The 288,358-nt window shown below is 42.3% G+C and overlaps 2 protein-coding genes, 1 long non-coding RNA gene and 1 pseudogene across 6 annotated transcripts; 3 read left to right on the top strand and 1 right to left on the bottom strand.

The window, feature by feature from the left end:
• The first annotated feature begins 34,181 nt into the window (after nucleotides 1-34,181).
• Nucleotides 34,182-92,730, top strand: FZR1 (fizzy and cell division cycle 20 related 1). Its single transcript, XM_089687457.1, has 14 exons — nucleotides 34,182-34,308; nucleotides 45,052-45,218; nucleotides 55,460-55,581; nucleotides 61,832-61,895; nucleotides 67,371-67,498; nucleotides 73,126-73,208; nucleotides 74,619-74,802; nucleotides 78,101-78,166; nucleotides 78,292-78,394; nucleotides 78,525-78,709; nucleotides 78,791-79,024; nucleotides 86,032-86,136; nucleotides 89,890-89,982; nucleotides 91,259-92,730. Exons 2-14 carry the CDS (start codon nucleotides 45,146-45,148, stop codon nucleotides 91,298-91,300), a joined length of 1,482 nt encoding a protein of 493 aa, XP_089543583.1. The 5' UTR covers nucleotides 34,182-34,308; nucleotides 45,052-45,145; the 3' UTR covers nucleotides 91,301-92,730.
• Nucleotides 92,731-125,470: 32,740 nt separating this feature from the next.
• LOC149454533 (uncharacterized) lies at nucleotides 125,471-132,420 on the bottom strand. Its single transcript, XR_016314203.1, has 2 exons — nucleotides 132,028-132,420; nucleotides 125,471-125,657 (listed from the first exon to the last, which is right to left on the bottom strand). It is a non-coding gene; the product is annotated as an uncharacterized LOC149454533 (long non-coding RNA).
• On the top strand, nucleotides 132,081-272,144 carry REXO1 (RNA exonuclease 1 homolog). Of its 4 annotated transcripts, XM_089687455.1 has the most exons (16): nucleotides 132,081-132,481; nucleotides 145,562-147,045; nucleotides 170,051-170,146; nucleotides 180,095-180,338; nucleotides 184,113-184,243; nucleotides 196,907-197,044; nucleotides 200,032-200,155; nucleotides 202,674-202,784; nucleotides 244,227-244,364; nucleotides 247,129-247,242; nucleotides 247,579-247,652; nucleotides 249,437-249,544; nucleotides 259,156-259,271; nucleotides 261,794-261,932; nucleotides 264,047-264,167; nucleotides 271,404-272,144. In XM_089687455.1, the coding sequence occupies exons 1-16, from the start codon at nucleotides 132,346-132,348 to the stop codon at nucleotides 271,490-271,492; spliced, it is 3,363 nt and encodes a 1,120-aa protein (XP_089543581.1). In that variant the 5' UTR covers nucleotides 132,081-132,345; the 3' UTR covers nucleotides 271,493-272,144. The 4 variants fall into 4 exon arrangements, 2 of the variants coding, with proteins under 2 accessions (XP_089543581.1, XP_089543582.1); XR_016314201.1 differs by lacking the exons at nucleotides 259,156-259,271; nucleotides 261,794-261,932; nucleotides 264,047-264,167; nucleotides 271,404-272,144 and having other exon boundaries at nucleotides 247,129-247,287; nucleotides 249,437-249,499; XR_016314202.1 differs by lacking the exons at nucleotides 259,156-259,271; nucleotides 261,794-261,932; nucleotides 264,047-264,167; nucleotides 271,404-272,144 and having other exon boundaries at nucleotides 247,129-247,331; nucleotides 249,437-249,478.
• Nucleotides 147,199-152,249, top strand: LOC149454532 (uncharacterized; annotated as a pseudogene).
• Nucleotides 272,145-288,358: the final 16,214 nt, after the last annotated feature.

Below are 288,358 nucleotides of genomic sequence, written 5' to 3'. Positions count from 1 at the left end.
AATTGTCCAACTTACAGTGAAGTTGCACGAGTTCACAATCCAATTGGATGTGAACAGAGCCTACAGTGGCCAATAGGGTGCGACTTGGTCTACGATTTGCAAGTCGCCTGTCATGCCAATTGCATGGCAATCGCAAACAATGTTACTGGGGGCTACCCGGTCACATTAAAGCAGATTTCTAAGTGGTGTTATTGACACCACAGTCACATCATGTGACTTGCATAGAAGTTGCATGATTTCAAAGTCGGGGTACATGGTGATTTCAAGTGCAATTTGCAAGACATTCGACATCGATCTCTCAGCAAATTGCATGAAAAGTAGTGTATTCATTACTCTATTATTACTTGCGGCTCCTACCAAGTTTGAACCACAACAATATGAACGCTCCAATAGCGTGCTCATTGAGTGGGACTTGGCATGTGATTTGCACAACATGCAAGCTGTAAATCGTCTGCAAAGTCGCACCCTATTGTCTGCTATTAGAGCGACCACATGGGTGCGTTTCAAACACTGATTTCTATAGTAGTACATGTACTACTTTAGTGGCAATTTGCATAGAGATCTGTGTCAGATGTCTTGAAAATTGCATTGAAATGGTCAACTTTACTGTAAGTTGCATGATTTGTAAATCAGCTTTGCCCAGAGTGTAATGTTTGGTGATGTTTGATTTCTGGAGTGTTTTACCAATTGATGGGAAATTCACCATACTAGTCAAATCGATTTGTCATTTTCAGTATTGCATACAAGATGTGGTCATGTGACTGTCTTAACTCATGCGAGAATCTGGAGGGAATTGTGACCATAGTAGCAATAAAGGTTCCAATTGGGGTTCCCTTTCACATCCCTGCTCAATGTTCTGTGGTATGCTGCACACGTACATTTCACTGTATATATCTTTCTGATTTGTGGGGCCTGTATACCAAGGGTTAATGCAGGTAGGAAGCGGATTCATCAGGTGAAAACACTTTCACTGACCAAACTAAGGTCAGTGGTGGGTGTGGCTTCATTGGGTGTGGGGCCTTGTTTGGCACGCTCCAAATACAACCTAGCTTATATAAAGATGTGCAGTAGGGAGTGATTTGGCCTGTTACTAGGCCGGGTGGTTTGTGACTAAGTCCTTGCATGGTGTGGTTTGGGGGAAGAAGAGATTTTGTGCTGAATTGCCCCAGACACCACTCAGGCTGTGTTTGGAAGTGGGCTGGAAATGTTTGCATATTTTTGGCCTTGTAAAGTGTGTTTGTGTGTTATTGCACAATGATTGTGTTTTTTCTCTTTGCATTGAAAGCCTCACACATGTCAATCGTTTTGTTTAAAATCTGCTCTTGTTTTAATTTTGCTTGCTTATTTAGACTCCAATGCATTTTTCTTACAAACCTGCTGACAAATGTATGTGTAGGGGATTTGTAGAGGTGGGAGGGGATTTGTAGAGGTGGGAGGGGTTTTTCACATATGTCTTGTTTTCTTTATATTTTGATGTGTAGACTTTTTTTGTGAATGGATCTTTATACTAAATGATTGTGTAAGTAAACCTTATGTGCACGAAAATGTTACTTGATTCATCTTCCCCTTTGTTTCCTGCTATAACCTGAGCACACACAGTTCATTAGAAGTATCTTTAGATTGTAAGCTCTTATGAGCAGGAGTGTTTTATTTTTGCCACATCAATCCTATTTTTGTGACTCACCAAGATATTGACTGTACCTACTTGTTCCTGCTGACCAAATAAATGAAGATATATTTGATCAATAAATGTTTCACCGATGTTTTTGTGTTTATTTTATGTTCAATATATGAACAACCTTAATAGTTACTTTGTATACTTATATAATCTGCTCAAATGTAGCTTGTAAGAGCGTGAATATGCAAGTGGGTGCAAACTGGCTTTTTCAAAACCAAACAAAAAAATAAAAAACCTGCTTGCACCACAATATTGTTATGTACTAATGAATATGTCACATTCACTGTGCAGCCAGCTACAGGTTTTCTACAATTTGATTTACAGTAATAAAATAGTCCCCACTGTATGTTGATTTTTGGCCTTTGGCAACAAATATATATTAGCCAAGGTTTAAAAAGAAAAAAATCACTAAAACACACATTCGCGAAAGCTATCATAGCCGTGCATAGAAATGAGCGATCGTGCATAGATATGCGCGATCGTGCACAAATAAACGCCAAACAGGTGTCCCCCATGGCGCACGAGCAGCTATCCTCCTGGAAGTCCGTCATCTGGTGCGCGCGCACCCGGAAGTGGTTGTGGGGAGTGTAAGTGGATGAGAAGTGGTTGGAGGTTTTGTGTTGGTTGAAAATTTTGATAACTTTATTGGCATTTGGACATGGTGAGAGCACAGTTCTCAACTGAGGAGATGATCCTTATATGTAAAGTAACTGTGGCCATTGCAAATATGTTTATAACATGTGAGGGACAAGTAATTGTAATTTTGTGGGTGGGGCCTAGCAGAATCTCACTTGGTGCACATGCTACTTATCTGTACATTAGCTCCTGGGTATTGATGGGTCAATGATATTAACCATTTGCCTACTGGGTACTCATACCCCCTTCCTGTCCTGGCCAATTTTCATCTTTCTGCACTGTTACCCTTTGAATGACAATTGTGCGGTCATGCCACATTGTACCCATCTTAAATTTGTATCAGTTTTTTCAGACAAATAGAGCTTTCTTTGGGTGGTATTGACTTGCTGCTGTGAGTTTTACTTTTTGCTCGATAAACCACAAAATAGCTCATAATGAATAAAAGTCTGTTTATATTATAACATTTGGTAAACTGGTAATTTAGCAACACTGATGTGCGTTGATGAGGCGGCACTGCTGGCCACAGGTGGGCGGAACTGTTGGGTGGCACTGGTGGGCACTGATCATCGGGGCCGACCCCTGCTTTGATAACTGCTGGTTATCGGCAGTACTTTCCACACATTCTGACAGCGTGATGAAAGTGCAGCCAAGACCCGGCAAATGCATTTCCCGGTGATCAGCGTGTCATTGGACATGGCTGATCACATGGTAAAAAGCCGCTGTGATTGGTCTTTACCACATCACGTGATCAGCTGTGTCCTTAGGACACAGCAATCACGGAGAGCGCGTTCTGCCAGGATGTCATATGACACCCTCCCAGAGCTGCCTGGATGCAGTGTATCGTTATTCGGCTATCTGCGGTCGCCAAATAGGTAACCAGCTAGGCCTTCATGGCTAATCTTTGAATATCTGGACATGTATACTGCGTATAATGCATTACATTCTACAATGTGTTGGTGTACATGGTATTACAGTGTGCAATGCGTTGCTGGATTCTGCATGACAGTGGACAGCGTATCACAGTGTGCAATGTGTAGCTCCAGCCTGCATGACAGTGTACAGTGCATTACAGTCTACAATGTGTGGGTGTACACGGTATCACAGTGTGCAATGCGTTGCTCCATCCTGCATGACAGAGTACAGTGCATTACAGTCTACAATGTGTGGGTGTACACGGTATTACTTTGTACAGAGTATTACAGTGTGCAATGCGTTGTACACTGCAGTGTGCACTAAAGCATTTTACACTCATGCACTGTACACACTAACGCATTTGACATTTCTAGTGTGCAATGCGTTAGTGTGCAATGCCTTGGACAGTACAATGCATTTGCAGTATTGGTGTATGTTTATTAAGCACAGATAATTCATCTGATTTTAGTTATCAAGGAGAAGTCTTCTCTGTCCCCCTGTTTATGAGGTGGAGGACAATTGTTTTCCGAAGAGGAGAGGAGACTTTTTTTCAAGGAGATCTGTATAGATTTCCAGAGATATGTGTAGATGGTTGAGGGGCTGCATGTGATCTCCGGAGATAATTGTGATTAATGATCACCTGAGTTAAACCAGTGAATGAAAAGTGTAAAAAAACATGGATTGAAAATAATCTGCACTGACCACTGTGCTTTGTCAAGCCACATATTGGCACATTCTGGTGTCACACAGATGCGATGTGAAATTTGCAGTGTTTTCTGTGCAAGCGCTGCACCGCATCACAACCGCAACCCCTTCATGCCACCTGCTGCGGCTTTCTAGGTGAAGTTACCAACACACCAATATTGGTACACAAAGCGTATTGCGATTTGCCAAATTGGATGGCATGCCTATTCACACCCATGTGCATACCCTGAAAAAGGGTCCTGCACATTTTTGGCCCGGATGCGGTGCAATTTGAGGTGTGCAAAATGTTTGTCTCTAATTGCAACGCACACAAATTGCATGTGATTTGCCCAGGAGTGCGGTGTTATACCACAATGCATGTATGTGAAGCCAGAATAAAAGGATGTGGATTTTGTCTATTTTTACTTGCGCATGTTAACATTATGTAAGTGCATTTTTCTTCTGTTTAACATGCTATAGAAATGCAACATGCATTTGGATGTAGTGTTTTTGTATGTGCATTTTGGAAGTATTCTAAACACACATTGACCCTAGGGCCACACCATATCTTATGCAGGCCATAGATGGGTCGAAAATCGGCCGATTTTTCGGCCGAAAATAAAATCGGCCGATTTTCGGATCGTTAGTGGGCTATTTGTTTTCGGTAAAGTTGGAAAAAAACGGCCGAATTTGCCGATCGGCCGATTTTCGCAGCAATGATGGGCAAATCGGCCGATTTTTTTACTGATAAAAAATCTGCACATGAGCAGTGACCTGCAAGAGGAAGACAAAAAGAAGAAAAAGAAGAAGAGGATGATGATGATGAAGATGATGAAGAAGAGGATGATGATGATGAAGAAGAAGATGATGAAGAGGAAGAAGAGGATGATGATGAAGAAGAAGAGGAAGAAGAAGGATGAAAAATGAGAGGAATTCCAGTATGGCAAAAAGTGTCCCTGCAGAGAGTTCCGCTATTTCTTTGACAGTTCCTTGACATTTACAGCGGTTGCAACATTGTATCTATTTGTTTCCGAATAAAAACATCTGTATCCGAAATGGATACAAATACATTGTTGCAACCGCTATAAATGTCAAAGAACTGTCAAAGAAATAGCGGAGCACTCTGCAGGGACACTTTTTGCCGGATGTAGACGGGATGAAAATCGGCTGATTTTTTTTTTACCATTGCTGGTAACGTCAGCCGCTTGAACAACCGATTTTTCATTTTTTAAAAGAAAAATCGGCTGTTTTTCTCCCCGTCTATGGCCTGCATAAGCATTAGTGTGCCTGGGGGAGGGGGGGACCTTTGGCCTTTCCAAACACAGTAGATGCTCCAAGAATGTTTCCTTGAACTCTTGAAATGGTTAAAAAGGAAAGACACTCTAGATAGCCTGCACTGAGAATTGACTGTCATGATGACGTGTCAATGATTATTTGCTCTCATTTTTCAGGAGTGGTACTGCTTGCGGTTGAAGCTGGTAGAAATCCACCTTCACGTCCTCCACTCACCTTCACTTGTGGCCAGTGGATATTTTGTGGCCCCAGGCAAGAACTGGCATCGAGGACCTGCATAATGACCCTGGCATGCCAGAGGTGGTTTGGAAGCAGCACAGCAATTTGACCATCCCTTTCCTCTATGTTGGTTTTAGGGGTGCAGAATTGCTTCTCGTTCGTGAACGGACTGTCGCCGGATATCAGAGTCCCCATATTTTCAAGATATGTTTTAGCCATGTTGGCTTATTTTTATGTTATTTTCCAAGTGTGTCGCACCTAACCGTACAGTAGTGTGGTGCCATGCATATTTGTGGCTGTGAATGGGGCTGTTTTTAATAGACGTGTGTAGGTGCAACAACGTTTTCATCATGGTACCTGCGCACATCTACATAAGGCATTGCATTTCTTTGCTGTGCTGGAAAATGTGTGTTCTTGCATGCGTTTCTGCACCACCAATGGTGTGAACAAGTCCTAAGGGCTGGTTCACACTATAGAAACAGTCTAGATGTGTTCCTGATGGGTTTTTTTCATGCCCTTTTGGCATGCATGTTTAGTGTGTTCCAGTACATTTTGGATGCGTTTTGGACATGTTTACATTGCATTTTTGTATCCCTTCCACTTATTTTTTTCTATTTTCTTTGTATTCAATGTAGTTAGGGACATGTGCGTTTTAGTACATTCAAGGACGTTTCAATGTGTTCCAGTACAGTTCTGTGCAGAAACAATGCAGCGTGGTCAACTTTGTTTACAGCACCTGCAATGCATTGAAAATGCAAGCGCTGATGTGAACTATGACATTGACAACCATATAACCTTCTTTCTGTGCGTTTGTGATGCTGAAAAAGCAACTGAAACACATGTAGTGTGAACTGGCCCTAAAGGTTATTAGAGGTCAGGGAACAGGACTGACCAGGAATTGTGAATTCAATCAGACTAGTGGTGAGATACAATCAGCAATTGTATAATAATGTGAGATCTGAGCTGTAGCTGATAGAAAATGAGACACATTCACTTGATCAGTAAATAGATAGTTAAAGAGTGGGGCGGTGATCCATAGATTTGCATATGGGACAGTTGATGATGGGGTGGGGGAGGGGGTCAAGTTGTATAAGGAGACAGATTTAAAAGAGAAAAAAGTTACAATGAAATATACACGGCATGAAACTTGCACATGACCTAATTGGCAGAAGAACAGTACGCAAGTAACATTCATCCACTTTCTAGTCATTAGGCAAAATCATAATTGATTGATCAATATTCCTGCCACAACCCAGAAAATTGATCTCCATTTTTTTGGGATGTTGCCAAGACTGGGATTAGAACTCATGACCCAAGTGCTGTAAGTTCTGAGCTCTAACCACTAAACCACTGTGGGAAACACAGTTTGAGTTATAATGTAGAATAGTTACATTGTTTAAAAATGATAAAGCGAGCGCTGGTCAAATGATATAGACTAGTAAAATGGTATTACACAAGATAAATATAACCACGAACAGTAGTGCATGAACTCGTGAAAGGTCATCCACCCCTGTGACAGTGTACTACACTATTGAGCACCTTTCTGGCTCCTGTGGCTGAGCTAATTCTTCCCCAGGACCATTTGGGCACCCACCCTGATGGATGGATGGATGGATGGATGGAGCTGGATGACTAACCCATAGCTGCCAGCATACCGCTGCACCCCCAGATGTGCGATGTGTATAACCCATGCACATTAATACTTTTGTTCTGGTGAGTGTAGACCAGTCCCAAGGGTGGTTTACCTTTCATGAGTTCATGCACTACTGTCCGTCACGGAGAGACCACACGTGCCATTCATAGGCACTCTCTGAGTTGGTACTCTCACACCAAGGACATTCCATTATTCAGGAATGATTCTATGAACTTATTTTAGCACGATTTACCAGTTTACATCATTATTGCAATTCTTTCACTTTTTGGTTTTTACATGCGTTCATTATTGATCACATGCATTTATAGCGCTGCACTTGTCTTTAACATAGAATAGTTATGTGATTAAAGAGAATGAAGATATATAACTATATTGGGAAATTAGAAGTATATAAATTATTTGAGATATAAGTGTGAAAAATTTGAAAATAAAATGTATGACATTCATTAGTAAATGCAATACTTTCCTGATCATTTTGGAGAAACAGCCAAAAAAAAAAAATAGCAAAAGAGAATTTTCAGAATGTAATAGTACAGCTGTATTAGAATTTTCTATCAGAAAAACGCCAATGTTAATAAAGCCCGCGCTTGTGCGCCATCTAGCGAATATATCCGGTATTGCACCTAAAAATGTGCCAGACGGGATACCACATTCACTAATGGCAAAGTAGTCAGTAGACGCTCGTTAATGAGCTTGCTAGACGCTGGTCAGACGACTGATTGATTGACCGGAGTCTGCCTGAATGGTCAGTCTCTGCTAATACACTCACATCTTAGTGAATCAAGGCCAGTGAGTCTAGCAGTGGAGGCTCCTTGAACACTTCTGGTCTGCCCAGACCTTGTGTCTGGAATCCGATAATGTATCTTGCTTTTGATCGCGAGGATTGAAGGCTTGGCTATTGAAGCCCAGGTCTGAAAGAATCAGGGGGTCTTGGGTCCAATTATCTTCGCACAGTTGAGTGCCAGGAAGCCAGCTTAAAGGAGCTTCCATTACAGAAACTAGAAATCTAGTGTTAAGCTAGGTAATGGCAGAGATGAGTTGGCCTTAAGTACAGTTAGGAGTCAGACTTTGGAGCTATCCATTTGTTCCCAGAGCCTGTTGTTGGTACAAGGCTGCCCTCAGAAATGCCATGTTCACTGTCCAGGAAGTACAGGAGGCTGAAGAAAGACAGAACAAAAGAGTTTGTGGTTCCAGGAGTGCAGTTGTCTGCAGGGGATGGCTAGGACTAGTGTCTCGCAGGAATATATTCAGCAGAATGTGCAGATGTCTCAGTTCAGGCCACAGGCAGAGACATGGTCAGCAAGCAGGCAAAGGATTGTTTCAGGCAGCAGGCAGAAATGAGGTCAATAAACAAGCCAGAATTGGTACAGGCAACACTGTACTGGTGGAGGTGATCAGGGACAATATGAGTGGTTTGATAGAAATCAGGAATAATATGACTGGTGTGGAAGTGATCTTGAACATTGTGAGTGGTGTGGTGGTGATTAGTGACATTGTAAGTGGGTGGTAGTGATTAGGGACAATAACCAGTGTGGCACGTGATTAGGGACACTGATGACAGTGAATTAAAAAGAAGAAAAAAATATTTGTTTTACTATTTTTTTTTGTTGTTACATACATTCTAGCAGTACAGTATCACCATAGTGTGTGTGTGTGGAGGGGGGGGGGGGGGGGTTATATACTGAATACCTTTACAACCATAATGGCTGCAAAGGCAATTATTTCTCACTCCCTCGGGCTTGCAGCCATTGAGAAATACTGTGATAGCTCTGATTGGCCACAACTATCACATGGTACAGGGATGCTGTGAATAGCCCTGTACCATGGTAGGACATTGAATGATTAAGCCAGCAATTTTGATCATTAAATTGATCCACGTATGACAGTGCCACCAATGTAAAAATAAAGGAATAATGCTGACCAGTTCATTATTCCCTGACATTCACTGCTCTATGCAGATATTCTTTTAAGCACAATAAAATTGTGAAAGTAGGGATTACGAAACTAGAAAATAAATGAAGATTTATTTTACAATTAAGCCACAAACAACACACCTAACAGTAAGATTAACCAGTTGCCAACCAGTCAAAGTACATATACTGCAGCAGGGCGGCACCGCTACGCAAAATCCCGTATACATATGTGATTTTGCATATCAGGTAGGGGGCGCGCATGAGGCATGCGACCGCCCTACCCGTGCTGCCGATCACAGCTGCGGGTGTCAATCACCGGGTCCCGGCGATTGCCGGCAAACAGTGACACAGAGCACAGCTGCATTGTTTTTCAATGCAGCTCTGCTCCCTGTCATTTCCCAGCTCACTGTTCTGGAGAGCAGAGCTTAGCTTTCTAGAACAGCTTGCAACAGTGAAGTACACACACACACACACCCCCACCCACTAGTAAAACACTCCCCTCACACAGTTAACCCTTTGATTGCCTAAAAAAAGTTAACCCTTTCCTCCCCAGTGCCATTAGTAAAGTGTCAGTGTTTTTTTTTTTTGCACTGATCACTGTATTGATGTCACATAGGGGACATTGTGAGTACCGAGGAATATTTTGGGTACTGAAGGACACTGAGAATTAAAGGAATACTGAGGGCACTTCAAGTACTGAGGAGTATTGTGGGTACTGAGGGGCACTGTGAGCACTAAGTATCATTAAATAACATTGGGGGCACTGTGTGTACTGAGTATTGTGGATACTAAAGAGTACTGTGAGTGCTGAGGAGTACTGGGAATGCTGTATGTACTGAGAAGTATTGGGGGCACTGTGAGTACTGAGGAGTGTTTTGGGTACTAAGTGCACTGAAGTACTGAGGAGTACTGTGAGTAGTAGGAGCACAGAGTACTGAGGTCACTGTGAGTACTGAGGAGTATTGTAGGTATAGGGGACATTGTGAGTACCGAGGACTATTTTGGGTACTGAAGGACACTGAGTATTAAAGGAATACTGAGGGCACTTCAAATACTGAGGAGTATTGTGGGTAATAGGACATTGTAAGTACTGAAGCATATTGTGGGTACTGGGGGACACTGTGAGTATTGAAGGAATACTGAGGGCACTTCAAGTACTGAAGAGTATTGTGGGTACTGAGGGGCACTGTGAGCACTGAGTATTATTGAAGTAATACTGGGGGCACTGTGTGTACTGAGTATTGTGGATACTAAAGTGTACTGTGAGTGCTGGGGAGTACTGTGAGTACTGAGAAGTATTGGGGGCACTGTGAGTACTGAGGAGTGTTGTGGGTACTGAGTGCACTGAAGTACTGAGGAGTACTGTGAGTTGTAGGAGCACAGCGTACTGAGGGCACTGTGGGTACTCAGGAGTTATGTGAATATTAAAATACACTGAGTACCAAGGGAGCACTATGACTACACAGAGTGGTGCTGTGTGTGGCTGAAGGGCATTGTGCACACAGTGGGGTTACATTTATATTCTCAGTTTAGATCAGGGGTAAGCAACCTTGGCACTCCAGCTATTGGAACTACAAGTCCCATGATGGATTGCAACACTCTGGCAGCCATACATGACTCCAAGAGCCAAGGCAATGATGGGATTTGTTTCACCATAGCTGGAGTGCAAAGACCGCCTACCCCTGGTTGAGGGCAAACAAATAGTGCACAGAATAGAAAAAATAAATTGAAAAAAATTATTAAAATTAAAAAAGCTAAAAAAAAATTGATAATCCAGATTACGTTAGTAGGTAACATGTCCTACAGGAGTGGTGATTAATATGGTACACAATTTGCTCCAAGTATAAGTTCCTTGAACAGCCGTTTGAGGGTGAATACTGCTGTGCAAGATGCGAGCAAGTTGTTTGTTTGTAAGTCCAGATCCTGGATCTAGAGAATTAACTGGCAACACTGAAGCATCAGCAACCTATACAAGAGTGTGGACCCTACCCGTCAGGTTCTGGCTGTGACCAATATAGAGGAGGGTGGTAATACGAAGGTGCAGGCACCAGAGGTTGGTAGTCTGCCAAATAGATTAATCAGTGCTTAACATTAAAAAAGACCAAGGAAAAGGTGTTAAAGGGCCACTTCCGCTTTAGGAAATAGGTGTTTCCCAACCTTTTTCTTGGCATTATAAGGCTGAGATCAACTCAAGCTATGTCCCTCTGGTCATTATTTGGTAAAAAGACACAGCAATAGGTAAAAAGGCACAAAAAAAGTTTTAAGGGGTGTGCCCCTTAAAATTTTAAAAATTCTGGTTTTGCCGATGTCACTTCCGGTTTGAGGAAATGGACATTTGCCAGCCTTTTTCTTGGCTTTTTAAGGCTGAAATGCACTCACCTTCCACCTCTCTGGTCATTGTTTGGTAGAGGCGAAAAAACATTTTTTGTGATTGTGCCCTTTAAACACTTGCCTACCATAGGATGTCCATGGACATCCTTAGGTTACAGTAGTTATATGATGCCTTTAGCTGCAAGCATAAGCCTGCAGTTACAGGAATCATCCCGGTATTAAAATTTGCAGGCAGTGATTCCCTGTAATGCTGAAATGATTTAAGTGGCTGAACAGCCACTTGATCACTTCTGCCGGTGGCGGAAGGGGGTCCCCCAGTGGTGACTAATGCGACTAGTGGCATGGGAGTTATGATCTGATGTTGTTCTTGTGACCATGGAAACCAGAAGTGACTAGGATTTTGCCACTTCCGGTTTCAGCACTCTCTTTGCCTGGCCGTTAGTGGCCAGGAAAGTAGCTGATCAGACCGATCTATGTCTAATCAGCTGCATTGAAGGCCAGAGAAGAGATTTGGGGTCTAATAGACCCCAGATCTCTTCATAAAGAGAACCTGTCACAACCCATGCTGTCACAAGGAATGTTGTTCATCCCTTGTGATAGCAATAAAGCCAGTACAGAAAAAATGTAAAGAGACAGCGTAAAACGAGTTTTCGATAAAATAAATAATAGCAATTTTTTAAAATTTAAAGCGCCCCCATCCCCCCTGTGCATATTCAATTTTGAAGCGTGACATGTTAGGTATTAATTTACTTGGTGTAACATCATCTTTTATATTTTACCAAAAATGGGTATTGTATTGTGTTTGTGCAGTGTATTTTTTCCCCCCAAAATTTAGATTTTTACATGTATGTGAGAAGTGTCAGAACTGGCCTGGTAGCAAGTTGTTACATTTTCCAAATTTTGAAAAAAGGCTCAGATAGGCAGAAAATGTGTCACAATGGGCTAAAAAGCCCTCCAAACAGATGCAACAGTTCCACTTTGGGTGATCTCACTTATGGTTTGAGAAAATGGGTGTTTCCCAACCTTTTTCTTTGCTTGGCTTTTTAATACTGAAATGCACACATCTGTTATCTCTCATTTTACTCTTTGCCAAAAAGATGCTACAATGGGTGAAAAGGGGCAAATACATTTTTGGGGGACATGCCCCTATGAATTTCAAAAATTTTGAAAAAAGGTTCAGAGAGGCATAAAGTGTGTCACAATGGACTGAATAGTCCCTCAAATGGATGCAACAATGCTTAAAAGGCAAAAAGGTGTTAAATTGCCACTTCCTGTTTTGGTGATGTTACTTCCTGTTTGAGGAAATGGAAATTTCCCAGCCTTTTTAAGGCTGAAATCAACTCATCTTTCAACTCTCTGGTCTTTGTTTGGTAAAAAGATGCCGCAGGTAAGTAGGCACAAACAAATTTATGGGGGTGTCACAGAAAATGTGTCACAATGGGCTGTAAAGTCCCCAAAATGGATGCAAGAATGTTAAAAGGCCATAAGGTCAATGAAAAAAAGTGTTAAATGGCCACTTCTTGTTTTAATGACATCACTTCTTCTTTTGGTAACGTCAGTTATGTTTTGAGAAAATTGCATTTCCCAGCCTTTTTCTTGCCTATTTAAGGCTTAAATCCACTCATCTTTCATCTCTCTTGTCATTCTTTGGTAAAAAGACTTTGGGGGGCGTGCTCCTTTAAATTTCCAAAGTTATTAAAAAGGCTCAGATAGGCAGAACTCAGGAGAAGTAGCAGAATGTGGTTTTGGTTGTAATTCCACATATATCTATGGCATGTGTGAGAAATATTTAATTTTTTTGTCATTTTCCAAAAACGTTTGGCAAAAAATAAAATCTTCCTTGGACTCAACATGCCTCTCAGCAAATGTCTTGGAGTGTCTCAGGGGTAGGCAACCTGCGCCTCTCCAGCTGTTGAAGGACTACAAGTTCCATCATGCCTCTGCAAGTCATAGCTGTTACTGTCAGTTTTGTAATGTTGCAATGTCTCATGGGAAATGTAGTTCCACAACAGCTAGAGAGCCGCAGGTTGCCTACCCCTGTCTCTACTTCCAAAAAGGGGTGGGGATGGGGCTGTTTGCATTATCCTGGCATTTCAGTGCCTCCGAAATTGCAACTCGTCAGGAAGAGAGATGAGGAAAGTACACCCTTTGAAAGCCTGAAGGTGGTCGTTGATTTTGGGCCCCTGTACAGAGGGCTCCCAGAAAGTCTCATATGTGGTATCCCTATACTTGGGAGAAGCAAACTGTGTTTTGGGGTGTAATTTCACATATGCCCATGGCATGTGTGAGAAATATCTAATTAAAGTGTAAAAATAAACCAAAACGTTTTTGTAATTTGCAAAAAATAAAATCTTCCATGGGTTCAACATACCTTGTGGTATCTACTTTCCAAAAGGGGGTCATTTGGGAGGGAGGGGGTCTTTGTACTGCCCTGGTATGTTAGCACCTCAAGAAAGTAAAAGCTGCATAAATTCCACTAGATGATATAACTTTCACACAAAGCAATTAATATACATTTATTGGGATTTTTTTATGAAAGACGTAGTAAAATACAATGTGGCCTAAATTTATGAATACATTTGATTTTAACGGATATGTATTATAACGGAAAGTAAGAAATATTGTTTGTTTGTTTTTTTACATTTCTGGTATTTTCGATATTTTATAATTTATATAGCAAAAACTTAAATACCCAGTTGTGATTACATACGACCAAAAGAAAGCTCTATTTGTGTAAAACAAATTATATAAATTTAATTTGGCTACAGTGTTGCATGACTGAGCAATTACCAGGTAAAGTAGCACAGTGCTGAATTGGTGTTTTGGTCAAGAAGGAGTAAAATTTTCTGATGGTCAAGTAGTTAAGGGGTCAACAGCGGCAACAGCAGGAACAGTAGCTTGGATCCGTGGCGTCACCACAACAGCTGCCCTTCGTTTGCTCTGGAGCAGCGCATATCATTGAAGTGCTGTTTAGTTAGCACACACAAGCACCACTCCCTCCCAATCAGCATGCAGAACTTCCATTAGCTGCAAATAACATACTTGAATAAGCCCTACATTATGTCTGGGAAGCTAACAGAGAGACGCAGACGTTCCTGCACTGCCATGAGGGGCTGAACATGACTTGGTAAAAGGCCCTACCTTCACCAATGCAGATGGGGTATTGTTATGTGTGGCGTGAGCACACCAATGCCCGGCACCAGGCAGAGCCTGTAGTCGTGAAAAAAAAACAACATTAAGGCAGTTCCCTGATTCAGAGATGAGCTTACACTGTGTGCAGAAAATAACAGAGTTCGTCTGAAACTGTGTTGTCTCATGCCATGTCGTCCCTAGCCTCATCTGCCCTCCATTTTTGATTCTGGGAACTGGAGCAAACTGATTTAGCTGGGCATATGCTTGGCTACTTTACCAGGGCCCTCTGAAGTTTCCTGCCAGCTTCTTCTGTTGGCTTTTATGCTTTGGTGGACTTGGGCAATTGTGTCATTAGTGTTCCACTCCTCCAAAGCTAAAGTAAATCACTTGATTCATTGATCTCTCTGCAGGAACGACCATTAGGTTCAAAGTCTGCTTGGGCACTAGGACATTCTCAACAGGTGAAGTGATGATTTATGGCCGCCAGTAGTGTCATCATCTCCATCATTTCTGACATCTGTGACTTCAAGGTGGCTATCTCTGAATTGACCTTGGGCCAGTGAGGCTGATGCTGCTTTCTTGGCTTCAAACATGGCTTCCTCCTTTCTCACTATTCTAATGAGCTCAGGATATTTTAGCAAAGTGCCATTTTCTGAAGTCTTTAACTGAATCTGCTTCACTATGGCTTGATCTATACATGTAGGCTCCATTCTGTTCTTTAGCACGATATGGTACACCATCTTATTTAGTTGTTTGATATAGTGGGATAGGCAATCACCCTGGTGTTGTTAGGCATGCTCTAATCAGATCCAAAGCCTTCTCTGTTCACCCGAATTCCTCTTGTAACATGGCAAGGTAGTCATAAGCTGTGCAAGTCTTTTGGCTGAACTTGACATTTCTGAGAGACTTCAGTCTCTGCAGCTGCTCCTCTCAAGCTCTCTGTGATGTGCTTTTTCTTTTGTGCTCCTGGGACATTTTGTTCTTCCAGGGCCTGCATGGCCTTCTCCATCCAGGTTCCATATTCTTCTCCCCCAGTAGATACCAGTTGTATCCCCAAGAAGAGTCTCAACTTTCTGTAGGCTTCCCATAAATGTATGGCACTAGTCTGTTTGCACTTGGTCATAAAGTTCCCCAGTGTAGTGAAGAAATACGAACCTATATTAACTGAGTTTATTTGTGTAGAGGCTCCTTCACTGGGTGTGGCATGATTTGAGCTCTCAGGACTTGTATATGGCACTCTGAGCCAGGCAGACTTCAATGTCATTAGTCAGTTGCACAAACCCCTTAGATGCAGGAAGGGAATCCCATTCTCCACTCCAACAGTACAAGGATGTGAGAGGCATTTGTTATGTTTTCAGGTTTAATACGAGCACTCTCTGACCAGGAACTAAATCTGTCACTGGTTGGCGGACTTGCCCTTCCGACCATGTATTTCTGCGAATTTCGACCACCATAATTAACTCCCAGTGCCCATTTTGCTTCTCACACCACTGAGCAGCAGGGTCCATATTGGCTGTTTTTGGCTTGTTGTCTTGATAACTTGTTTTCAGAACAGAGACATCTCAATTGAGCCCCCTCTTGTAGTGCTTACCGCGCAGGAGCCGCTGGATATGATGGGTTCTTTGTTCTACCACAACTGTTTAAGCTGCTCGGTCCCCATAGACTTGTGTAACTTAAAAGTTAGTTTGCTACTACTCTGTAATAATGCACAGAAATTTGGCCATGAGCAACTGGGTGGCAGATTAATTAGATGTATAATAGCAATGTAATTAAACAATATGTAAATCATTATATACAGTAGGCAAATGAAGGAGTTTAAAGATGCTGTGTTCTGTCTCTCCAATCTAAGCACTTAAAGTGTAATCTCTGTAATTTACAGTTGTGATGAGATAGCGATAACTCCAATCTTCGTTGAATAACACAGGCAGTGACTCAATCCAGACGACACCTTGTAGATTTTGTGAAGTTTATTCCATAAACTGAGAGAATCTTACAACAATGAACATCGGATAGGTCAAAAGATCATAATGTGATCTACTCCATAAAACATGAGGCTTGAAGCTGAGGTGCATTACTGAAAAATTAACAAAGAGGTGGAGCTATCTATACAGCATGAACTAAACCAAAGGAAAGGGAGGAGCAGAAACAAAATACAAAGAATACTTAAAGGCATATGACAGTCATGTGAAACATGACATGCTGTACTAGATAAAGTGAACACTAACCCGTAAAATGAACTGTAGTAATGTAAAATGTTAACTCAAATTATACCTGGTGTATAATATTATTATTATTATACAGTATTTATATAGCGCTAAAAGGTTTGCTCAGTGCTGTACATTATAGTAGGGGACAGAACATGAGACAATACAGTAACAAAACAAAACACGAGGGGGTCAAGGGCCCTGCTCTTTCGAGCTTACAATCTAGGAAATTAGGCTGCTCCTGACGTGGGCTGCTGGGAGGTATAAGTGAATGCTAACCCATAAAATGAACTGTAGTAATGTAAAATGTTAAATCAAATTATAACTGGTGCAGGGTAAAGTATTGGCATCAACTAACCCAAAAGGTAAAGGTCCTTGTGTGCACAGGACGCATATAGCCCCAATAACGGGTGGGTGTATGCATTCTTGACAAAGCGGTACTCCTGGAGGTGACTTCAAAGTACCTGGCACCTTATTGTCAGTGTTGCCCAGTTTGTTTTGGGGCTCTTCTGTAAAGTGGTGTTCATATAGCTCTCCTTTTAAGAGTGTGCCTCGGATAACTAGTGTCAGGACTTGTGTCATGACCTGGGTCTCCTGCTGGTGGCATTGTGGTTCCCAGAGTCAAAGGGCACAGTTCCAGTGGTCACCAGTGAGTGTCTTCCAGCAACTGGGCTGTCCGAGTAATTAGGCTGCACCTGACATGGAACAATAACTGAGGTTCATTGCTTCAGTATTCCTCCTGCAAGCCATGCTCCCACCTGAGCCTGATCTTTGTTCTTGTACCTGCACCTGACACTGGGACTTTTTCCTGTGACCTGCTGCCTGTACCCTGCATCTAACTCTGTGGAGCTTGGTATTAGAAGGAGTATGGAGTATGCAGGCTTGCTTTACCCAGATTACATCAAGGAGATTGATCCATAAGGCTGTGATGACATCTTAAAGATCCTCTCTTAGGAGTGCGCTCTTTGGAATTGTATCATACCTTGGTGGTTTTTAAGGTGTGATTATTAATTTAATTTGGTATGGGTATTTACTACTTACACAATAGAAGTGTGCACAGATATTGACACTTGTTGTTTGATGTTTGTTTTTGCACTGAGTGATTCACTGTCACAATTGAAACACTAACTCACTTTTTCACTGTCAGTGGTCACGTGTGTTTTTTACACAGTGTATTAATTTTTTACACAGTGTATTCCTGATATACAGTATTGGTTTATCAAGGATAACGCACTATGTAAATTTTCTTTTTTTGAGGTTTACTTTGTTCGTGGGAGTCACTTGGAAGGCTCAAACACCAGGATTTTTTTGGAATTACCACTTTATGACTTTATAATTTTTGAAGGATACAAGTATATGATTTTATATATTGCTTTGAATTTGGCAATTATTGTTTATTATCAACACTTTTTGATATTTTTTTTTGATGATTTGGGAAATTGTATATGTTATAGGTAGCATACGCTAAGTAAGTCACATATTGCTACACTTTTAGGGGTGAAGGTGTAATTTTATGCTATAGGTTTTTCAATTCTATTTAGGTTGATACCGTAATTTCTATACACAGGTCTCAGAATTTGTTGATTGCTGCAAGATGCACTCAGGGTGGGTCTTGTGTTATACACTGCTTGTGACAGGAGACAGAGAATATTGTTGCCAAATATTATAGAAGCAGGCTAAGGAGTTGTTGGAATGCATCCGTCTGGTTCATTCTCTTGTCGATCAAGGCAGAGTTTTGTTTAGTGAAGTTCAGCTCCTAATCCAGGTTTAAGCAGAGCTGGCTTTGTCTTATATCTCCAAAGGTGGTAATGATTATTGTCCTCCTTTTAGTGTGTTTCAGGTAGAATCTCTGGTGTGGCTACTTGAAGATGACAAGCCCTACTTTTTTTGAACATTACTCGGTATGTTCATGAGAGGCTCTCCTGGAGTGTATAGATGCAGTACACTCTTTGGTCAGACAAGGGAATTGTAAATTGAGTTTTGTTCAGCCTATACTCCAAGCCTGATCAGATATAACCTACCCAGCTTCAGCTAACATGCACCAATCCACTTCTGCTTCTAGACACTAGTTTGCTCAGAGATTGCCCTCTCTGTTACCCGTAGCAACCACTGCTGCAGTTCAGTATACTTTGCTTCCAACTGTGTGTCAGTATTCCGTTTCCACTTACTGCACATTTCCTGCATTTAATCCAGTAAAAACACCCTCTATTACTCCATTGCCCCTGGCAATCCTCATAAATCCTCCTCTGCTACTGCTCCTCTTTTTCTACTATCTCCCAGTATTGCTGCTACTCCTCCATGTGCTGCACAGTACTGCTGCTACTCCACAATCTGCTGTTTATAGCCTTGCAACCACTTGCAAGACTCCTGTGTCTAAACCTAAAAAGAAAAGGAAGTTTTTTCCAACTCCTACAATTCTAGCTCTGTCCTCTCGTGCTTTCACGCCAGCTGTTCTGTTCCCACCTGCCACGACGCCTGCTGCTCTATTCCCTCATGCCACAACGCCTGCTGCTCTGTTCCCTCCTTCCACGATGCTTGCTGCTTTGTTCCCTCCTTCCACAATGCTTGCTGCTCTATTCCCTCCTTCCACGATGCCTGCTGCTCTGTTCCCTCCTTCCACGATGCTTGCTGCTTTGTTCCCTCCTTCCACAATGCTTGCTGCTCTATTCCCTCCTTCCACGATGCCTGCTGCTCTATTCCCTCCTGCCACGACGCCTGCTGCTTTGTTCCCTCCTGCCACGACGCCTGCTGCTTTGTTCCCTCCTGCCAAGACGCCTGCTTCTCTGTTCCCTCCTTCCACGATGCCTGCTGCTCTGTTCCCTCCTGCCAAGACGCCTGCTGCTTTGTTCCCTCCTGCCACGACACCTGCTGCTCTGTTCCATCCTACCACGACACCTGCTGCTTTGTTCCTGCCTGCCGCAGTTCCACTTGCTCCAGTTCAGCCTACCGCGATTCCACTTGCTCGGATCCAACCTGCCACAACACCACCTGCTCCAGTCAAGCCTGCCACCATGTCAGTTGTTCCAGTCAAGCCTGCCACCATACCTGTCACTCTGGTCCAGCCCATGATAATTGAGCCTTATGCTTCAGACTTGCCTATCATTACCTCAACCATGGGCCAGTCCACTCCTTACTTGCCCTCAATCTTGCCTTCTGCTTCATATCTGGGATTCTTAGCAACCAGGCCTCACTCTACGGTTATTTCATCTGCTCAAGCCTGTCTTAGGTGTACCATCTATCCTTTGGACAGATTGCCTCATTCAACCAAGTGAGGCCCTTGTCCTTTTCTCCAAGCCACCCTTCACCCAGCCTGTGTTCAAATGACACAGCTTAACCTCAACTATATGTCACCTGCTATGCAGCCTACTGGTTCCCCGTCCACCGTCCAATTTGGCTCCATAAACTCTTTGATGGCTAATCAAACTGTCCTCACTGATCCCCTGACCATCGCCCAGCCTGATGGCATGCTGCCTACCAATGGGATCCAGTCCCCCTCTATACTGCCTGTTGATGTGGTTCAACCTGCCTCAATGCTTGCTGACGGAATTCGGTCTGCCACTGGTGCCCTGCTGTCTGCTGCCAAATCTGCCTCTGGTGATCCGCTTTCCTATGCCAAGCTTGCCTCTCATGCTTCTTTGCCTGTTGCCCAGCTTGGTGGTCCTGTGTCTGCTGTTCAGCCAGAAGATCCTGTTCCTGATGCCCAGTCGGAGGGTCCTGATGCCCAGCCTGAGGGTCTTGATCTTGTACCTGATGCCCAGCCTGGTGTTCTATTCTTGATGCCCAACTTGAGGGTCCTGTCTCTGATGTACAACCAGGGGGGCCTGTGCCCGATGACCCATCTGCCTCTGACAGTCTTGTTTCCAACAACTTGCTTTCCTCTGAGGGTCTCATGCCTGATGATCCATCTGCCCCTGGTGGTCCTGTGCCCAACAGCCTGCCTGCCTCTGATGGTCCTGAACCTGATGACCTTGCTGATCTTGTGCCTGCTGCCCAGCCTGATTGTGCCGTGCCTGCTGCCCAGTCTGATTGTCCTCTGCCTACTAACCCAGCCCGATGCTCCTCTGCCTGCTGCCCAGCCTGCCTCTGATGCTCCTCTCCCTGCTGCCCAGCCTGCCTCTGATGGTTTTGTGCCCACTGCCCAGCAAGTCTTCAGTACCAGGGTCTCATTTGCTGTTGGGTCTAATTTTGCTGCACCTCAAAGTTTGTTGCATGCCTGGCATGGGTTACCCATTCAGTCTAAGATCCCAATTGCTGCCTCTCCTAAGTCCCTCTTGTGGCCATTTGTTTCTGTTGCGCCAAGGCCTTATAGTCCAGATACCCACTTTCAAAGTAAGCTGCATTCTCCTGTTCAGCCCCAGTAATAGAGGTCTTCTTGGAAAGGGCAGAGTTCCAACTGACCTTGTCCTGACCTAGGTTGTACCTTTACAATTCCAGGTGTATTAGGGGACCCATGCAGGGTGACCAATGCCTTGGGAAGAGTTGCGTGGCTGTTTAAGTGTAGAGCAGTTTCTGGCAACCAAGATGTTGAAGGTCCATTCACAATGGGGCACCTTGGCATCAGGGTAATTGTATGGACCAAGGATACTGGTGTTAGGCTTTCAGCTGGCCTTTGGGGTCCCAGCGTTGGGACATAAGCTGCATTTGGGATGTGCAAGTTTCAGATGTAGTTCCTCTTTAGGGATCTGACCTGTGGGGAATCCAGACAGCTTTCAGACCCCGGCAGCCGAGTAACCAGTCAGCTTGCAGACCCTGGCGGTGGGTGCATGACCAGCTACTAGACTCGGGTGGTACTCCATGCAGCAGGTTGAAAGACTAGGGCCCGAAGAGTTTGAGAGAGTCTTCAGACACTGAAGGGGAAACCTTCTAGGACTTATCCTGCACCAACATGGACTTTCAGGTTAAAGGCAGAATGCATCCGGAGGCCACTCCTCAAAGGAGGAGGTGGAACCGTCAAGACTTGTGTCATCACTTGGGTCACATGCTGGTGGCACTGTGGTTCTCAGAGTAGGTGGTCACCAGTGAGTATCTCCCAGCAGCTGGGCTGTCCAGGTAATTATTATTATTATTATACAGTATTTATATAGCGCTAAAAGGTTTGCTCAGCGCTGTACATTATAGTGGGGGACAGAACATGAGACAATACAGTAACAAAACAAAACAAAACATGAGGGGGTCAAGGGCCCTGCTCTTTTGAGCTTACAATCTAGGAAATTAGGCTGCTCCTGACGTGGGCTGCTGGGAGGTATAAGTGAATACTAACCCATAAAATGAACTGTAGTAATGCAAAATGTTAAATCAAATTATAACTGGTGCAGGGTAAAGTATTGGCATCAACTAACCCAAAAGGTAAAGGTCCTTGTGTGCACAGGACGCATATAGCCCCAATAACGGGTGGGTGTATGCATTCCTGACAAAGCGGTACTCCTGGAGGTGACTGAAAAGTACCTGGCGCCTTACTGTCAGTGTTACCCAGCTTTTCTGGGGTGCTCTTCTGTAAGGTGGTGCTCTTATAGCTGTTCTTTTAAAAGTGTGCCTCAGATAACTAGTGTCAGGACTTGTCATCACCTGGGTCACCTGCTGGTGGTACTGTGGTTCCAAGCGCAGTTTAAAGGGCGCAGTTCTGGTTGTCTCCAGCAGGTGTCTCTCAGCAGCTGGGCCATCTGTGTAATTAGGCTGCATCTAAGTAGACTGCTGGGAGGTATGTCCCACCCATAACTGAGGTTCAGTGCTTCAGTATTCCTTCAAGCTGTGTTCCTGCCTGAGCTTTGTACCTTCTCCCAGCACCTTGCTCCTCTTGTTTCCTGTTTTAGTCCTGACCTTGCCCTGCTTGTGTGTGCTCTCTCCATTTGTGCATGGTTAGGTTATTGTTTGGTTTGCTGCACTTTTACATTTATTTTGTCACTTTACATTGTTATGGTTTATTGGTGTTTGCTGTAAGAGTGATATTCATGTTAACAAACTTAATTTAACCTTACTCAGCCTGCTTCATGATTTCCTAAGGTACAGACCGCTGATCTGGTCATCTTTGGTGGATGCCTCTGGTATCAATGACAACTAGCGGGCTGCTAAACAAAGAGCACTCTCTATTTCATGAACTGTGTCAGTATTGAGATAAGCATAGACTGAGCTCACCCCTCTTGGCACACAGGAATTAGTTCCAGTTCACTTGGAGGTGTGCTGTCCTCAGGTACCTGGAACGCGATGACTCTGTCCTCATGAACAGGTCCTCACAAGGTTCAGTCTCTTAGCTCTGGTTCTCCCTGGCTGTAGACCTTCATGTCAATGGGACCTTCCAGATCTGGCCCCAGCTCAGCGAGTGATCTCTCAGTAGTTCAGTCTCCTTGGTGCTATGCTCAGTCACCAGCAACAGGTCTTTGCCATTTCTGATGTAGGCAACCCAGAATTGGTTCTGTACTCTCTCATCCCTGCATTGCAGAAACTGTAGCACAAGTCCGCACAGCTTGGCTTCCTCCCGGAAAAAGTCCTGTCTCTCCTCTTCTGTTGTAGAAAGCCTTACACCCCTTAGCCATAGCCCATTCATCTCCATTCATTTACGTTGTACTATGCTCCTTTAAGGACTACGTTCCCAGAATCCATGGCAGCTGCCAAGTAAATCCTTCTGTTGCTTTGCTCAGATCTGTGCTTACCAGAAGGGGGAGAGCAAGAATGTGCAGGGGATCACACAGCCCACTCTGACACAGTGCAGGCAAACTGCCTGATCTGTGACATGCCCACCAGCTGGAACTTGACTTTTGATATGTTGCATATACAGCAGAGGGCCATCAATGAGTACCAGTGTGAGTATGGCATGACAACAGGCTAAGGGTTGCTGGGCTTCTTTTTCCCACACCAGTGCCTGCTGATACAGGATGCATGAACAGTAATATTACCAATGGAGGAGGCGACAAGAACATTTTACTCAGGATCTTTTTGTCAACAAGATCCTGAGTATAAACAACAGAAAGTTATTACGTCTGTGTGCAAGCAGCCTCAGCCTACATTTTCAAAGGGTGTAACAATTTTACCAATCTTATTTTGCATGTTCTTTTCTATCAGAAAAGTTCCTGCGTAATGATCAGCAAATACATGCATAAAATTCGACTGCTTTTTTTCCCCAATGCCTGGATCTGGCATACGTCTATACTTATGTCCTCAGATGCAGATTTTTGGACTTTGTGTAACAGATCTGAACACAGTGCATTTTTGCATACCTGTGTGATTGTCTCCATTGAATACAATGCAGCTGTGTTTAGATCTGTAAATAAAAAATGCTTCTGTACAACCCTGTGATTGAAGCCTAATAGGAGTAGGTGTAGCACCCTCCTAGAGAGGTGCTAGGTTAGGTACATTTCGTTTTTGGCTCCCTGTAATCAGTTAGGTCTGTTCTGTGTTTCACTGGCTGCAGGGTTGACTGTTTCCCCTGTCTGGCTGGAAATGTTCTGGAAGATAGTTGGCTGGAAAAGTCAAATTGGCAGCTAAATATTTATACAGCCCAAGCCAATCCCTAGGGAGAGCTGCCCAGATGGTGACTGGGAGTATAAATACTATGGATCCTGGAGCAGAGGTGTCTTGTAGCTGAAGAGCAGATCACTGCCTAGGGGGGCCGTTTGCCCCCTGGGTAAGCTTGCTATTTGCTTGTGATACATCAAGGCCTCAGCTGGGCTGGCTGAGGGGCCTACTTTGCTGAAAGTTGCTGGAGATGACTGAGGGGCTTTTCGTCCGGGGATTTAGTCTGGTATCACTAGCAAAAAGTGGCTGGAAGATATTTGCCAAAGGTAACCAATTATCCATGGACATTACTGAGCACAGACTGGTGTTAGAGATCCTAGAGACTCTGATGGTATCGAGTCAGCTGTGTTTAAAGGGAACATTTGTGTCTTGTTTCCTGAAGAGCTTAGCCTATTACATTTCTAGTTAAAAGACTCTGCTCAGATCTCTAAGAGGAAGATTTATATCCTCAAGTTGCTTCTACAAAGCTAAGTCCATCATTAAGGCCCCTTTCATATGGGCAGACTATGGCTGCAATCCGCTTGCTCAGCTGGTGATCTCTCCACTGATCCATGCAGAGCAGGTGGATGACAGGTCCGTGTCTGCTACCATTATGCAGAACAGACAAGGACACAGACCGCTCTCCTCTATGGGTGGTCGAATGTAAATGAACCGCATGTCTGTTTGCACCCAACTGCCATCCAATCTGATCCGCTGAACAGAAGTGGAACAGATCCCCATCCATCTTTTTGGTGGATCGGATTGGATGTAGGCAGGTGTAAACGGACACATGCCTGTTTACACCCGCTGCTCCATACAGGAGAAAAGAGGTTCCAACTGGATCCACCTGAAAAACAAACAGGCGGACCCAATTGGAATGTCTGTGTGAAAGAGGCCTTACTTGTTCAATGATGTCTAGTGTCCTCAAATTGCTTCTAAAGGTTACCAGAGTATCCTCCAGTTGCCTTACGTGACCCTTTTTTTTAATTTATTTATTTATTGGATCACTTTTACATTCCTTGTAATATGAATAAACCTCCCTTGTAATAGGAGTAAGGCTTGACAGGTCCTCATTATGGAAAGCATGATATTATTATTATTTAGGGCCCTGCTCTTTCGAGCTTACAATCTAGGAGGGAGGGGATAGTGGTACAGGAGGAAGTGGCTGTGGGGGATGGAGTGGTAGGAGGAGTGGAGGAGATCGGTTGTTAGGTGAGGGTGGGGTAGGCTTCCCTGAAGAGATGGGTTTTCAGGGTGCGCCTGAAGGTGAGGAGGGTAGGTGACAGTCTGATGGATTGGGGTAGGGAGTTCCAGAGGATGGGGGAAGTCCTGGAGAAGTCCTGTAGTCGGGCGTGGGAGGAGGAGACCAGGGAGCTAGAGAGTAGGAGGTCTTGTGAGGAGCGAAGGGCACGGGTAGGGTGGTAATTGGGTATCAGGTCAGTGAGGTAGTTTGGGGCAGCGTTGTGAATGGCTTTGTATGTCAGAGTTAGTAATTTGAATTTAATGCGTTGGGCAATCGGGAGCCAGTGAAGGGATTGGCAGAGGGGGGTAGCAGATGTGGAGCTGTTGGTGAGGTGGATGAGTCTAGCCGATGAGTTCAGGATAGACTGGAGTGGGGATAGCATTTGTTTGGGTAGGCCAGTGAGAAGGGAGTTGCAGTAGTCCAGGCGTGAGATAATGAGGGAGTGTACGAGTTGTTTAGTAGTGTCTGGGGTGAGGAATGTGCGTATCTTGGAGATGTTGCGGAGGTAGAGCCTGCATGACTTTGATGGTGATTGGACATGAGGTTGGAAGGAAAGGTTTGAGTCCAGGGTGACACCCAGGACTTTGGCGTGTGGGGTGGGATTGATGGTGGCGTTGCTAGTCATGGTGGAGAGGATGGGGGGGGGGGGGCGTGGGCTGGGGGGAAAACCAGGAGCTCGGTTTTGGACAGGTTTAGCTTGAGGAAATGGAGCGACATCCAGTCTGATATGTCGTTCAGGAGGTGGGCGATGCGGGCGGAGAGTGAGGGGGTGAGTTGAGGGGTGGAGAGGTAAATTTGTGTGTCGTCGGCATAGAGGTGATAGTTGAAGCCGTGGGAGTGTATCAGTTTGCCAAGGGAGGAGGTGTAGATGGAGAAGAGGAGGGGTCCGAGGACAGAGCCTTGGGGGACTCCAACAGAGAGGGGGAGGTGGCAGTGTTATAGGTAACGCTGAAGGAGCGTTGGGATAGGTAGGAGGAGAGCCAGGAGAGAGCAGCATCCCTGATGCCAAAGGAGTGCAGTTTAGTAAGGAGGAGAGGGTGGACGACGGTGTCGAAGGCCAAGGAGAGGTCGAGGAGCAGGAGGACTGAATAGTGGCCATTAGCTTTAGCGGTTAGCAGGTCGTTAGTGATTTTAAGTAGGGCAGTTTCGGTGGAGTGTAGGGGACGGAAACCAGACTGTAGTGGATCAAGGAGGTTGTTATCAGTGAGGTGGGCGCTTAGGCGATTGTAGGCTAAGCGCTCAAGGAAAATTGAAAAAAAAAAATGATCTCAGGCTTTCCAGCTGAATAAAAAATGGCAGTGCTTACATCTGCCCGAGCTGGAAGTGACGCCATGACTTCGCTTCCGGCTTGCCTGTATCATAGAGACAGTCGGGTACCATCTGGTCCACGGCCAGATCTGTGGCAAACCACTGCTTCCGGATCGGATCTGCTGCTCCCTGATCGCACACGTGAACATGGAGAGGTGCCATTGGGTGGCAGGAGGGGTATCTCCTCCTGCTGCCTGTAAAAGCAATCCAGCTGCTAAGATGGCCTTTACATTGGAGGAAATCACAGACGGAAAAAGCTACTGGCATCATCCAGATATCTTTATTTTTTTCAATGTTTCACCAGTTTTTAGGGCCAGTTCACATCACAGAAATGCAGTCAGGATGCATTCTGGATGTGTGTTTGCGTGCGTTGGGTGGCAGGAGGGGTAACCCCTCCTGCTGCCTGTAAAAGCAATCCAGCCGCTAAGATGGCTTTTACACTGGAGGAAATCACAGATGGAAAAAGCTACTGGCATCATCCAGATATCTTTTTTTTTTTTTTCAGTGTTCCACCAGTTTTTAGGGCCAGTTCACACCACAGAAATGCAGTCAGGATGCATTCTGGATGTGTGTCTTCATGCGTTTTTGTGATGCATTCCAGATCGGTTTTGATTCCAGTACAGTTCAGTACTGAAAAAACGTTCTACTTTTTTTTCCCCTGGAACTGGAATGCACTAAAACTGACTGCACTGGTGTGAACTATAACCTACTATCAATGTGTTTTTGAGGCAGGAAAAAAAATGTATTGGGCATGTTCCCACTTCTGCAGCTCTCAGCCCTGATTGTCCAACCCCCCCCCCCCCCCCGCCCGTGACAGCAAGTCAGAGATCTTCTCCCTGCACCCACAGTCACACTTTAAAAAAAAAAAAAAACACTGTGCGGGACTCTGCCCACCAGGCCATGTCATTCATTCACAGAGTTCTGTGAATGATAGAACTACAACTACAGTCAGCCTTTAAGCACTCAAGGTAGTTCATTGATTCTTCCTGTCATTGCGTAACTGTCTGCCCCTAAGAGGTATGAGCAGACAAATATACTGTCTTTAGGAGCCCTGTATTGCACCCATGATCTGCTATTTGCGAGTGCAATTATCTGCAGGTTCATGATAACAAAACAAAAAAAATTCCTTTGGGTACTCTTGTTTCCTTCCACCCTCCAAAGACATGCTAGTAGGGTTATTGGATTCTGTCTAAATTGGCCCTAGTATGTGTATGTATGAATGTAAGCTAGGGACCTTAGATTGTATGCGTCTTGTGGGCTGGTTCACGCCATGCCTACATCTGAATCGTACAGTAACGTGCTGTGCTATCCTGTGTAATTCAAACCGCTTGCAAAAAACACTACATTTGCAAACTGCACTGGGTGTCAATAAAAAGTTTGACACCGCAAACACTGTGCATTTGCCCGCACCGGATCTCATGGTACTTTTCTACTATGTGATCTGGTTGTAGTGTGTTTTTAAAAAGTAGTGCATGCACTACTTTTGGCGCTGTGCGATTTCAACCCATCACACTGCACAGCATGTGTGTTCTGTGGGACTCAGATGGGGCATGGTGTGAACCGTCCCTGAGGGCAGGGAGTGACATGAATGTGCAAAATAAATTACACACGCACTATATTGCCAAAAGTATTGGTACGCCTGCCTTTACAAGCACATGAACTTTAATGGCATCCCAGTGTTAGTCTGTAGGGTTCAATATAGAGTTGGCCCACCCTTTGCAGCTATAACAGCTTCAACTCTTCTGGGAAGGCTGTCCACAAGGTTTACGAGTGTGTCTATGGGAATGTTTGACCATTCTTCCAGAAATGCATTTGTGAGATCAGGCACTGATGTCGGACGAGAAGGCCTGGTTTGCAGTCTCTGCTCTAATTCATCCCAAAAGTGTTCTATTGGGTTGAGGTCAGGACTCTGCAGGCCATTCAAGTTCCTCCACCCCAAACGCACTCATCCTTGTCTTTATGGACCTTGCTTTGTGCACTGGTGCGCAGTCATGTTGGAACAGGAAGGGACCATCCCCAAACTGTTCCCACAAAGTTGGAATAATTAAATTGTCCAAAATGTCTTGGTATGCTGACGCCTTAAGAGTTCCCTTCACTGAAACTAAGGGGCCAAGCCCAACCCCTGAAAAACAACCCCACACCATAACCCCCCTCAATCAATTTTTACACTTGACACAATGCAGTCAGGCAAGTACCATTCTCCTGGCAACAGCCAAACCCAGACATGTCCATTGGATCGCCAGACAGAGAAGCGTGATTCATCACTCCAGAGAACACGTGTCCACTGCTCTAGAGTCCAATGGTGGCGTGCTTTACACCACTGCATCTGGCGCTTTGCATTGCACTTGGTCATAAACATGTGCAAAAAGAAAAAATTAATTTTGATTCCTAATTTGACTCATTTTGTTTTGTTCCATTAGTTAACTTTGTTTCATTTGTTTTTCGGAATACGTTTCATTTCTTTGAATTCGACCGAATGTAAAATTTTGAACAGATTTGAAAATAATTATAATGGATTTGAAAACAATTCTAACATTACAATCCATAATCCACAATCCATATGTGTTTTTGATGGTATATGGGCTATATGAGGAGTTGTGTGACCATACTGGAAATTTCTATATCACCAAAATTTTCACAGTGCCTTTGTTGATCACTACTCACGTCACCATAGCGCAGCTTTCAATTTTTTGTAAAGTATTTGTCTTTTCTAATCTATTCTATTCTTTTATATTCTATTCTAATGTTTTCTGCTTGAATTAAAATTCATTCTATTCAAAATTTGAATTTCGGAGGGCAGTTTTATTCATTCTATTTAATTCTATTCTACTGTTTTTCTATATTATACTATTCTATTCTTTGATTTTCTATTCTAATATTTTCTATTCTTTGATTTTGTATTTTAATCTTTTCTATTCTATTCCTTTTATTTTCTGTTCTATTTTGCTCTGTTTTACTCTGTTATTTTCTATTCTATTCTTTGATATATCTATTCTAATTTATTGTGTTATTTTCTATTCTCGTTTGATTTTCTATTCTAATATTTTCTATTTTATTCTAATGGATTATATTCTTTTCTATTCCTTTATTTTCTGTTCTATTTTGTTCTGTTTTACTCTATTATTTTCTACTGTATTCTGTTATATTTTATTTGCTATTTTGTCCTTTTTTCTTCTATTCTTTTCTATTCTATTCTCTGTTCTATTTTATTCTCTTTTTTCAAATTGCTTTTTGAATTTGTTTTCGAATTTCAGATGAATTTCGTTTTGTTATTTCAGATTCATTTAAATTTGTTACTATTGTAATTCGGAATTTGGATACTCCGAATAGCGGAAACTTTGTCCAAATTGTGATTTGGAATGAAATGAACGGCACATGTCTACTTGGTGATACAAGGTTTGGATGCAGCTTCTCGGCCATAGGAACCCATTCCATGAAATTCTCTTTGCACTGTTGTGCTAATCTGAAGGTCACACAAAGTTTGTAGGTCTTTAGCTATTGACTCTGCAGACAGTTGGCGACTTCTGTACACTGTGCACTTCAGCATGCGCTGACCCCGCTCTGTCATTTTACGTGGCCTACCAATCCGTGGCTGAGTTGCTGTTGTTCTCAGTTGCTTTGTTATAATACCAATAGCAGTAGACCGTGGAATATTTAGTAGCAAGGAAATTTCACAGATGGACTTAATGCACAGGTGGCAACCTATCACGGTTCCACGCTTGAATTCACTGAGCTCCTGAGAGCGACCCATTCTTTCACAAATGTTTGTAGAAGCAGTCTGAACACCTAGGTGCTTGATTTTATACACCTGTGTCCATGGAGGTGATTGGAACACCTGAGTCCAGTGATTTGGAGGGGTGTCCCAATACTTTTGGCAATATAGTGTGTAAATAAATGTTTATTTATACACACACACTAAATTGCCAAAAGTATTGGGATGTCTGCCTTAACGCACACACACGATTTGGAGGGGTGTCCCAATTCTTGTGGCAATATAGTGTGTGTATGTGTGTATATATATATATTGTCAGGAATGGACTTGCCAATAGTGGTGGGACTCGCCTGCCTTGTGGGCTGCAGTACCAGGGCTGGCCAGCGGGTGCTCTCAACAACCAGAGGTTCACTTCGGCAATTAGCCATCACCTGGGGCTGATTGCAGGTGTATTTAAGGGATGGCCAGACCTGCAGTCTGGGCCTTGGTGTGTGTTTTTCCATGGGCCCCTGTACCTTGTAACCTGCATTCCTGTTCCTGCCTGACTTGTTGCCTACCCTGCCTGATCCTGACCTCTGCTGACTTCTCCTGTTTTATCCCTGGCTTGTGACCCTGACCATTCTCTCTGCCTGCTCCTCCTGTACCTACCTGCCCGATAGTTTTTGACCCGGCCTGCCTGACTACGTTGTGCTCTATATGTGTATGTACCTGTGTATCTATACCAGTTTAGGTTTGGGTTTGTTTCACCTTGTTGTATGTATTTGTGTTAGCTTGGGGTTTGGTGCACTGCGTTTATGTTTGTATTGTTAGTCTTAATAAATTGTCTTGTTTATACCATATCTGGAGCCTGTGTTTCCCTGTGTCAGTACACACATCTCTGGTCACACCCGCATCCCTGACATATATATATATTTATTATTATTATACAGTATTTATAAAGCGCCAATGGTTCGCTCAGTGCTGTACATTACAAAGGGGGACAGAACATGTGACAGAACAATACCAATACAATGCAAAACATGAGGGGATCAAGGGCCCTGCTCTTTCGAGCTTACAATCTAGGAGGGAGGGGATAGTGGTACAGGAGGAGATGGCTGTGGGGGATGGAGTGGTAGGAAGAGTGGAGGAGGTCGGCAGGTTAGCAGGGGGTGGGGTAGGCTTCCCTGAAGAGATGGGTTTTCAGGGTGTGCCTAAAGGAGAGGAGAGTAGGTGATAATCTGATGGTTTGGGGCAGGGAGTTCCAGAGGATGGTTGACACCCTGGAGAAGTCCTGGAGGCGGGCATGGGAGGAGGAGACCAGGGAACTAGAGAGAAGGAGGTCTTGTGAGGAGCGGAGTGTGCGTGCTGGGCGGTACTTGGATATTAGGTCAGTGATGTAGTACGGGCAGTACGGTGGACAGCTTTGTACGTCAGTGTTAGGATTTTGAATTTGATCTATTGTGCAATCGGAAGCCAGTGGAGGGATTGGCAGAGGGGGGTGGCGGAGATGGAGCTGTTGGAAAGGTGAATGAGTCTGGCAGCCGTATTCAGGATCGACTGAAGCGGGGATAGCCAGCGGCGAGGCAGGCCAGTGAGGAGGGAGTTGCAGTAGTCGAGTCGTGATATGATGAGGGAGTGGATTAGCTGTTTAGTGGTTTCTGGGGTTAGGAACGTGCGTATTTTGGCGATGTTGCTGAGGTGGAGTCTGCACGAGTTTGTTAAAGATTGGATTTGGGGCTGGAAGGATAGTTTGGAGTCCAGAATGACACCAAGTACTCTGGCCTGCGGGGCGGGTTTGATGGTGGCATTGTTGGATGTGACGGAGAAGTCAATGGGGGTGGTGTCCGGGCTGGGGGGAAGACAAGAAACTCGGTTTTGGAGAGGTTCAGTTTAAGGAAGTGGAGCGACATAAAGTCTGATATGTCGCTCAGTAGGTGTGTGATTCGGGCGGAGACCGAGGGGGTGAGGTGGGGGGTTGAGAGATATATTTGTGTGTCGTCGGCATAGAGGTGGTAGTTGATGCCATGAGAGTGTATGAGTTGGCCAAGGGAGGAGGTGTAGATGGAGAAGAGAAGGGGCCCGAGGACAGAGCCTTGAGGGACCCCAACAGAGAGGGGGAGTGAGGGGGAGGTGGTAGCATTATAGGTAACACTGAAAGAGCGTTGTGACAGGTAGGTAGGATGAGAGCCGAATCTCTGAGGCCGAGGGAGTGTAGTTTTTTGAGGAGGAGGGGGTGGTCGACTGTGTCGAAGGCCGCGGAGAGGTCAAGGAGTAGGAGCACTGAATAGTGGCCATTAGCTTTGGCGGTTAGCAGGTCGTTGGAGAGTTTGAGTAAGGCAGTTTCGGTGGAGTGTAGGGGACAGAAGCCGGACTGTAGGGGATCGAGGAGGTTGTTGTCGTTGAGGTGAGAGCTTAGGCGGGTGTAGACTAGGCGCTCGAGGAGTTTAGATGCAAATGGGAGCAGGGAGATGGGTCTGAGGTTGTTCGGGTCATTGGGGTCCAGGGAGGGCTTTTTAAGTATGGGGGTGATGTGTGCATGTTTCAGAGGGGAGGGGAAAGTGCCGGAGGAGAGGGAGAGATTAAAGATGTGGGTGAGGGAGCATAGGATGGAGGGGGAGGGAGGTCGTAGGAGTTGTGAGGGGATAGGGTCGAGGGGGCAGGTGGTGAGGCGGGCATCAGAGAGGATCTTGGAGACTTCCTCGATGGTAGTAAGGTCAAAGGTGCGGAGTGTTGGGGGGGCTTCGGTATGAGGAATGTAGGGTGCGGTGGAAGTGGAGGTCAGAGCAGTGGTGGGGCCGTGGGAGAGGGGTGATGAGGGGGTAGCTGAGTGAGGGGGAACAGAGTTGGAGGGAGTTTGAGCAGCGACGAAGTCCCTGCGGGATATGTCGAATGAGAGGGGGGATGAGGGGGTAGCTGTGTGAGAGGGGACAGGTTGAGAGGGCATGTGAGTTGCGGCGATGTCCTTGCGAATTGTGTCAATCTTGTTTTTGAAGTGATTGGCAATCTCAAGGGCAGTGAGTGAGGTGCTGGGTGGAGGTGGGGGTGGCGAGAGTAGAGTTGAAGGTAGAGAAGAGTCGGTGAGGATTGGAGGAGAGGGTCTTGATGAGGGTCAGGAAGTAGGCTTGTTTGGCAGCATGGAGGGAGGAGGTGTAGGTGTGGAAGGCAGATTTGTAGCGAGTGAAGGCTTGTTGGGATTTGGTTTTGCACCATAGTTGCTCCAGGGCACGACTGTTTCGTTTGAGCATTTATATAGTGCCAACAGTTTGCGCAGCACTTTACAAGATGAAGGTAGACATTACAGTTACAATACATTTTGGTATAGGAGGAAACAGAGGGCCCTGCTCATTAGAGCTTACAATCTTCTAGGAGGAAGGGTAATATACATATATATTTATATATGTGTGTGTAAATTGAGTGCGCTATATAAGTGCCTGTAATAAATACACTTTTATTTTACCTTCAAAAAAAAAGATGTGCATTTATGAATTTATTGTTTAGAAGTTGGTACTTGTCTGTTAATTCACTGGATTTATATATATATATATAGTTTATATGTGTTATATATATATAAATAAATAAATCCGGTGAATTAACAGACAAGTACCTAGAAGTGAACTTCTCCTTTACTCTCAGAGTGCATGGACCCGATCAGGCTCATCATTCCATTTGCCATATACACAGGCTGAGTGAAGTGGATCCACCAATCTCCATAGAGATCGCTCTAAAAACAGGGCAGTCCTGGTTGCTACAGAGACGCGTTATCCGCCTGCCTTTCCTGTGTTGGTTCGAAAGAAGTGACGTAGCGATCTGCTCCCGTCATGCAGTGCGGGACGCGAGTCTGTAAGGGGGAAGGGCTGGAGGTACTGTAGTGCCGCCATATTGTTACCGAGGAAAGAGCGAATATTGGGGAAAAGGGATTTCGGTAAGTAAGGAACGGTAACGGATAAGGCCGTTTAGTAGAGTAAAGGCATGGTTGAGTGTTACGAGCACGTTACATGGGTCACAGGCGGAGTAGTGCACGTCGTATCGGATCCATCAGCTAAGAATGTCCAGAGCCTCGCCGCCTGCCAGTACTGTAACCGCTGGTGGGGTGACCGGTTTTTGGGCTGTGTGTCGGTATGTGACAATAGAACAGGTTTCTAGCAGAGCCGGCATTTAGCAGCTAGTGCCCTGCCGGAGGAGCTTCCATTGTAAGCGGGTGCTGCAATATGGCCTGTCCGTGGTCTGTCTAGATCTCGGGGTGTGCTGAGACTGCTGGACGATGTCATGGATGTTTGGAGTATTTGTGCTTATAGGGGGGGTGCTGGGCATATTAAAAGGTGTACGAGAGAAGGTTCACATTTGTGCGATTTGTTCAGTTTGCACACCTTTTTACTTTTTTTGTTTTGTTATTTTATTGAATTGTGTCCCCCTTCCCAGTCTTAGAATGAGACAATGTCACCAGCACAGCATGGATCTCCAAAGTGGGTCCAAAGCTTTATTCAGCGATCACATGATTACAGTAGGAGCGACATTTCATCATGGAGGGGTCCTGCGAGGCTCCGAAACATCGCTACTACTGTAATCGTGATCGCTGAATAAAGCTTTGGACCCACTTTGGAGATCTATGGTGTGCTGGTGACATTGTCTCCTGAATCTCTTCTGTTCCAGCTGGTGGTCCTTCAGCATCCAGTTCCCGATACAGTCATTTTAGTTGGGAATAGTGTGGTGGAATCTTCCCAGTCTTAACCACTTATCCTCTAGAGCAGGGGTGGGCAACTGTGGCCCATGAGGCATTGAAAACTGACAGTTACAAACATGACTCCCAAAGGCAGAGGCATGATGGGACTTCACCAACAGCTGGAGGGCCACAGTTGCCCACCCCTGCTCTAGAGGATTTACCTCCCTTCCTGGCCAGTCTATTTTTTGTTATACGGCCCTGTGTTACTTTGACAATTGCACGGTCATGCAATGTTGTACATAAATTAAATTTATGCCCTTTTTTCCTCTACAAATGGAGCTTTCTTTCGGTGGTAGTTGATCACCTGTGCGGTTTAAATTTTTTGCACTATAAACAAAAAAAGGACTGACACTTTTGAAAAAAACAAACAATATTTTGTACTTTTTGCTATAAAACATATCCAATAGAAAAATGTAAATCCAATTTCATCATAAATTTAGGCCAAAATGTACTCTGCTACATGTCTGCTGAAAAAAAAAAATCCGTATACGTGTAAATTGGATTACGTGAAAGTTATAGCGTCTACAAATGGCAGTATATATACTGGAATTTTTTATTTTTTTTTACTAGTAATGGCAATCAGCGACTTTTTGCGGGGCTGCAGTGGGCATTCTGACACTGGGAGGGGAGGAAGGGAGGGGGACTAACTGCCACTGACATCCCCAGTGACACTAATACAGTAAAATAAATAAAAAGCAATGACTGTACTAATGACACTGGGCAGCAAGGGGTGTCACATGGGGAGATCAAAGGGTTAACTGTGTGCTGTTTTACTTAGGAGATATGCTGCTTTGTATTGCTCTGTTGTGCAGAGCAATACAAAGCAGCCTGTTCATGCTGACGGGAGAGATCTGTATTGTTTACATACAGACCTCTCCCCTATCGCCTCCACCGATGATCACCAAGTCCCAGCCAAGACCCGGTGATTGCTGAGGAGCCAATAGCGGCAAGGGTAGTGAGCGCTCGGCCCCTACTCGGAAATACAAAATCATGTTTATATACGTGATTTTGCACATCCCTGCTGCCTTGTTGCAGTATTTCTGCTATAGGGCAGTCGGGAAGCATTAAAGTGATTCTAAAGTCTTTGTTATTTTTGTGAAGCAAAATAAAAATCACGTCATACCTGCTCTGTGTAGTGATTTTGCACAGAGCAGCCTGGATCCTCCTCTTCTCAGGTTCCCCGCCACAACTTCTGGTCCCTACCTCCTGTTGGGTGCCCTCATAGCAAACAGCTTGCTCTGGGGGTTCTAGAGCAGGTGTGCTCCCAAGCCACGGCTCTGCATGTCCATTCACTCACAGAGCCATGGCTTGGCCCCACCCTCTTCCTCTCTTGATTGTCAAGAGCCAATCAGGAGTGACATCGTTGGATCAAGGGGTGCTCAGGAAAGTGTTGGGTGGGCTGCTACCAGGGGCGGACTGACAACTCATGGGGCCCCCGGGCAATAGGGGATCATGGGGACCCTGTGTCCTTGCCCAAACTCAAAAAAGCCTATGAAAAAGGTACCAGAAGCATCTCATGGGGCCCCCTACTGACCCCGGGCCCTCGGGCAGCGCCCAAGATTCCAAATGGTCAGTCCGCCCCTGGCTGCTACACACAGTTTTTTACCTTCATTCATAGAATGCATGAAGGTAAAAAAACTTTGAGGCTTTAGAACCACTATAAGCCTTGTACACACAATGAGAATATTGGACAAATTATCATCTGTGGTTATTTTGTTTTTTATAGCATGCTAATATATCGAAACATAACGAGGTTACTAAAGTTTATGCAAATCACGGCAGAATACAACTTTGGAAGTGATGTATAATATATTGCTCAAAAAAATTAAAGGAATATTTTGAAAGCGCATCAGATCTCAGTGGGGAAAAATATCATGCTGGATATCTATACTAATATGAACTGGGTAATGTGTTAGGAACAGAATGATGCCCAATCGTGTGATGGAAATTAAAATTATCAACCTACAGAGGACTAAAATGTGAAAAATAATGCAGCAGGCTAGTCCATTTTGCTGAAATTTTATTGCAGCAACTCAAAATGGTACTCCATATTTTGATTGGCTCCCACGTGCTTGTATGCATTTCTGACAATATTAGGACATGCTCCTAATGAGACGACAGAGGATGGACAGTCTGATGGACCGAAACATGATATCCCAGACGTGTTCTATTGGATTTAGGTTAGGCGAGCATGGAGACTGTTCAATGGTATCAATTCCTGCATCCTCCAGGAACTGCCTGCATACTCTCACCACATGAGGCCAGGCATTGTTGTGCACCAGGAGGAACCCAGGACCCACTGCATCAGTGTAGGGTCTGACAACGGGTCCAAGGATTTCATCCTGATACCTAATGGCAGTCAGAGTACCATTATCTAGCCTGTAGAGATCTGTGCGCCCCTCCATGGATATGACCCAGACCATCACTGCCCCACCACCAAAATGGCCATGCTGAACGATGTTACAGGCAGCATAACATTCTCCGCAGCTTCTCCAGACCCTTTCTCGTCTGTCATGTGCTGAAGGTGAACCTGCTCTCATTTGTGAAAAGCACAGGAAGCCAGTGGCATGCCTGCCAATTCTGGTGTTCAATGGCAAATGCCAATCGAGCTCTGTGGTGCTGGGCAGTGAGCACAGGGCCCACTAGAGGATGCCAGGCCACCCTCATGAAGTCTCTTTCTGATTGTTCTGTCAGATCATTCACACCAGTGGCTTGTTGGAGGTAATTTTGTAGGGCTCTGGCAGTGCTAATCCTGTTCCTCCTTGCACAGGAGCAGATACCGGTCCCGCTGATGGATTACGTATCTTCTACGGCCCTGTCCTGCTCTCCTAGATTAACTGCCTGTCTCCTGGAATCTCCTCCATGCTCTTGAGACTGTGCTGGGAGATATAGCAAACCTTCTGGCATATATTGATGGAGCAGTTAGACTGCCTGTGCAACCTCTGTAGGGTCCAGGTATCGCCTCCTGCTACCAGTAGTGACACTGACCCTAGACAAATGCAAAACTAGTGAAAAACAGAAGATAAGTAGGAAAAAAAATGTCAGTGGCCTCCACCTGTAAAACCATTCCTGTTTTTGGCGGTCATCTCATTGTTGCCCATCTAGTGCACCTGTTAATTTTTATTAACACCAACGCAGCTGAAACTGATCAACAACCCCCTCTGCTACTTAACTGACCAGATCAATATCTCAGGAGTTTAATTGACTGATGCTATACTCTGATTAAAAAGTGTTCCTTTAATTTTTTTTGAGCAGTGTATTATTCTGTTCCCGATCATGTGCGATCTTGGTTGCCTTTTTTTTTTTGGGGGGGGCAAATACTGTACTGATTACACGAAATTTGTTCATTCTGGTATTGTACAAAGGTTTTCGTGATCGGCTTTTGAAAGCTGTGTACTAACGATCAGATTATCATAGATCACTTAGAAAGCGATGTTTTTCGTCTGATTTTTCTCGTCGTGTGCACTGGGCTTTAAGGTTCATTCACAACAGCACCATTACTCTGTAATTGCTCATGTGTGCTGTGCAGGTGCAATGCATTGTTAAAACACATTGTATTTTTTTTTTCTTTTTTTTTTTGTTATCCCTTTTGTAACTTTAGAAATGTCACAATTTTTCATTCTTCTTTGTGCACTGCTGGGCAATGCGGTGTAGTGAGACAAAATGCTGCTCTGTTTAGGGACTTATTTACACCAGATGTAGGCCAGCGTGTTTTTCTTTCTTAACATTAAATGAATGTATTTCAAGAAGCCTAGTTTGTGCTGCTTTCATGCTTGTTTAAAAAAGTTGAGCATGCTACATTTTATTGCGCCAGAACGCACCATGAACACATGTAAATGCTGCTCAGATGCTAATAAATTAAGCGCAAATGCATGTAAACACATTCAGAACCACTGGCTGAATGCAGATTGTGGTGTAAACAAACCCTCAAAGTGATTGTAAACCCTCAGCAAAACATTTTGTGTATAGATATAAATAAAAGGGAAAAAGGGTATTTATCAATTTATTTTTTTATAAGTGATCTCACATTTTCTCTGTTCTCAGTTGCATAAAAACTAGGGGAGGAGAAAAAGCAGCATATTGGTCTTCTAAGTGAATGGCCGTTCAAGGGGGGGATAAGGGGTGGAGAATGCTGTTGCAGGAGTCTTGATTGTTGGAGAAGAGCAGGCTGAGTTCTCAGCACAGCTGTAGAACTGACTACGCGGTGCTCTCATGCCTAGTGTAGTCAGTTTTTAATAAGAAAGCAGAGGGACTGGCAGGAACACCAGTGATTTCATACAAAGAAGCAAAACAAAGAGAACAGGATACTTTTACATGCAAGCACATGGTACAGCAGGCTCATATCAGGAATATTAAATGTTGGGTTTATATATTCGTTAATGTTATAATATGCTATTATGCACTGCAGTGACATCATTGGCTGCTACAAATGGGAATGTTTCCTAAATAATGCATGTTTAGGAGATATTACTTATACCTACAGGTAAGCTTCATTATAAGCTTACCTGTAAGTACTAGCGATCAAGCTTTGTTTTACTACTGCTTTAACCGCCTCCCGCCTGCCATATAAGGAAATGATGGGCGCAAGACGGTCCTCTCGTTCTGGGAGAACGTCCTATGATGGCCTACCACTCTAACCGCGTGCGTACGTGCGCGCGCGCAGCGCGGCAATCGGTGGTGCGCTGTGTCCCTCGGACACAGTTGGGTTTATTTACTAAAGCTGGAGAGTCCAAAATCAGACTCCCTTCTGCATAGAAACCAATCAGCTTCTAACCTCAGCTTGTTCAATGAAGCTTTGGCAATGAAACCTGAAAGCTGATTGGTTTCTATGCAGAAGGGAGTCTGATTTTGGACTCTCCAGCTTTAGTAAATAAACCCCAGTGGATCACCGATCAACGGAGAGAGCCGAAGACGTCGGCTCAGTCATGTGATTAGCTGTGTCCAATCACAGCTGATCGCATGTAAATAGGGAAATGACGGTTTTCGGCATTTCTCTCCTCACGAGCTGTCACGCTGACAGCTCGAGAGGAGAGCCGGTAATCGTCAATCCTCAGAGGGGACATGTACACTGATGATCAGTGTAGCTCCATCAATGCCACCTGCCAGTGCCCATCAGTGCCATATGAGTGCTGCCTACCAGTGCCACCTATCAGTGCCCATCACTGCAGCCTCATTAGTGCACATCAGTGAAGGAGAAAAATCACTTATTTACAAAATTTTAGAACAAAAACTAAGAAAAAAAATTATTTTTTTTTCCAAAATTTTCAGTTTTTGGTTTGTTTTAGCAAAAAAATAAAAATCCCAGAGGTAATTAAATACCACCAAAAGAAAGCTCTGTCTGTCTCAAAAAAAGACCCAAATTTCATACAATGTTGCATGACCACGCAATTGTCATTTAAAGTGTGACAGCGCTGAAAGCTGAAATTTGGCCTGGGAAGGAAGGGGGTATGCATGCCCTGTAGGCAAGTGGTTAAATACCGATCTTAATGGAAGTGCAAACTGGCAATTTAAACCAATTGCTAGTAGGGATCCATACGTTTCAGTACTACTTGGAACGTGTTGGCTGCCTAGAAGCTTGCTTAAAGTGATAGGCAGCACTCCTATAAAGATGTTTTTATCATTCCCATAATGGAACTGAAGTTTGTAATAAAGCGAGATTAAGACCACCCTGGGCATCAGCATAAGAATAAAAAAATTGCTCTGTGAGCATTATGTCATAATGTACTTGTATGCACAGCATATTGGAACCTTATCGCAGATCTACTGTGTCTTGAAAAAGTATTCATACCCCTTGAAATTTTCCACATTTTGTCATATTACAACCAAAAACGTAAATTTTATTTTATTGGGATTTTATGTGATAGACCAACACAAAGTGGCACATAATTGTGAAGTGGAGAGAAAATGATAAATGGTTTTCAAAATGTTTTACAAATAAATATCTGATAAGTGTGGCGTGCATTTGTATTCAGCCCCCTTTATTCTGATACTCCCAACTAAAATCTAGTGGAACCAATTGCCTTCAGAATTCAACTGTGTTTAATTTAATCTCAGTATAAATACAGCTGTTCTGTGAATCCCTAAGAGGCCTGTTAGAGAACATTAGTGAACAAACCACATCATGAAGGCCAAGGAACACACCAGACAGGTCAGGGATAAAGTTGTGGAGAAGTTTAAAACAGGCTTAGGTTATTAAAAAATATCTCAAACTTTGAACATCTCACGGAGCACTGTTTAATCCATCATCCGAAAATGGAATGTGTATGGCACAACTCCAAACCTACCAAGACATGGCCAGCCACCTAAACTGACAGGCTGGGCAAAGAGAATGTAATTCAGAGAAACAGCCAAGAGGCCAATGGTAACTCTGGAGGATCTGCAGAGATCCACAGCTTAGGTGGGGGAATCTTTCCACAGGACAACTATTAGTTGTGCATTCCACAAATCTGGAGAGTGATAAGAAGAAAGCCATAAGACGTCCCATTTGCAGGGGACATGGCAAACATGCAGAAGAAGGTGCTCTGGTCAGATGAGATCAAAATTGAACTTTTTGGCCTAAAAGCAAAGCGCTACGTGTGGTGGAAAATTAACACTGCATATTACCCTAAACCTATCATGTTGTAGGGATGCTTTTCTTTTGCAAAAAATAAAAAATGCACAGGCGATCAAATACCACCGAAAGAAATCACAATGTGTGGGGGAAAAAAGGACATAAATTTAACTTCGGTGCAGCGTTGTATGACTGTGCAATTGTCAGTAAACCACTTGCCGCCCGGCCTATGCTCAAATGACGGCTGGGCGAACACATCGTCCCTCCGGGAGGGCATCGTATGACGTCCTTGCCAGATCATGCATTGCTCGTGTCCACAGGGCCACGCTGTGGCGAGATCTGTCACCGGCCATGTACCTCGGACACGGCCAATGACAGATCTGTGTACCGGCCCCGTTGGCAGTACCATGTGGCCTGCTGTATGTAACCAATCACAGCAGGTCACATGACCGTTGTATATAATGTATGGCTTTCTTTCATACCTTTCATTTGTGTCTAGCTGTGAATGGTCACAGCAATCACATGCACAGGCTGGGCCAATAACAGCCTATCTGTGTCATGTGATTAGCCGTGGCCAATCACAAAAAAAAAACCCTGAATTAATCTATTTCATTCCGTTAAATGCTTGCTTATAGCAAATAAATAATTTGATATAAGCAATCAAATTGTGTAAAAAAAAATAAAAATACTGATCGCTTCCCCAAAGTAGTACAATGTTACTATGGTAACATTATACTACTTTGGTCATAGAGCAATATGAAAAAAAAAATCTTGAGAAAAAAAATTTAATTATCTTTTTTTTTTTTTTTTCATACTGTCACCAGTCAGTGTCCCTGATCACCACCACACCAGTTATATGCTGATGTTGTACTGCACTGGTGACAGTATGTACAAAAAAAATTGTAAAAATATTTTTTTTAATTTTCCGAAAAATTATGACAAAAAAATTACAACTTCAAAAAACTCGCCATGCCTCTTATGAAATACGTCGGTCTGTCTAATTTTTCATTGTGCAGCATTACAACTTTCTTCAAAAATCAATGATGTCATCAGTTAAGGACATTGGGCTCCTGCACAATATCCTTGCTTTCCCCACACCTGCACTCCATCAGCACTGGGGTCACATTAGTTGAGTGAGAGAGAGAAACTGAAGGAGAGGAGAAACAATGGAATACTAGTTAGTACCAGTGTGCAAAGGTGTATTTGCTTTGGAAGAAAAATCACCTCTAACGTTGGGTGTCCCACGTGTAGATATTGCTGAGTTCTGTAAAACTAATAGTTTAATTTTTACATTGAGTGATGGGTGCCTCAAGATTGTACAGAACTTTAAAGGGTGCCTTGAGTGAAAAAAAGGTTGAGAAACACTGAACTACATTATTACTAGAGTGCAGGTATAGCTCATGTCAACTTGCAGTGGAATTTTAGAGAATAAATATGACGTAATAGGAATATTTCTCCCTGAAGGCCCCCAAAACTGATCTTATTTGCATATGTTGCACTTTTTTCTGCTAATATCTATTATGTTAATTATTTTTTCACAATGAGTGTAGAAAATTTTCTGGTTGTCCTACAGTTCAGCAAAGGCATGTCATGCTTAAAGTGGTTGTAAAGAATAAAGGCTTGAATACATGTAATTGGGCAAGAAGTTATGTTACTGCTGTATTTGTTAAAGCGCTCATTCTGTGTTTTAAAGTGAAGCTCCACCCAAAAGGGGAAGTTCCACTTTAAGGCCTCATCCCCTGCTCCCCCTTAAGGACAGGCAACCCCCCACCCCCCGTCTTCTGGGATGCGTGACAGCTCCCAGAACACTGAAGGACCATTTGCATGCACGGTGGGCACCCACCTGTGAAGCCACAAGCTGACACAGCCTGGTGCCCACACTTATGCTGGCGCTGGGGACATAGGATGGCCTGGCTGAGGGGAGAACACTGGATCGCAGGACTGGTGAGTGGCTGTTTTGTTTAACCACTTCCCGACCGGCCGTTGTATATAAACGGCCGGACGGTGGCACTGCAGGGTCGGGTGGCCGTCTATAAACGGCCTCCCCGCACCCTGCTTGTGCGCGCTCCCTTGGAGCGCGCAGCACCGCGATCCGGTGCCCGCTGTGTCCTCTGGACACAGTGAAACATCGATCGTCGGACGGGACCTCTGTACGAGGTCCCGATCATGTGATCACTGATTGGCCAATCAGTGATCACATGCAAAGTAGTAAGCAAGATGTCACTTGTGACATCATTGCTTACTATGTGTGAAATCTGTGAATGATCACAGAGGTCACATGGTACAAGGCTATTCACAAAAGCCTTGTACCACGTGACAAGCTGTGACCAATCACAGCTCACTCTGTATTTCTCAATGAGTGCAGGAATGCACACAGAGAGAAAGAGAAATGATTGCTTTTACATCCTATATGGGTGTAAAAGCAATCAGTGTAAAAAAAAAAAAAAAAAAAAAATCTTTATCACCCCTCACAAGTAGTACACTGGTGACACTGTACTGCTAGGGTGACAGTATGTTTAAAAAAAAAAAAAAAAAAAAAAATATAAAAAAATGTAAAAAAAATGTTTAAAAATTATAATTTTTGCTTATAAACTAATTTGGATTTTTTTTTTTTTACTAAAAAGATAACGGAATAAATTTTGGCTAAGATTTATGATGAAATATTATTTATTTGCAAAATTCTATAAAAAAAACACTTTTTTAAAAATTTTTTGGACATTTCATTTACATAGCAAAAAAAATACAAATCCCAGTGGTGAATAAATACCACCAAAATAAAGCTTTATCTATCTAAAAAAAATGATAAAAAATTCATTTGGGTACAGTGTTGCATGACCGCGCAATTGTCATTCAAAGTGTGATAGCGCTAAAAGCTGAAAATTGCCCTGGTCAGGAAGGGGGTAAAAGTGTCCGGTCTGGAAGTGGTTAAGTCAGCGGCTACAGTTTTTGTAGATGCTGACATTTTTTCACCGGAGCTCTGCTTTAAGTATGATTTATTCATACTGTTGTATTTGAATTATGACACTGATTAAAGCCTAACTACGTTTTGTGGCCTTGTCCCCTTCCTTTTGTTTTGTTTTAAATAGAAAATTCTTTACAGAGTATATGAAATCCTGTAATTCTCACTGTTCAAGTGACATGAGAGATCCTTCTTTTCTCCTCTAGAGGCATCTGACCTCTACTCCTGAACTGCTGACTTTTTTTGGTTGAACTAGGTGGACTTTTGTCTTTTTGTTACTATGTAACAATGTCGCTCATGTAATGTCTTAGTGCTGATCTGCGCATGCCCAGCTTGGTGTGATGATGCACCCTTGTTTTTTGTTTTGATGGTTGATTTGGGCATTAACATCTTTGGGGGCTTTAACTATCGATTTACTATGTATATCTTTTCTTAGCTTGGCGTTTTGGGCACCTGCTGGACCCCACCCTGAAGAACTGAACATTGTGGTACAGTGCCCTTTACTCTTGTCTCGTACCTCCAGAGTCCACATGGACCAAGACTATGAGAGGCGCCTCCTGCGACAGATCAATCTTCAGAATGAAAACACCATGCCTTGTGTAGGTTGCAGAAGTGTTTTTTTTATTCTTTTTGCTTCATATATGATTAGTTGACTGTATACCTGTCTGTATGATATCATCTTACTAACCATGTTTCTGTAATCTTGGCCGATTTAAAAAGACACCCTCATGAGCGATAAATGGCGGCTGCTATTACTGGACTCTCCTTTAAAAAATGCTAGTTACCTTGCTTTCATTAGGGTACTTTGACATTCTAGTGTGGTCTGCGTCTCCAACCTGGAAAAATATATAGGTCAGCATTTAAAAAATTTTTCTGACACTATTTTTTTTTTGTTTGTTTAATACTGTGATCATAGCCGCCCTCTCTTGCTCATTCTTTACATGGACTAGGGACTATGGATATGTGGTGTGTATAGAGCAATGCATTTAACTGCAATCAATGTTCACTGATCGTTCCGACCAAACAGAAGTGAGGGGGTAAAGGAGAGATTTGGTAGCTTATTGAGGTTACAGCAAGGCTGAAAATAATTTTTTTAAAATGGTTTACATGGCCAAAAAAACAGAATTAAACTCTGCTGCTATAGGTTTTTTTTGGGGGGGGATGTCAGTGACACCAAGTTGTTCCCAAGCCAAGAATTGTCTTTTCTTTCCAGATCACAGCTTATGCTCATTTCTTTTTCAATTACAGTTCTGGCACGATTCTCCCATCATTGATTAGAAATTTGTTTGTTTTTCAAAACATTTCCACTATGCCTGTCACTCAAATTCGATGGTCGCTTGAAAATCGGCCATGCTGTGGCCCACTAATGATGTGAAATTCAAACGAAAATTCTTAGAAAAGATTTTAGAAAGGAAGATTCTTTCGGAATTCTGGCTGGCTTAAGTCTCTGAACACACTGCTATATTACGGATCGTTACACCGCTGTGTGCATTGTCCCATAGAGAACAATGCACCTGTGTTCAGATCCATCAAAAAAAATATATACTGCTACAAATGAGTTGTTTTTTTTCACCCATGTGCAAGAGGTGTAACTTAGTATGTTATGGTTATGTCACAAGGCATATTTATTTCTGCAAAACGTACCCATCACTGTTATTCAGGAGCATATTTCAGTGCCCAAAAAACGTATATGGAGGGGCACACAGATGCTTTACAGATGTTTGTGTAGCATTTATAAAGTTATCTGCCCCACAATGCACTAAATGTATGATTTGAAAGCAAAATAGTGGTCATATTTCAGCATGGCATTACATGTGCTCATTGTGGTTGATATACAGTGCATCCAGAAAGTATTCACAGCGCTGAACTTTTGCCACATTTTATGTTACAGCCTTATTCCAAAATGGATTAATTTCATTTTTTTTCCCTTTATATTCTACAAACAATACTCCATAATGTCAATGTGAAAGAAGTTTGTTTTTAAATATTTGCAATTTATTAAAAATAAAAAATGAAAAAAACCACGAGGCAAATTGAGAAGCCCATTCAGTTGAAGGGGCTGCAGTCACGCAACACACCTCAGTATAAAACTGAACAGACCCTAACGCTGCCCATTTTGACAGGCATTATGTTTTCAGTGTCTGTGTAAACAACACCTAAGTAGCATGATCAAATTTTAATATTGTCTTTTAACCACTTGCCCTCTAGAGGATTTATCCTCCTTAATGACCAGGCCTCTTTTTGCTACTCGGCACTGCACTAATTTAACTGATAATTGTGCGATCAATGCTGTACCCAAATAAAATTTATGCCCTTTTTTTTCACACCAATAGAGCTTTCTTTTGGTGGTATTTGATCACCTGTGCGCTTTTTATTTTTCGTGCTATAAACAAAAAAAGACTGAAAATTTTTAATAAACATATTTTTTACTTTCGGCTATAAAAAATATATAGTAAACTCAGTTAGTTATAAATTTAGGCCAAAATGTATTCTGCTACATGTTTTTGGTAAAAAAAAATCCCAATAAGTGTATATTGATTGCTTTATGTGAAAGTTATAGCGTCTACAAACTATGGTATAGATACTGCAATTTACGCCAGTTTTTTGCTATACAGTACTGCACTCGTTTAACTGACAATTGCGCGGTCATGCAATATGGTACATAAATGAAATTTATGTCCTTTTTTTTCACACCAATAGAGCTTTCTTTTGGTGGTATTTTATCACCTGTGCACTTTTTATTTTTGGCGCTATAAACAAAAAATTATATTTTCTCATTTCTGACATAAATATACAAAAAAACGAAAATTTCATCATAAACTTACTTTCGGCTATAAAAAATATATAGTAAACTCAGTTAGTTATAAATTTAGGCCAAAATGTATTCTGCTCCATGTTTTTGGTAAAAAAAATCCCAATAAGTATATATTTATTGCTTTGCGTGAAAGTTATAGCATCTGCAAACTATGGTATAGATAATGGGATTTACGCAGCTTTTACTTTCTGACTGCCCATCACATTCCTTGAGGTGCTAAAATACCAGGATAGTACAAGCACCCCCAAATGACCCCTTTTTGGAAAGTAGACACCCCAAGCTATCTGCTGAGAGGCATATTGAGTCCATGGAAGATTTATTTTTTTTCCACAAGTTTCTGGAAAATTACAAACTTTTTTTTTTTTACACAAAGTTGTCATTTAAGTGATATATTTCTCACACAAGCCATGGGTATATCTGGAAATACACCCCAAAATACATTCTGCTACTTCTACCGAGTATTGGGGCACCACGTGTTTGAGACTTTTTTTGGGAGCCTAGCCACATACAGGAGCCTGAAATCCAATGACCACTTTGAAAGCCTGAAGGTGCGTAACTTCCTCATTTCACTTCCTCACTACCTATCACAGTTTTGAAGGCCCTGAAATGCCAGGATAGCACCCCCCCCCCAAATTACCCCTTTTTGGAAAGTAGACACCCCATAGAATTTAAAAAGAGGCATGGTGAGTATTTTGCAAATCTCATTTTTCTCACAAGGTTTTGAAATATAAAAAAAGCAAAGAAAAAATGTTTGGTTTTTTTTCTTAAATTTTTAAAAACTTGTGGCAACAAACAAGATCTGCAAAATACTCACCATGCTTCTGATTAAATTCTGTGGGGTGTCTAATTTCCAAAAAGGGGTCATTTGGGGGGGTTTGGTGCTTTCCTGGCATTTCGGGGCCTCCGAAACTGTGATAGGTAGTCAGGAAGTGTAATGGGGAAATAAAGCCCTTTGGCTTATTGGATTTTGGGGTCCTGTACTTGGCTAGACTGCCAAAACGTCACATGTGATACCCCCATACTCAGGAGAAGTAGCAGAATGTATTTTGGGGAGTAATTCCACATATACCCATGGCATGTGTGAGCAATACATCATTAAAGTGAATTTTTTGTAAAATAAAAAAAAAAATTGTCATTTTCCAAAAACTTGTGGTAAAAAATACATTTTTCTATTGATTCAACATGCCTCTCAGCAAATAGTTTGGGGTATCTACTTTACAAAAAGGGGTCGTTTTGGGGGGTGGGGGCATTTTATTTTAAAGCAAACACCCTAGTGAATAAAATGGTGGGTGCTGCAGTTTTTTGTCACATAGTACTCGCGCAGCGATTTTTTTCAAACACAAAAAAAAAAATACACTTTTTACTGTTCATGCACAAAAACACAAAATATTGGCCAATTATTTGGTAAAATATAAAAGATGATGGTATGCCGATTAAATAGATACAAAACATGAAATGCTTTAAAAGTGCAGACAATCTGCATAAGTTTTTTTAATATCCATAGGCAATGTTTTAAAAGCCTTTTACAAGCTACCATTTTAAATTACAGAGGAGGTCTAGTGTTAGAATCACTGCCATTGATCTGACGTTTGTGGTGGTGATACCTCACATGCATGGTGCAACCGCTGTTTCCATACTGGCACAGGGTTAACGCTCACATACGCAGTTGCGCGGAGGGGCGAGGGTACTTGTTTTTATTTTTTTAATTATTTTTACACTGTCCCCTTCATCTTCTTTTTTTTTTTTGCTCACTTTTAATGCGATCACAGGGAATGCAAATATCCCCTATAACTTCAATGGGCATTGTCATATATTCTTTTTTGAGAAATCTGGGTTCTATCAGACTCTAGATCTCTCCTCTGCCCTTACGTTAGCTAATCAAACCAAGATCGGTATGATCAGATGCTTTCCCAATTTACAAATGGCGCTGTTTATATCCCGTGAAACTGAAGTGATGAAATGCTTGTAGCTTCCGATTTCTTGGGCTATAGAGATGATTGGCACCATTCTGGCAGAAACACCGGCTGCATTCTCAGGTTGCCCCGATGGCACGGGACTGCCCGAGAAGGCCGTGGAAGGCAGTGGGGGGGGGCGGGCATCGTCTCCCGCTTCTTGTAAAAGCAATCCTGCAGCTAATTAGGCACTAGGATTCCTTTTACATGAAAGCCGATCGCCGGCTGAAAAAAACGATACCAGGATGATGCCTGCAGCTGTAGGCATCATCCTGGTATAACTGTTCAAAGTCCAGTGAAGTACCAGTACCTTGGTTTACGAATTTAATTCGTTCTGCAGGACATTTCGTATAGCGAAAAATTTGTAAACCTAAACACTTTTTCCCATAGGAAAGCATTGAAAACCAATTAATCAGTTCTGAAGGTCAAAAAAACAGTAAACGCTACTAAAATACCGCACAAATTATTTTATTAACTCATGCGGTATTTCAGAAATTCATCTGTCACTTTCCCCCTCCAGCTAAAGAGCATGTTTCTTTTAGTTTATTTCCCCAAGTTATAACAAGTTTTTACAATGTTTCCTTTCAGTTTCTTAAAAGATACAAAGTATCCTTTAGTTCTAGGGAAACTGGCAGCTAATGTTGTGAGCTATAGTGAAGAAACAAAAAGACGGCAATTACATTTAAAAATCATCACTGACATACACTTAGTATTGTGAAAAAAAAATTGTAAATCCATTTTCAATGGATTTTTATTTGTAAGTATTACTGTATATGCTATGTTTTTTTTGTTTTTTTTTTTATATGCAGCCTGTGGACTGAATGGGGAAAAAAAGAGAAAAAATCTCTGCCAGAAAGTGTGTGGTTTGCCCACCATTAAAATATATACTGCCCTGCATCCACCCACTTCTAATGGTGTCCTACTGACACTTCACTTTCTGGGGGAGAAGGGAGGGGGTAAGCGTAGGGGCTAAATGCAGGTGCTGGCAGGTGCCGGGGCTGATCCCACTAACACTGCATTTTTGGGGACACTATATTAATGTGAACCCTGGTATAGTGCTGATCTGATCAAAGATATTGTTCCGTTCAGACACTATACTAGCAATGAAGGTTTATTGTGTACGAGCGTGTATTGTGTTATTGTGCATGAGCGTGTTCCTGGCAATCAGGGGATTAAATGTGATGACTGGTGTACTGACAGGCAATCTGACGCCATCTGGGAGGAGCGTAAAAACCATGGGAGCGCGGATCTATATATAGCCAGTATTTCTGTTACTTTAAATGACAATTGCGCAGTCATGCAACGCTGCACCCAAATGAAATTTACATCCTTTTTTCCCCACGAATTTGATCGTCTGTGCATTTTTTATTTTTTATGCTATTAAAAAAAGACCGACAATTTTGAGGAAAAAAATAATATTTTGGACATTTTGCTATAAAACATGTCCAGGAAAAATCAAATTTTGCCATAAATTTCGGCCAAAATGTATTATGCAACATGTCTTTACTAAAAAAAAAATCCCAATACGTGTAAATTAATTTTATTGAACAAACCTCCTAATGATAACAGTATTTTTTTTAAACATAAAAACTTACAATGCACTGTTCCAAATTATTACGCACAGTAAGTTTCAAAACACCTTATAGGTTGTAAACAACTGAAAATTGTCATTTGTTGTGTTTGCAGCATATTTACTGAAATCAAAAGCTATTTCAATCAAACTTTTAACAACATTTTAACTTTTTAAACATTTTAACAGGTCACATTACATTTTAGCATAGGACCCCTTATTTGATAGCAGCTTCACAAGTCTTGCATCCATTGAACTTGTGAGTTTTTGGACAGTTTCTGCTTGCATTTGTTTGCAAGATGTCAGAATAGCCTCCCAGAGCTGCTGTTTGGATGTAAACTGCCTCCCACCCTCATAGATCTTTTGCTTGAGGATGCTCCAAAGGTTCTCAATAGGACTGAGGTCATGGGAGGATGGAGGCCACACCATGACTTTCTCTCCTTTTATCCCCATAGCAGCCATTGATGCAGAGGTATTCTTTGCAGCATGAGAAGGTGCATTGTCATGCATGAAGATGATTTTATTACGGAAAGCATAGTTCTTCCTTCTGTACCAGGGAAGAAAGTGGTCAGTCATAAACTCCACATACTTTGCAGAGGTCATCTTTACACCTTCGGGGACCCTAAAGGGGCCGACCAGCTCTGTTCACATGATTCCGGCCCAAAACATGACTCCACCACCGCCTTGCTGATGTCGCAGCCTTGTTGGAACAGGGTGGCCGTCCACCAACCATCCACTACTCTATCCATCTGGACCATCCAGGGTTGCACAGCACTCATCAGTGAACAGGACTGTTTGAAAATTAGTCTTCATGTATTTTTCTGCCCAATGCAGCCGTTTCTGCTTGTGAGCATTGGTTAGTGGTGGCCGAAAAGAAGGTTTATGCACAGTTGCAAGACTCTGGAGGACTCTACACCTTGATGTCCGTGGGACTCCAGAGGCACCAGCAGCTTCAAATATCTGTTTGCTGCTATGTAATGGTATTTTAGCAGCTGCTGTCTTGATCCGATGCATGGATCTGGCAGAAATCTTATTCAATGTGCCTTTATCTGCACAAACCCGTCTGTGCTCTGAATCAGCCACAAATCTCTTAATAGTGCGATGATCACGCTTAAGTTTTGGTGAAATATCTAATGTTTTCATACCTCGTCCAAGGCATTGAACTATTTCACTCTTTTCGGCAGCAGAGAGATCCTTTTTCTTCCCCATATTGCTTGAAAATGGTGCTCTGCTTAATAATGTGGAACACCCACCTTTAGTAGTTTTTCCTTAAATTGGGCTCACCGGCCAATCTAATTATCACAGGTGTCCGAGATTGTTTTCAGTGATCAAAAGAGCCCTGACACACAATGCCATCCATGAGTTAAACTGAAAAACAAAATATTTCATCTTTGTGACACTTAAATAGAATTTGCATAATAATTTGGAACAGGGTGTAATGATGTGCATAGTACCACTGGATTGGCGTAAGGCCAATGTGGTGCCTATATTTAAAAAGGGGTCAAAATCTTTACCAAGTAATTATAGACCTGTTAGTTTAACCACTTGCCCTCCGGAGGATTTACCCCCGTTCCTGACCAGGCCATTTTTTTACGTTACGGCACAGCGTTACTTTAACTGACAGTTGCGCGGTCATGCAACTCTGCACTCAAATGAAATGTACATCCTTTTTTTTTTCCCCCCCATGAATTAAGCTATCTTTCGGAGATATTTGATCGCCTGTGCGGTTTTTATTTTTTACGCTATAAAAAAAATACTGACAATTTTGAGAAAAAACCCCCAATATATTTGACTTTTTGCTATTAAACATGTCCAGTAAACAAAATTAAAAAAAATCAAATTTAGACGAAAATGTATTTTGCTACATGCTTTTGCTAAAAAAAAATCCCAATACCTGTAAATTAATTGGTTTATGTGAAAGTTATAACATTTACAAATGGGGGTATATATACTAGGATTTTTTTTTTCTATTTTTACTAGTAATGGTGGCGATCAGTGATTTATTGTGGGACAATAGTGGGCATTCTAACACTGGGGGGAACTGACTTGCTAATAAAAAGCACTGACACTGTACTAATTGCACTGGGCAGGAAGGGGTTAACATGAGGGGCAATCAAAGGGTTAGTTAACTGGGTGCTGTTTTACATAGTGCTGTGTCCCTGTGCTTCACTGTAAGCACACTGCTTTCCATGGCTGTGCTGTGCACAGCCATCCATAGCAGTGTGCACGAGCTGACAGGGAAGAGAACTGTTTTGTTTACAAACAGTTCTCCGCGTCAGAGATGCTCAGCAATCACCGGGCGCCAGTGAGGAATCGCCGTCCGGGACCCGGTGATTGGCGGCGCAGGGAGGCCGCACGCCCCCTACCCGGAAAGGCAAAATCACATGTGTATATATACGTGATTTTGCGCACCCGTGCTGCCCTATAGCAGTATATCTGCTATAGGGTGGTCGGGAAGCAGTTAACATCTATCGTTGGGAAGATACTTGAGAGTTTAATAAAAGGCCACATAGATGAGTTCTTGCTGGAAACAAATATTTTAAGCAACAGACAGCATGGATTCATGAAAGACAGAAGTTGTCAAACAAATCTGATTTATTTTTAGGAGGGGGTGAGCAAAACCTTGGACAGAGGGGTGGCGGTGGACATGGTATACTTGGATTTTGCAAAAGCATTTGACACAGTTCCCCACACAGGCTTGGAAAAATCTGTATGTAAATGGATAGAAAACTGGCTGAAAGATCGTATTCAAAGAGTAGTGGTTAATGATTCATACTCTGAATGGTCTAGGGTTGTCAGTGGTGTACCCCAGGGTTCAGTGTTGGGACCCTTACTTTTTAATATATTTATAAATGATATAGGGTCTGGGAGTAAAAATAGTTTGTCTTTGCAGATGACACCGATCTGTGCAGTGGAATAACTTCCTCACAGGATGTCTTCAATTTACAAGCCAACCTCAGTGCACTGTTTAATTGGGCAATGTGGCAAATGAGGTTTAATGTTGATAAATGTAAGATTATGCACTTGGGGGCTAAGAATATGCATGCATCATACATACTAGGGGGGAGTTCAACTGGGGGAATCAATGGTGGAGAAGGATCTGGGAGTTCTGGTAGATCACAAGCTTAAGAATGAGTAAGACCTCACCTGGAATATGCAGTTCAGTTTTAGGCACCAATTCACAAAAGAACATTGGGGAACTGGAGAAAGTGCAGAGAAGGGCAACCAAACAAGAGGCATGGAGGAATTCAGCTATAAGAAAAGATTAGAGGAACTGAATTTATTCTCTTGTGAAGTGGATCTTAAGGGGGGATATGATCAACATGTATAAATGCATTAGTGGTTCATATAGTGAACTCGGTGCAGAGCTATTCACCCTGAGGTCATCACAGAGGACAAGGGGGCACTCTTTACGTCTGGAGGAAAAGAAATTTAATCTCCAAATACGGAAAGGTTTCTTCACAGTGAGAGCTGTGAAAATGTGGAATAGACTCCCTCAAGAGTTGGGTCTGGCCAGCTCAGTCGATTTGCTTTAATAAAGCCTGGATTCTTTCTTAGATACAGGGAATATCCGATTGCCTCTCGGGGGATCAGGAATTAATTTTTTCACCTGCAGGAGCAAATCGCATCATGCTTTGCTGGGTTTTTTTTTCTTGCCTTCCTCTTGCTCAACTGTGGGTATAGGAACTGTACCCACTGTCGCCACTGCCCACCAACCGCTTGGTAGTTCTCAGCCTTATCTGAGAAACCATTGATCCCGGCCCTGGGCATAGAGTTGAGTGAAGGAAAGATAGCCGCCACTCATCTCTATGCTCTTGGAGGATCGGAGCGATGTCACTTCCCGTTCCAACCATTTTTTTTTTTTTATTTTTTTTTTTTTTAAAGCACTAGATCAATGCTTTATTTTGATCCAGTGCTGTACATTATCTCTCCATAAAGAGGACCTGTCACTAAGTATTGGGGGACAGTGCAAACCCCCCCCCCCCCGCCAAAAAAAAAACAAATTAATTTTAAAACAAAAGTTTAAAGTGCCCCTGTCCTCCCGTGCTTGTACTTAGTGGTGAACGCATACGTAGGCCATGCCCACATATGTGAGGTATCGCCACGAACGTCAGAGCAAGCGCAATAATTCTGGCACTAGACCTCCTCTGTAACTTTACACTGCTAACCTGTAGAAATTTTTAAAGCATCACCCATGGAGAATTTTTAGTACCGCGGTTTCACTCCATTCCACGAACGTGCGCAATTTTAAAGCATGACATGTTTGGTATCTATTTACTCGTAACATCCTCTTTCATATTTTACAAAAAAATGGGGGTATATATTGTTTTTTTTTAAATCAGTGTATTTTTTGCCCAAAAAATATATATTCATTTTTATAAACTGCGCATTTTGGTTTTCAGCCAAGTGCATTTTAAATTTTCGGTTTCGGCACGAGAATTTTCATTTCGGTGCACCACTACTGTAAATAATGCTAATCACTTTTTATAAAATATTTTTCAGGTAGCAGAGATGAGGCGGACATTGACTCCCTCAAATTCTCCTATGTCCTCTCCAAGCAAGCACGGAGATCGATTTATTCCATCCAGAGCTGGTGCAAATTGGAGTATTAACTTCCACAGGATAAATGTGAGTGATTAACCTTCAAGTGTATGTACACCCAGTCACTGAAATCTTATGTTGCTTTAACATACAAAAGGAATTTTTAACGTGTGTCTGCTGTTACTTATTTTTCTTACATTGAGTCCTCCCACCTGTCTTGGCCCCCATTTACACTTGGCTATTCCATTCTAATTGTCCCTTTTCACGCTTGTATGCTCATTTGCCCTACACTCAAGTTTTTTCTTTTATTTAGTTCCATAGACTTCAATGGGAACACCTGATATTCGCATGTTTTTGCACCTTTTAAGAATTCCTCTCCTCCTACAGTACTGCTCTTCTCCCCTTGCCCAGCCAAGGAAACAAACAGAAGCATAATTTGTGTGCAAAAATGACTAAAAGAAAACACTTCACAGCTGAGCAGAGCATATGCTCTAATGATTTTGAATGCAGGCTTCTGCTCTACTGTCTCCGATCCAGCAAGATGCCGCATATAAACTTGTCAAATCTTTGAGCCAGTCCCACACATGCTCTGGCACTCTCATCCATCCATTCGGAGCGTTCATATTCCACCGGAGTGCAAACTCTCTATAGAAACTAATGCAAGTGCACGGCACATGGGTGTGAGTGACTTTGAAGATTTTAGCAATTGTGTCTGCAGCATCAATGCAATATTTTGCAGGATTGGAAGTGACTGGGTGCACATCAGGTTATAAATAATGTACAGAAGAATAAGAAAAAAATACCTTTCTCTTTCATTCATTGACGGACACAGCATCTTCCATTCTCGACCATAGGGTTACATCACCAACTACACGAGTTGGATACTAGGCAGAAAAAAAGAAACTCTGCACCGCTTTTGGGCAGTCCTGGCTGCTATAAACCCCCTCTCTGCATAGGCAGTCCAGTTTTTTGCTGCCTCCAGTGTTCAGGAGTAGTGACCTTGCTCCCTGTCGGTACCTGCTGTTCCATAGGAATTTGTCTTTTTTTTTTTTTTTTTTTTCTTTCTCAGTTTTTCCTGTTTTTTTCCTGCGGAGATCAACAGACGGGCTGGATAATATAGATTCAGTGGTCATCCCAGCCTGGCCAGCGAGCACGTGCAGACCTTAACCAAGCTCTGGGTTGGAGCGGCCGACGAGTTAAATGCCTTGCAGGAGTACATATGACTGGGATCTGGACGTCCACGCTACCTTGGCCGACAGCCCCCCACTTCGGTGGAGAGGTGGTTTTGTCTTTGGAGCATACCTGCAGCCTCTCTGGAGTGGTAACATTTCCCCCCCCCCCTTCTGGGTATGGTGCACAGGTGCTCCCTGGGATGGTCGGCCCTGTGGGGTCCCCTCCTCCCTGCCAGACTCTTTGTATTGTCAGATTTGCTTCTGGGCCCCCCTCCACTGCCCTATCTTGGTCTGAGCCACCTTGTGTGCTAGCAGTTACCGTGCGGTAGTGTACCAGGCTGTCCTCTAGCTCTAACAAGTTGTAATTCTTGCCTGGCTTGCTGTGGGAGTGGTGGGTGCCATGTGATGCTGCTGCATGGCCCTGTGGCTGGTTCGTCGGGCTTATTGTCCTTTTCCTTGCAGCCACCTTCCCAAAGACCTTGCTGCCACTAGCCCTGCAGCAGCCTGTTCTAATCTATTGGGCCTTGCTAGTGCCAGGGCTCCGGGGGGCAGGGCTATGCTGGTCATTTTCTTGGGGTCTGGCTTTCTTCCTCCAACAGCTTAGTCATACAGTCTGGTGGCCATGTGTTTGGTGTCTGCATTGCCCAATAGGTGCTTGGGCTTTGGTGGGCGTGGTTTCGGCAGCCATTTTCTTGTAGTCCCGCAGCAGATTCTTTGCTACCTCAACCCATGTGGATCTCATGGGCAGCTGTTGCCGGGCGTCCTGCTATTCTCGATGTGTGGTGTTCCACGTGGCTGCTCGACCTGCTTACTTTGTGAGGGGACTGCAGCTCTGCACGTGCCTTGGTGGTTAGTCCTGGTGGGGTATCCTCTCTGCTGGCCTTGTATTACTTGGTTTGGGGTTCCTTGCGGCTAGTGGGTCTCCCTAGCAGTGCATTTTCTGTGGGTCCCCTTCCAGAGATGGAGCCTCAGGACCATGTTTCCTCACCTTATCCCCCTCTTGAGGCTGTGGGACCCTCTGCTGCTGCTTTTGCACACGGGAAGGCGCTGGTGGACGCACTTATTATCTTTGTGTGAGAAACCTTAAAGATGGAGGATGCTTCTGGGGCGTTCTCTGAGATGTCTGCCCCCTTTTGGCACGCACAACCCACAGCATGCGGGGAAAGGTGTTCTCCTATCCTCCTTATTTTGACAAATTTGTTTACAAGGATTGGATCCCAAGAGGCCTGTGGACTGTGCCGCCTGTCGTGGACCCTCCAAACTACTTTGCCATGGCCTGGGGGGGGGGGGGGCAAGTTCCTCCAGCTTATGTGGAATTTGCGGACTAGCTGGTCCAGGGCCTCAGGTTTGTGTGTGACGCATCCCTGGATATGGCCCTTTTTGCTTTCCAAGGTTTCCGTTTTCAGCTGTGGTGCTTCGGCGTGTACTGTAGCTCAGTTGTTGGTCTGCAAACAAGACATCAAAGAAGGCACTCACGGATTTTCCCTTCCAGTGTGTTCTCCTCTTTAGGGCCACCCTGGATGACGTCATAAAAAAATCTTACTGTGGGGAAGAGTACTTTTCTTCCTCAGTCCCGACGGGGGAAAGAACAGTGTCACAAGCACGGTCCTTGTTTTTCTGCACACCGAAGGTTTTTTTGTGGAGGGAGCTGAAAGTTTGAGTTGCCAAATGTCAGCCACCAAACCTTAATGACTTGGAGAGGATCTGCCAAGAGAAGTGGGCCAAAATCCCTCCTGAGATGTGTGCAAGCCTGGTGGCCAACTACAGGAAACGTCTGATCTCTGTGATTGCCAACAAGGGATTTGCCACCAAATACTAAGCCATGTTTTGTGAAGGGGATCAAATACTTATTTTCCTCATGAGCATGCAAAAGATGGAGTCTTCTCAAATGCTGTACATGAATGGTTTCTGTCCCCCTTACCCCCCCCCCGTAGTTTTTATTTGTTTGCCCACAGGTTTCTGTTCTCTGTATTTAAAACCTATTTGGTGATGTGGCCAGTAACATACTTTGTTGTAGGGTGGCTCCACTATGTGGAGGAAAAGCAGAGCGTTCGATGCACTCACAAATTCAGATGGACTTGTAAATACACTTGTTGGTTATCGACAGTACTTTCCTCACGCTGTCACAGCCGATAAGTCACTACCAATAACTGTCAACTGTCAAAGGAGACCTCTACACTGATAATCAGGGCAGCCTCAAAGGTGACCTGCAGTGCTGCCCATCTGTGCCAGTCAGTGTCCTTCAGTGCAGCCTCATTAGTGCTTCCTCAATGCCCACCAGTGCTGCCTATCAGTGCCTATCGGTACTGCCTATCAGTGCAGCCTCATCAATGCACATCAGTAAAGGAGAAAAATTACCTGTTTGCAAAATTTTATAATAGAAACAAAGAAAAACGTTTTTGTTTTGTAAATTTTCGGTCTGATTTTAGTTTATAGTGCAAAAACTAAAAAAAAACATTTGATTAAATACCACCAAAAGAAACCTCTATTTTGTGTAAAAAATAAATACATTTTTATATGGGTACAGTGTTGCATGAACAAGCAGTTGTCATTCAAAGTGCGACAGCGCTGAAAGCTGAAAATTTGGCCTAGGCAGCAATGGGATAAAAGTGCCCTGTAGGTAAGTAATTAAAGTCGAAAAATGAGACTTAAAGTAGTTGTAAACCTCAGACAAGAAAAATGAACAAAGCATATCCCCTTATAGTATGTAATTGTCTCGATTAAGAACACTGAGTGTCATTTCTGTCTGCTGCTTAATTCCTCTATCAGTATGAGTTACTTTGATAAGTTTTCCTGACACTAAGAGAAAAAAGGTGACCGGAGGGATCTCCAGCACACAGCCTGTGATTGACAGCCTCAGATCTGTTCCTGTGACCTTTGTGATGAGGGGTTTGTCCCTTCTCTCCAATCACTCTCAGAGCTCACCTCACTGAGCTGTGCAGAGTGTAACCTCCCTCCCTGCTTTCTGGAAGTTTAGACAAGCTTTATAAATTCTGCACTTTGAAAGGTTGTAGAGAGGAGAAGACTGCAGATAAACAGGTGTAACTTATGTAGGAGGATTTGTTTCATCTCTGTGTATCACCTAAAGCCAGTCACTTCACTGGGTATTGTAGCAATCATGCACACAGAGATGGACGCGATCATCCATTTTGCTCCAAACCCCTCCATTTTGTATCTCTCTCTCCCAAATCAGATTCCTCCGATATCCCCCCTCCCTCTCTGTTGAGTGACATGTGGTCTGTTTGATGCAGAGTTCAAAAGGCAACAGGCCCCAGTGGGAGAGCTCCATGGCTATAAAACCCTCAGTCGAGCTGTGTTAGATTCCTGTTAGCTTCGCAATCTGGGATATCATAAAAACATAAACCAAGTCCTTCACTGAGTTCACAGACATTCCAGGTAGTTGTGAAAACAGACTTACATTTAAAAACTCACTTTTCCATATAATTTTATATCTTCAAATAGGAAATAATTACACAAACATGGAGCACATATTCGGATGGCTCACTCTAATACAAATCGCCTGATACATTACACCACCCATCTGACCTATACAGGAGAGCAGAAAATTATATCTCCTGAACCATTCAAGCAGATATGTCATATTTCATATCTAACCGTTCAGCAGATGCGTCTGCATATTAATCTAATAGTGGCAAGGCTGCTAAATGCACTGAGAATAAGTTATGAAACATGACATCAACTGCAAGAGTTTTTGGTTCTATCTTGGGTCTCCGCCCCAACAACCCTCCCCTAATGAGGCGATTGGTTCTCTGCTTCAGGGAGACACCCTGCTGAGTTCCTAGAAAAAGCTAAGCTGGGCTGAGTTGAGCTAAGTTGAAGAATCTCCCTTTTTAACATTGGAACTAACTTTGGGAGATAAAGCATTCTTTTGGCTCATAAAACCTGATCTGTTTAAACCAGGACATTTGACAAGTACTTTACCTCTCTAAATTCCTTTCTGTTATCTCTGCTGTGCTATTGTTCTCTGTATATTTATATATATTGGCTACATCTTTTTCTGTAAATATTTTTATTGTACCCTTTTGACCTTTTTAGTAATAAATCTTACTTTCTGAAAGTGTTGAACTGTTTCTAAAGCTCTTTAATGCAAACTAAAGAGCCTCTGAAAAGTGCTACTGTGTGTGTGTGTGTTTTAAACTTCAGTATATCTCTGCCTGCGGTGACAGTGGTATACCGACGATTATTCAAACATCATAGTGTTATTGCTGATATTGCCGAGTTTCCTCTTTCTCTGTACAAAAAGGAGGTGATGGCAGTCTGAAGGGTTAATTGCGTAATTAACCTGACCCAGTAACAATTGCTCCCAGGCTGCAGGTACACAGGTTGTGGTCCATTAGCTGGAAAATCTGTGTGCAGGGTGCAGCTGGGCGTGGCATTCTTACACACGTGACAGCACGGTTTTAGATTTGCTAGTCCTTCAGTCACAAGTTTGGTGAGAAGGGCTGGGGTCTGACACCGTGATCGTCACAGGTATATGTAAGGGTTTACAACCACTTTAAAGGGGAAAAGAAAATGAATGAAGCCACCACGTTTAAGAATTGGTAAGCTGCCATAACAAATTTTTCTTCTTGGGTTTAGATATGCTTTAAGGGGTTACAACCATCCCCTCTGGATCCAGTGACACTTACTGTACATTTCTGCTGAAGTAGAGGTTTGAGCCTTTTGTTTACCTCTCATTTTCCTTCCTGGTTCTAGGTAACTGGTTGTTATCAGCAAATAGTTACTTAACTAAGGCCCCTTTCACACGGCTTTTCAGATGAGGTCCTCCTGGAAGTTTTTCAGGCAGACCTGATTGGAAGATCCATTCTTCCCTATGGACAGGAGGAAGTAAAAAGATTTGTGTCCATTTACACCCACCGACCTCTGGGTCCAATCTGGTCTACCAAAAAAAAGCAGAGTCCATTTACGCCCACCCATACAGCACAGCGGACTCTGGTCGTGTCCACTCTGCAGAAACTGAGCAGACCCTGGTGTAGCCCACCCGCTCTGCTCCGATCAGCAGAGGATCTGTGAGCTGATCTGCAATCAGTCCTGTGTGAAAGGAACCTTATGGTAACTATTTTTGATATAACACATTGGCTGCAATCAGTTTTGTAGTATTTCGGTTTGTGATAAATAACATTTTTTTTTTCTTTTTCGTTCAGGAAAACGAGAAATCCCCAAGTCAAAACCGGAAAGCCAAAGATGCTACATCAGATAGTGGAAAAGGTGTGTTTTTGTTTTGGTTTTTTTTATACATATCAGTGAATGTAATAAGATAGCATCACTTGTTTTAATTTATACTGTATCAATGTATAAAGAAAAATTTAATTTTTCTTAAATGTAATCTGTTAGATATACAGTAGGTTAACTCACTGTAATGATTCTTCTTCCTTAAGGGTCAATTTACTACTTTGGTTATGCAGTAGGTAACATGCATTCTGCAAGGCATGTGCCATTGTGCATAATTGTAAATGGGGGTGAAATCTCTAACTATATGATTCCACCATAGCAATTTTAATTAAGCTAGCTATGGTGGATTTGGAAGCACTGCAACCCTACTGCGTTCCCGCAAAAAGAACAAATAGAGAAACTGATTCTACTAAGACCTACCACTACATACCTACTAAGATAGGCGAAAAGGCTGCTAACATTTAACAAAGTTAATCTTTCTTCCTCCTTGTTTGTGGGAGCAGAACAGAAGGTCTGCAAAATTATATCTTGGGACCTATGAAAGGAGGCGGAAACTTTGGGAAGAAACCCAGGATCCGTTTTGAGAACAATTCCATCCTCAAAAACTGACAAAAAGGAAATGAAAAGCGCCTACAATTCACTAACCTTACCGGCTGATGTGAGTTAAAAACTTTATTGAAGACTTCTCCAGAGGTTCAGAGGGACAAAGAACTAAAGCTTTTAAGACTAAAGACCGATCCAAAACTGGACAGGACCTGACCACCGCTGGCCTGGACTTGGAAAGGGCCCTGAAAAAAATCAGTAATATTTGTAGTGACAAAAGGTTCCTGCTAGCAAAAGACCTGAAAGAAAACACGAAGGGCCAAGGCCTGCACCTTTAAAGTACTAACCGAAAGGCCCTGGTCTGCCCCATCCTGGACAAAATCTAAGACCACTGGGATATCCAGAGTGCTCCGACCATGATCCCACATCCAGGAGTTGAATCTTTTCCAAACCTTAGTATAAATAGCTCTGGTTACTGACTTGCGGCAGTTCAAGTCCTCACTACTCTGTCTGAAAACCCCTGAGCTTTCAGGAGCTGTTCTTCAGTAGCCACACTGCCAACTTCAGAGTCTTCAGCTGAGGGTGCAGCGCCGGACTTTGTGAGACCAGATCCTCCCTCTATGGAAGAGGGAATGGAACCGAGGAAAAGCTCCACAGCAGAGAGAACCATGGTCTCTCTGGCCAAAATGGGGCCACCAGAATGAGGCTTATCTTTTCTGACAAAAACTTTCTCAGGACTGCTAGGATCAGCCTTACTGGAGGAAACGCATAACAGAGACTGAATTTCCACAGATTTGCGAGGGCATCTATCCCCAAGGCCCGAGCCCGCGGATCTAGGGAGAAGAACCAGCTGACCTTCCTGTTCTCATGTATCTTAGAGACCGATTGAGAGGGCGCAGGTTTAAGATGAGGCAAAACTTGCCTGAGGGCTTTTTCACCACGAAAACATGGGAATAAAATCCCATACTCTGCTTGTTCCGAGGAACCCTGAGTAAGGACTTGTTGATCCACAAGGTCTCCAATCAGGCCACATAGAGCCTGTGCTCCAACCTGTACTCCTTTCCTACCAAGTCCAGAATGTACGGGTTCGGAGAGATTGAATCCCACTGAGGGAGAAAGGTTCCTAGTCTTCCTCCCACTGGGACACTCGAGTCATTGAGACTTGGCAGGGCCTTAAGGAGGATTGAATAAGATCCCCCCTTAACCCTTGTTCTTGTGCCCTGTCCAATGTTTCTTAGGCTGGACATCCTTACTGTGCTGGCCCTGCATTTTTCTGGCGAAAAAAACCTCCTGGAGTAAGATCTCTTTTTACTCTCTGGAAACGCCCTTTTTTTTTCTTTTTAGGCGGCCGTACACTCCAAGGCTTCCTGGAGACCTGGACCGAAAAGGTTATCACCTGAAAAGGGTAAGGCACAAAGGCGCAGCTTGGACACTGAATGCCCTGCCCAGGTCTTCAACCATAATGCCCTTCTAGCCGAGTTCACCAGGGCAGACGTCCTTGCAGCTACTTTAACTGATTCGGCCGAGGCATCAGCGAGGAAACCTACCACTCTAAACAGCAAAGGAAAGGATTTCAATATTTGTTGCCTAGAAGTCCCTGCCAAGAGATGTATCTAACTGGCTAAGCAAGCATTCAAGATTTCTGGTGTCACAGGTGGCCGATAAAGCCAGCTTAAAGCTGATGGAGATAGAATCCCAGGCTTTCTGGAGCAAAATTTATCCTCTCTTATCCATAGGATCCTTTAGAGCCCCCAGATGCTAGGTCCGTCTTCTTAGAGACTTTGGAAAACAGGGCGTCCAACTTTGGAACTTTGTTCCATGGCTGGGATCAGTCTTACTCAAAAGGAAATCTCCTTTTAAGACTACCAGACAAAAAGGGCTTCCTTTCAGGGTTCTCCCACTCCAGTTTGATGGTATCAACCAGGGAACTATGGACTGGAAAGAAACGAACCGTCTATGGCCTGCATTAGAGAGGACAAAGTATTTGCAGTTCACTCCTTGCTCACAGGTTATACTAATTAATCCTAATTGTTTCTATTAGTTACCTGGGTGTGGCTGCCTCACAGGTGTTTTGGCTTGCCTTCCTACACGCAGGACAATTTCCAGACTGTTAACACAACTCAACTGGCAGAAATTTCACATCCACCTGTCTCTGAGCCTTCTGTTTCTTTACAGAGTTGGAGAGGCTGAATTATAAATCTTCCTAGCTTTTCACAATGGCCTTGTTTGCTGGTGACCCCCGATCGTCACTCACTCTGGATCAGGATGTATAGACCTCATATAATATGGTTTGTGGGGCCACATTCACTGATCCTTGCCATACATGTTTACTGGGGTAGAGATGTGTGTCTTTGAGTAGGTCTACAGCCTTGGCATAGTTTTTGTTGGGACTAAGGTCTTATGGTGTATTCTACATCTAGTATCTAATGTTCAGTAAACAATTTGTGCTACTTGTTTTGCCCATGGGATAGCCTGGGTTTTGGACTGTCTGTGCAGTTGGAGTACAGTCCAAAATGCATTCAACTGCAGCCAGCTGTGTTAGGTGTGAAGGAGCCCTGAGTTGTGCAAATCCAGGGTTTATTTATACATCTTGCGGCTGTATTTGACCTCTGCCACCTGTAACTCTAGAGGTACTCCAAAGTGGGGGGTAACCTTTAACACTAAATCTTTTCACATATGCTTTACTCATGAGCACTGGTGTTATCTATCTTGTGCCACAGTGATTCCGTCTTCATAGCTTCCCTTGAGCATGGGTAGAACTTCAGTTTCTCCAAAGTTTTATAGTATTTTTGGAATGTCTTGTGTTTTGCATTGATTCACTTAGTGTAGTGTTGCTGCAAATGTACATTTACAACCCCAACTCCATTTTTTTTTTTTGGGGGGGGGGGGGGTCTATCCTGTGCAACAATGTTATACCTCTTCCATGGCTTCCTGTGTAGATGGTATAATAGTTGATATTGCTGCATTTATGTAGTGTCTTGCCCAGTTATATGATCATCCTTGGGCATGCCTTGGATATGTTGCAATTCTGTATTCGTGCCATTTCAGACTTCATTTCAGGTTTTTGCCTAACTGCTAGTTATATATGCTTCTACTATTTGTTTATGGTTGTCAGTTACCTTGATGACATTATGCACCGCTATACTCTCCCCTCAGAGAAAGAGTGCATTTAGAGGCTTGTTCCAAGTGGCAGGAGGTGCCCAAAGCACCTCCATATAATAAGTTTATTGTGTACAGTATAGCTTGCTGTTCTTACTCAGGGGAGAATAACATGGGTCACTGAATGAAAATGTATATCTCAAGGCACTGGGCTTTCTCACATTCGTATACAAGGACGTAGGTGGTGGAAAGTCACTAAACGTAATGTTTTTGTAGTGGATCCTTCTGTGCCTATATTCTATATAGGGTGGCGTTTCTATATCTCCACCATAGTTACTACTTAGTCATCCCATGTAGGGTCTGTTCGGGCTAGTCTCTTCTCCACTTTGCTGTCAAGTTCTTCAGTTACCCTGTTTTCTTTTGCCCACACAGACTTTAGGGGCATTCATTAGTCCTTAGTTGACAAGGGCCTCACTAAAGCTGGCTCTTTTAGTACGGATATTGGTTTTTTGGAATTGGTCCACTGTAACTTTAAGCTTTCCTGACTTAGTTTTCCCTGCAGCTAGGTCCCCTACCTTGGTCTTTCACTCTGTTGAAAATTTATTACAACCGGGTTCACCAAATCTATGATATTTTATGGTCATCTTGAAGGTAGTAAAGGTCTTTGAACTTTTAATGACCCTCTCTAATCTAGTAAGTTCTTGCTAATCATCTCATGGGCTGTCCTGGAAGACTATTTGGGAAAACCGGAGTTAGACCGGTAACTCTGTTTCCAGGAGTCTTCCAGGACACCAGATTCCCACCCTTGTGTTATTTTCATTTTAGATTTTATTCATGTTTTCGTCCTTCGGTTCTTGTTTAAAGCTGACCACTTCAGCAGAGCGACTTCCTTTTAAAGTGTACTTGTGTTTCCTGTTCCTGTTGGAGGAGGTGCCTATATCTCATGGGCTGTCCTGGAAGACTCCTGGAAACAGTTACCAGTAAGTCTAACTCCGGTTTTCCAAGCCTGCAGACTCTACCTTACACATTAGTCGTGTGTGGGGAACTAAGGCAAATGCTTTTGCAAAATCCAAGTATACTACGTCCACAGCGACTTTGTCTAGGGTTTTGCTTACTACCTCATAAAAAGAAATACGATTTGTTTGACGTCTGTCTTTCATGAATCCATGCTGTCTGTTACTTGAACTTTTTTTTTTCCCAACAAGAACTCATCCATGTGGTCTTGAATTAAACTCTCCAGTATCTTCCCAATTTTAGAACTTAAACTAAGGGGTCTATAGTTGGTAAAGACTTTGATCCACCAACCTTTTTCATAGGTACTGAATGAGGCTTGATTTATATTTTATAATAAGGGTTTTTCATTCCAAAATTGGTATATGATTTTCTTAGTTGCCAATGGTTTCTCCTCTCCATCTGGACCCATGGTGGTGTATCTGACTTTATAGGCCAAAAATCTGATCATTTAAATTTGCAAGCCCGGATGAAAATCTCAGTCAGTGTTTCCGCTGTTTCATGGTTCAGCATAGTGATCTGCTTGGAGAAATATTGTTAGATTTCCCAATCAATGTGTATTTCACATGGTTCAACTTATGACTTTCTTTGAAAAATATTGTTGGCAACACTTGGGGGAATATTTTTAAAGAACAGAATGTGGCACTCACCAAACTTTCACTGCAAGGTGAAAGCTTCTTATAGCTGTTTTTAAATTATAGTGATTTATTTGCCTGCAGAGAGTGATTGGTGAATATCGCAGTTGCCTTTATAAAGATGCCGCTTAATGGTCTGTGCTACTCTACTCTTGCAAACTTTCCTAGTATTGTCTTCCAGCTTGTATGGTGCTGAAAGCTCATATCTGCTTTACTGTTGCAGATGGCCTTGCATACTCTGCCCTACTTAAAAATGAACTTTTAGGAGCTGGAATTGAGAAGGTTCAGGATCCCCAAACTGAAGATCGTCGTTTGCAGCCTTCTACACCAGAGAAGAAGAGCCTTTTCACAGTAAACCTTTTATTTATTATATTATACTTTACCACTTGCCCTCCTGAGGATTTACCCCCCCCCCCCCCCCCCTCCCCCCTTCCTGACCAGGCCTCTTTTTGCTGTTCAGCGCTGCACTATTTCAACTGGTAATGGTACGGTCATGCAATGTTGTACTCAAACGAAATTTCATTTTTTTTTCACAAAAATATAGCTTTCTTTTGGTATTTGATCAACTGTGCGCTTTTTATTTTTCGCACTATAAACAAAGATTGAAAATTTTGCAAAACAAAACCCAATATTTTCTTATTTCTGTCATAAAAAATATAAAAAAAATTTCATCATAAATTTAGGCCAAAATGTATTCTGCTACATGTTTTTGGTAAAAAAAATCCCAGTAAGTGTATATTGATTGCTTTGTGTGAAAGTTATAGCATCTACAAACTATGGTATAGATACTGCAATTTACACAGCTTTTACTTTCTGACTGCTTATCACATTTCTTGAGGTGCTAAAATACCAGGACAGTACAGACGCCCCCAAATGACCCCTTTTCGGAAAATAGACACCCTAAGCTATCTGTTGAGAGGTGTATTGAGTCCATGGAAGATTTTTTTTTTTTTTCCACAAGTTTTTGGAAAATGCCAAAAAATTTTTTTTTCACACAAAGTTGTCACTTAAATTATATATTTCTCACACAAGCCATGGGTATATGTGGAATTACACCCCAAAATACATTCTGCTACTTCTACCGAGTATGGGGATACCACATGTGTGAGTTTTTGGGAGCCTAGCCACATACAGGAGCCTGAAATCCAGTGACTACTTTGAAAGCCTGAAGGTGCATAACTTCCTCATTTCACTTCCTCGCCACCTATCAGTTTCAGGGGCCCTGAAATGCCAGGATAGCACCAAACCCTCCCAAATGACCCCTTTTTTGGAAAGTAGACACCCCAAGGAATTTAAAAAGAGGCATGGTGAGTATTTTGCAGATCTCATTTTTTTTCTCACAAGGTTTTGAAATATAAAAAAAGAAAAGAAAAAAATGTTTTTCTTTCTTCATTTTCCAAAAACTTGTGGCAACAAAAGAGATCTGCAAAATACTCACCATGCTTCTTATCAAATTCCTTGGGGTGTTTACTTTCCAAAAAGGGGTCAGTGGGGGGGGGGGGGGTTGTTGCTATCCTGGCAATTCAGGGCCTCCGAAACTGTGATAGTTTAGTCAGGAAGTGTGATGAGGAAATAAAGCCCTTTAAAAGACTGAAGGTGCTTATTAGATTTTGGAGTCCTATACTTGGCTAGACTGCCAAAAAGTCTCTCGCATTTGTTATCCCCATACCCGGGAGAAGTAGCAGAATGTATTTTGGGGAGTAATTCCACATATACCCATGGCATGTGTGAGCAATAAATCATTTAAATGACAATTTTGTGTAGACAATTTCTTTTTGTCATATTTAAAAACTTGTGGTAAAAAAATTAGTTCTTCTATTCACTCAACATGTCTCTCAGCAAATAGTTTGGGGTGTCTACTTTCCAAAAAGGGGTCGTTTTATGTCCAGCATTAGAAGTTTATGCCACACATCATTCACTCCTCTAACCATGTGAAGACCAAGCCTTTTCTGACACTTTTGTTCCCATGAAAAAAAATCTGTATTTTTTGCTTGGAAATTACTTTGAACCCCCAAACATATATTTTTTTAAAGCAGACACCCTAGTAAATGGTGGGTGCTGCAATTTTTTTATGTCATAGTACTTGCGCAGCGATTTTTCAAATGCAAATTTAAAAAAACAAACAAACATTTTTTCTACACTTAATGCACAAAAACACAATATATTGGCCAATTTGGTCAAATATAAAAGATGTCGGTATGCTGAGTAAGTAGATGCCAAACATGACATGCTTTAAAACTGCGCATGCTCCGTGCAATGGTGAAAAACTGCATAAGTTTTTAATATGCATAGGCAATGCTTTAAAAGGCTTTACAAGCTACCATTTTAGATTTACAGAAGTCTACTGCTAGAATTAGTCCTTGATCTGATGTTCACGGCAATACCTCACATGTATGGTGCAACCTCTGTTTACATACTGGCACAGGGCCAACGCTCACGCACGCATGTGCGCGCGGGGGGTCAAGGGTGCTTTTTTCTGTTTTTTGTTTTTTTTTTTTTTAAGTTATTTTGATTTTTTTTAATTATTTTTACAATATTCCTTTCATATTTTTTTTATTTTATCACTTTTAACGCTATCACAGGGACTGCTAATATCTCCTATAACTTCAATGGACATTGTCATATATTCTTTTTCGATAAATCTGGGGTCGGTCAGACTCTAAATATCTCCCCTGCCCTTACATTGTCTAATTTCACCAAGATCGGTGTGATCAGATGCTTTTTCAATTTACAAATGGCGCTTTGGCGTTTATATCCTGCGAAACTGAAGTGATGAAATGCTTGTAGCTTCTGATTTCTTAGACTATAGAGATGATTGGCACCATTCCAGTCTCCAATCAGCTGTATGGTCAGCTAGCAGAAACACCGGCTGCATTCTCAGGTTCCCCCGATGGCACGGGACTGCCAGAGAAGGTAGCGGGGGCATCTTCTCCCACTGCTTTTAAAAGCAATCCTGTAGCTAGTTAGCCACTAGGATTGCTTTTACATGAAAGCCGATCGCCAGCTGAAAAAAAAACTATACCAGGATGATGCAGGCCGGCACTGGTCCTTGTTTGGTGTATATGCTATGGTGTTTTTTTTTTTTTTTTTTTTTTTTTTTTTAATGAAGCCTGTGGGCTGAATAAAAAAAGAGACGAGATCTCTGCCAGAGAAAGTGTGTGGTATGCCCGCCATTAGTATATACTGCCCTGCATCCACTCACTTCTGATGGTGGGTACACATGAAATGTGCCAAAAAATACTATAAAATATATATATCGAAGCATAGGGGCCATCCACCCACTGGCCATCCCAGGCCCCCATGCTTTGACATATATGCTCTTTTTTTTTAACTCCAGATTAAAAATCTCACCCAACAGCACTGCACACACCTACTTATGTATATTCTGACAGCAAGACCCTGTTGCTGTCAGAATAAACAAGTCAATGCTGCAGCTGAATGACATCCTCATGTCTCAAGCAAGCTTTTTTCCTCTTTCTAAGACGGTATTTACAAGCCATTGGGGGAAGCCGCGGCGATTAAGTCGCATGGTGCCACATGCGCCAATTCCAAGATTGTACAAATGTCTAAATAGTGGCACGCTTGAATAAAAATTGTCCACGTATAAGTGGTACACCATATGGAAAAATGATGACACCAAGTCCCTATCTTGCCTCTGCTCCCCATGTAGTCTGGGCATCCGGGGGGTTCCATGTGACTTTTGCTTCTTTTCCCTTGTAAATCCGAAATTTATATGTATAGCATGTTGCCCTCTCACAGGTCTTATACATCTTGACCCCAAATCTGGCATGCTTGCTAGGGAGATTTTGTTTGAATGCAAAGCGTCCAGAAAATTTAATAAGGGACTCATCAACACAGATTTTTTGCTAGGGAGTATATACATCTGAAAATTTTTGGTTAAGGTGACTTATGAGGGGCCGAATTTTGCAGAGCCGGTCAAATTCAGGATCACACTGAGGATGACCAAGTGTATTGATGTTGAAATGCATAAAACACATTATACTCTCATATCTATGCCTGGCCATGGCAGCAGAGAACTCCTCCTTCTCCCCCCTCCCCCCCGGGTGCTGGGCTGATCTTTGTGATAGCCAATCAGAGGCTATCGCAGCGATAATGTGACCCGGAATCAGGAGTCCCGGGTCCCGATTGTTAGAACACAACTCTGGGTTCTCAGTGACACCCCGGTCTTTGTGCTGGGAACACGCTGTACGGCGCGCTCCCAGCACAAAGACAAGTACACAGACATGCGGCCCCACAGAAAAAATCCCAGTTCTGTAAGGCCGCATACTTGTGTGACGTCGGCGCAAAGGGGTTAAAGCAGGGTTGGGTTATAAAAAAAAAAAATATCCCAAGCTTTGAACAACTCACGGAGCACTCTCAGATGATGGCTCAATCCATCACCCAACACTGGAGAATGTTTGGTACAACTGCAAACCTGCCAAGACATGGCCTCCACCTAAACTAACAGGCCGGGCAAAGAGAACATTAATCAGAGAAGCAGCAAGGACAACCGATGAGACCAAAATTGAACTTTGAACTAGCTAAAAGCAAAATGCTATGTGTAGCGGAAAACTAACACTGCACATCACCCTGAACACACCATCCTCACTGTGAAACGTGGTGGCAGCATCATGTTGTGGGGATGCTTTTCATCAGCAGGGACAGGGAAGCTGGTCAGTTGATAGGAAGATAGATGGAGCCAAATACAGGGCAATCTTAGAGGAAAACCTGTTAGTCTGCAAAAGACTTGAGACTGGGGCGGAGGTTGACCTTCCAGAAGGACAACGACCCTAAACATATAGCCAGAGCTACAGTAGAATGGTTTAGATCAGGGTTTCTCAACCAGGGTTCCTCCCAGATGTTGCCAAGGGTTCCTTGAACAATTTTTGCCTCTCAGGTAAGTTCCCACTGACACCATTGATCCTTTTTAGCTATCTATAGGGGGTCATTCTTCCTAATGACCACAAGTGTAAGGAGCGTTCTTACCTCTATCACACTAATGTATCATTAATTGTAGATAGTAATTTTTAGCAGAGGTTCCCTGAGACCGGAAAGTTATGTCCCCAAGGGTTCCTCTGCATTAAAAAGGTTGAGAGAGGCTGGTTTAGATCAAAGCATATTCAAGAGTTGGTTCTGGCCAGCTCAGTGGATTGCTTCAAAAAAGGCCTGGATTGTTTCTTAGATACACAGAATATAACTGGATACTAACATTTTATAGGTAAAGTTGATCCAGGGAATATTCGATTGCTTCTCGGGGGATCAGAAAGGAATTTTTTTCCCAGCAGGAGCAAATTGGATCATGCTTTGCTGGGTTTTTTTTTTTGCCTTCCTATGGATCAACTGTGGGTGTAGGATTATAACTTTTTTTTTTTTTTTTTTTTTTTTTTAATGGCTGAACTGGATGGACTTTTGTCTTTTTTTTCAGCCAGACTATGTAACTGTATTCATGTGTTAGAATGGCCCAGTCATAGTCCACACCTAAATTCAATTGAGTATCTGTAGGAAGACTTGAAAACTGTAGCAGACTCTCTCCATCCAATCTGACAGAGCTTCAGCTACTTTGCAAAGAAGAATGGGCAAAAATTTCACTCTCTAGATGTGCAAAGCTGGTAGAGACATCCCCAAAAAGACTTGCAGCTGTAAGTGCACTGAAAGGTGGTGTTCTACAAAGTATTTACTCGGCGGGGGGGGGGGGGGGGGGGCTGAATACAAATACACGGCACACTTTTTAAATATTTATTTGTAAAAAATTTTGAAAGACATTTCATTTTCCTTCCACTTCACAATTATGTGCCACTTTTTGTGTTTGGTCTCTCACATAAAATCCCAATAAAATACATTTACATTTTTGGCTGTAACATGACAAAATGTAGAAAATTTCAAGGGGTATGAGTACTTTTCCAAGGCACTGGACATAGTAATATAAACTAAACTAAAGTTTACATCTACATTTAAGCCTAATTTGTTTATTATTTCAGTATTCCTTAAGTTCCAAGAGATCAAGTCCTGATGATGGAAATGATGTGTCTCCTTATTCTTTGTCGCCTGTGAGCAACAAAAGGTAAGTGGTAATTTTTAGAGATTTACTAGTTTTCTTTTGTGAACCTATCCATTTTACTGTATCTACAGTATATGAACAGTCTGTTAATAAAGTTCTTACACAAATTGTCTTTAAAAAACATCTAATCAGATTGTCCCCCACTTGGGGAGCCAGAAACAAAAGCAGATTTAGGACAAAGTTTACATTCCTTGCCATGCAATAAAGTACATTCAACCTGCAAACCTTAACATGGAATTCTCAGTCTATGAGTAAGGATGGCCATACATGATTTTTTTTTTTTTTTTTAATCATTTAACCAACTGGTTGAACAAAAGTAAATGAGCTTATCCCTCCATCCACACGTTCGAGGTGGATGGGGGAATTCATTCCTGCTGTGGAATTGTATTCTGATGGTAGGAAGCCTTCCCCACCGTCAGAATACAATAATCAGTGTTCTCGACTAATCGTTTAGGAAAAATACGACATGCTGCTTGTACACAAGTTGATCAATAGATCAACTTGTGTACAACCAGCTATCCCACACACGGATTCAGCCAAGATAAGCCGGCCATACATGGATCGAAATATGGCTGGTTCAGCAGGGACCAGCCAAATTTGGATCCACATATGGCTGGCTTAAGTCAGCTGGATTCCCACCTAGGTGTTTTCGCTTGATTAATTTTCCTTTATCGTCAATGGAAATGCATCAACAAATGGCCTTGTGAATCATGGCACAAGTCGACACATCACAACGCACTTTTAAGTTGCATTAGGGCTTGCGTTGATATTCAATACAGGGTCTTGAGTGTTCTCTGATAATATTGTATTATGTAATACTACTTCAAATGCTACTGAACCCACAACCATAAAATCAGCATGTATATATGCAGTAAAGCGTGCTTGTCTTACTTGCTGTGGAATCTAAGGGGTTAATCCTCTGCATTGTGTAAAAAGGCTTTTTGTTCCTGTCTTTTCTGATTCTCCTCATCTTTCACAGTCCAAAATCCTTCTGATAGTAAAGAACCCTAGGAGGCACTATTCACATGCTCAGTTTTTTTTTTTTTTTTTTTTTATTTTGGGGGGGGGGGGTGCATATGATCCACACAGGGCCAATCAGCACTGTCCAGACAGTTAAGTGTCATGCAACCTCATAGGACAGTCAGAGGAGAATGAAAACTACACGCTTTAACCAGTGCTCAGACGGACACTGATAGACGTCACGAGGTTACTATATACTGCCAATGAGAAAAGTAGTTTATATTTACTAAAATAATTGCATTTCCATGTTCTGTGTACTGCTGAAGGCCAGATATAGTGAATGCAGGGTCCTGGGTTTAGTAACACTTAACTTTTACTTAAAGTGATTATTAAAACAGTTTTCAGTATTGCTTCAGTTTTTTGTTGCTTAAGAATTTCATTTTTGTCTTGCAGTCAAAAGCTTTTGCGTTCTCCACGAAAGCCTACCCGCAAGATTTCCAAAATTCCATTCAAGGTGCTTGATGCCCCCGAACTGCAGGATGATTTCTACCTCAATCTAGTTGACTGGTCATCTCTTAATGTCCTAAGTGTAGGACTGGGAACCTGTGTGTACCTTTGGAGCGCATGCACTAGCCAAGTAAGTAGTAACAAATGGATGTGCATTTGTTTATATCTAATACTGCTTAACCATTTCAATACCGGGCAGTTTTACATTTTCCTGCCCAGGCCATTTTTCAGGTTTCAGCGCTCTCACACTTTGAATGACAATTGCGCGGTCATCCAACATTGTACCCAAACTAAAATTTTATCATTTTCTTCACACAACTAGAGCTTTCTTTTGGTGGTATTTAATCACTGCTGGGGTTTTTATTTTTTGCTAAATTAACAAAAAAAGACCAAAAATTTTGAAAAAAAAACCCATTTTTCTTTGTTTCTGTTATAAAAGTTTACAAATAAATAATTGTTCTTCATAAATTTAGGCCAAGATGTATTCTGCTACATGTCTTTGGTGAAAATAACCCAAATTAGGATGTATTATTTAGTTTGTAGGAAAGTTATAGAGTTCACAAACTATGGTATAGATCTGAATATTGATCAATCCTGAAGTACTGACGGCCAATCTAATTTCTTGAGGTCCAAGAATGTCAGAACAGTACAGATATCCCCCAAATGACCCCTTTTTGCAGAGTAGACAGTCCGACGTACTTCATAAGAGGAATGGCGAGTTTTTTGAAGTTTTTTTATTTTTTTTGTAATTTTTTGGAAAATCAAAAAATTAAAAAAAGTTTCACTATTTTTTTTTTTTTACATTCTGTCACCAGTGCAATACAGCATCATCATATAACTGGCATGGCGGTGAACAGGGACACTGACTGGGGACAGTATGAAAAAAAAAAATATATATATTTTTTATTTTATAATTTTTAATTTTTTATTACATTTTTTTTATTTTTTTTAAGATTTTCTTTTCATATTTTACTATGACCAAAGTAGTACAATGTTACCATAGTAACATTGTACTACTTTGGGGAAGTGATCAGTATTTTTTTTTTTTTTTTACACAATTTGCTTATAGCAAGAATTACTTTGCTATAAGCAAGCATTTACCTGAATGAAATCGATTCATTCAGGTTTTTTTCTTTTTTTTTGTGCTTAGCTGTGATTTGGCCACAGCTAATCACATGACATGTGCATGTGACCTGCTGTGACCATTCACAGCTAGGCACTAGTATACAATGGATGGCATGAATGAAGCCATCCATTGTATACAACTGTCATGTGACCTGCTGTGATTGGTCACAGCAGGTCACATGGTACCGGCAACAGGAGCCGGTACTCAGATCTGTCATCAGCCATGTTCGAGGTACACGGCCGGTGACAGATCGCGCCGCTCTGCAACCGCGCGAACTGCGCATGTGCGGGAGCATACCAAATGGCGTGCACCCGGAAAGCTAAAGCGCTTTTGATGCCGCCAAACGGCTATAGGCTGGGCGGCTAATGGTTAAAACATGTATTTCTTTCTCATCCATTGAGGGACACAGGAATTCATAACCAATCTGCGTATACATCTGCCTATAGGAGGGAGGTTTTTGACTTTGGTAAACAAAGTTTTTAAGCTATCTCTCATATAACCCCTCTTCTACCCAACATGTTTCAGTTGTTTCGCTAGCATCCTAGGTGGTCAGATGCTATTTTTTTTTTTTTAAATGAATATAGTATATTCTTGGCTTTCTCACTTCGTTTTTTTTTTTCCCTCAGTAAATTTAATCATAATTTTTTGCCACTCAGCTGCTTTAGCAGTATAATGTCAGCTGGCCTGATTTATTCTTTAGCATGCAGAATGACATAACAGTGTGTAAAGAGCTTCAGATGGTAATTGCACAACGGATCTCTGGCCTTACATTTGAGTATGATGTATAGACATTTATTCTATGGTGAACAAACAACAATCTGTATTAGAAAGTAGCCTCCTACTAGTCTTTTTGGTATGAAAACTATATTCGGCAAGAACACTTCTTCCATCAGCTAATTGAAAACATCTCTTTTCTACTCATAACTATTGAAACTATAACCTAACATATAGGCTGAATATAAGAAACCTGACCTTTTTAGAGAATCTCAAAAATAGTGAGGCCTTGTCTTTAAAAGATCCAAAATTCATTATACAAGCTTTGCCTTTCAAATATACTATCCATAAGGACTAAATGGAATTTACACTAAAATACAATGTCACATATATAATGGCATATGTTACGTATTCAAAATGAAATTATTATTATAATATTGCGGTCTCCCCCATTCCCGCAAGGACTTTCATGTGTGTTCTAGACTTTCAAACTGCTCCTGCTAGGATACTGGGCAATGAATCTAAGCTCTCTCCTGTTTTCTCCTCTGACCCAGATTTTAAGTCCCAAAAGTCTGTCTCTGAGGAGACTATTTTTGAGTCACTTCAGTCTCTTGCATTTGGCTCAGATTTAGAGGGGGCTGTTTCAAAGCTTATCGATAGACCACGTATAACTCTGGAGCTAGAGGTTCAGTCTGCTGTTCCAGGCCTGCAAAGAGTGTCATGTTACGCTCATGATCATTATGGAATGGATACATTTGTGGCCAAGCCTTTAACTGGCTTACCAGCAAGCAGGTTGAAGCTGTGTTTATCTTTTTAGGATTTTACTGACCAGACACTTAAATTGTGAAAATAGTGTTAGAATCTGCGCTGGTCAATATAACATCAAACATACAAGCTGCCAGCACTATATTTTGATATTGTGAATATAAAAACATATGTACAGAGGTGCAGCACTAAAATAACCAAAAATAAATAGATAAATGTGAATGTTGAACAAATAAACACTAAAAAGTGATTAAATCAGTCCCAGTACCAAACAGACACTAATATAGATAATATCCAACATAATCCTGTTTTTTCAATGATAAAGAATATCAAGTGTATCCAAATACAGCACGCGACACCCCACTCAGTACTCACAGGAGGCTTACCCGATAGTATTGACCATCATGTTCTAGAATGGTCATTTAAGGCACAGATGTAAGCAAACAGCAGCTACTCCAAAACTCCTTAGCCTCCAACCATGTATTAAACAGCATTCCTGCACTGATAACGGAAAACAACCTAATCCAGTCAGGCGGGAAAATTGTTCAGCACTATAAGCGACTTTTCAAGATGCTAGATATATCTTCACCCCATGTGGTTTATATTCAGGCATGGATTCCTCACGTATTTCTGGGTTACAGACAGTTCCTAAATTTTCTTGGGCCTGCCAGTGGCTTTATTATAATTTTTCCTTTTTGTCAGTGTCCCAGCCTCCTGTAGGCAGCAGCATAACTCCAACTGTTTTTGAATTATCATGCCCCTCAATGCACTCAATAGAAGACTTTATGTAAGTACAAAAATCTAACATTGTCATTTATTGCAGGTTACAAGACTGTGTGATTTATCTGTAGAAGGGGACTCTGTGACATCAGTGGGTTGGTCTGAAAGGGTGAGTATAATTACCCAAAACTTTACAGGGTTTGTGAGAGTTTGAATTAACCAAGGAATTCATTGAATTTACTCTTCTGAAGCACAGTAGAAAAATGTTATGCTAATAAAATGCTTTCTTCCCAGGGGAATCTGGTGGCTGTGGGTACGCACAAAGGTTTTGTGCAGATTTGGGATGCATCAGCAGGAAAGAAACTGTCCACTTTAGAAGGACACACAGCTAGAGTTGGTAAGGTGGCCTATGTTAAGGGCATTTCTACGCCTAGTTAACACATTGCGTCATGGATGTGTACAACAAAATGCACTTCTAGCAGTTCACTTAGTCACATATTTGAACCCTTTTCATCATTCTATTGTAGGGGCCTTAGCTTGGAATGCAGATCAGCTTTCCTCTGGGAGTAGAGACCGTATGATCCTGCAAAGAGATATTCGCACACCACCTGTGCAATCTGAAAGAAGGTTACAGGGTCACAGGCAAGAAGTATGTGGCCTCAAGTGGTCTACTGATCATCAGTTGCTAGCATCCGGAGGAAATGACAACAAGGTATAATCTGTGCCATGGCTTTGATAATCAATCAATAGACCAAATTTCCTGTTTTGTTAAAGATCCTTGTGTTTCTCTCAGCTCCTGGTATGGAATCACTCCAGCTTGACACCTGTCCAACAGTACACAGAGCACCTTGCTGCAGTGAAGGCAATTGCTTGGTCTCCTCACCAGCATGGCCTTCTTGCATCAGGAGGAGGTACCGCTGACCGTTGTATCAGATTCTGGAATACACTTACTGGTCAGCCTCTCCAGTGCATTGACACAGGCTCTCAAGTCTGCAACCTGGCCTGGTCAAAGCATGCTAATGAACTTGTAAGTATGAAGTTATCTATTTTAAAGGCAGCTTGTACTTTAGAGAAGGCAGTGTCATTAGCAGTTAAAGCAGAACTATTACCTTCCTTTTTATTACAGCAATGGAAGCTTCCATTTTGGCCTCTCTTTAATTTTCAATTGATATGGTGCTGCATATGATGACTTGAAATGTTGAGAACACAAGCAGCTGTGGCAGTTCTCATTTACTGCATGCCTTCAGTGCAGCTTGTTTGAGAAACCGTTAAATCTATAGCTTTAGTTACGTTTTACATTCCACTCCCTGCTGCCCTGTTTTAACTTGCTCTAATTGTACCCAAGTTATGCAGCCTAATGTCCACATGACAAGACTTTGTGCTTGGGTTGCCAGTTGCCCTGTATTGTGACCAAGTGTTGCATGTTCCTCTGTACCCGCAATTACTGGGCTGTGGCAGTGAGTTAGGACAGCAGGGGAGCATGTTGAACAAAAATAAAAGCTGCTGACTCTGCTTCTTGTAAAACCTTAGAGTGAAACTTTAGTTTATTAAAACATATGGCTAGCAGAAAGGCTTTTATTTCAGAAGAGACTATTTTGCAATTAATGCCTCTTGCCTGCCTGCTAGTAAGTTTCTTTTAGATTGAATCCTGCCAGTCTCAGCATATAAATACTTTGTGCTTTACTCATACCGCTTTTCTCTGTTTTCTGTAGAGGGACAGAACTTTATGTTAATTAAACTAGGGTTATACTGCTGCCTACAGGAGAAATGGACACGAAGCACATGAAAACTGAAGGCTTGTCCTTTTCAAGACTATAATCCCTGCACAGTTTTACTTTGTGTCCTTATGAGAGTGGACGTGTTAACTTCAGCATTAGCTCTGCTGTTATATGTCCATTCTCAATGTTACTACGTTGGATGCTATTTTTCTGGACCATGTGTCTTTTTAGGGTTATAGGACTTGGGGAGAAGTATGGGTTTTCTTTTTTTAGTTTTTTATGTATAAGCTGTGAGCTGCTAATACATAAAAATATTTCCAGCCCTCTCAGAAGTGCACCCTTTCTGTTGAATTCAAGGTAAATACATGTGAGAGGGAATTCAGTCTTCTCATGCCTACAATCTGGATCCACCTCCTTTCCTTCTCCTGTATTTGATGTCGGCTCTGGGCTGTCTGCTCTCTCCCTCCTTCCCCCTCCTCCTCTCACACTACACACAGCTAACAGCAATTTTTATCTAGGAACTTTACAGAACTGCAGAAAGCAGGCAGCTACCCAGTGTGCAGATAGAGGGTGTCTGTAAGAGAATTGATCTGAGCTGTGCGTTGTGTGAGAGGAGGAGGGAGGGACAAAGCAGACAGCCCAGAGCCAAGAGCAATCAAACACAGGAGAAGGAAAGGAGGTGGATCCAGACAAGATTGCCGGCATAAGAATCCAGAGAGGACTGTAGCCCCTCCCACAGTTATTTTTTTTTTTTTTTTTCCTTCAGATCATCTTTATTAAACTTTTCTTTTTCTTTTCCATTTTCACAAAACATACACACAGTTCACATTAACCAAACTTTTGTCTCCAGTTTTCTTAATTTTTAAATATTTCATAACCTACAATATATGCATGTATGTTTATCAACAGACATAGGCTCCTTTCGCCCTCTTGAAATCCAGTCCCTTCAAACATCTTAAATTATACCACTTCTCATCATTCAGGGGGCCGATATCCATTTGCCAATATGATCTGCACCTCAGAGAATTTGAGTTTGACCTTTTTTGTAGCAATGCATTATAGAGTCTTGTTAGTTCCCTTTTAGATGTCACAGCCAGGCTTTAAGAACTGTGAATGACGCATAAACCCAGGGCATCTGTCTAGATTGAGTTTGGATGGCAAGCCTAAGCTGCAAATATTGGAAAAACCTTTTAGTATGTAGACCAAACTCCTCCCGCAAGTCTGAAAATCTTTCAAATATTGACTCTGATATAATTGCGGGATATACACAAGGCTCTCTGTTGTGATAAACACTTTAATTTGAAAGGTCTGTGCGTTAGCAGCATTGTTCTATAAGGAGCACTTTTTGATTTTACTCAGACAAGATTGTTTTGAGACAGAGGACTTCATTTTTTTGCTCAAAGTAGTCTCTGCTTTTCACCTTTAATAATTATATTGGTTTACCTGTTTTGTTCAATAATGGTTCACCCCAAGATCTCTCCAATTCTGAATGTGGTTCCTGACATGTTGGTCTCTCTGTCACTGCTTCTTGTATGCAGACAGCTTTCCTGTTCGCAAAGGTTCTAAAAGAGGATCTCTGGCTTCCAAATCCACCATTTCTAAAATAGATTCAACAGGTTGTTGTGCAGGGCAATGAGTTTGCTAGATAAAGTGCCTAATTTTCCTGTAAAGTCCCGAATCACTATAGCAGTGAGTACTGTCATGATAAAGCCCACCCACGACGACTAGCTAACTGGGACGTGGTCCTTGACTGAGGGAATGAGGGAGGCTTACAAGACTGGTCGTGATACCCTTTCACAGCCCACACTACCTCTAGCCACCACTAGAAGGGGACTCCACTCCAATCTAGCTGGCTGACCACACATAGGCAGGTACAAATCTTATATACAATCTGGTGCACTCTAAGGATTGGGAAGCAGGTTAGAAATTAGCACCCCCTTCTAGGATTCCTCCAGCTATCCTACAAGCTAGAACCCCGGTGTTAATCACTCTTCCATTGTCCACACACCCCCACACCAGACACACAACAAATGGTAGCTTGCCACCACCTAACAGTTTGTCCGCAGATTGGTCTGCTAGACCACCACACACACACAAACACAGATCTCCATCTGGCAGATCTGCTAGTTTACAGTCTGCATGCAATCTGCCAACAAGCAGTGCAATTGCATACAGACTGGCAATGAACTTAGACCGAGCACATAGACACTACAATACAATACAATTTCTCCAGTTTAGTACACAGAAGTCACTTATTAATTTTATGATTTAATATCCCAAAAGTGGCCAGTGCATAAAATATTTACTTAGAAAAAAGGAATTGCGACAAAGACATCCACAGTTGGCTATTCACTGTAAAATAAAAGGGAATAAAAACCAAAACTTTTACCAAGATTTATCCTGTGAATGGAGCAAGTCAAGAGTCTGCGATTCACTAGTCAGATGGAATCGGCTCTGTATGTATCACGCCATCCATATCTCAGGGTCCTCAATTTATTGAAATATGGATGTGGGCTGGACTTTAGCCCTTGGCCAATCAACCCTCGGGGATGTTCCTGTCCCAGCCACAGGACATTCTGTATTCTGAAGTGCCCAGAGCTGACTGGGCCAGGAACGGTTCAGATCACTGGGTCAGGGATAAGATTCCCGAAACCAGCGTGTCAGTCCGATCGCAACAGTACCAATCACTGTTCAGCTGTCGCAGTCAGGCACCATATAACCATTTTGTGTGTTTCTCTGGGATTCTACATAGGCTACAAATACCATTTTTATTGTAGCCTAAAATGTTTCCAATCAGAAGGAATTGTTTTAATCTCTGCAATTAATATTTTAGCTTTTATGAGAGTTGAAATAGATTCCTCTGATCTGTTGGTATAAATCCAATAAAGCTGACAGACATTTCTGAGCCTTCTCCCTGTCTGCTGCTGATTCATTTAGCCGAAATGGCTAGGATTCTTCTTTTAGGTTCAAGAAGGTGGCAATCTCTGGCTACACACAGTGGATTAAAGTTTTATTGACCTCTAAGTGTCAATTCTAGCCTAGAAGCTTGCTCTGTCCTTTCAAATGCTAATTAAAACATATTTCTCTGATTAGGAATACTGTAATAACACAGAATTTAACTACAGTGAGGAACAGAAGTACTTGAACACCCTGCGATTTTGCAAGTTCTCCCACTTAGAAATCATGGAGGGGTCTGAAATTCACATTGTAGGTGCATTCCCACTCTGAGAGACATAATTTAAAAAAAAATTCAGGAAATCCCATTGTATGATTTTTAAAGAATTTATTTGTCTTGCACTGCTGAACATAAGTATTTGAACACCTAAGAAACGGCAAGAATTCTGGCTCTCAGAGACCTGTTACTGTGCCTTTTAAAAAGTCCACTTCTACTCCACTCATTAATCTGAGTAGCACCTGTCTGAGCTCTTTAAAGACACCTGTCCACCCCACAGTCAGATGCCAACTACTACCATGGGCAAGACCAGAAAGCTGTCAAAAGACACCAGAGACAAAATTGTGGACCTCCACTAGGCTGGAAAGGACTACGGGGCAATTGCCAAGCAGCTTGGTGAAAATAGATCAACTGTTGGAGCAATTGTTAGAAAATGGAAGAGGCTAAAGACGACTGTCAGTCTCCCTCGGACTGGGGCTCCATGCAAGATCTCACCTCGTGGGGTATCACTGATAAGAAAGGTGAGGAATCAGCCCAGAACTACAAGGGAGGAGCTGGTCAATGACATGAAGAGAGCTGGGACCACAGTTTCAAGGGTCACTGTCGGTAGAACACTACGCCGTCATGGTTTCAATCCCATGCATTGTACGGAAGGTTCCCCTGCTCAAGTCATCACATGTCCAGGCCCATCTGAAGTTTGCCAATGACCATCTGGATGATTCAGAGGAGGCATGGGAGAAAGTCATGTGGTCAGATGAGACCAAAGTAGAACTTTTTGGTCTAAACTTCACTCGTTTTGGAGGACAAATGATGAGTTGCATCCCAAGAACACCATCCCCGCTGTGAAGCATGGGGGTGGTAACATCATGCTTGGGGGGTGCTTTTCTGCAAAGGGGACAGGACAACTGCACTGTATTAAGGAGAGGATGAATGGGGCCATTTATTGTGAGATTTTGAGCAACAACCTCCTTCCCTCAGAGCATTGAAGATGGGTCGTGGCTGGGTTTTCCAACATGACAATGACCCGAAGCACACAGCCAGGATAACCAAGGAGTGGCTTTGTAAGAAGCATATCAAGGTTCTGGGGTGGCCTAGCCAGTCTCCAGACCTCTGAAACTCCATGTTCCTCAGCGACAGCCCCGAAACCTGACAGATCTAAAGGAGATCTGTGTGGAGGAGTGGGCCAAAATCCCTGTTGCAGTGTGTGCAAACTTGGTCAAGAACTACAGGAAACGTTTGACCTCTGTAATTGCAAACAAAGGTTCTGTACCAAATATTAACACTGATTTTCTCAGGTGTTCAAATACTTACATATGTTCAGCAGTGCAAGACAAATAAATTCTTTAAAAAAATCATACAATGTGATTTCCTGAATTTTTTTTTTTTTCTGTCTCTCAGAGTGGGAATGCACCTAAAATGTGAATTTCAGACCCCTCCATGATTTCTAAGTGGGAGAACTTGCAAAATCGCAGGGTGTTCAAATACTTCTGTTCCTCACTGTATATCTATTATTGAACTACTTCTACAGATCACGTCATATCTCAACTACTGATAAAATTATTCTACTCTTACATTTGTTACAAGTACTACTTGGACTCTTTGGTCAGCAGGCCTCTGTACCCAACTGCTGTCTAGTCTGCTGTACATACTTTCTCTAAGCTACAGTGGATATAAAAAGTCTACATACCCCTGTTAAATGTAAAAAAAATGAGACAAAGATAAATAATTTCAGAATTTTTCCACATCACAGAAACCTGATATTTTAACAGGAGTGTGTAGACTTTTTATATCCACTGTATATATGGGTAAAAAGTTATGCTCGTGGCTGCCGTCCCTGGTTTCCTTTTTGCTACAGTTTGCTCTTGTCGGGCTGCTTCTACCTTTGTTGCTGGCGTGCCCACCCTTAAGGCTCCATGCACACTGGGCATTTTAATAATGCTGGTAATGTTAGCTGTGTAAAGGCACGTTAAAAATGCAAGTTTTCTAGCATTTTTGCAGTAGAGTTTTGTTGCGTTTTTTCACGTTTGCAGTTTTTTTACCAAAAAAAAAATTTTTTTTTTTTTTTGCTCAAAAGTTTTTCAGCGTTAGAGCATTTTTACAGCTAAAAAAATGTCTCTAGAAACCCACTAGTTCTGGGTTTTTTTTTTTTTCCAGCCAAAAAACACCCATGCCAAAAAACGCTATTTACAGTCTGTGTGCATGGACACACAGGATAATATGCTGGGGAGTTTACTGGCTGTAGAAAAAAAAACACCAAAAGCAGCAGCTGTAAAAACGTCCAGTGTGCATGAGGACTAAAGGGGCCGGCCCGTTAGTATTTGTGTTTTTGGTGTCCATTTCTTTTGCAGGTGTCTGTGTAACCCTGGGTGGGGGAAGGGGTTAAAGGATATCGTCACCTTTCCTATCATTTTATTTATGTTGTAAAGGATAATTCAATGAACTACCTAGAGTGCTCACTAGCACCATGGTAGTTCATTGAGAACTACAAGCTATCAGCCGCAAAGGCTGTCAGTACTTGTAGTTCATTTATTCACAGAACTGTGTGAATGAATGATGCAGTTGCGTATGCAGAGCCCCGCATGCCTGTGTTTTTTAAATTGTGACAGTAGGTGCGGGGAGAAGATCTCCAGCCCGCTGTCACAATTAGAAGTGGGATCAGGGAGAGGCTGCAGGAGTAGAAACATGTTGCATGTTCCACTCTAAAAATGGGTGGAACATGTAACATGTTCCCAAAGGTGAACTTGGCCTTTATTTATCAAGCTGTGTCCCTCAGTGGACTCTGAGAAAAGAATTTTATGTGGAGTGCAAACTTCCTATTTTGCAGTGTTTTTATTGAATTTTTGCACTGATATAAACTTTAGTTAAGTTGGTTCCATGTGTTTCTGCCTTTGGGAAGTTGCCCAACGTACATTAAATAGCAGATGTTAAAGACGTTTTAAAAAAGTGTATTCTGAAGGACTTCTTGTAGGTTTTTAGTAATTAAATCAGGTTGCAGTATGGTCTTAGAAAGTACTTGAAACTAAGGCATTAGTAGCACAGTGCCAACCAATGTAACACAATAGCTTGAGAACAAGAGAGCAAGTTTTAGCTCTACTTTTTTCTTAATTGTTAATATTGTAGACTCGTATCTTTTTTTCTTAACAGGTGAGCACTCATGGCTACTCTCAGAACCAGATACTTGTATGGAAATACCCATCTCTAACACAAGTGGCAAAACTTACTGGACATTCCTACAGAGTTCTTTATCTTGTAAGTGCATTTTCTTCATGCTCATATCTTAATGTTCTCCATGTTTTAACATTGTGAGCATTTTCCTGCTTGATTATCCAGTTGGTGACCGCCTACCACAAATATACTGCTGCAGAGCGGCCCCACTTCTCCGGATCACATGCATGTATGTGATCCAGCCCTTCCGCGTAGGGGGGAGTGTGCATGCTGCCCTGGCTGCGCTGACATTTGCTACAGTACATGCCAGTTAGTGGGTCCCGGGCAATGATTTATGGCCAGGACCTGCTGAGCGAATGACAGAAGAAAGCCCTGTGTCGGTAAACAACACACAACTCTCTACAGACAGTGGTGATGTGCCAGTTTTTTTTTTCATTTCTTTCTCCCTGCGAAGCAGGGAGTAAACACCAGCACAATCCTTAGTGAAAAAAAAAAACAGAGTAAACATTGTTAGGCACACAGTTAACCCTTTGATTGCCCCTAAATATTAACCCCTTTCCCAGCAAGTGTCATTAGTACAATGACAGTGTATATTAGAACTGATCACTGTATTAGTTTCACTGGAGGTGTCATTTAGTCAGTCACACTTTTACAGTCCCAATATACAAGTTGCTGATTTCCACCATTACTGGCAAAAAAAAAATTTTTTAATCTTTTTTTTACGAAGACGTAGCAGAATATATTTTGGCCTAAATTTTATGACGAAATTTGATTTCTTACAAATGTTTTTATTGGATATGTTGTATAGCAAAAAGTAAAAAATATTGTTTTGTTTTGTGTTCTTTGTCCTTTTTTTCGTTTATATAATGAATTTAAAACCCAGTGGTGATCCAATATCACCAAGAGAAAGCTTTATTTGTGTGAAATAAATTATATAAATTTAATTTGGGTACAATGTTGCATGATGCGCAGTTGACAGTAGAGCAGTGCCAAATAGCAAAAAATGGGCCTGGTCACAAAGGGGGTAACGTCTTCCGGAGCTGAAGTGGTTATGCAAAAAACTTACTAATCTATTGTACAGATATAGATATACTAATTTTTTATATTTTTTTCAAATTTTTAGTTAGATATTTTCAATTATAATTTCCTATTTTTTATGCAATGCTTTCCTTTTTGATGTAAAGGTAACCTACAGTTTAACTGCATTTTAGGAGTGTTGTCTATTCTCCCATGAAGTTCTGATGCAGACTATCTTGTGCATGTGGTTTTCATAAACTTTTTAGTAGATATCCCCAAATTTGTTTTCAAAGCCCACCTCTAATAAAAACTGTATTAAACGTGAGAAAAAATGTTTGTACAGCCCAGGTCAAAAGTTTTGAGAATTCCACAATTAATAATTTTTCAACGTCTGTTGCCTCAGTTTTTATAATGGCGATTTGCATATATTCCAGAATGTTATGAAAAGTGATCAATTGAATTTCAATTCATTTTCTTTCCATGAAAAAGAGCTTAATCACAAAAAAACCTATTTCCACTGCATTTCAGCCCTGCCACAAAAGGACCAGCTGACCTCATGTCAGTGAATCTCTCATTTTCACAGGTGTCAGTGTTGACCAGGACAAGGCTGAAGGTCATTCTCATGCTGATTGAGCTAGAATAAGAGACTGGAAGCTTTAAAAGGATGGTGGTGCTTGGAAAAAGATTGTTCATCCTCTGTTAACCATGGTCACCTGCAAGGAAACCCTTGCAGTCGTCATTGCTTTGCACAAAAAGGGATTCACAGGCAAGGATATTGCTGCTATTAGGATTGCACTTAAATCAACCATTTTATCAGATCATCCAGAACTTCAAGGATAGAGGCTCAGTTGTTGTGAAGAAGGCTTCAAGGCACCCAAGAAAGTCCAGCAAGTGCCAGGACCGTCCTCTAAAGTTTATTCAGCTGTGGGATCGGGACACCACCAGTGCAGAGCTTGCTCAGCAATGTCAGCAGGTGGGTGTGAGTGCAGCTGCATGCACAGTGACGCAAAGACTTTTGGAGGATGGCCTGGAGTCAAGAAGGGCAGCAAAGAAGCCACTTCTCTCCAGGAAAAACATTAGAGACAGACTGATATTCTGCAAAAGGTACAGGGATTGGACTGCTGAGGACTGGGGCAGAGTCATTTTCTCTGGTGAATCCCCTTTCCAATTGTTTGGGGCATCCAGAAAAAAAAGGTCTAAAGAAGAAAAGGTGAGCGCTACCATCAATCCTGTGTCATGCCACAACAGTAAAGCATCCTGAGACCCTTCGTGTGGGGTTGCTTCTCAGCAGAGTGGGCTCACTCACAATTTTGCCTAAGAACACAGCCATGAATACAGAAAGGTACAAAAACATCCTCCGAGAGCAACTTTTCTCAACCATCCAAGTCACAGTTTGGTGACGAAAAATGCCTGTTTAAGTATGATGTAGCACCTTGCCATAAGGCAAAAGTGATAACTAAGTGGCTTGGGGAACAAAACATCCAAATTTTGGGTCCATGGCCAGGAAACTCCCCAGATCTTAATCACATTGAGAACTTGTGGTCAATCCTCAAGAGGCGGGTGAACAACAAAAACCCCATAAATTCTGTCAAACTCCAAGCATTGATTATGTAAGAATGGGCTGCCATCAGTTAGGATGTGGCCCAGAGTTTGATTGACAGCATGCCAGGGCAAATTGCAGAGGTGTTGAAAAAGAAGGGTCAACATTGCAAATATTGACTCTGCATAAATTTCATGTCAATAAAAGCTTTTCGCACTTACAAAATGTTTGTAATTATACTACAGTATACCATAGTAACATCTGACAAAAAGATCTAAAAACACTGAAGCGCCAGTTTTTGTGAAAACTAATTTGTGTCATTCTCAAAACTTTTGCTTATGGCTGTACAGGAAAAAAAATCTCACTGATGATGTAACACTTCCCTACTGTGTTCAAGCTTTTAAAACACAAATTTTATGAATTTGAAAAGCTAATGCCAGACGTCTGACAAGATCAGCAGGTATTTTTCCTGTACTTGCAGAATATTTACTTACCCTGAGAAAAAGAAAACTAAACAGTCATCACATCTAAGGACTGATAAGCAAGATATTTCATTTTTGATATTGGGATACTTTTACCGCTTTCCGGCCTCCCTATAGTAGATGTACTGATACAAGGTGGCACAGGTGCGCAAAATCACGTGTATATATACAGGATTTTGCAACACCGGGCAGGGGGCGTGCCACCACTTGCGGCCGCAGCTATCAATCGCTGGGTCCTGTCAGCTTGTGCACATTGCTTTGCATGGCTGTGCATAGCACAGCCATGCAAAACAGTGTGATTACAGTGAAGCACTAACACACAGTCCCATAGTAAAACACACCCAGCACACAGTTAACACTTTGATCGCCCCTCATGGTAACCCCTTCCTGACCAGTGCCATTAGTACAGTGTCAGTGCTTCTTTTTCTTTTTAGCACTGATCACTGTATTGGTGTCACTAGGGATGTCAGTTTCCCTCAGTGTCAGAATGTCTGCCGCACTCTGCAATAAGTCGCTGCTCACTTCTATTACTAGTAAAAAGTTTAAAAATAATTCCAATATCTATATAAAATGGCTTGGTCAGGAATGGGGGTAAATACTCAGGAGGGCAAGTAGTTAATGTGTAAGTTTTGGTTATTTACCTTTGGTCATATAGAGAGGCACTAGATTCCCTATGTATTCACAAAACATTTTACTTTAATTCTGTGTATTTGGCACACAGATCACTTAAATGCGAATGAATGATGTACTTTATTTTATTTGCAGAACTATTCATTTTCAATTTTTTCCACAACACAGGCCATGTCCCCAGATGGTGAAGCCATTGTTACAGGTGCAGGAGATGAAACATTAAGGTTTTGGAATGTTTTTAGCAAAACAAGATCGACAAAGGTAAGGTTAAGATCAAATAAGGTAAGGTCAGTTGTCAGAAAGTAAACGGCAGAAACATGCTAAATCAAGTTGCACGGTTGGATAGCCATAAAGCTTAGGCAGCCCATAGATTTTCTTTTTTTCTTTTCTTCTAATCGACCAGCTGGTTGAATGAAGAAAAAAAAATTGATTCCCCCATCCACTCATTTGAGGTGGATGGGAGAATGGCCCCACTGTGTCTTTGTATTTTGAAATTGGGGAGACTTACCTATGTCAGAATACACTGATCCTTGCTGCTGGCAGTGCTGATTGAGTAGGGAAAATCCAACAGGGTGGTTGTATAGCAGTCGGTAGATCAAAATTTTTTTCTATGTATGGCCAGCTTAAGTTTACATGTGTGGTCAGCAGGTGTTTGAACCACAGTTTTATTCTCAGGGTCATCCTTATCAATGTATGTGTTGGTTCCTTTTAGAAACACTATGGTAATAGGGGTCCAGGATCTGAAACTTGCACTGCTCCACAGCGTGAAGCTGCAATCTCCCATACTGCCAAAATGCCTATAATATCCACATCAGATTTTTTTTATTTCTTTCTGCTTAAGAATATAGTGCTCTGGTGCCTACCAAAATTTAATTTAATTCTGACCCTACTTGGCCTCCACTTCAAAGTTTTTCTCAGGCTCCTATTGTCATCTCTGATTCAAAGTCTCCACAGCCTTCTCCTGATGAGTGTGTATTTTATTAAGTTCCCAAGTGGCTAAGCTTTACAAGAAATCCTTGATAATCTTGGGTTCTACTGTGCAGTTGGAGGATCAGCCTGCTGTTCTGAGGATACAGTCTTTTAGTGCTGTTGTTCTAAATTCCTTCACAATACCCTTGGTATGTAAATACTTCCTGTATGAGGACTGGAAACAACCTGTGGAATCATGGCCTCCTATTGACAATGTGAAGTAGCTTTTCCCTTTGAAACGCTACTGATAAGTAGTCTCTGTTAAGGTAGATGACATCTACAGTTGGCAAACAACATATCGCCCAACAGGCTAATGATAGTCTTACCTTTTTAGGGTTGCCCTTCTTTTTTTTTTTTTTTTTTTTGAATATTCGTTGAATTCCAAGCTTAGGTTTCTTGAGTTATCTAGTATAACTGTCTGTCTCTTACTGTCAGGTAGATAGGTTAGATTTGTGTATCCATGTCATTTGCATAAATATACGTAATAGTGTTGGAGTAATCTGTGACCAGTATGACCAAGATGCACGAACATTAAATAACATTGCAATTTTTTTTTGTTCTGTTTTAGGAATCTGTCTCCGTTCTCAATTTGTTCACAAGGATACGATAAACTATTCTTACATCAGTGTTCTCAGCCACTGGTTTCCAAATCCAGTGCTGTGTTCCAAGCAAGAAAAAGAGACTGATTACTGTGCAGAGCTCAAATTTAACACAAGAGTAATAAAGTTGAGGATAAATACACCGTATTATATCTATACGTTATTCAAAGGGTAGTGAAAAACACTTTCCTATATACTGGAGGAGAATATAAAAACAACCCTACTGATTTCTGTAGAGATTTATTCAATATGCATATAGAAATCCTCACTTGTGTCTTCTTTTGGATTTACATCTTGGAAAAAAAAAGTTGCCATATTTTTTAGCTGACCGTTAAAGCAGAGAAACCATCATGCTGAAATGTTTTGGGACCATGCTCTGTTGTGTATAGATGGAAAATACCCATACTGATTTGTCTTGTTTGCATGCTATGGAATTCACACACTATAAGTACTTCACTAGTACAGCATATTCTCACCCTAGATTTTTATTTTGTGAATATTTCTGTAGTGCTCATACTGAAGAATGGTGGGTGGGTGGGGATAGTATAGGGGTTTGTGTGATTGTTTAAATGAATGTTTGGTTTTTCTCATTGTTACAAAATGTTTAATTCTATGCATTTCTATTTCTTTTTATGGTTGATGCTCTGTATTTTAATGTTAATTTAACGTACTGTTTGGGATCATTCAGAAAAGTTGCCTGCCGTTCTCCCCCCTTTTTTTTTTTTTTTTTTTTTTTGTTGCAATGTTTTGCACAACAGAGGCATTGTTGGAAAGGAGAAAGTGGAGTTGCTGAAACAAAGCACTTAATTTCATTGCTATGCCCTCCTCACAGACTTTCTATTATGTCCTTAAATTGCATATGGAGGGTGCAGGTTAATTTGCGTGTCCAGCCTTTAATACTTAGTTCCCAGACAGGGGTTCTAATACTACTTTATTATTTCCATCTAGCACTTTCTTTGACCATGTATGCCCCCCCCCCCCCCCCCCCCGCCCCCCTCATGGACTTGCTGCTCCAGTGACCAGCATTTTACCAGACAGAAGTGAAAATCTGCAATGGACGCTGACAAAAAAAAAAAAAAAGCTGATGGAGGTTCTAGCCTTCCTCTACTCTGTAAATAAAACCTTATGTCTGTCCGTGTTACTGTTGAAGATCAACCCTTACATCCTATCTCGTAAAACTGTTGTCACCAGGACAGAAAGTAAGGGGAAAGGTCTCTAATGGAGCCCAGGAAAGCAGTAGAAATCTGATAGGGGTTTTAACTCATCCCCACTTTATTTATGGCAGAATGTTTTGGCTGGACATACATTTTAAGTGAATGTGTTGAGAATGTTGAGTCTGTATTGAGATTGGAATCCTCTGTTCTCACCAAAAGGTGAAAAATGTTACGTTTTTTTTTTTTTTTTTTTGGTTAAGAAAAAAAAAAATTCCCACTTGTTTAAATGTGACTGCTGTGTTCATTTGTGTGCTTTTTTAAATTATCACTATGTGGTGACCTAAATTAACAACCTTTAACTGAATGTTCCGTGTTGGTCATGTATAAATTTATACAAGGTGATGATACTGCCCCCTAACTACATCTACTCAAAGGTGAATAAATTCAGTTCAGTGAATTTTTAATTTCCATACAGCTGAGGTCATGCAAAGCCCTTGTCAACTGCTCTACTCTTCTTTGCACTCTTCTTCATGCCACAACATCCTTTTTGTGACCTGGTCCCCAATACCATATTTAAGATGGTCTTACAAATGCTTTGAATAGAAGCAATGTCACTGTTTTTTTGTGTCTATGTTGCTTAAAGTGAAACACACTGATTTAACGGTTTCCCAAAACAGATTCAAGGCATGCCTCTTGTGACAACTCTCACAGTTGCCAATGATGGTAGTGCTCAACTAAATTTTCAAGACCTGAAATGACTTGTGTCATAGCTGATCACGTGTGCAGCACCAGCAACTGCAGAACAGATGCTAATATGGCACCTTTCTTTAGCTGTAAAGGGTAGGAGGCTTTAAAACAAACTTTAAAAGCTGTAATAGCATTGTTAAGGTAGAACTGAAGCCAAGACCTCTTTTTCATTTTGGGTGAAGTAGGGAGAATTACAAACCCTGAAAGGAAATCCAGCCAAAGTGAGGAAAATGTCTTGTTGTCACCAGAATACCCATTGGAAGATTTCCTTTCTATTCCTCTTCTGGTGACCACTCAGTTTGTGATGTTTACCTTTGGTGATAACTGACCAGCATAAATATAGAGAGGGTGAATCTCCGTACCATGGATACAGATGGCAGGAAAAACCTGATGGTTATATCTAAAACAAATATATATTTTTTTTGTCTTCAGTTGAAGTTTACGCCTTTGATTTTCTAGGGAGTCCTATCCTATAAATGTTAGAATAAATGTTATCTTCCTCTCTAGATTGTATTACAAGTGCATGTTTATGACCCACAAGTTCATAATTTTATATTTATCTACATTGAACTCCATTTGTCATGTAGCTAGCCCATCAAAAGTGCAAATACTGCATTTTGCTTCATAGCAAAATATTGTTATTGTCCATTGAGGGACTCTGAAATAAAGAAAATACTGTAGCTGTGTGGGTTATATGCAGCTGCCTTCAGAAGTTGGATAATGGCTAACTGGAAAGCCATAGAAGGTCCTCCTACTGTAATCCCACCCCTAATGACCTCTCTCCCCAGATCTGCTGATTGAAAACTGAATATACTTTTTTACTTTTTTTTTTTTCCCTCTCTTCTGTAAACATTCTTTGTACTTCACGGATGTTTTATGTCTTCATTCAAGACTACCCAAGCTACTTGAGCTGGCTTTTACACAGCAGAGATACAGTTGATCATCTAATCCTTGGCACTGCCTTGCTGGCCCAACTTGGACCCCACTGGATTGAAGAGTCCAGGGACTACTTGTAATGTGACCCTCATGTACTGCGCTTTGCATGTAGTGCTCACCAGATACCTAGTGTTCTGGTTTTTATCCACAGAGCACTCTCCAGTGCCTGGTATGAACCATTCTCTGAAGACATGCGCTGTGAGTTAGCCGATGGAGGGAGCTAAGATATATGAGTGAGTGGTATTTGTGCTATAAGATCTGTAGGCCTGCGGCTATTTCCAGACCTGTGCATACTGTCAGTCACCTGGAAAGCGGTTTCCATTTTTAAAGCAGTGGTACAACCTCTGGTGTACCTAGGCCCTAGTGTCTCCCTATGTCACAGATATCTTGGCAAATGCTATGTCCACTATTATCTTTGCATTGGGTTCTTTCCAGACTTGTGGGTACTGGCCAGTTGATTGCAGAGCACTACTCAAAATTTGGAGCAATGGTGCAACCTTGTAGAAGCTTGTGTAGCCTAACATATCGTCCTGTGAAAACTTATCTCAGGTAATGATGAAGACATCCTAGCATGTTACCTACAGGCACTGACAGACCCGTGTGTTCTATTACCCAAAAGAGCATTTTTATTATTTGAAACAGAAGTGCTACCTATGGTATACCCAGTCTCAGGTAATAACTTGCATAGTCTGATGTAATTTAATATGTCTCCTTTAGACATTTCACTTTGGGTACAATGACTAGGAGTTGCCATGGCAGAGTCATGGCACAGTTCTTATATGTCCAGATTTTTGAACATTGCCTCTGACTAGATACAGTTTTGTTCAAAAGTTTGCATATCCTGGCAGAAGTTGTGAAATTTTGACATTTATATTGAAAATATGACTGCTCATGCAAAAAAAAAAAAAAAAAATATTTTATTTAAGGATGTGATCATATGAAGCCATATAAACGGCTTCATATGATCACATCCTTAAATAAAAGGGTTTTTTTTTGCATGAGCAGTCATATTTTCAATATAAATGTCAAAATCACAGAGTTTGGCTCCTTTTTAAATCATAACAATAACAGAAATCACCTTAACATCCCAGATCAAAAGTTTACATTCCCTGCAATATTTGGCCTTGGTACAGACACACAAAGTGACACACACGGGTTAAAATGGCAATTAAAGTGGTTGTAAAGGGTCAAGGGTTTTTTTGTTTTTTTTTTACCTTCATGCATTCTATGCATGAAGGTAAAAAGCCTCTGTGCAGCAGGCCCCCCCCCCCCAATACTCACCTAAGCGTGATGTGCACTGCAGTCTTGGCTATCCTGGGACTTCTCATTGGCTGAGACAGAAGTGGGAGCTATTGGCTCCCACTGCTGTCAATCACAGCCCGTGACCCAATGAGAAGAGGGGGTGGGGCCAAGCTGTGGCTCTGTGTGAATGAACACAGCAAGCTGCTGTAGGGGCACTCAACAGGAGGGAGGGGCCAGGAGCGCCTGCGAGGGACCTGAAAAGAGGATCTGGGCTGCTCTGTGCAAAACTACTGCGCACAGCACGTAAGTGTAGACATGTTTATTTAAAAAAGAATAAAGCCTTTAGAACCGCTTTAAATGTTTATTTCCAATGTCTGAGGGTTTTTAAATTGCAATTAGTGTGTTCGCTTTTACATGGATGCACTGAGCATGCTAGATACTGAACCATGGGATGCAGAAAAGAACTGTCAGAAGACCTATGTAACAAGGTAATGGAACTTTATAAAGATGGGAAAGGATATACAAAGATGTCCAAAGCATTGAATATACCAGTCAGTACAATCACTTATTAGGAAGTGGACAATTTGGGGATCTCTTGATTGGTATCTCGACTTGGTAGTCGAGGTCAGGTAGACCAAGAAAGATTGCAGCCACAACTACCAGAAGAAATGTTCAGGATACAAAGAAAAACCCACAGGTAACCTTAGGAGCAATACAGGTTCGTCTGGAACAAGACAGTATGGTTGTTTTGAAGGAGCATAATACGATGATACTTGAACCACAATGAGCTGCATGGTCACGTTTGACAGAAGCCTTTACTGTGCCAATGCTACAACAAAGACCAGTTACAATATGCCTGACAACACCTTGATACAACTCACAGAGCTTTTTTTTGTGGCATTGGCACAGTTACTGTGTATCCTCACCTATCCTTAAAGTGTATTTCCACTTTTGCAGCTAAATTGGGATAATACAGTACTTTATATTTGTTACATGTCCCCATTCACATAGCATAACTTAGAAGGCAGGGTTACAGCCAGTGTTAGAAGAGGCTGCCGTATATTCTCACCCTCCAGACTCCTATACAACTGTAGTTGCAGCTTCACCCAATATGCTTGCTAATCTGGTTATGCTCACTTCTTCTGTGTGCAAAAGCCTTGGCATTGTCATACTTGTTTCTCCTCTGCCCTCTCATTCTCCTTGAGTCCTGCATAATCTAAAAGGATGTTTCCCTGTTCATGTACAAATAGAGTTGGCAGTCTATGATGAGTGGGTCAGTCCAGAAAAGATTGTCACTCTTCCGCAAATCGTTGCCAAACTCTAGTGCCAAAAGCATTCAGTGAGTGGTTTGTTCTGGTAGTTAAAGAATATACAGTCAGGTCCATAAATATTGGGACATCGACACAATTCTAACATTTTTGGCTCTTTACACCACCACAATGGATTTGAAATGAAACGAACAAGATGTGCTTTAACTGCAGACTGGCAGCTTTAATTTGAGGGTATTTACATCCAAATCAGGTGAACGGTGTAGGAATTACAACAATTTGCATATGTGCATCCCACTTGTTAAGGGACCAAAAGTAATGGGACAATTGGCTTCTCAGCTGTTCCATGGCCAGGTGTGTGTTATTCCCTCATTATCCCAATTACAACGAGCAGATAAAAGGTCCAGAGTTCATTTCAAGTGTGCTATTTGCATTTGGAATCTGTTGCTGTCAACTCTCAAGATGAGATCCAAAGAGCTGTCACTATCAGTGAAGCAAGCCATCATTAGGCTGAAAAAACAAAACAAACCCATCAGAGAGATAGCAAAAACATTAGGCGTGGCCAAAAGAACTGTTTGGAACATTCTTAAAAAGAAGGAACGCACCGGTGAGCTCAGCAACACCAAAAGACCCGGAAGACCACGGAAAACAACTGTGGTGGATGACCAAAGAATTCTTTCCCTGGTGAAGAAAACACCCTTCACAACAGTTGGCCAGATCAAGAACACTCTCCAGGAGGTAGGTGTATGTGTGTCAAAGTCAACAATCAAGAGAACACTTCACCAGAGTGAATACAGAGGGTTCACCACAAGATGTAAACCATTGGTGAGCCTCAAAAACAGGAAGGCCAGATTAGAGTTTGCCAAACGACATCTAAAAAAGCCTTCACAGTTCTGGAACAACATCCTATGGACAGATGAGACCAAGATCAACTTGTACCAGAGTGATGGGAAGAGAAGAGTATGGAGAAGGAAAGGAACTGCTCATGATCCTAAGCATACCACCTCATCAGTGAAGCATGGTGGTGGTAGAGTCATGGCGTGGGCATGTATGGCTGCCAATGGAACTGGTTCTCTTGTATTTATTGATGATGTGACTGCTGACAAAAGCAGCAGGATGAATTCTGAAGTGTTTCGGCAATATTATCTGCTCATATTCAGCCAAATGCTTCAGAACTCATTGCACGCCGCTTCACAGTGCAGATGGCCAATGACCCAAAACATACTGCAAAAGCAACCAAAGAGTTTTTTAAGGGAAAGAAGTGGAATGTTCTGCAATGGCCAAGTCAATCACCTGACCTGAATCCGATTGAGCATGCATTTCACTTGCTGAAGACAAAACTGAAGGGAAAATGCCCCAAGAACAAGCAGGAACTGAAGACAGTTGCAGTAGAGGCCTGGCAGAGCATCACCAGGGATGAAACCCAGCGTCTGGTGATGTCTATGCGTTCCAGACTTCAGGCTTTAATTGACTGCAAAGGATTTGCAACCAAGTATTAAAAAGTGAAAGTTTGATTTATGATTATTATTCTGTCCCATTACTTTTGGTTCCTTAACAAGTGGGAGGCACATATGCAAACTGTTTTAATTCCCGCACCGTTCACCTGATTTAGATGTAAATACCCTCAAATTAAAGCTGACAGTCTGTAGTTAAAGCACATCTTGTTTGTTTCATTTCAAATCCATTGTGGTGGTGTATAGAGTCAAAAATGTTAGAATTGTGTTGATGTCCCAATATTTATGGACCTGACTGTATAAACCTGTTATTAAAGGGAGCCTGGTGGTTTATGTAAGGATATATATTATTTATAAAGGGCGTGTCCCTTTCCCTTAGATGAAATATTACAGTGCCTCCAGCCGTTAAAATACGGCAAATATTTAATAAACCAATAATTTGGACACTTTGATAATTTGATCACCACTTATTATTATACCTTGAATTCTTTTAGCCAATATGATTTCGTACCATACACACAAAATTTGCCTTATAATAGATAAATATAAAAATTTATTTATGTACAAAAATTATATATATATTAACACAAAACGCAAAAGACTGGTGATAAATGAATATTGGTACACACAATCAAAAATATATCCTACCAATGTAAGACACACTAATAAGGTCTCTAACTAATTACATCAATCACAAATTTTAAATGATATGATATTTATTAAATTTATTAATAATTAATAATTCCGAATATCTCAAAGGTTATATTCTTACAAGCCGTGGCCATAGGATTGCAAGAAGGAATCCCTTGAAATATGATACTCTGGTTATTAATATTCAATAAATTATGAAATATGAAAAATTTATAATATGGCAATAAACAATTTTTAACAGTAACACAGTATCTTTCTACATATATCTAACTACCCAAGATTGTTATGATACACTGAGGTAATTTTATGATTCCACACAACAGAGAAAATAATTAATACAAAAATCAAATAAATATCTCACCACACCCGGAATTCAGACTAGGCAACTCTCCCGTGGATTTAGCTGGCAGTGGAACGCCTTTAGACTGATATATAGGGCAAGTGAAAGATTCTCAGTAGGGGAGAGTGTAGGAAGTTATAAGATTAGAGGTTAAAAGTTTTAGGAAGTTTTAAAAAGATGGAAGAGTAGTTATTCAGCAGATCTTCTTCAGATGTCAGGTCTTTCCATGAGGTTTTTATCAGGGATCCTTTTCTTAAAGCACATGGGCTTTTATATCCACTAGTCCATTGTTCTAAGATACCTTCCCACCAGGCTTCCTGATTGGCTAGTTGAGAAATGTGTGTACATAAGCTATTTCTCACCTGCCCGCCAGGTGGCGGTCATGTATCACAGAACAATGTGAGTATTTGAGATGACTCATACCTTGGGTGGAATCTTCAGGTAATTTCAGGAATAAAATATACGGCTCTATCCAGATATAGCAGTGATACCTATATTATTCTAAATAGGGACCATGGAATATAGGTGTATATTCAGTTATTCCTCCTTGAAGTATCATCCTGTTTGTTTCCTGATAAGACATGTAACTAATGCTAGTCTATAATACATCTTACTTCCCATCATCTCAATACTCAAATTAGTGATATATAGTTCCCATTGCTGAGTATTTAGTGGTGTTTAAAATCTATAACATCTTATTTATGATATGTTTTTGTAGTATATTTTTGTCATGATATACAGTGAACTTTTAAACTTAAATGTCCTGAATTTCACCCCTTTGTTTCAGAATCAACATTTTCTCTGTGTAGGGAAAAAAAACTCTCTATTTGCATGGCCCTTGTATTGGGCTCATGGTAAACAATTGTTAATGCTTTCACCCTTGGTGAACAATAGTATATGGTGATAGTTTCAGAGGTCTGTTAGTTCATCACACTCTACAGGTTTTGGTTAAGCTTTCAACCAGTTGAGTTCCCGTCTCATTATTGTTGAAATGTTTAAAAGTCAAAGTCCTATCTGGCTATGTGTTTGACTTCTCTGTATGTGCATTCTTCTCAACCTCTATATACAAATAATCCTTGTTGACAGTTCAAACAGGCTTATTGTCTTGGAAAAGACTCACTTCCCCCATTCTCTATATTTCTTTAACTAGAATTCTTGATGGTTCAACCAAGACAAAGTTAACTCTTAGCATTCGGCTATGCTGAGCTGTTTGCCATATAATATTATGTCTTGATAAAAGTCATATTTTTGAGACATGATTCAAAAGCCCACAACAAATCCCCCTTTGTTTTTGGGGTATAGGCACGCGTAGAGGGGTGTCTGTATCGAAAAACATGAGTGGGACTTTTGGTTAGAGTGATCGTTCGTCTTCTCCGGTGAAGTGAATGAAATAATAAAAAAAATTTTTTTTTTTTTTTTTTTATAATAAAATGGCAGCGGTGATGCTGGTTGGTCCTCAACTTGACTCGGCGTCTTTAGATGGACACTTCCGATGACGATCCTGGTCTTGTGATGAGGCCGGCCTGGCCTGGCACATCCACCTTGGGGTCCATGGGTCCTCCGCACGACAGGTCTCTTAGACGGTCTCCTAGGCGGGTCTTTTCCTCTGGACTGGCCCTTGGTGGCCTGGGACATCAGGTTATCGTCTCCGGATCGATCTCTGGCATCTGGTCTTTCCCACAGGACATTATAGCTTCCTTCTAGGGTCCGGTCATTGACACCTCCGATCGCCGGTCTGGTCATAGTCTGGGCCTTCCTTTCTAAATTATCAAAATGAACAGTTTGAGTAATGGATATACATAAAATTATATTACTGGATCCTGTAAGGCAAAAGATGAGTAATATGTTCAAAGGAAATTTAATAATGATCTCAATATCTCCAGATAGGAATTGGTGGGTTCAGTCTTCCAACAACTGCAATTGAGACTTCGGATGGCAAGCACGTAATTGATTGATGTGTGTTGACTAGGGGCGTGTGTGTAATGTTCAGTCCCTCCCCCTGCATTTTATGGGAGAGGCATACCAATGCATCTGACCCCTTCAGTCTATGTCCCTTTTTAACTTGGATGGGGAGTATGAAGTTATTGATGCCCTTAGGAATTGTAATCTTTTGGGCTACCTGGACTTCAACAGCATAAGGCATCTGTTGCTGGGATTTTAAAGCTAAGTCCAGATTTTGGTATTTTTCGGGGTCCCCCTTTAGTCGACTCCATAAACAGTCATTAATTAGGTCGACTTGCATTGCAAAGCGATGTAATATATCGTTGCCAAAATAAATTTTAGTTTGGGGATTATCCAAGACTAGGAACACATGGGTGGCTGTTTTGTTTCCTACAGTGACGTTTAAGAGACACCTAGCCATTGAATTGTGATCATCAGAGTCATCAAGGGAGTCTGAAATCCAATGACGCTGAGGTGTGGAGAAACGGATCATTTCCATTTCGGTCAGGTGTTTTATCAGCCCATGGCTTACAAAGCTGTGTTCCTGTCTCAAATCTAGTTTGGCATATTTTGACCTATTAAGACCATTTATCCGGATGGGGATAAACAAGTCGCTGTTAACCCTTTCAATACCTGTCAAGAATTGGGTATGATCTCCCCCTTTTCTTGGTTTATCCTCCTGATGAAAAGATATCGTAAGGATGTCATCTTGGAGGGAGATATCTTTTATTTTATCTTGGGGAATTCTAAAAATGTGTTCCTCATCTCTTCTGATAGGGTTATGGTCATCAGGTTTGATAACCGTTATATCAGGAAGTTGGCTGTTCCTGAAATGGATTTCTAATGATCCAGGCCTTTCTTCCACCAGGTGGCAGTGTTGTCGGGAATGGGGAGTTTTAAGTTTCCCATATTTAATTGGGGTATTTACCTGTGACCACAGGACTTGGTTCACACAGTCAACTATCGTGTTCAGCCTTTTTAGGAAGTCCATCCCAATTATCATGTGGTGCTGGGAGATGCTAGCAATGATGATGGGGTGTCTCAGTTCCTTGTTACCCAGTTTCAATTTAAGCCAGGCGGTACCCATGACTTGTAACGGGTCTCCACCTACACCAATCAATGAGCTGTCAAAGCTTTTAAGTCTCGGCTTGGTGGGCATGACATTCGCCACTTTGTCAAAATGTTCCTGTGACATGATGGTTGCTTGGGATCCAGTGTCTATTAAACCGACAATCGAAAGATCACTGGCATCCTGCACCTGTACTGTGGCATAATATCTCCCATCAGATTCAGTCAGCTCACACATGAAATTAGTGTGGTTGAAGATCTGTGGGCCCTTCAATAACCTATGACTGGCTCTTATCTCACCGCATGTGGTGGACACATTACCCTTATCCTCCCTGGTGGGATTCTTGGACTGTCTCAAGACAGAAGCACAACTAGAAGTTGGTGCTCCGTCTGGCTTGTCAATCCCGACGACTTCCGATGCCGCGACTATATTAGGGGCAATAGATGGACACTGAAAAACAGGAGAATCGTTAATAACCAACAAATGGTCCCCCTTTGCCTGAGAACTAGCTTCTCCATTAGTAGGCGTGTCAGGGACGGGGCACACATCTCCTGTCATTTGACTCAGTGTCCTCCCCTGTTGGTTTAAGGCTTGGGTGCCTGTTAATTCTGTGACCCTTGGTTGGTCACAGGAGCTGCTCCTAAAAAAGGATTGGATGGAAATTGAGTGACAAGCCTGTCCATTTGTTCAGCCATTTTGCTGACCTGTGCCTCTATTTGTCCAATACGCTCAGAGGAGTCATTCTGTTGATTCTCCCTTTTCCTATACTTGCGCTTGTATTTTGGACGAGACTGGTAATGAGACTCAGAGTCAGAACTACTGCTCTGGTCCCGACGCCATTGTTCTCTCTGAGGTTTTGGGGTCTCCCTGTTGTTAAAGGGAGCCTGGGGTACTGTATCCCCCCTTTGAGCTTGAGGGTGTTCTTGGCGTGGAGGAAATCTTTGGAAGTCGGAGTTTTTATTAAAATTGGGATTCTTATTGTAATTATGGGGCCTGTTGAAATTGGGGTTCCCATAAAAATTCCCATGTTGGTTTTGGCGAGGATAATAGAACCTCTGAGGATACCATTGCCTCCTTTGATTCTCATCACTGTACTGATCCTTACCATACTTTTTATTCTTCTCACTTCCACTACCGTAGTTTCCTGGCTTTTGTCTATCCTTTCTCACCCACTGGTTTTGGGGTGCAAAGTTATGGACCTCCTTCACTTGCTGGGTTTGAGGTACAAATCTAGGGGAACCATTGGTTTTACCCCCACGGACTACTTCCGCATATGATTTCTTCTCTGCCTGCAAATTTGGATTTGGAGGGGAGACGGTAGTGGCTGCTACTATCTTGGGGCTATTTTTAGGTTCTCTTTTTATCCCGCCCTCACTGGACTGTTGGATCGAGAATAAATAGTCACTCTCTCTCACCAACCAATCAAGAGAGCATCCCTTTCTGTAATCCTTTGCAAGTCCCAATTTTATGTAAGCAGGTAATGCTTCATAGAATAGGGTCTTGAATTCTGGCTGGTTAGGATTGGGATCCTTTTCAGCCAGGAAATAGGCATTTCTGAGGACAGCCAGAAATTCTGCAGGGCTTTGGTGAGGACCACACTTTAAATTGTAGGCCGCAGCCTTGGCAGAGGTTACAGTTTTATAAGGCCCAAATTCCATGTGGCACTTATGTTTAACCTCTCTCCAGGACTGACTGGAATAGGCCCTCAAGGTCTCAAAGAATTGCCGGTATTTCTCTTCGAACACCCATGGCAGCAATTCTATTTTGGTGTGGTCATCTCTAATGCCCAGAATCTCTAACGTCTGTTCATATGTTTTCATGTGTTCGGTGATCTCAAGGGACCCTTTCTTAGAAAACATAGGAACAGTGTCCTTCAGGAACTTAATGACCTTTGGGGTGTCATATCTCCTGAATGACCCCTGGGATTTCCCTTCCTGCCTATATGAAACCTCATATTTTTCTTCAGAGCGCTCTGGAGTGTATCTTGAAAGCTTAGGAGGTGACCTATATTCTGACCCTGACTCACTATCAGATACTTCGCTGTGATGCGGGTATCTCCGCTCATCAGCCTCTGGCTTGACTGGGTTGGTCCGTCTTTGGACCCCAGAATTTATTTGGGCCGTCAACCTTATAATCTGCTCCTCCAGAGTTTTCTGCTCAGATTTTATCAAGGTAAGTTCTGACTGGTCATGCTTATCCCCTGGGTGAACTTTAATTTTAACAGGAGATAACCTCTCTGATCTGAAGTACTTCACCTCATCTTTTAAGTCCTGATACTTCTCTTGAAGTTGTTTTAATTCCTGAAAGTTTCTTTCATACAGGTCCTGAGCACTTCGAAAGTCTCCGACCAATCTATCATAATGTTTCTCGGATTCGTCTAAACGAATACCGGCATGACCAAGCTTCCCTTTCAAAGACTCAATGTCCTGATTTTTGCTTTCTAACAAGAGGCGGGCCTCTGACAACTCTTCCCTTAGAGTCATGGTCCGCTGGGCAGCTCCAGCGGTCATGAACCATAACATGGGCCAAGCTTCTAGGAGAAGTCTGTCACGGCTTCTATCACTTTCTGCTCCAGCAAATGCTATTAAAAACCCAACAACCTGGCCCTTTTGGTTGAACAGGTCCTCAAAGGTACTCATGGCCTGCTCTTTCTCTTCATCCACAAATTCATTATTGCTATCCCCCAAATTTAATCTCTTGCGGAGATAATCTATTACTCCACATTCAACATACTTCTGCCAAGCACCGACAGCTTTCCGGGCTGGCTTCAGAGTTTCTTCCTCAATACCTTGAGCCGCCATATTTTCCTCGTTATGCTTGGAAGAGGTGGATCCGTGATTACTGGATGCCATTTTGATACAAAATATATGTTTGATAAAGTGTACAAATATACAATCACCAGTGCGTTTTGTGTTATGGTACGATTTCTATGGATCTCAGCAGTGCCTCCAAATTTATGTTATTAAAGGGAGCCTGGTGGTTTATGTAAGGATATATATTATTTATAAAGGGCGTGTCCCTTTCCCTTAGATGAAATATTACAGTGCCTCCAGCCGTTAAAATACGGCAAATATTTAATAAACCAATAATTTGGACACTTTGATAATTTGATCACCACTTATTATTATACCTTGAATTCTTTTAGCCAATATGATTTCGTACCATACACACAAAATTTGCCTTATAATAGATAAATATAAAAATTTATTTATGTACAAAAATTATATATATATTAACACAAAACGCAAAAGACTGGTGATAAATGAATATTGGTACACACAATCAAAAATATATCCTACCAATGTAAGACACACTAATAAGGTCTCTAACTAATTACATCAATCACAAATTTTAAATGATATGATATTTATTAAATTTATTAATAATTAATAATTCCGAATATCTCAAAGGTTATATTCTTACAAGCCGTGGCCATAGGATTGCAAGAAGGAATCCCTTGAAATATGATACTCTGGTTATTAATATTCAATAAATTATGAAATATGAAAAATTTATAATATGGCAATAAACAATTTTTAACAGTAACACAGTATCTTTCTACATATATCTAACTACCCAAGATTGTTATGATACACTGAGGTAATTTTATGATTCCACACAACAGAGAAAATAATTAATACAAAAATCAAATAAATATCTCACCACACCCGGAATTCAGACTAGGCAACTCTCCCGTGGATTTAGCTGGCAGTGGAACGCCTTTAGACTGATATATAGGGCAAGTGAAAGATTCTCAGTAGGGGAGAGTGTAGGAAGTTATAAGATTAGAGGTTAAAAGTTTTAGGAAGTTTTAAAAAGATGGAAGAGTAGTTATTCAGCAGATCTTCTTCAGATGTCAGGTCTTTCCATGAGGTTTTTATCAGGGATCCTTTTCTTAAAGCACATGGGCTTTTATATCCACTAGTCCATTGTTCTAAGATACCTTCCCACCAGGCTTCCTGATTGGCTAGTTGAGAAATGTGTGTACATAAGCTATTTCTCACCTGCCCGCCAGGTGGCGGTCATGTATCACAGAACAATGTGAGCATTTGAGATGACTCATACCTTGGGTGGAATCTTCAGGTAATTTCAGGAATAAAATATACGGCTCTATCCAGATATAGCAGTGATACCTATATTATTCTAAATAGGGACCATGGAATATAGGTGTATATTCAGTTATTCCTCCTTGAAGTATCATCCTGTTTGTTTCCTGATAAGACATGTAACTAATGCTAGTCTATAATACATCTTACTTCCCATCATCTCAATACTCAAATTAGTGATATATAGTTCCCATTGCTGAGTATTTAGTGGTGTTTAAAATCTATAACATCTTATTTATGATATGTTTTTGTAGTATATTTTTGTCATGATATACAGTGAACTTTTAAACTTAAATGTCCTGAATTTCACCCCTTTGTTTCAGAATCAACATTTTCTCTGTGTAGGGAAAAAAAACTCTCTATTTGCATGGCCCTTGTATTGGGCTCATGGTAAACAATTGTTAATGCTTTCACCCTTGGTGAACAATAGTATATGGTGATAGTTTCAGAGGTCTGTTAGTTCATCACACTCTACAGGTTTTGGTTAAGCTTTCAACCAGTTGAGTTCCCGTCTCATTATTGTTGAAATGTTTAAAAGTCAAAGTCCTATCTGGCTATGTGTTTGACTTCTCTGTATGTGCATTCTTCTCAACCTCTATATACAAATAATCCTTGTTGACAGTTCAAACAGGCTTATTGTCTTGGAAAAGACTCACTTCCCCCATTCTCTATATTTCTTTAACTAGAATTCTTGATGGTTCAACCAAGACAAAGTTAACTCTTAGCATTCGGCTATGCTGAGCTGTTTGCCATATAATATTATGTCTTGATAAAAGTCATATTTTTGAGACATGATTCAAAAGCCCACAACAAACCCAACACTTCGTATTTCTGATGTGTGCCTGCTGTGCCATATACTTGTAAAACAAATTGTCCTGTTCTGTGTGAAATCCCTACTGTGCTTGTCAGTCACTCTGCTTTCCTAATAAAAACTGACCACACTATGAATGAGCGCACAGCATGGTAAGTTTTCTAGCTGTGCTGGGAGTGTATCCAATGATCAGGCTTATGCTGACAAGCCCCCTCTGCACAGCCATTCACTGGGAAGATTAGTGTACTGCTGTTTTTCCTCCCCTTGATCCTTATGCAGCTGAGAACAGGGTATGTGATTACATATTTAAAAAAATAAAAAATTTTAAACTAAATTGATTGTTTTATAAGGTGAGGGCTTATATATACTTTAAAGTGGTAGTAAACTGTAAAAAAAAAAAAAAAAATTCCATTTCCTGCAAGGCAATGGTGTAATGTGCTAGTATGCATTGCATACTAGCAAATTATGTAAAACGAAGCCCTCCAGTGGCGCGCTGTCATTGCTGTAAAGGCTTCCATCTTCTGTTTGGGTTTGCAAGCTCCGGCCATCTGACTGGATGAGCCGTAATGATGTCACTCCTGCACATGCGCACAGGAATCATGGGCCAAGGCACAGTGCACTGAAGGAATGGCGCGGGCATACTGTTCCTTTAGAGCAGCGGTTCTCAACCTGGGGGTCGCGACCCCTTTGGGGGTCGAACGACCATTTCCCAGGGGTCGCCTAAGACCATCGGAAAACACATATTTCCGATGGTCTTAGGAACCGAGACACCGCTGCAGTCTCCGGCGATGTGTGGGCGGGATAATATGCTGCCCCTGTCACCGCCTCCTTGCCGCTGATTGGCCACCGGAACTGTAGCTCAGGAGAGGCACACAGGCGGCCAATCACCGGCGAGAAGGTGGAGCTTGGAGAGGAGGAGCCGAGCGGCAGCGCACGGAGATCGAAGAAGATCGAGGGAGCTGCAGGAACGAGTGAAGAGAGAGGCCAGAGAAGGAAGACAGCTGACAGGTAAGTGCAAATTTTGCTGCTGCAGCCAGGTATGCAGGCTGTAGATGGGAGAGGGAGAGAGCGAGCCCAGGCTGGAGCAGGAGTCAGCAAGGTAAGTATCATTGGTGTCAGTGGAAGGGATAGTGCCCCATCATTTGTGTCACTAATACCAACGATGGGGCACTATTCCTCCCCCCACTGACACCAACGATGGGGCACTATTCCTCCCCCCACTGACACCAACGATGGGGCACTATTCCTCCCCCCACTGATACCAACGATGGGGCACTATTCCTCCCCCCACTGATACCAACGATGGGGCACTATTCCTCCCCCCACTGATACCAACGATGGGGCACTATTCCTCCCCCCACTGATACCAACGATGGGGCACTATTCCTCCCACTGATACCAACGATGGGGCACTATTCCTCCCACTCATACCAACGATGGGGCACTATTCCTCCCACTCATACCAACGATGGGGCACTATTCCTCCCACTCATACCAACGATGGGGCACTATTCCTTCCACTGACACCAACGATGGGGCACTATTCCTCCCACTCATACCAACGATGGGGCACTATTCCTTCCACTGACACCAACGATGGGGCACTATTCCTTCCACTGACACCAACGATGGGGCACTATTCCTCCCACTGACACCAACGATGGGGCACTATTCCTCCCACTGACACCAACGATGGGGCACTATTCCTCCCACTGACACCAACGATGGGGCACTATTCCTCCCACTGACACCAACGATGGGGCACTATTCCTTCCACTGACACCAACGATGGGGCACTATTCCTCCCACTGACACCAACGATGGGGCACTATTCCTCCCACTGACACCAACGATGGGGCACTATTCCTCCCACTGACACCAACGATGGGGTACTATTCGTCCTACTCATACCAATGATGGGGCACTATTCCTCCCACTGATACCAATGATGGGGCACTATTCGTCCCACTCATACCAATGATGGGGCACTATTCCCCCCACTGATGCCAATGATGGGGCACTATTCCCCCCACTGACGCCAATGATGGGACACTATTCCTCCCACTGACGCCAATGATGGGACACTATTCCTCCCACTGACGCCAATGATGGGACACTATTCCTCCCACTGACGCCAATGATGAGGCACTATTCCTCCCACTGACGCCAATGATGGGGCACTATTGCTCCCACTGACGCCAATGATTGGGCACTATTCCTCCCACTGACGCCAATGATGGAGCACTATTCCTCCCACTGACGCCAATGATGGGGCACTATTCCTCCCACTGACACCAATGATGGGGCACTATTCCTCCCACTGACACCAATGATGGGACACTATTCCTCCCACTGACACCAATGATGGGGCACTATTCCTCCCACTGATACCAACGATGGGACACTATTCATCCCACTGACATCAGTGATGGGGCGCTAGTCCTCCCACTGCAAAATTACAGTTATGAAGTAGCAACGAAAATAATTTTATGGTTGGGGGTCACCACAACATGAGGAACTGTGTTAAGGGGTCGCGGCATTAGAAAGGTTGAGAACCACTGCTTTAGAGCATATACGCCAGCTAAAAAGAAGCCCGAATATATAAACGGTGCATGTTTAAGAGATGTTCATTTTATGTACAGGTAAGCTTACCAGTCGGTAAAAATTAACAAAGCGGATTTACTACCTCTTTAATACTGCCAGTCTTGATAAACATCTCACTGCACCAACTGAAAATGTCCCTTTATTCAAATATTCGGCTGGTAGGAAGTTTGAGATGCTTTTAAAGACTTTCTGTAAATGTGTAGAACCAGCTATCCCTGCGATTTTCTGTGTTAAATTGCAGCTAACTGTGCTAGGGCAGTGAGCAACCACCAAGATCCTGTATTCCATATCTGTACCTTAACGAAGCAACTCCATCATTTACCTCATGTTCCGCTCTTATGTGTGGATGCTCTAGGACAAGTAATGAAACAAATTTCCAAAATTACTTTGAAGTGTTTCTAAACCCAAAATAGTAAAATCAGTCTGTATATGCAGTAAAGCATGCTTGTTATACTCACTGTGGAACCTAAGGGGTTAATCCTCTGCATTGTGTAAAAAGTCTGTTTGATCCTCTCTTCCCTGTTCCTCCCCTTTTTTCAAGCTATCACCATTTATCTCCAGACTAAGCTGTAGGCATGTACATGCTCAGTTTGGTGTATAGTGCTAGAGAGGGTTTTTTTTTCCTTGAGAGAGTGCATGTGATCGGCACAGTACCAATCAGCACTGTCCAAACAGGTCAGGGGATTTCCATCCTCCTAGAGCAGAAAGAAAACTCCTACAAGCTTTAGCTAGCGGTGGGCTGGACACTGATAGTCCGAAGAGTGCTCTAACTTCTGATCAGAAAAGGTATTTAGCAATTTATATTTACCAAAATAATTGCATTTCCATATTCTGTGTACTGTGGGAGACCAGATTGAGTAGATGCAGGCTCATGGGTTTAGTTTAACCGCTTCCCCTTCCGCCCTAGAGCAGAAATAGTGCTACAGAGTGGCCCCGGCGTGCCAAATCTTGTGTATATATACGTGATTTTGCATTTTCGAGTAGGGGGCCCGCGTGCACAACCTACCCACGCCACCATTCGGAGCCGTGGCTGTCAGTCACCAGGTCCTGGCCGGCAATTACCGGCGCTCAGTGATTTCTGAAGATCTCTGACAGGGAGGAGGACTGTTGTTTACTAACAGTTCTCTTCCCTGTCAGCTCAGGCATACAACACAGCCAGCCAGAGCAGTGTGATTACAGTGAAGCACACGGACACCCCCCCCTAGTAAAACATTCCCTGCACACAGTTAACCCTTTGATCGCCCCTCATGTTAACCCCTTCCTACCCAGTGCCATTAGTACAGTGTCAATGCTTTTTTTCTGATCACTGTATTGGTGTCACTGGGGATGTCAGTGACAAGTCAGTTCCCCCCAGTGTCAGAATGTCTGCCGCAGTCACGCTATAAGTCGCTGATCGCCACTATTACTGGTAAAACAATTTTAAAAATTCCAGTATATATACCACCATTTGTAGGTGCTATAACTTTCACGTAAACCAATTAATTTACACGTATTGGGATTTTTTCTAGCAAAGACAAATACCGACTGAAAGCTCAATTTGTGGGGAAAAAAAGGACGTAAATTTAATTTGGGTGCAGCATTGCATGACCACGCAATTATCAGTTAAAGTAATGCAGCACCGCAACGCAAAAAATGGCTGGTCAGGAAAGGGGGGGGGTAAATCCTCAGGAGGGCAAGTAGTTAATCATTCAGCACACAATCTTGGACAGCTAGAGCTGCCTGTAAAAGATGCCTCACATGTATGTCCTTGAAAGAAGACATCTTCTTGGTGAGGCACTTGACAAATTCATTCACGATGTCACAGAAAGGAAGGTTACACTTCCACAATGGAAGATTCAAAATCTGTCTCCTCAGGAGTCTTCCTTCATAATGCAGAACACCTTATCACTTCCTCCAAGCTTCAACTTCCAACAGTTTAGCTCTTCCTTTTGGCATAAGACTTGGCCCACCAAGTCTTCCCCAAAGCCCTCTTCCTAATGAAGGAATGCCCTCTCTCCTAACACTGGCGGGAGGTACCTGTTAATTTCTTTTGTGTTTTTTTAAACGGGCAAGTCTCAAAAAAAAAAAAAAACCTCTGGGTTCAATCAGTGCTTTTGATGAGGTACAAAATAGAGATTTAAACTTTATCCTCTCACTGCTATCCTATCAAATCAAGCACAATCTGCCCTTGTATTATGTAATGTAATAAGGGTATCTGGCTTTTTGGTGCACTGTCTGCTTCAAAATGAACAGTGATTCACTTAGGGGCTCATTTATTATGGAGAGTGAATAACAGGATTATTCGCTACTGTGGCCTACATTTTACAGACCATTCCTAAAATGCTGGCTGAGGGGTGGAGGCTGCAATACTCTTGAGTTCTGCCTGCTTAAAATCTCCAGCCATGCCACTGCTTTGTGAAGTCCCCCTGATTGTAACATCTGTGTCATGCATGTACTGTATTAAAATAAGGAGACTATATTACACCTTAAAGCATATCTAAACCCAAAAGCAAAATTATATATATTGTAGCTTATCAATCCTTACATGTTTTGGCTGTTTTATTTTCATCTGATCACCCATTCAGGATCACATTTCCTGTTTTAGGGATCTATAAAAGCGCAATGGAGACACCTTTGGACAGCAGCACTGTGAGGAGAGGGCAGTTGTTAGATGGACTAATGAAACCCCAATTCCAAAAGAATTTGTAAAAACAGAATGCAATAATTTGCAAATCTTATTCTTATAAACTCATTTCATTCACAATAGAAAACCTATCAAATGTTTAAACCTGAGAAAATTTACCATTTTAAGAAAAAAAAGGCAGTTTTAAAAATGTTGGGACAGGGTAGCAACAAGCTAGTAAAGGTTAGTAGTATTAACAAGGAAGAGCTGGAAGAACGTGTTTTTTTTTTTTTTTTTTTTACTTATCTGGAGGCTGCAGGATGTCTGTTTGTCAGGGAGTGAGGAGCCAGACACACAAGGAGGTGCAATTAAAGGTAGGTTTATTACTATAAAAATAAGACGAGTCTATGCAAGTCCAACAGCAGAAATCGTAGCCAAAGCCAGGATCAGGAGCCAGGAAGAATCATAGCCAGAGGCGGGGTCAGAAGCCAGGAGGAGTCTTAGCCAAAGCCGAGTCAGTATCCAGGAAAGCAATGAGTAGCTAAACAGGAACTTGCTGTTGTGCAACAGACAGGACATGAATGCAATGGACAGCCACAAACAGCAGACCTATATGTGATAAGCCGCCACCTCCTGGGGGAGGAGCTGCAGAGGGCTGAAAGCATAAAGGATCCCACAATGCTTTGCAGACACCTAAGATGGATGCCAGCACATGGAGCAGCACAAGGTCTGAGGAAAGGTAGGACCTTGACAGTACCTCCTCCTCAAGGGCCCCTCCCCCTCCGCGGCTCAACATAAGGCTTCTGTGGAAAGCGGGTGTGAAAAGCGCGGAGGAGGGCAGGAGCATGAACATCCGCGGAAGGAACCCAGGAATGCTCCTCAGGACCATAACCACGCCAATGGACCAGGAACTGCACCCGATCGCAGACCAACCGAGAGTCCAGGATGCGGCTCACCTCATACTCCTCATGACCTTCGACTCGGATAGGCCGAGGCGGAGAGGCAATAAAGCGATTACAGACCAGAGGCTTCAACAGGGATACGTGGAAGACATTGGAGATACGCATCCCAGGAGGAAGAGCAAGGGCATAGGCAACCGGGTTTACCCTGCGGAGGATGCGGAAAGGACCAACAAAATGGGAAGCCAGTTTCGGAGCGGGCACCCGAAAATTGAGGTTACGAGTGGACAACCACACCCGATCTCTGACCTGGTATGAAGGAGCGGGCAACCATCTACCTGGACACAAACTGGCTCCCACGGTCCGAGACAATCACCTTAGGCAACCCATGCAAGCGAAAGATCTCCCTGGCGAAAACCGTAGCCAGTTCTTGCGCAGTCGGCAATTTCTTGAATGGAACACAATAGCACATCTTGGAGAAACGATCAATGACCATGAGAAGGACCGTATGGCCTCGAGACGCAGGGAGGTCTACAATAAAATCCATGCCCAGGTGTGACCAGGGACGCTCCCCATTGGGAATGGGTTGCAGAAGGCCCAATGGAGGATGCCAAGGAGATTTATTCTGGGCACAGACAGAACATGCCGCTACATATGAGGCGATGTCGGAACGGAGACATGGCCACCAGAATAAACGACCCAGGACAACTGGTTCCTCCCTGGATGACCGGCGGTCTTGGAATTATGGTAGGTGCGCAGATGCGCAATCCCTCAGGTACAAAACATCTACCAGCCGGTCTCTCAGAGGGAGCATCAGTTTGAGCCGCCAAAATCTGCTCCCTAAGGGGAGAAGTCAGGCTGGTACGAATGGCAGCCAGGATCTGATCCGGAGGTATGACCGAGGTCGGCTCAGAGTCCTCCCTGGACAGCTCAGAGTATTGCCACGACAAGGCATCAGCCCTGACATTCTTGGAGCCAGGCAAATAGGAGACTACATAGTTAAAACGCGACAAGAACAGAGCCCATCTGGCCTGACGGGGCGTCATCCTCTTAGCTTCTAAGAGATATGTCAGGTTCTTGTGGTCAGTGAGAATGAGAACCGCAACCGCAGAACCCTCGAGCAGGTGCCTCCATTCCCTGAGAGCCTGAATAATGGCCAACAACTCCCTGTCTCCAATCTGGTAGTTGCATTCTGCGGAGGAAAGCTTCCTGGAGTAGAACCCACAGGGAAGTAGCGGTCCATCGGGCAGCCGACGCTAAGACAGGAGGGCGCCTACTCCCATCTCAGATGCATCAACCTCGAGGACAAAAGGCAACCCAGGATTGGGATGAGACCGTATCGGAGCCGAAGTGAAGGCAGATTTCAGAGCTTCGAAAACTAAGATGGCCTCGGATGACAACTCGTGGGGATTACTGCCCTTCTTGGTCAGATCTAAGAGAGGCTTGGCCAGCGTGGAGAAGTTCCTGATTAACTTCCGATAATAGTTGGCGAATCCCAAAAAGCGCTGAATGGACCGAAGACCACTGGGACGAGGCCACTGCAGAACCGCCGAAACCTTCTGAGGGTGCATGGAAAATCCCACAGCGGAAATGATGTAGCCCAAAAAGGCAACCTGGGATCAGTGAAATTCACAATTCTCGAGCTTACAGAAAAGCTCGTTTTCACGTAATCGTTGCAGCACTCGCTTAACATCCTGGATATGAGACTCCATGGACGCAGACTAAACCAGGATGTCGTCCAAGTATACCACCACGCACTGCTGCAACAAATCACGAAAGACATCATTAATGAACTCCTGAAAGACCGCGGGTGCGTTACACAACCCGAAGGGCATAACCAGGGATTCATAGTGGCCGGTTCTGGTGTTGAATGCGGTCTTCCACTCGTCGCCCTCCTTGATCCGTACGAGGTTGTACACAGCCCTAAGGTCGAGTTTAGTAAAGACCGTTGCTCCCTTGAGGCGGTCGAACAACTCGGTTATCAACGGAATTGGGTAAGCATTCTTAATCGTGATTCGATTGAGACCCCTAAAATCAATGCAAGTCCTTAATTCACCGCCCTTCTTTTTCACAAAGAAAAAGCCAGCTCCTGCTGGAGAAGTAGACTTGCGAATGTGCCCCCGGGAAAGCGCATCCGCAACGTACTCCTCCATGGCCTGATTCTCCGCCACCGAAAGAGGATACACCCTGCCACGTGGAGGAGTGGCCTGGGGTTGTAAGGTTATGGCACAATCGTATGGACGATGAGGCAGAGCACCGGAGCACAGCTTGTCAAACACATCCAGGTACTCCCCATAGTCAGTGGGCAACACAGAGTCCGAGGAGGTACACACCTTAACAGGTCCACCGATGCAACCGGCCCCACACTGTGGAGACCACGAGAGAATCTCGTCCGACTGCCAATCAAAGGTCGGATTGTGCTTCTGAAGCCAGGGATATCCCAAAACCACAGAGTATTGCGGGGAAGAAATCACCTGGAAACGGCCAATTCCCTGTGAACAGCCCCAATAGCTACTTCCACCGGCAGGGTCTCATGGGTAACCTGCGGCGGTTGCAGGGGCCTGCCATCTATCGCCTCGAGGACCAATGGAGTAACTCGAGCCTGCAGAGGAATGGAGTACTGGGCAGCAAACGAACTGTCCATAAACAACCCGCCAGCACCAGAGTCTACCAACGGCTGGGCCGTCACCGAGCTTTCCGTCCAAGAGATGACAATGGTGATTAGCGGTTTATCTTTGCGGGAAACCGGGGACGAGGAAACTCCACCCAAGATCTGCCCCCGACAGGATCTCAGGTGCGAGTGTTTCCAGGATGAACCGGACAGGACTGCCGAAAATGCCCACCGAGACCACAGTACAGGCAGCTCCCCTCCCGACACGAGGCCCGCTCCCCCTCGGAAAAGCGAGCAAACCCCAGCTGCATGGGCTCACCTCCAGACAAGCCATCCCCAGGAGGCGTGGGAGGAAAGGAAGGAACGGGTGGGACAGAAAACGTAGGCGCCAATCGGTTAGGAGACCTCTGCAGATGCTCCTTAAGTGAAGGCCTCTCCCTGAGCCTGGTGTCAATCAGGATTAGGAAGGAAATGAGTGCTTCAAGCTCCACAGGCAGTTCTTTGGCTGCAATCTCGTCCTTCAACGCATCTGAGAGACCATGAGAGAAAGCAGCCACCAGAGCCTCATTGTTCCAACCCACCTCTGCTGCCAGTGTACGAAAATCTATGGCGTACTCAGCAATTGTTCGTGAACCCTGATGCATGGACATGAGCAGCTTAGAAGCAGAGGCGGAGCGAGCAGGCACATCAAATACCATACGGAAGGAGGCAACAAAACCAGCAAACTCGTGAATCACAGGGTTATTGTTCTCCCATAAGGGATTTGCCAAGGCCTTTTTCGAGAGCAGCGAGATTAGGAAGCCCACCTTTGACCTCTCAGTAGGAAAAGCGTGGGGTATCAATTCAAAATATATGCCCACTTGGTTAAGGAAACCCCGACACTGACTCGGCTCACCCCCAAAGTGCTGTGGAAGGGAGGCTGAACCAGTCATACCTCTGGGCACCGCAGGTGCGGCAGCAGATGCGGAGGTAGGCGCAACAACCAGAGCAACAACGGGAGTGACCACAGGAGTGACAACCGGCCTAATAGCACCAGGAGCAAGGTGCGCTGTGCGTGCAAGCAGCGTCTGCAACGCCTGAGCGAACTGAGCAACCGAGATCCTTCTGATCAAGTCTGGCAACCAACATAGGGAGTGGGGGCGAACCTGCACCGTCAGAATTCATGGCATTCGTGTAGTGTCAGGGAGCGAGGAGCCAGACACACAAGGAGGTGCAATTTAAAGGTAGATTTATTAATATAAAAATAAGACAAGAGTCTATGCAAGTCCAACAGCGGAAATCGTAGCCAAAGCCGGGGTCAAGAGCCAGGAAGAATCGTCGCCAGAGCCGGGATCAGGAGCCAGGAAGAATCATCGCCAGAGCCGGGATGAGGAGCCAGGAAGAATCGTCGCCAGAACCGGGGTCAGAAGCCAGGAGGAGTCTTAGCCAAAGCTGAGTTGGTATCCAGGAAAGCAGTGAGTAGCTAAACAGGAGCTTGCTGTTGTGCAACAGACAGGACACGAATGCAATGGACAGCCACAAACAGCAGACTTATATGTGATAAGCCGCCACCTCCTGGGGGAGGAGCAGCAGAGGGCTGAAAGCATAAAGGATCCCACAATGCTTTGCAGACACCTAAGATGGATGCCAGCACATGGAGCAGCACAAGGTCTGAGGAAAGGTAGGACCTTGACTATGTTTGCATAAACTAAAAAAAAAAAAAACTACAGAGTAACACTTCCCTCTGACCTGTCATACACAGTCATCATGTAACTGGTGTGGCGGTGATCAGAGACAATATAAAAAAAAATTATTACATTTTTTTAATTAATACTATATTAATTTTTTTACATTTCATCTATTCCATTAATAAAAACATCTGTTATTCGACTATTTTCACGCAAATACAAAAACTCCCCCTTACCCCCCACAGTATCACGATTCATACCTCCCCTTCCCCCTCTCCCAACCCCCCCCCCCCCCTCCCTCCACTCAGCATCGTTCCCCTCTCTTTTATAGTCCTAGGGTTTTCTTCTATTCCTATATGCTTTCAATTAATTTAACCTTAAACTCCTCCCATTTTTCATGAAACCACTACATTTTATCCTCATCAATATGGTATAGTTCCTCCATTCTATATATCTGGTCTACCTTTCTTATCCAATCCGTTGTTTTTTGGTACTTCTTGTTCCCTCCAAAATTTTGGAATCAAACTTTTTGCTGCATTAATATATTGCAATAACCCAGAATTTTTATATTTTTCAACCGTTAGCTCTGTTCCATGTAAAAGCCATATCTCTGGTTCCTTTGGTATTTTGGTACAGTTATTTCCTGTATCTGGTGGATTATTTCTTCCCAATATTTTTGGATCTCATAGCATTCCACCAAATGTGACCTACTGTGCCCTGTTCCCCACATCCCCTCCAACATAATGGTGATTTATCCCTTTTTTGTTTGTGTACTATATTTGGTGTCATATACCACCTCGCTAAACATTTATAATTCATCTCTACATCCTTCATACTTATATTGCCGTGTGTTAACTTATAAATCTTTTTTTGTCTCTCTTCCTCTATCTTTAATCCTAATTCCCTTTCCCATCCTCTCCATATATGCGGGGACCGTGTTTGTTGCTTAGTAAAAATTTTATATATTTTCGAAGTTCCGTGCTTCCTATCCCCCCGTGTACTAAACAAAAGTTCAAATGGATTCCAATTTTCTTTCTTCCTTAGGCCTAGGGAGTTTTTCTACAAAATGTTTCATTTGTAAATGCCGCCACTCATCTACTTTAATGAACAGCTCCTTATTCTTTTTAATTTCTGCTAGGGGACAGATTTCCTCTCCTTTCATTATATCTCTCAATTGTGCATTTCCTTTTTTTATCCACCTCCCAGCAACCTTTTCATTCCCAGGCAGGAAGAAATCTGTGTTTACGATAGGCATCAACAATGAGTTAAATTCCCATCCCATCTGTTTGTGCATTGTGTCTCACACTTTCAAAACAATTCTAGTGAATATACTTGTGCTGTCTTTCATTCTACGACAATGAGGTGGTAACCATATTATCCTACTCAAATGTGTTTTACGTAATGTGTTTTCTATACTTATCCAACTTTTCCCCTGTGCATTGTGTGTCCAGTCAAAAGTTCGAGCTACAAATATTGAATTATAATATCTTTTAAAATCAGGAACACCCAATCCAGCATTTTCTTTGTCTCTAGTTAGAACTTCATAACTTATTCTAGGTTTTTTATTTCTCCATAGAAACTTTATCATTTTTTTCAATATCCTAAAATATAGTCATAGCAGCTTTATTGGGGTCATCTGAAATTTATATAGAATTTTTGGAACAATTACCATCTTAATTAGGTTTGTTCGACCTTTCCAAGATATTCCACCTGTCCCAAGTTTTCTCATTTCATCTTTGATAATGGGATATAATTTGCTTTATATAAATTCTTTAAGGATACGGTTAAATTTATTCCCAAATATTTTAGTTATTTTTTCTTCCAAGAAAAAGAAAACTCCCTTTGTAAAGCCTTTTTCTTTCCTCTTGGAAGATTTATGTTCAAGATTTCTGTTTTTAGTTGGGTTAATCTTTAGGTTAGACAGCTCCCCATATTCATTCATTGTTTTTATTAAATTGGGTAATGTTATCCTTGGGTTACCTACATAAAACAGCAGATCGTCGGCATACGCCGCTACTTTATGCTCTGTCTCTCCTATCCAGATTCCCTTAATATCTATATTTTTTCCTTATTTTTGCTAAGAGGGATTCTAAGGACAGGACAAACAGCAAAGGTGACAATGGACATCCCTGACGGGTCCCATTGTACATCTTAAAGCTCTCTGATATTTCCCCATTTACTTTTATTGCCGCAGATGGTTAACTATACAATTTCCCTATCCATATTCCCATTCTAGGGCCCATTCCCAGAACTTTCAATGTATCCATCATATACCCCCTGTCACGATCTGGGTCAGGTTCAGAGACCAGTTGCTATAGCAGTGTAAGGCTTACCTTGAACCAGCAGGATAGGTACACAGGCAGGTCACCCTGGGAAATCACGCAGGCTCACCTGAGGTGCGGGGTCTAAGCATTAACCGGTTTTCACCAGAGCTCCTAATGGTGGAGATGGATTTGGCTGTGTGTCAATACCAGGTCGCAGATCTCAGGATCACCCCACCAGGGAATGAGCAAGCCCGTAACCGATAGCGGATCAAACAGATTAGGGATAAGCAGAAGCAGAGTCAAACAAGCCAAGGGTTGGTCACAGATGGTAGTGGATGAGGATGAGACGAAATTGTTGTCAGGAACAAGCCAAAGGTCGGTAGCGGAGGTGTAGACGGCAGCAGGAACAATAAGCGGGATATTGGCTGGTAAGGCACAATAATCTGGCAACCAGGAAGTGCAGAGACATGGCTTTTATAGGAAGTTTATGGGAGGAGCAAGGAGTTCAAGGTTCAAGACAAAACAGGGAAAGGCAGGATCATCCAAAGAATTGTCAAGGGAGCTTTCCAGCATCCCAGGTGGCTCAGTGAGAAGAAACACTGTCTCTCACTGCAGAAGGCCCAGGTTCAATTCCAGGCTCTGACACCCCCAATCTAATCTATCGAACGCTTTCTCAGCATCCACTGACAATAGCAAAACAGGGACTTTTTCTCTTTTACTTTTTTGTATAAGCAATAATGATCTTAATCCATTATCCCTACCCTCTCTACCAGGGACAAACCCCACTTGATCCATATGGATCCACTCCGGCATTAAATCCTTTAGCCTATTTGCTAACACTTTTGCATATAGTTTAGTGTCTATATTTAGTAAGGATATCGGTCTATAGCTGGAACATTGTGTACTATCTTTCTCTTCTTTTGGTATTATTGTAATATGCGCTTGTAGGGATTCCTCTCTCATTTCCATCTCCCCTCCCAGTGCATTCATATATAAACTCAATTTAGGTATTCAATTGTTCTTTAAATTTCTTATAGTATCTCACAGTATACCCACCTGGTCCCGGAATTTTCCCTGCCATAGTACTCTTCAATGCATATTGTATTTCTTCTGCTGATATTGGTCTCTCAAGGGATATTAACTGATCTCTCAATTTTGGTAACCCCGCCTCCCTTAAGTATGTCTGTCTTTCTTTTTTTTAGTTCTTTCTTCCTCTTCTCTTATGGACCGCTAAGGATTGATATTATATAACTTACTATAATAATCTTTAAATACTTTTGCAATATTTTTGGTAGAGTATTTTAATTCTCCTTTATTATCTCTTACTTTCTCAATATAATTCTTACCTTGCTTTTTTCTTTGGGCTCTCATTAAATATTTTCCTGGTTTATCTCCCCACCGATATCTTTCACTAATCATCTTATTAAACACTCTTCTCTTTTCTTCCTCCATTAAATTGTTTAGTTTTTCCCGGTTTTCCATTACACTCTGCTTAGCCTGTTTTAATGTATCTGTTCTAATTCAAATTATTCTCCAAGAAGCGTGTTAATTATCTTTTCTTTCCTTTTTTCTTTTTCGCCCCAATTGCTATTAAGATTCCTCTAATATAGGCCTTATGGGCTTCCCACACCGTCGCTACAGACACCTCCTCAGTCTCATTTCTTTCAAAATATTGTGCTATTTCTCTTTCAATTGTCTGTTCTGTCTCCTGATCCTGAAGTGTCTCATTTAATCTCCACGTGTTACTCTTTTATATTCTTTTCCCCATATCAGCCTCATTGTGACAGGTGCATGATCCGATAATGTTATAACTTCTATTTTTGCTTTCACCAAAGACTCAATGGGGTTTATTTACTAAAGCTGGAGAGTCCAAAATCAGACTCCCTTCTGCATAGAAACCAATCACCTTCTAACCTCAGCTTGTTCAATGAAGCTTTGGCAATGAAACCTGGAAGCTGATTGGTTTCTATGCAGAAGGGAGTCTGATTTTGGACTCTCCAGCTTTAGTAAATAAACCCCAATAAGTCTGTGATCTAACAATATATATTCCAATCTCGAGTATGTCTCATGTGCATGAGAATAGAATGTCTCTATCTTTTAGATTTTTAATTCTCCAACTATCTACCAACTGACATTGTTGTATTGTCTTCCTTAATACTTTCAAGTATTTATTGCCCTATCTCAGCACATGTAACGTCGTATCCATCTGTGGTTCCATAAAACAGTTAAAGTCTCCTGCCACAATTAATTTATCTTTTTTAAAATCTAATAGTTTCTTCAGTATGTTCTTTAGATAGACCTCAGGTTTTTTTTTTAGGGTAATATATATTTGCCAATGTACATTCTACCTATTGCAATTTCCCCTTTAAAAATAAAAATCTCCCCTCTGGATCCTCCAATTTGTCTTCCAAACTGAACCTTTGCAAACCCAATTGCTACTCCTTTTGCACGTTTGGTTGGGGAGTCTGCATAGTACCATATTGGGTAGTGCCTAGAATATAACTTCACATTAGTTTCCTGTATTAGATGAGTTTCTTGTATAAACACTACCTCGATAAATCTTTTTTGTATTTCTCTATGTATCTTACATCTTTTCTCTGGACTGTTTAACCCTTTGACATTGTATGTCATAAAATTAACCTCCTCCATTACTTTAAGTTTTTCCATTCTTTCTTTCCCAAGGATCCTCCTTACTACTTCTATCTCCTCTTTTTTTCTGAGTGTCATCCTTATCCCTACCTCTGCCCTCCTCTCCCCCTTACCCTCCCCCCTCCCCCAATTCCCAACTCCTTCCCCCCTCCCCATCCCCTAGGCTACCTTTTTGCCTACAAATCATTTGTGGTCCTAATCCCACTTTTGATTCTACTTTAAGGTGGTACTCTGAATATGTACGATTCACCAGCTACCTATCTTCCTCCATGCCCTGCCATTCTCTATATCCATAGATAAGTCTCCAGGGCCGAAGGGAGAGAGAGGTGCGGGTAAAAAAAAACCAAAAGCAAAAAAACCCTCTACTCTTCCCTCCCCCCACCATACTCTCTAATTTCTTCTTCTGTCTACCTGCCAATCCTCTTTTCCAATAGCCCCTATCTCTCTTTCCTCTTCTTCCCACCCAGGTATCTCTATTCTCTGCAAATCCAGTCTCTCACAAAAGTCTCTCATCTCTTCAGGAAATTTCAGTCTTGCTGTACACCCATTTTTCCATCCGCTTAAACACACCAGAAAGCCCCATCAATATTGCACATTTTGCCTCCTTATCTGCTCCAACAATGGTCTCAAGGATCTCCTTCTTGTCAATGTCTCTGCAGCCAAATCAGCAAAAATCTGAATATTTATTTCTCCATATTTAATTACTGTTCTTCCTTTGATCTTCTTCCATATCTCTTCTCTATCCCCATAATTATGGAATTGTACAATTATATCTCTTGGCCTTTCTTTACCCTTTTCTTGTTGGGGCTTTCCTATTGTATATACACCGTCCAGTTTAAGAGTCTCTGATGCAGATCTATCCATTATAGTGTTCAACATTTTACATATTATACCCATTAGAGCTTCTCCATGTGAAATTTCTGGTACTCCTCGAATCCTTAGATGACTTCTCCTATCCGTTTTTTTGATCCTCTATTTTATATAGCAGCTTTCTTTGTTCTTTTCTCATTTCTATCATCCATTTTTCTAATTTCAGAATATTTTGGGCATTTTTATTCACTCTTCCCTCCGTCTCTTTCACTCTTGTTAACATTTGCCCCAGGTCTTTCTGTATTATCGCCATCTCTTGTGTTATTGATTTTTCAAGACCTTTAAACATTTCTGCTATTTCTTTTTTATTTGGCATCTGTAGGTCACTTTCTTGTTCTCCCCCTTCCACTCTTTCTTTCACTTGTTGACCACTCTTAGCCATTCCCAGGGATAGCCTAGGACTGTCTTCCACACTAATTTCCAGCTCACTCCTTTCACTTATTCCTTGCTGTCTTTCTGGGTCAAATTCCCGTGAGGGTATATATTTTTTAATTGTAGCTGTTAGGGAACCCTTGGGCCCATTTCCTTTGGCCACTTTATTTTTCATGCCACTGTAAGAACTTAATTCCCTTATCCAAGTTCTGGGGGGGTTTCCTCTTCCTTTATTGTCCCAGCGCGGTTCCCCACAGCCCCTTTACTTAGAATGCTGCTCTTCTTGTTTAATGGGTGACTCTCCCCTTAGGGTCCTTTTACTTTCTCGGTCCTGTATGTGTCTGTATGAATAGGGGATCACATACAAGCCCATAGAAGCCCGGCCGGCTTCTGCTCCTCCCAGTACTCACTTGCGGGAGGTCATGTGGTCGCCTCCGCTTTCTCCAGACCACCCACCGCTCCGGACAGGGACCGCAGCCGTCCCACCGCAGTGGATGTCAGGCACTCCGTCCACCTCTCCAACCGGCTCGTCCCACGTCCTCCACACTCCTCCGCTCTCTCTGTGCCTCCTAACCCCCCCTCTCAGATGTAGGTCTCCAGTCACTTTGCGAGCATTATTTGGCAGCCTTGGCAGGACACTTGCGGTGCAGGCAGCTGGCTATCGGGGAGCTCTCACGTCGAGCTCTCCTTCACCGCCATAGTCAGGTTCCTCCCTCCTCCTCCTAGTGTACTCTTTATTACATTTTTATAACTCACTTTAACCCACAGTAATACCACAGTAACGTACTACTCTGGGCAAGTAATCAGAATTTTTTTTTTTACTCATTATGAATTTCATTGCTATAAAAAAGCAGCATTTTACTGAATGAATTTGATTCATTCAGTTTGTTGTGATTTGCTAAAGCTAATCACATAACACAGATCAGCTGTGATTGGCCTAGTCTGTACTATGTGATCACTGTGACTACTGTAATCCCAGCTAGCAACATAATTGTATACAATGGATAGCATGAAAGGAAGCCATCCATTGTTTACAGTTGTCATGTGACCTGCTGTGATTGGTCAAATCAGTCACATGATACCAGAAACGGGCCGCTACACAGATCAAACATATCACTGCAGCGTGGCCCCACGCAAGCTCATATGACCTCCACCCGGATCAACAAAAGTCCCACCCGGCCTATAGTAAAGGGTTAAAGGAAAGTTCACCTTTTGCTAAACATAATAAATGCACATTTTTTTGCAGGTAAAAAAATTTACATTTATTATTCTTTGTTGCAGGAGCCTGTAAACTATTACACCAGCTATCAGCAGGTTGCTGGTGCAATGCAGGTCTCCTGCAGACCTGTCAGTATATCAGCTTGCACGTATGAGCAAGCAAATGTACTGACAGAATCAATGAACTACCACGGCGCTCCACAGGACTGAGGTAGTTAATTGAGAGCTACAACCCAACAGCGGCTAAGGCTGTTGGGACTTATAGTTTCTCATTCACAAAAAACAGTGAATGAGTGACGTGGCTGGGCAGAGCCCCGTGCTGCGACGTTTTATTTAAAATTTGACAGTAGGAGAAGATCCCCTGCAAGCTGTCAGAGCGGGGGAGCAGGGGCCAGGCTATTCATTACATGTTGTTAAAGGTGAACTTATCTTTTAAGGATAAGCTAGGTAGACTTTTGGGTTGAAGATGAACAAAACATCAACTCCCAAATCTACTTCCAGTTTCTGAAAGATACTTTCCTTAAGCAGTGTTACAGAAAGGAAGCAACATTCAAGAATTACAGTGGGGAAAAAAAGTATTTAGTCAGCCACCAATTGTGCAAGTTCTCCCACTTAAAAAGATGAGAGAGGCCTGTAATTGGCATCATAGGTAGACCTCAACTATGAGAGACAAAATGAGAAAGGAAATCCAGACAATCACATTGGCTGATTTGGAAAGACTTTATTTGCAAATTATGGTGGAAAATAAGTATTTGGTCAATATCAAAAGTTCATCTCAATACTTTGTTATCCTTTGTTGGCAATGACAGAGGTCAAACGTTTCCTGTAAGTCTTCACAAGGTTGGCACACACTTTTGCTGGTATGTTGGCCCATTCCTCCATGCAGATCTCCTCTAAAAAAAAAAAATGGATAAAAGCATACTCAGATGTAAACCTGGCCTAAAAGTTGTTTATACTTTCCAGATCACTTCTCAAGTTTAGCTTAGGTGTGCCAGTTTGAATAAGGATTTTGACAGCTGCCGAACGCAACATGGGGTATAATTCTGTGTTCAACCCTGTCAGGCTGATGCATTCACTTGAATTGGCTGCGATACTGCCTGCCAAATGCAACAGGGGGTATAATTCTGTGTGCAAAAGCCTGTTTGTTTACACCCAACTGCCATCTGATCTGGCCCTCTTATTCCTTCTGTACTGAAATGTATTGTAATTGTACTGTCTCCCTTATATTGCAAAGTGCTGCGCAAACTGTTGGCGCTATATAAATCCTGTATAATAATAATCTGCTACACGGAAGTGGAACAGAAACCCCTAAATGTCTGTTTTTAACGGATCAGATGTCGGCAGGTGTAAACGGACACGTCAATTTAAACTCTCTGCTCCTTAGATGAGAATGGTGGGTCCAGCTGGGTCTGTCTGAAAAACTGACAGGTGGACCTGATTGCTTTGCTTGTGTGAAAGGGGCCTAATTCTGTGAACAAGGTGTTTGCACCACCTGTTTGCTCTTTTCCAGTTGTTGATTTCCCCATCTGAGGAGGGCTGCATCCCCGACACGTTATCCATAGGCCACCTTTTGTTTTGGTTCCTCTGGCCTTCCTTTGGCAATTGATTCCTGGAGCGCTGCAGAGTACACACTGCTGTCTGTGAACAAGCCCTTCACTTGAACAGGTTGCAGTACTGCCTGCCAAACGCAACAGGGGCGATAATTCTGTGTACAACCCAATCAGGCTGATGCGTTCACTTGAATAGACTGCGATATGGCCTGCTGAATGCAACGGGAGTATAATTCGGTGTAGAAGCCCATCAGGCTGCCCCATACACACAAATGGGGCCTTGTTGGTGCCTTACAAACACCGTGGTGTCCATAATTTTGTGTACAAGCCCATCACTTGGTTTGGGATGGTGCCTAACAAACGCAGTGAGGTCTATAATTCTGTGTACAAACCCATCACTTGAATGGTTTGGGATGGGATGATGCCTCATTTGGAATATGCAGTTCAGTTTTGGGCACAAATTCACAAAAAGAATATTGGGGAACTGGAGAAAGTGCAGAGAAGAGCAACCAAACTGATAAGAGGCATGGAGGAGCTCAGCTATGAGGAAAGATTAGAGGAACTGAATTTATTCTCTCTTGAGAAGAGGAGATTAAGGGGGGATATGATCAACATGTATACAGTATCTCACAGAAGTGAGTATAGCCCTCACATTTTTGTAAATGTTTTATTCTATCTTTTCATGTGACAACACTGAAAAAATGACATTTTGCTACAATGTAAAGTAGTGAGTGTACAGCTTGCATAACAGTGTAAATTTGCTGTCCCCTCAAAATAACTCAACACAGCCATTAATGTCTAAACCGCTGGCAACAAAAGTGAGTACACCCCTAAGTGAAAATGTCCAAATTGTACACAAAGAGTCAATATTTTGTGTGACCATCATTATTTTCCAGCACTTCCTTAACCCTCTTGGTCATGGAGTTCACCAGAGCTTCACAGGTTGCCACTGGAGTCCTCTTCCCACTCCCCCATGATGACATCACGAAGCTGGTGGATGTTAGAGACCTTGCGCTCCTCCACTTTCCATTTGAGGATGCCCCACAGATGCTCAATAGGGTTTAGGTCTGGAGACATGCTTGCCCAGTCCATCACCTTTACCCTCAGCTTCTTTAGCAAGGCAGTGGTCGTCTTGGAGGTGTGTTTGGGGTCGTTATGTTGGAATACTGCCTTGCGGCCCAGTCCCTGAAGCGAGGAGATCATGCTCTGCTTCAGTATGTCACAGTACATCTTGGCATTCATGGTTCCATCAATGAACTGTAGCTCCCCAGTGCCAGCAGAACTCATGCAGCCCCAGACCACGATACTCCCACCACCATGCTTGACTGTAGGCAAAACACACTTGTCTTTGTACTCCTCACCTAGTTGCCGCCACACACGCATGACACCATAAACAGGTTTATCGTGGTCTCATCAGACCACATGACATGGTTCCTGTAATCCATGTCCTTAGTCTTCTTGTTTTCAGCAAACTGTTTGCGGGCTTTCTTGTGCACCATCTTTAGAAGAGGCTTCCATCTGGGACGACAGCCATGCAGACCAGTTTGATGCAGTGTGCAGAGTATGGTCTGAGCACTGTCAGGTTGACCCTGCCACCCCTTCAACCTCTGTAGCAATGCTGGCAGCACTCCTATGTCTATTTCCCAAAGACAACCTCTGGATATGATACTAAGCATGTGCACTCAACTACTTTGGTCGACCATGGCGAGGCCTGTTCTGAGTGAAACCTGCCCTGTTAAACCACTGTATGGTCTTGGCCACCGTGCTGCAGCTCAGTTTTCGGGGTCTTGGCAATCTTCGTATAACCTAGGCCATCTTTACGTAGAGCAACAATTTTTTTAAAGTGGAGCTCCACCCAAAAGGGGAAGTTCCGCTTTAAGGACTGCTCCCGCGCTCCTCATTAAGGATTGGCACTTTTGGGGGATGGGGAAGGTTAAACTGCTGTATGGTCTTGGCCACTGTGCTGCAGCTCAGTTTCAGGGTCTTGGCAATCTTCTTATAGCCTAGGCCATCTTTATGTAGAGCAACAATTCTTTTTTTTTCAGATCCCCAGAGTTCTTTGCCATGAGGTGCCATGTTGAACTTCCAGTGACCAGTATGAGAGAGTGAGCGATAACACCAAATTTAACACACCTGCTCCCCATTCACACCTGAGACCTTGTAACATTAACCCAGTGTTTCTCAACTCCAGTCCTCATGGACCCCCAACAGGTCATGTTTTCAGGATTTCCATTATTTTGCACAGGTGATTTGATCAGTTTCACTGCCTTAGTAATTACCACAGCTGTTTCATCTGAGGGAAATCCTGAAAACATGACCTGTTGGGGGTCCATGAGGACTGGAGTTGAGAAACACTGCACCAACCAGTTACATGATACCGGGGAGGGAAAATGGCTAATTGGGCCCGATTTAGACCTTTTCACTTAGGGGTGTACTCACTTTTGTTGCCAGGGGATTAGACATTAATGGCTGTGTTGAGTTATTTTGAAGGGACAGCAAATTTACACTGTTATACAAGCTGTACACTCACTACTTTACATTGTAGCAAAGTGTCATTTCTTCAGTGTTGTCACATGAAAAGATAGAATAAAATATTTACAAAACTGTAAGCTGTGTCTTCACCTCTATGAGATACTGTAAATACATCAGTGGTTCATATAGTGAACTCGGTGTAGAGTTATTCACCCTGAGGTCATCACAGAGGACAAGGGGGCACTCTTTACATCTGGAGGAAAAGAAATATAATCTCCAAACACGGAAAGGTTTCTTCACAGTGAGAGCTGTGAAAATGTGGAATAGACTCCCTCAAGAGTTGGTTCTGGCCAGCTCAGTGGATTGCTTTAAAAAAGGCCTGGATTCTTTCTTAGATACACAGAATATAACTGGATACTAACATTTATAGGTAAAGTTGATCCAGGGAATATCCGATTGCCTCTCGGGGGATCAGAGAGGAATTTTTTCCCTGCAGGAGCAAATTGGATCGTGCTTTGCTGGGTTTTTTTGCCTTCCTCTGGATCAACTGTGGATATAGGATTATACTTTTTTTTTAATGATTGAACTGAATGGACTTTTGTCTTTTTTCAGCCAGACTAACTATGTAATTATGTATATAATTCTGTGTACAAGCTCGTCATTTGAATGGTTTGGGATGGTGCCTCATCTGGAATATGCAGTTTGATTTTGGGCACCAATTCACAAAAAGAACATTGGGAAACTGAAGAAAGTACAGAGAAGGGCAACCAAACTGATAAGAGGCATGGAGGACATCAGCTATGAGGAAAGATTAGAGGAACTGAATTTATTCTCTCTTGAGAAGAGGTGATTAAGGGGGGATATGATCAACATGTATAAATACATCAGTGGTTCATATAGTGAACTCGGTGTAGAGCTATTCACCCTGAGGTCATCACAGAGGACAAGGGGGCACTCTTTACGTCTGGAGGAAAAGAAATGTAATCTCCAAAGACAGAAAGGTTTCTTCACAGTAAGGGCTGTGAAAATGTGGAATAGACTCCCTCAAGAGTTGGTTCTGGCCAGCTCAGTGGATTGCTTTAAAAACAGTCTGGATTCTTTCTTAGATACACAGAATATAACTGGATACTAACATTTATAGGTAAAGTTGATCCAGGGAATATCCGATTGCCTCTCGGGGGATCAGGAAGGAATTTTATTCCCTGTAGGAGCAAATTGGATCATGCTTTGCTGTTTTTTTCCTTCCTCTGGATAAACTGTGGGTGTAGGATTATAATTTTTTTTTATGGTTGAACTGAATGGACTTTTGTCTTTTTTTTCAGCCAGACTATGTATACAATTCTCTGTAAAAGCCCATCACTTGGTTTGGGACAATGCCTTACAAACACAGTGGGGTCTTTAACCATTAGCCGCCCGGCCACTTGAAATGTGCTCCTGTATTCCGGGTGCACGCCATTTGGCGTGCTCCCGCACATGCGCGGTTTGCGCGGTTGCAGAGCGACGCAGCAGTGCGATCTGTCAACGCCCGTGCACCTCGGACACGGCCGATGACAGATCCGAGTACCGGCTCCCGTTGCCGGTACCATGTGACCTGCTGTGACCAATCACAGCAGGTCACATGACAGTTGTATACAATGGATGGCTTCATTCATGATGCCATCCATTGTATACTAGTGCCTAGCTGTGAATGGTCACAGCTAATCACATGCACATGTCATGTGATTAGCTGTGACCAAATCACAGCTAAGCACAAAAAAAAAAAAAAAAAAAAAAGCTGAATGAATCGATTTCATTCAGGTAAATGCTTGCTTATAGCAAAGTAATTCTTTGCTATAAGCAAATTGTGTAAAAAAAAAAAAAATACTGATCACTTCCCCAAAGTAGTACAGTGTTACTATGGTAACATTGTACTATTTTGGTCATAGTAAAATATGAAAAAAAAATCTTAAAAAAAATTAAAAAATGTAATAAAAAATTAAATCTAATAAAAAAAAAAAAAATTAAAAAAAAAATATATATATACATTTTTTTCATACTGTCACCAGTCAGTGTCACTGTTCACTGCCATGCCAGTTATATGATGACGCTGTACTGCACTGGTGACAGTATGTAAAAAAAAAAAAAAATAGTGAAAATAATTTTTTTAATTTTTTCATTTTCCGAAAAATTATGACAAAAAAATACAACTTCAAAAAACTCGCCATGCCTCTTATGAAGTACGTCGGACTGTTTACTCTGCAAAAAGGGTCATTTGGAGGATATCTGTACTATTCTGACATTCTTGGACCTCAAGATATTAGATTGGCTGTCAGTACTTCAGGATTGATCAATATTCAGATCTATACCATAGTTTGTGAACTCTATAACTTTCCTACAAACTAAATAATACATCCTAATTTGGGTTATTTTCACCAAAGACATGTAGCAGAATACATCTTGGCCGAAATTTATGAAGAACAATTATTTATTTGTAAACTTTTATAACAGAAACAAAGAAAAATGTGTTTTTTTTTTTCAAAATTTTTGGTCTTTTTTTGTTAATTTAGCAAAAAATAAAAACCCCAGCGGTGATTAAATACCACCAAAAGAAAGCTCTAGTTGTGTGAAGAAAATGATAAAATTTTAGTTTGGATACAATGTTGTATGACCGCGCAATTGTCATTCAAAGTGTGAGAGCGCTGAAACCTGAAAACTGGCCTGGGCAGGAAGGTGTAAAATTGCACGGTATTGAAACGGTTAATTCTGTGTACAAACCCGTCACTTGAATGGTGCCTTACAAACACAGTGAGGATATTCTAATTCTATGTACAAGCCCATCAGGGCTGCCATACTCACTTGAATGTCTCCTTGTACTGTCTGCTGGGTATAATTTTGAGTACAGTCCAGGGGTGGACTGACAACTCATGGGACCCCCAGGCAATAGGGGATCACGGGGCCCGTGTCCTTGCCCAAACTCAAAAAAGCCTATGAAAAAAAGCACCAGGGGCATCTCATGGGGCCCCCTACTGACACCAGGCCCTCGGGCAGTGCCCGAGTTTACAAACGGTCAGTCCGCCCCTGCTACAATCCTGTCATGCTGCTTTTGCAGCCCCAGGTGAGGGCTGTACAAATGGGGTTCAACCGCCTATCTTTACCACCTTCCGACAGTAAGCGAAGCACTCAAAAACTCTTCTTAACCATTCAATTTTAACGGGAGTACAAACGAGGCCTACACGAGGTTTATTCCGATAGAGTGACATACAGCAGCAGTACGTAGCTGTGCTGGAGAACGTCTATTCCGCGCATGCGTTAATCTGGCGGCCAGGTCTGAAGTGAACGATGCGAGATGAGTATTTCCGGCTGTGTTTCTCGATTACATGAGCGGTCGGTGTTAGTAGGCTACATCGTACAGAGGACCTTCCTCATCACACCGGCGTTCTTAGAAGTCAGCCCCTTTGTTGGGCCTATCGAAGCCTCGCCCCCGTCGTTTCCTTTTGTTTCCCCCGCCCCCCAGTGAAAAAAAAAACACAATATGGCAGGGGCCTGGATGTGCCAGTGACACCATACAAGAGAAATTATAATGTTGAAGAGCACGGGATATTTTCGGGGAGTCGAATGTCCGTTCAGGCAGGCTTGCCGGCGTCCCCACTGTCACTTCAGACACCGAGGAAGAGGGCTCGTCACTTCTGAGGGAGGAGAGGCCCGGAATGGGGCAGGTGAGAGCTGCTGGGTGCCATGGATTAAACCCCAGCGTACTTTGTGTGTAGAACACGTACCCCGGGGCAAGGGCCACCCCCGCTACAGGAAGGGCCCCCCGCTGCAGTAAGGGCTTAGGCTTGGACTGGCTTTGTTCTTTCTTTTTCTATTCTTACTATGTGTCTTCTCTCTGCTCCTTCTACTGTTTGCAGAGCCTGATTGGGTCATGACTAATGTTTTCATTTTTCTGACACACTTTGTTTACAAGTACAAATCAGCATTTTTTTTTGCTAGAAGCTTACAACCCCAAACATTCTGTAATTTTTTCTTTTTAGCAGATGCTCTAGAGACTTAAAATGGTGGTCGTTGCAATATTTTATGACAAGGTATTTGTACAGAAGTTTTTCAAACAATTTGTTTTGGGGAAAAATACACTTTAACCACTTCACGCCGGATCGTCCCAGCGTGGAGTTCCTGTGCTGGGAGGTGGGCGGGGCTTAGTGTCATATGGCCACCGTGACATCACGGCCGGTCACATGATCGGGAAAGGTCCAGATCGAAAGAGCGGACCGGGACCTTTCCGTGAGTACCTCATGTGTGCTGGGCACACGCTCTCGGCACATATGTTTTTTGTTACATGAACGTAAATGTGCGACCGCTCGGCATCTAGGCCCAGACGCTGGGAGGCCGCACATTTGCGTGCAGCCGGCGTGAAGGGGTTAATGAACAAAAACGCAATATATGAGCAGCACAGTGGCTAAATGGTTAGCACTGCCGCCTGGCAGTACTGGGGTCGTTGGTTTGAATCCCAACCACAGCACCACCTGCCTGGAGTTTGCATGTTCTCCCTGTGACTGCGTGGGTTAATTGGATCCAGTCAAAATTGTCCCTAGTATGTATGAATGTGTGTTAGGGACTTTAGATTGTACACCCCTTGAGGGTTGGGAACTGATGTGAATGTACAATATATATGTAAAGCGCTGCGTAAATTGACAGCACTATACAAATACCTGTAATAAATACATATAATACCTAATTGTTTGGTAAAATATAAAAGATGTTATGCCACGTAAATAGATACCTAGCATGTCCAGTTTGAAGTTGCGCACGCTTGTGGAATGATGCCAAGCTACGGTACTCTAAAATCTCCCTAGGCAATTCTTTAAACATTTCTAGGGGCAGCACAGTGGCTAAATGGTTAGCACTTCTGCCTGGCAGTACCAGGGTCGTTGGTTCAAATCCCACCGCCTGCCTGGAGTTTGCATGCTCTCACTGTGTCTGCGTGGCTTTCCTTCAGGTACTCCGGCTTCCTCCAACATTCCAAAGACAAGCTGGTAGGTTAATTGGTTCCAGTCTAAATTGGCCCTAGGATGCTGTACAAATCCCATGTGTCATAAAATATTGCAACAACCACCATTTTAATTCTCGAAGGTATCTGCTAAAAAAAAAAATTATAAAATGTTTGGGTAAATAAGCTTCTAGCAAAAAAAAAAAAATGCTGATTTTTACTTGTAAACAAGTGTCAGAAAAATGAAGAACAATAAAAACATTAGTCATGATCCAATCACTATTCAGGCCCTGTAAACAGTAGTATGTATGAATGTGAGTTAGGGACCTTGGATTGTACGCTCCTTGAGGGTTAGGGACTGATGTGAATGTACAATATATATATACATTTACAAGCGTTGCGTAAATTGATGGCACTATATAAGTACCTGTAATAAAATGCATTTCTACAGGTTACTAGTTTAGAGTTACAGAGGTTGTCTAATGCTAGAATTATTGCTCTCACTCTGACATTTGTGGCGATACCTCACTTGTGTGCTTTGAACACTGTTTACGTATGTGGGCGTGAACTACATCTGTATTCACCGCACGTGGGCGTGACCTACATATGTATTTAACATGTGCTAGAAAAATGTTTTATTTATTACACTGTGCCTTTCAATTTTATTTTTTTTTGCTATCACAAGAAATGAAATCATTTCTTGTGATGGCAATAAAGCATGACAGCTCCCCTTTGTGGAGACATCAGGGGCCAGATCACTCCTCTACCCCTGAAAGCATGAGATTAAAAAAAAACAGTGCTCTCATGCTATCCAGAAAAGAATGGCTCTGTTTACATTCTCCCTTTCCAGAAGTGATGAAGTGCTTGTCGCATCTGGCCACCTAGTCTAGCCTTTCTCAACCAGGGCGCCTTGAGGTTTCTAATGTGCATAGGTTAAAGAGTTCCCCCAAAAGTTAGTTTCATATGGTCATACTGACCAGCAAGCCTCAATTTGTAGTGTAATAGGACTTCCAGGTGCCTTAACTTTACTTATCACACATGGCTATAGGACAACCGGTCCCCAATCTGACTCCTGCTCTTATCATGAGTGACAAACTACTTATATTCCTATGTTTAATATCTTGGTCTATCATCCCATGGATTTCCACACTGTACTGTTAGCTCCTCTCACCCCCTAAGTATGTATTTTTGAGGATGTATGAGTAGCTGCTAAGGTGACTAGACAAAGTTGTCTTTTTGTATTCCAATGGTTTTTATAAATTTTTTAAACATTATAAAACAGAGGCAATAAAACTCGCCCACGCAGGGGCTATCAATTGCACAGGAAAAAAAAAAAAGCAAAATAAAAGAAAAACAGTGCTCTAACGCCAACAGGGCAAAAGGTACGCCCACGCAGGGGCTATCAATGGCACATAAGGAACAAAACATTAATGCAACTGACTCTAACAACTAAAGGCAGCTGTCCAGTCACACCAAAAACAGAGAGAGAGAAAGGGGAAAAAAAAAGGGGGGGCGAGAAGCAGGGGTCCAAGAGCGCCAATATCGAACGCCATTACATCCCCAGGCTAGCCGGGGGGAGTGTGGGAAAGGCATATTGCAACCACGGCTCCCATATTTTCAAAAATTTACGGTGGGAGTCGTTGCGGATATTCGACATCTGCTCGTTGAGCATCATAGTAGTCATACGATCCCGCACCCCCTGAACAGGGACAAACGGACTCTTCCAGGCCTGGGCAATTGTTCTAGTGGCCGATAAAAACAAATAAGAAGCCAACTTCTGCTGGTGAGCCAAGAGGCCCGGTATGGGGCAATGAAGCAAGACATACCGGGCATCCCGGCGTATGGAGAGATGGAACAAGGTGAAAAGGAGGACAAACACACGAGACCAAAAACGAAACCGTCTCGGGCATGACCACCAGATGTGCAAGACATCTCCACGATGGCCACAACCCCGAAAACATTGATCACTACAGGCCAAAGTTGTCTTTTTAACCGGTTGCTGACCAGCCACAGTACGTTTACTGCAGTAGGGCGGCACCGCTGCACAAAATCACATATATATATACGTGATTTTGCATTTCCAAGTAGGAGGCGCATGAGAGGTGCGCGACTTCCCTACCCGCGCCGCTGATCACGGGTGTGAATCACTGTGTCCCGGCCGGTGATTACCGGCAAGCACCGTCAGGAGGGCTGCATTGCTTAATGTCAGTTTGGGCACACTGCTTGAGATGGCTGAGCATGTAAAAGCAATCCTAGTAGCTAATTGACTTACGAGCTGTGGGAGAAGATGCCCCTCCCCAGCTTCCTTCCATGGCTTTCTCGTGCAGTCCTGTGCCATTGGGGAACCTGAGAATGCAGCTGGTGTTTCTGCCAGATGACCATAGAGCTGCTTATTTTGGTTTGATTAGATAATGTAAGGGCAGAGGAGATATCTAGAGTCTGATAGACGCCAGATTTCTCAAAAAAGAATATATGACAATGCCCATTGAAGTTTTAGGGGATATTTGCATTCCCTGTGATAGCATTAAAAGTGATCCAAAAAAAAAAAAAAACATGAAAGGGACAATGTAAAAATAATTAAAAAAATCTAACTTAAAAAAACACAAAACAAAAAAAAATAAAAAACACCCTCACCCCCCCACACACACCTGCATGCGCGATCGTTGATCCTGTGCCGGTATGTAAACAGCGATTGCACCATGCATGTGATGTATCGCCACAAACTTCAGATCAAGGGCTGTAATTCCAGCACTAGACCTCCTCTGTAAATCTAAAATGATAGCTTGTAAAGGCTTTTAAAGCATTGCCTATGGATATTAAAAATGTGTGCAGTTTGTTGCCATTGCACGGGGCATGCGCAGTTTTAAAGCATGTCATGTTTGGTATCTAGTTACTCGGCATACCATCCTCTTTTATGTTTTACAAAATATTTGGCCAATATATTGTGTTTTTGCGCATTAAAAGTAAAAAAAGTGTATTTTTTGCAAATTGCATTTGAAAAATCGCTGAGCGAGTACTATGTGACATAAAAAATTGCAGCACCCACCATTTTATTCACTAGGCTGTCTGCTTTAAAAATGTATCATCTTTGGGCGTTCAAAGTAATTTCCTATCAAAAAAATACTGATTTTTTTCATGTGAACAAAAAGTGTCAGAAAAGGCGTGATCTTCAGGTGTGGCATAAACTATTTGCTTAGAGGCATGTTGAGTCAATAGAAGAATTTTATTTTTTTAGTTTTTGGAAAATGACAATATAAATAAATGGTCTTTTAAATGATTTATTGCTCACACATGCCATGGGTATTTGTGGAATTACTCCCCAAAATACATTCTGCTTCTTCTCCCGAGTATGGGGGTACCACATGTGAGAGACGTTTTGGCAGTCCAGCCAAGTACAGGACCCCAAAATCCAATAAGCACCTTCAGGCTTTTAAAGGGCTTTATTCCTGCATTACACTTCCTGACTACCCATCACAGTTTCGGAGAAACCTTGTGATCTGCAAAATACTCACCATGCCTTTTTTAAATTCCTTGGGGTGTCTACTTTCCAAAAAGGGGTAATTTTGGGGGGGGGGGGGGTTTGGTGTTATCCTGGCATTTCAGGGCGTCCCAAACTGTGATAGGTAGGGAGGAAGTAAAATGAGGAAGTTACGCACCTTCAGGCTCTCAAAGTGGTCATTGGATTTCAGGCTCCTGTACGTTGCTAGGCTCCCAAAAAGTTTCACACATGTGTTATCCCCATACTCGGTAGAAGTAGCAGAATGTATTTTGGGGTGTAATTCCACATATACCCATGGCTTGTGTGAGAAATATATAATTCAAATGACAACTTTTATGTAAAAAAAAATGTTTTTGTCATTTTCCAAAAACTTGTGGAATAAATTTAAATCTTCCATGGACTCAATATGCCTCTCAGCAGATAGCTTAAGGTGTCTACTTTCCAAAAAGGGGTCATTTGGGGGTGTTTGTACTATCCTGGTATTTTATCACCTCAAGAAATGTGATGGGCAGTCAGAAAGTAAAAGCTGTGTAAATTCCATTATCTATACCATAGTTTGTAGATGCTATAACTTTCACACAAAGCAATCAATGTACACTTACTGGACTTTTTTTTTAACCAAAAACGTAGCAGAATATATTTTGGCCTAAATTTATGCCGAAATTTTAGTTTTTTTGGATATTTTTTATGACAGAAATGAGAAAATATTGGTTTTTTTTTCAAACTTTTTTTGTTTAAAACGCCAAAAATAAAAGGCGCACAGGTGATCAAATACCACCAAAAGAAAGCTCTATTTGTGTGAAAAAAAGGATGTGAAGTACTGTATTGCATGACCGCACAGTTCTCAGTTAAACTAGCGCAGCGCTGTATAGCCAAAAAATGGCATAAATTGTAATATCTATACCATAGTTTGTAGATGCTATAACTTTCACACAAAGCAATCAATATACACTTATTGGGATTTTTTTTACCAAAAACATGGAGCAGAATACATTTTGACCTAAATGTATGACTAACTTGGAGTTTACTAAATATTTTTATAGCCGAAAGTAAAAAATATTGTTTTTCTTAAAGATTTTCGGTCTCTTTTTGTTTATAGTGCGAAAAATAAAAAGCGCACAGGTGATCAAATACCACCAAAAGAAAGCTCTATTTGTGTGAAAAAAAGGACGTAAATTCCGTTTGGGTGCAGCATTGCATGACCGCGCAATTATCAGTTGAATTAGTGCAGCGCCGAGTAGCAAAAAGAGGCCTGGTCATTAAGGGGGGTAAATCCTCTGGAGCTCAAGTGGTTAATTTGGTGAAGTGATGGTGGTGGTGGGCTTAGCTTCTGTGTGTATATTTGTGTAATGCACATTTATCTTTTCTAATAAGCCCTTTGATTAAGCTGCTTGGTCCCATATGAAACCCCCCATGGGGGGAACTCTTTTTCCCTATGCACATTTGTACTGATTTTGAGCTTCGGTGACCACACCCACCTATTGTATGCTTTAAAGTGGGTGAGTCCGTAATCACATGGTAGCTGATATCAATACAGGGTAATTTTTTAATTTAAATCCCTTCTATATCAGCTGTTCTGGCCCCTGGCATACCTTTTTTAGCTTCTTGTACTGGGTGCCTTAAGGTTTCTTCAGGAGTGCCTTGGCAAAATGCCTAAAAATTGCCCAAAACTTGTATACAAACCTGCCTTTTTAGTTACACAAAGCCGCAGGTTTTCATTGTGAACCATTATGACCTTCTAGCCGCCAGTGTCCTGACAACCAATAACATCAGTTGATAAGGAGAAGGTCAGCTGCCTGCACAGCATCCTAGTTTGACCCTCCCCTGCCCCTCTCTGTCAGTGCTGGGGTCACATTAGCTCAGTGATGGATAGAAGAGAAACTTTGGAATACTAGTCAGTGTGCAAAAGTGTATTTGCTTTGGAAGAATAAATCACCTCTAATGTTGGGTGTCCTATGTGTGTGGATATTCTGTAAAACTATTCGAATAGTTTTTCACATTTTAGAATGGGGTGTCTCAAGACTGTCCATAATTTTAAAGGATGCCTCGGGACTGTCCCTAATTTTAAAGGGTGCCTTGACTGAAAAAAGGTTGAGAAACACTGACCTAGACCATAGGGACATTTGACAGGTGGCAAGGAGGCAGTCCTGGCTATTACATTGGGTGGCGTAGTGTTGGTGGGGGGGAGGGGAGCATAAAAATGTTCAGCTGGCCATAAAAAAAAAAAAAATCCTGATATGACCGCTTGCTCACAGGCCAAACAAACAAGATCTAAGAGTCCCCAAGAGATGTAGGATGCTGTCAGTGGTTTGAAAGACTTTAGAGCTGCTTTTTTTTTTCTTTAAGTAAAATAAGCAAAGGAACTGCTGAATTTGACAGGTACCTGCTCCCACTTCCACTCCGATCACCTAGGCGATCGAAAGTGGAAGGTGTCCTCCCTCCCTCCCTGTAGTCTTTTGGGACACGTGACAAGTCCCAGAAGACTACAGGACCATTCACGAAGCGTAGTGCTACTCGCGCATGCACAGTGGGTACCCGGCTGTGAAGCCGCAAGCTGCACAACCGGGTGCCCACACTGAAGATGCCGACCTCCTGGAATACAGGCCAGCCGGTGAAACGAGCTGCGGGGGACACACCACGGGACCGAGGGACAGGTAATTGGCTGTTTTTTAAAAGTCAGCAGCTGCTGCTGACTTTTATTTTTTGATAGGTCGAGTGGAACTCCACTTTAAAGCAGTAGCAAAGTCCGCTTTATGACTTGTACATTCAGGTAATCTCTTGCACACAGTACTGATGTTTGAGCATCTGCTTTTTTTAATGCTATTTCAGGTGCTTGTTTTGTGCATATCTGCGCACGTGCGCAAATTTGCACGCATGTGCGCACAGTATGTTAGGGGAAATTCATTAATATTCTCGATTGTGCATATTGGCACTCATTTGCATGCAGGTGGCGTAATTTACTGACCAAAAATGAAAATTTTCCTATTTTTTTACTTACTGAGTAATGCATAGCACTTATTTACACATCTGTGTGCAAAGACACATTGTAAATAATGGGCTACATTTTACCTTAGTACAAACAAAATGCTGTACTGAGCTTTTTTAAGCTGCAGTGTGCAAAAGGTCTAATAAGGCTTCCCTGTAGGTACAGTGAATATCTCCTAAACATGTACTGTTTAGGAGAAATGGACACTTGTAGCGGCCGGTGACGTCACTGACATGTGCATTACGCTTTGAGTGGTCAGCAAACTTGAATATGCCGCTCATTAAGAGCACTGTGCTGCGACTGTGACTCCTGTTGCAGAATACATTTTGGCATAAATTTAGAAGGAAATTTGTTTTTTTGTTTCTTTACTGGACATGTTTAATAGCAAAAAGTCAAAAATATTGTTTGTTTTTTTTCTCAAAATTGTCGGACTTTTTTTTTTTTCTATAGCGCAAAAAATAAAAACCGCACAGGTAATAAAATACCACCAAAAAAAAAAGCTCAATTCGTGGGAAAAAAAGGACATAAATTTAATTTGGGTGCAGTGTTGCATGACCGCGCAATTGTCAGTTAAAATAACACAGAGCCATAATGCAAATAATGGCCTGGTCCGGAAGGGGGGTAAAATCCTCAGGAGGGTAAGTGGTTAACAACTACTGGGTTTTTTTTTAATATATATATCTGCCCCCCAACCACACTTGTAAACGAGTCACAGAGACATCTAGGATACTGTCAGTGGTTTAAAAAGACTTTTGTAGCTACTTTTTATTAACTATTTGACGACCAGCTGTTTAAATTTAGGGCCAATTCACACCAGTGTGTTGATCTGCATTTTAGCGAAACTGTAAAACGCAAATCAACGGAAGGAGATCTGAAAAAAAAAATAGTTTCCAATGTATCCTATTCAGACCACAATGCTGCGTTGATCTTCGTTGTGCTAAAATGCAACATGTATGCATTTTAGTGTAACAGATGTAAGCAGATGTCAACACAATGCACATATCCTGTGAAAATGCAGTACGCTTTAACGCATGTCAAAGGACGTAAAAAATGTATGTCAACAGATGTTAAATCTATGGCAAAGGAAGGCAGGACGTAACTAAAATGGATTTAAAGGTACATCCATTTTTTGTACATTGTAGCGCAAGTTAGTTTGAATTGGCCCTTACTGCTGGCTGGTAGCCTTGTTGTTACCCCATGACATACTCATGCGTCGCAAGGGACTTCCTGGTTTACAGGCACACATGCCCCCTTGCTACACCTGCTTTGGTTGGACAGAGTTTCTCAGCAGGCTTGCAGTGAATGATTTTGTCTGTGAACCTGCTGATGGCTCCAGCCAACCACAGCACTGCGCTGTGTGTTTTAGTAAACACACAACCCAGATCTGGCTGTTTCTGCTTTCTGATTTCACTTACTATTCAGAGCTGAGATCAGGAAGCAAAGCCAGCCAGCTTGTGAGTAAAATCAGCACATATACACTTGTTAGGCACACCATTAACTCTTTGATTGCCCTCCTGATCACACGTGTCACACATCCAGTGTCATTAGTACAGAGACAATGTACAGTATTATCACCGAGTTGCAGTATGATCACTGTGTTAGTGTCACTAGCGACATCAGATAGTGTCCATTAGTTTCCCTCCCAGGCAGTCCCTGATTGCCCATCACACTATCACAGTCATACTAGAAGTCGCTGATCACTGCCATTACCAGTATGTGTCTAGGGCTGCAACTAACTATTATTTTTATAATCATTTTTTGATCTAAAATTGTTTGGATAAAAAAATCCCATGATGCCTTTTTTTTTTAATTTATAATAATTTCTGAAAGCATTCTTAATTTGCAGTAGTGTATACAACCCCGGCAAAAAGTATGGAATCACCACTCTTGGAAAACGTTCATTCAATTGTTTAATTGTGTAGAAAAAAACAAACACAGACATGCCTCAAAACTATTTCCATTTAACATTCCAGCCTTCTGGCTTTAAGAAACGCTTAAAAAAAAAAAAATAAAAATAAAACTGTAGTCAGTTGCAACTGTTTTTGCAGCTCAAGCAGAGGAAGAAAATATGGAATCGCTCAATTCTGAAGAAAATATTCTGGAATCATGAAAAAAACCCACTACAGTACACTACTAGTACTTTGTTGCACCACCTCTGCCTTTTATAACAGCTTGAATTATCTGAGGCATGGATTTAACTATCGACAAACCGTATTCTTCATCATCCGGCTCCAACTTTTTCTTATTGCAGTTGCTAGATCAGCTTTGCAGGTAGGAGCCTTGTTATGGATCATTTTCTTTCATTTCCACCATAGATTTTCAGTTGGATTGATGTCCGGACTATTTACAGGCCATGCCGTTGACATTATATGTCTTTCTTGAAGGAAAGTTTTCACGGCTTTTGCTCTATGGCAAGTTGCATCATCATGCTGAAATAATGATGTCATCATCACCAAACATCCTTTTAATTGATGGAATAAGAAAAGTGTCCAAAATCTCAATCAAAACTTGTGCATTTATAGAAGATTTAATGACTGTCATCTCCCCTGTACCTTTACCTGACATGCAACCCCATATCATCAATGATTGTGGAAATTTGCATGTTTCTTCAGGCAGTAATCTTCATACATTTCATTGGAACGGCACCAAACAAACGTTCCAGCATCATCACCCTGCCCAATGCAGATTCGTGATTCATCACTGAATATCACTTTCATCCAGTCATCTACAGTCCATGATTGCTTTTCTTTAACCCACTGTAACCTTGTTTTTTTCTGTCTAGGTGTTAATGATGGTTTTCGTTTCATCTTTTCTGTATGTAAATCTCATTTCCTTTAGGCGGTCACAGACATTGACTCCAGTTTCTACCCATTTGTTCCTCATTTGTTTCATTGTGATTTTCTGTTTTCAAGACATATTGCTTTACGTTTTCTATCTTGACTCTTTGATGTCTTCTTTGGTCTACCAGTATGCTTCCATTTTACAACTTTCCCATTTGATTTAGACTTGGTCCAGATTTTAGATACAGCTGACTGAGAACAACCAACATCTTTTGCAACATTCCGTGATGATTTGCCTTCTTGAAGAAGTTTTTTAATCCTCTCAACTGACATCTCTGGTGTTGGAGCCATGATTCATGTCAATCAGCTTGGTGCAACAGCTCACCAAGGTGTGCAAGCACTCTTATTTAACTGCAGACTAATTAGCAGATATAATCTGATGCAGATTTTTTTTTTTAGAACTGCAAAGTACGTGGTGATTCCATAATAATTTCTTCAGAATTGAGTGATTCCATATTTTTTTCCCTCAACTTGATCTGCAAAAATAGTTGCAATTGACTACAGTATTTTTCCTTTTTTTTTTTTTTTTAAGTGTTTATTAAAGCCAGAAGGTTGGAATGTTAAATGAAAATAGTTTTGAAGCATGTCTGTGTTTGTTTGTTTTATTTTTCTACACAAACAATTGAATGAACATTCTTCAAGAGTGGTGTTTCCATACTTCTTGCCAGGGGTTGTATTTGTTTCGATAAAAATGTATTTATTTAAAAAAAAGAATTGATATAGAAACACTAATTGAAGAAAGTTCAAAATATAATATTCAGAATGTACTATCTATTAATAATAAACATATACTACTTACCTGCTCTGTGCAATGGTTTTGCACAGAACGGCCCCAAACCTCCTCTTCTGGGGTCCCCTGCTGGTGTTCCTTGCTCTGCACCCTTCCAAGTGCCCCCATAGGAAGCTGCTTCACTTGTGTGTGCTCGATCCTGTGACGGCCATTTGCGTCTATTTAGAGGCACAGTCTGGTTCGGCCCCGCTCTCTGCTCACAGGTATTGACTGTCTAGTTTAATTGAAAGAGATAAAATTACACTCACATATCAGCAGATAAAATCACCATATCACAAAAATGTTCCCAAAGATGGAGTCCCAAAACAGTTTTGAAGCAAACAAAACACTGGCCCTATCAGTCCTCTCTTCCTGCTATCAAACATATTTTCCCTATGCAAGCATCTGCTTATTCCATTTCATCATTTTCTAGCTGACTAGTTTTGTAAGGAAAAAACTCAGCTCTAATGATGTCTTGAAATCTGCAGTTTAAATGGCAGTTGCCAGCACTAGACAGGTCAAATATAGCAAATCCTGTGGAAGATTGGCCTCTTTGCTGTTTTACTGGCTGGCTTGTCTCTGTGTTTAAAACTGAACTCATGGTGAGAAATGGATTAAGAGCTTCCTGTCAACCAAGTTCCTGGGAGGTAAGTGAGATACAGACACACAATACACATTTCAAAATACTTTCACTGTTGGTGTACAGCAACAAAACACAAATCTCCAGTATATCAAATTTTTATTCGAGTGTTTATTGATTTTTTTTTTTTTTTTTTTTTTTTTTCCTTGATAAAATATGCTGTGAAAACGGGATGAAGGAACAAACAGATATTTAGTAAAAAGCAGCACATACTGTATTACACACATTAACACTTGTTAGGTACACACTTAATCCCTTTATTACCCTGAGATGTTAACCCCTTCCTGACCAGTGTAATTAGTACAGTGAAAGCATATAATATTCTCACTGATCACTGTATTAGTGTCACTGGTGATGTCCGTTATTCAGTTAGTGTACCTCCCAGTCAGTGTCAGATTGCCCGTTGCACTATAAGTTGCTGATTACCGCCATTCCAAATAATAAAAAATAAATACAAATTCCAGTATATATACCATAGTTTGTAGATGCTATTTATGTTCACACAAACCAATCAATATACACTTATTGGGATTTTTTATACCAAAGACATGTAGCAGAATACATTTTGGCCTACGTTTATGAATACATTTTATTTTTTCTAATTGAACATGTTTTATAGCAGAAAGTAATTTTTTTTTTTTTTTTTTCCCAAAAAAAATTTTGGTCTTTTTTCGTTTTATATAATAAAATATAAAAAACCCAGTGGTGGTCAAATACCTCCAAAAGAAAACTCTATGTGAAAAAAATATAATTTTCAGTTGGGTACAGCGTTGCATGATCATGCAATTACCAGTTAAAATAATACAGTGCTAAATAGCAAAAAATAAATGGCCTGGTCACGAAGGGGGTTAAATCTTCTGGAGGTTAACTGGACAGGAAACATTTTATTTGGCAAGTTCTGATGTTACTACGTATGAAATATAACAACATTTTTAAAAAAATCTAATAGAAGAAATGTGCCATTTTATCTGCCTGCCTGTCTAAAGCATATATTGACAAAGGGATTTTTTTTTAAGCTACAATAAAGAATTCATGAAAAAAATATTATTTACTTATATTATGAATACTCTTTTTGCAGAATATGATCCTTATAGCCCTGAACTTCCAGCTGCACCTGTCTGTTTGGATGAGGACTTCCCTGGGGCTGCTCATGAGACCTGCAATGATACTCTTGAACTTGAGAGAGTTAATAAAGCCATTGAAGAGGTCAAGAATGAGGTGGAGAGAGAGCAGAGAAAATATGAAGAACTGCTGGAGATACAGAAGGAGTACATCCCTAGTCAAAAAAAATCTGCAAAGTCTGTCAATTGCTCCCATTTAGAATACAGTCCAGTTGGCTCAGGAAGCAGTGCTTTATGTTACAATCCCACACTGCGATCTCATTCAGTTAAGCCATGCAAATACACACTTGATGATTCTGAAAATGGAACTGATAAAAGCAGCTCCATGGAGTATGTTCCAACAGCAATTCCAAAACACATTGTCAAAAAGTATGTTATTGATAACTCAAAGCCCTCCACAGATATGGAGTATGATCCCATGTCAAACTATTCTGCAAGGCTTTTAAACAAGGCTGCACATCAAAAAGTAACTAAAAGCTCTAGAGATAGACAGGACAAAGGCTGCGCTCCTTGTGCCAAGAAGGTACGTAGGCAATCCTCAGATCTGTTAGTAGAAGCTACATTTTCTGACTCTGAAGATGATTCTGGTTCTCCCTTGTCTCTTAAAAAAAGCATCTTGTTGACTGAAATTAAGGATAAATCTGCTCAGGCAGTGACTGATTTTTCTGTGCACTCTAACATAGATGACATTGTGCAACTAAAAAAGTTCAAGAGCAAAGGGCATGCTAAAAAAGACAACCTTCTAGATTCCAAAAGTGAGAAGAAAGAATTTGTTACTAGGCCACTAATGTGTACAGATGTAGACAAGGGCAAAACCTTCAGTAAAGAGCTAAAGAAAGAAAAAAAAAGTTTGTCAAAAAAGTCTGAAATGGCAAATGTAAAGAGAAAAAAGTTGGAAAGTGATAAAAAAGCAAGAAAAGATAGCATACTATCTGAAAAGAATGCCCGATTGAATACGGACATTTCAGCAGTTAAAAACAAGGAAAAAAGTCAATGTAAAGCCAAAAAGGAAAAGGCTAATTTGTCATTTAAAGAATCAAGGCATGGAGCAGGAAATAACAGTGGAAAGTATAAAGATAAAGATGTAAAAAAAGAATCACGTGGAAAATCTAAAGAACCCACTGAAAAGGTGTTAAAAACTAGAACAAAGCAGAGAACTTTGAGTCATGTGGATTTATTTGGTGATGAAAGCAGTGAAGAAGAAGAGAGAAAAATGAGTATAAAAAGTAAATTACGTTGTGAAAAAGTTGCTAACAGTACAGAGAGGATCATAAGCTCCTCCCGTAGAAGTTCTACATCTTCACAGGACTCTTCAGAAATAGACTATTCCATTCTTGAAAAAAACTTGGACTCAGACCCTGACCCAATGGAGGAATGTCTGAGAATTTTTAATGAGTCTCAGGATGTTAAGACTGAAGATAAAGGAAGGAAAGGAAAGCAGGTAATATATTACATTATATTATATATTATGCTGGGAATTTAGCGTGAGTACTAAGGCTTTCTGATCAGATTCCAGAATAACCAAAATGTAGCTATTCAAACAGTGTTATGTAAGAAAGAAGTGCTGTCTTATGTAGTTGTAGTGCTGCCTAATATGACGTTGTATGCGTATGATAAATTCTGTTTACAGAACGTTTCTGAAAATGTCTCTGAACTCACTGGCCATTTTGTAATGTGCATCCATATAGTATAAGGTAAAACTATTTTTTGCCTTCAAAATGGCTTGAAATCTTTGTCATGGCTTGGACAGTGCAATTAAAAGTTTCCTTATTACTTATCTAATTTCACCCTCCCCAAGAAAATTTTTTTTTTTAAATTTATCAGTTCTTTTGTCATTCTGTGAATAGAACCCTGTCCTAGGGGTGGCCATGTTCACTCCTCCACTGTTTTTTTTTTTTTTGAAGGGTTAAATGGTTGTTCTTACCCAAGCTGGTCAATACAGGTCTATTAGATGGGAGGTGGGGGAATTCAAAATCACACAGAAAGTGAATACAACACTTCATTTCTGATATGATCAACATATATTTCATGTACTCACGGAAAAAAGTTTTGCTTTAGAAATCAAAACTAATGCAGGCACTACATCTAAGAACTGATATTCTGCAATGTATTAAATTTTTTTTCTTTGGTATACATGGGTGTGGACATTTTTTAAAAAACTACTTGTTCAGGGACTAAATTGGTGTTGCAATCCACTTGTCCCTCGTGACAATCTATTTGTCCTAATAAAAAAAATTTTTTTTTAACCAAAACCGTATTTAAATCGGCGCTGATATTAAGAATGTCTGGGACTTTTAAAATCAAAAGCGGCTCTATGGTGATTAAATGTTTTGTTTTTTTTAACATTGCGCTGTATGTCTCCTCCCCTCCCTGCCTGTCTCCAGCACCGCATCAGGGAACTAGCAGGGAGGGGAGAGACCGTGCAGTGTATTGAGCACTGATTGGGTGCTCGTCAGGGAAGGGGAGTGTCAGGCTTATCCTTTATCCTTTTTGATACCAGAGCCATTTTTGTGTTTTTTGCACACATTCAAAAAAAATCATTTTAGGCTTGAAGATTACACAAAACCCCCAAACATATATTTTCTGAAGGCAACGACCCTAGAGAATAAAATAGTGGTAGTTCCAATTTTTTATGTCGCACAATATTATTGCAAAGGTCTAGGAAACGCAAAATTTCAGTAAAAATACACTTAAATTATTGTTAGGGTACAAAAGAGCAATACATTGCCCTATTTTTTTGTAAAATTATAAAAGATGAGGTTGCACCAAATAAATATCCAACATTTCAAACCTTAAATTTGCTTGTGAAATGGCGACAAACTTTAGTACCCTATATTTTCTATAGGCGACCCTTTTAAAGCCCCTTATAGGTCATCAGCATAGTGTTACGGAGGATGTCTCATGCTAGAATTCTTTCTCTCATTCTGGCATGCGCAGCGATCTATAACATATGTATCGCAATGAATATTTCCATGCATAGGCACGCGCTTTTCCTTTTGTAAATGTGGGGGTGGGCCTCAAATCTTTTTAATTTTTTTTTGAGGGGATGTTATGTGCTTGGGTGCAACTTTGATTTTTTTTTTTTTTTCTACTATTAAAACATTTTTTTGTTACTTAACTTTTTATTTTCATCACATGGGGACAAAAAGTTTCTCTTTAATGAGACATTCCGGGTCTAAAAGACCCTGAATGTCTTCCCTGTGCTCCCCTGAATGTAATGCAGTGTACATCACACGGGAATCTGTGAATGGGGACCTGGAAGTGATGTCAAACATCACTTCTGGGTCAGGAAAAGAAGAGGAGGGGAGTGGACCTGTTCACTCTCCTCCCTCCCCTCTAGCCGCCAGTGCACACTGAGAAGATCCCAGCCTGCAGATGGGGAGACTTGGGGAGCGTGGGGGAGGTTCATACGGGGGGGGGGGGGGGCGGAGGCCGGTACCGTGATGAAACTGTGTGAAATACCAGCCGGTACATGGAGTCGCACAGCATGCCCCTGTACGGTGAGCGGGGCAGCCGCTGTAGAGTCTGTTACTGGTTCCTTGAGAAAAGAGCCCAGAGCGCAGGACCGGAAGTGGGAGCAAGGCTGTGGACTAAGCTTCACTCTCAATAGGACTTCCGCTTAAAGATGGTGGAATTTTATTCCTAATGAGGCCGGTGAGGCACCTCTAGAAGTTACCCCTGGGAATGGGGACCCAGGAACCCGGCGAAGGTGACAGTCCCAAAGGGCCGTGCTAAGGTGGAAGGGGAAGCATTGGCTGCAGTCAAAGAGAAGACCATAGGCGGTGAATCTGACTCGTCTGATGGGAGAGAGGAGGGGGGTAGAGACCTTACCCCACCCCCCTACAGGTGTACTTATGGGGAAAGGAATACATGTTTATCTCTCCTTATAGCCGTGAAGAACTCCCCAGTGTGCCCACAAGACACCTAAAGCTAAAGCCCCCCCGCTCCAAATGGTGTGGTTATTGTAACGATAAAGTCCCACAAGACCATGCCAAACCCTTTTGCTGCAAGTGTATCCACAAGTTGTCATGGAAAAAAACCTCGGCAGTTATGAAGGATTTTTTGTCGGTGCAAACGAAAATGTTAGCCACCTTACAATCCTTCAGGACAGCCCTCACATCCGGGGAGGTGAACGCCTGATCCTCTAAGGAAGGGTCGTCTTCCCAGGAGGGAGCTTGGACAGGGAAGCAGTGGGGGGGTTTGGTCCCTCCATCCTCTCAGATCACAGAGGAAGAAAACTTAGAGAAGGCAGAGGTTTCTGGCCAAAGTTCCCTGGAAGAGGGGGATGTAGCAATTGTATGTACAGAGATGGACACGGTCATCCATCTTGCTAAAGATCCTCCATCTTGTATCATTCTCTCTCCCTCCAATCCCCCTCCCTCAGGAATGTGGTCTGTGTGTATGCTGAGTTCACAAGCATCAGGCACAGCTGGATAGCTTCATGGTTATAAACCCCAATTAGCCTGCGCCCAGTATGTCTGTGAGACTCTTGCTTGGAGATGATCGTAAAGCTATAAACCAGTCCTTCACTGGACATAAAAGACATTCCGAGATAGCAGTAAAACATACATCCCCTTTAAAACCACTTTTCCATACAATTTCATATCTTAAGATAGGAAATACTTACAATGAAACAAAGCATATATTCCGAGAGGTCACTTTAATACAAGTCACCTGATACCTTACACCCCTAGTTAAAGTCTACAGGAGAGTAGAAAGCCATATAGTTCTAGCTGAAATACTAAAATATGGCATATTTGATGTCTGGACGTTCAGGATATCATTCTGCATATTAATCTACTAATGGCTAGGCTGCTACATGTACCTAGGGAAGGTTATTGACCATGGTATAACTTGGGAGGGATTTGATCATAGCCTGAGTTTCCCGCCTAAACACCCCTCCTCAAATGAGGTGATTGGTTCTCTGCTTTAAGGAGACACCCTGCTGAGTTCCTAGAAAAGAGGTTGTCAGACTTGGAGAAGTTGAAGAGATCTCCCTTTTAACATTAGGAACCAGCTTTGGGAGAAAAAGCACCCTTTTGCTCAGGACCCCTGAAGCTGCTTAAACCAAGGCTGATGGCAAGTATCCTACCTCTCTAAACTTCTTTCTGTTATCTCTCTGTTGTGGTATTGCTCTGTGTGTGTGTGTGTGTGTGTGTGTGTATGTGTGTGTATATATATATATATATATATGTGTGTGTGTGTGTGTGTGTATGTATGTATGTATGTATGTATATATATATATATATATATATATGCTACATCTTTTTCTGTAAATATTTTTATTGCACCATTTTGACCTTTTTTAGTATTAAATCCTATTATCTGAAAAGTGTTGAACTGTTTCTAAAGCTCTTTAATGCAAACTAAGAATCCCTGCCTCTGAAGAGCTCTACTGTGTGTTTTAAAACCTCTGGATACATCTGCCTGCGGTGACAGTGTGTATACAGACACTTATTCAAACATCATAGTGTTATTGCTAAGATTGGCGAGTTTCCTCCTTCTCTGTATAAAAAGGTGGTGGTGACAGTGTGAAGGGTTAATTGCGTAATTAACCTGACCCAGTAACAATCGCGCTCAGGCTGCAGTACATAGATTGTTGTCAGTTAGCTGGAATTTTTTTGTGCAGAGTGCAGCTGAGCGTGGTATTGTTACGCACGTGACAGCGCGGTTTTAGATTGGCTAGTCCTTCGGTCATGAGTTGGTGAGAAGGGCTGGGGGTCTGACACTGCGTCCGTCACAGGGGAAGATTTGGAAGGTGCTAGTCTGGCTAGCGAGGAATCTAGACCGGGTAGACACCTTTTTGCCGTGGACTATCTATGCCTCAGAGGACATTCCAGAGCCACCAACACAGGTCTCCGCCCAAGACAAGATGTATAGGGGGGTTGGTGAGGCCACAAGCTAGGGTGTTACCCGTGTACCAAACTCTCAAAGATATTTTCTTGAGAGTGGAAGGATCCTGAGCGAGAGGTCCTAAAATTGAAGACCTGGAAGAGGCGGTACCCCTTTGGGGAGGAAGAGAAATTCCTCAAAACCCCCAAATTAGACGCAGCGTTATCTCAAGTATCTAAAATGTCTGACCTGTCCTTTGAGGACAGAGCCTGGGATGCCAGTGCCGCTAATATGATCCCAGCCCTAGCATCCACCTGCATCTCTAGAAATGCTGATACTTAGATGCATAGACTAATTGACCACGTCTCTCGGGGTACCAAGAAAAAAGGGGAAGCCCAGTCAGAAGAGGTGTTGGATTCCCTGGAGGTAGTTGGTAAGGCTGTAGCCTACCTAGCAGATGCTGCGGTGGAGATGGTCAGAACATCGGCTAAGACCGCAGATCTTCCTAACTCGGCTTGTAGGGCAGAATTGGTTAAAACCTGGGAGGGCGATCAGAAGTCAAGAGCTCGTCTCTTTGGTTTACCCTTTGAGGGTTCCTTTTTGTTTGGCCCAGGTGTTATCTAGGTCTGCCGAAAAGGGAAACAAGTTCCATACCAAGGTCAAAAAGGATAAGAGGAAGAAGTGTTGTCGTGCTCCCCTTAATCAGGACCAACAAATGTTTAGGAAGTACTCCCCTAAGAAATGGGCCAACAAAGGGAGACGGGAAACTTGCTTTTTTCTAGCTCCAAACCCGCCAGTAAGGAGCCCAAATGACATAGATCTCAGGGTGGGCGGAAGGCTGCCCAGATTCCTTCAGCAATGGAAAAAGATTACAGAGAGCCCGTACATCCTGCAGTTGATAGGGGAGGGGGACCAGTTGGAACTCCTCACTACCCCCTCATACCTTTTGTGCTGACTTATCCCCCCAGACACAGGACAAAAGCAGAGGGTCTCTTGAGAGGGATCATGGAGTTAGCGGATCAGGAGGTAATTGTTCCAGTGCCAACAGACCAGCTTTCTCAGGGCTTTTATCCCCACGTTTTCGTGGTCCCGAAGTCTTCAAGGAAACTATGCTTAATCATAAACCTAAGGGGGTTGAACGGTTTCCTGCAGTACAAGAAGTTCCGTATGGAAAGTATCTATAGTGTACGTAAACATTTGCTCAAGGGAATCTTTATGGCCACTGTGGATCTCAGGGATGCCTACTTCCATGTTCCCATTGCCTCTGAATACCAAGTTTTCTTACACTCCGACATCTTCACAGAGCAGGGGGTCAGTCACTGGCAGTTCCGAGCTCTCCCCTTTGGACTAGCAGCCAGTCCAAGAATATTTACCACGGTCTTGGCCGAGGTGGTAGCCTATTTACACCTTCAGGGAATTTTCCTCATTCCTTACCTAGACGATCTGATCTACGGAGTCTCACGGTACCAAGTCCTGAGAGACCTGGAAGAGTTGTTCCTTGGAATCTTTGGGGTGGATTGTCAATTGGGAGACATCCTTATTGACTTTCCCAAACCAAGGTGTTTCTGGGGTATGTAGTGGACTCCAGAGTCCATAAACTCTTTTTACCCCAAAAGAAGACCGAAAAGGTAGTGAGACAGTAGGTAAGGCCTTTGCAGACAGGATCGAAGGAAAAGAAGTCCAAATTCTGTCAGTCAATATGTCGACAGTGGCATAACTGAATCATCAGGGGGGCACCAGATCCCGCAATCTCCTGGACCTAGCTCAGGGGATTCTAGGATGGGCAGAGAGCAGAGTTCTTTTGGTGTCAGCAGTCCACATAAAGGGGTTGGTCAACATGAAAGAAGATTTTCTCAGCTGACAGTTCACCAGGGAGAGTAGGAACTCAATCCCGAGGTCTTTTTTCAGATAAGTCAGGTTTTTGGCAGCTTGGAGATGGACCTTTTTGCCTGCAGGAAAAACAGGAAGGTGAGATGGCATTTCTCCCTGTCTCGAGAGCAGGGATCCGAAGGCATTGACGCGTTAACACAGGAATGGGATTTCGAGCTGCCATATGCATTTCCTCCTCTGCCATTGATTCCACGGACACTTCAGAAGCTGGGCCGATCTGACTGCGGACTGATATTGCTGGCCCCGTGCAGGCCAAGAAGAGCCTGGTTCGCCACCTTGAAGAGATAGGCTGTGGCTCCACCACAGCGTTTCCCAGTCAGGAGGGATCTTCTCTTACAGGAGCCAACTCTGCACTCCAATCCGGAATTTTTTCGGTTAATGGCTTGGCTCTTGAAAGGGAGATGCTTAGTAAGAGGGGGTGTTCTGAGAGAGTGATTGACACTCTTCTCCTCAGTAGGAAACCAGTCACTAGAAAAATATATGCCAAGGTGTGGGGTGTGTTTTCCAGTTGGTGTCAGAACAAAGGTCTTTCCCTTTCCACGGTTCCGGTGATCCTAGACTTTCTCCATGCAGGGGTGGATAAAGGTATAGCAGTAGGCACCCTGAAGGCGCATGTGGTGTCCCTGTCAATCTTTTTGGCTCGTTATCCGAGCCCCTGGTTAAGAGGTTTCTGGGGGCCAGGGAGAGGGTGAGGTATCTTTTAAGCTAGCCTTCCTTTTAGCCATCACAACGGCAAGAAGGATAGGTGACCTTTTAGAGCCTATATATCAAGGAACCCTTCCTGGTGTTATTAGAGGATGGGGTAGTACTTAGACAGGACCCTCTTTATTTACCCAAAGTGGCCTCAAGGTTTCATAGGACACAGGAGATTGTCCTACCATCTTTCTGTCAAAACCCTAGGAATGAGGGGGAGAAGAGTTTTCAGTGATGTCACACGGTGTTTACGGACATATTTGAATAGAGTAAGTGACTTCAGGAAGCCGAGTCACCTTCTGATTTTGTTTAATGTCCCAATGAATGGACAGTAGGCATCTAAGCCATTAATAGCGCCAAACAAGCCATCTCCTTAGCTTATGCGCAATCGGGGGTTTCAGTTTCCTCACACCTGAGGACTCACTTTACTAGAGCACTAGCGACCCCTTGGGCAGAGAGGGCCAGAGCATCGATTGAGCAGATCTTCCGAGCAGCCAGATGGACAAGCCAGGACACCTTCGTGAGACACTACAGGGTAGAGTTGTTGTCAACCTTAGGACCTGGCGTTGGGCAGGAAAGTATTACAGGCAGTGGTCCCGCCCTAAGGTAGGCCTGAGTTCCTTGCTTATCTCAGGTGTGCTGTCCTGGAAGATGACTAGAGAAAAGTACCAGTTACACTTAACGGTAATGGTATTTCTGGGAAATCTTCCAGGATGGCAGGCCTACTTCCCACCCATATCTGGTGTTGGTTATTTCAAGACAGATTTTTTTCAAGATAAATAATTTTTTTTAGATTTTTTTTTTTTTTTACCCCCTTCCTGTCCAGGCCAATTTTCAGGTTTCAGCGCTCTCACACTTTGAATGACAATTGTACAGTCATGACACTGTACCCAAAGTAAAATTTTATCGTTTTGTTCACACAACTAGTGCTTTCTTTTGGTGGTATTTAATCACCACTGGGGTTTTTATTTTTTGCTAAATGAACAAAAAAAGACCAAAAATTTTTAAAAAAACCTCCACGTTTCTTTGTTTCAGTTATAAAGTTTGCAAATAAATAATTGTTCTTCATAAATTTAGGCCAAGATGTGTTCTGCTACATTTCTTTGGTGAAAATAACTCAAATCAGTATTTATCATTTAGTCTGTAAGAAAATTATAGAGTTCACAAACTATGGGATATATCTGAAAATTGATCAATCCTGAAGTACTGACAAGCCAATCTGTCGCGCTTGATATGAAATATGAAAAGATGAATTAAAAAATAAACCAATGTCAATTTACAATAACAGTGTCCATATAATTATCAAAAAGAGTCCATATATAGGATTTCTTCAGACTTGCATAGTTCACTTTAAAATATAATAACCCGTGCTTCTGAAATAAAATATTTTGTGCAAAAAACTTGCATGGACATAGCTCCCCCACCGGTTGTGCTCTCACCTCAAGTATATGACCAAACTGTTAAGGTCATAACGCTTATGTCCCTTTAAATGGGCCAGTGTATGGATGGGATGGTATCCTGCTGTTTTGGGGTCCTTCTCCACTCAAATGATAATCTTCCTATCCACAGTGGTTAATATAGAGGAATGAATCAAATCCTAGTGTATTATCCTTTAAAAACCATTTTATTAATAAAAGTAATGCACTCACATATACTCTGTATATCAAACTGCTTTGTTCACAAAATGTGTCCTCCCAGATCTTTTCTTATGGTGAAAAACCTAAAACTGCCAGCTGGTGTCCATGTGGAACCATCAAGCGTCGTAACGTCAGAGCCCCTCCCCCTTTTTAAAAAAAACAAAAAAACTACTTTTTCAGGGACTAAATCTACATGACGATCTACTTTTCCTGCTAAAAAAGCCCTTTTTTTTTAACCAAAACCGTATTTTAAATCTGAGGTGATTTTAGGAATGTCTGGGGCTTTTAAAAACAAAAGAAGCTTTATGGCAACTTAAACGGATAATATTTTTAAGGATCTCTTATGATTAAGTCAGGTGATGAAACATGTCAAGGGAAGTGATGTCAGACGCATAGAGGAACTGAAAGTGATCCGGCGGCCATTTTAGAATCTGGTAAAACCTCATAGAAGTCCATGTGGAGGAACCAGGGAACTCTGAGAGGTTTGGATATTCTGATTAAAGGCTATTTTAACCAATTCAATACCGGGCAATTTTACACCTTCCTGCCCAGGCCAGTTTTCAGGTTTCAGCGCTCTCACACTTTGAATGACAATTGCGCGGTCATACAACATTGTACCCAAACTAAAATTTTATCATTTTCTTCACACAACTAGAGCTTTCTTTTGGTGGTATTTTATCACCACTGGGGTTTTTATTTTTTGCTAAATTAACAAAAAAAAACAAAAATTGTTTCTGTTATAAAAGTTTGCAAATAAATAGTTGTTCTTCATAAATTTAGGCCGAGATGTATTCTGCTACATGTCTTTGGTGAAAATAACCCAAATTAGGATGTATTTTTTAGTTTGTAGGAAAGTTATAGAGTTCACAAACTATGGTATAGATCTGAATATTGATCAATCCTGAAGTACTGACAGCCAATCTAATTTCTTGAGGTCCAAGAATGTCAGAACAGTACAGATATCCCCCAAATGACCCCTTTTTGCAAAGTAGACAGTCCGACGTACTTCATAAGAGGCATGGCGAGTTTTTTGAAGTTGTATTTTTTTTGTCATTTTTCGGAAAATGAAAAAATTAAAAAATATTAGTTTCACTATTTTTTTTTTTTTTTTTTTTTTTTTTACATATTGTCACCAGTGCAGTACAGCGTCATCATATAACTGGCATGGCGGTGATCAGGGACACTGACTGGTGACAGTATGAAAAAAAAAAATATTTTTTTTTTATTACATTTTTTTTCTTTTTTTTTTTAAGATTTGTTTTTCATATTTCACTATGACCAAAGTAGTACAATGTTACCATAGTAACATTGTACTACTTTGGGGAATCGATCAATATTATTATTATTTATTTATTTATTTTTTTTACACAATTTGCTTATAGCAAAGAATTACTTTGCTATAAGCAAGCATTTACCTGAATGACATCGATTCATTCAGGGTTTTTTTTTTTTTTTTTTTTTTTTTTTTGTGCTTAGCTGTGATTTGGCCACAGCTAATCACATGACATGTGCATGTGATTAGCTGTGACCATTCACAGCTAGACACTAGTATACAATGGATGGCATGAATGAAGCCATCCATTGTATACAACTGTCATGTGACCTGCTGTGATTGGTCACAACAGGTCACATGGTACCGGCAACGGGGCCGATACTCAGATCTGTCATCGGCCGTGTCCGAGGTACACGGCCGGTGACAGATTGCCCCGCTCTGCAGGAGCGCAATCTGCACATGTGCGGGAGGACGCCATATGGCGGAACGCTTATGACATTTGCCGCTCGCCATTCGGCCATAGGGCGGGCGGCAAATGGTTAAAGAGGAATCATGATGTAAGCATATTCAATAAAGTATTTTAAATTGTATATGCGGGTTTACGCTATGATTTATTCTATATATGGTGGGCATCGGTGGATTGGTGGAGATTCATGGTTATACTTGAAAGCTGCTATATCTGGATGACATCTTGATCTGATCCATGAGGCTGTGATGATCCTTTGGTTGAAGCAGAATTTGTGATAATACCCTCGCTGGAAGGTGTAACGGCATATTATTTACATATTTTTGGTAAGGGTATTCACTCCTTACACTATAGAAGTGGACACAGTGTTTCACATGTTGTTTTTGGATGCATATTTTTCACTGGATTGATTCACTGGCACTATTTTGACACTTTCACTTTTTTCACTATTTGTGATCAGGCAGGGTTGTTTGCGTTTATCACATCTGTTTCATTTATATTTTATTTAAGATAATGCACTGTGATTTTTCTTTTTATGTTGAGGTTTCTTTGAGCCATTGAAAGGCTAAATATGAAGATTGATGATTGAAGTTGGCACAAAGTGACTTTTTATAACTTTATTTATTTAATTTTATTTCTTATCTATTTTTGGACTGTTACATTTTGAATTTTTTTTTCTTTTAATATATTTGTGTGTTATATACTTTTGGGAATATTGGTATTAGCATATTTATATTCACAGTTTTTACACTTTTTGGGGAAAAGTGTATCTTTATTGTATTTATAGCCTTATTGTACTGAATTGTTCAAGGGATACCGTAAAATTCACATATATTAATATTTTTAACATTGCACTGTTTATCTCCTCACCTTCCTGCCCTCTCTTCAGAACCCCCCCCCCCCCCCCGGGGACTAGCAGGAGGGTAGAGACCTTGCAGTGTGTTGAACAACAATTAGCTGCTTCTCTAGAAAGGGTGGGCCAGGGCTTATACTTTATCCCTTTGGCTGCCAGATCCGTTTTTGCTTTTTTGCTGCTGTTTTTTTTGTTTTTGTTTTTTTTGCACACGTTTAAAAAATCATTTTAGGCCTGAAGATTTACATAGAACCCCAAAACATTGTTTTCTGAAACAGAGACCCTAGAGAATAGAATAGTGGTAGTTCCAATTTTTTATGTCACATGAGTTTACCGCAAAATTTTAGTAAAAAATTCTATAATACTAAAATAAAGTTAATTTTAGGGCACACAAAAGCAACAAATTACCCTATTTTTTTGTAAAATATAAAGGATGAGGTTGCAGCAAGTAAATAGATATCCAACTTGTTAAACCTTGTGAAATGGCAAGGAACTTCAGTACCCTATATTTTCTATAGGTTGACAGTTTCATGCGTAGGCGCTCCAGCGTGTGCTTTTTTACGTTTGTATGTACAAATATGTGGGGGTGGGGGCCTATTTTGATATTTATGCTGAGCGGTGGAATGTGAAGCAGGAGATGGCCTACAATTGACTCAGAAGGAGATAAGATACTTCAGGATACACCTCTACTTAGTCCATTTAAAGGGACACAAGCGATATTTGACCAAACATTGTGTATGTGAGGTCAAAAGCTCCAGGTGAGAGCACATCGGGTGTATTGGTTAATAAAATAGTGCAGAGCTAGAAATGCAAAATTAATAACTCCAATATATTACGTAATAAAGAAATATAATAATAATGTGTAATGAAATAATATATTTAAGACTCCAGGTGGATGTGGCGCTTCATCAAGCGCAAAAGGAATGTGATATCACTCTGTAGGGAGCCCCTTTAGGTGGATCTGTCAGCCAGCCTGGAACAAGGATCTCTCCTCTGGACACCAGCCTCCTCTGCAGCCACACTTCCTCTGGGGGTCTCTGTAATCTAACTGTCCAGAGCGGGACCACTGAGTCCTCCTGCGTTGCAGTACCACCTAGAGGCCGTTATAACATCTCTCACACTGTCCATCACCAGCTTCCATCCCTTAGTGTCAACGCTCCGTCACCGCCCACCCCAGCTTTCTGTTTGCCTCTCTGGCCCCTCAGCCAATCAGCTTCGGAGAGCGCTTCTTCCGGTGTGCCCCAGGCGTGTGTATTGGTGATGGTGCACAAATTTTGGGAGAAGATTTGAATGTTTGGATGGAATATTCACAGATGCTTCACAAGATGATTTTTTGAAGGACTATGTGAATTGAAGGGACATTTTTTTTGAAAGCACATTGTTTATGTATATTCAGTTTGTATAGTATTATAAGTTTAATCACAGGATGATTATGATGGAAATGTTGTAGATGGAAGCGTGGCATGGTGTTTCAAATTTAGGTTTGTAGCACGTTAATATGAGTGTGTGTAGTTTGTGAGCTGCTTCCAAATTATTATTATTATTATACAGGATTTATATAGCGCCAACAGTTTGTTCAGTGCTTTACAATGTAACGGGAGACAATACAGCAACAATGCAGTTCAATACATGAGGGATAGGAGGGCGCTGCTCCTTGGAGCTTACAGTCTAGGATGGGGGGGCTAGTGGTACAAAAGGTAGTAACTGTGGGGATGGACTGGTAGGAAGAGTAGAAGATTCCATTATTAGCTGAGGGCAGGATAGGCTTCCCTGAAGAGAGAGGTTTTCAGAGATTGCCTAAAAGTGAGCAGAGTAGGCGATAGTCTGATAAATTGGGGTAGAGAGTTCCAGAGGATGGGGGAAGCTCTGGAGAAGTCCTGGAGATGAGCATGGGAGGAGGAGACAAGGGAGCTAGAGAGTAGGAGGTCTTGCGAGGAGCGGAGAGTACGGTTTGGGTGATATTTGGAGACAAGATCGGTGATGTAATTTGGGGCAGAGTTATAAATGGCTTTATATGTTGTTGTTAATGTTTTGAATTTTATCCGTTGGGCAACGGGAAGACAGTGGAGGGATTGGCAGAGAGGGGTGGCAGATACAGAACGGTTAGTAAGGTGGATGAGTCTGGCAGCAGCATTCATGATAGACTGAAGAGGGGATAGCCTGTGATTAGGTAGGCCAATGAGGAGGGAGTTACAATAGTCAAGGCGAGATATAACAAGGGAGTGAATAAGTTGCTTAGTGGTTTAAATAGGTTCAGATAGGTTCAGAATCACTTTCACTTTATATTTTTAACACAATTTTTATTACAAACTGCTCACAAGAGTTTAATGGTTTATTGACGCAGAGACCACCTGACTCCTACTCTTCCTAAAGTTTTCAGCCTCATTTATGTGAATGGATCATGCTTGGCATGTGTTGCACCCACCAAGCATGACAGGGAATATAACAGCATCTGCAGCCAAGACATGTGTACCCCCTTGGCTACTGCAGCTAAAAGGGGTGTGGATGGGGGGGGGGGGGGAGATAAAAACACAGCTCAACTTTGTGGTTTTTTTTTTTTTTAACGTCCTGTTTTGTTAAACCACTGTATGGTCTTGGCCACCGTGCTGCATCTCAGTTTCAGGGTTTTGGCAATCTTTTTATAGCCTAGGCCATCTTTATGTAGAGCAACAATTTTTTTTTTTCAGATCCTCAGAGAGTTCTTTGCCATGAGGTGCCATGTTGAACTTCCAGTGACCAGTATGAGAGAGTGAGAGCGATAACACCAAGTTTAACACACCTGCTCCCCAATCACACCTGAGACCTTGTAACACTAACCAGTCACATGACACCAGGGAGGGAAAATGGCTAATTGGGCTCAATTTGGACATTTTCACTTAGGGGTGCACTTACTTTTGTTGCCAGCAGTTTAGACATTAATGGCTGTGTTGCGTTATTTTGAGGGGACAGCAAATTTACACTTATACAAGCTGCACAATCACTACTTTACATTGTAGCAAAGTGTCATTTCTTCAGTGTTGTCACATGAAAAGATAGAATAAAATATTTTACAAAAAATGTGAGGGGTGTACTACATCAGTGTGAAAGCAGCCTAATAGTTGTTATCCCTGTTATAAGTGCTATTATGTCCATTTATTTTATTTAATTTTTACAGGTAACTCTATAGCGCCGTCAATTTACGCAGCGCTTTACATATATATTGTACAAGCTGCTGTTATTCCCATTGAATTGTTTAAAGGATAAGTTCACCTTTCGTAACACAGTGTAACATGTTATGAATGGGCCGGCCCCCACTCCTTCCCGTTGTGACAGCTGGAGGGGGATCTCCCTGCCCCCGTCCCTCCACTAGCTGTCACAATTTTTAAAAAACACTGTCATGCCTAGACGCATCACTCACAGCTTTCTGTGAAAGAGAACACTACAAGTTCTGACAGCCTTTGCAGTAAACTGGAGCGCCGTGGTAGTTCATTGAGTCTTTCTGTCAGTAAGTATCAAGATGTACAGTTACACAAATACACTAACAGGTCTGCAGGAGACCTGCATGGCACCAGAGATCTGTTGGTTGCTGGTGCAATGCTTTAGAGGCTTCAGAAACAAAAATAATAAATGCACATTTTTTTTATCTGCAAAAAAATGGTCATTTATTATTTTTTTTGTTAAAAGGTATACTTCTCTTTTAAGATTGTGACTTGATGTACTTTTCTTTCTGTGTCGTAGCTACTACTGGTGCCGCTCTGTATGCTGCTTGCAGGGGTAAGTGGTGGAGTGCCGTTGGTATCACTCTGCTTGACACAGCTGGCACTACGTAGTAGGTATCGGCTTATCTATTGTCACGACTATACAAATAGTCCCTCTGTTTCAGACTGCACCATTTTAATGCTTTGGGATGCTCTCAGATGGTGGGCCGTCAGCCTGGGGCATGGCCTACCAGTCATCTGCGATTTACTGGTTGCCGATTCCCTGCCTTAGTATAGAACCACAACCTGTTGGCTAGAATAAGATCCAACAGCGTCGAACATCACAACCCTTCACTATACATAATGGAACCTAACAGGGCTGCCCCCTTTCTCCTCTGCTATGTGTTCTTGTCATAGAACACCTGGCTGTAGCCCTCATAACTGATGAGTCCATCAAGGGTGTCACAGTTGTAGATAGCTCACTCAAGTTGGCCCCTTTCGCTGACTATCTTCTTTTGTTTCTCACCCAAGCCTCTATCAGCTAATCCAATGTCCTACTAGAATTTGAGCTTTTCAGCAATCTTAGTAACTGTAAAATGATTGCCCCTAAATCTGAAATACTTATTATTATTATACAGTATTTATATGGCACCAAAGGGTTTGCTCAGCGCTGTACAATAGCAAGGGGGACAGAACATGAGACAAGACAGAAACAATACAATACACGACGGGTTCGAGGGCCCTGCTCTTTCGAGCTTACAATCTAGGAGGGAGGGGAAAGTGGTACAGGAGGAAATGGCTGTGGGGAATGAAGTGGTGGGAGGAGTGGAGGAGGTCAGCTGTTAGGTGAGGGTGGGGTAGGCTTCCCTGAAGAGGTGGGTCTTCAGGTTGCACCTGAAGGTGATGAGGGTAGGTGGCAGTCTGATGGATTGGGGTAGGGAATTCCAGAGGATGGGGGAAGTCCTGGAGAAATCCTGCAATCAGGTGTGGGAGGAGGCGACCAGGGAGCTAGAGAGCAGGAGGTCCTGTGAGGAGCAAAGGGCACGGGTAGGGTAGTATTTGGGCATCAGGTTGGTAATGTAGTTTGGGTCGGCGTTGTGAATGGCTTTGTAGGTCAGGGTTAGCAGTTTGAATTTGATGCGCTGGGCAATCGGGAGCCAGTGAAGGGATTGGCAGGGGATGTGGAGCTGTTTGGTGAGGTGGATGAGTCTCGCCGCTGAGTTCAGGATCGACTGGAGTGGGGATAGCGTTCGTTTGGGTAAGCCAGTGAGAAGGGAGTTGCAATAGTCCAGGTGTGAGATGATGAGGGAGTGTACGAGTTGTTTAGTAGTGTCTGGGGTGAGGAATGTACGTATCTTGGAGATGTTGCGGAGGTGGAGCCTGCATGATCTTGATAGCAATTCGACGTGGGGTAGGAAGGAGAGGTGTAGGTCCAGGGTGACACCCAGGACTTTGGCATGTGGGGTAGGAGTGATGGTGGCGTTGTTAGTAGTGATGGAGAGGATGGGGGGGGGGAAGACCAGGAGTTCTGTTTTGGACAGGTTAAGTTTGAGGAAATGGAGTGACATCCAGTCTGATATGTCGTTCAGGAGGTGGGCGATGCGGGCGGAGAGTGAGGGGGTGAGGTGGGGGGTGGAGAGGTAAATTTGAGTGTCGTCGGCATAGAGGTGGTAATTGAAGCCGTGGGAGTGTATTCTTTTCTCTGAGGATGTGCTCGGCACGTAACGTGTAAGGATGAACCTGCGCACGCCTTGACGCCACGCCGTCGGAGCATTGTGGAGCTCCGGCGGCCATTACATCTGACAGGACGGTTAGTCCTGTTTGCTTTGTTGCTAGCCTTCATGTTTTGCTAGCTGTGTGCCAATTTGTTGCCATTTTATTGGATGCATCCTGTTTTATACCATTAAACCATTTTTACTGTACTTCACCATGGGCATTTTCTCTTGATTCCTTGTGGGGAGTATCTCCTCCTAGATATCGTTGATGTGCAGTGGAGGAGTGGTGGTTTTCTCAGGTGGAGCTGTGTTTTCTTCCTTGCTGTCTAGTGGATCCTGTGCTGCTTTGGTCTGAGGATCTTCACTGATCCAGGGATTGCATCTACCCTTCTTGTGTCCATGATGACTACGTCCTGAACTCCATCTCTGCCATATTGCATGCACCTGTGGTCAGTGTGTACGGCCGCCTGAAGTCACCTTTACTGGGACTTTTCTACATTGGGACTTATTTTCTTTTATTTTGATCCATTTTTTTACTTTATTTTTATCCATATCCCTTTCTCTTAATTTATGTCACAATTATAGCGCTGCACTTTATATTTTATATTCATGTGGGGATTTTTGGTTGTCCTGTGTGTTTCAGCTGCTTGTCCATTTTGAAGCGCTCACTTTTTTGTTCTTTGTTTCATAGTGTATTAGTTTGTCAAGGGAGGAGGTGTAGATGGAGAAGAGGAGGGGTCCGAGGACAGAGCCTTGGGGGACAGAGAGGGGGAGGTGGCAGTGTTATAGGTTTCGCTGAAGGAGCGTTGGGAAAGGTAGGAGGAGAACCAGGAGAGAGCAGCGTCCCTGATGCCAAGGGAGTGCAGTTTAGTAAGGAGGAGAGGGTGGTCGACAGTGTCGAAGGCCGCGGAGAGGTCAAGGAGCAGGAGGACAAAATAGTGGCCATTAGCTTTTTTGGTTAGTAGGTCGTTGGTGATTTTAAGTAGGGCGGTTTCAGTGGAGTGCAGGGGACGGAAGCCAGACTGTAGAGGGTCAAGGAGGTTGTTATCAGTGAGGTGGGCGCTTAGGCGATTGTAGGCCAGGCGCTCAAGGAGCTTGAAAGTGAATGGCAGCAGGGAGATGGGTCTAAGGTTGTTAAGGTCAGTGGGGCAAGGGAGGGTTTTTTGAGTATGGGGGTGATGTGCGCGTGCTTTAGAGGCGAGGGGAAAGTGCCAGTGGAGAGGGAGAGATTGAAGATGTGGGTGAGGGAGCGAATGATGGGGGGGGGGGGGGTGACTGGAGGAGCTGTGAGGGGATAGGGTCCAGGGGGCAGGTGGTGAGGCGGGCTTCAGTGAAGACCTTAGAGTCCTCCTCATGGGTAGTTGGGCTGAAGGAGCGGAGTGTTGGGGAGGTGATAGTGTGCGGGGGGTAGTGCGGCTATGAGGTTGGAGGAGGGGAGGGTAGAGGGGTTGTAGGAGGGGCGGGAGGCTGGGTGGAGAGGTAGATTGTGAGTTGACAATGTCCTTATGGATTGCGTCAATCTTGTTTTGGAAATGATTGGCAATCTCGTGGGCGGTGAGTGAGGTGCTGAGTGGAGGTGGGGGGGAGAGAGCAGGGATTTGAAAGTGGAGAGGAGCCGACGAGGACAGGTGGAGAGGGTGTTGATAAGGGTTACGAAATAGGCTTGCTTGGCGGCGTGGAGGGAGGTGGTGTAGGTGAGGAAGGCGGCTTTGTAGAGGGAGAACGCCCGAGGGGATCTGGTTTTGCGCCATAAGCGCTCCAGCGTACGACTGCGTCGTTTGAGACTTTGTACGGTCGTTTTGCCAGGGTTGAAGCGGTTGGGGTCTGGTGTTACGCGTGGTTAGGGGTGCCAGGGAGTCGAGGGCAGCCGACAGTGAGTCGTTGTACGCAGTAGTGGCCAGGTCAGGGCATGACAGAGGGAGGATACTGTCATACAGACGGTCAGCTGCCGGGTGGAGATGGGTCGAATTCAGATTGCGGAGGTTGCGGGTGATGGTTAGACGCTTTGGGGGGGGGAGTTAAGGGAGGGGGAGATGGAGAATGTGATGAGGTGGTGGTCAGAGAGGGGGAAGGGGGTGTTAGTGAAGTCGTGGGGGGTGCAGAGGTGGGAGAAACCAGGTCCAGGGTGTTTCCATTGGTGTGGGTGGAGGACTGTGTGTGCTGTGTGAGCGCGAAGGAGGAGGTTAGGAGGAGGAGTTGGGAAGTAGCCGGGTTGTTGGCATTGATGGGGATATTGAAGTCACCTAGGATGATGGTCGGTAGCTCAGAGGAGAGGAAGAAGGGAAGCCAGGCGGCAAAGTCGTCAAGGGGGATGCGGAACCAGGAGGCCGATAGATTACCGCAAACCTCAGGGGAGTGGGAGAGAAGAGCCGGATGCAGTGGGCCTCGAAGGAGGAGAAGGATAGGGAGGGGGGGTTAGGGAGGACCTGGAAGGTGCTCAGCGGTGTCAGGAGCATACCGACCCTACTGCCTCTGCGGCCGCTCGGTCTGGGTGAGTGGGTCCAGATGAGGCCTCCATAGGAGAAGATGAGGCCTCCATAGGAGAGGGCTGCAGGGGAGGTGGAGTCAGTGGCTTGGATCCAGGTTTCAGTGACCGCTAGGATGTTAAGGGAGTGGGAGACAAAGAGGTCGTGGATGGTGGTGAGCTTGTTACAAAACGAGCGGGCGTTCAGGAGTGCAGCCGAGAGAGGAGGGGTGGATGCGGGGAGGAGGGGGACAGATACAAGGTTAAGGGGGGTTGCGGTGGCTTGTGGGAATAGGGGGGTGCTGAGAGGGGGAGTGGGGAGAAGGGGGGGCCAGGGTTCGGGGAGATGTCTCCGGCGGTTAGGAGGAGGAGGGTGAGGAAGGTGGCATGGGAACGGGATGTGCAGGAGCGTGTGGGTCTGTTGGTGGTGGCTTGTAGGTCGGCGGGGGAGTGGAGTATCAGGAGGAGGTGGTGAGAGCCGTAGAGGGGGGAAGGAAGAAGTGAGGGTGCAATGTAGAGCTGTTTTGGGGGAGTAGGGGGATGGAGGGAGGCAAGTTTGGGAGCAGAGTGCTGGTCGGGTTGGAGAGGAGGGAGATTTTAGTCAGGACGTGAGGATGGGGAGAGTCCGTTATGCCATGTCTGAGTTCATCGGTGTCCAATCGTAGGAGGGGAGTGGGAGTGGTGGGCGGCTGGGGCTGCAGCTGGCTGGTTGCAGTCTGTGGGTGCTGTAGGCCGGCGTCCGTGGGTGTTGTGGCACGGCGTCGGTGGGTACAGTGGTGTGGCGACTGGACGAGCCGTGGGACACGGTGATTGGAGGTATTGTATGCCCGGCGTCAGGAGGCGTTGAGGGCTCGGCGTCGGGAGGTGTTGAGGGCCCGGCGTCGGGAGGTGTTGAGGGCCCAGCATCAGGAGTAGCTGAAGACCCAGTGTTAGGAGGTGCAGAGGGTTCGGCGACAGGAGGTGCTGAAGGCCCGGTGTCGGGGGGTGCTGAGGGCCCGGTGTCAGGGGTGCTGAAGGCCCGGCGTCAAGAGGTGCTAGAGGCCCTGCGGCTGGAGATGGTGTAGGCCGGCGTCTGGCGGTGGTGTGGGCCGAGGTCCGGAATGGGCTAGGCGTTGGTGCCCCGTCGGATAGAGCGGGGCTCAGGGCTGGGCAGTGGCAGGGGCACGGTTGAGTGGAGCACGGTGGAGAGCAGATGTGGCAGCGGTGGTTTACCCAGTCAGGGCCAATGGCGGCTTACCCTCTCAGTGGGGGTGGTTGCTGCTTCCTTCAATCTGTGGGGCCCGGAGCGGGGCGTCACCGCGACGATCCTCGGCCCTCCGGGGTTCGTGGTCCTCCGTGGTCTGCCGCGGCTGGTAGGAGAGGCAGTGGCTTCAGGGGTCGTGGTAACCACGAGTCGCCGGAGGGACATCGCGCCGGAGGGCGGGGTGGTGGGCTTGCGATCCCAGGTGGGGTGGTGGGCTTGCGATCCCAGGTGGGGTGGTGGGTTAACGATCCCTGGTGGGGTGGTGGGCTTGCGATCCCTGGTGGGATAATAGCGATCCCTGGTGGGATGGTGGACTTGCGATCCCTGGTGGGATAGTAGCCAAGGGTCCCTGGTAGTTTGGGTCCCTGGTGGGTAGTGGGTCCCTGGTGGGATGGTGGGCTTGCGATACCTGGTGGGATGGTAGCAATCTCTGGTGGGATAGTAGCGATCCCTGGTGGGATGGTGGGCTTGCGATCCCTGGTCAGATAGTAGCCTTGGGTCCCTGGTGGTTTGCAGTCCCTGGTGGGTAGTGGGTGTCCCTGTTTGTGTCCCTGGTGGGATTATCAATCTCTGTCCATTGTTAAGAGCTCAACTTCAACAGCAGTTTCCCTTTAAGGCTATTTTCACACAGATCTGTTTTGTGGTGCGTTTTTTAAAGGACATGTGAGTTAAACATTGTACCAAAAACGCAACGTAGGTACGTTTTAACATGTTTTTGCCGCATTTTTCTTTGATTGCAATTGGGAGATGCAATTTCTTTTATCGCACCAAAAATGCAGCTAGCAGGACTTTGAAAAATGCACTGGACCCGCAACTGATCCGTGTGACGATATCCTACGGAATACATGGTGACACGTTTTTCTTTTGCTTTTTTTAACGCAAAAGCGGAAGAAAAATGGAACAGTGTGAAAGCAGCCTAAAATCATAGAGTGATTTCATCACTTACATTTAGATGCATAATTCCCTCTGACCTTTCGGCTCTTTATTATCTCAATTACTACAGAATCTTCATAGACATATCAAAAGATAATGGGCACATTAATATGCTGAAACTGGATTTCCTTCTGCCTTTCCTTTATATGCTTAAAGGATAAGTTCACCTTTGGGAACATGTTACATGTTCCACCCATTTTTTGTTTTTTTTCCCACTCCTGCAGCCTCCCCCTGATTCCCCCATGCACCTGCTGTCGCATATTGAAAAGAGCACGGCTGTGCAGGGCTCCGCCCTCATTGCTGTGTCATTTAATTTACAGAGTTCTGTGAATGAATGCCTACAAGTTCCATCAGCTGATTGCTTGTAGTTCTCAAAGAGCTGCGAAGGCACTGGTGGTGCTCTCATAGTCTATTGAGCTTCTTGTCATTCAGTGAGATACAGGCATACAGCTACACTGACAGTCTGCAGGAGCCTGAGATTGTACCCGCTGATTGCGGGTGCAATGCTTTACAGGCTCCTAATACATACAACAATAAACGCACATTTTTTTGCCTGTAAAAAGATGTGCATTTATCATTTTTTTTTAAAAGGTAAACTTATCCTTTAACATGATTCCTATTATTCTGCCTAAAGGTTTTTTTTTTTCTCTCAACTTCCTGCATGGATTCTCAACTTCATCTGGGGATCCTGATGCCCCTGTCTGAAAATGGCAGTTCTCACAACCTTAAAGCAGCAGGGGGTCCTAGGCCTCCCTGACTTTGAACTTTATCATAAGGTGACTTTATTTAATTGTCTGATTGGTTTCACCATAGATTGGGTTAGAGGGTAGTCCAACTTGAACAGGAGCTCTACCCTGGATACCCCCTTCTTTTCATCCCTCCCTCTTCCTCTCTTCTCTTTTGGTTCCACCCCTCCTTTCTCTTTGGCCAGTTTCTGTTACCACGTGGAATGTTTTGTAGACCAGGCCCTTTTGACACCACCTTTCATAATCTCCTCCTTTGGATCGTGAATACAAACCACCACAGTAGCAAACTTGTCCCAAAAAGACTGGCCTCAACTGCGTCATTTTCACCCCAGCTATACCAGCTTGCGGGCCTTGGCTCATTTTCCCTTGGATTTCTCCTATTGTCACCACTGGGCTCCTCACAACTCAACTAGCAGGCTTTCTTCATAGATCTCGAACAGATGCCCATTTAGCTTTTGACTGTATTCCCCTAGAGAAGTTTCTCTCCCAAGATACCAGTTCTCCGATATACAGCATATTAAGGGAGAGTACTTCAAAAGCAAACCCTTCTTTCCTTTATTCTCTGTGAATGACTGCAAAAATATTAATTTTTACAGACAATCTCTCAATGTCCATGTACTTTCTGGAAAAGTTTGTTTCCCTATGGTATAAGATCCCGTTCAATATGACTCAGTTACCCTTCCATTCCCAACACGTGCTGAAGGTACGTGGAAGATGGGGCTCCTATCTCTATCTATATGGTGAGGTTGCCACCTGATATCACCATTTTGGCAGAAAGTAGTTCTCGATACCTAGGTTATTGATTCCAGGGTCCACTTTAGAAATCAAAAAAGGCAATTAATTTCTTTGAGTGATTGGTCCATTACCAGAAGGGTTTAGTAGCACAGGTGGAATGTTATATATGGAATGTTTTTACACCCTCCTCAGTGGAACCCATTTCCCTCTTTCTTCTTTTCAAATGTATCACACACAAACCTAGGTGCATGTTATATTAACACAAATCTATGTATTTTTTTTTTTCCAGCTGAATGAAGATGATGCAGAGAAATCTGGACAACATTTGACAGCACCACTCCCTAGCCAGAAGAAAAGGATTTCTCATGTTAATCATTCTAATCATGTGAGTGTTTTTGGAAGTTACAGTTGATGCCAAAATATTTTCTCAGTGGTATGCAGAGGACCCCAGATACAGTAGCAAAAAAAAGTATGTGAACCTCTTTGAATTACCTTTTCTTTAGTAATTTGCCATAAAATGTGATGTGATCCTCATCTAAGTCACAGCAATAGATAAACACAATGGGCACAATTCACTAAAGCTTATTGCATGAGTTAAGTCAATCACATGACCACATGACCACATATCAATGAAAATTGAAAATGTCAATTCACTATTGCTAGTATGCAGTATTTACCAAAAATTGCAAAAAAACTTGGTAAATATTGCATAAAAAAGTCTTAAAGTCAATTCACAAAAGGAAATAATTAAATGCATGCGGTAATTAAGTAATGGTCCAGGCATGCGGTATGTATTGGTATCTGTCAGTACTGTCATGGGTTGTTAAGGAATGTGTGGCCGCTGAGTCCTTAACAACCCCCCACTGACAGCTGAATGTAAAAGAAAGAATTGTCGGCAATTAAAAAAATATTTTTAGAACCGGCTTGGGGTCCCTCTCTCCATCCATACCAAGCTCTTCAGGTCTGGTATGGGATTGAGGGGAACCCCTCACCAGGTCAGAAAAGGCCCCCCTCCCTCCTGAGCCATACCAGGCCACATGCCCTCGAAATGCGGGGGTGCTTTGGGGATGGGGACAAGGGCCTCTTCCCCACAACCCTAGCCAGTGGTTGTGGGGGTCTGCGGGCAGGGGACTTATCCGAATAGCAAGGGGGCCCCCAGATCCCGGTACCTCCCTATGTGAATGGTACCACTACCCATTCACAAAAAAGAAACCTTTAGTCCTTTATTAAAAGAAGAAAAATATAAAAATGTCCCCAAAGTAGATCTGTCAATCACGATGCCTGCTGCCGCCCTGGGAAAAAAAAAGGCTCTGCTCCTGACGCTGGGTCCCGCTGTCTGACTGCTCCACTGGCTTGATAGTTCTTAAATATATAAAGGGCAGGGCCACTCGGTAACATCACACGTGTGACTCTCGCGCCTTGTGAGGTTAGCAACCGAGGCGTGCTGGGTCAATAACGTCACGAGGGGACAAGGTTGCACACATGATGTCACCGGGTGGCCCCGCCCTTTACATATTTAAGAACCAAAGCACCCCCCCCATGTTGAGGGCATGTGGCCTGACCTTCCGGGCTGCATGCACAGATAAGGGTCTGGTATGGATTTTGAGGGGGGCCCTACGCCATTTAAAAAAAAATGTTGGTGTGGGTGGTTCCCCTAAAAACCCATACCAGACCTGAAGGGCTTGGTATGGATGGAGAGGGGGACCCCATGCATTTTTTTAAATTTTTTTAATTGCCAGAAATTCTTTCTTTTACATTTAGCTGTCAGTGGGGAAACCCGCTGACAGCTGAAACATTAACGCATGGTTTTCACTACTAAAATACCGCACGACTTGATAAAATAACTTATGCCGTGTTTTGTATTGTGTTTTAGTGAATTCAAATTTTTTTTTTTTTTTTTTTTTTTAAATGCTGTGCGGTAACGTACCACATACTTGAATGTGGTAAGATACTGCTTCGTGAATTGTGCCCAATTTGCTTAAGCTAATAAGACGCAAGCAATCTAATTTCCTTGTCTTTATTGAAGACACCTATTAAACATTCACAGTGCTGGGAAAAAAAGTAAGTGAACCCATAGACTAATTACTTGGAGTCCAATTAATCTCCAAGTGTTCAGGCATCCATCCATCAACAGTTAGACAAATTGCCTATGAAAGGAGACCATTTAGTATTGTGGTTAAACTTCCTAGAAGTGGCCATCCAGCAAAAGTAACTATCAAGGCGCAATGCAGTATCCTCAGTGGTGTAAAGAAGAAACCACAGGTAACAACTAAAGGCTTGAAGACCTCACTTGAAGTGGCAAACATTCTTGTTCTTGAGTACCCTATACGTAAGCCTTTTGAACAGGCATGTCCATGACAGAACACTATTTAGGAAACCCCTGCTCTTCAAAAGAAATGTTGCTGCATTCCTGAAGTTTGCTGAAGGGCACCTTGGCAAACTGCAACACTACTGGGAAAATGCTTTGTCGACTGATGAAACAAAAGCTGAATTGTTTGGGAAGAGTACTCAGCACTATGTATGGCACAAAAAGGGCACAGCTTGCCAACAGCAAAGCACCATCCCAATGGTGAAGTATGGTGGAGGAAACATCATGATTTAGGCTTGCTTTGCTGCCTCAAGGCCTGGGCCACCTGTCCTCATCGAGTAGAAAATGATTTTGCAAGGTTACCAAAATAATCTACGGGATAATGTCAGGGTGGCTGTCTGGCAGCGGACGCTTAATTAAAGTCGAGGTGATTCAGTAGGACAATGACCCTAAGCATCAAAGTAAATCTACCACAGACTGGCTTCAGAAAAAACAAATGTGCCTTTTTGGAGTTGCCCAGACCTTAATCCCATAGAGATGTCGTGGAATGACCTCAAGAGAGCCATTCACACCAGACATCCTACAAATGTGTCTGAGCTGATGCAGTTTTGTAAAGAGGAATTGTCAAAAATTACTCCTGAACATAGTGCAGGTCTGGTCCAGAGCAACCAAAAGCGCTTGCTTGAAATCATTGCTGCCAAAAGAGGTTCGACCAGCTATTAACCCCAAGGGTTCACTTACTTTTTCTTCTAGCACTGGGAATGGTTAATGGGTGTGTTCAATAGACACCAGAAATTAGAATTGTTTGAGTGCCATCTGCTTAAGTACATTGTGTTTGTCTATTGTTGTGACTTGAATGAGGTTGACATCACATTTTATGGCGAATTACTGCAGAAAGCCAGTCAATAGCAAGGGGATCACATGCTTTTCTTGTCACTGTATCTAAAGATGGTCATGTCATCCCTGTGCTCTCCTCACCTGTAAGTTTCTAACAATGAATTACTGCACTGTGCAAAACAGTGAGCCTGGAATAGCATAGAGTTCTTACACATTCAGATTTCTCTGCTACTATTTTATATTTATTTTTTAAATATAAAGTATTGTATATAAATATTTCATATTTACAATTTCCAGCAAGCAAATGGAATTTTAGACATTTCCCCTATGTTTACCAGGCTATCCTCACTAAAATCCTCATATTCACAGGATTTTAACAGTTTTCAGCCAATGCTTCATGGTTGAGACCTGCTGATCAGCTGTGTCCAATCACAGCCCAGAGCCCTGTGTTGACAAATATATGTGTATGTGTATGTATGTATGTGTGTGTGTGTGTGTGTATATATGTGTATGTGTGTGTATATATATATATATATATATATATATATATATATATATATATATGTGTGTGTGTATATGTATACCGTGTTCCAAATTATTATGCAAAACATATTTTTCTCATTTACCTAAATAATTGATGTAAATAACAGTCAGCATAATTCTCATGTTATCAACTATTAAGAGTACAATTCAAATTTTATTGAACAAACCTCCTAATGATAACAGTATTTTTTTTAAACATAAAAAACTTACAATGCACTGTTCCAAATTATTACGCACAGTAAGTTTCAAAACACTTTATAGGTTGTAAAGAACTGAAAATTGTCATTTGTTGTGTTTGCAGCATATTTACTGAAATCAAAAGCTATTTCAATCAAACTTTTAACAACATTTTAACTTTTTAAACATTTTAACAGGTCACGTTACATTTTAACATAGGACCCCTTATTTGATAGCAGCTTCACAAGTCTTGCATCCATTGAACTTGTGAGTTTTTGGACAGTTTCTGCTTGCATTTGTTTGCAAGATGTCAGAATAGCCTCCCAGAGCTGCTGTTTGGATGTAAACTGCCTCCCACCCTCATAGATCTTTTGCTTGAGGATGCTCCAAAGGTTCTCAATAGGATTGAGGTCAGGGGAGGATGGAGGCCACACCATGACATTCTCTCCTTTTATCCCCATAGCAGCCATTGATGCAGAGGTATTCTTTGCAGCATGAGATGGTGCATTGTCATGCATGAAGATGATTTTATTATGGAAAGCATAGTTCTTCCTTCTGTACCAGGGAAGAAAGTGGTCAGTCATAAACTCCACATACTTTGCAGAGGTCATCTTTACACCTTCGGGGACCCTAAAGGGGCCAACCAGCTCTGTTCCCATGATTCCGGCCCAAAACATGACTCCACCACCGCCTTGCTGACGTCGCAGCCTTGTTGGAACAGGGTGGCCATCCACCAACCATCCACTACTTCATCCATCTGGACCATCCAGGGTTGCATGGCACTCATCAGTGAACAGGACTGTTTGAAAATTAGTCTTCATGTATTTTTCTGCCCAATGCAGCCGTTTCTGCTTGTGAGCATTGGTTATTGGTAGCCGAATAGAAGGTTTATGCACAGTTGCAAGACTCTGGGGAACTCTACACCTTGATGTCCGTGGGACTCCAGAGGCACCAGCAGCTTCAAATATCTGTTTGCTGCTATGTAATGGTATTTTAGCAGCTGCTCTCTTGATCCGATGCATGGATCTGGCAGAAATCTTCCTCAATGTGCCTTTATCTGCACGAACCCGTCTGTGCTCTGAATCAGCCACAAATCTCTTAATAGTGCGATGATCACGCTGACGTTTTCGTGAAATATCTAATTTTTTCATACCTCGTCCAAGGCATTGAACTATTTCACTCTTTTCGGCAGTAGAGAGATCCTTTTTCTTCCCCATATTGCTTGAAAATGGTGCTCTGCTTAATAATGTACACCCTCCTTTAGTAGTTTTTCCTTAAATTGGGCTCACCGGCCAATCTAATTATCACAGGTGTCCAAGATTGTTTTCAGTGATCAAAAGAGCCCTGAGACACAATGCCAAAATATTTAATCATTGTGACACCTAAATAGAATTTGCATAATAATTTGGAACAGGGTGTCTGTATGTGTATGCGTGTGTGTTTGTATGTGTGTATGTATATACAGTCATGGCCGAAATTGTTGGCACCCTTGATATTTTTCCTGAAAATCAAGTATTTCACACAAAAAAGGTATTGCATTAACACATGTTTTGCTATACACATGTTTATTCCCTTTGTATGTATTGGAACAAATATAAAACAGAGGCAGAAAAGCAAATATGACATAATGTCACACAAAACCCCAAAAATGGGCTGGACAAAAGTATTGGCACCCTTAACTTAATATTTGGTTGCACACCCTTTGGAAAACATAACTGAAATCAGTCGCTTCCTATAACCATCAATAAGCTTCTGACACCTCTCACCCGGAATTTTGGACCACTCTTCCTTTGCAAACAGCTCCAGGTCTCTCTTATTGGAAGGACACCTTTTCCCAACAGCAATTTTAAGATCTCTCCACAGGTGTTCAATGGGATTTAGATCTGGGCTCATTGCTGGCCACTTCAGAACTCTCCAGCGCTTCTTTGCCATCCATTTCTGAGTGCTTTTTGACGTATGTTTGGGGTCATTGTCCTGCTGGAAGACCCAGGATCTTGGACGCAAACCCAGCTTTCTGACACTGGGCCCTACAGTGCGACCCAAAATCCTTTGGTAATCCTCAGATTTCATGATGCCTTGCACACAGTCAAGGCACCCAGTGCCAGAGGCAGCAAAACAACCCCAAAACATCATTGAACCTCCACCATATTTTACCGTAGGTACTGTGTTTTGTTCTTTGTAGGCCTCATTCCGTTTTCGGTAAACAGTAGAATGATGTGCTTTACCGAAAAGCTCTATCTTGGTCTCATCTGTCCACAAGACGTTTTCCCAGAAGGCTTTTGGCTTACTCAAGTACATTTTGGCAAACTGTAGTCTTGCTTTTTTATGTCTCTGTGTCAGCAGTGGGGTCCTCCTGGGTCTCCTGCCATAGCGTTTCATTTCATTTAAATGTCGACGGATAGTTCGCGCTGACACTGATGCTCCCTGAGCCTGCAGGACAGCTTGAATGTCTTTGGAACATGTTTGGGGCTGCTTATCCACCATCCGGACTATTCTGCGTTGCAATCTTTCATCAATTTTCCTCATCCGTCCACGACCAGGGAGATTAGCTACAGTGCCATGGGTTGCAAACTTCTTGATAATGTTGCGCACTGTGGACAAAGGCAAATCTAGTTCTCTGGAGATGGACTTGTAACCTTGAGATTGTTGATATTTTGCCACAATTTTGGTTCTCAGGTCCTCAGACAGTTCTCGTCTCCTCTTTCTGTTGTCCATGCTTAGTGTGGCACAGACAGACACACAATGCAAAGGTTAAGTGAACGTCTCTCCTTTTTATCTGCTTTCAGGTGTGATTTCTATATTGCCCACACCTGTTACTTGCCCCAGGTGAGTTTACAGGAGCATCACATGCTTGTAACATTCTTATTTATCCGCAGTTGTGAAAGGGTGCCAATACTTTTGTCCAGCCCATTTTTGGAGGTTTGTGTGACATTATGTCGAATTTGCTTTCTTTCCTCCCTTTTTTTGTTTTGTCCCAATACACACAAAGGGAATAAACATGTGTATAGCAAAACATGTGTTAATGCAATACGTTTCGTGAGAAATACATGATTTCCTGGAGAAATATCAAGGGTGCCAACAATTTCGGCCATGACTGTATGTGTATATATATATATATATATATATATATATATATATATATATACAGTCATGGCCGAAATTGTTGGCACCCTTGATATTTTTCCTGAAAATCAAGTATTTCACACAAAAAAGGTATTGCATTAACACATGTTTTGCTATACACATGTTTATTCCCTTTGTATGTATTGGAACAAATATAAAACAGAGGCAGAAAAGCAAATATGACATAATGTCACACAAAACCCCAAAAATGGGCTGGACAAAAGTATTGGCACCCTTAACTTAATATTTGGTTGCACACCCTTTGGAAAACATAACTGAAATCAGTCGCTTCCTATAACCATCAATAAGCTTCTGACACCTCTCACCCGGAATTTTGGACCACTCTTCCTTTGCAAACAGCTCCAGGTCTCTCTTATTGGAAGGACACCTTTTCCCAACAGCAATTTTAAGATCTCTCCACAGGTGTTCAATGGGATTTAGATCTGGGCTCATTGCTGGCCACTTCAGAACTCTCCAGCGCTTCTTTGCCATCCATTTCTGAGTGCTTTTTGACGTATGTTTGGGGTCATTGTCCTGCTGGAAGACCCAGGATCTTGGACGCAAACCCAGCTTTCTGACACTGGGCCCTACAGTGCGACCCAAAATCCTTTGGTAATCCTCAGATTTCATGATGCCTTGCACACAGTCAAGGCACCCAGTGCCAGAGGCAGCAAAACAACCCCAAAACATCATTGAACCTCCACCATATTTTACCGTAGGTACTGTGTTTTGTTCTTTGTAGGCCTCATTCCGTTTTCGGTAAACAGTAGAATGATGTGCTTTACCGAAAAGCTCTATCTTGGTCTCATCTGTCCACAAGACGTTTTCCCAGAAGGCTTTTGGCTTACTCAAGTACATTTTGGCAAACTGTAGTCTTGCTTTTTTATGTCTCTGTGTCAGCAGTGGGGTCCTCCTGGGTCTCCTGCCATAGCGTTTCATTTCATTTAAATGTCGACGGATAGTTCGCGCTGACACTGATGCTCCCTGAGCCTGCAGGACAGCTTGAATGTCTTTGGAACATGTTTGGGGCTGCTTATCCACCATCCGGACTATTCTGCGTTGCAATCTTTCATCAATTTTCCTCATCCGTCCACGACCAGGGAGATTAGCTACAGTGCCATGGGTTGCAAACTTCTTGATAATGTTGCGCACTGTGGACAAAGGCAAATCTAGTTCTCTGGAGATGGACTTGTAACCTTGAGATTGTTGATATTTTGCCACAATTTTGGTTCTCAGGTCCTCAGACAGTTCTCGTCTCCTCTTTCTGTTGTCCATGCTTAGTGTGGCACAGACAGACACACAATGCAAAGGTTAAGTGAACGTCTCTCCTTTTTATCTGCTTTCAGGTGTGATTTCTATATTGCCCACACCTGTTACTTGCCCCAGGTGAGTTTACAGGAGCATCACATGCTTGTAACATTCTTATTTATCCGCAGTTGTGAAAGGGTGCCAATACTTTTGTCCAGCCCATTTTTGGAGGTTTGTGTGACATTATGTCGAATTTGCTTTCTTTCCTCCCTTTTTTTGTTTTGTCCCAATACACACAAAGGGAATAAACATGTGTATAGCAAAACATGTGTTAATGCAATACGTTTCGTGAGAAATACATGATTTCCTGGAGAAATATCAAGGGTGCCAACAATTTCGGCCATGACTGTATATATATATATATATACGCACATCAACACTTGTTAGGCATACAGTTAACCACTTGATTACTCTAAGATGTTAACCCCTTCCCAGCCAGTTTAATAGTAAAGTGACTTTGTATAGCCAGCGTTGGGTAGTGTCAGATAGCCATCTGCACTATCACAGCTCCACTATAAGTCGCTGATCACCGCCATTACTAGTAACGCAATATAAAAAAAATTCCAGTACATATATACCATAGTTTGTAGACACTATACCTTCCACAGAAATCAATCAACACTTATTGGGATTTTTTTTTTTACGAAAGACATGTAGCAAAATACACTTTGGCTTAAATATATGAAGCAATTCGATTTTTTTTTATATTGGATAGGTTTTATAGCAGAAGATAAAATTATATATATTTTTTTTTTTTCAAAAATGTTGGTCTTTTTTCATTTATATATATTTAAAAAACCCAGTGGTGATGAAATACCACCAAAAGGAAGCAGTGTACAGAGTTGTATGTGCAATCACCAGTTAAAGTAGCACAATGCTAAATAGCAAAAAATGGCCTGGTCATGACGGGGTAAAACTTTCTGGTGGTTAAAGCCTCATATTTTTGTTTTACTTTTTACACAGTCGTGATTCATAACAAGTAAAGAATATGGATTATCTTTTTTTTTTTTTTTTGCCCCCCAACTGCCTGTGTGTAAAAATGTAAAACCTGCCCTGTGTTGGAACACTGGAGAGCTAGACTACTGCTCACATAGAGTGCAGGGTCCAACACACTCCCTGAACAGTATTTTTAAATCAACAACACTGTTCAGGGAGCATAAGTACATGCATTAAATTCTTATCACCAATGTACTTTTTTTCAAAAAATTTTTAGCTGCATTAAATTGGCTTTGAGAGAAACACAGAGGTTGTAATTTCTGACTTCTGAAATGCTTCTGCTGTGTGATAATACTGACATACCACTTGCCTAAATACTTTGAATTACTGGCATGGTTCAGGTATACAGAGAAGACTGTCTTACTTTTCATTGGTCTGACCTTTCTTCTTTACATTGAGTTTTTATGAAAAACAAATTTGTTTTGACTGAAAATATTAACACATTTTTAAATGTACAGTATCTCGGTAAGGGCCATGTAAGACAGCCAGTTTATGTGCAGTTTTCATCATCTTTTTACATTTTTTTTTTTCTTGCAAAAGTTCAGTTGCATAGCTAGTCTGGTTGAAAAAAGACACAAGTCCATCCAGTTCAACCCACATCACAATATAAAATAATTGCAGTTCTTTTCTGTAGAATGGCTGTTCTTCTAGTGACACCAAGTCCCTCAGCGGTTAATCTTGTATAGTGTTTCATGCTGCTGATAACCATTCACAGTGCATTGACATCTATCACTTGGCTACAAATTTCAGAAGGAAAGTAGTTTGTAGAAGTGATTGCTAATGCAATCACGTAGCACAAATTTGTCCTGTAGCTGTGTTAAATCACTTTTTGGTAACAAATTGGCAGTGACTACGTATAGCGATTTATGTTGCCATCTACAATTCACTGTTAATAGCTGGCATGAATGATTTGTTGCTACAAAATCAACCAACTGACTAACCATGCAGGACTAAATTTTTTCAATGACCATCTTTCCAAAATTCTGTTTAGAGAATCTATCCAACTTTTGCTAGCAATTTTTTTTTTTTTTTTTCCACCAGGCTGATATATCCAGTAAACAGATTGTCCATCAATATCGCCGCCCCACACCACAAGAGATTTGTTATCAGAGAATTCAGAAGGCACAGGAGCAGGCGGCAAAACTTGTGTCTCGTCAGCAATCCAGTCAGCTATCCAGTCAGCTGAAAAGCAGTGCTCAGAAGTCCCCCCTGTCTTTGCCAGGAGAAGCAAAACGAATTGCTCATGTGCCAGGCTCTTCCAACACTTTTCAATCGCTTTTGCCAGGTAAACTGGAATTTAAATGTGTTTTTGACATGTCAGTAATCCTTAAATTATGTAGCACCCAGTACTGTCTAAAAACTAGTAGTATTCAAACCAGGAGTAAAACAACAATTCTTAAAGCCCAAATCCGGAAACCTAAATATTATCCCCTGCAAGTGAGCCTGCGCTGTAAGGGGTTAATTCCTTTAAGTCTAGGAAACATTAAAAGGATCTACTTTACCCGATCCTTTGTGCTGTTAGACTGGACCCTGCAGCATTGTCTCCCCCATGCTCCACCAGTTGAAGGTCATAATGTCAGAGGCCAATGCAGAGTCCATAGCCCTGCATTCAACATCCTGATGCTGAGAGATAGTCCACTGCCAGAACATGGGGGAGCACCATTTGCTGGGGGCGTGGAGGATCAGGCAAGTTAGTGTTCCTCCTCCACTAAACTAAGCAGGTAACCTTTGTGATGTGGGGCTTGAAAGTTCTTTTAAGAAGAAAAAAATCTCTATAAATATTGAGAAACCGCTTGATCAATTAAAAAAAAAAAAATCTCTTTATGATACTGAAAATGTCATTTTCAGCAAAAGGTTTATATTAAATAACATTAAAACATTATCAAAATGTATACACACTCCTCAAATTCAAATATGGAAAGCCTCCCTTGGTGGGGGGAGAGAGAATTTAAAAAGTGTAAAAACCCAGGTCTTTATAAACAACTACTGATAACACCAAGGTTACATATTGCCTGTAACAACGCCTATTTCAATAGAAAATGTATCATAAAGTGTAACGATATCCTAAGCAAAGTGCAAAAACGTGAAGCTTTGGATATCAATATATAATGTATAGTACATGTACTAAAAGAAAACAAAGTAACAAAGAGATCAGCAACATAAGAATGATGGAAATAAGACTATGTAAGCAAAATTAAAGCACTATTAAACCGAAAAGCAAACAATGTATCATATTGCAGCTTACCAAATCTTAGATGTGATGGTTGCAGTCTGTTGTTTTTCAAAAGGACAAGCTCAGATTAGAGGGATGAGACAAACCATTTAACACTTACAGGGGTGCTTACAGTGGTCAGTTTTTAAAACCTTTACCACAAAAGCAAAAAAAACATTTGCTTTAACTGATTATAAAGTGTGTCCTGGAGTTTGTCTTCAATTTGTTAGTATATTTAAATCTGCAAGTACATTTAACACTACTCTCCCTCACCCCTATACAGACAATGCTGCTGTCAGCCATGCCCCCTCTGCTTCTTTATCCAGAGTTGGGGCACTCTAATACAGGCGGTGTTACTGGCCAGGTCACCAGGTGAAAACAGAAGGGGAAAAAAAAACTAAAAAGAAAACTAATACAGCCTCCACATCTAATGTTAAGCTGCAATATATAAAATTTTTGGTTCTGGGTTCATTACCACATTAAACAAGTGGAACACACTTCAGCTTCTGAGAATGCAGTGGTAAACTCACCACTTAAAGTGAAACTTTATTCAGAAAATTAAGTTCTGATAGGTCACTTCCTGCTGGCCCCTTTTGCAGGTATAGCTGTGTAAAACAATAAAAATAACTGCCTATACTGTTTAAAAGCCTGTAAGGCACAGTCACATCCTGCTCTGCGCAACTATGTTTGTAAGGTAAAAAACCTTCTGTCTTTACAACCACTTCAGCTGACTCCTATGCTGGCTGCTAATTCTGTACTACACACCATGGTTCTTGATCATGAGAATACTATGACAGCCAGTCCTAGAGATCGCATTTCTTCGTTTACAAACAAGCAAGTCACCTGGCTAAACTGTAGGACTGTGTGCACAAATGTGCAGGGCCTGTTTGAGTGCAATTTGTAAAAAGAATCCATTGCGATTTTCTTCAGGGGTTCAGGTGTGAATTTTTAAAGTGTGTAACACTGGAAAATGCACCTGAACCGGACTAAAAATTATATCTGACTCTCTTTAAAATCGTACTGTGGCTGGTCCACACATTTTGTGAACGGCTCCATAGAAAGCCGGTTTGGTTCACATGTCGTGGATCGGATGCAATTCAAAATGCATCCAATTTGCATATATGTGAACTGGGTCTTATTGTGCCTTGCAGAGGAAGGTATTTTTACTGATGTAGCTGGCAGGCTGAAGCTGTTGGGCTCCATTCACAATTGTGCTACTCCAAAGTCATGCAGTTTCCATTGCAACTTTGAATGGGTGCGACATGGATGCTATTTTTGGCTGTTGACTTTGGTTTTTGCTGTTGCACAACTGTCGCACTGTTAACATTAAGATACAACTTTCATGCTACTTTTGAAAGTTCACATTGCAGTCTATGGCACTCAATGAAAGTTGCATCTAAGTAGTGAAGGAACCTTTTTAAAGTCTCTGCACCTTTAAGTCGAATACATTTGAATGGCTTCCATTGAAATACATGGGCTTCAACTTTGCATCCAAAGTCGCATAAGTGTGAATGGAGCCTTAAAGTTATAAACATATATGTTTATTTTTAAGTTATTTATAAACATTGGTAATAAAAAATGTAAAAGTTATTTAATTAGACAATTTAGTGACACAATTATAGTCAAGTTAGTTGACACATGCTGATGTTACAAAATTTTCGCCTAGGCATCAGTGACTCCTGGTCACAAATAGGTTAATGTGAGTGGTGTCCTTGACTAAAAGTGAGCATTGGAAAGCAAAATGGGACAGAACCAAAGCTGACTTTTGCAGGAAAGGTTGAAACACTTGCTGCCTCTTTGATGTCACTGGGTATAAATAGCGACCATTTTGATGTGTAGTTTTCACAGATAACTGCTTACATTTTTAATTGCATGATAAGATTAAATTGCTTAAGTTTGTGACTGCTTTAGTTGTTAATGTTAAATATTGGTTGATTATAACCTTTTGTGGCTGCAAGTACTTTTTATTTACTAAATGTTAAATTTGCTATGTTAACTTTAGTCTAGCTGGTGGTGAGTTCCCGTTTATTGATTATATTGTAGACTAGCAAATTTAAAGTGTATCAACTGTCAAAATGTTATGTTTAGAATAGCATATGCTGTAGATTTACCTCAATTCCCTTTCTTGGAGACAGCAGTTAGAGAAAACTCTTTAACCCTAGGTTCACACCTATGCAGGTTGCATTTGATGCGTTTCTGCATTGCATTTTGCATTTTTGCAGTTGCTTTTTTGCCACGTTTTTTGCTGTTTTGTTTTTTCTTCATAGTTTTCTAGGCAGATTTAAAACGCATCAAATATGCAGCAAAAGCACGATACATGCTTTTCTGCAGCATTCCCATTGAAGTTTATAGAATCAAAAACACAATGTTTTGCATTAAAAAAGTCCATGACCCTTTCCAAAAAACACACCGGGTGAAAACGCAGAGATGTGAATCTGTCTCATAGGAAATCATGTTAAATGGACTGTACTGCGTTTCTGTAAAATGCGGCAGAAAACGCTTAGGTGTGAACTTAGTGTAAGATAGTTGTTGCCTGAGCACATTCCTACACTGGATAGGAGGCAAGAGACAATCCTTCAACCATAATTAATCACCATGATGAATAAGTCACTGGGGGGACTTATTTTGTCGTAGACCACTATTATACTACCCAATACAAACAGACTGCTGCTACTCAATCTCCCACCCACTTCTGTTTTCGCAGATGATTATTCATTAAAGAGAACAGAAACTTTCAGAAATGTAAATCATTTGATTTTTTTTTTACTTTTTAAAGGTAATCCTTCAAATACCTCATGACTTTGTTTACTGGCTTTCTAGTGTTGATTGCTTATTTATTTCATGCAGAGGGGAAGAGCCCAGTATCAGCACATAGTGGTTCACCACCTGCTCTCAAGATGCGAACTTTTACTGGCATGGCATCAAAAACCACCTCTGCGACTGTACAAAAAAGACAAGTGCATATACCATCACTAAAGGTATATTGACTTTGATAGAGATAAGTGTGCCACATTTTATTTGAATTGTTCATTCATTTGCTGTTCCCATTCTCTTCTAATTTCTAAAAATGTTTGTTTGATCTACTGTGCAGCACCATACTGTTTTCTCTGTAGCAGTCCAAATTAGCCATAAAAAGGCCTCATTTAAAATTAGTTTTTTTACCCTTGAGTAGGTACTTTTTGTGTGTCTCTTATTTTTGATCCACAATAATGATTGTAGCATGTTGTTGCATATCAGTACCGGTATTCAATGTACTATTCAGCATATGTAGCTTCCATTTTACTCCAAACTGAAGCTGGGTAGAATGTCTGCTCTAGGTATAATAAGCAGAATAATTTTTTTTATCACAGCATATTTAACCCACCTCCACCCCAAAAAAATGAAAAAATAAAAAGACAATTGCAGCTTACCAGTCATTTATTTATTGGGGCAGTGTTTGTTTTCTTTTTCAGGCCAATTTTACTTTTTCACTTGGTGGTGCTGCTAGTAATGCATCTCATATCTTCAGGGGACAACACCCAAAATACTGTTTCTCTGGAGGAGCAGTGTTGTTTTTCCTGGACAGAAAGTGCTTAAGAAATACAGAATATATCTCCCCTTCCCATTATCGTTGTCTTAAGAGATGTGGTCTGTATTACCAGAGAGACCTGGGACAATATTCTCAAATCGCATCCTTTGCTCTTTGACTCTGTTAATGGTTATAAGGACCAAAAAAGTACTTTTTTTACACTTCTTAAACAAACATTTCAAAATACGTCAGATCTTTAGGAAATTTTTACTGAGAGAAGTATGCAGACTGCTAATATTGACCTCAACTTCTAAAAATGCTAGTTATTCAGCAGTCCTTTGACTTTACTACTTTAACCTGAAGCAAATATACATCAAGTTCCAACTTTGCTTGGTGCATTCCTATTTTAAGTTGTATATGCAAAATTTTTTGCTTAGGAAAACTGTGACAGCTGGTCTACTAGAATTTTGTTTAGATTGTCAACAATGATAGTTCCCAGATTTTTCTCAAAATACAAAATTAATTTAACCAATTATGAGCCACTGTACAAAGGTTTTTCTTTCTCCCCATTTTGATATGGTCATTGTAAGGAATTGTTTAGACAAGCTTCAGACTTCAGTGTGTGTAGAGCAAGGTTTCTCCACTTGGGATTCGGCAGAATCCCACAGTTCTGTGAGAGGTCCCCAGGAGCTCCACCACTTCCAGTGTTGCAGTGGATTCCCACATGCACAAAAGTGATATTAATAGGTGGGATATTGTGGGGAAGAAGGGGTCTTACCTGGTGGGCAGAAAAGACCCCTGACCTTCAGAGGACATTGTTATAAATATGCCAAATGATGAGGAGACTACCTCCTAGTCCTACCCTCTCTGATCTGGATGTGTTCCCAGGGCAATGGCCTAATTTTGTGGCTAGCAATGACTTACTCTGTCGGGTTACTGAGGTTTGGGAAAACATTGTTGGTCAACTGTTGTATACACGAAAGGACCTTCATCTGGCCCATAATGATATTTTGGGGAAACAACTGGGAACTAAGAAAACTGAAGCACGTATCACATCTCAATAGACTTCTAATAACACTGCGCTGTGAAAATTAACATGAATACACATCTCAGTCAGTATTAACATATAACAAATAACCAATTAATCTATATCTGTGCAAAAGCTCCTGCTGCCTCCTTTGTAAATGCATAAGTAACTCGCAAGAAATCAAATAATGTTAATAGATTTCTGAAGGCACTACAGCAATACTGAAAATACAGTACATCAAACCATAAAGGTCATAAGAAAGTCCATGCAAAAGACCCACACCTATTATGAATAAATGAATAGCCGTATTTCAGTTGTACAGGAAAAATAAGAGTATCCCACTCCGTGAGCAATCATCTCTCGTGCTCATCCTATATGTGTCTCACTCACCAAAAAGATATGCCTCACATGTGAATGCTCGGCATAAACTGCTCAGAATGCACCACTCCTCTGAAGGATCTTCCCATACACTAGTAGAATAATGATCTGGTAATTCCAAAAAGATTTTTCTCACATGTGAATGCTCGGCCTGAATGATTCAGAATACACCATTCCTCTCAAGAATCTTCCCATACACTCATAGAGTAACGATCTGGTGGTTCCTCAGATATTCGGCAAAAAAAGTGAACTCTCATAGTGTACTACCCAAAAAACGTCAGCGCAGTTGACTGATCTGACTGAGGGTCAGACTTTGTCATGGTTAAGTGGACAACGGATGCCTAAAAGGCCTTCCTAGAACTCTAGTCCACTGTGTCAATATCCTGCCCTAACAGTTTCAAATTTCTCAAAGACATTTTTCGTTAAGATAAATGCATCTGATGTGGGACCTTGTGGGAGCTGTGCTATCACTAGACATTCATGAAAAGGAGCATCTCGTGGTCTTCCTCAGTCGAAAATTAAGTGTGGTGAGAAAAATTACACAATGTCTCTATAAAGATCCCCCTTGTGATAGCAGAAAAGTTAAATTTAAAATAAAAAAATAAAAATATCTTAAAAAAAATGTTAAGGCATCCCTGTCCACCCACGTATACACCCAAATGCAAATACGTATGTAGTCATAATTAATTCTAAACTGATAACTTCATAGGTGACGCTTTAAAAGCCTTTGGACAATTTTAGGTACTGTAGTTTGTTGCTATTTCAAAGGCGTGGGCAAGAATAAATCTTGACATGATTTAGTATTTATCAATTTTGCCTAAAAATGGGTATTTTATTGTGTTTATGTGCACTAAAATTCATTTAGTGTAGCTTTTCCTAAAAATTTGTGTTTGATAAATGGCTGTGCAAATGCTGTGTGATACATTGCTGAAGACAGTTAAAAAAAAAAAAAAAAAAAAAAAAAAGTCCCAAAAAGGTTTTCAAATAAATTAGTAAAAAAGCTAGGTCAGAACATATTGCCGCCATCCCCCCCCCCCCCCAATAAAGGATAAGGAGAAGTTGGTATCAAATGTCAGGGAAAAGGAAACTGTAATAAATACATTCTTCTCAGCTTATACGGAGGAAAATGAGAGGTATATTAAAAGACCATAATGTTCATAACAGTATATGAATGTACCCTTGTGGCTGACAGAGACCAATGATAAAAAAAAAAGACTAGAGAAACCGAACTTGAAAAAATCACAGGGACCGGATAGCTTACACCCAAGAGTACTCAAAGCTCAAAGAACTATAGCCAGACCATTATTCCTAATTTTTAAGGACCGCTTACTGACTGGAATGGTACCAGCTGATTGGTAAAAAGCAAATGTGATACCAATATTCAAAAAAAGGGTCAAGATACAGTATAGCCCAGGAAACTACAGACCAGTCAGCCTAACATCAATAGCATGTAAACATTTGGAAAAAGTAATAAGGGACCATATCCAAGATTTTGCTGATGGTAGTAGTATCATTAGTGGTCACCAAAAGATTTTATGAACAGTTCTTGCTAGCCCAACGTTTTAACATTCTATGAGGAGGTGAGCTGTAATTAGGATAAAGAAAGACCTGTGGACCTTTTTGTATGTAGACTTTCTTAAGGCATATTTCCGGAATGGTCTGGAGTTGTGAGCAGGGTATCCCAAGGCTCTATCCTCTGACCAGTTCTGTTAAACTTGTTCATAAATAATAAAGAGGTTGGAATAAATTGTTCAATCGACATGTTTGCTAATGATACAAAGCCAAACAGGGCGAGAACTTTAGAATAGGATACTGAAACTTTAGTAGACCTAGTTAAAATAGAGTGTTGGGCATTTTTATGTGCAATTGATAGCCCCTGCGTGGGCGTGTTTTGTTGCTCCTGTCTTAAACTGTTTATAAATTAATAAAAACATTGAAATACAAAATAGAGTGCTGGGCAACTATACAGTGGGAAAAATAATTATTTGATCCCCTGCAGATTTTGTAAGTTTGCCCACTTACAAAGAAATGAAGGGTTTATAAATTTTATCATAGGTGTATTTTAAATGATAGAGACAGAATATCAACCAAAAATCCAGAAAAAACACGATTCAAATGTTATAAATTGAGTTGCAGTTCAGTGAGTAAAATAAGTATTTGATCTCCAAGCAAAACATGACCTTGCGGGCGCTGCAGGATTTCAGTCCATGGTGGCATATTGTGTGACCAATGGTTTGTTTGGTGACTGTGGTCCCAACTGCTGTGAGATCATTCCCAAGCTCCTCCCGTGTAGTTCTGGGCTGATCCCTCACTTTTCTCATCTGATTATCTTTACCCCATGAGGCGAAATCTTGTATGGAGCTCCAGACCAAGGACGATTGATGGGTTATTTTGTATTTCTTCCATTTGCGACAGAAACAATTGAGTACTGTCCGTGATACTTTTTTTATTTGCACCAACATACAATTTTGAGGACAAGCTTTCGGGGTATGTCCGCTTCTTCAAGGTCCAAGCAGTACTATACAAATACAAATCACAAAGTTTCAGCAGAATATTAGGAGGGATGAAAAAAAAAAGAGGCTAGAGATAAGAGACAGCAAAAGCGAGGGGGGGGGGGGGATACTACACTCACACAGAGGCAGTCATGTTTGATATGCTGCGATGGGAAGTAAAATGGCACCCCAATATGCCAATTTATTTATGGCTGACCTGGAGGAAAAATTCCTGAACAGCATGGAACAAAAACCATACAGATACTATCGCTATATTGATGATATTTTCATCATATGGAGAGAAGGTGAAGAAAACCTAAAACAATTTTACTCATTGATCAACACTTTTTTCATCCATCAATCAAACTAAAAATGTAATACTCAAACACACACGTCAACTTCCTAGACTCCACAGTATACATCAGGGATGATACGCTTCACACCTCAATATACAGGAAACCTACTGACAGATGCAACTACCTCCACAGTTCCAGCTTCCACCCTCAACACATGAAATGTGCCATCATACACAGGCCATTAGATACCACCGAAATATGTTCTGACCCAAGAGACAGAGATAAACATCTCGGGACACTAGCAGACACCTTCCATAAGAAAGGTTACAAGGACAAAACTATCAACACCAGCATAAACACAGCCTTGAGAACACGAAGGGAAAACCTACTTCAGTACAAAGAGAAAAAAAACAGACAACCGTGTACCTCTAGTAACCACATACAACCCAGCACTAGAAGGGATAAGAAAAATAATCAAAGATTTACAACCCATCATAACAGAGGATGGAACTCTCAAAGAAATATTAAAGCAACCACCAATACTAGCCTTCAGACAACCCCCCAACCTCAGAAATAAACTAATAAATAGGAAACTTCCTTCTGATCAAGATGTCACAAATAATGGAAGCACACCATGCAATAGAAAACGCTGCAAACTGTGCAACCAAATCAATCCATCAAAAAGTGTCAGACACTCAAAAGGGATCTTCAATTTTTCCAGATCATACAGCTGCACCTCCAGTAATGTTGTGTACCTTATCCAGTGCAGAAAATGCAGCAAAGGATCTTATGTTGGCGAAACAGGACAGAAGTTGCAAACAAGGATGAATTTGCACAAACATACCATCAAGGAACATAAAGAAGATGACCTCTGCACACCTGTGGGACACCATTTCGCACAACCAGGCCACACAATGGGAGACCTCAATATTTTAGTTCTTAAAGGAAATTTCAAATCCATTCAGGAAAGAAAAACTTTTGAACTAAGAATGATAATTCTATTTGACACAAGAGATAACGGCCTGAATTTGGACATGGGATTCCTCAACCATTATCCAACAGTTTTATCACCTCAAGCATGACTGCCTCTGTGTGAGTATAGTATTCCCTCCCCCCTCGCTTTTGCTTTCTCTTATCTCCAGCCTCTTTTTTTTTTTTTTTCATCCCTTCTAATATTCTGCTGAAACTTTGTGATTTGTATAGTACTGCTTGGACCTTGAAGAAGGGGACATACCCCGAAAGCTTGTCCTCAAAATTGTATGTTAGTGCAAATAAAAAAAGTATCACGGACAGTACTCAATTGTTTCTTTCGCAAATGCACTAATACGGCTACAATCACCTCAAGCTTCCATTTGCAAATAATCACTCCAACAGTTGTCTCCTGCTCACCAAGGTTCCTGCTGATGGTCTTGCAGCCCATTCCAGTCTTGTGCAGGTCTACAATATTGTCCCTGATGTCTTTTTGACAGCGCTTTGGTCTTGGTGAGGTTTGAATGGAAGAATGAGATTCTGTGGACAGGTGTCTTTTATACACATAACGAGTTGTCGTTAGGAGCACCTTCTTAAATTGATTGGACTAATCTGTGTACCACATGAGCACATAGCCAGAACTATTGTTGGTAGGGGATCAAATACTTACTTTACTCACTGAACTCCAACTCATAACATTTGTATCGTGTTTTTTCTGGATTTTTGGTTGATATTCTGTCTCTCTCATTTAAAATACACCTATGATAAAAATTATAGACCCTTCTTTGTAAGTGGGCAAACTTACAAAATCTGCAGGGGATCAAATAATTATTTTTCCCAGTGCATGGCAGATGAAATTTAATATTGAAATCTAAACTAATGCACTTAGAAGCCAAAAATATGCATGCATACTCGGTAGGAGAACCAATGGGGGAGTCAAAGATGTAAAAGGATCTGGGAGTCCTAGTAGATGACAACAATGCCAGGCGGCAGTAGGAAAGGCTAGCAGACACCTTATCTTGAAATAATAATAAAAATATAATTCCACTACCACTTTACAAAAATTTGGTTCGTTCACATCTTGAGTATGTAGTTCAGTTGTGGGAAGGATGTGCTTGAACTGGAGGGTCCCAGATAAAGGCAACAAAGCTAGTAAGGGGGCTCGGGTGTGGAGATTTTTTAAAAAACTACTTGTCGAGGGACTATATCAGGCCCCAATCTACTTGTCCCTCATGACAATCTACTTGTCCAGATAAAAAAAAAAAAAAAAAGTAACCAAAATCATATCTAAATCAGAGGTGATTTAGGAATTTCAGAGCTTTTAAAAACAAAGGAGGCTTTATGGCGACTTAAACGTGTAATATTTTTAACATTGTGCTGTTTTATCTCCTCCTGCAAGGGGGAGACCTTGCATTGTGATGAACCACGATTGGCTGCTTGTCAGGAAAGGATGGGCCAGGGCCTTAGCGTGTGCTTTTACGTTTGTATGTGCATATATGTGGGGGCCTCAATATTTTTTTTGGGGGGGTGGTATGTGCTTGGGTGTAGCTTTAGTTTTTTACAATTAAAAAAATACAGGTTCTCTTTGAGACATCCAAGGTCTAAAAGACCCTGCATGTCTCCCCTGTGATCCGCTGAATGTAATCGCACCATATTACATTCTTTCCCGGGGATTGCATTACAATCTCTCAATGGGGACCTAGAAGTGACATCGTAACGTCACTTCTGGGTCAGCACAAGAAGGGGAGGGGAGCATACTTGTCCGCTCTTCTCCCTTCCCTCTAGCCGATGGCGAGCCTGGCCTGCAGATGGGCAAGCGGTGCCTGGGAAACCTCACGGGGAGTTGGCGGAGAGGCTGGCACTGTGTGGAAGCTGTCCCGATAGCGGTGTCAGACCCCAGACCTTCTCACCAAACTCGTGACCGAAGGACTAGCTGATCTAAAACCGCGATGTCACGTGCGTAACAATGCCACACCCAGCTGCACCCTGCACAACGATTTTCAAGCTAATTGGACCACAATTGATGTACCGACAGCCTGAGCGATTTTTACTGGGTCAGGTTAATTACGCAATTAACCCTTCACACTGCCACCACCTCCTTTTTGTACAGAGAAAGAGGAAACTCGGCAATATCAGCTAAAACACTATAATGGTTGAGATAATCATCTGCATAATACGGTCACCGCAGGCCGATTATGCAGAGAGTTAAACAAACACAGTAGCGTTCTCTTTAGAGGCAGGAATTCGTAAATTGCAATAAAGCGCTATAGAAACAGTTCAACACTTTCAGAAGGAAAGATTTATTACTAAAAGGTCAAACGGGTGCAATAAAAATATTTACAGAAAAGATGTAACTAAGATATATATATATATAAACATACAGAGACTAACAGCACAGCAAAGAGATATCAGAGAGAGGTGAAAGGGTTAAGGTACTTGCCAAAGTCCTTGGTTAGCAGATCCAGGTTTCAGAGCAAAAGGTCACGGGTCTCCCCAGGTGGTATTGATGTTAAAGTGGGAGACGTCTTCAACTCAAACTCTTAGGCCTGACAGCCTATTTTGTAGTTCCCAGCAGGGGGTGTCTCTGAAGTCAAGGACCAATACCTCGCTTAGGGCGTGGAGGTATGGGTGGATACCTCAACTAGAGCCAAAATCTCCCATAACTCATATTTTGGCCCATAACTTTCCAGCTGCACAAGTGACATTCAACCCGCAGGTAGATTATTATGCAGACACGTCTAAGGATTGATTAGATATGAATTATGAAATTATAAACTGTACAGTTCACGAGATCTACTTCTCTGTTTTCCTGTGTATCCGAGACAATACGAGTGACCTATCAAACTGTTCGCCTTCTCGTGGCCAATCTGACGATATGTCCAGTTTTTATGTAAGTCTCTCAAATTCCAAGATATGAGACATAGGGGAGAAATGGATTTTGAAAGGTGTTGATCTGATTCTGTCACCTACGCTTAGTTAGGTTTATTCGGTTGGAATCTCTTTCAACTCCTGGGAAAGCTTGCCTTATCTCTTACGAGGTGTTACAATTTGCAGGTTCCTTAGACAGGGAGGCCCTGGCTCCCTTGGGGGGCTTTATAGCTCCTATGACCCTCCTGTGACATTCCCAACTCTCACACATACTGGCCAAATGTTGCTGGGCCTCTCTAAGGAGGGAGGGGGGAAGAATGAGGGAGAAATATATTTGTCAGGATGGTTAATCCCTTTGCCAAGATGGAAGTTGAAGCCAAAATGGTTGAACCGCGTCCATCTCTGGATATACGCTGTTACAGAAGCAATCGCCCCAAACGTCCCAGGCGATAGGAATCCCTGAGGCGTCTGAGGACCTCTGTTATGAGGAACGACTGCAAACATTAAACTTATTCACCCTGGAGAAGAGAGGCTTAAAAAGAGGATATGATCTCAATCTTTAAATGGCCACTCTAGCATTTGGAGTAAACGGTTTAACCACTTGCCCTCCTAAGGATTTACCCCCCTTCCTGACCAGGCCATTTTTTGCATTACGGCACTGCGTTATTTTTAACTGGCAATTGCGCGGTCATGCAACGCTGCACCCAAATAAAATTTATGTCTTTTTTTTTTCCCCCACAAATTGAGCTTTCTTTCGGTGGTATTTGATCGCCTGTGTGTTTTTTATTTTTTGCGCTATGAAAAAAAGACCTACAATTTTTAGAAATTATTTTTGACTTTTTGCTTTTTAACATGTCCAGTAAAAAAATTTAAAAAAAGCAAATTTCGTCATAAATTTAAGCCAAAATGTATCCTGCTAGATGTCTTTGCTGAAAAAAATCCCAATATGTGTAAATTAATTGGTTTACGTGAAAGTTATAGCATTTGCAAATGGCGGTATAGATACTGGAATTTTTTTTTCTATACTAGTAATGGTTGCGATCAGTGACTTATAGGGGGAATGCGGGGCTGTGGTGGGCATTCTAACACTGGGGGGAAATTACTTGGTGTCACTGACATCCCCAGTGACACCAATACAGTGATCAGTGCTAAAAAAAAAAGCACTGACACTGTACTAATGGGACTTGGCAGGCAGGGGTTTACATGAGGAGCGATCAAAGGGTTAACTGTGTGCAGGGAATGTTTTTTTATATAGGGGGTGGTGTGTGTGGGCTTAACTGTAACCACACTGCTCTGGATGGCTGTGCTGTGCATAGCCATCCAGGGCAGTGTGCCAGAGCTGACAGGGAGGAGGGCTGTTGGTAAACAAAGCACTCCTCCTCCCCTTCGGAGGCTCTCGGTAATCACCGGGCGCTGGCAGGTAATCACCGGCCGGGACCCATTGATTGGCGGCCACGAATGGTGGCGCAGGTATGGCGCGCGCACGGCTCGCATGCGCCCCCTTATCCGGAAGTACAATCACTTGTATATATAAGTAATTTTTGCGCACCCCTGTCGCCCTGTAGCAGTATATCTGCTATAGGGCGGTCAGGAATCCGTTAAACTGAGGTCTCTAAAGACGTGTCCACGCAGTCACGTTGGACGAGAAGCTATTCAATCTTAAACTGTGTACGGGTTTTTTGGTTTGTTTTTTTTTTTGGTTTGTTTTTTTTTTTTTTATGATTATAGCAGTAAGGATGTGGAGCTTCCTTCCACAGTTGGTGGTGTCAGCAAGGAGTGTAGATACATAAAGACACGCACACACACACACGATGGACTGGTGTATTTATTCAACCTTACCAACTATGTAAAAAGAGTTGCCACCATTTTATTCTCCAAGGCCTCTGCTTTCAGAAAACATATATTTTGGAGGGGGGTCTAAGCAATTTTCTAGCAAAAAATACAGGTTATAACAGGTGCATGAAAATGTTAAATATTGGCCCAGACTGCAATTTGTTAACATGGATGCCACAAAATAATGGCAAAAACACCCAGATAACCTGGTTCTTTCCATGTCCTATAAATGTTTTGGTTTGTGGTGGAGCATAGCCCTCAGAAATGACTTCAGAATGCTGATGCTCTATACTGCATCCATTGTTTTGGCTCCACTAGCACCTCCACCTCTGAATTGAGGCTGGGGAGGGAGGGGGATATGTACTAGCTAAACGGGATGTGCCTTGGATGTCGGGTATGTATCCATTATTTGCGTTTTTAGGTGCTTGATGCTTTAACTGATACAGCAAGGGTTAATGAAAGAGAGGACTGATAAGGAAGGTGTGAGTAGAGAGTGGGGGAGTGTTGGGAGTACAGATGGCTGCAAATGTGTAAGGCAGCCATAGATGAAACTATCTTCCTCCATGGGTGGAAAGAAAGAAAATAGCTAGATTCCTCCATCAACACAGTCAGCATTGATAGCGCGAATGCCTCCCTCAGCACTATTATGTCAGAACACAGTGATTACAGCTAGCGGCTATAGCCGCCAACAGTAATCGCATGGTAGAAATCCTACAGGCTGGATTGACTTGGGTACACACAGTCGCCTGCCATGCCTGCCTGCCCATAGATGGATTGAAGCTTGGCTGGTTCAGCAAGGATTCAACCCATATATGGCCGGCTTACGTTTTTTGACACACATGTCAAAACGTACACATTTGCAATCTGTGGGCCAAATGGGGCACTATACTTTCCACTATTACCATTAATGGGGCACTATATCTTCTGCTAAGACCAATGATGGGATTCCCCCTCCTATTGACCATAGGCATAAAGTAATTTTTTTGACTCTTACTAACCATAAAGCCTGAGGCATTGTTTACTACCGATTTACTTTTGAACATTTTATACTCTGAACTGGCCTCCCTAAAGTCTGAAGAAGATTAAACTGGCCCTTTTGTTTAGAAACTTTTCAGACCCTTGGTATAAAGTTGAGAGCGGCACACCCTGGGGCTTTGTCCTGACCAATTTTGTTTAACATGATATAGAGGTGGAAAAGTAGTTTAAGCCTCCATGTTCTCTGATACAAAGCTTGGCAGGGAAAAAACTTTGTCAGGATATAGCAACTTTACAGGCAGACCTAAAAAAAATTAGAGGGTTGGGCAGCTATATGGCAAACGAAGTTTAATATTAAAAGATTTAAGTCCCCCAAGACTTTTAAATGATGAGCTCACTTCAGAAGTCATTAATTTTGAAGATCTGTTTTGGATAGGAATGAACTGCTGATTGGAAAGCTTGTGAGGTGCAGTATTGGCTGCTTGGAATTAACCAAGCGCATTCCAAGGCTTCATGCGCACTGCTCAACTTCTCTGAATGCCTTTTCTCCTGATAAGAGAAAAGCTGCTAAAAAACCATGGTAAAAGTTGCGTTTTGCACATATATTTATGCGTACTAATGTGTTTTATTGGCCAGAATATTACAGGCAGAAAAAAACACCAGAGACCTTTTTTTTTTTTTTTAAGTCCAGTGAGGTCTTATGTGGAAACTTACAAGGTTCTGGGTTTTCACTGCAAATAACTTCAGTAATCTGGATAGAAGACAATGTTGGGAAAGAATTATATAATGTAACTGAACAGACGTTTGATCTATGTTTTGACTGTTAATTTTGTAGCTTGGCCAATCATTTTACAAGTTTAACTTAACTGGATGTTACTGTAAAGTACATAATACTGTGTACTAATATTTTAATTTCTTTACTGTAAGAGCAGTAAGGATATGGAACTCCCTTCCAAAATTGGTGGTGTCATCGGGGAGTGTTGATTAAAAGAAAAAAAAACTCTTAGATTGACATCTTAGCAAACATAATATACAGCAATATGAGAAATGGTAGTGACGTAAATACATACAGGTTGAACAGGATAGACTAATGTCTTGATACAACCTTGCCAGCTACGTAACTTTGGAATATACATACAGGTATAATGCATATTTACTGTTGCTTATTGCTGCTTTTCCGCTTGGACTCCCAATGTATTGCTCAAAAGATGATTATCTCTACTTTTCTCATTAAAATTTTTAAGCAATGTCTTTCCATAAAAAAATAAAATAATAGTAATACTTTTTTCTTTCAGAGTGCTGCCCTGAAGAGGCCAGTAATTCCCACTGAATATGGAGCAAAAGTACCAACTAGTATTCGTCAACGTTACTTGAACATTTTTATTGATGAGTGCTTAAAATGTTGTGTTTCGGAAAAGGAAGCGTTTGATAAGGTGTGTTAATTGTTTATTTAACCCCTCCCAATGAGCATAGACATGTATTCGGCCTAACAGAAATGGGTCATTATCTTTGTGGCCACCTATATGTGCCACTATGTTTTCACAGTGTGCTTCCAGCACAGAGACAGAGCTTAAACCAAGAGTTTCGGGCCTTGTACAAATGATTGGTAACCGGGAGGCCCAGTTCCTGATCACCTGATTGCTGTGAAGGCATCTGATTGATTATCACAGTGATCAGTCACTCTTCAGCTTGTCACTGTGTTGTTTCCTCCATGTGGAGTAAAAGATACATTGTATATTTTTTCCTTGCTAGATGAGAAAAGTGTGTTACAAATAATTAAAAAGTTAAGTTAAAATGACTAGATCAGGGTTTGATCTAGGTCAGCTTTAGCGTTCGGGTCAGAGATCATTGCCATGGTCTGAGTCATAGGTCAGTATCAGTGTATTTTAGATCGGATTACAAAAAAAGGCATTGTTAGTGTGTTTTAGATCAGTGGTTCTCAACCTGTGGAATCTTAGGACCCACATTTGTCCTTGGTCATTAAGGTGCGACCCAAAAATAATTTAATTTCCGAAACCTTATAGTTTATTCCACAAAACAACTTCAAACAGTGTTCTACAATGTATATGCACTTTTTAAACCATAAACAAATTGCTTTCTTCCAAAATGGATAGTGCAGTAATCACAGCTCTACTGAAAATGAAAGTGCTGTTGAGGTAAAAACCCAATAAAATAAACGGTCATTGAAATATATGACGTTAATTATAACTAATGGGAAAACTGTGGATGTTTCTTGCTCTTGATAAGTGTCTCAAATTATAAGGTGATGGTAGACAAAGCAACTCTGAGGTCGTGTTCAGTGTTCATTCTGTTCCTGAATTTTTGTCTTCAGCTGAACCAAAATTGAGAAGCCAATCTCACAAAGATAAGTTGTGCTGAATGGTAGCAGGATTTTGATGGGATGGGTTGCGATGGAGGGATTTTCAGTCATGACATTACACCAGAACTGAGAGAGGGTTACCTCAGTAAATTTCTTTTTTATCTCTCACCAATACCCCCTAACTTTAAGTGATTTCCCCTCTACCTCACACTAATATCCATAAAGCTGAGCAATGCCTCCTCTACCACTCACTCTCTCAAAGGCACACTAAATTATGAGTATTAAAGTGGTTGTAAAGACTGAAGGTTTTTTACCTTCATGCATAGAAAAAAAACCTGTGTGCAGCAGCTCCCCCAGCCTCCTCAATACTTACCTGAGCCTCATTGCGATCCAGCGATGTGAACGACAGCCTCGTCTGTCCTGTGTCTCTGCCTCCTCATTGGCTGAGACAGCAAGTGAGAGCCATTGACTCCCTCTGCTGTCAATCACAGCCAATGAAGAGCTGGGGGGGGGGGGGGGGGGGCAAGCCACAGCTCCGTCTCTAAATAGACACACTGGGCAGCGGGTGCCCCCATAGTAAGCTCCTTGCACAGGACAGACAGGAGAAGCCAGGAGAGCCTGCAGGGGACTCGAGAAGAGAAGGATTGGGGCTGCTCTTTGCAAAACCACTACACACAGCAGGTAAGTATAGACATGTTTGTTATTTTACAAAAAAAAAAAAAATTTTAGAATTGCTTTAATGTCTTCAGTGGATTTTTAAATAATATAGTTTATGCAATATTTGTGTGAGGGTTTTCAGTCACCCACCCTTTCATGCCCCCCTTCCTTTCCCCTTTTATCCTTTCCCCTTTTATCCTTTTTTCTTATCCCCCTTTTACGCCCTTTTTTTTAATACCCACCTTGACCCCCTTTTCATGCCCTCCCATTTCATGGTTTCCTTCAGTCCTCCCCTTTCATGCACACTTTCAGTCCCCCCCTTCATCGCTTTCCTGTTTTCTTTCATTCCTTTCAAAATGCGCTCTCCATGACCCAGCCACAACACAGGAAAAGTACCTAGCGGAGGCATTCCCTGGCTTCCAAGGATGCTGTTCTTCCCTCCTGTGCGGCTGGCCGACTGGAAGGAAGTGTAGTTATGTCACTTCCTCCCAGCTCTGCCATGAAGGAAGGAGGAATGAGCAAAAGGGTCGTGGGACCTCTGTGTAAATGCACTGTGCGCACCACCTTAATGGGACCGGCTGGCAAAAATGCAAATATTAAGGCTGGCCGTAGTTGTGGTCCCAGCCGTTTTAACATTTATATTAGTGCGGCCAGTGGTTTTTAGCAATATATGTTGTCAGGGCACAGGCAGTGGTGTATTTAGGTTTCATGCTGCCCTAGGCAACACATAAATTGGCTCCCCTCCCCATGGAGAGACCCTGACACCAACCAACACCCCCCCTCCCCTACGAAGAGAGCCTGACATTGACCAACACCCCAGCCCCACCCAAGAGAGCCTTCAACTACCACCACCCCGCATACACTGGCAACCTCCCCCACCCTGGCAAGAGAGAAGACACTCACCTTTACAGCTCTGACATCCCCAGGAACAAGAGTCAGGCTCTGCATACACCATTGAGCAGCCTGTAGCCTCTCTCAACTTCCACCTGGTCTCCGTACTGCGTATGTCCCTTCTTCCTTTACTCCTTTCGGGGGATGGCACTGCCCCCCTAAAAAATGCTGCTGCCCCCCTGAAAAAATGCCGCCCTAGGCAAATGCCTTGTTTGCCTTGTGGTAAATACACCCCTGGGCACAGGACATTTTATTGGGGCATTAGAGGCCGGGGGGGGGGGGGCACTTGCCCAGCCCCTGGCCATGACACACCTTTGAGAAACATGGTTTTAGATGGGATAAAAAAAAAGCTGTTTTTGGGCCCTACTACAGGTACAAATAGAAAAACAAATACAAATTATTCATATGGATACCCTAAGTACTTTCAATGATATGTAAAGTTTTATGAACACATGGTCAGGTGATAGGATTTGTTTTACCCTCTGTCATGAAGGGGGTAACTGTGAATTTGTATCTCTTCCTTTACAAATTCTAATATTCTACCTTTTCTAGGCCCTTGAAGAAGAAAAGTTAGTGTACAGTCGTAGCAACAGTCGTAATATTTATCTGAATGTAGCTGTCAACACTCTGAAGAAACTAAGAAGTCAAGGACCTGTGAACAAAGCTACTTCTCAAAGTGCGTAAAAAAATAATAGTTTTGTTATGGTGATCAGTAGGTGTGTGTGTGTACCTTCTGCAGTTGAGCATGTTTTTGTTTGTATATAATTCCAGTGAAGTAAATTAATTTACATTGACACTTTTATTTGTTTGTGTAAAGTGATTCTATATTGTGCCAAAAGTGACTTATTTTTGCTAGTCTTATTTTATGACTATGCCTTCAAAGCCAGGGACAGTGAGATGGGGGTGGCTTTAACCAGTTTACGTCACTTAAGGACACTTTCAGCGCCAATTTTCAGCTTTCAGCACTATCACACTTTGACAATTACTGTACCCATATGAAATTTGTATCCTTTTTTTGAGACCATGCTTTCTTTTGGTGATATTTGATCACCACTTTCTCTGTTTGCTACATAAATGAAAAAATACCAAAAAGTTTGGGAAAAAAATTATTTTTTGCTTACTTTTTGTTATAACGTTTGTCAAATAAATAATTTTTCTTCATAAATTTTGCCCAAAATGTATTCTGCTAAATTTTTGGGTAGAAATAACCCAAAACAGTGTATATTATTTAGTCTGTGTGAAAGCTATGGAGTCTGCAAATTATGGGATATATATTCGAAAATATATATTCGAAAATTGATCAGTTGAGACCCTAAAATGCCAGACACTGATATGGGGTTGCTGATATGGCGTATGGCGCAGTAATCAGGAGGCTGGTATGGGGTATGATGGGTATGGTGGTGATCAGGACATTAGCATGAGGTATGACGGTGATCAGGATGCTGGTATGGCAGTAGCCAGGACACTGGTATGGAGGTGATCAGGATGCTGGTATGGGGTATGGTGGTGATCAGAACACTGGTATGGGGTATGGTGGTGATCAGAACACTGGTATGGGGTATGTTGGTGGTCAGGACGATGGTATGGCGCATGGCAGTGATCAGGATGTTAATATGGCGGTGATCAGGATGTTGGTATGGCATATGGAGTGATCAGGACGCTGGTATGGCGCATGTTTGTGATCAAGACGCTGGTAAGGGGCATGGAGGTAATCGGGGTGCTGGTATGGTGGTGATCTGTACACAGGTATGGATATGATCAGGAAATTGGTATAGTGTAGGGGGGTGTTTTGTGCACAGTGGGACAGGTGACAGGGGCTGGCTGCACTGTTTATTATATATTTATTGGGGCACTGATCAGAGACACTGAAGTGGCTGGAACAGCAGTCTGTGAGTGAGCCTAACAGGTTGCTGTACACTCGCACACTGCAGGATCGCTTCTCTCTGCTCTCACACTGAGAGCAGAGAGAAGTGATATTTACTTTTACTTTCCATTTTTTTACTATGTGAATATATATATAATACTGTGGGTGGTCGCAGCAGTCGCATGGTAAAACATCATGTGATCGCCTGGACACTCCGATCGCTGGGCTCCAGGGTGCGTGCTCTGTGAGCCATGCAAGAGCCATCGATGCGGGCTGACATACAGGTACGTATCGGCAAAGCTTCCCTTCTGCCGTCTATGCAGAATGGCTGGACTGGAAGAGGTTAAAGTTTAGGATGCTGGTAGCACACCAGTAAAACCTCCATATACCCTTTAAAACTCTCCACCAACCTGCTGTTGATTTTCGCTGAGATTTGGTGCTCCTTTATTTCACAAACGTTCAATACCTACCTGTGGCACTAGCTGCCAAAAGACAAACTTAATTTGTAAAATAGAGAAGCAGAGTGCCCATACTGTATTGTCATTGTAATCTAGACCTTATTGGTGCCACCATTAAGGATTTTATAAGACAGGTACACTAAGTATTGGGACACCCCTCCTCCTTTATCACAATGATTGGTTAATCATGAAGATTGCTTGCAGCCCACTTCCAGCATTTGGAGCCATCTTCAGAGCGTGCATTTACATGGGAAAGAAGACTTAAATCTGAACTCCAAAAAAAGAAAAATTAAATACTGTATATTCTGCAGTCGCCACAAAGGATATCCATCCACTTTGTGTGCATTAAATGCCTTGGAAAATTAGCAGTGACATCTGTAATGTGCTGCCGATTAGCCTGTGACAGAGCTGTGGGAAGGATCCAGCTAGTTCACCTTCTACAGGATGCCTGCAGAAAATAGAGGAGGGGCAGATACAAGACCAGTCACCCTGCAAACGAGAGAGAGCAGCAGTGAGGCAAAGTTTCACACTGGATTACTGCACAAGAAGATTCATGTTTAAATGCAAATGCCTATTGTATTTAGACAATTTTTGGTTATCCTTAAGTTGTGCTTTAATCACCATTCTCCTAGCATCAACACCTGCTGGGGAGGGCAGTAATTTATTATAGGGCTGGTTTAAAGGGATTTTATATCCAATAGACTATTTTTTTTTACATTTTAGAATACATATTTTCATAGAATGGGATTAATAAAAGAATAACCAAAATTTGGCAAGTTTATTAAGGCAACAACCACTTTTTCCTGACATGACTATATTGTATTAAGAAATGCATGGTTCATGTTTGCACTTTTACTCTGTTTTACTTCTAGAAGTTGCTAACAAGAAAGCAATCTCCCATAAGTCTGTCCTTGATGGAAAGTTGGCAACAAAGACCAGCTTCACTGTACAACCTAGTGTTCATCAAGAGGAAGATAGGACAGGTAGGTAACATTTGGGTTAATGGTTTTTGTCTTATTTGTCCTTTCTCTAACCTTTTGACGTGCCCTGCACATCATGGCAATTTGGTTTTAAACCAATCTGACAACCATCAGCTTGCTGTTGGCTTTATAGGCTAAGTTCAGTTTTGTAATAAAATGCACTGTGCAGTCAAGGTCTCCAGTACTTTTAAAAATAACTTGTAGCTTTAAAATTTGGCATGTAATTTGAGTGCCATAATGAGCGAGATTTGCGTTTTGTCCTTGATCTGGGACCCCCTGTACATTGGACGCACTCTCAGCATCACTTGAATGAGTGCTCTCACTCGTTCAAGACTGCATATGTGTAGTGTGCTCTCCCTCCCCAGTCGCAGCAGCACTGAGCTCAACAGCTGTGGAGACAGGGGGACGTCTGCACATATGTGGGCCTTGAAAGAGGTAGAGCACTTGTAAAGTTGAACATAGATGGATCGCTTCTTTTTGATCAACCAGCTGCAAGGTGGATGACGGAATCCTCCCTGCTGTGCTATTGTATTTTGGCAGTGAGGATTCCTCCACTATCAGAATACATTGATCAGTCCTTCGGCAAACTGTAAATAATAATTTATCTTTGTGCAGATTTTAGTTCTGTAAAAGACATTGTTTTCCTATCTGAAAACAGCTTTGATCATACTGTAGGCAAGACAGCTTTGAAAAAAAGGGCTTCTCAGTGCTGTGGATTCCGTCGGCTAACAAACTTTCTCAAGTAATTCCATTTCCTCTGTTTTTTTTTTTCTAAGCAAATCAGTAATTTCTAGTCAGCTCTCAACTTTGCATAGAAAGTATGCACATGTGCACACACACATGAAATTACTGACACCAGAGAAAGGACTTATTTTCTTGTGGACACTTGCAAACCCTCACTGCAGAATTTTCTACTTGCTCTTATGCTTGCTGCTTATAGAAAATCTATGGTCACAGACAGGACTGGGACAAGGGGGTAGGGTTGGGGCAGCTACTATTATGTGATGGGGGGGGGGGGCGCAATGAGAGTTCCTGATGCTACAAGCTGACAGTAGTAGTGACGGCAACTTCACTACTCCTGTCATCTTATCCCAGGAAGTGACAAGCCAAATCTGTAGAGGAGGAGAGAGCCTAAAGTAGGCTGTGCTCTCTCTCCCTTCCAGCTTCACACTTGTGCCACTGCAGTGCTCTTGATCAGGAGTTTCAGAACGGGACTGTGCAGGGTTTGTTTACCCACCCCCATCCCCTCCCAAATAGAATGTGGGTAAACAAAGTCCCAATCTGACAACCAATGCCACTGCTAGTGCTCGTCCCCGGTGCTGCGATCCCATGCCTGTCAAAAGTATTGCAATGCTGCTTCCCCTAGGCTCCTTCTCCTCTGTGACCTGTCATTCTGAGGAGCAGCCCGGGAGGCAGCCGACAAGCTGAGGAGCAGCCCGGGAGGCAGCCGACAAGCTGAGGAGGAGCCTGGGAGTCAGTCCGCAAGATAACCCCTAGAGGCAGACCTGCATCTGAGATCTGTGTGTTGAATGGAGGGGAGGATTGAACGAAAGGCCTTGGGGAGTGGGTAAAATAAAAAAAAAAAAATTTGTGCTGAAGATGAGTGTACTAGTAGGGGGGGGGGAGGGGAAGAGGATTAGTGCTATGTGGGGCGATTTGTGCTGGGAGAGGGGAGTTTGACAGATAAGATTTGTTCTAGAAGGAGAAATAGTTTTTTTTTTGGGGGGGTGGACTTTGGTGGGGTCAAAGAAGTAAGATGTGCTGTAAGAGAGGGGATTTGGGCTGGGAGAGGGGATTTTAGTGACGGGAGTAAGATTTCTTCTAGGAGGGAACTTTGGAGGGGGATGTGCTAGGAGGGGTGATTTGGTGGGATTTGTGCTGAAAGAGAGGAAGGGAGGATTTGTGCTGGGGGGATTGCAAGCAGGGGATTTGTTCTGGTAGGGGGGATTTGCTGGTGACAGGGTTAAGATTTGTTCTAGGAGGGAATATTTGGGGGGATTTGTTCTAAGGGGGGAAATATGGGGGGGTTGTGCTAGGAAGGGTGATTTGTGCAGGGAGGGGGAATGGGGAAAATTATTTGTGAGAGGAGGCGGGATTTGATGTGACTTATGCTGGGGGGGGGTTGGGGGTAGGGGATTTGTGCTGGGATGGGGAATTTGGGGGGCAGCAGGGATTAAAATTTGTTATAGGATGGGAAATTTTGGAGGCATAGGCTTGGAGGGGTGAATTGGGGGGGATTTGTGCTGGGGATGGGGAAAGAGGATTTGAGCTAAATTTTTTTGGGTGGGGAATTTTGTGCTAATAGGGATTATTGAGGGGTATGAGCTGGGGGGCTGGCAAAGATTTGTGCCTGGAGGTGGATTTTAGCAGTGGGCATTTGTACTGGGAGTTTGGGGAAAATTTTGGCCAGGGAATTTGTTTAGGGGATAAGCATGCAGATTAGTGCTTGAATTTTTCTTTTTTTGGGAGGGGTTGCAGTTTGTCATCTGCGCCTTAGGTGCTAGAGGATCTTGTCCGGGCACTGGTCACAGTGCATACTTTTATAATATAGGCATTGTAACAGCAATACATACCATAGTTAGATTTTACTATTTGATATTGGCTTACGTGAACAAACCTCTTTATATGGCGACTTCTCCCTGTCTGCTGGCTATCATTTTTCATAATTCTTGGATGCCTTACATGCTTTACAGCTTCTCCTCTGCTGTCACTTGTGTCCAAAGATGCATACAGGTGAATCATTGGTGAATCATCATTTCCTGCACAGGAACAGCCCACGTTCATGGAAATTCCAACAAACAAAAAGCCTTCTATGTGGTTCAGTGGTGATGGCATGCACAAGCAAATAAACAAACAATTACTTTAGATTGGTCGCCTTCATAATTTTCAGCAATTAGATGTTTACAATTGTTGTCATGGTGCAAAGTATAACTTGTAATGAGAGTGATAACAATGGTAAACCGCAATCATTTGTTATGTCACCAACAGGGCTTATATCAGACATTTGAAGTGCAGAGGTAAAACTTGGACAGTTGATGGTCTTTTCATGTTAATACAGTTGTGTTCGGTTAATTCCATTATGAATATATCAGCTTTACTTTTGCACCATTCTTTATGAATCGCACTGTATTTAGGTGCAGTGAGGTAAAAAATGTCCCGGCTTTGGAACCACTTTAAGTTTGTATATAGATATACATATGTATAGCAGAAAATGTAATTTCCAGGTAAAATGGCCCTTCTTTCAACTGAGCAATAAGGGATTGGGTAATGCATTACAATAAGCAGTTTAATAGGGAAAAATTCTGCATTGTGTCTGAGATTTAAATTAAGCCAATCCACACAGGGATTCACGACCTCCATTCCTGAACTGAAATTTGTCACCTTGTAACAGATTGCATTCATGCTTCAGGCAAAATGTCAACACTTTTTCTTACTCATACCTCACAGGACACAGAGGAATTAATAGTCACTACTATGTGAGATATGATACCACCTTCAGATGAATGGAAACTGGCCTGAAAACAAAATCGGAATCCCCACTCAGCCATAACTCCTTCCAGCTCAACTAAGCCTCAGTTTTGCGCTAGTGTCTGAGGGCCTACTGTGCCTGGTTTTGGGACTGCTAGGCTCTGAAGCATGGACTGGTATATGTCTGTCTTTGTTGAGCTGTGGCAGCCCACCCTTACAGTCTTCTCTCTGTGTGTGGTGTTTTAGAACACAGGTTGGCACCAGAACATGTGTTTTTCCCATCATGGGGTGATACAGTGGGGAAAATGATTATTTGATTCCCTGCTGATTTTGTAAGTTTGCCCACTTACAAAGAAATGAAGTGCCTATCATTTAAACTACACCTATGATAAAAATTATAGAGACAGAATATCAACCAAAAATCCAGAAAAAACATGATACAAGTGTTATAAATTGAATTTCAGTTCAGTGAGTAAAATAAGTACAGACTGGCTATGTGCTCATGTGGTACACAGATTAGTCCTGGCAATCAAAGAAGGTGTTCCTAACAACTCGTTATAAGTAAAAAAGACACCTGGCCACATAATCTTTCTTGGGCACCAGCATGGGGAAGACCAAAGAGCTGTCAAAGGACGTCAAGGACAAGATTGTAGACCTGCACAAGGCTGGAATGGGCTACAAGACCATCAGCAAGAAGCTTGGTGAGAAGGAGAGAACTGTTGAACTGTTGGAGCGATTATTAGCAAATGGAATAAATCAAAATAACCATCAATCGCCCTCGGTCTGGAGCTCCATGCAAGATTTCACCTCATGGGGTAAGAATTATCATGAGAAAAGTGAGTGATCAGGCCAGAACTACACGGGAGGAGCTTGTGAATTATCTCAAGGCAGTTGGAACCACAGTCACCAAACAAATAATTGGTAACACAATACACCGCCATGGATTGAAATCCTGCAGCACCCACAAGGTCCGCCTCCTCAAGAAGGCACATGTACAGCACTGAAGTTTGCCAATGAACAAATAAATAATTCAGAGAAGGATTGGCAGAAAATGCTGTGGTCAGATCAGACCAAAATTGAGCTCTTTGGCATTAACTTGACTCGCCGTGTTTGGAAGAAGAAAAATGCTGACTATGACCCTAAGAACACCATCCCTACAGCCAAGCACGGAGGTGAAAACATTTTGTTTTGGGGCTGTTTCTCTGCTAAAGGTACAGGTTGACTTTGCCGCATTGAGGGGCCAATGGACGGGGCCATTTATTGTAAAATCTTGGATGAGAACCTTTTTCCCTCAGCCAGAACACTGAAGATGGGTCATGGATGGGTCTTCCAGCATCATAATGACCCAAAACATACCACCAAGGCAACAAAGGAGTGGCTCAAGAAGAAGCACATTAAGGTCATGGAGTGGCCTAGCCAGTCTCCAGACCTTAATCCTATAGAAAATTTATGGAGGGAGCTGAAACTTTGAGTTGCAAATCGACAGCCAAGAAACCTTAAGGATTTAGAGAAGATCTGTAAAGAAGAGTGGACCAAAATTCCCCCTGAGATGTGTCCAAACTTGAAAACCAACTACAAGAAACGTCTTACCTCTGTGTTTGCCTACAAGGGTTTCTCCACCAAGTAATAAGTCATGTTTTGCTTGGGGACCTAATACTTCTTTTATTCACTGAACTGCAACTCAATTTATAACATTTGTATCATGTTTTTTTTCTGAATTTTTGGTTGATATTCTGTCTCTATCATTTAAACTACACGTATGATAAAAATTGTGGACCCTTAATTTCTTTTGTAAGTGGGCAAACTTACAAAATCTGCAGGGGATCAAATAATTGTTTTCTCCACTGTTTACAGACTGTGGCAGTATTTAAAAGAGGTAAAGTCAGTCTTTGTGTTCCACTTAATTCTATAGGAATTCTTTGCCCACACGGCTCAACAGCATCTGCCTGATATCTCCGCCATCCTACCTTGTGCACCCATTAACCAAACTGACTTTTGTCCATCAGGGCAAGGCAAGTTCAGGGGCACATGTATTTTTGGGGGGTGCTGGTGTTTTGGCATAGGCTGACACTCCTCTCAGCCATTAGAGGTAATGGTGGCTTCCAGATTCCTTTATCAGTTAGGTAGGTACCCCTGCAAAGTACGCCCTGCAATGGCTTCCCTTTGGGTCAGGTTGGCTGTGAATCCCCATCCTTACTTTATATCTCCACTGTTTCAGGAGCACAGTTCTCCTCTTCCTTTTGTGTCAAGAGAGGAATATTCTGCAGCTATGTCTGGACTGTGAGATCAGCTCTCAGGATTTCTCACTAGCCTGGGATCAGCTCTCAGGATTTCTCACTAGCCTGGGATGCAAACGTGGGTGCTCTTCTTCCTCTCCCCTCTTGTTTCGGGAGGATGAGGCATTCGAGGAAAAGTTCCTGTGGAAGAGGAGGAAGTGGAATCTTTAAATTAGATCCTCTGGAACAGTTGGAATCAAGAATCCTCCATAGATGAGCCCTCTAAGGACGGATGTGTCGGGTACAGATACATTGCAGTAACTTTAAGTTGACACTATCTGAACTTTCTGGCCCTAAAGTCACTGATTGTGGGTCCTGGCAGCTGCCAAAAAATTCCCAAGTTGCAGGAAGTATGAATGCTCACCTAGAGAAGTGGTTTTTTTTTTTTGTTTTTTCACCACCAAAATGGTTTGCTTACCAGTACCCTATTGAAACAGGATGCTACAAGAAATGTGGTTTGCCAGCTATTTCTTATTTGAATAAGACCCTGGTTGTCCCGGTGGATAATGTCCTGGTCTTTAAAGACGCCACAGATTTAGAAGGCAGAAGCCCTCTTTGAGGTCTAATTCTCTCCGGTGGGAACAGCTCTGCAGCCTGCTGTAGAAGTGTGGCAAGCCCTTAAGGTCAGGGCAGCGCAGATGCTCCATTCCAGATAATCTGATCCAGAAGATCCTGCTTCTTGGTAGATTTCTTGGAGGATGGGGCATGGCCAGCACAGCATGTAGGAGGACATGAATCTGAGCAGCTCTGCAGGCTATCCTGAATTCATCCTGACAGTGCTGTTTTACTCGCCTGCATCTGTTCTTTCATTGCCGGTCTGCCTTCTGCATCACTCTGAACAGACAGCTGTTCCATCCTAGAGATGTGAGAGTGGGGTATAGAAGCGCAAGCGGCACTGGACTCAGCGGGGCAAGATGGTGAACTCCCACTTCGCTCTGCCAAGGGAAGCAGACCTAAGTGGCACAGCAGCTTTTTGCTAAGCCTGCAGCTTGGGAGACTGCTGTCTCTACTCCTTCTCTAGACGACTGTGTGATGATTAGAGATGGAAGCTTCAGAGTCTGGCAGCCTACAGCAGAGACTTGAAGAAACACAGCTCTTGCTCAGACATCGCAGTGAGTACCCAGCCTGCAGTCTTTAACATGGTGCCTGCCCCTTAGCACACAGAAGCAGATCCAGAGCTTACAGTGTTAGAGATCCTTGCAGCTGTCACTACAGTGCCTTGAAAAAGTATACGTACTCCTTGAAATTTTCCACATGTTGTCATGTTACAACCAAAAATGTAAAATTATTTTATTAGGATTTTATGTGATAGGCAACACAAAGTGGCATATAAGTGTGAAGTGGAAGGAAAATGATAAATGTTTTTCATGTGGTGTTCATTTGTGTTCATCCTCCTTTACTCTGATACCCCTAACTAAAATCTAGTGGAACCAATTGCCTTCAGAAGTCTCCTAATTAGTAAATAGAGTCCCCTTGTGTATACTTTAATCTCAGTATAAATACAGCTGTTCTGTGAATCCCTCAGAGGTTTGTTAGAGAGCATTAGTGAACAAAGAGCATCATGAAGGCCAAGGAACACACCAGACAGGTCAGGGATAAAGTTGTGGATAAGTTTAAAGCAGGGTTAGGTTATAAAAAAATATCCCAAGCTATGAACATCTCACAGAGCACTGTTCAATCCATCATCCGAAAATGGAAAGAGTATGGCACAACTGCAAACCTACCAAAACATGGCTGTTCACCTAAACTAACAGGCTGGGCAAGGAGAGCATTAATCAGAGAAGCAGCCAAGAGGCCCATGGTAACTCTGGAGGAGCTGCAGAGATCCACAACTCAGGTGAGAGAATCTGTCCACAGGACAACTATTAGTTGTGCACTTCACAAATCTGGCTTTTACGGAAGAGTGGCAAGAAGAAAGCCATTGTTAAAGCCATAAGAAGTCCCATTTGCAGTTTGCAAGAAGCCATGTGGGGGGCACAGCAAACATGTGGAAGAAGGTGCTCTGGTCAGATGAGACCAAAATTGTACTTTGTGGCCTAAAAGCAAAATTGTATGTGTGACAGAAAACGAACACTGCACATCACCCTAAACGTGCCATCCCCACCATGATACATGGTGGTGGCAGCATCATGTTGTGGGGATGCTTTTCTTTATCAGGGCCAGGGAAGCTGGTCAGAGTTGATGGGAAGATGGATGGAGACAAATACAGGGCAATCTTAGAATAAAACCTGTAAATAGTTTGCAGAAAGCTTGAAACTAAAGTGGAGGTTCACCTTCCAGCAGGACAACTCTAAACATACAGCCAGAGTTCCAATGGAATGGTTTAGATCAAAGTAAATTCATGTGTTTGAATGGTCCAGTCAAAGACCAGACCTAAATCCAATTGAGAATCTGTGGCAAGACTTGAAAATTGCTGTTCACAGATGCTCTCCATCCAATCTGACAGAGCTTGAGCTATTTTGCAAATACGAACGGGCAAAAATGTCACTCTCCTAGATGTGCAAAGCTGGTAGAGTCAAAAAGACTTGCAGCTGTAATTGCAGCGAAAGGTGGTTCTACAAAGTATTGACTTAATAAAATACAAATACACGCCACACTTTTCAGATATTCATTTGTAAAAATGTTGAAAACCATTTATCATTTTCCTTCCACTTCACAATTATGTGCCATTTTGTGTTGGTTTATCACATAAAATCCCAATAAAATACATTTACATTTTTGGTTGTAACCTGACAAAATTTGGAAAATTTCAAGGGGTGGAAGTACTTTTTCAAGGCACTGTACATGTAACTCTTCCATAGCAGATCTTACTGGGGAGGTCAAGAGCATGAAAGTGGAATTCTCCCTAATGCAGCAGGACTTGCAAAAGCTGAGAGACCTCACTATAGCAGTAGAGGGGTGGCTGGGTACTCTGGAAGATGAAAGGCAGTCATTGCAACATGATGTGTGCTATGTACAGTCAGTTGCTTCTACTAATGCCGTCAGATTGAAAGATCTGCAGAACTGTCTTTGCTGAATTAACGTGAGAGCAGTTGGCATCCCTGAATGAGCTGAGGGGAAGAATCCTGTCTCTCTTATAGAATCCTGGCTTATTGCAACATTCAGGAGGGAAACCTTTTAACCAGTGTTTGCCGTAGCACATCGAGTTCCTGTATGGCCCACCCCCCTGTTTTGGGGCTCCTCCACACCTTTTCCGGTTTAGTCTCCTCAACTATAAAGATGAAGACGCTATCCTGAACAAAGCTAGAACCCTTGTGGATATAATGGTGGACAATGATAGTGTATTGTTGTTTCCAGATTTTCACGCTGGAGGACAGTGTCATCGTGAAAAATTTTTCAACAAGTTCACCTTTGGGAACATGTTACATGTTCCACGCATTTTTAGGGTGGAACATGTAACATGTTCTCGATACTGCAGCCACTGCCTGCTGCCCCCTCTCCCTCCCTGTGACAGAAGTACATTGAGAAGATCCCTGTACTAGCTTTCACTTTTCAATAACTGTGTGGCCATGTGGGGCTCCACCCATAAGGCCACATCATTCATTCACAGTCTTGAATGAATGAATGGACTACAGGTCCCGACAGCCCTAGCGGCTATTGGCTTGTAGTTCTCAACGAACTACCACGGCGCTGTGAGCTCTGTGGAAGTTCATTAATTCTTCCTGTTAGAAGTATTGGCTTGCCTGTATGGGATGTACGAGGAAACAGATACAGTGGGGCAAAAAAGTATTTAGTCAGCCACCAATTGTGCAAGTTCTCCCACTTAAAAAGATGAGAGAGGTCTGTAATTGGCATCATAGGTAGACCTCAACTATGAGAGACAAAATGAGAAAACAAATCCAGACAATCACATTGGCTGATTTGGAAATAATTTATTTGCAAATTATGGTGGAAAATAAGTATTTGGTCACCTACAAACAAGCAAGATTTCTGCCTCTCACAGACCTGTACCTTCTTCTTTAAGAGGCTCCTCTGTCCTGCACTCATTACCTGTATCAATGGCACCTGTTTGAACTTGTTATCAGTATAAAAGACACCTGTGCACAACCTCAAACAGTCACACTCCAAACTCCACTATGGTGAAGACCAAAGAGCTGTCGAAGGACACCAGAAATAAAATTGTAGACTTGCACCAGGCTGGGAAGACTGAATCTGCAATAGGCAAGCAGCTTGGTGTGAACAAATCAACTGTGGGAGCAATAATTAGAAAATGGAAGACATACAAGACCACTGATAATCTCCCTCGATCTGGGGCTCCATGCAAGATCTCACCCCGTGGGGTCAAAATGATCACAAGAATGGTGAGCAAAAATCCCAGGACCACACGGGGGGACCTAGTGAATGACCTGCACTGCAGAGAGCTGGGACCAACGCTACAAAGGCTACCATCAGTAACACACTACGCCGCCAGGGTCTCAGATCCTGAAGTGCCAGACGTGTCCCCCTGCTTAAGCCAGTATATGTCCGGGCACGTCTGAAGTTTGCTAGAGAGCATTTGGATGATCCAGAAGAGGATTGGGAGAATGTCATATGGTCAGATGAAACCAAAATAGAACTGTTTGGTAGAAACACAACTCGTCGTGTTTGGAGGAGAGAGAATGCTGAGTTGCATCCAAAGAACACCATACCTACTGTGAAGCATGGGGGTGGCAACATCATGCTTTGGGGCTGTTTCTCTGCAAAGGGACCAGGACGACTGATCCATGTACAGGACAGAATGAATGGGGTCATGTATCGTGAGATGTTGAGTGCAAACCTCCTTCCATTAGCAAGGGCATTGAAGATGTAACGTGGCTGGGTCTTCCAACATGACAATGATCCCAAACATACCGCCCGGGCAACAAAGGAGTGGCTTCGTAAGAAGCATTTCAAGGTCCTGGAGTGGCCTAGCCAGTCTCCAGATCTCAACCCCATAGAAAACCTTTGGAGGGAGTTGAAAGTCCGTGTTGCCCAGCGACAGCCCCAAAACATCACTGCTCTAGAGGAGATCTGCATGGAGGAATGGGCCAACATACCATAACAGTGTGTGCCAACCTTGTGAAGACTTACAGGAAACATTTGACCTCTGTCATTGCCAACAAAGGATATATAACAAAGTATTGAGATGAACTTTTGATATTGATCAAATACTTATTTTCCACCATAATTTGCAAATAAATTCTTTCCAAATCAGCCAATGTGATTGTCTGGATTTGTTTTTCTCATTTTGTCTCTCATAGTTGAGGTCTACCTATGATGCCAATTACAGGCCTCTCTCATCTTTTTAAATGAGAGAACTTGCACAATTGGTGGCTGACTAAATACTTTTTTCCCCCACTGTATACTGACAGTCTGCAGGAGACCTGCATGGCATCAGCGATGCAATGTTTTACAGGTCCCTAAAACAAAAAATATAATAAATGCACAATTTTTTTTTTTGTACCTGCAAAAAAAAATGTGCTTCCTATTTTCTTTATCTTTTTAAGCAGAGGCTTCGCAAGCTAGGCGGTCAATACGTTCTATCCTGCCAAGCTAGGCGTTCAATACGTTATATCCTGCCAAGCTCAAAGTAATTGCCAATGCCACTAGTTAGTTTTTCAACAACTCTACTTCAGCTATGAACTGAATGGATCGGGAGGAGCATAACCAATCACAAGCCTAAACCACTGGGCACCTGCATTGCTTTCCATAGTGCCTAATAAGACATCCTCTCGCAAGGCAGATGGCGTGAGGCTGCTGTCCTTTACTGTATATTGCAAGTACACAGTTGTCTGTGTGCCTTAAGGGCTGCATATTCCCCCTCATTAAAATTGTCCTGCATGGACATATATGGTGATATGTTTCACCACATTTAGCTGGTATATGGGCCCGGTTGGTCCTATTTATCCAGACTGTTGAACTTTGTTCTGTTGCTGTTCCCGAATTTCTGGCGGACATTCTCTGGTGTATGGATACAGATCTCGTCTCATCAGGGGCGGACTGACCATTTGGAAACTCGGGCACTGCCCGAGGGCCTGGGGTCAGTAGGGGGCCCCATGAGATGCCCCTGGTACCTTTTTTCATAGCCTTTTTTGAGTTTGGGCAAGGGCACAGGGGCCCCATGATCCCCTATTGCCCGGGAGCCCCATGAGTTGTCAGTCCGCCCCTGCGTCTCATGCATTACTTCATATATCTATCCTGGTTATTTTTTGCCTCCTCAGCTGGTAGACCTAAGGGTCCTCATGCTGCCATGGCAGGCCTTGATCGTAGTGGTCTTTGTTTTCAGTAACCATAGAGTGCCTTACCAAGTTATCTGCTGATATGTTTGTATTATGCCCATGATGAGAGAGATCGTTTAAAAGTATATTTTTACTATCTTGGAATGTGCAGTGCCTAAAAGATGAGGTTAAGCGTGGGACTGTCTTTGCCCTCTTCAGTAGGCTGAAGCCAGTCTTGATTTGTTTACAAGAGGCTCACTTGATGCCAGACTCCATCCACCTGCTCCGTTCCCGTACATATAGGACTCAGTTTCTTTCCACATATTCTTAATTTTTTTAGGGGTGTGAGCATCATTATTTCAAGTGCACTTTCATTTGTTTGTTTAAAGGAGCAGATTGATGAAACACATAAAATGTGTTTATGTAAAATTGATGAGTTCCTTTGCATACTTGCTGCTGTTTATATTCCCCCACCCTTTTGCAATGAGACTCTAAAATGTCTAGCCCAATTTTTGGCCCCCTATCCAGACGTTCCCCTCCTGGCACTGGATGATTTTAATAATTATTTAAATCCCTTATTAGTCTAGGTTAACACATAAACATTTTGCATTTTGCAGAAACATACTACAGTCCATTTAACATGATTTCCAAAGGGACACTTTCACCTGGTGTGTTTTTTGGAAAGAGTCAGGGACTTTTTTTAAACGCAAAATGTTGAGTTTTGGTTCAATATACTTCAATGGAGACGCTGCAGAAATGCATGCAGTGCATTTTTTTGATGCGTTTTAATTTGCCCAGCAACAAGTTGGGTTTAAAATGCAAAAACGCATCAAAAACACATGGGTAAAAATGCGAAACGCACCGCAAAAAGCACTGTAGAAATGGATCAAACGCAAACTGCATAGGTGTGAACCTAGCTTTAGATAAATTGTCCATTACTGATAGTACAAGAGCTATTTCTTCTTGCCCTACACCATTTGCTATCTTCTTAGCTGAAATAGGGATGTGTGGAGGGAGAAGCATGTGGATAATGCTTTTCCTGTCATTCCGCCTCTCACGGTGGATGTGTGGAGGGAGAAACGTGCATAATAAATGCTTTTCCTGTCATTCCGCCTCTCACACATTGATTTGGGACTGGCTACCTCAGCTATGCTACCTTATATCCGACTCTTCTCCCCCACCCCTCTGAGGATTGCTGCAATCTACCGGCCTCCTGGACCCATATCCTGCTTCCTTGACGACTTTTCCGCCTGGCCACCCTTCTTCTTTTCCTCTGAGCTACCCACCATCATCCTTGGAGACTTCAATATCCCTATCAATGTCAACAACCCGGCTACATCCCAACTCCTTCACCTAACCTCTTCTTTTGCACTCACAAAGTGTACACAGTCCTCCACCCACACCGATGGGAACACCCTGGACCTCGTTTTCTCCCATCTCTGCACCCTCCACAACCTCACAAACACCCCTTTCCCTCTCTCTGACCACAACCTCATTACGTTCTCCATCTCCCCATCCTCAAACACCTCCCTCCCCCCCCCCCCCCCCACAGTCAAACCATCACCAGCCGTAACCTCCGCAACTTGAACTTGGCCCCTCTCCACTCTGCAGCTGACCGTCTGTACGACAGTATCCTTCCACTGCCATGCCCTGACCTGGCCACTACTGCGTATAACGCCTCGCTATCAGCTGCCTTAGACTCCTTAGCACCCCTAACCACATGTAGAATTAGACCCCGACCGCTTCAACCCTGGCAGAACGACCACACTAAAATTCTTAAACGACGCAGTCGCGCGCTGTAATGATTATGGGGCAGAACCAAATCCCCTTGAGCATTCTCCCTCTACAAATCCGCCTTCCTCACCTACTCCTCCTCTCTCCACGCCGCCAAACAAGCCTACTTCGTAACCCTCATCAACACCCTCTCCACCTGTCCTCGCCGGCTCTTCTCCACTTTCAACTCCCTACTCTCTCCCCCCCCCCCCCCCACCCCCCCCCCACCCCCACCCAGTACCTCACTCACTGCCCTCGAGATTGCCAATCACTTCCAAAATAAGATCAAAGCAATCCGTAAGGACATCGCCAATGCTCAACCTACCTCCTCACCTAGCCTCCCTCCCACTATAACCCCATCAACTCTCCCCTCCTCTGACCTCGCAACCGCCCTACCCCCCACCAGACCTAACATCCCGCACACTATAACCTCCCCAACACTCCGCTCCTTCAGCCTTGCTACCACTGAGGAGGTCACTAAGGTCTTCTCAGAAGCCCGCCTCACCACTTGCCCCCTTGACCCTGTCCCCACACAACTCCGGTCACCCTCCTCCTCTCCCTCACCCATATCTTAAATCTCTCCCCCTCTCTACTGGCACATTCCCCTCCCCCCTAAAGCACGTGCACATCACCCCCATACTCAAAAAACCCTCCCTGGACTCCACCGACCTGAACAACCTTAGACCCATCTCCCTGCTGCCATTTACTTCCAAGCTCCTCGAGCGCTTAGTCTACAATCGCCTAAGCGCCCACCTCACTGACAACAACCTCCTCGATCCACTACAGTTTGGCTTCCGTCCTCTACACTCCACTGAATCCGCCCTACTCAAAATCACTAATGACCTGCTAACCACCAAAGCTAATGGCCACTACTCAGTCCTCTTACTCCTCGACCTTTCCGCGGCCTTCGACACAGTTGACCACCCCCTCCTCAATAAACTACACTCCCTTGGCATCAGAGACTCCGCTCTCTCCTCCTATCTATCCCAACGCTCCTTCAGCGTTACCTATAACGCTACCACCTCCCCCTCTCTCCCCCTAGTCTGTTGGGGTCCCCCAAGGCTCTGTCCTCGGGCCCCTTCACTTCTCCATCTACACCTCCTCCCTCGGCAAACTGATACACTCCCACGGCTTCAACTATCACCTCTACGCCGATGACATGCAAATTTACCTCTCCACCCCTCGCCTCACCCCTTCAGTCTCCGCCCGTATCACCCCCCTACTGAACGAGACATCAGACTGGATGTCGCTCCATTTCCTCAAATTGAACCTTTCCAAAACCAAGCTCCTAATTTTCCACCCAGTCCGCGCCCCCCCCACACCCTCTTCATCACGACCAACAACGCCACCATCAGTCCCACCCCGCAAGCCAAAGTCCTAGGTGTCACTCTAGACTCAAACCTGTCCTTCCAACCCCATGTCCAATCGTTGGCAAACTCATGCAGGCTCCACCTCCGCAACATCTCCAAAATACGTACGTTCCTAACCCCAGACACTACTAAACAACTCATTCACTCCCTTATTATCTCACGTCTGGACTACTGCAACTCCCTTCTTACCGGCCTACCTCATCACAGACTATCCCTGCTTCAGTCTATCCTGAACTCAGCGGCCAGACTCCTCCACCTTACCAACCGCTCCGCTTCTGCCACCCCCCTCTGTCATTCCCTCCACTGGCTCCCGATTGCCCAACGCATTAAATTCAAACTACTAACACAGACATACAAAGCCATTCATAATGCTGCCCCAAACTACCTCACCGACCTGATACCCAAATACCACCCAACCCGTACTCTTCGCTCCTCACAAGACCTCCAACTTTCTAGCTCCCTGGTCTCCACCTCCCACACCTGACTGCAGGACTTCTCCAGGACTTCCCCCATCCTCTGGAACTCACTACCCCAATCCATCAGACTGTCACCTACCCTCCTCACCTTTAGGCGCACCCTGAAAACCCATCTCTTCAGGGAAGCCTATCCCGCCCTCACCTTACAGCCGATCTCCTCCTCCTACTCCATCCCCCACAGCCACTTCCTCCTGTATCACTATCCCATCCCTCCTAGATTGTAAGCTCGAAATAGCAGGGCCCTTGACCCCCTAGTGTTTTGTTTTGTTACTGCATTGTCTCATGTTCTGTCCCCCACTATAATGTACAGCGCTGAGCAAACCTTTTAGTGCTATATAAATACTGTATAATAATAATATTTAGAAGATTCTGCCTATGAACCAAGATGGATCTGAGATCATGCACCTTTCTGGGTGGGTACACTTGTCTATCCCTGGCCCTCTTTGGAAGGTCAATCCATTTTGGCTGACACTGTTCCCAGATTCTGATCCGGTCTTGGGTGCACTGTCATCCTTCCTTTTACAAAACGCAGACATGGCCTCGAAAGGGGTGCTTTGGGATTCCCTAAAAGCATGAGACAGCTTATAATAAGAAAATTCGGCTGTAAAACACCACTCCTAGAGAATGGGAGGACCTGGTCAGGACAAAAGTGCAAACACAGGAGGCCAGGCTATATGAGGATCTGATTCCAATTACACAAAAGAGTTGGCAGGAGGCTCAATCCCTCTATAATTCCATTGTCATGACTTCTGCCAAAAAGAAACAATACTTTCTGCAACAGTGGTACTATGAGTAGACTAAGAATACAGGACACCCACTAGCCTTGGTAGCTAGAGCCTAACAGGAAGTATTCCCTATAGACACCTTTACAGATGACAATGTTACTCTCCAAACTGCACATGTAGATATGATTTTAAACTTCTTTTTATCAGTTCTGTATGGACTTGTACTCCCCCCAAAACCTCCTCTACTCCTTTAGAATTGCAGATTTAATGGAGGATTCCATAAGGCAGCTTCCACGAGTGGGCTCTATGTCCACATGAAAAAGAAAAGGATGGTTTAAGTCTTGTTGGGCAGAACTTCTCTAAAAGAACTACATTGAGAGACTGCTCTTTGAGGGCAGGTGAAGGTGACTGTAAGGAAGAGGCACTCTTACCTTGTAAGAAGGCAAGGTTACAGATCAGAAGCCAGTAATACCTTCAGAGTCCAAGAGGAGTTCCTTTTTGTTCCCTTCTTTCTCTCTTCTCACTTTATGCGCACAAGAGTGCTTTCAGATCCATGAAAAAGAACAGTTGTCCCTGCAACCCTCAAACAACTACTGTCTAAAGGGGTCATTGTACCTGTGATGGTAGAGGAGAGGTCTCGAGGCTTTTTCTCCTACCTGTTTCACAGTTCTCAAGTCAAACAGACGTCTGGATTATTCAAGACCTTGAGGGTCTCAACAAGTTGCAGAAAATTAAAAAAATCAGGCCTGTGATTGCTTCAGTTGATCAGGTGACATTCCTGGTATCAGTTGACATTAACCCCTTCACGCCTAAGGGTAAAACAAATCTAAATGCCTAAGCACAATTTTGCAACGTTGACATGTGTTAGTACAACCGTACATATCATCACAACTACTTTGTACATCCAGGTGAATTATAGTACCTTGTTTTTTTCAGGACAAATTGGGCTTTTATTTTGTGGTAAATGGTAATGGATATCTCCTGATTTGTTTTATTTTCAAAGGAAAACTGGCCCAAAATAATTTTTAAAAAATAATTTTTTTTATTTAGCTGTGTGTTTTTTGTTACTTCCATAACCTACCACCAAAGAACATTCCAAAACAGGGGCAGACTGACCATTTGGAAACTCGGGCACTGCCCGAGGGCCCGGGGTCAGTAGGGGGCCGCATGAGATGCCCCTGGTACCTTTTTCATAGGCTTTTTTGAGTTTGGGCAAGGACACAGGGGCCCCATGATCCCTTATTGCCCCGGGGCCCCATGAGTTGTCAGTCCGCCCCTGTTCCAAAATAAATTCTCCAGCTCTTGACGATCGCAGCGATACCATATATGTGTTCATTAGAACGGGACTCAGTGCTCTCAGTGACACCGCGGTCTTTGTGAGTTCTGTGAGGCCGCCTATTTGTGTTATGTCGGCATCAAGAGGTTAAGGATGCCTGCCTACACATTCCATTTTTCAGGCCTCGCTGATGATTTCTGCACTAGAGGGATTGGCACTACCAGCTTGTGGCTTTACCCCCTGACCTGTCCACAGCCCCCTGGGTGTTACCAAGGCTCCAGTTTTGAGGTTTTTGAGAACCTGAGGAATTTCCATTGTAGGATACCTGGATGACTATGAGAGCCTGTGCAGCTGTCAGAGCTCCTCTCCATCCTCCCTCCTCTCTATCCTCCTCCATGCTGCTGTAGTTCCTGCCGGCGTGCGCGTGTGTGTCCTTCCTGGGAGGCTGGTCTCTCCCAGCTAGAGGAGTGAGATGAAAGGGCCAGGCTGTCCTTTTACTTGCTGAATCCTGTGTCAGAGCAGGCAGCAGCAATGCTTCCCTGGAACCAGCCCATGTCCCTGGGGAAGGAGGATGGAGTTAAAGTATTGATTTAGGACACTGTGGTGCTTATATCAGCGACACACACTTACTTTGAGACCAACAGCTTTTCTCTAAGGGGGGGTTCGCTTATATAAGGTGTTCTCCCATGCTTCAAAAAACTAAAAATTTTTAAAATGCAGCACGACTTCCCCCTTATTACTATATTAACTGCTTCCCGCCCACCCCCAGTACATTTACTGAGGGCAGTTGGCATGAGCAGGCTTGATAACATGTACATCATCCAGCCTGATTCGAGTTAGGGGCACGCATGTGCGTGCTTCCTGCTGATCCGTGCTGATGCTAGCTACAGCGGAATTTTGTCAGCAGGTCCCAGCCAATGATTTATGGCTGTGACCTGTTGATCAGCTGTAGTCAATCACAGCACTGAGTCCTGTGTTTACAAACACACAGGACTCTACACAGGTCAGTGATCTTTGTTAGTTGGAAAAAAAAATGGCTCCTATCTTTTTTAGCTGGCTGCTATATTCAAAGCAAATTTGTCAAGCCCTGATTTAGGGACAGTCCAGGAGGCTCAAGGCATGAAAAAGACAGGAGGCGAAGAGCTCCCCTCTGTCCCTTGCATTCACTCTAGTCTGGCTGCACCGTGCAGTCATGCATACTATAGCCTGTGATGTCAAGGGTGGTGTGGTGCATACTGATGGCTGCCACCTTTGATTTCATATGTGCTAGCGGTGTAGGGCTACAGGTCGCAGCAGAACATCCCTTAGTGGGACTACAAGTCACAGCAGAACCCATGCTTTTCTGTGGGACTACACGTCGCAGCAGAACGGTCCTAGTGTGTGACTACAAGTAGCACAAGTATTAAGGGACCATACAACATTTCTTTGTGGGGGTGGTGGGGCACTGGCAAGGATTAGAAGGGATCAAATTTCCTGGGTTAACCAGGAACCTTTAGTAACACAGCACCCTCTAAGCAGATTTGGACCTCTGGGTGCAGCAGGGGTCCCTATGTATGAGGTGTGACAATTTAAAGGCTAAGTTTACCTTTTTTTTTTTTCCACTACATGCCAGCTACCCTATGTACCAATATACCATTAATGTACTTCTTTTGCAGAAAAGAAAAAGCTTTCTATTTCTTAGATTAGGCCTTACCTTAGCCTCTGGTGTCTTTTTGAAAACTTGTCCATTAGTCATCCGGAATTTGGTATTCAGAACAAGCGAACAAGTGGAAAGCAGTAGTTCACCAGCTGACCTCCTAAACACGCTGTCCACATCTGCCCTCCACCACCCTGTCTTTTTTCCCTGTCTTACATAGATTGCATAGATTGTTCACTTGGAAGAGTTTGCAGGACCTGAACGATCACAGCCTATGTGGAGAAGAGCTGTAGTATTGAAAACAAGTGTGTCCTGGAAGTCATGTAAGCTTACCATACACTATACTTTCTGATTGTACAATCTTCTTTTAGATCTACCATCAACTATGTAGTACAAGTGCTTGCCTGATTGAATACAGAGTGTTTGGATAGACAGATGTGTCCTCCTATTATATATCTTTGGTAAATCTCTAAAGGAGATCATACAGAGATTGTACAATCCGATTGTGTAGTGTATGGCACCTTTATAAACCTAAAATAAATTTGTCAAGCTTTTGGTGTCCTTAATTAACGGCACCCCAAAGGCAGAAGAAAACACACATTTTGCCATGTGAAGAAACAAGCTCAAACAAACTTAGCAGAATGCATAGTAAGAAAAAAGTTGAAATCACAACACTCCAAAATGTCCCATGAGCTACTTTGCCATGTGTAGGGCAATCCATTGAAATCAATGGGCTGTGCTATGCGTGTTGTGGGAAAAACATGCCAAAAAAACACGCATTCCCACTACGCTAGGTATGAATGGGGCCTGAAAGTGAAATTAGTGTATCTTCACAAGAACAATGAGGCTCCATTCACATTTGCACATTTCCAAACGTTTGGTAAACAGCACAGAAAATTTGCGTTGCCCTGCATTTCAGAACCATACTGCAAATGCTTATTGTTTCTTTGTTGTCTTTAAATGTTAAAGGAACCCCAAATGCAGAAAGCAGGTATGTGTTTTGCCCTGCAACAAACGCTCTGAAAACACACCAAAAGAGCACAGTAAAAAACGCATTACACTCCACTCTTTAAAAAAAAATAAAAAATCTGGAGCCTCATTGGGGTGTTGTTTTTTTCTGTTTTTTTTTTCCTCCCAAGCGAATGAGCTGCCCTATGTCAGATGAGCGGAAATGCTCCAAAATGCCCCCCCCCAAAAAAAATTGCATGTGGGAACATGAACAGGGCCTGACAGCTAAGAATCTCTATACACTCCCTCCCATGTACTTGTATAAAGCTGGCCATACACTATGCAATCTGATTTTCTTTAGATTTACCAAAACTATGGAATAGGAGGACACAACTGAACAATCTATTCAATTTGTATCAAATCAGACAGGTTCACACTACATAGCAAATGGTAGATCTAAAGGATATTGAACAAGCAGATTGTACAGAAGGTGGCTGCAATGTGGTATAGTAATGAGGGAGGTGTGGTCCAGAGTGGTAAACACACCCTATCGTGCCCTCCTTCTGTGATGCAGCAAGGAAATGCATGCTGGGATACGATCTACAGGAAGTTATGGAATCTAAAAACATTTTTTAAAATGCAAATAGACAGATGAGCGTTCAAAGTTGCTATAGATGTGGTAAGTGAGAGACAAGCACGTGACTGATCCAGAAATGACAATAGAAGATGCTTCTATTTATTATGACAAGTGAAATTCTGCCCAAAAAAGTGAAATTAGCCCTTAATTCCTGTAATGGACTGTAAAAAAAAAACAACAGTTTGCGTACCTGTACACTAGCAGCTGTTGTTACCTTCAAAGTAGTCCCCTCGTGAAGTGACACTTTTCTAGATGACTGTGCCACTTCCGGGAAACATTCCAGGAATTCATTTTCCAGAATGCTGTCTTGAATGTCATCAAATTTGTCCTTTTTTAAGGCATTTTTTAAAATTTGGAAATGTACAAACGTCTGAGGGTGCTAAGTCAAGGAAATAAGGTGGTTGGTCAAGTTTCAGAATTTCTGGGCCAGAACCTCGCAAATAACACATCATGTGCAGGAGCATTGTGGATAATCTACTTGTCAGGCCAAAGTGTTCGTTCTTTTCCTCCAAACAGATTCCTGTAACCTTTTCAGAATTTCCAAGTAACAACGTTGGTTGACCGTTATACCATGTTCTATGAACTTGTAGTGAACTATCCCGTGTGATCAAAAAACAACATCAGCATAGTTTTAAACTGAAAACGAGACTTGTATGTTTTCTTTCGGTGAGGTGAATTCTTTTTCTAATGCATGCTGTAGTGTTTTGTTTCTGAATCACCTTGGACATCTTTCCACACTCCTTAACCACATGCCGCCCAGCCACTGTAGAAATACGGCGGCAGGGCGGTACGGCTGGGCAAAAGCACGTTTTAAAACATGTGGTTTGTAAACAGGTAGGGGGCACACGCGAGGCGCGCCGCCGCCCTACCTGTCCCGCCGATCACAGCCACGGATGTCAGTCGCTGGGTCACAGCCGGTCGTTACCGGCTATGTCCCGGCAATCGGCGGCAATCGCTGACAGAGAGCACAGCTGCAGTAGCTGTGCTTTCTGTTAGTTCCCTGACAGCTCCAGGACACGCTGATCGGGACAAAAGAGTTTCTCTGTCCCGATCAGCCGGTGTTCCCTGCAGTACACACACCCGCCCCCTAGTAAAACACTCCCCTCACACAGTTAACCCTTTCCCTGAATAATAAACTTAACCCCTTCCTCCCCAGTGCCATTAGTACAGGGTCAGTGTTTTTTTTTTTTTTTTGCACTGATCACTGTATTGGTGTCACTGGGGATGTCAGTGACCCCAAGTCAGTACCCCCCAATGTCAGAATGTCCACCACAGTCCCGCCATAAGTCGCTGATCGCCGCCATAAGTCGCTGATCGCTGCCATTATTAGTATAAAAAAGATCTAAACCCAGTATCTTTCCCGCCATTTGTAAACGCTATAACTTTTTTTTTAAAAGATCTTGCCGATCAACTTATTCTATTACCTAGTAATTGTTTTTGGATAAGTTATCCGATATAACGAGAGTGTTTATGTACCTCTAACTGTAATTTTACATTGGAAATATTGGATCCTAAATCGTAAATTAGTTACTGTATTATAGTTATGATCATATAGGTGTATGTATATTTCCACTCCTATCGTTTTAATTTTTGCAGATTGAGCAGTGTAGCAGTTCTGTCTACTTTGTGTTTCCTTTCGTGCTACAAAGAATTAAATGAAACAGTACAATAAAATATTCAGATTTTTGAGGGGCGACCAGAGTGCAGAGTGGAATATGGCATTTGTGCTGTATCTAGAAGAAAAACTAGAGCTGATAGGGAAAAATTTGGTGCCATTTTTGGAATCAGCTGATCAAATATACCTTTGAACAAGTCAAACATTCCAGGCACCATGTGTGTTGGCCTGTCACATTACACTGGCATCTTAAGGTCAGTGGGATATATTAGGCAGGAAGTAAACCTGTTGTTCCTGAAGTTGATTTGTTGAAAGCAGAAAAAATTGGTATTGCAGTTTGTTGTGTTTGGGGCTGCATAGCCACAGACTGGTCAGGGTGCCTATGCTAATCTCTGTCCACAGCACATGCTTACAACAGGCATGTGAACATCAAAACTGGAACATAGAGCAATGGAAGAAGGTGGCCTGGTTTGATGAATCCTCTTTTTTTCTATATTTCATGTGGATGGCCGGATTCGTGTGTCGCTTTCATTAGGAAAAGATTGCAGTAGGATGCAGTATGGGAAAAAGGCAAACTGGTTGAGGCAACGTCCTACTGGCAAGCCTTGGGTCCTGCCATTTATGTGGATGTTACTTGGCACTTACCAACTACCTAAATATTGTTGCTGACTAAGTATACTCCTTCATGGCAATGGCATTCCCTGATGGCAGTGGCCTCTTTCAGCAGGATAATGTGCCCTGACACACTGCAAGAATAATTTGAGGAACACAACAGCGAGTTTGAGATGTTGACGCGAGTGTATGGCCCGCTGGAAAAACAAATCTGATCCATAAGAGGTCCCACCTAGCAACACACAGGACTTAAAACATCTGCTACTGGCGGTTTGGTGCCAGTTACCACAGCGTGCCTTCAGAGGTCTAGTTGTGTTCATGCCTTTTAGGGTCAGGGTTGTTTTGTCAACAAAAAAGGGACCTATTAAGTGGGTGATCATAAAGTTATAGCTGTTTAATGTATTGTTGAATAAGCAAGACTACTCCTTAATTTTTGGATAAAAATCCTGAAATATGTATACAACAAATGTATTGTAAAATATGTTCCAATTCCAATCATTAAGGTCTATAGGTTATAGATCAGCCTTTATCATGTGTTGGAAATATTCCCACATAGTTTATAAAGAATCATGCATGATATAAAAAGAATCCATCAAAGATGACCAGGAGATGCTTTCTATGTGTTACTTGGACAACCTACTACTGAGGGAGCAATCCGCTTCACATCTAGACACCATTGTGTCTCATATGGTGTAGCAACATTCTGTAGCATTTTGGATGTGTTCTATATTTTCAGATGTTTGCCTTAATTCCAACTGACAGGTTGGAATATTTGGGTCTGATCTTGGATACTGAGTGATTCTCTGTCTGGGCAATTGTCTTGCTCTGCAAAACTCAGATGGACTTGCTCAAGATGCACTTGCTCAAGATGCTGACAAATTCCTCAATTCAGCTTTTGTATGAGGGTTATGGGTAAGATGGTAGCCTCCTTGAGGTAGTGTCCTTTGCCCAGTTTTATTACAGGCCCCTCCAACAGAATATTAATCAAAAAAACCTGCGCCGAAAATTATTTAACTCCTAAACTAATGCTACTGCTCTTTGTTGACAAACCATCAAACAAAATGAATAAAAATAAAAAACAGCGCAAAAAAATAGAAATAAAATTTAAAAAAAACTTAAATAAAAAATATTAAATAATATATGAAATAATGTTCAAATGAAAGTGCAAAAATAAAAGTCCCAATCCCAAGAATGAAGATATCCTAAATCCAATGTGCTCCAAAGAAATACATGAAAAAAGTGCCATATGCAGAAAACTTCAGTGTATTAAAACCATCCTACAACCTACATCTTCTTCACAGCATGGGATAGGAGGACAGAGTTGTTGGATACCCCAGTGTCTTTAGTCCCCAGCACTAGACTGTCTCTGGACTAGTGGATCTCCTCACGGATGCTGGAGATGGATAAATTATTTTTTCCTTTATCTTGGAGGGTGCTGATGACACAACAACCTGCTGGGCCATGGTGGTGTTTTGGACAGTCTCTTGATCCAGGGAGCTTGGTCACCGCAAGAGAGATCATTGCCTGTCAACATTCTTGAATTGAAGAGATTTGCCTTGTCCTGCTACATTGGATAGTGTAATTGCAGAGCCTTCCTGTAACCGTTCATTCAGACGACATGGCGGTGTCTTTACATAATTTGTCAAGGAGGCACCAGAAGTTGGGCTACTCATACAGACTTCATACTGTCTTGGCATAACTCTGTTCCCACATTGTCTGCGATCCACATTCCAGGGAAGGAAATTCGGCAGGCAGATTTTCTTAGCCGTGCGTAGCTGTCTCTGGGAGAATGAGGTTATCGCATTTATTTATTTAATTTTTTTGTCCTAAGCCTCAGATGTTAGGTCTGTTGACTTGTTGCTGTCCCCTCATATTCAGTGCTTTTAGTCATCTCTATTATAATGATTACCCTGTGTCCTACGATTAAAGAAAATGGGATTTTCAGTTTACCTGTAAATTTTTTATTTTTTTTTTGTTATAGAGTACACCACAGGACACAGGGATCCCTTCCATCTGCCTTTGTGGTTTATAGCTTTCTATAAAAACTGTAGAAGTATTGCTTAACAGGGAGGGATTATGTCTGGGAGGGGATTTCCTGTCTTTTTTGGCCAGTGTCCAATCACATGAAAGTGGTAGCATAAACGTATCGTAAAGGAAATTAATATACAGCCCCAGGCAAAAAGTATGGAATCACCTCTCTTGGGAAAATTTTCATTCAATTGTTTAATTGTGTAGAAAAAAAAAACAATCACAGACATGCCTCAAAACTATTTTCATCTAACATTCCAACCTTCTGGCTTTAAGAAACGCTTAAAAAAAAAAATAAAAAAAGAAAACTGTACTCAGTTGCAAATGTTTTTGCAGATCAAGCAGAGGAAAAAAAATATAGAATCACTCAATTCTGAGGAAAATATTATGGAAAAAAAACACTGCAGTAGATCACTAGTACTTTGTTGCACCACCTCTGGCTTTTATACCAGTTTGCATTCCTGAGGCATGGATTTAGCTTTCAACAAACAGTATTCTTCATCAAAATAGCTTTCTGTTACTGCAGTTGCCAGATCAGCTTTGCAGGTTAGAGCCTTGTCATGGACCATTTTCTTATTTCCACCATATATTTTTAATTGGATTGAGGTCCGGACTATTTGCAGGCCATTCCATTGACATTACAGTATATGTATTTCTTGAAGAAATGTTTTCACAGCTTTTGCACTATGGCAAGATGCATTATCATCCTGAAAAATGTCATCATCACCAAACATCCTTTCAATTGAAAGAATAAAAAAAGTGTCCAAAATCTCAATATAAACTTGTACATTTATTGAAGATTTAATGACTGTCATCTCCCCCGTACCTTTACCTGACATGCAACCCCATATCATCAATGATTGTGGAAATTTGCATGTTTCTTCAGGCAGTTATCTTTATAAATTTCATTGGAATGGCACCAAAAGTGCCAGCATCATCACCCTGCCCAATGCAGATTCGTGATTCAACACTGAATATCACTTTCATCTAGTCATCTACAGTCCATGATTGCTTTTCTTTAATCCACCTTAACCTTGTTTTTTTCTTTTTAGGTGTTAATGATGGTTTTCGTTTCGTTCTGGCCTTTCTGTATGTAAATCCCATTTCCTTTAGGCGATGTCTTACAGTTCGGTCACAGACATTGACTCCAGGTTCTGCCCATTTGTTCCTCATTTGTTTCGTTGTGCATTTTATGTTGCCAAGGCATATTGCTTAACTGCAGATTAATTAGCAGATGTAATCTGATGCAGATGTTTGTTTTAGAACTGCAGAGTACATGGTGATTCTATAATATTTTGCTCAGAATTGAGTAATTCCATATATTTTTATTCTGCTTGATCTGCAAAAACAGTTGCAATTGATTACAGTTTCCTTTCTTTTTTTTATTAAAGTTTTTAAAGTGTTTCTTAAAGCCAGAAGGTTGGAATGTTAAATGAAAATAGCTTTGAGGCATGTCTGTGATTTTTTCATTTTTTTTTTTTTCTGCACAGTTAAACAATTGAATGAACATTTTTCAAGAGTGGGGATTCCATACTTTTTGCCAGGGGTTGTACACTGTACAAAGGATTTTACATGTATTCAAATATCCCATTTCTTAGGCTACGTTCACACTAGCGTTGTGTGCAGGCGGCAGAAAGGCATTTGGGAAGCGTTTTTACCGCTTCCCAAATGCCTCGGACAATTCTGCACATTGCAGCACATAGTGCTGTTCTAACGGGAGCGTTAGCGGCGCGGCAAAACGGATGCCTCTGGTCGAGTCAGGAGGCGTTGAAGCCTCCTATTCTAGTCTATGGAAGCCGCTCTGAAAAAGCCCGGCCGGTGTTTGCGGTGAGGTTACGGGGCGTTTGCGGAGTGGTAACACCATTCAAACTTCATTTTAGGCATTTGTGGGGCGTTTTTAACGCTCAGCAAACGCCTAGCAACCGCTGCTGAACCGCGCATGCGGTGTTTGCCGAGCATTAAAAATGCTCCGCAAACGCCAGACCAACGCTTGCCAAATGCTATAGGGGAATTTGGCAAGAGTTGGTAAAACAGTCAAGTGTGAACGAGCCCTTAGAGTACATCACAGGACACAGAGATCCCCTCCCCTTTCTCTGGTGTTACACATTGCTTGCTGCAAAACTGAGGCTTAGCTGAGCTGGGAGGGTGTATGTCTGGGCGGGGATGCCTGCCTTTTTTTCTGGCCAGTGTCCATTATCCTGCAGCATAACTCATGTAGTAATCACTATTACAGGAGCTATTTTGGCTATACTTCTCTTCCTGCAGATCACAAAAGTTCAGTTCATTTTGCACACCTGTTGCCCGGTTTCAGCCAACAGCTGTCGGACGTTTGCTGTCTGACTAACATCACTCAGCTGGTCCAGGCTCTGAAAAGATCCCGACCATATGGTACTGATCCACCCAGAAGCCTTGACCAGCACCTGGCTCAGCCTCTCAGTGATGCATTTCAGAGCCTGAGCCAGCCCCCTCCACAGCCCAGCACTCCAGTGAGTGCTGGAGGGGCAGAGCAGAGAGCAGGAGACTCAGTCACAGCTCTCTGCTCAGAGCATTGCTTCCATGCTTTGACATCCCTGATCTACTTACTTGTTCTAGTTTAATGTCTCAGAATGACATGAGAAGCTACAAATCTACACACTTACCCCTGTTCGGTGATTCAGAAGGTTTTTAAACTATTGAACCAGTATGACAGGGAACAAATATTTCAAAAGGAGAGTGTAATAATGCCAGCTTCTGTGCTCCCTCGCTACACGTTTCCCTTTAGGGCTCAATCACATGTGCATCAATACCATGTGTTTATGCTGCATTTTTTAGCATATTTAAAGCCTCATAAATACCGTCAATGCCTGCCATGAATATTACAATGGTACCACACAGTGCTGTTCACACAGGAGCAGTGTTGTGCTGTGTCATGTCATGTGTAGTACCCCCCCCCCCCCCCCCCCCCCGACCTCTGTAAGCATAGTGACAACCTCCAGAGACACAGTGGACTGACATTTCAGTTCAACGTGTAGATTGCTAGGGATGGTGGGATGTGAAAAGATTGGCACCAGTCACTTTTAAAGCAGAACAAAGAGTGTTTATTGCTCACTCAAAGAAAATTTCATGAAGGTAGGGATAAGGGTACAGGACACCCTGGAACAAGCAGAAATAAAGACTAGCAGACTCCTCCAAAAATGGACAGAAGTACAGAAAATAGCCTTTTTACTGTCCTCAGTATTCTGTACTTGCTTAGCAACAGCTGTCTCCAATAGCAACCACAACTTAGAGTGGAGTGCAGGAATTGACTGGATGGGTCCATCTTGACGCATTCCCAGACTCTCCACAGTTTTCCCTGTGGCAGAGTAACTTCTGGTACTTAATTTCAGGCCCTCCTCAGTTTTTTCGTGCACTCAAGACAGGCTCCCAGTCTCAGCACATGGCTAGGTCTTAGGCTTCAATCCTAGTCAACACAGCAGCTCCTCACACACCCACACCAGACCAAGGTTTGGGTAGGAGGCTCCTGATGACTTGACCTCCCTAAATATTTATATTCTCTTCCAGCATGCACCAGTGGCCAGGAAACTCTTACTGGTTGGCTGAGAGAAGTATGAATAACAGAATTTCACAGCAGCTCATCATACTAATGCCAGTGGTACCAATGATACCTACTGGCAAAAGGGAGGAACAAGAGGGGAAAGAAACCCGAATGATCAGACTACAAATTAGTTAAATTACCTACCACCCAGCAAAACTAAATTTAACTAGTAGCCTCTATTAAGGACAGGGTGGCTACAATTGTCGAAAATTAAGCAACGTGTTGCTTTCATGAGTCTTTGGATGATTGTCAATTGCCTCTATTGATTTGAATGGTAATGCTCTGTAGCCACACCTTAATACCACCTAGAGCATTTATGGTGTGTTAGTGAAACAGTTATGAAGTGTTATCTGGAAACTGGGGCAGAGACAGTGGAGGTTCCTGTATCCCAAAATGCACTGGGAAATGGAGGACTAAGAGAGAGCAGCTTTAGTCACTTCCTGGTTGTGCAGAACACCCATGTGGTAACTTATTTGCTTCTGTGTGCAGGCAAAAACATCAACCAGCCAGCAATACTGACAGTGGCAGTTAGAAGCAGAGACATTATGCATTATTGTCAGCGGCAACGTTTTTTTGTGTCAGCAAGACAAGACCTCATCAGCAAGTGTCAGTAAATGGAAGGGACAATGTCAGCAAGTGTCATGAAGGCTGATATTAATGTATCAGTATTCCTAGTAGTGGAACAGCACCCAGAATTAGAAGACCCAATATCCCAAGCTATTGTGACGCATACACATAGAAAAAAAAAAACCCAACAAGTCATCAAATGGGTATTATCCTTATGTTAGGAAAAACATTTCTCCAGGGAGCAGGAGAGCAATAGTAAGTATGATTACATGGTTTCTGTTATGTAAGTATTGCATGATATCCTACATCAATAAATCAAATTAGATCATTTCCTCTATATCACTTCTCTTTTAAGCATTTTCCACTAGAAAAAGCAGTTCTTCCATGGGCATTTATCGAGCATTCTTTAAGCGATTTCCATGGTTCATAAAAACGACAACAAAACATGAATGCTATAGGTGTGTTTAATGAGCATTGCTTCATTTTTATAATCGACACGTGTAAACAAGCCCTTAAGGGCCAGTTTATTTTCAATCATTTTTATTGAAGTTTCCAAGTGTACAAAAATAAAGCCCCCTGCAACTGCAGAGGAGAAATATAGAAAATAAAGTAAATCTAGAGGAAATAAAAGTTAGCCTCGCAGGGCATACACATGACCATATATCAATAGATGATAATAGAATAAACTATCCAACAGTACAACAAAGTTATGATTCAACCTTTAAGGCTGGATCTGGATGTATCTGTGACTATATCCTTCAAGTACCAAGTGTTCCAATATTTCCAAGCATTGTCAAAGGATTGTATATTGTCTGACCTAATTGCTAACAGTCTCAAAAGAATAGATTGATTGGGTAATAGAAATTACTTTGGACAAATTGTGCGCCTTGTCTCCTCTCCCAATGTCTTGTTCTAGTCAAACGAGAAGCTGGTAATATACAGGTAATTATTTTGCAAAACATTACAGGGAAGTCATCAATTTTTAAATTTAAAATTTCTAGATCTGGTGTAGGCTTAGTCAGTACTCCTGTGACAGTGGAGAGGAGTCGGAACACACTTCGCCAGAAGCTACAAAGATTCCTGCACGTCCAGAAGACGTGTAAGAGATTGCCCACTTGGCCACAACCTCTCCAACACAAAGTAGAGCCTCTCGGTGTATAGTGAGCTATATGGTATAAAGTGAGGTACCATCTAGATATTATTTTTTGTGTGAGTTCCCAGTAGTTAACACAGTGGGATATAGCATAGGAATATTTGAATGCATCTAACCATTGTGTCTGAGTATATGAACTGTGCAGATCTAGCTCCCATGCCAGGATAGGGCCGGTTTTATGGAAAGACAACTTATTTTGGAAAAGGGAGTAAAAAAAGGTAATCCCTTTGGTAGATTTAAGTGGGTTGTTATAAAATTGCCAAAATCTGGTGTCTAATTGTAAGAGAAGGGGAGGCAAATACTAAACAACTTAGAGTATTGAAAATGAAAATTCGTTACCCTTTTGTAAATCTCAGACTTTTAAGTTTAGCCTGTTCATAAAAATCTGTTACATTATGTAGACCATAACAAAACCAGTCAGTATCCGCCAGGTGCGGAAGGAGAATATTTAGTACATTCGCGGGTATAGATATGTCAGCAGGGGAAGAACCGGCAGTCTGAAGTTTAGTAGCTAATCTCCAAGCCATTAGCTAAGCTTTAACTGTGATAGGTAGTTTAAGAACTGTGGAACCCATAAATCAGCTAGTAATAGGTGTCGGGGGTCATGGGTCGGTATGGATACTGTCTCTATGTCCACCCACAAGTGTTCTGAAGGCAAGTAAAACCAATGTTTAATCTGTGCCAACAGAGCGGCTGTGTAGTATTCTTTAATATCTACTAGCCCTATGCTTCCCACTGATTTATGTTTTATAAGTTGGGGCGTAGGAGCATCTTGCCCATTTCTGGTTCCATAGATATTTTTTAAACAGGGATTCTAGGGAAGAAAGATATGAGGATTTGAGGGGAATGGGGAGAGTTCTGAAAAGATAATTTGTGGTAAGTATAACATTTTAAAAGCCGCTAGTCTACCTGTCCAGATAGCTCAAATTTGGCTGTGCATGTAAGTTCGTTGCTAAGCTTTTTAATAAGGGACTGAAAATTAGATTCCGCTAAAGTATCGGTGGAGGGGGTTAAGATGATACCTAATCTGAAAAAAACTCTCTACAATTCAACCCAAAAGAAAAGTCACACTTTCACCCTTGAAAGTACAACTGCCAAAAACCTTTTCTTAAATACCTTTCACCCACCCCAAAAAAAGTCCTCACATCAAAAAGTCCAAACAATTGTCCAAAAAAAGTCTTCCAATAATCCACCCAATATCCGTTTCAATTCGCCACTCCAGTTCCAGAATACCTCAAAAAAACATAAACTAAATATAGTGTATTACCCTAAAATCTTAAATGGTGATGCGTGATACATGCAAAACCAATAATAGTGAGAGAAAAAAAAAAAAAGATATCAGCGGTAGAACGGATGAGTTAGATGGATGGACTTCCCTAATTTTAATGTAAGATTTCAATAAATATGTTCATTACCTTTACACTCCACTGTTGATTTCCTTATCTACTCTTGTGAAGACTTGGAGAGAAAGAACGAGGCATACCCGCAGAGTGGAAGCTGGCAATAGAAACCCTGAAGGGCTGGTCTTACTAGTTGATGCTATAAGAAGAGCTGGTTTATGCTGGTTTGTGCTGCAAGAGGGTAATGACCTTGAATCCCACTATTGTGTGGCACCACTGATTTTTACACGATTTTTGCACAATTTCACATGCTGTGGATTTTGCTGTTTTACCTCACTAGTGTGAGGTGTCACAGAGTGTTCACCGAAAGTTATTTATCAATTTATTTATTTTGGATGTGCTGATATTCACTCTTAGGTGTTTGTATTTCACAGAGTGTTGTGTGGATATATTTGATAATACAATATGTTTATATATATATATATATATATTTAAAAGTTTTGGTTTTTTTTTATCTCGCTATTATTGGTTTTACATGTATTACGCATCACCATTTAAGATTTTAAGGGTAATACACTATATTTAGTTTGTTTTTTTGAGGAATTCTGGATCTGGAGTGGTGAATTGAAACGGATATTGGGTGGATTATTGAAATACTTTTTTTGGACAATTGTTTGCACTTTTTGATGTGAGGACTTTTTTTGGGGTGAGTGAAAGGTATTTAAGAAAAGATTTTTGGCATAAGATGGTACCTAGATATGGCAGTCCTCCAGAAGTTCAAGTATAGGGAAAGGAGGTTTCTAAGGTTGTTTTAGCCAATGCGGAAATTCCTAGGTTTAAGATAAGAGATTTTGAAAAATGTACCTTGTAGTATTAAATGGCGCCAAATTGCGAATGAATAGAATGTACTTGTGGTAATGATTTTGTAGGGTTTGTTAACGCCAGGATAACCTCATCGCCCAATAAACTAATGACGTGAGACTTATTGTGGAAACGGAAGCCTGAGGCGGAAGTATAGGTTCTATTGGATTCCGCCAGTGGTTCAATCATAAGAGTGAAGATGAGGGGCGATAATGGACAATCCTGTCTTGTACCATTTGTGATATTGAGGGTCTTGAACAATATATTTGAAGTGTATACCTGGGCTGAGTGTGTAAAATATACTGCTAATACCGCCGAGAGTATTGGACCCTTGTGTCATATATCTCCAGTGTATTCTATCTATCCTGGGGGCCCGATGCCTGTCGCCCCTCCTGGGGGCCCGATGCCTGTCGCCCCTCCTGGGGGCCCGATGCCTGTCGCCCCTCCTGGGGGCCCGATGCCTGTCGCCCCTCCTGGGGGCCCGATGCCTGTCGCTCCGCCTGGGGGTCCGCCGCCCGCCGCTCCGCCTGGGGGCCCGAGACCTGTCGCTCCGCCTGGGGGCCCGAGACCTGTCGCTCCGCCTGGGGGCCCGAGACCCGTCGCTCCGCCTGGGGGCCCGAGACCCGTCGCTCCGCCTGGGGGTCCGCCGCCCGCCGCTCCGCCTGGGGGCCCGAGACCTGTTGCTCCGCCTGGGGGTCCGAGACCTGTCGCTCCGCCTGGGGGTCTGGCGCCCGCCGCTCCGCTTGGGGGCCCGATGCCTGTCGCCCCGCCTGGGGGCCCGGTGCCTGTCACCCCGCCTGGGGGCCCGGTGCCTGCTGCTCCGCCCGGGGGCCCGGTGCCTGCTGCTCCGCCCGGTGGCCCGCTGCCTGCTGCTCCGCCCGGTGGCCCGCTGCCTGCTGCTCCGCCCGGTGGCCCGCTGCCTGCTGCTCCGCCCGGTGGCCCGCTGCCTGCTGCTCCGCCCGGTGGCCCGCTGCCTGCTGCTCCGCCCGGTGGCCCGCTGCCTGCTGCTCCGCCCGGTGGCCCGCTGCCTGCTGCTCCGCCCGGTGGCCCGCTGCCTGCTGCTCCGCCCGGTGGCCCGCTGCCTGCTGCTCCGCCCGGTGGCCCGCTGCCTGCTGCTCCGCCTGGTAATCCGATGTGCCTCTGCCCGGAGTCCAGCCCGATGTGCCTCTGCCCGGAGTCCAGCCCGATGTGCCTCTGCCCGGAGTCCAGCCCGATGTGCCTCTGCCCGGAGTCCAGCCCGATGTGCCTCTGCCCGGAGTCCAGCCCGATGTGCCTCTGCCCGGAGTCCAGCCCGATGTGCCTCTGCCCGGAGTCCAGCCCGATGTGCCTCTGCCCGGAGTCCAGCCCGATGTGCCTCTGCCCGGAGTCCAGCCCGATGTGCCTCTGCCCGGAGTCCAGCCCGATGTGCCTCTGCCCGGAGTCCAGCCCGATGTGCCTCTGCCCGGAGTCCAGCCCGATGTGCCTCTGCCCGGAGTCCAGCCCGATGTGCCTCTGCCCGGAGTCCAGCCCGATGTGCCTCTGCCCGGTGTGCCGCTGCCCGGAGTCCTGCCCGGTGTGCCAGTCTTTGATATCCCGCCAGTTACCAGACCCGGGCGGTGGAACATTTTGCCCAGCTAGGACTGTTTGGAGCGTCCTGAGGCCGCTCCTTGAGGGGGGGGTACTGTCAGGAATGGACTGGCCAGCAATAGTGGGACTCACCTGCCTTATGAGCTGCAGTACCAGGGCTGGCCAGCGGGTGCTCCCAGCAATCAGAGACTCAACCTTGCAGCCAGTCAAACACCTGGAACTGATTATACTGGTGTATTTAAAGGATGGCCAGACCTGCAGACTCTGCCTTGGTGTGTGTTTTTCCTGGGCCCTGTATCCTGTTCCTGTCTTGTCGCTGACCCTGCCTGATCTGACCTCTGCTGACTTCTCCTGCTCTGACCCCGGCTCGTTCCTGACCATCCCTCTGCCTGACCCTCTGTACCACTCTGCCCGCTACCTGCTGAACCTGGCTTGTGACCCCGACCATTCTCCGCTTGCTCCCCCTGTACCTACCTGCCCGATTGATATTGACCCGGCCTGCCTGACGACGCTTGCATTGTATGTACTGTTATCTGTGGCTGGTTGGTTTGGTTTGTTTGCACTGTGTTATGTTTTAGTATTGCACTGCGTTTATGTTTGTATTGTTAGTGTTAATAAATTACATTGTTTATAACATATCTGAAGTCTGTGTTTCCCTGCGTCAGTCACACACCTCTGGTCATACCCGGGAGCCCTGACAAATACATTTACAGGATGGGAGGATAAATGTGGACCGAAGGTTTTGAAATATTCATTTGTAAAACCGTCTGGGCCGGGGGATTTCCTGTAAGGTGGAGTTTTGATAACCAGAAGGATTTCTGAGGTTGTAAAAAGGGGCATTAAGTTGGTGTAAGTGCTCTTCAGTAAGGGAGGGTATATTCAGCTTAGCAAGAAATAGTTCTATGTTGCTGGCAGAAGGTTGAGGAGTGGTCAGGTCATTTTTTTTAAGTTATATAGACTCTCATAATAGTCAGCAATTGCATCGGCAATTTGTTTGGGATTCATTCATTTCTCATTTGTTGCAGGATGGATTCTAAACGGGATTTTGTGTTTAATTCTTTGAGTCTGTTTGCCAAACACCTCCCTGCTTTATTATTATGTGAATAATATCGGAGATTTAAGAAGCGAAGATATTGATCATGTTGAAGCTGTTAGAGCTCCCTGAGTTCTTTCCTAAGTTTCTGGAAAGAGGTAGAGAAAGTCATCGTTGGATGGGCTTTCTTCAAGGTTTCTAGTGACTTAATTTATTTCAACAAAGAATTAAGTTTCAAGTTGGATACCCGCTTGGCAGGTACACAGAGTCGCAGGATCATGCCACGCATTTATGAGCATTCCATAGCGTGAATGTGTCAACGTCCCCACTATTGTTAGCCTTCAAATATTCCATAATGTGTCAGGACAATACCGTTACGTTGCAGGGGTCTTGAATTATATGTTATTACAATGCCACAAAAGGTAGGTGAACTGGTATCCTTCTCTCTTATAGTGGTAACCAATGCTTCATGGTCAGACCACGTAGTGGTGGATATAACAGAGGAGGATATCCGCTGCAGTAACCACTTAACAACTATGCATAAATTTATTATGTGAATAAGATTGGTGACACGATGATAGTCCTGTTCATTTGCGTGCAAGCATCGCCAGGTATCATAGACGTCTTCGTGATGGAAGATTGGTTGTAAATGGGGCACATTACCTCTAGGTTTGGAGGACATGTCTATTTGAGGGTCCACTGTGAGATTAAAGTCACCGCACATCAATAAGTTTCCCTATCGTTCAGTGGACATTTTTTTAAAGACCTTGTGAATGAACTTTAATTGTACAGTGTTCAAAGCATATATATTTACCAAGGTGTAGGGCTTGTTCTTGATATCGCACTTTAGGGCAAGGAAGTGGCCCTCTGGGTCCTGAATGGATGTGTGTAATTTGAAGCTCACTGAGTTCCTGACAGCTCTCATCAGACCTCTTTTCTTAGATGTGAACATAGACATAAATATGTGGGGGAAGTCTCTATGAGAACATTTGGGGGCTGCGCCACGTTGTAAGAATGTCTCCTGTACTGCCAGTATGTCTGCTTGATGCACTTTGGCTTCTTTGCAAAGCGAAAAGTGTTTTGCTGGGTGGTTGGGACCTCGAGCATTTATACATTAGTTTAATCATTTGGATAATGAAACAAACGGAGATCTGTAGGTTGACACACTTGGACACTTGGCACAAAGGATAATGTTGAAGATCCATTCCAGGAAAGGTTAATCAGTGTATGTCACATCTTGAGTGTATGGAAAATGGAAGCTTGAGAGAGGAGGCCATAAGAAAGATATATAGATGAATGACAGGAGATTGAAACATATTGGAGCATTCTTGGGTGCTCCCGTTAGAAATCGTGGCAATTAACTGAAAAGAATAAAAAATGTTCTGTTAGAACTGTGCTCAGATAATCTGCAACTCTTGTGGGGGTGAGGAAAAGGAGCTAGATTGTTAAAGCTCCTATGGTCGAGACCGACGTATTTTCGTGGTTTCCGGTGTTGGTTAGTGCCTAACACCCCCCTTTTAGATGTTGTTTGGAAGGTTTCTTGTGAGAGACCATTTTCCAGCTATCAGCCAAATGTGTTGGAGCAGCTTGAGGCGATTTGGTGGAGGAGAGGTCAGGTAGGATATCCCAGGTGCGCAGCAATTGGAGACCTTCTTCCAGGGAGGAGACGAGTGTGGAGGTGCCCTTATAGGTCACAGACAGTTTAGCTGCGTATTTCCATTTATATCCAATGGGGTGGTTTCTCATGGCCTTGGTGATAGTATTTAGATTTTTGCGTTGTCGTAGGGTATGTGCTGACAGATCTGGAAGTATTTGCAGGTGATCTTGCGCTGTCCGGAATCTTCTCTTTTTTTTATAGAACGCCTCTAAGATTTTTTTCTTTGGCTTTATAAAAATGGATTCTTAGTAAAACATCTCTTGGGATATGTGCTGGAAGAAAAGATGACGTTGGAATCCTGTGGACTCTGTTGATGGTTAAGTCGGCAGGGGATAATTCAGGTACAGCTTTGTGGAAGAGGTCACGAATGTAGTGTGGTAGTTGAGACACTTAAATATCTACAGGTATACCATGGATCTTTAAGTTGTTACATCGAGATCTGTCTTCCAGATCTGCAAGCTTATTTTTAATCCAAGCCATGTCATCTTTTTGAACCTCGTGGTCGTCTATTAATGAGTTGAAAGAGTAAACATATTCTCCCATCTTATCTTCCACGTGTCCCAATCTGTCTCCCAGATCTTGTACTTCAGCTGCAACCTTATGGATACAGGAGAATAGATCCTTTTAAAGGGACGCCCTTAAAGAGAGTAACATGTCCTTCAACATGGTATCTGATACTGGATGACCCAGTGTGGGAAATGTAGCGATGGGGTCTACTAGTGGAGGTGCGTCTGTGTGTATAGCAGGCCGATCGCTTACCTCCATCAGCGGATCATCGTCGCTTTCCTGGGAGTCCCTGCGGGACCTGCATTTGACTGGGCTCTGTGTGGAGGGAGTACTTGCTCCGGACCCTCCTGTATTTTTCTGTGCGGGCGGTTGGTCTGCTCCGACTCTGAGTCTGTGGGCGCTAGAGGCAGAGTGGCGGCATGCTGGGATGGTCTCCCAACGCCATCTTTGTGTAGTCCTTTGTGAAGAATCAGGGGAAAAAAATGATAATTTAGCGGGCTGTGTGGTTTCTCTGTGGCGCCATGGCATGTCTGATGTTCAGCGGGGTCTTAGGTAGCTGTAGAGGGTTGTGTGATGGTTAGGGTAGTGTAGGCTCATCAGTTGGTCACGACATGTGGAGGAGCTGTTAACTCATGTGGCCATCATCTTTGGCGGTCGCCACACCCCCCCCCCCCTTAAGTGCCAGTTTAATGTCTGTATGTGATACATACAAAAAATTACAGTCAATGAAAAGCGCATGTTGATTTAGAGAAGCTTAAGTTATATGCTTTGGTTGGGAGGTTGGGATCAAGCTTGACTGTTATATGCAAATCTCACCTATTCTTGAAATGATTCAGCTGCCCATATATGTAGAATATAGTTTGCTGTAGATTTTTTTCTTATGTGATCAATATGAATAGTCCACGCTTTGACAGATTTAATTTAAGCTTTGCCTTCTTTTTAATACAAAAGATAACGTTTAAAGTGCATCTGATTCCAAAATTTATTTTTTTTTCCAATTTTGATAGCGTAGTAAACCCCCTGTCAGTGGGATATTTTTCACCATCCATGTGCTATTGGAGAAATTTCCTTTTACTTCCTGCCCTGTAGAAACAGGAAGTGAGAGGAAACTCTCCAGAGTGAGGGAAATCCCCTCATACAGTTGTCACTGAACAAGTGTCTCCATTGGAAAGTTACCCCTCTTTTTGTTCTGATAACACATTTTGTTTGTTAATTATGTCCTATTCTGTGTTGGCGTCAGTGGTAATCAGGAAAAATGACACAATAAAAACCTGACCAGTCCTAACCACTCACTAAAATGATCACAAAATGGTTTTAGATGCACTTTGATGTGGAAAGTGTGATTTTTTTTTTTTCTAGTTTTGGATAGAATAAAGCTAGATTGGAATGATTTCTCTTAAGCTGTCACTTAAATATTAAATAAATAAATTTAATTTGTTAGCTGCTCTCCAAGAATTAGATCGGAAGGGAATATTGGCATCAATGAACACAACACAAAAATGTGAGTTTTTTAAAAAGACTGTATGTGAACACACTGCAAAATATATTCCCATTGGCAACAAGTTTAAAAGGCTAAAAATCAAACCTATGTGGTTTACAGCCAAAGTTAAAAAAGCTATAGATAATAAGAAAAGAGCTTTTATTAAATATAAAAATGATGGATTGCTACCATCGTTTAAACATTACAAAGAATATAACAGAATATGAAAAAAGGAATTAAAGGCCTCAAAAATTGAAACGAACAACAGACCAACCCCAAAAAACATTACAAAGAATATAACAGAATATGAAAAAAGGAATTAAAGGCCTCAAAAATTGAAACGTACAACAGACCAACCCCAAAAAATCATGTGACCGCCGTGATGACGTGTCACGGCAGTCACATGATCGGGAAAGGTCCTGTTCGAAAGAGCGGACCGGGACCTTTCCGTGAGTACCACACATGTGTGCTGGGAGCGCGCAGGGCGCACGCTCTCAGCACATATGTATTTAGTTACATGGACGCAAATGTGTGGCCGCTCGGCGTCTAGGCCCAGACGCCGGGAGGCCGCACATTTGTGTGCGGCCGGCGCAAAGGGGTTAAAGACCACATAGATGAGTTCTTGCTGGAAATAAATATTTTAAGCAACAGACAGCATGAATTCATGAAAGACAGAAGTTGTCAAACAAATCTGATTTCTTTTTATGAGGGGGTGAGGAAAACCTTGAACAGAGGGGTGGCGGTGGACATGGTATACTTGGATTTTGCAAAAGCGTTTGACACAGTTCCCCACACACGGCTAATGTGTAATGTAAAGTCTACGGGCCTGGAAAAATCTGTATGTAAATGGATAGAAAACTGGCTAAAAGATCGTATTCAAAGAATAGTGATTAATGATTCATACTCTGAATGGTCTAGGGTTGTCAGTGGTGTACCCCAAGGTTCAGTGCTGGGACCCTTACTTTTTAATATATTTATAAATGATATAGGGTCTTGGATTAAAAATCCCATTTCAGTCTTTGCATATGACACCAAGCTGTGCAGTGGAATAACGTCCTTACAGGATGTCTTCAACTTACAAGCTGACCTCAGTGCACTGTTAAATTGGGCAACTATGTGGCAAATGAGGTTTAATGTTGATAAATGTAAGGTTATGCACTTTGGGGCTAAGAATATGCATGCATCATACATACTAGGAGGAGTACAACTGAGGGAATCAATGGTGAAGGATCTGGGGGTTCTGGTAGATCACAAGCTTAATAATGGCATGCAATGCCAAGCTACGGTTTCTAAAGCTAGAAAAATCTTGTATTAAGAGGTATAGACTCCAGAGAGAGAGATATCATATTACCCCTGTACAAATCATTAGTAAGACCTCATCTGGAATATGCAGTTCAGTTTTGGGCACCAATTCACAAAAAGAGCATTGGGGAACTGGAGAAAGTACAGAGAAGGACAACCAAACTGATAAGAGGCATGGAGGACATCAGCTATGAGGAAAGATTAGAGGAACTGAATGTATTCCCTCTTGAGCAGAGGAGATTAAGGGGGGATGTGATCAACATGTATAAATACATCAGTGGTTCATATAGTGAACTCGGTGTAGAGTTTTTCACCCTGAGGTCATCACAGAGGACAAGGGGGCACTCTTTACATCTGGAGGAAAAGAAATTTAATCTCCAAACACAGAAATATTTCTTCACAGTGAGAGCTGTGAACATGTGGAATAGACTCCCTCAAGAGTTGGGTCTGACCAGCTCAGTGGATTGCTTTAAAAAAGGCCTGGATTATTTCTTGGATACACAGAATTTACCTGGATACTAACATTTCTAGGTAAAGTTGATTCAGGGAGTGTCCTATTGCCTCTCGGGGGATCAGGAAGGAATTTTTTCCCCAGCAGGAGCAAATTGGATCATGCTTTGCTGTTTTTTTTTGCCTTCCTCTGGATCAACTGTGGGTATAGGATTATAACTTTTTTTTTTTTAATGTTTGAACTGGATGGACTTTTGTCTTTTTTTTCAGCCAGACTAACTATGTAACTATGTAAAATAGGAGGTGACTGTAAATCTTCCAGAGGGAACACCTCTTGTGTAAACAAATATTCCTTTGTTTTAGGGCTCGTTTACACTTGCTTTGCCCACTGAAGAACAATATGTGGATTGCTTTTCAGAGGGCATTTCACAGGCAGCGAACAGGTGTTATGTTTCCACCTCAAATCTTGTCTTAACACCACACCACTTCTCTGAACCATGTGCATTGTTCATTGTTGAGGAACGTACAGTACCTCCTTCTGAAAGTGACATCGGGGATAATTTTTGGTGCAATCTGTCATGGCCACGGCATGTGTACACTTCTGTATGGCTGCTTGTGGAGGGTATGGGTAAAGGCAAATTTACTCTTAAGTCTTAAAAAGATTTTTTTCTGTCTGCCTGAAGTTCGTGGAGCGGAAATCTCTCCAGAGTGGCCAAACATAACATTAAATAACCTGCCAGAGGTTCTTGACTTTCCTACTGTCATCTAAAACAATTTTACCAGGAGTTCCACTTTAAGCACTGAAATTTAGGGTAGCCTAATATAATCTAAAATTACTGGTTTTGATGATGATCTTTTTATGCATAGGATTACACACTGCAGGTCAAGTAATTCAAACAAACAAACATTTTATCATTGTATGCCTTTACCTGTACTTAGATACAACACTCTACAAAACCATGAAGAATTATATCCTGACCCCTGAGCAGCTGAAGGAAAATTGCTATCCCTTGGCGCACCCTGAGAAACCCGGGAAAGCTGTTGTTTTTACAGAAGAGGAAAAGAAATGTCCAGCCGGTAAGTAAATGGGGCTTTTACTCTGGACAACCTTGTGGACTAGATTTGTGCTCTTGTATAGGTGAAGAAATAAAAGCAGTGTTTCATTAACCAGTTTTTGCCCGCCCTCAGTACACTTACTGCAGGCAGGCAGCATGGGCAGGCTTGATCACCATACCCCCTCCTCAACCCCCCGAGAGTAGTATAGTGTCATTATGGTGACACTGAACTACTCTGATGAAAGTATGTAAAATACATTTGGGGGAAACATTTTTTAAAGTTTTAAAGTTTTTTTATTTTTTTTTTAAGATACTGTCAAAAGTTAGTATTCCTGATCACCACCACACCAGTCATATGATGACGCTGTACTGCACTAGTGATAGTATGTACAAAAAATAAATTGTGAAACAAAAACTATTTTTATTCAAATAATTTTCTAAACAACTACAACTTCAAAAAAAATTGCCATGCCTCAGTCTACTTTCCAAAAAGGAGTCATTTGTGGGGGTATATTTTACTGTCCTGGCACTTTTAAGGGCTGCAAGAAATGAGATTGAGATAAGCCGCCAGTACATACACAGGATTGATCTGTTTTCATATATATATATATATATATATATATATATATATATATATATATATATATATATATATATATATATACAGTCATGGCCGAAATTGTTGGCACCCTTGATATTTCTCCAGGAAATCATGTATTTCTCACGAAACGTATTGCATTAACACATGTTTTGCTATACACATGTTTATTCCCTTTGTGTGTATTGGGACAAAACAAAAAAAGGGAGGAAAGAAAGCAAATTCGACATAATGTCACACAAACCTCCAAAAATGGGCTGGACAAAAGTATTGGCACCCTTTCACAACTGCGGATAAATAAGAATGTTACAAGCATGTGATGCTCCTGTAAACTCACCTGGGGCAAGTAACAGGTGTGGGCAATATAGAAATCACACCTGAAAGCAGATAAAAAGGAGAGACGTTCACTTAACCTTTGCATTGTGTGTCTGTCTGTGCCACACTAAGCATGGACAACAGAAAGAGGAGACGAGAACTGTCTGAGGACCTGAGAACCAAAATTGTGGCAAAATATCAACAATCTCAAGGTTACAAGTCCATCTCCAGAGAACTAGATTTGCCTTTGTCCACAGTGCGCAACATTATCAAGAAGTTTGCAACCCATGGCACTGTAGCTAATCTCCCTGGTCGTGGACGGATGAGGAAAATTGATGAAAGATTGCAACGCAGAATAGTCCGGATGGTGGATAAGCAGCCCCAAACATGTTCCAAAGACATTCAAGCTGTCCTGCAGGCTCAGGGAGCATCAGTGTCAGCGCGAACTATCCGTCGACATTTAAATGAAATGAAACGCTATGGCAGGAGACCCAGGAGGACCCCACTGCTGACACAGAGACATAAAAAAGCAAGACTACAGTTTGCCAAAATGTACTTGAGTAAGCCAAAAGCCTTCTGGGAAAACGTCTTGTGGACAGATGAGACCAAGATAGAGCTTTTCGGTAAAGCACATCATTCTACTGTTTACCGAAAACGGAATGAGGCCTACAAAGAACAAAACACAGTACCTACGGTAAAATATGGTGGAGGTTCAATGATGTTTTGGGGTTGTTTTGCTGCCTCTGGCACTGGGTGCCTTGACTGTGTGCAAGGCATCATGAAATCTGAGGATTACCAAAGGATTTTGGGTCGCACTGTAGGGCCCAGTGTCAGAAAGCTGGGTTTGCGTCCAAGATCCTGGGTCTTCCAGCAGGACAATGACCCCAAACATACGTCAAAAAGCACTCAGAAATGGATGGCAAAGAAGCGCTGGAGAGTTCTGAAGTGGCCAGCAATGAGCCCAGATCTAAATCCCATTGAACACCTGTGGAGAGATCTTAAAATTGCTGTTGGGAAAAGGTGTCCTTCCAATAAGAGAGACCTGGAGCTGTTTGCAAAGGAAGAGTGGTCCAAAATTCCGGGTGAGAGGTGTCAGAAGCTTATTGATGGTTATAGGAAGCGACTGATTTCAGTTATGTTTTCCAAAGGGTGTGCAACCAAATATTAAGTTAAGGGTGCCAATACTTTTGTCCAGCCCATTTTTGGGGTTTTGTGTGACATTATGTCATATTTGCTTTTCTGCCTCTGTTTTATATTTGTTCCAATACATACAAAGGGAATAAACATGTGTATAGCAAAACATGTGTTAATGCAATACCTTTTTTGTGTGAAATACTTGATTTTCAGGAAAAATATCAAGGGTGCCAACAATTTCGGCCATGACTGTATATATATATACCATAGTTTGTAGAGTCTAACTTTCACACAAACCTATGATTACACATTTGTTAGAGTTGTTTGTTTGTTTTTTTTACCGAAGACTTGTAACAGAATACATTTGGCCTAAATTTATGAGGAAATTTGATTTTATTGAATATATTGGTTATATTGCCAAAAAAAAAAGAAAGTCGTGATTAAATACTACCAAAAGAAAGCTCTATTTGGGTGAAAAAAAAGATATTAATTTCATTTGCATACAGTGTTGCATGACCATGCAATTGCCAGTTAAAGTAGCACAGTGCTGAATCGCAAAAAATGGTCTGGTCATGAAGGGGGTAAAACCTTCGGAGGTCATGTAGTTACTATATACAGAAACTCTATTTATCATGCATTACATTTTCTAAATTGAGTTTGGCAACAATTCCAGTTTATGTTGAGGTAATTGCATAGTAGTGTATTTTAGTACTTTAACTTTCTCTTTTATTTCTGTCAGCCTCCTGCCGAATATGCTGCCGTTGTGGGGTAGAGTATATGGTGACGCAAAGTGGATGTTCCATACGCCAAGAGGAATGTGTTCATCACTGGGGCCGCCTCAGAAGGCAGAGAGGTGCCGTCTGAATCATGAAGGGGCAGAGTGATCTGCAAACAGTGTGTGAGAATAATGGGTTCCGAAAATGCACTAATATAAGATTGTGTGTGAGCAGAATTATAAAAACTTGTTTTACAATGAAGAATGCTGTGTGAAATAATGATAATGGGAGATGTAAGGGTTGTATTTATGTCTAGAAATTCCCAGAATGTTGTGATGTTTGAAAAGTCGTCTGCATGATATTTTAATAGTGGATGGAAACTATTACCATTAGGGTGTTTGTGTGTATGTATGTACAGTGTGTGTGTGTGTATATATAATGTGTTTTATATAAAGATTTTTTTTTTCCGGTAGTACCTGGAGGTTGGGAAACTCAGTATAGTTGCTGCTCTAGTGGAGTTGGATCACCTGGATGTCAACTAGCCAAGGTTAGATTATTTTAAATTTTATTATGTGACACAGGAATATTAACAGATTTTAAACTTGGGTTTGCAGTATTTTTAAATTACTGCTTTAAAGGTTTATTAACGTAAAGCTTTATAAACTACACTGATAGAAATTCAGCCAGTCCAGCAGGGAAATTTTTATTCGTGTGTGGGCTCCCCCTTAACAGAAGCTGATTGTTTAATCAACCTCTGTTGAAGCGACTAAGGTGCTGCTGTCAGAATCCAATGTCCTGGCAGGGGAGGGGAATTCCTTCTTCTCTGTCATTTGTGTGGATAGAGGAATGCTGTTAATTTTTTTTTTTTTTTTTCTTCCTTAGCCAGCAGTTGAATGAACGACAAAATATGTCCTTTGTTCCTTGAAACTAACAGGAATAAAATTAGTCCAAAAAGCATAAACCTGGCCAAATCCAGAACAGCATAGTTTCTTAATGTTGGTTAAGGTTTGGAGACTGTAGATGTTGTGGTATTTAAAACATAGACAGAATGTAACTTTTTCTATAAAAGTCATCTATACCTTAGCAGGTGGACATTTTGACATCTGTTCACTCCTTTCCCTGTCCTTCCACAGGACACTTTTTATTCCTTGAAAAGAATACAAGATGTTTTATGAATGGTTGAGGTGGAGCATGCGCACCCCCTTATGGGAACTGTAACAGAGCCAAGACTGAAAGTTTCAGCCCTGAAAGTTTGGCACTTAGTGGTGTATAGGATTTATGAACGTAAGAATTTTACCGAATGCAGCAGCAGCCAAATATAGGGCAACAATCATTAGAAGTTATTTTATTTTAACAGCACAGTTGTCAAAATATTTTTCCACGGCATTCAAATTTAAGCATATTGAAGTGTACAGAGTGCAGGGGTCAGAAGTATGTAACAGTTTCCTCTACATTACTGGTAATGTGTTGCTTCGCAGTATATGGCTGGAAGTGTGCCACTTTATCCCCTTTGCTTTTCTGTAGTTTAGACAAAATAGGACCTGGGGATACACTGGTGAGATTGAAGTCCCTTTGTTGGTGTCAGTGACAGCAATAATAGCTCTCAGCATTGTTGTCAGTGCTAGCAATGTTAACCTTTAGCATGTGTCAGTGCCAGCAGTGATAATCCCCTGCAAAATTTGCACCAAGTGTCAGGGTATGCTATGATAACCCCATCAAGTGTCAAGGCGAGCAGCATGATAAGGCCTCATGCACGTTGGATGTTTTTAATGCTGCTCCTAGGAGTGTTTGTTTTTTTTCTTCTTCTGCCTCTAAATACCTCAGCATATTAATCTGCATATTTGTTTAGATAAGTTTACAAAAATTCAGAAGCCGTTTAATCAGGCACTTTAGAAGCTGATAACGACTTGTAAACCTCAAACCAAAAACAGAAGTGACAAAATCCTTGTCCTTTCCGGTCTCATAGACCATAGAGATGATTGGGGAATGGAAGTGCCTCTTTCTTCTCTAGGGTGTGCTTCTTCAACAGCTGGTTTCAGTCCCAGGCTCCTAAATGGAAGAGGAGCAGGAACAGGGAAGGTGATGGGAGGAGGAGGCTGGAACCACATTTTGCCACATGCCTGTATAGCCACTTGGATTTTTTTTACATTACAGAGTATCTCCAGTTTTACAAAAAGATACCAGGGTCACGACTGCAGCTGCAGCCCTGAGCCTGATAGAGCCACTGAAACTCCAGGACATACGGGTTTGTCCATTTGGAGAAAGAGGTTAATCTGTCTGCTGTTTGGCTGCAGGTAATGCATGCTTATGTATTCTGATATTTTTCCTCAGCAACATGTACATGATGGTCGTAAGGAAAATCTGGATGGATTTGTGAAGACATTTGAGAAGTTGAATGATTCTGAAAGTCCTGGAGTATATGCTTTGGATTGTGAAATGGTGAGAAGTGCTTTAATATTCATGCTCATGCTGTCAGTCAAACTGTTTTTAATTACAGTGTATATATTACAGTAATATAAGTTATACAGTGCTCAGCATAAACAAGGACACCCTTTTTGAAAAGTAAGATTTTAATGAATATCTCAATGAACACACGAACAATTTCCAAAGTTTTGATAAAACTGAGTTTCATAGAACATTTGTTTAGCTCATTACATAATATGAAACAGTAATAACATAACTTGGATTACAAAATCTTCAGTTTTACTCAAATTAGTTGATGCAAAAATGAATACACCCCACAACAAAAACTACTACATCTAGTATTTTGTATGACCTCCATGATTTGTAAGGATAGCAGCAAGTCTTCTAGGCATGGAATGAACAAGTTGGTGACATATTGCAACATCTGTCTTTTTCCATTCTTTAACCACTTGAGCTCCTGAGGATTTACCCCCCTTAATGACCAGGCCTTTTTTTTGCTGTTTGGCGCTGCACTAATTCAAAGGATAATTGCGCGGTCATGCAGTGCTGTACCCAAACAAAATTTACGTCCTTTTTTTCACACAAATAGAGCTTTCTTTTGGTGGTATTTGATTAACTGTGCGCTTTTTATTTTTTGCGCTATAAACAAAAAAAACACGAAAATTTTGAAAAAAAACAATATTTTCTACTTTCAGCTATAAAAAATATATCGTAAACTCAAAGTTAGTCATAAATTTAGGCCAAAATGTATTCTGCTCCATGTTTTTGGTAAAAAAAAAATCCAGTGCATTAGCAACGCTAATCTGGGAGGGACGCTAACACTATCGGAAGTCACCAGTGACACTAATACAGTGATCAGTAAAAATCTGTTCACTGTAATCAATGACACTGGTGACAGGGCAGTGAAGGGGTTAACTGGGGGGGGGGGGAGAGATTAAGGGGTTAAATGGGATTACTGGTGCTATCTGGGAGGGGCGCTAACACTATCGGAAGTCGCCAGTAACTGGGGGGGGGGGGGGCGATCAGTGGGTTAAATGTGTCCTAGAGTGTTCTAACTGTGGGTATGTGCTGTTTTACTCACTGTTTGTATGTCTTCTTCTCTGTCTGGAACGGACATCATATCCTGTCCTGTGTAAATGTCAACACAGGACAGGATAGGACAGGGACCAATCATCTGATTTCAGCCAGACATCACTGGCTGAATTCGAATGATTGATCCCTCCGGGATCAAATGGTGTCACCCGCGGGTCAGCGGGAGCGCCTGCGCGCGCCCCCTGCCGGCGAAAACGTCGGGAGCGCGGAGCCCGTTTTAAAACATGCTTTTGCGCCCCAGTGCCGCCCTGCACACGTATATATATGCAGTGGCAGGGCAGCAAGTGGTTAAGAACAGCTCTTTTAGAGCCTGGATGCTGGATGGAGGGTGATGCTCAGCTTGTCTCTTCAGAATTCCCTGTAGTTGTTCAATTGGGTTCAGATTAGGGGACATACTTGGCCACTGAATCACTTTCACCCTGTTCTTCTTCAGAAATGCAACAGTGGCCTTAGATGTGTTGTTTTGGATCATTGTTAGGTTGAAAAAGTGCATAACAACCAAGGGCATGGAGTGATGGTATTCTCTTTCAATATACAGCGGGGGAAATAATTATTTGATCCCCTGCATATTTTGTAAGTTTGCCCGCTTAAAAAGAAATTAAGGGTCTATAATTTTTTATCATTTTAAATGATAGAATATACAATATAAAAAAAAAAAAAAAAGTATTTGATCCCCTATCAACAATAATTCTGGCTCCCGCAGACTGCCTATGTGCTCATGTGGTACACAGATTAGTCCTGTCAATTTGAAGTTTGAAGCCCATCTGAAGTTTGCCAATAAACAATCTAAATGATTCAGAGAAGGATTGGGAGAAAGTATGTGGTTAAATGAGACCAAAATTGAGTTCTTTGGCATTAACGCGACTTGCTGTGTTTGGAAGAAGAACAATGCTGACTATGACCCTAAGAACACTATCCCTACAGTCAAGCACAGAGGAGGAAACATGCTTTGGGGCTGTTTCTCTGCTAAAGGTACAGGCCGCATTGAGAAGCCAATGGACAGGACCATGTATTGTAAAATCCTGCATGAGAACCACTTCCCTCAGCCAGAACAGCAAAGATGGGTCATGGATGGGTTTTCCAGCATGACAATGACCCAAAACATACCGCTAAGGCAACAAAGGGTGGCTCAAGAGGAAGCACATTAAGGTCATGGAGTAGCCTAGCCAGTTTCCAGACCTTAATCCTATAGAAAATGTATGGAGGGAGCTGAAACTTCAAATTGCCAAGTGACAGCCAAGAAACCTTAAGGATTTGGACAAGCTCTATAAAGAAGAGTGGACCAAAATCCCTCCTGAGATGTGTGCAAACCTGTTAACCAACTACAAGTCTTACCTCTGTGTTTGCCAACAAGGGTTTCTCCACCAAGTAGTAAGTCCTGTTTTGCTTTACTTATTTTACTCACTGAACTGCAACTCAATTCATAACATTTGAATAGTGTGTTTTTTTTTTTTGTTTTGTTTTTTGGTTGATATTCTGTCTCTATCATTTAAACTACACCTATGATAAAAATCATAGACCCTTCATTTCTTTGTAAGTGGGAAAACTTACAAAATCAGCAGGGGATCAAATAATTATTTTCCCCACTGTGGTGCAGTACATCTTTGAATTCAGATACTATCAATAAAATGGAGCTCCCTGACACCAGCAGCACTCATGCAGACCCACAGAAAGACACTGCCACTACGTTTCACTGTAGGCACCAATCATTTTTCTTTGTACTCTTCACTTTTGCGACGCCATCAGTTCCAAAAACATTTATCGTGATCTCATCACTCCAGAGTACAGAGTATCAGTAGTCTTCTTTTTCAGCAAGGGCCCTGGCAAATTCTAGGCGGCCATATTTGTGCATGGGCTTTAGGAGAGACTTCCTTTGTAAATGACACCCATGCATGCCATTCTACTGCAGTGTACGCTGTATTGTGTCACGAGAAACAATCCAAAACTGGTTTACAGCCACTCTCCAAACATAGCGGGTGTAACTATAAAGCTCTATATTGGTCTCATCACTCCAGATTACAGTGTGCCAGAAGCTGTGAGGCTTGTCAAGGGTTTGTTGGGCATATTGTAGCCAGTCTTTTTGTGGCATTGGTGCAGTAAAGGCTTCTATCTGGCAACTCGACCAAGCAGCTATTTTTTGATCAAGTATCGTCGCATTATGCTCTTTGAAACAAGCACACCGTCTTTTTTCCAGAGCATCTTCTATTTCTCCTGAGGTTACCTATGGGTTTTTCTTTGTATCCCAACAATTCTTCTGGCAGTTGTGGTTGCAGTCTTTCTTGGTCTACCTGACCTTGGCTTGGTATCAAAGAGATCTCAGAATTTTCCACTTCTTAAATTGGAACGGTACTTTTTAAGATTAAACAGTACTGACTGGCAAATTAAAGGCTTTGGATAGCTTTTCATATCCTTTTCCATCTTTATAATGTTCCATAACCTTGTTATGCAGGTCTTTTGACAGCTCTTTTGTGCTCCCCATGGCTCAGTTTATAACGTGCTCTGTGCACCCACGTAAGAGCTAACAAACTTATTGACTGTTTATTCACAGGCACTAATTGCAATTTGAAAAGCCACAGATGTGGGAAATTAATCTTTAAAGTGTAAGTTCACCTTTTGATAACGTTACACCTGTTTTTAGGGCAGAACATGTAATAGGTTCCTACTCCTGCAGCCGCTGCCCGCTCTGCTGTATGTAATGACAGTTAGCAGGGGATCTTCTTCCCCTGCTAGCTGTCGCTATTTTTTAAAAAGCACGGCTGTGCGGGGTTCTGCCTACCAGGCCATGTCATTCTTTCATAGACTTCTGTGAATGGGAAAATACAAGTACCAACATCCTTTGCGGTTTTCAGCTTGTAGTTCTCAGTGAACTACCACAGTGCTGTTGAGCGCTGTGGTAGTTCATTATTTCTTCCTGTCAGTGTACATCTGCCTGCCCGTACGAGCAGACAAACTGACAAGGCTGCAAATGTCCTGCATGGCACCCGCAATCTGCTGATTAAGGTGCAATGCTTTCTAGGAAGCAAGTAAAAAAATGAATCAGTGCACCTTGTTTTACCTGCAAAAAGATGTGCATTTATTATTATTTTTCTTTTACCAAAGATTTTACTAGGCATTTTAAAAGAAACATACAAACCGTGACAAATCGTATGATACAGAGTGACAACTAACAAAAGATAGGGAAACACACAGCACACAGAGATACATATACAAGACCCACAGCATGTAGTCCGCAACCACTTTCAAAAATATAAAAGTTACATATAAAAATAATAATAAAAAGAAAACACCTAGAGAACAACGCTCTCATAAGGCAATGTTGTCCCTGAGAATCATAGACTTGTAAGACAACAAAAATAAATGACAGACAATCGGTCTAACTTAAATAAACCATATGAAAAAAGAGAGAGAGAAAAAACAAACAGGGAAAACAAAGGAAAGAAGGGAGCAGAGAGGAGGAGAGAAACAGACCAGCAAAGAGGATGAGTTCGCCGGGGGGGGGGGGGGGGGGAGCCGGGAGACACGATCCCCACATAAGGGGAGAGGAGAGGCTAAACCCAACACATCATAAATTTGTAAGTTTCGTAGTAAAACGAGAAACTGGCTGGTAATCCACCCATGGTTGCCAAACAGAAACTTATCATGTTTATCCTCCAATACCGCCATCAACTTTTAGTTGATAAAGAAACCTTGGATTCTGGATCTGACCTCCTCAAACTGTAGAGTAGGGGATTTCCAAGAACCAGCAATAGTCTGCTTAGTAGCCATAAAAAAAACAAAAAATGACCGGTGAGCGCGGTCCACGAGGTAAGCCACGAAGTGGCTTACAAAGTAAGGCCTCAATAGGATCCTTTTTAAGATTAACGAATGTAACTGAATAATTGAGATTATAAACTCTAGTCCACAAGCGGCGGGCCACTGGACAGGTCCACCAAATGTGGAGCATCATACCCTCTAGAGCACAGCCACGAAAACACTGTGAGTTATAATCCGGTATAAATTTAGCTAGTCGGGATGGGGTAAAATACCATCTGGAAATTACTTTATAAGAATTTTCTAATGCCGGTATGTTACGAGAGCAGCGGGAAACTCCTTGCCACATAGACCCCCATTCCTCAGCAGAAATTTCCGCTTGAACCTCCATATTCCATTGCGCACAGTAGGCAGGCAGAGGTTCAGGTATATGGTTTCGGATTGATAGATAAATTTGAGATAGAGCACCTTTAGTGGAAGCCAAAGCCTTACAAAGCTATTCAAAACCCGAAAAGGTGCAAAGGGAATCCCATTTACGAAGCAAAGGTACAACAAAGTGACGTAATTGCAAATAACAAAATAACTCCGAGGGAGGAATAGAATGACTCGAAGTTGCGCAAACATACGAATACCTCGACCCGCAATCAACAAGTGGACCGTCATAAAACCATAAATTATCCACCAACGAAAGGCCATCTTATCAGAGTCCCTGGGGGAAAAGCAAACAATCGAATAATTGTAAGAGAGGTAAATGCGGGAAAATCAAACCCGCCGAATACTTACACGAGTCCCAGATTTTTTAAGTGTGTGTCAAGACAGGATTCAACACTTTAGGCCGCCAGGACGAAGGAAGCCAAGGTAAGGCTGAAGGCAGAAGGGGAATGCATGTCCAAAGTATCATTGCCCACAAGGGTAAGTCCTTTAGAGAAAAAAGCTGAATGAGGGGAGTAATTTGGGCTGCATTATAATAATGCTGAATGTTCAGAAGACCAATACCACCCTGAATACGTGGGCGGTAAAGCAACTGTTTAGACAAGCGAGGACTTCCCAAAGCCCATACAAACCGTAAAATTTGGCGTTGTAAGATGCGGAGTATATGGGGAGGAATCTGAAAAGGGAGCACTCGAAAAGAGTAGAGAAGCATGGGAAGATGAGTAATTTTGATCGCTTGGGCCCTACCAAACCAAGATAAGGACTTAGACTTCCAAGAAGAGAGCAGCTTGGTTATCTGAGAATGTAAAGGAGGAGTATTCGCCTGGTACAACAAATCATAAGAAGGTGTAAGTTTGACTCCAAATAAGAAAGAGAGGAGGTCCATTGAAATGGAAATTGAGATTGGAGGTGTGTCACAAGCTGTTGGGGGAGGGAAATGTTCTTAGCCACTGACTTAGTAGGGTTTACATGTAATCCCAAGAGGTGAGCGAAATCAGTCAAGAGTGATAAGAGATTGGGGAGAGAACTAAGTGGAGACAAAAGATGCATCAGAATATCATCCTCAAAGAGGGCAACCTTGTGATGTAATCCCACCAACTCGAGACCCAAAATATCCAGATGAAGCCGAATATGAACAGCGAGGGGTTCAAGAGCCATGCTAAAAAGGAGAGGAGACTGGGGACAATCCTGATGTGTACCACCCTTAATTAAAAAACGAGAGGATTCAACCTCATGATAACAGACTGTAGCAGACGGAACAATGTAAAGGCTATGAATCCACTGAAGAAAATCATGTCCCACACCCCACCTCTGCAAAGCCTTCTGTAAGTTCAGGAAAGAGTATCAAAGGCCTTATTCATATCCAAGGACAGAAACATAAGGTCACGAGACCGCATTCGAGCAAAATGACTAATTAAAATAGAGCGTCGAATATTATCGGCCGCTTGGCGTCGAGGTACAAATCCCACTTGATCTCGATCAATTAAAGTAGGGATTAACACATTCAAGTGATTGGCCAAAGTCTTAGTCAAAATTTTCACGCCCACCTTCAGAAATTGGGCGATAATTTGACCAAGATTGGTGATCTTTCCCCGGCTTAGGAATCCTCACAATCTGGGCCTTAAGCATTTCCGAAGTCAGCTAACCATCCCACTTAGGTTGGTTGAATGCCTGGGCCAATACAGGGACCACAACATCACTTTTTTTATAGAAGAGAGCCATAAAACCATCTGGAGCAGCACACTTGTGCACCTTCAAAGATTGAAAAGGCTGCCGAAGCTCATCTTGTGAAATATCTGCACCTAACATGTCCCTCTGATCATCCGTTATATGAGGCAGAGGAGTCTCCCAAAGAAATGTGTCAATGACATCAGCTGGGGCATCCCTCGAGCTGGCATAGAGTTTCGAAAAGTGATGGGCAAACTCATCCACTATGTGCTTGGGATTGGAGGTTCTCGGACACGTCCTGGTTCTCAGAGTGTAATGAGGTTGTCTAGAGGCAAATGATCGTAACTTATTAGCTAACCTAGTCCCAATTTTGTTACCGTTCATGTAAAACTTCTGACGAGACCATCACAAATGTCGCTCAGCCCCATCAGTCAAACAAAGATTTGAGATTCGTGCGACGATGATTCACCTTCCGTCGGAGATCAGCCGTTGGAGACAAGACCGTAACAACAACACCGTAACCTTTTCAAGCTCATGTTCCAAAAACCGTTGATGCCGCTCTCGGTCTTTACGCCGCCTGGAAGCTAACTGTGTGATGTGGCCCCTAATAACCGCCTTATACACTTCCCAAACGGTAGCAGACAAAAAGACAGTACCCAATTTGTTCCGAAAATAACCTAAGTTAGGTTAGGAGTGGATCCGGACATCCTCGACTACAGACGAAAAAGTGAGAAGGGAATCATTAAGATACCAGGAGGGAGCCCGTGGACATTGAGAGAGAACTGAACATTGCGTGATAATGGGATCATGACCATGGCACCGTAGGAATCTTTATCAAAGTTAAGTGCGGAAGAAAAGGAGGAGTCACAAAAACATGATCAATACGAGAATGGCTAGAGTGGGGTTTGGAGAAAAAGGTATAATCCCTAGAAGAGGGATGTAATTCCTGCCTGGCATCGACCAGATCATAGGAACGAAGAATATGCCCAAACTCCACAGAAAGCGGAGAAGAGGCTGCTGAGTCCACAGGAGATTGGTCTAGTTTAGGATTAAGGACTAAATTGGAATCACCTGACATCATAAAATGGCCTTTCTGATGGGTCTGAAGAACTGACAAAAGATGTGTAAAAAAACGAGTTTCTCTGATTAGGGGTGCATAGTATGTACAGAAAATAACCTATACATCCTGTAGGATCCCTACAACTATCAAATAATGGCCCTGGGGGTCTGCAACTACTTTATGTTCTTGAAAGGGCAAGGATTTACAAACTGCTAAAAGAATCCCCTGCTTCTCGACAGGGCCGAGGCGAAAAAGACCTGGGCATAACGACCAACTAAAAAAACGGGGATTATAAGAGGAGGTCAGGTGAGTCTCCTGCAAACACACTATATCGGTTTTGGAGGAGTGAAAATATTTAAAAACTTTAGTCCGTTTCTGTGGTGAATTCAAACCTTGAACATTAAGTAGCAACCAAGTAAGAGTCATGACGGTTGACAAAAATCACCATGGGGGCGCTCCAAAAATACACCCCCCCCCACCCCCCAAGGCGAACAGAAAAAAAGAAAGCTAAGGAAAGGGTTACCACCAAAAAGGAGGGAACCAGAAAAGACGTAAAAAAAACTCTGTAAACTAATGGGAGTGCCATAGAAAAGAAAACGGGAACACACTTAGAATGCTACAAAGAGCAAGAACAATGCACCGCGTGCATCCAATGGAACCCATGGGGCACAGAAAACCGTACCTCACATCAGGGAACAGAAGAGGGTGGTATGTAGCACCCCGGACACCCTCCTCCCCCTGCACGTAACAAATCATATACAGAACCCTCAAAGGAAGAGGAAGACAGTCACAGATATGGAACCCGGCATATGAAGATAGAACAGGGAGACATAATAACAATGGTAACATCATGTCAAAGAGGCATAAAGTGAACAAGGGGTGAATCTGTAACGCCCAATCATAAACACCTATAACAGACAGTGTGTACATGATTGGGCGGAATGATCCCTCATATCTCGACAATGAGCGGCATGAGCCACCCAGTCCTAGAAGCTGGCTGCTCGTAACCGCAGATGCAGAAAACTAGCTATGCTTCCAGGCTGAGACTTTGAACTCGCCGTCTCACCCAAGGAAGCACACCATCCAGGGGCCAAAAGTCAACCGACGCATAGCCTTTTGGACACAATGCGTCCACCAACCTAGAGGCTCCTTAAACTAAAACAAAAGCTAACCCTTACAGTGGGTCCCCCTCTGCAGTATGAGGGTTAAGTGTTAGAAGTATCATAATAATCAAATATTACCTTATTACCTGCTCCTGCAGGCTTCTTCCCCACCACACAACTTTTCTTTAAAGCCACTTCTTTTCAAGCTTGACTGGTCGCAACCTCTCTAAACCCATCACGTACAGTGCAAGACTGTTGGTCCTGTATCATACGTGAGGATGTAGAGGGCCCCACCTACAAATCCTTCAGCATAGGAAAGTGGGTAAGGGCATCGGCTACCAGGCAAACAAGGAATAAGGGAAGATTTCTACATTTTCCTGTATTTTTAGACAACACAAGCTATTTGTTTTCCTTGGAGTACTGCTTTAAAAAAAAAACCCAAAACAAACTTTCTACTTAATGTATACCAATGTTGCTGCTATTTTGTAACTAATATTTATCTGATTACCTTTTCTCTACAGTGTTACACCACTAAAGGATTGGAGCTAACACGTGTTACTGTCATAAACTCTCAACTGAAGGTGGTGTATGACACATTTGTACAACCAGACAACAAACTAGTGGACTATAACACCAGGTGAAATAGCTTATAGTTTTTCATTGCATAAACGTTCTATTTTCATTAAGCATGTGTGAGAGAAAGTGAGTGCAAGCAAAGAGTTGCTGTTACAGTAGAAGTAAGTAGAGGACCTTGGTGTACTCACAGGGTTACAACTGCAGCAGAGAACAAAGGCACTTGTGAAGAAAAAGAAGGAAAAAAACATTTACTAGTAGGCCAATGTTTTAAAGAGACACAAGCACATCTCAGCTTCCTAAGGGTACTTTGACACTACAGCCCAATACAACATATAAAAATATCCATCCCAGCACAATCAAGACCCACCCCTTAAATGACATACACAAGTGCCTTGTTTTTCATTGTTTTCTCAAAAAGATGTTCTGCAAGTGTCTCTCTTCTCTGCTGTGTGTGTTTGTTTCTGTTTATGTACATTTTCAAGGAAACACACCTGCTCTACAGTGCAATACACGATCACATACTGAATCATACTGTGTGAACATTTTTGCACAGTGATGTACAGAAATACCCCTCCATGTCAAAGTGAAAACAAATACCTGTAAAGTCATGTAAATTAAATATAATGGAGAAAAAAACCCACAAAAACAAAAGCTTAAGTAATACACTCACTTTACACACTTGCCCTCCTGAGGATTTACCCCCCTTCCTGGCCAGGCCTTTTTTTGCGTTGAGTTGCACAGTCATGCAACGCTGCACCCAAATTAAATTTACGTCCTTTTTTTCACCACGAATTGAGCTTTCTTTCGGTGGTATGTGATTGCCTGTAATTTGATCGCTTGTAAATGGCGTTATAGATACTGGATTTTTTTTTTTTTCACTAGTAAAGGCGGCAATCAGCAACTTATAGCTGGATTGTAAGGGGCATTCTGACACTAGGGGGAACTGACTTGGTGTCACTGACATCCCCAGTGACACTAATACAGTGATCAGTGCTAAAAAAAACAAACCGCTGACACTGTACTAATGGCACTGGGCAGGAAGGGGTTAACATGAGGGGCGATCAAAGTGTTAACTGTGTGCTGTTTATCTTTGGGCTGTGTACCTGTGCTTAACTGTAAGCACACTGCTTTGGATGGCTGTGCTGCAAAGCCACCCAAAGCAGTGTGCACGAGCTAACGGAGGAGAACTGTATTAAAGTATTCATTAATGCAAGAATGCATAAAAGTAAACATGGAGCCACAAACTACTTTCACCTTTTTTGAGGCTATTCTACTGTCCTGGTACTTCAGGGCCTCTAAAAAATATGATGGTAAATTAGATGTGTATTTTATCCCCCTCAAAAGCCTGCAGGATGCTGCTTAGATTACCCCCCCTTCCTTTATGGAGGCAGTGAAAAAAATCTCTCACATGTGGTATCCCCATACCCAGGTGGTATAGCAGTGTTTGAGGGTGTAATTTTGCAGGTGTTTCAATTGTCCTGGAACTTCAGGGCCTTTGAAAATGTAACAGGTAGTCAGGAAAGATATGTAATTCATGCCCCTTGAAAGCTGGATGGTGCTTATTTGATTTTTGGCCACCTTGTGTGGATGGGCAGTGACAGTCTTGTAAATGTGGTATCCCCATACTTAAGAGGAGTAGCATAATACACCACCAGCCTGAACCACTGATACAAGGCAGGATGGATCGATGCTTTCATGTTCTTTACACAAAATTCTGACCCTACCATCTGAATGTCACAGCAACAAGTCTGCCCATTGTCCTCTGACATCAGCAAGGCCACACAACTGCTGCTCACTGGATATTTTCTCTTTTTCGGACCATTCTATGTATACCCTAGAGATGCTTGTGCATGGAAATCCCAGTAGATGAGCAGTTTTTGAAATACTCAGACCAGTCTGGCACCAACAACCATGCCATGTTCAAAGTCACTTAAATCCCCTTTCTTCCCCATTCCGATGCTCAATTTGAACTTCAGCAAGTCATCTTCACCACATCTAGATGCCTAAATGTATTCCGTTGCTGCCATGTGATTGACTGATTAGCAATTTGTGTTACCAAGCAATTGAACAGGTGTACCTAATAAAGTGGCCGGTAAGTGTATGTTGAGATGGGGGGAAATCAACAGTGTCTGGATGTGCAAAACTGATAGACCAATCTTATGCAATCAGTTATTTTGTGTGTTTTATTTTAACTCATTTAAATCACATAGATTTGTTTTTACTTTAAATATTCTATTTAAGTTGATCAGTGATTAAAAAAAAATGTAATCCTCAGATATGGTTTTCTATTACAATAACCTATGAATGTTTTTTATTGGCACTGTATGTATAATATACTACAGTTTCAAAATAAAAAAAAAATATATATATATGTTGAAGGCTGGCAGATTAGTAAAAAAAAAAAACCGATAAATGCAGTATAGATATATCTGTACTTTTATTGTTGTGCCAGTTTTTTATTATTTTTCTGTGCTGCCTATGACAATGTATGATGGTTGTGTTGAGCGATATGAGTACTTTTTGTTCCTTGTCATTTATTGGCTAATTTTTCAAACCTCAATATAATAGTTCTCTCTTGTTCAGATTTTCTGGTGTAACAGAAGAAGATCTGGAAAACACAAGAATAACTCTTCGAGATGTTCAAGCAGTTCTACTTTGTATGTTCAACTGTGACACTATATTAATAGGTCATAGCTTGGAAAGTGACCTTTTTGCACTTAAGGTAATAGATTATTATTTCCATCATTCTGGAATGAAATAAATAGAAACTGGTTTAAATGAGAAAATATGTATTTATAGACAGGAAAAAAGGTAAGCGTTAGGTGACTGAAAACTGAAAGATTGTAAGGTAGGGAAATCACTGGCATAACCTAGTGTAGTTGACACCTGGGGTCAATTTTTTTTATTGTCATTTATTATGAGACACGGGAAGATATTTAGAGACGTAGGGTTATACAGCCTCCTTCAGGGGATTGATTGCCAGTGTTCAATCAGTTGTATGTAAAAAGCAAAGGTACATATAAATTTCAGTTGTAAAATACTCAAAGAAGAATTCAATGCAAAATATAGGAGGAAAATGACACTTACTCCAGTCACTGAAATAACACTGAAAGTTCTCTGAAAAACAATCAGTGAATCCCGTGAGAGCAGTGTTATCTGACAGCTCGGACCATGTATGGGCTGTTGATACGATGTGTTTCGCTGTTCTGCGGTCATATGGTGGAATTAGAAGACAATGGAGCAGGGAGAAAACAGTTATCTTTGCCAGTCTTGTGAAATTAGATCCTTCAGGGTAGCAGGGGTAATGATATGGAAACACTAGGCAACTCATTTCAGAGACCAACCTCTTTTCTCAGGCCTAATAGGTGTTTAGGGAAGCTATGTTTTTTTGTTTTGCTTTTGATTTGAAGGTAAGGGCTTTATTGACAACCTATTGTATAAAAATAGGCAACATAGTACATTGGTTATAACTGACAGTAACCCAGTGCGCTAAACCGCACCATGTATTTCAATGTGTTTTGCTAGTGGCAGCATGTCCATCTTCACATCTCCTCCACCACAGCACTGCCTGAGGGGGGACGGGGACAATCCTGGACTAAAGGCTGGAGGCACAGCAGCACTGGTTGGAGGGCAGGAGCTGTCGGATTAACTTGTCATATAACCAAGATAGTAATTGGTTGCTAGGATCGCTCCCTGCTTCCTAGCAGCCAATCACCTCCTGGTTAATGTCAGGCAGCTGCTGCTCCTGCTTTCCTTTGTAGTGCTGTTCCTGCCTGCCACCTCTGTCCAGATTTGTCCCACCTCCCACACTCCGTTCTGCTCTGCTAATGACATCGGTGGATGCTGGGGGAGAAAAGCGCCCGCTAAATGGTGCGATCGCAGCAGTCCAGATAGAGCAGTAGTTCAGTCTGTAGATAAGCCGTTCTCCACCATTTAGTGATGCCTGCTGTAGACCCAAGGTTCCCAGCAAATAAAGGAGGACTGGCCATACCCCATATTGCCATATTTGTAATATTTGGCTGCATACTATGCCACCTGTATGGGTTAATGAAAGCAGAAACAGAGCACTCGCTAGTGCAGGTAAAACACGTCAGTGGATAAAGAGGGATAAAATGCTTTTGTTAAGATCAAGCCATTTTATTGTAAGTGCAATTTTATCCTTTGTCATTCATTAAAGTGGTTTTATCTGCACTATGCAGTGTGCTTTGTTTCTCATTTTTTTTCTAGCATGTTACTTTGGCCTTAGGAGGTAGATCTTGCAAGGATGTTTAGGTCTGCCTTGGTACCAGCAAATTTTGATACATTTAAAGATTTAATTCACTGAGACCTCTGTGAGTTAAACTTGGAGCATTCCAGGTGTTTCTATAGATTGCTTACCCGAAACTAAATTTTGATGACCTCATATAAAGTGCTCAATATTAGTCTGGGATAGCATAAGATACTTTAACAACCTAATATCCCCACACCTTCTGTTGGTGGCCATCATCTATAACCCAACTGCTGCCTGGCATTGAATTTTACAAGTAGCTGTACGCAAAACCCTGTCACTACTATGTGCAGAAATACACTCATGTGAATAAACCTTAAAATATTTTTAGTAAGTCAGAATCAAAAACTGAAAGGACATGAGTGTCTGATGATAAAGAGAAACATTCATAAAACTTTTCTTACAAAATGATGAATGGTTCCTATCAATGCCTAGCATTTTCTGTTCTCTTCCATTTATTGTATTTAATTCTCTTTTCTATTTTTAATGAAACGCATGTCAAGAATTTGATTAGCACATTTAAAGTACTGCTTTTGACTGTAGGTATTTATTTATATATATTTTTCCAGCTAATTCATCTCACCGTAGTTGACACAGCTGTCGTCTTCCCACATCGACTGGGTCTACCATACAAGCGTGCACTTCGTTCATTAATGGCAGATCATCTTAAACGTATCATTCAGGATAGCGGTAAGCATCAGTAGAACATCCCAGAGGTGCAAAAAAATGTATGGCTAGTAATTAATGAAGGAACTTAGTTTAACTGATTCAGCTCTCATACCTGTACACCCTGTATGGACCAGGGCATTTTTTCTTAATTTTTGGTGTGTATTGGTTTATTCAGCAATAACTTTGTCATTACTTAAGAAGTAATACATTGTACAAATATTTTTTAAGGACAAACCAGACTTTATTTTTGTAACATTGACTTTAAAAATTACTTTTTTTAATGCAATCATTTTGACCAGTGTTAGTTTAAAAATAATCTTTCTGTTGATAAAAAGCATCAGTTTTATTAGGTAATTTGTCCTGTCTATAATGAAACTATAGTTATGATTCTGGTGCAAAGCTATGCAAACATGTTTACAAATGAAGGGGTTTTTTTTTTTCCATTTTGCACTTTTTTAATGTGACGCTAAAAAAAAAAAAAAAAAAAATCAATGAACACAAATCAAAACAAAAGTTTACATTTTATTGGTTAATAAAAAACAAAGAAAGGTCAGGAGGGAAATAAAAGATGGAGAGAGAGAGTGTTAATTTGGGCTGATTAACGTAAACTAATTTTTATTTAAAGAACGTATTTCTTTTTTACTTGTTAGGTTGCTTTAATTGACATCATGTACAGATCAAAGCTTATCCCTTTGATCTACAAATGACTAAAAATGTTATATCTTTATTTTGCGTTGAACGGTATTAACCATCTGACCCCCGGAAGATTTATCCCCATAAATTCATGAGCAGGCCATTCTTTGCATTACTTTAGCTGACAATTGTGCGGTCATTTTTTTTTTTCCCTGCAGAGAGCTTTCTTTTAGTGGTATTTGATCACCTCTGGGTTTTTTATTTTTTGCACTATAAATGAAAAAACACTGACATTTAAAAAAAAAACACACAAAACATTATTTATTCAGCTATAAAACATATCCAATGAGAATTTAAAAAAATCAAATGTCTTCATAAATTTAGGCCAAAATGTATTCTGCTACATATTTTTGGTAAAAAAAAAAAAAAATCCCAATAAGCATATATTGATTTGTTTACGCAAAAGTTATACCGTCTACAAATGGCAGTATATATAATGGAATTTTTTTGTTTCTTATATACTAGTAATGGTGGCGATCAGCTGGACTGCGATATTGTGGCAGACAGTCTGACACTGGCTGACACTTTGTTGGAACCAGAGACACTAATACAGTGATCAGTGCTAAAAATTTACACTGTCACTGTATTAATGACACTGGCCGGGAAGGGGTTAAACATCTAAGGTGATCAAAGGGATGATTGTGTGCCTAGCCAGTGTTTTTGTGTTTACATTGTGCTATTTGTAATAGGAAATCTGCTAGATTTTAATTCCCTGAAAAAAAATCTAGCAAATCGCTGTTGACATAACACAGCTCCCCTAGGCGACCTGTTGATCAGCTTCTGCTGTGTCCATCACAGCAGAAGCGGTGCTCCAGCGGCAGGAAAGCAACCCCACCCCCCCCCTCCAGAAGTGCAAAATCACATTTATATATGTGATTTTGCACAGAGCGGTAGCAGTAAATCTGCTCTAGGGTGGACAGCAAGTGGTTAATAAACACTCTGTCAGACGGCCTTTTTTTGGCCTCCTTCCTCTTACTGGTGACCCCTCTAGTAATGCATCCTAGAATTGTATTCACTTTTTCCAGTCTGGCCACACTATTTGTTCATTTTGCAATTATCTGAAATAAGTACCTCCAAATCTTTTTCCTCTGTAGTGATGGCCAACACTGATGGATAAGAGCATGCATGCATCATACATACTAGGGGGATTACAACTAGGGGATGCAATGGTGGAGAAGGATCTGGTCGATCAAAAGCTTAAAAGAGAATGTGGAATAGACTCCCTCAAGTTTTGGTTCTGGCCAGCTCAGTGGATTGCTTTAAAAAAGGCCTGGATTCTTTCTTGGATACACAAAATATATAACTAGTTGATCCAGGCAATATCTCATTGCCTCTTGGGGGATCAGGAAGGGATTTTTTTCCCAGCAGGAGCAAATTGGATCATGCTTTGCTGGGTTTTTTGCCTTCCTCTGGATCAACTGTGGATGTAGGATTATAATTTTTTTTTTTTTTAATGGTTGAACTGGATGGATGTTTGTCTTTTTTCTGCCACACTAACTATGTAACACTGCACCTCCAGTGTTGTACTCTGTCAAGGGATTCTTTTTTACTAGGAGCAATATTTTATATTTAGAAACTTTGAACTGCAATTTCCACTGTTTTGTCCAATCTTCCAGCAATGCCAAACATGTTCTATGTTACAGACACCTCCAGGGATATCAACCCTATTACACACCTTTGTGTCATCCACAAAAAGACATACCTTACCCAACAATTGTTTAGTTACATCGCTTACTTATAGGTTAAATAAAACAAGACCTAGTACAGAGCCTTGTGGTACACCACTAGTGACTGGTCTCTTTTCCAAATGAACCCCATTTACAACCACACTCGTATCTATCCTTTAGCCAACTGCAAATCCACTGAACCTCCCAGGGGTTAAATCCCAGCTTGTACAACGTTTGTATTAGATGATTATGTGGAACTGTATCAAATGCCTTGCTGAAATCAAGATACGCTATGTCCACAGCACCACCCTGGTCCAAAACATTGGTAATATAGTCAAAAAATTAAATCAGATTAGTCTGATATCATCTTCCCTCAGTAAAACCATGCTGTTTTCGATCCAGCAAGTTGTGTGTTTTTAAGTATCGATGATCCTTCTTTTAAGGAGTGATTCCATTAACTTGACTACAACCAATGTTAAATTCACTTGCCTGCATTTGCCTGCTTTACTTTGCTGCCGTCTTGTGGATAGGTACAATATTTCCAGTCCACCAGTCATGGGGAACCTCTCCTGTTAGAAGAGATTAAAAGATCTGTTAATGGTCCAGCAACTATACCTCGAAGTTCTCTTTTAGAACGCTAGGCTGAATACCAGTAGGGCCCATTGCTTTATAATACTTGAACTGAGCCAGCTCCTCTGCTACCTCTGTCTCCAGAAATCCTAAAAATGAACCATCATTACTAGAACCATAGAATTCCCCAACTTGTTATTGCTATTGCAGGTGCAGCGCATAAATCAATCCAAGTATTAAAAACTCATAGTCTTTAAACTAATTAAAATCATAAAAGACAATCAAAACAATAAATATAAATGGATACAAAAGTCCCAATAGGCAATCTCTGTGACGTGAAGGTGCTATTCCACCAGGTTGTGAGCATATATACTGGAATCAACCAAATAGTGGGAAGTGCTTATCATCCGGTGGTGTGCGATAGATTAGTGGGATTGCAAACTCACCAGAAGCGCAGTCTTAATGCGCATTTAGCCAATAGGCATCACCCCTTCTGAGGACGTATTTTTATACGCAACACGTCAAGGAGGAGCCCCACTACCCAGTGACGCCAAGCCACCGGATCAAGGAGGTCCGGCGGCCACCATTCCCTACTGACTGGTTAGTAACATTGGCAGCACTGACTAGCTACACCTGATTGTTTACAGAGTGTTTCACGTGTGTACACCTTTTTATTCATATTTATAACTCCCTTAATAAACGACAAGAGTACTACACTATGAGATTCCTATTTCCTGCTCGACCATGAGCATTTAAACCCTCAGGACCTAGGTCCCATCCGGCTGGAGGATGGATTAATTCCCCTATGACCAGACCATCCATGCGAGGAACCTCTGAGTGACCTCACCTTAAACACTCACACCATCAGAGGGAAAGATTTCGAGACCAGGTTCCATTGAAGGGAGATCTCTAGGCTGGCAAATATTGGCTAAATGCTCATTAATATTGTGCTTCTGGTGAGTTTGCAATCCCACTAATCTATCGCACACCACCGAATGATAAGCACTTCCCACTATTTGGTTGATTCCAGTATATATGCTCACAACCTGGTGGAATAGCACCTTCACGTCACAGAGATTGCCTATTGGGACTTTTTTTATCCATTTATATTTATTGTTTTGATTGTCTTTTATGATTTTAATTAGTTTAAAGACTATGAGTTTTTAATACTTGGATTGATTTACGCGCTGCACCTTCCCTTAGCACATTTGAGCACTGTTAATGTGTTTGGCCTCCTCCTGGCTATTTTTATACACTTCTCTATCAGTTATGCTTTCTGTTTCCTTGAATCTCCCATATGCTGATTATATATACGTGATTTTGCATTTCCGGGTAGGGGGCACGCGCCCTACCCGCGGCACCATTCGTGGCTGTCAATCACTGGGTCCCGACCGGTGATTGCCGAGCATCTCCGATGGGGGGGAGAACAGTTAGTAAACAAAACAGTTCTCCCTGTCAGCTTGTGCACACTGCTTTGCATGGCTGTGCACAGCACAGCCATGCAAAGCAGTGTGCTTACAGTGAAGCACTAACACACAGCCCCTAGTAAAACAGCACACAGTTAACCCTTTGATTGCCCCACATGTTAACCCCTTCCTGCCCAGTGCCATTAGTACAGTGTCAGTGCTTTTTATTAGCACTGATTGCTGTATTGGTGTCACTGGGGATGTCATTTGACACCAAGTCCGTTCCCCCCAATGTCAGAGTGCCCGCCGCAGTCCCGCTATGCCGCTGATCGCTGCCATAACTTGTATATATACCGCCATTTGTAAATGCTATGACTCACGTAAACCAATTAATTTACATATATTGGGATTTTTCTTTTAGCAAAGACATGTAGCAGAATACATTTTGGTCTACATTTATGAGGAAATTTGATTTTTTTTTTTTAATTTTACTGTACATGTTTAATAGCAAAAAGTCAAAAATATTGTGTTTTTTTCACAAAATGTATCGTTTTTTTTTTTTGTTTTCTATTTCTTATAGAGCAAAAAATAAACGCACAGGCGATCAAATACCACCAAAAGAAAGCTCAATTAGTGGGGTAAAAAAGCACGTAAATTTAATTTGTGTGCAGCGGTGCATGACCGTGCAATTGTCAATTAAAGTAACGTAAAAAATGGTCTGGTCATGAAGAGGGGTAAATCCTCTGGAGGGCAAGTGGTTAATGTCAGACATAATCATAATCAAAAGCTCTCCCTTCATTATCATTCGAGTTCTCATCAATCAACAAGTTATCATAATCTTCAGTCTGTCCTGGGAGTCTGTATGCTACACCAATTCTAAGGGAAGATCCATCTCTGGTGGGAAGGCAAACCCAGAGGGTTTCAAGTATTTCATTTGTTTTTTTAACTAAAGTATAACTAAAGGCTAAACTTTTTTTTTTTTTATTTTAGCTTTGAATAGAGTGGGATTAGAATGATTGTCAGTTTTTATTGCTGTCTGTGTCCCCGTTAGGGAGATTCACCATTGTGTACGAGTATAGTGGGATGGGGGCGCATTAAAGTTTTTTGTTTTTTTTTATTTATTTTATTAGAATTTTTTATTTTTACACTGTTTCATTTCATTGCTTTACTTTATTGCTAGTATAAGAAATGTAAACAAGGTCTTACTGTTAAGAAACCTTTCCGTATTTGGAGATTACATTTCTTTTCCTCCAGACGTAAAGAGTGCCCCCTTGTAAATTTTCTCCTTTGTCACCTGGTGATATGGCCAGTAAGTTTGTTATTTTTCAGCTTCCAATCTGTCCAGCAAAAATTGGCAATTAGAAGGGTGAGACAAACCTTTTAACACTGACAGGGGTGCTTACAATGGTTACATTTTATTTACTTATTTCACCAAGGCATGTTTATCAACAGCATGGTAAACAAGGCTGCAGTCTTGAATTTAGTATTTCTGCTCTAGAGCCACCCGATCACCTTTTACAGGGCTCCAAAGGTGCAAAGGGGATGACCCTGCCCTTCCCCCCTCCCTCCCCTTCACTGGTGCCAGGTCTCTCCTGTTCCTCTGGGGAGCCCAGGACCATAGTAAACACCATTAGCTAAGAGAGCAAGAGGTCATTGGGTAACATCCATTCCCCAGTCTCCTTTGTGACTGGTGAAACAAGAAGCAATGTACATTATGTCGCTTCTGGGTTCACACTTGTCCTATAGCAACTGTAGCCGAAGGTGCAGCTATTGAAGCATGATCTGTGCTTGATTAGCTCCAATAAAGGGCAGGGGAGACACCGGGAGTTCAATAGACCTGATTTTTCCATAAGAGTACCTGTTAGCATGGACAGGTATCACATAGGGTGCTTGTTAGTCCTCTTGTGATAGAAATAAAGTTAAATGAAACAAATATAAATAAATGAATAAAGATAAAACAAAAATTAAAAGCACACCCCTCACCCCATAACCAATGCAATGTAAATGCACATGTGCTTGTAAACATACATTGTGCCACACATATGAAGTATGTCTACTAATGAAGTGAGAGTGACAAATCTAGGGCCATAATTCATGGGTAACTCTAAACAGCTAACCTGTAAAGGCTTATAAAGCATCACCGAACGAGAATTTTGGGTACCATCATTTTTCTTGGGCACGTACAATTTTTGAACCTTGACATGATTGGCATCAATTTACTGTACGCAACCCCATCATGGGTATTGTGTTTTGTGCACTAAAATTTGTTAGTGTACCTTATCCTGAAAATATGTGTTTGATAAACAGTTGCACAAATATTGTGTAACTGCCACCATTTTATTTGCCTCTAAATTCTTAAGCAATTATATAGTTTCTGAAATCAAAGTAATAGTCCCAGCAGACAAGTGATTAAAAAATTTAGTCCAAAACCACATTTTAAAGAACGTTTTTTCAAAAGTCTCTGTAGTCTGATGACGCCATCCTGAGTACTTAAGCGGCCACTGGGACTAGTGCCACGGGAGGGAGCACTGCACGTGCACAGTGTGTACTCTCTCCTGTTGCCTTTAATGAGCTCAGAGATTGTGAAAGAAGAGTGTGCTTATGTGGCCCAAAAGAACAGGATGGAATCTACTGTTGCACTAGGGGGTGCTGTTCCCAATGGTCGCTCTGTCCTTATTATAATGGAGCTATTTCAGGCAACAAAAGATTTTAAAAAGGCTTCTTTTTAAATGAAGTTTTGGACTACATTCTTTAAACAGAATGGGAACCCTGGCTGGAAGGTACTATAATACTATTCAAGCAACAAAATATTTAGTGGAACTCTGTGGATAACCAGACTGGACATTGACAGTGTATGTGTTCTTCCCTGTGGCACTTTCATTTTAAGCTCATGCCATCATTTTTTTTTTGTCTTTTGACAGTTGAAGGACATGATTCCAGTGAAGACGCTTGCGCTTGTATGGAACTAATGTTGTGGCGTATAAAAGAAGATGCTAAAGTTAAACGATGATCCACTGAAGCATCATTGTTGAGACTTTGAACTATATGTTAAAGCAATTATCGCAAACTTGAAACATTTTGAAGCCGTAACACGTCTAATTACTTCACAAATATGAAGACTGTGTATTATTTTGACCTTCAGAAAATAAGAATTTTGTAAAGGTGACTGAAACATTGGTCTGTTTAAAAGTGGGAAAGAGGTTTTGTTTTTCCCCTCATCAAACTAGCAATGTAAAAGATCAGTAGATAAATCCATGTTCACTAGTTTTCTCTGCTGTCCCACAGGTCTAGATTCCTAAAGTTACAATCTGTGAAAGAGGAATTAGTAGCATTCTATAGTTCTCCATACAAAAGTGTGCACAACTGCACAGACCTTGAGATATCCTCCTGCCTTCATTTATTTATTTATATATCCACCTTGCAACCCATCACTTTTTTGCCATTTTTAGCAAAAAGTGGCACTAATATGACAGTATTTTTGTTTTGTTTTGTTTTGTTTTTTTGTGGATTCATGGACCAGAAGTAAACTGGTTAAGTTAACCAGTGAGGTGTTTGAACATATCGCTCTCTTCTATACCACATATATTTTAAAAATGTTAAGTACTGATTATAATCTAAAACTTTTACATATTTGTCTGTGAATTAAAATCTTACACAAGTCAGTTTCTAATTTATTCTAGGTAGTTAGCCTTTTAATGGTTTTTCTTATTTTCACAGCAATATTGGTTGATTTGCAGTGGGGGGTATTCATTTCATGCTGCTGAGCACATTGGAAGCTTAAAAACACAGGTATACGTTAAAGCTGTAATCGCTAATGCTGACTTGATAAGTTTGTTAGCTGTGAAGTGTTTCCTCAGCTTTTACTCACTGTAATTTACCTTCCTGTGATTTTGGCCATTTCCCAGTTCTGATATGTTAACTGATTGAAACTGTTGTAGATTTTTTTTTTTTAATTCAGCTATCACTACTGTTCATTGCAGTTGTAATCGATTTCCACTGCAGTTTTAATCCTGAAACCATCACTAACAGGCTCCTTTGCTTAAAAGCTGCTGCAAAGCTTCATAACTGCCCAGTAAATTGCTAGGTGTATGACCCTCAATAGTTCAAAAGTCTGAGACACTGGCATCTGCTGTGGCTGGATAGGGATAAACTGTTTTCATTGCAGACGGTTGTCCTTGGGTCTGTACTGCACTATAAATGTAACCACTTGGTGCACTGTCCAGACGCATCAGCTGTCAGGCTTTCAGAGTGCGACAGGCTGCCCCTAGCAAGAATGGGCGGTGTACCTGTACCTTTTACCCACACCTAAAAGCTGGAGCTTTATGTACCATGGCTAAATGCCCAGTGTGTATATAATGCATTATAAGAAATTAGCAATGTCACCACAACCAAGGACCCATTGCAGTATTGACTTCATAGTTACAGAGTTGGTCTGGCTGAAAAAAGACAAAAGGCCATCCAGTTCAACCATTTAAAAAAAAAAAAAAAAGTTATAATTCTATACCCACAGTTGATCCAGAGGAAAGCAAAAAAACCCAGCAAAGCATGATCCAATTTTCTCCTGCAGGGGAAATGAGATTCCTTCCTGATCCCCCGAGAGGCAGTGGGCTATTGTCTGGATCAGCTTTACCTATAAATGTTAGTAACCAGTTACATTCTGTGTATCCAAGAAAGAATCCAGGCCTTTTTTTAAGCAATCCACTGAGCTGGGCCAGTACCAACTCTTGAGGGAGTCTATTCCACATTTTCACAGCACTCATTGTGAAGAAACCTTTCTGTGTTTGGAGATTAAATCACTTTTCCTCCAGACGTAAAGAGTGCCCCCTTGTCCTCTGTGATGACCTCAGGGTGAATAACTCTACACCAAGTTCACTATATGAACCACTGATGTATTTATACATGTTGATCATATCCCTCCTTAATCTCCTCTTCTCAAAAGAGAATAAATTCAGTTCCTCTAATCTTTCCTCATATTTGAGCACTTCCATTCCTCTTATCAGTTTGGTTGCCATTCTCAGTACTTTCTCCAGTCCCCCAATGTTCTTTTTGTAAATTGGTGCCCGAAACTGAACTGTATATTAAAGATGAGGTCTTACTAATGATTTGTACAGGGGTAATATGATATCTCTCTCTCTGGAGTCTATACCTCTTTTAATACAAGAGAGGATTTTGCTCGTTTTAGAAACTGCAGCTTGGCATTGCATGCCATTATTAAGCTTGTGATCTACCAGAACTCCCAGATCCTTCTCCACCATTGATTCCCCCAGTTGTACGCCCCCTAGTATGTATGATGCATGCATATTCTTAGTCCCCAAATGCATCACCTTACATTTATCAACATTAAACCTCTTTTGCCACATAGTTGCCCAATTAAACAGTGCATTGAGGTCGGCTTGTAAATTGGAGACATCCTGTAAGGACGTTATTCCACTGCACAGCTTGGTGTCATCTGCAAAGACTGAAATGGGATTTTTAATCCCAGACCCTATATCGTTTATAAATATATTAAAAAGTAAGGGTCCCAACACTGAACCTTGGGGTACACCACTGACAACCCTAGACCATTCAGAGTATGAATCATTAACCACTATTCTTTGAATACGATCTTTTAGCCAGTTTTCTGAACATTTACATATGGGTTTTTCCAAGCCTGTATACTTTACCTTACACATTAGTAGTGTGTGGGGAACACAAGTATACCACGTCCACCGCCACCCCTCTGTCCAAGATTTTGCTCACCTCCTCATGAAAAGAAATCAGATTTGTTTGACAACTTGTCTTTCATGAATCCATGCTGTCTGTTGCTTAAAATATTTTTTTCCAGCAAGAACTCATCTATGTGGGCTTTTATTAAACTCTCCAGTATCTTCCCAACTATAGAAGTTAAACTAACAGGTCTATAATTACTTGGTAAAGATTTTGACCCCTTTTTAAATATTGGCACCGCATTGGCCTTATGCCCTTCCAGTGGTACTATGCCAGTCATTAAAGAGTCCCTAAAAATTAGAAACAATGGCTTTGAAATGACAGAGCTCAATTCTTTAAGGACCCGTGGGTGTATGCCATCCGGTCCAGGTCCTTTATTCTAAGTATTTTTGGATCATATCAGTTCTAAGTCAATGTGGATCATCTGGAGCTGTGCCAATACCATGCCCATTATGGACAAGAGCTCCCCCATGCCCCTTTGTATACACAGAGCTGAAGAAGGTATTTAATAAATTTGCCTTCTCTTTGTCCCCAGTCACCCACTCTAGATTGTTTTTACTGACACATTAACTTTAATGGCATCCCTGTCTTAGTCTGTAGGGTTCAATATTGTGTTGGCCCACCCTTTGCAGCTATAGCAGCTTCAATTCTTCTGAGAAAGCTGTCCACGAGTGTGGTGAGTCTATGGGAATGGTTGACCATTCTTTCAGAAGCACATTTGTGAGGTCAGGCACTGATGTCAGATGAGAAGGTCTGGCTTGCAGTCTCCTCTCTAATTCACCCCAAAGGTGTTCCATCAGGTTGAGGTCAGTCAAGTTCCTCCACCCCAAACTCACTCATTCATGTCTTTATGGACCTTGCTTTGTGCACTTGTGTGCAGTTATGTTGGAACAAAGGACCATCCCCAAACTGTTCCCACAAAGGTGGGAGCATGAAATTGTCCAAAATACCTTGGTATGCTGACGCCTTAAGAGTTTCCTTCACTGGTACTAAGGGGCTAAGCCTAACCCCTGAAGAACAACCCCACTCCATAATCTCCCCTCCACCAAACTTTACATTTGGCACAATGCAGTCAGCCCAGTAGCATTCTCCTGGCAGCCGCCAAACCCAGACACATCCATTGGATTGCCAGACAGAAGAATGATTCATCACTCCAGAGAACACATCTCTCTAGAATCCAGTGGCAGTGTGCTTTACACCACTGCATCTGACGCTTTGCATTGCACTTGGTGATGTAAGGCTTGGATGCAGCTGCTTGGCCATAGAAACCCATTCCATGAAGCTCTCTATGCACTGTTGTCGTGATAATCTGAGGACCACTTGAAGTTTGGAAGTCTTTAGCTATTGATTCTGCAGACAGTTGACAACTTCTGCACACTGTGCGGTTCACCATGCACTGACCCTGCTCTGTCCTTTTGCGTGGCCTACCACTTTGTGGCTCAGTTGCTGTCGTTCCACTTTGTTATACCACTGACAGTTGACCGTGGAATATTTTGTAGCAAGGAAGTTTCCCTGATGGACTTATTGCACAGGTGGCAACCTATCACACTTGAATTCAATAAGCTCCTGAGAGCAACCCATTCTTTCACAAATGTTTGTAGAAGCAGTCTGCATGCCTAGGTGCTTGACTTTATACACCTGTGGCCATGGAGGTGATTGGAACACCTGAATCCAATGATTTGGATGGGTGTCACAATAGTTTTGGCAATATAGTGTGTGTGTGTGAAAATCATTGTAAATTAAAAATGCTTTCAAAAAATGTATTTTAATTGTTTTTATCAATTCACAAAATGCAAAGTGAGCCAAAAGAAGAAAAATCCCAATCAAATCAATATTTGGCAAGACTACCCTTTGTACCCTTATAGCCAATGTTATTAAGAACGATCTTCAGTGCAGAGAAGAACATGGAGCCTTGGAAGTGATGGCTTGGCCCCCACCGAGCCCTGATCTTTACATGAGTCTATCTGGGATTACACGAAGAGACAGAAGGATTTGAGGCAGCCTACAGCTACAGAGGATCTGTGGTTAGTTCTGCAAGATGTTTGGAACAACCTACCTGCCTAGTTCCTTCAAAAACTGTGTACAAGTGTACCTAGAAGAATTGATGCCTTTTTGAAGGCAAAGGTGGATGATTTGGATTTCTCTTCTGTTCATTTACTTTCCATTTGGTTAATTGATAAAAATAAACTATTAACACTTCTATTTCTGAAAGCATTCTCCATTTACAGTACTTTCTCACACCTGCCTAAATAAATACTTTATTTTATATATATAATTTTTTTTTTGCCAGATAGCTAGTGTGCAAAAAACACATTTACACTGCTTTTAATAATTTGTGTTAAAACACAAAACAATTTAGCATGTATAGTAATGTTTAAATTGAGGACTGATATGCCTGAAGGTAGACCATTCCTCTTTAACCACTTGCCTACCAGGCACTTATACCCCCTTATTTACCAGGCCAATTTTCAGCTTTCAGCGCTGCCGCACTTTGACAATTGCGCGGTCATGCAACATTGTACCCATATGAAATTTTGATCATTTTTTTCTCACAAATAGAGCTTTCTTTTGGTGGTATTTAATCGCCACTGGGCGCTTTACTTTTTGCGCTATAAATTAAAAAAGTGCAAAAAAATTTAAAAAATAAAAAAAAGTTTCTTTGTTTCTATTATAAAATTTTTCAAACAGGTAATTTTTCTCCTTCACTGATGTGCGCTGATGAGGCGGCACTGATAGGCAGCACTAAAGGGCACTGATAGGCAGTACTAATGAGATGGCACGGATAGGCGGCACTGATGCGGTGTCACAGATAGGCGGCACTAATATGCAGCACTGATAGGCGGCACTGATGGGTACTGATAGACGGCACTGACTGGCATCACTGACTGGCGGCACTGACTGGCACAACCGCTGGGCACTGACTGGCAGCACTGCTGGGCACAGGTAGGTGGCACTTCTGGGCACAGGTGTGTGACACTGCAGAGTGGCACAGGTGGGTGCACTGTTGGGCACAGGTGGGTGATCTGCTGGGCACAGGTGGGCGGAGCTAGTGGGCGCACTGCTGGGCACAGGTGGGCGGAACTTGTGGGTGGCACTGCTGGGCACCGATCATCAGGGCACTGATCATCAGTGCCCTGATGATTGGTGCCGATCCTCGCTCTGACAACTGCCGGTTCTCGGCAGTACTTTCCTCACGATCTGACAGCGTGAGGAAAGTGCAGCCGAGAACCGGCACTTGCATTTCCCTGTGATCAGCGTGTCATTGGACACCGCTGATCACGTGGTAAAAGGCCGGTATGATTGGCCTTTTACCACATCTCGTGATCAGCTGTGTCCGTAGGACACAGCGATCACGGAGATCGCCGGGTGCGCGCCCCCTGGGGCGCGCAGGAGAGCGCGTTCTGGGGGGACGTCATATGACGTCCACCCAGAACTGGCCGGCCGCAGTTTAGCCGTCATTCGGCTATCTGCGGTCGGCAGGTAGTTAAAGACATATAGACAAATCAGAAGTGTGGTAGGGCAGCATCAAGGCATACCTGCTTTTAATGTATTCATTGCTGCATACAGTACATGTTCCAAGATGGGAGTCTCAAACATTAGAGATAGGGATTACACTTCACAGAGGGGCATTGATTAGGCAGTGTGGTTTCCACATATATTTCTAAATGTGATAAGTCAGTGTGCTTTCCATATATATTTCCGAATGTATCCAACTAAAACCTCTGTTAAAACAGTTTGTTTTGTTTTTTTGCTGGCTACCTGATAACTGTGAGCAGAAATTAATGTTCTGTGAAAAGCCTTCTCAAATTTGTTTTATATTGATCAGGGTGGTTGCCACTTTTTTTTTCCCTTGAGATATTTATTGTATCTCGCAAAAGTGAGTACACCCCTCACATTTTTTTTAAATATTTTATTATACCTTTTCATGTGACAACACTGAAGAAATGACATTTTGCTACAATGTAAAGTAGTGAGTGTACAGCTTGTATAACAGTGTAAATTTTCTGTCCCCTCAAAATAACTCAACACACAGCTATTAATGTCTAAACCACTGCCAACAAAAGTAAGTACACCTCTAAGTGAAAATGTCCAAATTGGGCCCAAATCGTCAATATTTTGTGTGGCCACCATTATTTTACAGCACTCCCTTAACCCTCGTGGTCATGGAGTTCACCAGAGCTTCACAGGTTGCACTGGAGTCCTTTTCCACTCCTCCATGACGACATTACGGAGCTGGTAGCTGTTGGAGACCTTGCACTCCTCTACCTTCCGTTTGAGGATGCCCAACGGATGCTCAATAGGGCTTAGGTCTGGAGACCAGCTTGGCCAGTCCACCACCTTTACCCTCAACTTCTTTAGCAAGGCAGTGGTCATCTTGGAGGTGTGTTTGGGGTCGTTATGTTGGAATACTGCCCTGCGGCCCAGTCTCCGAAGGGAAGGGATCATGCTCTGCTTTAGTATGTCACAATACATGTTGGCATTCATGGTTTCCTCAATGAACTGTAGCTCCCCAGTGCCAGCAGCACTCATGCAGCCCCAGACCTTGACACTCCTACCACCATGCTTGACTGTGGGCAAGACACACTTGTCTTTGTACTCCTGACTTGATTGCTGCCACACACGACACCATCTGAACCAAAAAAGTTTATCTTGGTCTCATCAGACCACAGGCCATAGTGCTAGTAATCCATGTCCTTAGTCTGCTTGTCTTCAGCAAATTGCGGGCTTTCTTGTGCATCATCTTTAGAAGAGGCTTCCTTCTGTGACAACAGCCATGCAGACCAATTTGATGCGGTGTATGACCATGATCAGACGAGTACTGAGAGGCTAAACCCCTCACAACTTCAACCGCTGTAGCAATGCTGGCAGTACTCATATGTCTATTTCCCAAAGACAACCTCTGGATATGACGCTGAGCATGTGCACTCAACTTCTTTGGTCGACCATGGAGAGGCCTGTTCTGAGTGGAACCTGTCCTGTTAAACCGCTGTATGGTCTTGGCCACCATGCTGCAGCTCAGTTTCAGACTCCTTCTTATAGCCTAGGCCATCTTTATGTAGAGCAACAATTCTTTTTTTCAGATTCTCAGAGTTCTTTGCCATGAGGTGCCATGTTGAACATCCAGTGACCAGTATGAGAAAGTCAGAGCGATAACACTAAATTTAACGCACCTGCTCCCCGTTCACACCTGAGACATTGTAACACTAATGAGTTACATGACTAATTGGGCCCAATTTGGACATTTTCACTTAGGGGTGTACTCAATTTTGTTGCCAGCGGTTTAGACATTAATGGCTGTGTGTTGTTATTTTGAGGGGACAGCAAATTTACACTGTTATACAAGCTGTACACTCACTACTTTGCATTGTAGCAAAATCTAATTTCTTCAGTGTTGTCACATGAAAATATATAATAAAATATTTACAAAAATGTGAGGGGTGTACTCACTTCTGTCAGATACTGTATTTATAATATATATGTATTTGGAATGAGCCACCCCAAAAAAAAAAACCCTTGTTGAGCCTGTATTACTTTCTTTATATTCCAGTAGGCTCCCTAAATCTCTGCAACTCACCCCACAGACTCCTTTATAAGCTGCCCTGCATCCATCATGTGCAATATAGGGTTAATAGCCCTATACTACACATGATGATGCTGATTGTCCATCCACAGACCAGATATTTGGGGGTGGATCGGAGCAGGTAGGGGTGGGTTAGTCAGGTTAGTAATACTGCTTCTTCAACCCTCTAGATTTAAGCCAGTAGGGACTGGCTGGTTGCAAAAAAAGTTACTAGGGCCGTTCAAAGAGTTCACCATGTAGGAATTTCCAAGTAGTAGCACCAGCATTCAGGCTTACCTCTGTACCCAAAGTGCTTGCCCCACTTCAGTCTTTTTGATGAACCCAAGGTACAAATTACCTGGATGACCTCTCAATGAAAAACTTTTCAGATGCAACCTTGACTACCCATGTCCAGTGGATGATTCAGTCTTTGGCTTGATAAGCCAAAGTCTGCTTTCCAGCCCTCACACTGTCTGGAGAACGAAAATTCTGTTCCAAGATTAGATCCAGATATTCCAAAGGAGAACTGAAGGTTAAAACAGCACCCTTCAGTTCATTTCTGCATGAGGGTTCTGGGCCTGTGAAAGTTTTTTTTTTTCCCCCCAGTTTCACTCTAGAACCCTTCAAGCCACCTTAGGGTCAAACAATAAACAATCATTATATCACACAATGCTTCTGTCCAGGCATAGCTGTTCTGAACATGGTGGATCTCCAATCCTGCCCTTGTTTTGGAAAACTCTTTCCTTCACACTTCCTGGAAGGTTGTGACTACAGATGCCGGGCTAACTGGGTGGAAATTCCCTGATTGTCCAGTGGACCCAGCCCCCACAGAAGTCAAAACTTGTTATCTGGAACTGAGAGGTGTCAGATTGTCTCTACAGCATTTGTTCCTCTCTTTTGCAAGGTCATCTGCCAGGGTACAGTCAGACAATGCCATGGCAGTGGCCTTCATAAACCATGGGGGGTGGGCACTAGAATAGGATCATCTGTGCAGAAACACATTCCAACTCTGTGATTAATCTACATTCTTGGAGTGGACAGTTTTCAGGTGGACCTGTTAAGCTATCAGGGCCTAGACGCAGGAGAGTGGTTTCTGAAGCCAGGCCTGTCACAGGTGGGGAAAAACAGATGTGGACATTCTTGCCTCCGGGTATAACAACAAGCTGAATGCTCTGTTGATTTCTTAGATAGAAGGACAAGCTGGTTTATGCCCTCTTTGTAATGATATCTTCCCTTGACTGCTGCCCAGCAAAGGCGGAGAGGGTGCCATTTATTCTAATTGCACCAAACTGGCCTTGAAGATATACTCCGACTTCTGGCAGATGAGCTTTTGCCTCTTCCAAACAGGCCAGATTTTCTGGCTGAAGACAGCCATTCCATTCTGCTTCTCAGTTGGTGGCTTCAGTGGCATAGCTGTTGACACCAAAATCTTAAAGGAGAGGGCTATTTTTTGGTTATTTCCATCTTCCTCAAGGGAAGAAAATCCAACTCCCTTAAGATTTACCACCAAAAATAGAAGCCTTACTTTGCCTGGTGTGAAGACAGGAAGTTGAGTCCCAGGGAATACTCGCATTTTGACCTTTTTTCAGGCTGTTCTTGACCAGCATCTGGCCCTGAGTAACCTTTTAAAGGACTGACTTCTGCATTACTTTATTCCAGAAACCTCTTGCCTTGCAATCCCTAATCAAGACCATATGGACCTGTGTAACTTTGGGATCCCAGCCTGGTGCTCTATATGCTTCAGATACACCCTTTGAACAAATTGGAGATATTTTGTTGGAAAACCTCACATGTAAGGTTGCCTTCTTGGTCTCCATTATGTCTGTTAAGCATGTCTGAGTTTGCAGCTCTTTCGTGTATGGAATCCTTTGCTGTTTTGCATAAAAACATAGTGGTTTTGAGACCAAAACCTTCCTTCCTACCTAAGGTGGTCTTTTCACCTCCATGAGAACATAGTTCTGCCTTTGCTCTGTCCTGCCCCAAAACATGACCAGGAAAGTGCCCTGGTCAAGGTTGTCAGGGTCTAAATGAAAGCTAGCGCATCTATACACAAGTCCCTCTTCATCCTACGCATGGGCCTTCATACAAGGCATCCTGCTTCCCACTCCACTATTGCTAGGTGGATCAGGCAACTCATTTACAGGGTATACACCCTTAAGGAAAGTGTTCCTTTTTTCACATTAGCCCCTTCGTTTAGGGCTGTTTGGTGTCTCTTGGGCTTTCTGGCATCAAACATCTGCTTCCCAGATTTGCAGTGCTGTCACCTGGTCCTCTGTTCACACGTTCTCCAAATTTTACCAGATGCATATTTGAGTCTTGGCTGATGTGAGCTGTGGTCTTGCAAGCTTTTCTTTTTTCTTAGGTTTCTTTAACCCTTATTTTTTGTGGGCAGTTCTGTTTGCTATGTTGTTGCCCACCTTTCAGTTTATTGGATATATCCTGTGTTGTAAAAATACAAGTACTGTACTGTACAATTAAGATAATAGGAATATTGACTTCCTGTAAATTCTTTATCTTCAAGTATAATAGAGGACACAGGTCCCGCCCTTCTGTGTCTTGTTCACTCCTTTTTGTTTGGTAAAAAAAAAAAGACAAAAACAAAAAACTGAAGCCTCACAGTGTGACAGTGTGGCCGAGGTTATATGGCCTAGTCATTTTTTCTTTTGCTAGGGTCCAGTCACCTGAAGGTAGCCGCATATAACCCAAGCTCTGTGAATATTAGTCCTGTGTCTGCACTGTTCTCCAAGATAAGAGATTTACAGGTAAGTTAAAGTTCTTGAACTGTTCATTTAAATAAAGATCTGAACACCCAGCTGTGTATACACTTGTCATTTTTAATATTAGAAAATGTGTACACAAGTGTCAAAAGCAGAAGTGAAACAGAATATATGATTTTGTGGAAACCGGATTGCTTTTAAGAGGATGTACCATTGCCATTTACTTGTATAGTGAAATGATTGCTGTACACATGCAGCAAAATATAGTGTTACATTTACAAAAATGAAATGCAAAATCAACGTATACATGCAAGTTGTGCTGCCATTGGAGAATTGGTAATATACAGTATTTACCATTTTTAAAGAACACATGAGTGAGCAGGCAAAACATTTCTTTTGGGATTCATATTCAGCTGTAGGTCATAGCAGAATGGCACAATCATAAAACAAAACATAGCAAAACAAGTAAACAATCAAAATGACTCCTGCTCAAAAGTCTGCATGCCCTTAGTTCTTAATACTATGTATTGCCCCCTTTAGCATCAAAGACAGTGTGCAGTCTCTGAGGCACTGAGTTCTTGCAGGTGGTACAATTGTCCATTCATCTTTGCAAAATGCCTCCAGGTTATGCAAAATCTTTGGTCTTCTTGCATGAATGCAAGTTTGAGATTTACCCAGAGTGGCTCAATAGGAGACTGATGGCCGCTCCAGAACCTGTGATAATAAATGGCTTCACTATCCATAAAAAAGTCAGTTTTTGACATGATCAGTGATACTTTCAATATCGGAGCCAAAATTTCATAATTTCTGCCAGGGTATTCAAAATTGTTAGCACAACTGTAAATGCTGCTCCATGTGATCCAAATGAAATATAACCTACTAAATTAAGGATCCTTTAAATGTTTCCACACATCTGTGAAACTGAAAAAGTACTTATACAAGTTCTTAGACAGTCTTTGTGTGTACAAAAATAATATTATGGAATACTTTAATTTAAGATACTGATATGATGAAAAAGTGTTAATGTCTTGTCTATTGTTACATAGAGCTTTTATAATAAAAAAAATATATAAATAATAGCATAATCCGACAGAAAACATGTTTTGTTTAGTGTAACAATGTAAATTACACTTTCCCTGTTCATGAGGTATTTAATATTTTTTTTTAAACATTTCCATTAAAACTTTCATTTTTTTAATTACGTTTTAATGTGTTGTATTTGCATTAAAAAAAAAAAAATCAACACTAAGAAGTGTGACAGTGACAGTAGGTGACTATTCAAACTGAAATTTCTCTGCAGCCAAGCAATACAACTAAAGCTTTAGAAGATTGCAAGACCATTTTATGGTACAGTTCATAGAGGCCCCGACTAGAAATGATGCTCTGCTGGACCTAATAATCTCAAACCATACAGAGCTGATTACTAATGTTCATATGAAAGAACATCTGGATAGCGGTGACCAAAGCACAATTTTTTTAATGTTAGCTGTAAAAAAGCAGCACATACTGGAAAGAGCGCTGTCATTTCAAAGCTATGGTTTCTAATTTTTAGATATTACTTATTGACTGGCATAGTACCTCTGGATTGGATTGGCGTAAGGCCAATGTGGTGCCTATATTTAAAAGGGATCAATGTCTTTACCAAGTTACTGCAGACCTGTTACCAAGTTACTGCAGACCTGTTAGGAAGATACTCGAGAGTTTAATAAAATATCACATAGATGAATTTTTGCTATAAAAAAACATTTTAAGCAACATACAGCATGTATTCCTGATAGACAGAAGTTGTTAAACAATTCTGTTTTTGAGAGGTATGCAAAAACTTAGACGAATGAGTGGCTGTGGATTTAGTATACTTGGAATTTGCAAAAGCGTTTGACACAGTTCCCCACACATGGTTAATGGGTAAGGTAAAGTCTACAGACTTGGAAAAATCTGTTTGTTAACGGATAGGAAACTGGCTAAAAAAACGTATTCAGAGAGTGGTGGTTAATGATTCATACTCTGAATGATCTAAGTTTATTAGTTGTGTACCCCAAGGTTCAGTGTTGGGACCCTTACTTTTTAACATATTTATAAATTATATAGAGTTCGACACCAAGCTATGTAGTGAAATAACGTCCTTACGGGGTGTCCCCAACTTGCAAGATGACCTCAATGCTCTGTTAAATTGGGCAACTATGTGGTATATGAGGTTTACTGTTGATAAATGTAAAGTTATGCCCTTGGGGGCTAAAGACATGCATTTTTTTGTGCTGAAAAACGGCCCCCTCGGCTTATACTCGAGTCAACGTCTGCAGGTGTGGGCGGGATGACATGCCGTCCCTGTCATCTGGACACACCCCCGGGATCAATCCTCGCCGGTGATTGGCCGCCGGAACTGTAGCTCAGAAGAGGCACACAGGCGCCCAATCACTGGCGAGGAGGTGGAGCTTGGAGAGGAGGAGCCGAGCGGCACCGCGAAGATCGAGCGAGTGAAGAGGAGGAGAGCGGCCGGAGAAGGAAGACATCTGACCGGTAAGTGTGTACCATGGGAGAGGGAGGGAGCGAGCAAGCCCAGGCTGGAGCAGGGGTCAGCAAGGTAAGTATCATTCCTCCCCCCACTGACACCAACGATGGGGCACTATTCCTCCCCCCACTGACACCACTGGCTTATACTCGAGTCAATAGTTTTTCCCAGTTTTTTGTGGTAAAATTAGGTACCTCGGCTTATATTCGGGTCGGCTTATACTCGAGTATATACGGTACTTATTTTCCACCATAATTTGCAAATAAATTCTTTCCAAATCAGCCAATGTGATTGTCTGGATTTGTTTTCTCATTTTGTCTCTCATAGTTGAGGTCTACCTATGATGCCAATTACAGGCCTCTCTCATCTTTTTAAGTGGGAGAACTTGCACAATTGGTGGCTGACTAAATACTTTTTTGCCCCACTGTAGTTGCCCAATTACACAGTGCATTGAGGTCGGCTTGTAAATTGCAGACATCCTGTAAGGACGTTATTCCACTGCACAGCTTGGTGTCATCTGCAAAGACTGAAATGGGATTTTTAACTACCTGCTGACCGTAGATAGCCGAATGACGGCTGCACTGCGGCCGGCCAGTTCTGGGTGGACGTCATATGACGTCCCCCCAGAACGCGCTCTCCTGCACCCGGCGATCTCCGTGGTGATGTGGTAAAAGGCCAATCACAGCGGCCTTTTACCACGTGATCAGCGGTGTCCAGTGACACGCTGATCAGAGGGAAATGCAAGTGCCGGTTCTCGGCTGCACTTTCCTCACGCTGTCAGATCGTGAGGAAAGTACTGCAGAGAACCGACAGTTGTCAGAGCGGGGATCGGCACCGATCATCAGGGCACTGATGATCAGTGCCCTGATGATCGGTGCCCAGCAGTGCCACCCGCAAGTTCCGCCCACCTGTGCCCAGCAGTGCGCCCACTAGCTCCGCCCACCTGTGCCCAGCAGATCACCCACCTGTGCCCAGCAGTGCACCCACCTGTGCCACTCTGCAGTGTCACACACCTGTGCCCAGAAGTGCCACCTACCTGTGCCCAGCAGTGCCACCCACCTGTGCCCACCCACCAGTGCAGCCAGTCAGTGCCACCAGTCAGTGCCCAGGGGTTGTGCCAGTCAGTGCCGCCAGTCAGTGCCCAGCAGTGATGCCAGTCAGTGCCGTCTATCAGTACCCATCATCAGTGTCACCTATCAGTGCCGCCTATCAGTGCTGCATATTAGTGCCGCCTATCCGTGCCACCTCATTAGTGCTGTCTATCAGTGCCCTTTAGTGCTGCCTATCAGTGCCGCCTATCAGTGCCCATCAGTGCTGCCTCATCAACGCACATCAGTGAAGGAGAAAAATTACCTGTTTGAAAAATTTTATAATAGAAACAAAAAAACTTTTCTTTTTTTTTTTCAAATTTTTTGCACTTTTTTTATTTATAGCGCAAAAAGTAAAGCGCTCAGTGGCGATTAAATACCACCAAAAGAAATCTCTATTTGTGAGAAAAAAATTATCAAAATTTCATATGGGTACAATGTTGCATGACCGCGCAATTGTCAAAGTGCGGCAGCGCTGAAAGCTGAAAACACTGTTCAACAAATTTTTATTTTTTGCCAGTTTTGGAAACAAAAGGATCCATTTCTTAATGAATTTCACATTCTGAGTTCTAATATAACAATGAAATTTGTCAATTGGCTCTAGTTTTTCTGTAAACGGAAAGTTTTCTACTATAGGCGTAATGACTACATAATGCACAATAATTATATAGATAGATGTCTTTCCACAAATATAAAGCAAGTGATATTGACTACATAACAAAGCCTAAATGGCATAATATATTGCATAGGATTACCAAGAAAAATTATAGCCATAAGCTAAGTTGAATCATTTTAATACTTAGGATTCTCACTAGTTTTGTCTTCAGTTTGTGTCGGTTTTGCTTCTCTTGGCTTTTCTCTTGTATTCGAGGAAAGGGCTATCTCTTACAACTGCACGTGACTACACTTCAGGTTCTTCCTCACTTGACTCAACCACGAAGGATTCTGGTGCTTTAGGAATTGGTAGCCCCTCTCCATGAGGAACTGGACGTATTGCCGATGGAATATTTGGATAGTGCACAGATAACTTTTTCTTCTTATTTAGCCCTTTTACAGTTGGAGGCACCATACAAAAGTAACAATTACTAACATGATCTGTTGGCTCTCTCCAAATCATTGGCACAGCGAAAGGCATAGATGCCTTTTTTCCATTCAACCATTGCTCCAGTGCCGTCCCACAAGAATTGCAGCATATATGTGGTGCCCAGGTCTTGTCCTGGTCTCCTATCTTGCAGCCAAAATACAAGTTGTAGGCTTTCTTAATCATTCCTGTTATCCTCCTTTTTTGTGAGATAAAAGTTATTTCACCGCAGATATAGCAGAAATTATCTGCTTTGTTCACACAAGTTCGAGGCATTACTGAGTAGCCTATATAAGCATAAAACGAAATGTAAAGACGCTGTCGAACTACAATCAGCTACAGATACTGCAGCTTTTATGCAGTGAAGTGATGCAATTAAAGGCTAATATTGCATCATCTCAGTATACATGCAATTTTCTATTGGTCACCAGTATCAATTGCGCAATATGCAGCTGAAGTTGCATCATAATTTTGAATGGCTTACGTCATTAGATGGGTGAATATATCATGGAAACTAGAGCCAATCAACATATTTTAGGGTCATTTTCGTTTTTAGCACCCCAAAATTATGTAAGATTAGCTAATTTTATGCCCAAAACTTTTTACCTGTTGAACAGTGAAATTGGCCTGGTAAATAAGGGGGTATAAGTGCCTGGTAGGCAAGTGGTTAATCTCAGACCCTATATCATTTATAAATATATTAAAAGGTAAGGGTCCCAACACTAAACCCTGGGGTACACCACTGATGACCCCAGACCATTCAGAGTATGAATCATTAACCACTACTCTTTGAATACGATCTTTTAGCCAGTTTTCTATCCATTTACATATGGATTTTTCCAAGCCTGTAGACTTTCCTTAAACATCAGCCGTGTGTGGGGAACTGTGTCAAACGCTTTTGCAAAATCCAAGTATATCCCACGTCCACCGCCACCCCTCTGTCAAAGGTTTTCCTCACCCCCTCATAAAAAGATATCACATTTGTTTGACAACTTCTGTCTTTCATGAATCCATGCTGTCTGTTACTTAAAATATTTTTTCTCCAGCAAGAACTCATCTATGTGGTCTTTTATTAACCACTTGCCTACCAGGCACTTATACCCCCTTCCTTACCAGGCCAATTTTCAGCTTTCAGCGCTGCCGCACTTTGATTGACAATTGCGCGGTCATGCAACATTGTACCCATATGAAATTTTGATCATTTTTTTCTCACAA

Source organism: Staurois parvus, unplaced genomic scaffold (assembly GCF_062004578.1).
Source record: "Staurois parvus isolate SC_StPar_1 unplaced genomic scaffold, SC_StPar_1.0 ptg000425l, whole genome shotgun sequence".
Lineage (NCBI taxonomy): Eukaryota > Metazoa > Chordata > Amphibia > Anura > Ranidae > Staurois > Staurois parvus.
This window is presented reverse-complemented; position numbering and strand designations above follow the sequence as displayed.

Excerpts from the sequence above, each read along its gene's own strand:
- FZR1 (XM_089687457.1), top strand. The coding sequence starts at position 45,146 with ATGGACCAAGACTATGAGAGGCGCCTCCTGCGACAGATCAATCTTCAG. Across the intron at positions 61,896-67,370 it reads TACATCAGATAGTGGAAAAG|ATGGCCTTGCATACTCTGCC; the intron begins GTGTGTTTTTGT and ends TTACTGTTGCAG. Across the intron at positions 79,025-86,031 it reads CAAAGCATGCTAATGAACTT|GTGAGCACTCATGGCTACTC; the intron begins GTAAGTATGAAG and ends TTTTCTTAACAG.
- REXO1 (XM_089687455.1), top strand. The coding sequence starts at position 132,346 with ATGTTGAAGAGCACGGGATATTTTCGGGGAGTCGAATGTCCGTTCAGG. Across the intron at positions 259,272-261,793 it reads CTAGTGGACTATAACACCAG|ATTTTCTGGTGTAACAGAAG; the intron begins GTGAAATAGCTT and ends TCTCTTGTTCAG. Across the intron at positions 264,168-271,403 it reads ACGTATCATTCAGGATAGCG|TTGAAGGACATGATTCCAGT; the intron begins GTAAGCATCAGT and ends GTCTTTTGACAG.